The sequence below is a fragment of the Rhinoderma darwinii genome, chromosome 1, assembly GCF_050947455.1.
Source record: "Rhinoderma darwinii isolate aRhiDar2 chromosome 1, aRhiDar2.hap1, whole genome shotgun sequence".
Taxonomy (NCBI): domain Eukaryota; kingdom Metazoa; phylum Chordata; class Amphibia; order Anura; family Rhinodermatidae; genus Rhinoderma; species Rhinoderma darwinii.
In genome coordinates this window covers 372,106,949-372,395,306 of record NC_134687.1, presented here as the reverse complement: position 1 = coordinate 372,395,306, position 288,358 = coordinate 372,106,949, and the positions used below count along the sequence as shown (strand labels likewise).

The following is a 288,358-nucleotide window of genomic DNA, read 5'->3' as shown; positions in this document are numbered from 1 at the left end:
GGTTTTATTCGAAATCACCCAAGTCGTATACTTCCATTATCCTATAGTTGGTCTTACAAAGGAGAAGCATGACAAAATAACAGTTTAAAAACATAACTCCAGAACTAGCTGCGAATTTATTGGTTTATTTGCAGAAAAATGAAAGAGCTGCTCTTACAAATGAGAAGCCTGAAAAAAGTGTAAAACTCTAATTCTAGAACTGGCTGCTTATTTATTAGTAGATTGGCACAAAATTTAAATAGGTTTTTAGTGGATTGGAGAGAAACAGAATTGTCCATCATGAATTCCTAAAAAACGTTATGATTTACATTAAGGTATCAGAAACATGCTTCAGAAACAAAGAAACAATTCAAACTTTTAGACAGTTTGGAAATCACAACTGAATGAATTGATGTGTTTGGGGAACAGAATGAGGAACAGAATTGTCCATCATGAATTCCTAAAAAATTTTATGTTTTACATTAAGGTATCAGAAACATGCTTCAGAAACATAGAAACAAATCAAACTTTTAGACAGTTTGGAAATCACAACTGAATGAATTGATGTGTTTGGGGAACAGAATGAGGAACAGAATTCTCCATCATGAATTCCTAAAAAATATTACGAGCAGAGGCAAGATTTTTTCCAAATTTTTCCATGGGAGATCAAACATGCATAATTTCCTGTTTAAAACTTTTTTTAAATGTTAACATTGGACATATACAATGGATTGAATGAAACAATGATGTCTGAATATTTTCAGTTTAGGCCAAGCAATTATCTGAAAGGAAATGACATCTTAGTATTTTCTGTGATGAAGAAATTATCTTATTAGATACTCTAGGCACAAACTATAAAGGCCCCAGTGAGAATTGAACTCACAACCCCTGGTTTACAAGACCAGTGCTCTAACCACTGAGCTATGAAGCCAACATATCTGCTAATGCAACGTCGTGGGTTTTATTCAAAATCACCCAAGTCGTATACTTCCATTATCCTATAGTTGGTCTTACAAAGGAGAAGCATGACAAAATAACAGTTTAAAAACATAACTCCAGAACTAGCTGCGAATTTATTGGTTTATTTGCAGAAAAATGAAAGAGCTGCTCTTACAAATGAGAAGCCTGAAAAAAGTGTAAAACTCTAATTCTAGAACTGGCTGCTTATTTATTAGTAGATTGGCACAAAATTTAAATAGGTTTTTAGTGGATTGGAGAGAAACAGAATTGTCCATCATGAATTCCTAAAAAACGTTATGATTTACATTAAGGTATCAGAAACATGCTTCAGAAACAAAGAAACAATTCAAACTTTTAGACAGTTTGGAAATCACAACTGAATGAATTGATGTGTTTGGGGAACAGAATGAGGAACAGAATTGTCCATCATGAATTCCTAAAAAATTTTATGTTTTACATTAAGGTATCAGAAACATGCTTCAGAAACATAGAAACAAATCAAACTTTTAGACAGTTTGGAAATCACAACTGAATGAATTGATGTGTTTGGGGAACAGAATGAGGAACAGAATTCTCCATCATGAATTCCTAAAAAATATTACGAGCAGAGGCAAGATTTTTTTCCAAATTTTTCTATGGGAGATCAAACATGCATAATTTCCTGTTTAAAACTTTTTTTAAATGTTAACGTTGGACATATACAATGGATTGAATGAAACAATGATGTCTGAATATTTTCAGTTTAGGCCAAGCAATTATCTGAAAGGAAATGACATCTTAGTATTTTCTGTGATGAAGAAATTATCTTATTAGATACTCTAGGCACAAACAATAAAGGCCCCAGTGAGAATTGAACTCACGACCCCTGGTTTACAAGACCAGTGCTCTAACCACTGAGCTATGAAGCCAACATATCTGCTAATGCAACGTCGTGGGTTTTATTCGAAATCACCCAAGTCGTATACTTCCATTATCCTATAGTTGGTCTTACAAAGGAGAAGCATGACAAAATAACAGTTTAAAAACATAACTCCAGAACTAGCTGCGAATTTATTGGTTTATTTGCAGAAAAATGAAAGAGCTGCTCTTACAAATGAGAAGCCTGAAAAAAGTGTAAAACTCTAATTCTAGAACTGGCTGCTTATTTATTAGTAGATTGGCACAAAATTTAAATAGGTTTTTAGTGGATTGGAGAGAAACAGAATTGTCCATCATGAATTCCTAAAAAACGTTATGATTTACATTAAGGTATCAGAAACATGCTTCAGAAACAAAGAAACAATTCAAACTTTTAGACAGTTTGGAAATCACAACTGAATGAATTGATGTGTTTGGGGAACAGAATGAGGAACAGAATTGTCCATCATGAATTCCTAAAAAATTTTATGTTTTACATTAAGGTATCAGAAACATGCTTCAGAAACATAGAAACAAATCAAACTTTTAGACAGTTTGGAAATCACAACTGAATGAATTGATGTGTTTGGGGAACAGAATGAGGAACAGAATTCTCCATCATGAATTCCTAAAAAATATTACGAGCAGAGGCAAGATTTTTTTCCAAATTTTTCTATGGGAGATCAAACATGCATAATTTCCTGTTTAAAACTTTTTTTAAATGTTAACGTTGGACATATACAATGGATTGAATGAAACAATGATGTCTGAATATTTTCAGTTTAGGCCAAGCAATTATCTGAAAGGAAATGACATCTTAGTATTTTCTGTGATGAAGAAATTATCTTATTAGATACTCTAGGCACAAACAATAAAGGCCCCAGTGAGAATTGAACTCACGACCCCTGGTTTACAAGACCAGTGCTCTAACCACTGAGCTATGAAGCCAACATATCTGCTAATGCAACGTCGTGGGTTTTATTCGAAATCACCCAAGTCGTATACTTCCATTATCCTATAGTTGGTCTTACAAAGGAGAAGCATGACAAAATAACAGTTTAAAAACATAACTCCAGAACTAGCTGCGAATTTATTGGTTTATTTGCAGAAAAATGAAAGAGCTGCTCTTACAAATGAGAAGCCTGAAAAAAGTGTAAAACTCTAATTCTAGAACTGGCTGCTTATTTATTAGTAGATTGGCACAAAATTTAAATAGGTTTTTAGTGGATTGGAGAGAAACAGAATTGTCCATCATGAATTCCTAAAAAACGTTATGATTTACATTAAGGTATCAGAAACATGCTTCAGAAACAAAGAAACAATTCAAACTTTTAGACAGTTTGGAAATCACAACTGAATGAATTGATGTGTTTGGGGAACAGAATGAGGAACAGAATTGTCCATCATGAATTCCTAAAAAATTTTATGTTTTACATTAAGGTATCAGAAACATGCTTCAGAAACATAGAAACAAATCAAACTTTTAGACAGTTTGGAAATCACAACTGAATGAATTGATGTGTTTGGGGAACAGAATGAGGAACAGAATTCTCCATCATGAATTCCTAAAAAATATTACGAGCAGAGGCAAGATTTTTTTCCAAATTTTTCCATGGGAGATCAAACATGCATAATTTCCTGTTTAAAACTTTTTTTAAATGTTAACGTTGGACATATACAATGGATTGAATGAAACAATGATGTCTGAATATTTTCAGTTTAGGCCAAGCAATTATCTGAAAGGAAATGACATCTTAGTATTTTCTGTGATGAAGAAATTATCTTATTAGATACTCTAGGCACAAACAATAAAGGACCCAGTGAGAATTGAACTCACGACCCCTGGTTTACAAGACCAGTGCTCTAACCACTGAGCTATGAAGCCAACATATCTGCTAATGCAACGTCGTGGGTTTTATTCGAAATCACCCAAGTCGTATACTTCCATTATCCTATAGTTGGTCTTACAAAGGAGAAGCATGACAAAATAACAGTTTAAAAACATAACTCCAGAACTAGCTGCGAATTTATTGGTTTATTTGCAGAAAAATGAAAGAGCTGCTCTTACAAATGAGAAGCCTGAAAAAAGTGTAAAACTCTAATTCTAGAACTGGCTGCTTATTTATTAGTAGATTGGCACAAAATTTAAATAGGTTTTTAGTGGATTGGAGAGAAACAGAATTGTCCATCATGAATTCCTAAAAAACGTTATGATTTACATTAAGGTATCAGAAACATGCTTCAGAAACAAAGAAACAATTCAAACTTTTAGACAGTTTGGAAATCACAACTGAATGAATTGATGTGTTTGGGGAACAGAATGAGAAACAGAATTGTCCATCATGAATTCCTAAAAAATTTTATGTTTTACATTAAGGTATCAGAAACATGCTTCAGAAACATAGAAACAAATCAAACTTTTAGACAGTTTGGAAATCACAACTGAATGAATTGATGTGTTTGGGGAACAGAATGAGGAACAGAATTCTCCATCATGAATTCCTAAAAAATATTACGAGCAGAGGCAAGATTTTTTTCCAAATTTTTCCATGGGAGATCAAACATGCATAATTTCCTGTTTAAAACTTTTTTTAAATGTTAACGTTGGACATATACAATGGATTGAATGAAACAATGATGTCTGAATATTTTCAGGTTAGGCCAAGCAATTATCTGAAAGGAAATGACATCTTAGTATTTTCTGTGATGAAGAAATTATCTTATTAGATACTCTAGGCACAAACAATAAAGGCCCCAGTGAGAATTGAACTCACGACCCCTGGTTTACAAGACCAGTGCTCTAACCACTGAGCTATGAAGCCAACATATCTGCTAATGCAACGTCGTGGGTTTTATTCGAAATCACCCAAGTCGTATACTTCCATTATCCTATAGTTGGTCTTACAAAGGAGAAGCATGACAAAATAACAGTTTAAAAACATAACTCCAGAACTAGCTGCGAATTTATTGGTTTATTTGCAGAAAAATGAAAGAGCTGCTCTTACAAATGAGAAGCCTGAAAAAAGTGTAAAACTCTAATTCTAGAACTGGCTGCTTATTTATTAGTAGATTGGCACAAAATTTAAATAGGTTTTTAGTGGATTGGAGAGAAACAGAATTGTCCATCATGAATTCCTAAAAAACGTTATGATTTACATTAAGGTATCAGAAACATGCTTCAGAAACAAAGAAACAATTCAAACTTTTAGACAGTTTGGAAATCACAACTGAATGAATTGATGTGTTTGGGGAACAGAATGAGGAACAGAATTGTCCATCATGAATTCCTAAAAAATTTTATGTTTTACATTAAGGTATCAGAAACATGCTTCAGAAACATAGAAACAAATCAAACTTTTAGACAGTTTGGAAATCACAACTGAATGAATTGATGTGTTTGGGGAACAGAATGAGGAACAGAATTCTCCATCATGAATTCCTAAAAAATATTACGAGCAGAGGCAAGATTTTTTTCCAAATTTTTCCATGGGAGATCAAACATGCATAATTTCCTGTTTAAAACTTTTTTTAAATGTTAACGTTGGACATATACAATGGATTGAATGAAACAATGATGTCTGAATATTTTCAGTTTAGGCCAAGCAATTATCTGAAAGGAAATGACATCTTAGTATTTTCTGTGATGAAGAAATTATCTTATTAGATACTCTAGGCACAAACAATAAAGGCCCCAGTGAGAATTGAACTCACGACCCCTGGTTTACAAGACCAGTGCTCTAACCACTGAGCTATGAAGCCAACATATCTGCTAATGCAACGTCGTGGGTTTTATTCGAAATCACCCAAGTCGTATACTTCCATTATCCTATAGTTGGTCTTACAAAGGAGAAGCATGACAAAATAACAGTTTAAAAACATAACTCCAGAACTAGCTGCGAATTTATTGGTTTATTTGCAGAAAAATGAAAGAGCTGCTCTTACAAATGAGAAGCCTGAAAAAAGTGTAAAACTCTAATTCTAGAACTGGCTGCTTATTTATTAGTAGATTGGCACAAAATTTAAATAGGTTTTTAGTGGATTGGAGAGAAACAGAATTGTCCATCATGAATTCCTAAAAAACGTTATGATTTACATTAAGGTATCAGAAACATGCTTCAGAAACAAAGAAACAATTCAAACTTTTAGACAGTTTGGAAATCACAACTGAATGAATTGATGTGTTTGGGGAACAGAATGAGGAACAGAATTGTCCATCATGAATTCCTAAAAAATTTTATGTTTTACATTAAGGTATCAGAAACATGCTTCAGAAACATAGAAACAAATCAAACTTTTAGACAGTTTGGAAATCACAACTGAATGAATTGATGTGTTTGGGGAACAGAATGAGGAACAGAATTCTCCATCATGAATTCCTAAAAAATATTACGAGCAGAGGCAAGATTTTTTTCCAAATTTTTCCATGGGAGATCAAACATGCATAATTTCCTGTTTAAAACTTTTTTTAAATGTTAACGTTGGACATATACAATGGATTGAATGAAACAATGATGTCTGAATATTTTCAGTTTAGGCCAAGCAATTATCTGAAAGGAAATGAAATGACATCTTAGTATTTTCTGTGATGAAGAAATTATCTTATTAGATACTCTAGGCACAACCTATAAAGGCCCCAGTGAGAATTGAACTCACGACCCCTGGTTTATAAGACCAGTGCTCTAACCACTGAGCTATGAAGCCAACATATCTGCTAATGCAACGTCGTGGGTTTTATTCGAAATCACCCAAGTCGTATACTTCCATTATCCTATAGTTGGTCTTACAAAGGAGAAGCATGACAAAATAACAGTTTAAAAACATAACTCCAGAACTAGCTGCGAATTTATTGGTTTATTTGCAGAAAAATGAAAGAGCTGCTCTTACAAATGAGAAGCCTGAAAAAAGTGTAAAACTCTAATTCTAGAACTGGCTGCTTATTTATTAGTAGATTGGCACAAAATTTAAATAGGTTTTTAGTGGATTGGAGAGAAACAGAATTGTCCATCATGAATTCCTAAAAAACGTTATGATTTACATTAAGGTATCAGAAACATGCTTCAGAAACAAAGAAACAATTCAAACTTTTAGACAGTTTGGAAATCACAACTGAATGAATTGATGTGTTTGGGGAACAGAATGAGGAACAGAATTGTCCATCATGAATTCCTAAAAAATTTTATGTTTTACATTAAGGTATCAGAAACATGCTTCACAAACATAGAAACAAATCAAACTTTTAGACAGTTTGGAAATCACAACTGAATGAATTGATGTGTTTGGGGAACAGAATGAGGAACAGAATTCTCCATCATGAATTCCTAAAAAATATTACGAGCAGAGGCAAGATTTTTTTCCAAATTTTTCCATGGGAGATCAAACATGCATAATTTCCTGTTTAAAACTTTTTTTAAATGTTAACGTTGGACATATACAATGGATTGAATGAAACAATGATGTCTGAATATTTTCAGTTTAGGCCAAGCAATTATCTGAAAGGAAATGACATCTTAGTATTTTCTGTGATGAAGAAATTATCTTATTAGATACTCTAGGCACAAACAATAAAGGCCCCAGTGAGAATTGAACTCACGACCCCTGGTTTACAAGACCAGTGCTCTAACCACTGAGCTATGAAGCCAACATATTTGCTAATGCAACGTCGTGGGTTTTATTCGAAATCACCCAAGTCGTATACTTCCATTATCCTATAGTTGGTCTTACAAAGGAGAAGCATGACAAAATAACAGTTTAAAAACATAACTCCAGAACTAGCTGCGAATTTATTGGTTTATTTGCAGAAAAATGAAAGAGCTGCTCTTACAAATGAGAAGCCTGAAAAAAGTGTAAAACTCTAATTCTAGAACTGGCTGCTTATTTATTAGTAGATTGGCACAAAATTTAAATAGGTTTTTAGTGGATTGGAGAGAAACAGAATTGTCCATCATGAATTCCTAAAAAACGTTATGATTTACATTAAGGTATCAGAAACATGCTTCAGAAACAAAGAAACAATTCAAACTTTTAGACAGTTTGGAAATCACAACTGAATGAATTGATGTGTTTGGGGAACAGAATGAGGAACAGAATTGTCCATCATGAATTCCTAAAAAATTTTATGTTTTACATTAAGGTATCAGAAACATGCTTCAGAAACATAGAAACAAATCAAACTTTTAGACAGTTTGGAAATCACAACTGAATGAATTGATGTGTTTGGGGAACAGAATGAGGAACAGAATTCTCCATCATGAATTCCTAAAAAATATTACGAGCAGAGGCAAGATTTTTTTCCAAATTTTTCCATGGGAGATCAAACATGCATAATTTCCTGTTTAAAACTTTTTTTAAATGTTAACGTTGGACATATACAATGGATTGAATGAAACAATGATGTCTGAATATTTTCAGTTTAGGCCAAGCAATTATCTGAAAGGAAATGACATCTTAGTATTTTTTGTGATGAAGAAATTATCTTATTAGATACTCTAGGCACAAACAATAAAGGCCCCAGTGAGAATTGAACTCACGACCCCTGGTTTACAAGACCAGTGCTCTAACCACTGAGCTATGAAGCCAACATATCTGCTAATGCAACGTCGTGGGTTTTATTCGAAATCACCCAAGTCGTATACTTCCATTATCCTATAGTTGGTCTTACAAAGGAGAAGCATGACAAAATAACAGTTTAAAAACATAACTACAGAACTAGCTGCGAATTTATTGGTTTATTTGCAGAAAAATGAAAGAGCTGCTCTTACAAATGAGAAGCCTGAAAAAAGTGTAAAACTCTAATTCTAGAACTGGCTGCTTATTTATTAGTAGATTGGCACAAAATTTAAATAGGTTTTTAGTGGATTGGAGAGAAACAGAATTGTCCATCATGAATTCCTAAAAAACGTTATGATTTACATTAAGGTATCAGAAACATGCTTCAGAAACAAAGAAACAATTCAAACTTTTAGACAGTTTGGAAATCACAACTGAATGAATTGATGTGTTTGGGGAACAGAATGAGGAACAGAATTGTCCATCATGAATTCCTAAAAAATTTTATGTTTTACATTAAGGTATCAGAAACATGCTTCAGAAACATAGAAACAAATCAAACTTTTAGACAGTTTGGAAATCACAACTGAATGAATTGATGTGTTTGGGGAACAGAATGAGGAACAGAATTCTCCATCATGAATTCCTAAAAAATATTACGAGCAGAGGCAAGATTTTTTTCCAAATTTTTCCATGGGAGATCAAACATGCATAATTTCCTGTTTAAAACTTTTTTTAAATGTTAACGTTGGACATATACAATGGATTGAATGAAACAATGATGTCTGAATATTTTCAGTTTAGGCCAAGCAATTATCTGAAAGGAAATGACATCTTAGTATTTTTTGTGATGAAGAAATTATCTTATTAGATACTCTAGGCACAAACAATAAAGGCCCCAGTGAGAATTGAACTCACGACCCCTGGTTTACAAGACCAGTGCTCTAACCACTGAGCTATGAAGCCAACATATCTGCTAATGCAACGTCGTGGGTTTTATTCGAAATCACCCAAGTCGTATACTTCCATTATCCTATAGTTGGTCTTACAAAGGAGAAGCATGACAAAATAACAGTTTAAAAACATAACTACAGAACTAGCTGCGAATTTATTGGTTTATTTGCAGAAAAATGAAAGAGCTGCTCTTACAAATGAGAAGCCTGAAAAAAGTGTAAAACTCTAATTCTAGAACTGGCTGCTTATTTATTAGTAGATTGGCACAAAATTTAAATAGGTTTTTAGTGGATTGGAGAGAAACAGAATTGTCCATCATGAATTCCTAAAAAACGTTATGATTTACATTAAGGTATCAGAAACATGCTTCAGAAACAAAGAAACAATTCAAACTTTTAGACAGTTTGGAAATCACAACTGAATGAATTGATGTGTTTGGGGAACAGAATGAGGAACAGAATTGTCCATCATGAATTCCTAAAAAATTTTATGTTTTACATTAAGGTATCAGAAACATGCTTCAGAAACATAGAAACAAATCAAACTTTTAGACAGTTTGGAAATCACAACTGAATGAATTGATGTGTTTGGGGAACAGAATGAGGAACAGAATTCTCCATCATGAATTCCTAAAAAATATTACGAGCAGAGGCAAGATTTTTTTCCAAATTTTTCCATGGGAGATCAAACATGCATAATTTCCTGTTTAAAACTTTTTTTAAATGTTAACGTTGGACATATACAATGGATTGAATGAAACAATGATGTCTGAATATTTTCAGTTTAGGCCAAGCAATTATCTGAAAGGAAATGACATCTTAGTATTTTCTGTGATGAAGAAATTATCTTATTAGATACTCTAGGCACAAACAATAAAGGCCCCAGTGAGAATTGAACTCACGACCCCCGGTTTGAACTCACGACCCCTGAGCATGAAGCCAACATATTTGCTAATGCAACGTCGTGGGTTTTATTCGAAATCACCCAAGTCGTATACTTCCATTATCCTATAGTTGGTCTTACAAAGGAGAAGCATGACAAAATAACAGTTTAAAAACATAACTCCAGAACTAGCTGCGAATTTATTGGTTTATTTGCAGAAAAATGAAAGAGCTGCTCTTACAAATGAGAAGCCTGAAAAAAGTGTAAAACTCTAATTCTAGAACTGGCTGCTTATTTATTAGTAGATTGGCACAAAATTTAAATAGGTTTTTAGTGGATTGGAGAGAAACAGAATTGTCCATCATGAATTCCTAAAAAACGTTATGATTTACATTAAGGTATCAGAAACATGCTTCAGAAACAAAGAAACAATTCAAACTTTTAGACAGTTTGGAAATCACAACTGAATGAATTGATGTGTTTGGGGAACAGAATGAGGAACAGAATTGTCCATCATGAATTCCTAAAAAATTTTATGTTTTACATTAAGGTATCAGAAACATGCTTCAGAAACATAGAAACAAATCAAACTTTTAGACAGTTTGGAAATCACAACTGAATGAATTGATGTGTTTGGGGAACAGAATGAGGAACAGAATTCTCCATCATGAATTCCTAAAAAATATTACGAGCAGAGGCAAGATTTTTTTCCAAATTTTTCCATGGGAGATCAAACATGCATAATTTCCTGTTTAAAACTTTTTTTAAATGTTAACGTTGGACATATACAATGGATTGAATGAAACAATGATGTCTGAATATTTTCAGTTTAGGCCAAGCAATTATCTGAAAGGAAATGACATCTTAGTATTTTCTGTGATGAAGAAATTATCTTATTAGATACTCTAGGCACAAACAATAAAGGCCCCAGTGAGCATTGAACACACGACCCCTGGTTTACAAGACCAGTGCTCTAACCACTGAGCTATGAAGCCAAGATATCTGCTAATGCAACGTCGTGGGTTTTATTCGAAATCACCCAAGTCGTATACTTCCATTATCCTATAGTTGGTCTTACAAAGGAGAAGCATGACAAAATAACAGTTTAAAAACATAACTCCAGAACTAGCTGCGAATTTATTGGTTTATTTGCAGAAAAATGAAAGAGCTGCTCTTACAAATGTGAAGCCTGAAAAAAGTGTAAAACTCTAATTCTAGAACTGGCTGCTTATTTATTAGTAGATTGGCACAAAATTTAAATAGGTTTTTAGTGGATTGGAGAGAAACAGAATTGTCCATCATGAATTCCTAAAAAACGTTATGATTTACATTAAGGTATCAGAAACATGCTTCAGAAACAAAGAAACAATTCAAACTTTTAGACAGTTTGGAAATCACAACTGAATGAATTGATGTGTTTGGGGAACAGAATGAGGAACAGAATTGTCCATCATGAATTCCTAAAAAATTTTATGTTTTACATTAAGGTATCAGAAACATGCTTCAGAAACATAGAAACAAATCAAACTTTTAGACAGTTTGGAAATCACAACTGAATGAATTGATGTGTTTGGGGAACAGAATGAGGAACAGAATTCTCCATCATGAATTCCTAAAAAATATTACGAGCAGAGGCAAGATTTTTTTCCAAATTTTTCCATGGGAGATCAAACATGCATAATTTCCTGTTTAAAACTTTTTTTAAATGTTAACGTTGGACATATACAATGGATTGAATGAAACAATGATGTCTGAATATTTTCAGTTTAGGCCAAGCAATTATCTGAAAGGAAATGACATCTTAGTATTTTCTGTGATGAAGAAATTATCTTATTAGATACTCTAGGCACAAACAATAAAGGCCCCAGTGAGAATTGAACTCACGACCCCTGGTTTACAAGACCAGTGCTCTAACCACTGAGCTATGAAGCCAACATATTTGCTAATGCAACGTCGTGGGTTTTATTCGAAATCACCCAAGTCGTATACTTCCATTATCCTATAGTTGGTCTTACAAAGGAGAAGCATGACAAAATAACAGTTTAAAAACATAACTCCAGAACTAGCTGCGAATTTATTGGTTTATTTGCAGAAAAATGAAAGAGCTGCTCTTACAAATGAGAAGCCTGAAAAAAGTGTAAAACTCTAATTCTAGAACTGGCTGCTTATTTATTAGTAGATTGGCACAAAATTTAAATAGGTTTTTAGTGGATTGGAGAGAAACAGAATTGTCCATCATGAATTCCTAAAAAACGTTATGATTTACATTAAGGTATCAGAAACATGCTTCAGAAACAAAGAAACAATTCAAACTTTTAGACAGTTTGGAAATCACAACTGAATGAATTGATGTGTTTGGGGAACAGAATGAGGAACAGAATTGTCCATCATGAATTCCTAAAAAATTTTATGTTTTACATTAAGGTATCAGAAACATGCTTCAGAAACATAGAAACAAATCAAACTTTTAGACAGTTTGGAAATCACAACTGAATGAATTGATGTGTTTGGGGAACAGAATGAGGAACAGAATTCTCCATCATGAATTCCTAAAAAATATTACGAGCAGAGGCAAGATTTTTTTCCAAATTTTTCCATGGGAGATCAAACATGCATAATTTCCTGTTTAAAACTTTTTTTAAATGTTAACGTTGGACATATACAATGGATTGAATGAAACAATGATGTCTGAATATTTTCAGTTTAGGCCAAGCAATTATCTGAAAGGAAATGACATCTTAGTATTTTCTGTGATGAAGAAATTATCTTATTAGATACTCTAGGCACAAACAATAAAGGCCCCAGTGAGAATTGAACTCACGACCCCTGGTTTACAAGACCAGTGCTCTAACCACTGAGCTATGAAGCCAACATATCTGCTAATGCAACGTCGTGGGTTTTATTCGAAATCACCCAAGTCGTATACTTCCATTATCCTATAGTTGGTCTTACAAAGGAGAAGCATGACAAAATAACAGTTTAAAAACATAACTACAGAACTAGCTGCGAATTTATTGGTTTATTTGCAGAAAAATGAAAGAGCTGCTCTTACAAATGAGAAGCCTGAAAAAAGTGTAAAACTCTAATTCTAGAACTGGCTGCTTATTTATTAGTAGATTGGCACAAAATTTAAATAGGTTTTTAGTGGATTGGAGAGAAACAGAATTGTCCATCATGAATTCCTAAAAAACGTTATGATTTACATTAAGGTATCAGAAACATGCTTCAGAAACAAAGAAACAATTCAAACTTTTAGACAGTTTGGAAATCACAACTGAATGAATTGATGTGTTTGGGGAACAGAATGAGGAACAGAATTGTCCATCATGAATTCCTAAAAAATTTTATGTTTTACATTAAGGTATCAGAAACATGCTTCAGAAACATAGAAACAAATCAAACTTTTAGACAGTTTGGAAATCACAACTGAATGAATTGATGTGTTTGGGGAACAGAATGAGGAACAGAATTCTCCATCATGAATTCCTAAAAAATATTACGAGCAGAGGCAAGATTTTTTTCCAAATTTTTCCATGGGAGATCAAACATGCATAATTTCCTGTTTAAAACTTTTTTTAAATGTTAACGTTGGACATATACAATGGATTGAATGAAACAATGATGTCTGAATATTTTCAGTTTAGGCCAAGCAATTATCTGAAAGGAAATGACATCTTAGTATTTTCTGTGATGAAGAAATTATCTTATTAGATACTCTAGGCACAAACAATAAAGGCCCCAGTGAGAATTGAACTCACGACCCCTGGTTTACAAGACCAGTGCTCTAACCACTGAGCTATGAAGCCAACATATCTGCTAATGCAACGTCGTGGGTTTTATTCGAAATCACCAAAGTCGTATACTTCCATTATCCTATAGTTGGTCTTACAAAGGAGAAGCATGACAAAATAACAGTTTAAAAACATAACTACAGAACTAGCTGCGAATTTATTGGTTTATTTGCAGAAAAATGAAAGAGCTGCTCTTACAAATGAGAAGCCTGAAAAAAGTGTAAAACTCTAATTCTAGAACTGGCTGCTTATTTATTAGTAGATTGGCACAAAATTTAAATAGGTTTTTAGTGAATTGGAGAGAAACAGAATTGTCCATCATGAATTCCTAAAAAACGTTATGATTTACATTAAGGTATCAGAAACATGCTTCAGAAACAAAGAAACAATTCAAACTTTTAGACAGTTTGGAAATCACAACTGAATGAATTGATGTGTTTGGGGAACAGAATGAGGAACAGAATTGTCCATCATGAATTCCTAAAAAATTTTATGTTTTACATTAAGGTATCAGAAACATGCTTCAGAAACATAGAAACAAATCAAACTTTTAGACAGTTTGGAAATCACAACTGAATGAATTGATGTGTTTGGGGAACAGAATGAGGAACAGAATTCTCCATCATGAATTCCTAAAAAATATTACGAGCAGAGGCAAGATTTTTTTCCAAATTTTTCCATGGGAGATCAAACATGCATAATTTCCTGTTTAAAACTTTTTTTAAATGTTAACGTTGGACATATACAATGGATTGAATGAAACAATGATGTCTGAATATTTTCAGTTTAGGCCAAGCAATTATCTGAAAGGAGACGACATCTTAGTATTTTCTGTGATGAAGAAATTATCTTATTAGATACTCTAGGCACAAACAATAAAGGCCCCAGTGAGAATTGAACTCACGACCCCTGGTTTGAACTCACGACCCCTGAGCATGAAGCCAACATATTTGCTAATGCAACGTCGTGGGTTTTATTCGAAATCACCCAAGTCGTATACTTCCATTATCCTATAGTTGGTCTTACAAAGGAGAAGCATGACAAAATAACAGTTTAAAAACATAACTCCAGAACTAGCTGCGAATTTATTGGTTTATTTGCAGAAAAATGAAAGAGCTGCTCTTACAAATGAGAAGCCTGAAAAAAGTGTAAAACTCTAATTCTAGAACTGGCTGCTTATTTATTAGTAGATTGGCACAAAATTTAAATAGGTTTTTAGTGGATTGGAGAGAAACAGAATTGTCCATCATGAATTCCTAAAAAACGTTATGATTTACATTAACCCCTTCAGGACTGAGCCTGTTTTGGCCTTCAGGACGAAGCCGATTTTTCAAATCTGACATGTGTCACTTTATGTGGTAATAGCTCCGGAATGCTTTTACCTATCCAAGCGATTCTGAGATTGTTTTCTCGTGACATATTGTACTTTATGTTAGTGAAAAAATTTGGTTGATAAATTCAATATTTATTCGTGAAAAACACCAAGATTTGGAGAAAATGTGCAAAAATTAGCATTTTTCTCAATTTAAATGTATCTGCTTGTAAAACAGATAGTAATATCACACAAAATAGCTACTAGTTAACATCCCCCATATGTCTACTTTATGTTGGCATCGTTTTTTGAACATTCTTTTATTTTTCTAGGACGTTACAAGGCTTAGAACTTTAGCAGCGATTTCTCATATTTTCAAGAAAATTTCAAAAGGCGATTTTTGCAAGCACCAATTCAGTTCTGAAGTGGCTTTGAGGGCCTTATATATTAGAAAGTCCCCATAAATCACCCCATTTTGAAAACTGCACCCCTCAAAGTATTTAAAACAGCATTCAGAAAGTGTATTAACCCTTTAGGTGTTTCACAGGAATTAAAGCAAAGCAGAGGTGAAAGTTACAAATTTCATTTTTTTTTTACAAAATTAATTTGTAATACATTTTTTTCTATACCACAGAAGGTTTTACCCGAGAAATGTAACTTATTTTTTATTGCCCAGATTCTGCAGTTTTTAGAAATATCCCACATGTGGCCCTAGTGCGCTAATTTACTGAAACACAGGCCTCAGAAGCAAAGGAGCACCTGGTGGATTTTGGGGCCTCCTTTTTTTTAGCATATATTTTAGGTACCATGTCAGGTTTGAAGAGGTCTTGTGGGGCCAAAACAATAAAGACGCCCAAAAGTGACCTCATTTTGGAAATTACACCCCTCAGGGAATTTATCTAGGGGTATAATTAGCATTTTGAACCCACAGTTTTTTTTCTAAATTTATTTGAATTAGTTTGTGAAGATGAAAATCTACTTTTTTTCTGAAAAAACGTAGAAATTTGTAATTTTTTCAAGGAATAAAAGAGAAAAAACACCCCAACATATGTAAAGCAATTTCTCCTGATTATAGCAATACCCCATATGTGGTAATAAACTGCTGTTTGGACCAACAGCAAGACTCAGAAGGGAAGGAGTGCCATTTGGATTTTGAAATTCTGATTTTGCTGGAACAGTTTTCAGTGCCGTGTCGCATTTGAATTGCCCTGGAGGGAACAAAATAGTGGAAACCCATGGAAAGTGACCCCATTTTGGAAACTACACTCATCAAGGAATTTTTCTAGGGGTAAAGTTAGCATTTTGACAGCATTTTGGTTATTTTGCTGAATTCATTGGAATTATTCTGTAAAGGTAAAAATCAACTTTTTTTCTGAAAAAAGGTAGCCATTTTTAATTTTTACAAGGAATAAAGGATAAAAAGCACCCCAACATTTGTAAAACAATTTCTCCCGATTACGGAAATATACCATATGTGGTAATAAACTGCTGTTTGGACCCACAGCAAGGCTTAGAAGGGAAGGAGCGCTATTTTGCTTTTGGAGCTCAAATTTAGCTGAAATGGTTTTTGGGTGCCATGTCGCATTTGCAAAGCCCCTTAGAGGCCAAAACAGTGGAAACCCCCCAAAAGTGGAAATTACACCACTTAAAGAATCTATCTAGGGATATAGTGGGCATTTAGACCCCACAAGTCTATTGCAGGATTTATTAGAATTAGGCCATGAAAATGAATATCAACATTTCTTCCACTAAAATGTTGCATTTTTTTCAATTTCACAAAGGATAAAGGGGGTAAAAGCTGCCCAACATTTGTAAAGCAATTTCTCCCGAGTACGGCTATACCCCACGTGTGGTCACAAATGGTTTTTCATTAGAAAGTAATTAACCCTTTCTGGACTGATCCATTTTTTTTCTTTTCCTTTTTAGTTTTTTCCTCCCCGCGTTCCAAGAGCCACAACTTTTTTATTTTTCAGTCAATAGAGCGGTATGAGGGCTTATTTATTGAGGGACGAGTGGTCGTTTTTATTGGTACCATTTTTTGGTACATACAACTTTTTGAGCACTTTTTATTACATTTTTAGGTAGAGCGAAGGTGACCAAAAAAACAGCGATTTTGCCGTTTTAAATTCTTTATTTTTCACGTGAGACGCTCCATACATCACCCCCCACACTAAGACATGCTATGTTGTGGTGCGCGAAGGGGTTAATGTGCAGCGCATGGTGCGGAGTGAAAATTACAATTTTCCACTCATATGCCATTTTAGTGCACTATATGTTATGCCCAGTTTGTGCCACTGAAGACAAATACCTCATAAAATATTAACCGGGTTCTCCCGGGTATGGCGATGCCATATCTGTGGACGTAAACTGGTGTTTGGGCACGCTGCAGGGCTCAGAAGGGAGGGAGCGTCATTTGGCTTTTGGGGCGCAGATGTAGCTTGGTAGTTGTTCTGTTTGGGGTTTTACTGGTGTTTCAGTTTATAATGTGGGGGCATATGTTATCTGTGCGGGGTACATCAGGGTACTTGTTATCTGTGCGGGGTACATCAGGGCATAATAAGAGGGTATAATAATGCAGTAAATAAATAATAATCCGCAGATATGTGGCCGGTGTCGCACTGATAAATGGCGCCCGATCTTATCCGCTTTTGGACACTGCACATTTTGCATGGCCATATTCTGGGAGCCAGAATTTTTTTATTTTTTCTCCACCGGAGCTGTGTGAGGGTTTATTCGTTGCGGGACAATCTGTAGTTTTCATTGGTACCATTTTAGGTACTAGAAATTTTTTTGATCACGTTTTATTCCATTTTTTGGCAAACAAGGTGACCAAAAACCATAAATTCTGACAATGTTTTTTATTAGTTTTTTTATGGCCTTCACCCTGGGCTATAAATGACCATTATACTTTATTCTGCGGGTCGATACGATTACGGCGATACCAGATGTATATAATTTTTTTATGTTTTGCAGCGTTTGTGCAATAAAATCACTTATTTATAAAATAAATTATTTTTTGTGTCACCATATTCTGAGAGCCATAACGTTTTTATTTTTCAGTCAAAAAAGCGGTGTAAGGGCTTGTTTTTTGCGGGATGAAGTTTGTATTGGTACCATTTTGGCGTACATGCGACTTTTTGATCACTTTTTATTGTATATTTTGGGAGGGTTGGTAACCAAAAAATTGTGATTCGGGCACTGTTTTTCGTTTATTTTTTTCGCGGTGTTCACCGTGCGGGAAAAATAATATTACAGTTTTATAGTTGGGGTCGTTACGAACGCGGCGATACCAAATATGTGTACTTTTTTTAACATGTTAATTTTTTTCCTATAATAAAAGAGTTATTATAGGAAAAAAAGCATTCTTTGTTTATGTCACTTCTAACTTTTATTTTGACACTTTTTAAAAACATTTTTATTATCTTTTTTTACTTTTTTCACTTGTCCCACTAGGGGACACTTAGACTTGCAGCTCTGATCGCTGCTGGAATACATTACACTACACACGTAGTGTAATGCATTCCAACTGTCATTGTGACGTGACAGTCACACTGACAGGAAGCATCGGAGGACCGGCCGGAGGCTGATCCTCCGAGGCTTCCGTACATGGCAACCCGGAGGTTGTCTGGCCTCTGGTTGCCATGATAAGGATCGCCAGCCCCCGCAAATACATGTGGGGGGCTGCCGATCCGCTGTAAACCTCTTCGATGTGGTGATCGCAATCGACCACCGCATCGAAGGGGTTAATTGCCGATTTCAGCGGCGACAGGCTGCTGATCGGCAACAGGGAGAGCAGGGCTGACACCCTGCACAGTTAACCGCCGCTGCGGTGTAGCGCCGCGCGGCGGTTAACTGTTAAAGCGCGGGCGTAACTGTACGCCCAGGTGCGCGAAGTTACTGCTCACCTGGACGTACAGTTACGCCAAGGTGCGGGAAGGGGTTAAGGTATCAGAAACATGCTTCAGAAACAAAGAAACAATTCAAACTTTTAGACAGTTTGGAAATCACAACTGAATGAATTGATGTGTTTGGGGAACAGAATGAGGAACAGAATTGTCCATCATGAATTCCTAAAAAATTTTATGTTTTACATTAACCCCTTAACGCTCCAGGACATACTATTATGTCATGGTAAGTGCATCGTTCGCGCTCCATGAAATAATAGTATGTCATGGAGTAAACACGGCGCCGTTCGCGCGGGGCGCGTTCATGAGCTGTGATAGCTGCTGTTTCCGACAGCAGACTATCACTGCTCAATGTGCCGGGACCGATCGCGGAGCTCCCCCGCCGATTAACCCCTCAGAAGCCGCGTTCAATAGCGATCGCGGCTTCTTAGGGGTTAATCCGCCATCGCCGGCCTGCTACACGATAGCGGCCGGCGATGGTGACTATGGCAACCGGACACCAAACAATGGCGTCCGGCTATGCCATAGACGGAAGCCTAGTGGGTCCTGACAACTTCAGGACCCACTATGCTTGCTGTCAGTGAGTAGCTGACAGTTCTAATACACTGCACTACGCATGTAGTGCAGTGTATTAGAATAGCGATCAGGGCCTCCTGCCCTAAAGTCCCCTAGTGGGACAAAGTAATAAAGTAAAAAAAAAGTTGTGTAAAAATAAGAAAATAAAAGTTTTAAAAGTATTAAAAGTAAAAATCCCCCTTTTTACCTTATCAGTCATTTATTATTAATAAAAATATATAAACAAACAAATAAACTATACATAATTGGTATCGCCGCGTCCGTAACGGCCTGAACTACAAAATTATTTTGTTATTTATCCCGCACGGTGAACGCCGTAAAAAAAAAATAATAATAAACCGTACCAGAATCACAATTGTTTGGTCACTTCACCTCCCAAAAAATGGAATAAAAAGAGATCAAAAAGTCGCATGTACCGAAAAAATGGTCCTGATTGAAACTACAGTTCGTTACGCAAAAAATAAGTCCTCGCACGGCTTTATTGATTGAAAAAGAAAAAAATTCTGGCGCTTAGAATAAGGTAACACAAAAAATGAATGATTTTTTACAAAACGTATTTTATTGTGCAAACGCCATAAGACATAAAAAAAAACTATAAACATCTGGTATCGCCGTAATCGTATCGCCCCGCAGAATAAAGTGAATATGTCATTTATAGCGCACGGTTGAACGCTGTAAAAAAAATAGAATAAAAAAACAATAGTAGAATTGCTGTTTTTTAGTCACCACGCCACCTAAAAATAGAATAAAAACTGATCAAAAAGCCGCATGCATGACATGAAAACTACAATGGATTCCTCAAGGGGTCTAGTTTCCAAATTGGGGTCACTTTTGGGGGGTTTCCAATGTTTTGGCACCACAAGACTTCTTCAAACCGCACATGGTGCCTAATAAAAAAGAGGGCTCAAAATCCACTAGGTGCGCCTTTGCTTCGGAGGCCGGTGCTTCAGTCCATTACCGCACTAGGGCCACATGTGGGATATTTCTCAAAACTGCAGAATCTGGGCAATACGTATTAAGTTGCGTTTCTCTGATAAATCCTTTTGTGTTATAAAAAAAATGGTATAAAGAGGATTTTCTGACAAAAAAAAAAAGTAAATTTCACCTCTACTTTGCTCTAAATTTCTGTGAAACACCTAAAGGGTTCATAAACTTTATAAATGCTGTTGTGAATACTTTGAGGGGTCTAGTTTCTAAAATGGGGTGTTTGATAGGGGTTTCTAATATATGGGCCCCTCAAAGCAACTTCAGAACTGAACTGGAACCTAAAAAAATAAATAAATGAGGCAATACTTCGCTTCTCACATTATACTGATAATGAGCCGTGCCCACCCCGAGATGACCCCAGTTTTGACCGTTTGTATAAACGGAGACCCCTATTAGACCGTTTCAGTGCCCGGTTTTCCCAAGCATACACCCCCGAGAAGTGTATTTCTATTGATGAGTCCCGGGTACATTTTAGTTTCAAAAGGTATTTATTGATATGTCGGTACAGAAATGTGATGTACAATTGCATGTAATCAATCCTCACGCAGGAGGATATAGGAATAAGTGCTTATTTAAAACCTAAATGAATTTACATGGGGGTAAGGGATAGGAGGGACATAGGAATAACAAAATATAAACCAACCAACTATGCCATATCATTACATATATTAGTCATAATACTGTAGAGCGCTCCCAGTATCACCTTGTAGGATCCCACTTTACAGGGTAATAGTATACTGGAAGTCGGGTGAGTGAGAGGAGGAGAGCCAAGGGTCCCATACCGCACGATAGAGGTGGAGTGAATCAGTTCTCACCGCCTCCATTTTTTCAAATATGGCTATACGATTGACTCTATTAATAACCATAGAAATATCAAGGTCAGCTGTACGCCACTTGGACGCTATGTAAATTCGAGCCGCTAAAAGTATAAACTGGGCGAGTTTAAATTTGGAGTGCAGTATTCTGGGAGGAATGGCTCCCAGCAAGCATGTAGGGAGCCCTTTTGGAACGGTAAACTGGCAGGTATTAGAGATCAGAGTACAGATATCTGACCAAAAAATTGAGACTCGTGGGCACGACCACCATGTATGGTACATAGTTCCATCCGAGTCACACCCTCTAAAACATGCGGCCGAAACCGATGGGTATATGGTGTGAAGTTTTGCCGGAACGTAGTATGCTCTATGTAACAGTTTCGTGGATGTCTCAACCAGGGATACCTGCCAGCTACCCTTACTGATAGTGTCACAACATTGTCTCCATTGTGCAGGTGATAGCGCGGCCCCCATGTCCTCCTCCCACTTCAGCATATACGGTAATTTGGTATCAGGGTGAGGGGTATTAAAAATACTATATACCATAGATAACAGCCCCTGTCGAGAGGGTGAAAAGATTAATATTCTTTCCAGCGGGGTGTATGTCATTTTAGTTTGGGCAGGTAGTAGTTTGCGTAAAAACGAAAATATCTGTATAGCCCTATAGTGTTCTGGGGCAGGGGGGGCATGGGTCTCATTGAATTGTGCATATGAAATCAGACGATCAGCCCTATTGAAGTCATGAACTTTTGTTAGGGTTTGAGAGCACCACCAAGTATAGCTTGAGCTCTGAAGGCCCGAGGGGAACCCCGGATTTCCAATCACAGAAAGCAGCGGAGAGCACCGGGATTGCAGCTCATGTCGAAATCTAACTGATCGCCACAGAATGAGGGAGTGATATGAGAGAAGGGAGATACTCTTTAATGTAGTCGGTAGGGGAGATACCATCCACATCAATGCGCCCCATGAAAATGGTGTAATTTGAACCGCCTCCAACGAGACCCATACCGGTGCCCTATCTGGTGGAAGATGCGTTAGTAACAGTTGGGCCACCCTAGCCGCCTTATAGTAGAGTAGTATATTGGGGACCGACAGTCCTCCCACTCTTTTATGGTACATCATGACACGTGTCGATATTCTAGGGCGTTTATTATTCCAAATAAATTTAAAGATGTCTTTCTGGAGGAGTTGTAGATCACCCTTCTGGAGGGGGATAGGAAGAGTTCTGAATAAATATAATAATCTAGGGAGGGTCACCATTTTGATCGTATTGATTCTACCCACCCATGAGATTTGTAATTTAGCCCACTTTGCCATATCTGCCCTGATGGTCTTAAATACCTGTGGATAATTGTATTTGTACATTGTATCGAGGGAGGAGGTTAATGCTATGCCCAAGTAAGGGAGGTAATGCGTTTGGGTGTGAAAACCAAAATTTATTTCTATCAATTTTTGCAGGGAAGGTGGAACGTTACAATACAGGGCCTCCGATTTAGATTGGTTCACACGTAACCCCGAGACTGCGGAGAAGGATCCAAGAGCCGCCATCAGATTTGGGAGAGAAGTCAAGGGTTTAGTGAGCGTGAGGATGAGATCATCAGCAAAGAGACTTATTTTTTGCTCCCCGTGACCAACTCTTTGCCCCGTAATATTTGGATTACACCTAATAAGTTCTGCTAATGGTTCCATAGCGAGTGCAAATAAAGCTGGTGAGAGGGGACAGCCCTGTCTAGTACCTCTCCTTATGTATATGGGATGGAGTGTGGTAGTTGGTAGTTTAAGGTGAGCCTCTGGGTTGTGGTATATTGTCTTGACAGCCTGGAGAAAGGGGCCCCCAATCCCTACCCTTTCCAATACTTTAAATAGGTATTCCCAGGAAAGGCTATCAAAGGCCTTTTCTATGTCTAGCGCCAAAAGGATCATCCTGGATTTAGTAATGTTGGCTGACTGTATAGTATTGAGGATTTTCCTAACATTATCAGGAGCTTCCCTTCCTGGGATAAATGCCACTTGATCTCTATGGATTAACTGGGACATAAACCTGTTCAACCGTTTAGCCAGAATAGAGGTGAATATTTTAGCGTCTAGATTAAGCAATGATATCGGCCTGTAATTACCTGCCATCAAGGGGTCCTTGTTAGGTTTGGGGATAACTGTGATCATGGCTGAGAGGAATTCCGTGGGCATGGGCCGACCCCTCATCAGGTCTGAGCAAAAGGTAACTATATGCGGGACTAACTGCTGAGAGAATTTTTTATAATATAGAGCTGTGAATCCATCAGGTCCCGGGGCCTTCCCCAATTTCAACTCCTTAATAGTGTCCTCTACCTCATCATTCGATATCTCGGCATTCAAGAATTCAATATCGTTTTTGGAAAGTTGAGGGATGTTGACAGAGTTCAGGAAATCCCTCACCGCAGCCTCAGAGGGGGGGGAGGGGTTAGCATATAGGGTTTGGTAGAACCTGGTGAAGACCTCATGAATGCGGTCCGGGTTGGAGGTGACCTGCCCTGGGCGTGACTGTATACGAAACACCTGATTGATTCGCTGCCGAGCTTTAAGTTGTTGGGCCATAAGTTTATCTGGTTTATTGGCCCATTTATAATATTTAGATTGAGTCCATCTAAGGGCTTTTTCTGTCCTATTGGTTAGTATCATATCAATCTGGAGCTTAGTGTCTTTAATGGCGCGAATGAGATATAAAGAAGGACTTCGTTGATTGGCCGCTACCAATCGGGCTAGTTTGGCTTCAAGGGCATTTTGCGCCTGAGACCTTTCTTTTTTACATCGAGATGCCATTGCTATTATCCTGCCCCTTATAAATGCTTTATGAGCAAGCCACAAAGTATGTGAGTTAACATCAGGAGTGGAGTTGTCCACAAAGTATTGAGAAAGTTCAGTCTGAATCTGCTGCTGAACAGTAGGATTAGATAAGAGTGACTCATTGAGCCTCCAGGAAAAGGGCATGACACCTCGCTTAGAAAAGTCGAATTCAGCTAGTACTATATCATGATCTGACCAGGCTGATAGGATATGTCTAGAGTAGGCCAATGAGGGGAGTGAGTTTGATGAGGATAGGATCATGTCAATCCGGGTGTATAAACGATGTGCCGGAGAAAAGTATGTATAGCCCCGTTGCGCCCCATTATATTCTCTCCACGTATCAGCAAGAGAGAGTGACCCCATAATCTTTTTGATCAAAGCTGCCTGAATATGCGTGCGTCTAGAGGGAGCGGGTGAGGAACGGTCTAATGTAGTGTTCATCACAAAATTAAAATCCCCACTCCATATTAAATGCTGGTATTGTAGAGAGAGTAAGGTATCATGTAACCCGTCGAAGAAGTGAAGCGGGTCTTCATTTGGAGCGTACGAATTCACTATACATATGACTTTATCATATAATAGACCTAGGATGATCACAAATCTGCCCTGGGGATCTACTATAGACTCAGTAACCTGGATAGGGAGACTGTTCTTGATTAAGGTGATCACTCCTCGTGACTTAGGGGGAAATGTAGCAGAGTAAAATGTAGTGTATTGGGGATGGAAGAATTTAGGATGAGATGTAGGTGTGAAATGGGATTCCTGCAAACAAATAACATCAGGATTATGCTTAAAATACGAGAGAAAAGCTTTTTTCCTTTTTTGCGGAGAGTTGAATCCCCTCACATTATAACTTAGTACTCTACACATAATACAAGGGAGGAAGTGGCATATTCTCGGCAGATACATCAAGCAGAAAATTTCTAGGCATACAGTGTAACAGACGCAGGTGACTAATATTTTTGGCATATATGCTTGTACATGGCATAATGAGCGAAATAAACAAGTTAAACAAAAAACAATGGACAAATGTCCAACTATTCCGTGGAGTATTCCGCAGACAGGTAGCACCACTTGGGGTGCACACCTCTGCTACAGCAATTCTCACAAACATGAAGGCCAGCATGGTGGCCAGCAGCACTAAGCCTGATGACAGGATCTAGCCAGCAAGTTCCTTGGAACAAGAAATATCAACGGTCGTCTAGATGAGGCCAAATATAAAGACACAATGCGGGTCCCCAAAGGGCATGATACTCATCTGTATATCGAGCAAGGACCCTTATACATTATGTCCTCCTATTCCCCGAGGATCAGGCATCCCCGCAGTGGAGTTGGAGATTCTCGGTCCGGCTGTCCAGATCCTGGTCGGCCGTTGGGGTCTGGGCGGGAGGGCTGATATAGGGATCAATGGAAGTCCAGCAGACTGCAAGGCATCTCGACCCTCCGCCGGCGATTTAACCACATAGGTTCTGTTGCCGACCTGAAAATTAAGCGAAAAAGGGAATCCCCATCGGTACCGGATCTGGGCCTTCTGCAAAGCTTGAGTAACGTCCCGCATTTCTCTTCGTCGTTGGAGTGTAGAGGGTGCCAAGTCCGTATATAAGTGGACTGAGGGTGACATTCCCGGTAGAGGTGCTAGACTTCGAGCCGCCATTAGTATTCGATCTCTCACCTCTGGATAGTGGAATTTTAGAATCACATCGCGTGGTAAATCCTGATTGCGTGGTCGCGTCAGGGCTCTGTGAACCCTATCCATCCGAAATAAATCAGCGGCAGCTTGGGGTAGGAGGGTACGAAACAACGTGGTGAGATTGGATTCCAAATCTGTAACGGTTTCTGGTAGGCCTCTGATACGTAGGTTTCCTCTCCGGGACCTATTCTCAAGATCTTCTAATTTTAGCTCCAGTGCCTCCAACTGTGCTGCGTGTGTATCAATATCTCTGCGGTCTGTCTCCAGGGCCTCCGCCATGTCATCTGCCCAGTTCTCTATATCAGATACTCGTTGCCCCACTTCATGTATTTGGTGGGAAAACTCCGCTACTGCCTGTGTTAGCTCCGTGCGGAACAATGCCGCAATATTTCTGAATAACTCATCAGTGTCAGTGTGGGTAACAATCGCTGAAGGCGAGGGCGGTAAGGATGTGTCTGCCGATGACAAACTCTCACTGACCTGAGCTGCAGCCGGGTCGGCCATGATGGATTGCCTCGTGGTTCGGAAGATCTCCGGTATAGTTTGCGAAGGAGCCGGTGTGGCCGGTCCCCGAGGCTTTGACTTGTTGGTCCGGGTCATACTGCACATTAGTGAACTTTTTTGGCTGTGAAGGAGCTGTGTAAAACAGCGCTAATACGGCTTGATCAGTGCTGCCGGAGCGGAGCTCACATCAGGTGCGTCCTGTTCGTGGAGCTTCGCGCATGCGCCTCCCCGGGTACATTTTAAAGGGAGGGTTCAATTCCGCCAGTACCTGCCGGGTAAGAGGGCAAGGTATGGCGTGAAGATGTATAAGCTGTGCGAGAGTGCATCAGGGTATACCTACAGATTTAGGATATATGAAGGAAAGGCCACCCCCAAACCAGACTGCATCCTGGACTACAATAGGTACATGGGAGGGATGGACTTGTCAAATCAAGTCCTGAAGCCCTACAGCGCCATGCGGTGTGGTATAAGAAGCTGGCCGGGCACATCATACAGATGGCTTTGTACAATGCGTACGTGCTACGTCGATGTGCAGGCCAGAGGGGAACTTTCCTGGAATTTCAAGATCTAATCTTTAGGGACCAGGAAGGGGGGGCACCCAGTACTTCTGGAAGCGAGGCCACACGCATCGTACCAGGGCAACACTTTCCAGGAGAAGTTCCCCAAACCGGTGGAAAGGGAAAGAGTCAAAAGAGGTGCAGAGTCTGCTATTAGAGGGGGATAAGGAAAGTCACAATATACCAATGTGACACGTGTCCCGAAAAACCAGGGCTCTGTATAAAAGATTGTTTTAAAATGTATCATACATCCCTTGATTTTTAATTTACCCTGATGCACTCCGCACAGCTTACCCCCCTCATCTTTCCCTTCTGAGCCCTGCCGTATGCCCAGGCAGCTGATAACAGCCACATGTAGGGTATTGCCGTACCCAGGAGAACCCACATTACAATTTAAGGGGTGTATATCTCCGGTGGCGCATGCTGGGCACAATATATTGGACACTGAAATGGCATATATATATATATATATATATATATATATATATATATAAAATTGCAAATCTCACACTGCACCATCTGCTGCGCATTATCTTTTACACAGTACCTGTGGGGTCAAAATGCTCACTACACCTCTAGATGAATGTCTTAAGGGGTGTAGTTTTTAAAATGGGGTCACTTCTCTGGGGTTTCAACTGTACTGGTACCTCAGGGGCTTCTGCATACATGACTTAGCACCAGAAAAGCTCCAGTAGGCCAAATGGTGGTCCTTTCCTTCTGAGCCCTCCCATGGGCCCAAACGGCAGTTTATCACCACAAATGGGGTATTGCCGCACTAAGGACAAATTGGGCAACAAAATGGGGTATGTTGTTCCTTGTGAAAATAAGAAATTTTGATCAAAAATGACATCTTATTGGAAAAAAGATCATTTTTTTCATTTCACAGCCCAATTCAAATAGGTGCTGTAAAAAAACTGTGCGGTCAAAATGATAACAAAAACCATAAATCAATTCCTTGAGGGGTGTAGTTTCCAAAATAGGGTCACTTCTGGTGGGTTTCCATTGTTTTGATACCTCAACACCTCTTCAAACCTGGCATGCTGCCTAAAATATATTCTAATAAAAAAGAGGCCTCAAAATGCACTAGGTGCTTCTTTGCTTCTGGGGCTTGTGTTTTAGTCCACGAGCGCAGTAGGGCCACATGTGGGACATTTCTAAAAACTGCAGAATCTGGACAATACATATTAAGTAGTATTTCTCTGGTAAAACCTTCTCTGTTACAGAAAAAAAATTAATAAAATTGAAATTCAGCAGAAAAAATGAAATTTGCAAATTTCATTTCCACTTTGCTTTAATTCCTGTGAAATGCCTGAAGGGTTAAAAAACTTTCTATATGCTGTTTTGAATACTTTGAGGGGTCTAGTTTTTAAAATGGGGTCACTATTGGGGGATTCCTACTGTTTTGGCACCTCAACACCTCTTCAAACCTGGCATGCTGCCTAAAATATATTCTAATAAAAAAGAGGCCTCAAAATGCACTAGGGGCTTCTTTGCTTCTGGGGCTTGTGTTTTAGTCCACGAGCGCAGTAGGGCCACATGTGGGGCATTTCTAAAAACTGCAGAATCTGGACAATACATATTTAGTAGTATTTCTCTGGTAAAGCCTTCTCTGTTACAGAAAAATTTTTTATAAAATTGAAATTCAGCAGAAAAAATGAAATTTGCAAATTTCATTTCCACTTTGCTTTAATTCCTGTGAAATGCCTGAAGGGTTAAAAAACTTTCTAAATGCTGTTTTGAATACTTTGAGGGGTCTAGTTTTTAAAATGGGGTGTTTTATGGGGGTTTCTAATACATAGGCCCCTCAAATCCACTTCAGAACTGAACTGGTACCTTCAAAAAAAGGCTTTTGAAATTTTCTTAAGAATATGAGAAATTGCTGTTTATGTTCTAAGCCTTGTAACGTCCAAGAAAAATAAAATAATGTTCAAAAAACGATGCCAATCTAAAGTAGACATATGGCAAATGTGAACTAGTAACTATTTTGGGTGGTATAACTGTCTGTTTTTCAAGCAGATGCATTTAAATTCTGAAAAATGCTATTTTTTGTAAATTTTCTCTAAATTTTGCAATTTTTCACAAATAAAGACTGAATATATCGACCAAATTTTACCACGAACATGAAGCCCAAAGTGTTTCGAGAAAACAATCTCAAAATCGCTTGGATAGGTTTAAGCATTCCGACGTTATTACCACATAAAGTGAAATATGTCAGATTTGAAAAATGGGCTCTGAGCCTTAAGGCCCAAACTAGGCTGCGTCCTTAAGGGGTTAAGGTATCAGAAACATGCTTCAGAAACATAGAAACAAATCAAACTTTTAGACAGTTTGGAAATTACAACTGAATGAATTGATGTGTTTGGGGAACAGAATGAGGAACAGAATTCTCCATCATGAATTCCTAAAAAATATTACAAGCAGAAGCAAGATTTTTTTCCAAATTTTTCCATGGGAGATCAAACATGCATAATTTCCTGTTTAAAACTTTTTTTAAAATGTTAACGTTGGACATATACAATGGATTGAATGAAACAATGATGTCTGAATATTTTCAGTTTAGGCCAAGCAATTATCTGAAAGGAAATGACATCTTAGTATTTTCTGTGATGAAGAAATTATCTTATTAGATACTCTAGGCACAAACAATAAAGGCCCCAGTGAGAATTGAACTCACGACCCCTGGTTTACAAGACCAGTGCTCTAACCACTGAGCAATGACGCCAACACATCTGCTAATGCAACGTCGTGGGTTTTATTCGAAATCACCCAAGTCGTATACTTCCATTATCCTATAGTTGGTCTTACAAAGGAGAAGCATGCCAAAATAACAGTTTAAAAACATAACTCCAGAACTAGCTGCGAATTTATTGGTTTATTTGCAGAAAAATGAAAGAGCTGCTCTTACAAATGAGAAGCCTGAAAAAAGTGTAAAACTCTAATTCTAGAACTGGCTGCTTATTTATTAGTAGATTGGCACAAAATTTAAATAGGTTTTTAGTGGATTGGAGAGAAACAGAATTGTCCATCATGAATTCCTAAAAAACGTTATGATTTACATTAAGGTATCAGAAACATGCTTCAGAAACATAGAAACAATTGAAACATTTAGACAGTTTGGAAATCACAACTGAATGAATTGATGTGTTTGGGGAACAGAATGAGGAACAGAATTGTCCATCATGAATTCCTAAAAAATATTACGAGCAGAGGCAAGATTTTTTTCCAAATTTTTCCATGGGAGATCAAACATGCATAATTTCCTGTTTAAAACTTTTTTTAAATGTTAACGTTGGACATATACAATGGATTGAATGAAACAATGATGTCTGAATATTTTCAGTTTAGGCCAAGCAATTATCTGAAAGGAAATGACATCTTAGTATTTTCTGTGATGAAGAAATTATCTTATTAGATACTCTAGGCACAAACAACAAAGGCCCCAGTGAGAATTGAACTACCGACCCCTGGTTTACAAGACCAGTGCTCTAACCACTGAGCTTTGAAGCCAACACATCTGCTAACGCAATGTCGTGTTTTTTTTTCGAAATCACCCAAGTCGTATACTTCCATTATCCTATAGTTGGTCTTACAAAGGAGAAGCATGACAAAATAACAGTTTAAAAACATAACTCCAGAACTAGCTGCGAATTTATTGGTTGATTTGCAGAAAAATGAAAGAGCTGCTCTTACAAATGAGAAGGCTGAAAAAAGTGTAAAACTCTAATTCTAGAACTGGCTGCTTATTTATCGGTAGATTGGCAGAAAAATTAAATAGGTTTTTAGTGGATTGGAGAGAAACAGAATTGTCCATCATGAATTCCCAAAAAATGTTATGATTTACATTAAGGTATCAGAAACATGCTTCAGAAACATAGAAACAATTCAAATTTTTAGACAGTTTGGAAATCACAATTGAATGAATTGATGTGTTTGGGGAACAGAATGATGAACAGAATTGTCCATGATGAATTGCTAAAAAATGTTACGGGCAGAGGCAATTTTTTTTCCAAAATTTTCCATGGGAGATCGAACATGCATAATTTCCTGTTTAAAATGTTAATGTTGGACATATACAATGGATTGAATGAAACAATGATGTCTGAATATTTTCAGTTTTTGCCAAGCAATTATCTGAAAGGAAATTACATCTTGGTATTTTCTGTGATGAAGTCATTATATTATTAGATGCTTTAGGCACAGACAATAAAGGCCCCAGTAAGAATTTAACTCACGACCCCTGGTTTACAAGACCAGTGCTTTAACCACTGAGCCATGATGCCGACACATTGTCCATGGCAACGTCGTGGGTTTTATTTGGAATCACCCAAATCGTATCCTTCCATTATCCTATAGTTGGTCTTACAAAGGAGAAGCATGACAAAATAACAATTTAAAACCATTACTCCAGAACTGGCTGCGAATTTATTGGTTGCTTTGCATATAAATTAAAGAGCTGCTCTTACAAATGAGAAGCCTGAAAATAAAAGTGTAAAACTCTAATTCTAGAACTGACTACTTATTTATCGGTAGTTTGGCAGAAAAATAAAATAAGTTTTTAGTGGATTGAAAAGAAACAGAATTGTCCATCATGAATTCCTAAAAAGTGTTATGTTTTACATTAAGGTATCAGAAACATGCTTCAGAAACATAGAAACAAATCAAACTTTTAGACAGTTTGGAAATTACAACTGAATGAATTGATGTTTTTGGGAACTAATTGAGTGAAGTATATGGAAACGGTGCAAAAATCTTTCTTTATGAATAAAATTGACACGACCAGAGGAAAGTTTGTTTTTTTTCAAAATTTTCCAAGCATGAAAATAAAAGTTTATAACCCTAATTCTAGAACTGACTGCTTATTTATCGGCACATTGGCATAAAAATGAAAGACCTGCTTTTACAAATGAAAAGCCTGAAAATAAAAGTGTAAAACTAATTCTAGAACTGGTTGCTTATTTATCGGTAAATTGGCAGAAAAATGAAATACGTCTTTAGTGGTTTGGAGTGAAACAAAATTGTCAGTTATGAATTCCTAAAAAATCTTAGTTTGTTTATTTATTGTTAGTTTATCCGAAGTCTGTCTTGCAAATGGTCCCTTAGTGTTTCCCACTCCAGTTGTTACCCGTGCCCTGTTACCTGTTCCTGTATCCTGTGCTGTGTTCTTGTTCCTGTGCCTACTAGTGCTGGAGTCGTGTACTATTGAACTTGCTGTCGTTTTCCACATCCTGTCTTCTGCCACGTCCAGTGTCTTCTCCCACGTCCAGTGTCATCTGCCACTTCCTGTGTCTTCTATCACATCCAGTGTCTCCTGCCACGTCTAGTGTCTTCTGCCACGTCCAGTGTCTTCTGCCATGTCCAGAGTCTTCTGCCACGTCTTGTACTGCCCGCCACGTCTGGCGCAACCTGCTGCACCGACCTCCATCCGTGCTGAAGCCACAGCCACCGTCTGGACTAGTTCAGGTACCCGTGTGTTACAAACTGCCATTAGACTTTTGTAAAGACTGAGACCTGGTCAGCTGCCTCTCCGCTATGGCGGAGCGGCCTAGTGGGTCCACATACCCTGTGACCGTGACATGTCCTGGATAGCTGTCTATAGTTTCCTTGCCAGGATTTTACCGTGTGGCATTTTTTCTACATTGTTTTGGACATCCCTTTATCCTTTTTCTTCAATATAATATTACCACTTTACAAAGCATTAGTGAGGCCTTATCTAGAATATGCAGTTCAGTTCTGGGCAACAAAGCTAATAAGGGGCATGTAGGAATCTAAGTTATGAGGAAAGATTAAAAGAATTAAACCTATTTTGCCTTGATAAGAGATGACTAAGCGGTGGACATGATTAACTTATATAAATAAATTAATGGCACATAGAAAAAAAATATGGTGAAATCCTGTTCCAAGTAAAACCCCCTCAAAAAACAAGGGGGCACTCCCTCCGTCTGGAGAAAAAAAGGTTCAACCTGCAGAGACGACAAGCCTTCTTTACTGTGAGAACTCTGAATCTATGGAATAGTCTACCGCAGGAGCTGGTCATAGCAGGGACAGTAGATGGCTTTAAAAAAGGCTTAGATAATTTCCTAGAATGAAAAAATATCAGCTCCTATGTCAATGTGTAGATTCCTTTCCCTTTTCCCATCTCTTGGTTGAACTTGATGGACATGTGTCTTTTTTCCACCGTACTATGTAACCTCTCTTGCACACGACTGAGCTCGGGCCGTGAAAAACAAGATGATACAGTATGGAACAGCAGTTCTGTGGGGAGCTAGAGACTCCTAGCATCATAATATGTCTGTGATGCCAGGAGTCTCAATCACCTGTACTGCGGTCAAGCCAGGAAATGCGTCCGACACTCGGACTGTTTTTCACAGCCGGAACTCTCGCCTGAAAATAGGTCGTGTGAACCCAGCCTCACAGGATGCCTACTAATAGGAAGAATAGCAACAGTCCTGATTTTTCTCCATTTGTACACAATTTGGCTTAACCGTTGACTAATGAACACTCAGGTTTTTAGCAATGCTTTTGTAGCTTCACGTGTCTCTATAAGGGTATTTTCACACGCTAAAAGAAAAACGGCTGTAAAATACGGAGCTGTTTTCAAGGAGCTGTTTTTTCAAGGAGCTGTTTTTTAAGCATCAAGCGTTTTTGATGCGTTTTTTGCGGCTGTTTTTTGAGCTATTTTTCTGTTGACACAATGAAAAATGGCTCAAGAGGTGAAATGCACTTCTTTTGACAGGGTGTTTTTTCACACGGCCGCGTAAAAAAAAATGCCCCGTAGGAACGAAACGCCGTTTTTCCCATTGAAATCAATGCGCAGATGTTTGGAGGCTTTCCGATTCCATTTTTTCAGCCTTTTTTCGGGGCTTTTTTCAGGGCATTTATGAACCGAAAAACGGCTAAAAATAAGCCGTGTGAACATGCCCTAAGACGTCTTCTGAAAGTTGTTAAATGACCTAAAAGCGGACGAAAGATCGGAAACAGAATGCCTCCAAACGTCTGCCCATTGATTTCAATGGGAAAAACAGCGTTTTGGTTCGGGGGGGCTTTTTTTTTCGTGACCGTTTTAAGAAAACGGCCACGTAAAAAAACACCTGCGAAAAAGATGTGCATGTCACTTCTGGAGACGTTTTTTGAGCTGTTTTTCATTGACTCTATAGAAAAAAAGCTCAAAAAACGCAATGAAAAACACGAGAGGCTTAAAAAAACGTTTGAAAATCAGGAGCTGTTTTCCCTTGAAAACAGCTCCATATTTTAAGAAGTTTTTTGCTAAGTGTGTGAACATACCCTTACACTGACAGCCAATAATACGCTGCAATACAGAAGTATTGCAGTGTATTATAAAAGCAATCAGAAGATCGCATAGTGTAGTACCCTAGTGGGACTTTAAATAAAGTTATCAAAAAGTTTAATAAAGTTAATAATAAATAAATAAAAATCACAAATACACTATTGCTTCCGGCAAAACAATGGGTCCAGTGCACAGCAGAGACAAACGGAAACCATGGGCATCGGATCCGTCACCATTGCGAAGCAATGGTGATGGAAACGGAAACCTCTGGTTTTCGTTTGTGTCTGTTCAGGGTCCCATTCTGACGGAAGGCTCCGACGGAATGTCAGAAAGGGACCCCAGCGCAGATGTGAACAGAGCCTAACCAATGCAGAAATCTAGGTAATTCCAAGAGGTTCACTTTTTCTTGCAACTGTTCATAGTTAACAAGTTTGAAAATATACACAGGTCCATCAAGCCCAACCTCAACGTCTCATAGGAATGCATAAAGAGTCTGAGTTCTGGTACACACAGAAGACACTGTAGGATTCGGATAGTCAGAGTGCCAGTCACATGATACACGCCGGAGCTGATATATCAGTAAGGGTATGTTCACACCGCCTGTGTTTGGCCGTAAACGCCCGAAAAATGGCCGATGAATCGGAAACAGATGATTCGATGGAGCATTTTTTCGTGGCGTTTTTTCAGCATGCTTGAAAAAAGTCCAGTTGGACTGAAACGTCGCATAGGTGAATAAATAGCTCTTGCTCTTTTTGGAAGTGCTGCCTCTGTCCATTTTTTGTCTGCTTGATAATGCCTCTATTCTTCCTCTTAGACGTAGTATGGTTTCCTTAGCTATGGTGCAACGTTGCATACCTAATTCAAATTTTTCAGAATGGACTACTAAAGGTATTGGTTCATTGGAATTATTATACGATAACAATTTATTGTTACCCTATTCTATAATCTCTTCTAAATATGATCTAAACCCTAAGGATTTTTATAAATATTTTCAGTTGAGACATTTTCTTTCCACTGTTAAGTTTACAGTCAATGCCCCCACTTCTAATTATGAAAAATATTTTTATAACCCCAAGTTGATAACTAAAGGAATATCTAAAGCCTATGAGGCAATTCATCAGGATGAATCTTCTTTGCCTACCCTTAATTTTATACAAAAATGGGAATTGGAGTTGGGAGGTACATATAGTATTGAACAGTGGGAAGCGGCATTTAAAATCTGTTCTAAGTCTTCTGACTGTGTAAATCATCTAGAAGCCTCTCGAAAATTGCTTTATAGATGGTACATGACTCCATACCGCCTATCCAAAATGTTTCCTATGGTGTCCTATATCTGTTGGAGATGCAACGCTTCTGTTGGCTCATTATTACATATTTGGTGGAGTTGTGATGTCATCGCTCCGTTTTGGGTAGAGATACAACGAATGTTAACCAGCATAATCGGTTTTCCGGTTCCTTGGGGACCAGAAGTAGCACTGCTTTCTTTGAAATTAGAGGATATAGGCATTGAGAATAGTACGGTTATGGTACATGTGCTAACTGTAGCGAGAACAAGTATTGCTCAGAGATGGAAAAGCGCTTCTATTCTGTCTAAGGTAGAAATCTTGCACAAGGTTCAGTACAATTGTATTATGGAACATTTAATTTCCACAAGATTACATAAGACACAGGAATTTGTTTACAATTGGCCTAAATAGCTTGCTTTTAATGGCTCACAGCTTCCTTTATAGAAAGACCTCATAAAAGTGTATTAGGGTTCTTATGTATATTTTAAATCCTAGAGCAGGGACTTTATGTTTGTCTGTATGCTTTTATGTTTTTTGTGTTTTGTTTTTTTATTTTGTTGTTTTTTTTTCATTGGAAAGGTGTAAAATAGTAAAAATTAAACTTATGGAAGTTCAACTCTGGTTACATTATTAATTAACGACACTATGATTATCTTATTATGTACCCAGTATGTTTCTAATACATGTATGTGTAAACTGACTATTAGATTAACTTTAAATCTTTATGCTTTTTGCGATCTCATAAATTTGTAAAAAAACATTTCAATATTTCCAATGTTAATGACTTGTTTATTTTTGTATAACTTTGAAAAACCTTTAATAAAAATTGTGTTAAAGGAATGCATAAAGAGTCTGAGTTCTGGTACACACAGAAGACACTGTAGGATTCGGATAGTCAGAGTGCCGGTCACATGATACACACCGGAGCTGATATATCAGTAAGGGTATGTTCACACCGCCTGTGTTTGGCCGTAAACGCCCGAAAAATGGCCGAAGAATCGGAAACACATGACGTGATGGAGCATTTTTTCATGGCGTTTTTTTACACGTAAAAAAACGCCTGCGAAAAAGAAGTGCAGGACACTTCTTGGGACATTTTTCGAGCCGTTTTCCATAGACTCTATTGAAAAAAGCTCCAAAAACGCTGCGAAAATCGCGAGTGGCACAAAAAACGTCTGAAAACAGCTCCGTATTTAGAGATGTTTTTGACTCTGCGTGTGAACATACCCTAATAAATCGCCCGCTTTACCTCCACTACCTTTTACTTAAAGAGGCTCTGTCACCACAGTATAAGTGCCCTATCTTGTACATAATGTGGTTGGCACTGTGATGTAGATTACATCAGTGTTTTTTATTTAGAAAAACGATCATTTTTGACGGAGTTATGACCTATATTAGCTTTATGCTAATGAGTTTCTCAATGGACAACTGGGCGTGTTTTACTATATGGCCAAGTGGGCGTTGTGGAGAGAAGTTTATGACGCTGACCAATCAGCGTCATACACTTCTCCCCATTCATTTACACAGCACATAGCAATATAGCTATATCGCTATGTGCAGCCACATAAACACACTATAACGTTACTGCAGTGTCCTGACAATGAATATACATCACCTCCAGTCAGGACGTGATGTGTATTCAGAATCCTGACACTTCGCTAATACAATCCCGACACAACAGCACAGCAAGCGTTATCTCGTTTGAAATGACAGTGTAGCGCCCATGGCCGCGGGCCGTCGGGTTCACTCACCTCCCGACGCCCGCAGCCATGGATCTGTGAGCGCTGGCCTCCGTCTCCCTCCTTGGAGATGCCAGCGCTCACTTCCGCTCCGTCCGGCTGGGTCCCGTAGGGTGCGCGCGGACGCTCGCGCCCGCTCTTAAAGGGCCAGCGCACGCACATGAAAACAATGTTCATTAACCCACATGATTTCCTGCTCTATAAGAATGCCCCAGCCCTTCTGATCCTTGCCTGAGCGTTGTTAGTCTTTCCCTGTCTGTCTCGCAAATGGTCCCTTAGTGTCTCCCGTTCCAGCTGTTACCCGTGCCCTGTTACCGTTCCTGTATTCCGCATTGTTCCTGTGCCTACCCGTGTTCAAGTGTCATCTGCCACGTCAAGTGTCATCTGCCACGTCAAGTGCCATCTGCCACGTCAAGTGCCATCTGCCACGTCAAGTGCCATCTGCCACGTCAAGTGTCTTCTGCCACGTCAAGTGCCATCTGCTCATCGGATACTGCCCGCCACGTCTGGCGCCACTTTCCGCACCTGCCTCCATCCGTGCTGAAGCCACAGCCCAGACTATTTCAGGTACCTAAGCATTACTGTCTGCCATCTTACTTTCACATAGACTGTGACCTGGTCAGCTGCCTCCCCGCTACGACGGAGCGGCCTAGTGGGTCCCCAAACCCAGTTTCCGTGACAGTATGCTCAGGCCATGTAACCCGCTGGCCAGCCCAAGACCCCAGTACAGAAGATTCAGACAGAGATGCATGACCTACGCACTCGTCAGGATCAACTCCTTGAGGCGGTGAATTCTATTATGGTCCGCCTGGATCTACTCGCTGTTCCACCCCCGGTTCTTCCTCCAGAGGCTGTTGCCGTGCCACTGCCTGTTGCTCCCCCTGTTTGTTCCGGATCCTCAGTTCCTCTGCCTCTTCCTCCTCGCTACGACGGTGACCCCAGAACATGCAGAGGATTTCTTAATTAATGCACGGTGCATTTTAGGCTACAGCCTCATCTCTTCCCCTCCGAGGAGGCTAAAGTAGTGTTCATTATCTCCCTCCTCGCTGGCAAGGCCCTCGCATGGGTGAACCCAATCTTGGAGCAACAGGGACCTGTATCCTCGGACCTAGCCTTGTTCCTGCAGTCCTTTCGTGCCGTGTTCGAGGAGCCGGGTCGAACATCCTCTGCCGCAGCCACCCTATTGATCCTCAAGCAAGAAGGCTCCACAGTAGGGGAGTATGCGATCTCCTTCCGTACCCTAGCAGCCGAGCTGGCATGGAACAATGAGGCACTGGTGGCGACCTTCTGGCAGGGACTGTCCTCTCACATCAAGGACGAAATGGCAGCCCGCGACCTTCCTTCTACCTTGGATGCCCTCATCCTGTTAGCCACCCGGGTTGATATGAGAATCCGGGAGCGCTCTCAAGAGGTTCGTCAGGAGAGCCGGGCCCACAGACCAGCACCCCCTGCCCAGAGACCACAATTGCCCACTCCTAGTGCGCTACCTGAGGAACCCATGCAGGTAGACAGAGTCCGGTTATCTGAACAGGAGAAGCAGCGCAGACGCTCCTCTGGAATTTGCATGTATTGCGGCCTCAAGGGTCATTTTGTGCGTCAATGCCCACAGAAACCGGGAAACTCCAGTACCTAGGGTTGGTTGGAGAGGCAACTCTAGGTGGAACGTCTCCAAACGTTAAAACCTCTTCCAAATTATCGATACCTGTGGCCATCGTCACCAGACAGACTTCACATCCTTCCTCCGCCTATCTTGACTCTGGAGCGGCTGCTAATTTTATCCACCAAGATCTAGTGGATCGGTTTCAACTACCCACAGTCCGTCTGGAGAGACCCCTGGCAGTTGCCTCTGTGAATGGTCTACCGCTGCCTGATCCAATCATGCTCATCACTGAGCCGGTGACATTACGGGTCGGAGCTCTTCACTCAGAACAGATCTCCTTCCTGGTACTACCCAAGGCTATCAATCCTATCCTGCTGGGTCTGCCATGGCTCCGTCTACACGCCCCGACACTCAACTGGAGTTCTGGAGAGGTTCTTCAATGGGGCTCCAGATGCCATAGCCATTGCCTGTCACAAGTCCGTCCTGTTGTGCCCCCTCTGCCTCAGTCACTCTCCGATCTACCTTCCCAGTATGCCAGTTTTGCGGATGTCTTCTGCAAACGAGAGGCTGAGACGTTGCCTCCACATCGGAATTATGACTGTCCCATTGAACTGGTTCCCAATGCTTCTCTTCCCCGTGGACGAGTATATCCTCTCTCCTTGCCAGAGACTTTATCGATGTCAGCCTATATCAAGGAGAACTTGGAGAGGGGATTTATTCGAAAATCTTCCTCCCCGGCCGGGGCAGGATTCTTCTTCGTTAAAAAGAAAGATGGATCTCTCCGACCCTGCATTGACTACCGTGGTCTCAATCAGATCACGGTCAAGAACAAATACCCATTGCCACTCATTTCCGAGCTGCTTGATCGCATACGAGGAGCCAAAATTTTTTCCAAGCTAGATCTGCGAGGGGCCTATAATCTAATCCGGATTCGCGGGGGTGACGAATGGAAGACGGCATTTAACACCCGCGATGGGCACTATGAATACCGAGTGATGCCCTTCGGACTGTGTAACGCTCCCGCAGTATTTCAGGAGTTTGTTAATGACATCTTCCGAGATCTCCTCTATACATGTGTTGTAGTTTATCTCGATGATATTCTAATCTTCTCCCCAGATCTGATGACCCATCGGAGGCACGTTCGTCAAGTTCTTCTGCGACTAAGAGAGAATCGCTTGTATGCCAAGTTAGAGAAATGCACCTTTGAAAAGAGGTCTCTGCCCTTCCTGGGCTATGTCATCTCGGATCAAGGCCTTAAGATGGACCCTGAGAAGTTAAAGTCTGTTCTGGAATGGCCACGTCCTCAAGGCCTAAGGGCCATACAGCGGTTCCTGGGTTTCGCCAATTTCTACCGGCAGTTTATTCCGAACTTTTCTTCTCTGACGGCCCCCATCTCTACCCTTACCAAGAAGGGTGTGAATGCCAAGGTGTGGACTCCGGAGGCAGAGTCCGCATTCATTAGCCTCAAGAAAGCCTTCACTTCAGCTTCGATCCTCCATCACCCTGACATATCTCTGCAGTTCTCACTGGAAGTGGACGCTTCCTCTGTTGGTGCAGGCGCACTTCTGTTCCAGAGGAGCTCCAAAGGAAAGGCAGTAGTGTGTGGCTACTACTCAAGACTGTTTTCCTCTGCTGAGTGCAATTATTCCATTGGAGATCGGGAGCTACTGGCTATCAAATTGGCCCTGGAGGAGTGGAGACATCTTCTGGAGGGCGCTGCTCACCCCATCCTGATCTTCACCAACCACAAGAATCTCACTTACCTTCAGTCCGCTCAAAGACTGAATCCTCGTCAAGCCAGGTGGTCACTGTTCTTCACCCGTTTCCAATTTCTGCTCCACTACCGTCCCGCTGACAAGAACGTGAGGGCCGATGCCCTGTCCAGATCATTTGAAACGGAAGACACGGTGGAGTCCCTTCAGACGATCATAGACCCATCCTGCGTTGTCACCGCCAATCCTCTGCAGCTTAGAAATATCCCTCCAGGGAGAACTTTTGTTCGGTTGGCAGACAGAAAAAGAATTCTCCGCTGGGGACACAGTTCTAAACTAGCTGGGCACGCCGGTGTCCGTAAGACCCAAGACCTGATCGCTCGTCACTTCTGGTGGCCCACGCTACCTAAGGATGTTCTGGACTTTGTCTCTGCTTGCACGGTGTGTGCCTCTAACAAGGTGGCTCACAGCAAGCCTGCCGGCCTGCTTCAACCCCTGCCTGTACCCAGTGCCCCCTGGCTGCAAATCGCTATGGACTTCGTCACGGACCTTCCTCTCTCAGCAGGATGCAACACCATCTGGGTGGTGGTGGGCCGGTTCTCTAAGATGGCACATTTTATCCCGCTGACCGGCCTACCCTCTGCTCCTCGACTGGCAAGCTTCTTCATTCAGCACATCTTCCGCTTGCATGGCTTGCCTCTTCACGTTGTGTCCGACCGGGGGGTTCAGTTTACCTCCAAGTTCTGGAGAGCCCTCTGTAAACTCCTGGATGTGAGTTTGGACTTTTCCTCTGCCTATCACCCCCAGTCCAATGGGCAAGTTGAGAGGATCAACCAGATCATGGAAAATTATCTCCGCCACTTCATCTCTTCACAGCACGATAACTGGGTACAGCTTCTACCATGGGCGGAGTTTTCATATAATAACCACACAAGTGAGTCCACCACCTCCTCTCCATTTCACATCGTGTACAGTCAACATCCTAGAGTCCCTCTTCCTGTGTCGACTTCATCTCAGGTACCCGCTGCTGACTCTGCATATGGGGACTTCCTGCAAATCTGGCAACAGACCCGGTCCTCTATTTTGCTGGCGGTAGATCGCATGAAGCGTAAGGCAGATACCAAAAGAAGAGAGCCGCCTCAGTATCTTCCTGGGACTAAAGTCTGGCTGTCCTCTCGAAACATTCGCTTGAGGGTGCCTTCATACAAGTTTGCTCCCAGGTTCCTTGGTCCCTTCGAGATCCTGCAACAAATTAACCCTGTTTCCTTTAAGCTGCGGCTGCCCCCTACCCTCAGAATCCCTAACTCCTTCCATGTGTCCCTCCTGAAACCAGTGGTCCTGAACTGCTACAGCAAGACCTCTAGTTCCACAGTTGCTTCCAGCGGTCCTTCTGATGTATTCGAGGTAAAGGAGATCCTGGACCGCAAGAGGGTAGGAGGAAGGACTTTCTATCTGGTGGACTGGAGAGGGTTTGGTCCTGAGGAGAGGTCCTGGGAGCCAGAGGAGAACCTCAGCGCCCCTACTCTTATTAAAAAGTTCCTCTCTCACTCTGGTCCCAAGAAGAGGGGGCGTAAGAGGGGGGATACTGTAGCGCCCATGGCCGCGGGCCGTCGGGTTCACTCACCTCCCGACGCCCGCAGCCATGGATCTGTGAGCGCTGGCCTCCGTCTCCCTCCTAGGAGATGCCAGCGCTCGCTTCCGCTCCGTCCGGCTGGGTCCCGTAGGGTGCGTGCGCACGCTCGCGCCCGCTCTTAGAGAGCCAGTGCGCGCACATGAAAACAATGATCATTAACCCACATGATTTCCTGCTCTATAAGAATGCCCCAGCCCTTCTGATCATTGCCTGAGCGTTGTTAGTCTTTCCCAGTCTGTCTCGCAAATGGTCCCTTAGTGTCTCCCGTTCCAGCTGTTACCCATGCCCTGTTACCGTTCCTGTATTCCGCATTGTTCCTGTGCCTACCCGTGTTCAAGTGCCACCTGCCACATCAAGTGCCACCTGCCACGTCAGGTGCCACCTGCCACGTCAAGTGCCATCTGCCACGTCAAGTGTCATCTGCCACGTCAAGTGCCATCTGCCACGTCAAGTGTCACCTGCCACGTCAAGTGCCATCTGCCACATCAAGTGCCATCTACCACGTCAAGTGTCATCTGCCACGTCAAGTGTCTTCTGCCACGTCAAGTGCCATCTGCTCATCGGATACTGCCCGCCACGTCTGGCGCCACTTTCCGCACCTGCCTCCATCCGTGCTGAAGCCACAGCCACCGCCCGGACTATTTCAGGTACCTAAGCATTACTGTCTGCCATCTTACTTTCACATAGACTGTGACCTGGTCAGCTGCCTCCCCGCTACGGCGGAGCGGCCTAGTGGGTCCACAAACCCAGTGTCCGTGACACAGCTTTAGCTCAAAATTTTTCATTTTCTCAACAAATAAAGGAAAAAAGAACCCCAACATTTGTAAAGCTTCTCCAGAGTACGGGAATACCCCATATGTGGTCATAAACTGCTGTTTGAGCACACGGCAGGGCTCAGAAGAGAAGGAGCGCCATTTGCAGTGCAGATTTTGCTGGATTGGTTTCTGGGCGCCTGTGTGACCAAAAGAGTGGAAACCCCCCAGAAGTGATCCCATTTTGGAAACTACACCCCTCAATGCATTCACCTAGGGGTGTAGTGAGCATGTTTTGTAGAAATTAGTGTGCACTCGATGTTGCGGAGTGAAAATGGGATTTTTTTCATAGATATGCCAATATGTGGTGCCCAGCTTGTGTCACCATAACAAGATAGCGCTCTAATTATAATACGGTGTTTCCCAGTTTTAGAAACACCCTACATGTGACCCTAATATTTTGCCTGGACATTCAACTAGGCTCAGGAGTGAAAGAGTAAACCAAAAAACATAGGGGACATAGCACCCAATATTGTACATATGAATGTATAACTGACACGTATCTTCATAAAATATATAAATCTTTATTGGTACATAATAAATAGCAATACGTAGTATGAGAAATAATGTCAATGATAAAATAAGTCAGATTCCAAGAGCAGCATCAGAAAGTTATAGATGTAATTATACCCAGGGTAAACAGAACAACAATTTTTGTATATACATATTTTTTTATTTTATTTATTTTACTATATATATATATATATATATATATATATATATATATATATATATATATAATTTTTGTATTCTTTGTATTTTTATGTTTTATGTTTTTTGTCATATTATTTTTTAGTACATATATATTTTTTCTATTTATTATTTTATGTATTATTATTTTTTCTGTATTTATTGTATTCATCATGCCTTGGCCTTTTGGTATTTTTACACGGGAGTCTTTGCAATTTTTTGTTTTAATTTAGATATATGTATATATTGTTTGAATATTTGTATATTAATAATACTGTATATGTGTAAATTTGTTAATTAGTTTTGTAATTTGTAACACTATTTAATTCATTAATTATGGGATTGCACTTTATTACACCTATTTTTGTTCACTGCAATTAAAAAAGATTTTTTTATGTATTTATATCTACACATACTTTAGTCACTTATTTTCACTTTAATATATTAATATTTTTAGTTTATATATTTTTTATTTCTATATTTTCACTATCATTGACACGGCTATTTTTTTGGTATGAATGATATATATTTTTTGCTCTATATGTATTTATTATTATTGTTAGTATTTCATTAATTATATATATGCATTTCTGTTTACTTGTATATGTGTATATCTAACATGTTTATTCTATATTTTGTATTTGGTGTAGATATATATGCATTCATGATATATATATATATATATATATATATATATATATATATATATAAATATTTGTATTAGTTAATATATATGTTTTTCAGCTGTCTTTATGTACATAATATATATATTATTTTTTTTCAGTAGATTATTTATGTCTATGTTAATTTAGAAGTTATTAATTTATGTGTATACATTTATACAAATTTATTTATCTATTCTCTTGATACCAATTCCATTCTTATTTTTTATTTATTCATATTTATTATTATTTATCATATACTTTTTCATGTTTTATTTTTCACTTCTTATTTTATTATATATTTTTTCTATGCATGGCCGTATGTATATATTATTTATTTATTTATATACTATTTCATAGAATTTATATAGTTCTACTTTTTTGAATGATGTATTCCTCTTATATATGATCTAGCGTGGCAATTTGTATCAATATTGAATATATATTTTTCTCACCTGTGTGCTTTATGCACAGACGCTTAAAGGCGCATGCGCTGAGAGCGCCGTATCCCGGAGTGCCTTAATGTTTGTCTGCGTTACCTTGGTGATGAGCGTCTGACGTATTTTGACGAGACGTCTCTGCGACCATGCAGTCACATGGCATTTCCGGCGATGCGGTGCCCGTCATGCAGATTACCCACAGGTTAGAACTTTACTTGTTTGTGCTCCCAGTATTTCTATAAAAACCCCTCATATTTTAAATTGGTCAGCCTCCTGACAAAGCCGGTCTCAGGCGAAACGCGCGTCGAGGCGTTCTTTTTTCTGTGCCACACATAGGTTGACGTATCCATCTCCTCTCACCATGTCTATAGGTATGTTTTACGTCTCTTTGGTGATATACTTCTTCCCCTATTGATATTATTATATTTAGGGCTGTACACTAATATGTATTCACCATTTATGTCCACTTACCTATAGTTACACTTTGCTTGGGCTGTGTATTTACACTGTATTTTACAGCTTCATATGTCCTCTACATTACATGGTGTTTCTGTGGACATGGTATAATTGTCTCTAGATGGGTTGTTCTGTTTACCCTGGGTATAATTACATCTATACCTTTTCTGATGCTGCTCTTGGAATCTGACTTAGTTTATCATTGACATTATTTCTGATACTACGTATTGCTATTTATTATGTACCAATAAAGATTTATATATTTTATGAAGATATGTGTCAGTTATATATTCATATGTACAATATTGGGTGCTATGTCCCCTATGTTTTTTGGTTTGTTCTGCATAAAGTGGGGAATCCCTGTTTCTTTTGTTTTGAGGTTGTTTTTAGGTTTACTATTCAGGAGTGAAAGAGTACCATGTAAAATTGAGGCCTAATTTGGTGATTTACAACGTATTGGTTCACAATTGCAGAGGCTCAGATGTGAAATAATAAAAAGAAAGTGAAACTACACCCCTCAAGGCATTTATTAAGGGGTGTAGTGAGCATTTTCACCCCACAGGTCTTTTCCATAAATGAATGCGCTGCGGATGGTGCAAATTAAAAATTAATATTTTTCCCTAGATATGCCATTTCAGTGGCAAATATGTCGTGCCCAGCTTATGCCACTGGAGACACACACCCCAAAAATTGTTAAAAGGGTTCTCCAGGGTATGGCGATGGTATATATGTGGAAGGAAACTGCTGTTTGGGCACGCTTTAGAGTTCAGAGGGGAGGGAGCGCCATTTGGCCTTTGGAGAGCGGATTTTGCTTGGTGGTAGATTTGTTTGAGTATTGCTGGTGTTTCCGTTTATAATGTGGGGGCACATGTAATCTGGGCAGAGTATATCAGGGTCATAGTCAGGTGGTATAATAATGGGGTAAAAAAACCAATAAAATGATCCATAGATGTGTGTTACGCTGTGACACAATCCTTTCTGCACAGGCCAGTGTCGCACTGATATATGACGTCCTTTCTTATGCCCATTTTGATCCACACTCCGCGCCTTTGCAATTTGGGAAAGTGTTGTCCTGGTATAATACGAGCACCGTCGCTTCCAGCAGATATGTTTGGGCCCTCCCCTTCCTGGTTCCCTAATTTTAGGGCCTTGATAAATCGCCTTTTGAAACAGAAGAAATGTTCCCCTCGGGCTGCACATCTGCATATTTTTTATTTCCTGACTTATTGGAGCCTTAATGTTATTTTCTCATAGACGTAGTGGTTTGAGGGCTGTTTTTTTTGTGGGACGAGCTGTAGTTATTATTGGTACCATTTTGGGGTACATGCGACTTTTTGATCACCTTTTATCCTATTTTTTGGGAGGCAAAGTGACCAAAAAACAGCAATTCTGGCATAGTTTTTTACGTTTGTTTTTTTATACAGCGTTCACCACGTGTTATAAATTACATGTTACCTTTATTCTGCGGGTCAGTCAGATTCCGGCGATACATACACTACCGTTCAAAAGTTTGGGGTCACCCAGACAATTTTGTGTTTTCCATGAAAACTCACACTTATATTTATCAAATGAGTAGAAAATATAGTCAAGACATTGACAAAGTTAGAAATAATGAATATCCGTGGTGAAAAACTGCATGGAAAAAAAAAAAGTTTCATACTTACGTAGCCATGGCGATACATCCCTACGCTCAATTTCTGAGCATTTTTTCCGCTCATCATTGATACAGCGTGTGAATGAGATTTCTTGAAATCTTAAATTTTCGTCCACTCTGCTGCTATTGTATTATGCAGCGGAAAATAAAAAATTATACTTACCCAGATCTCTCTGCTTCTGCGTCCAGCCCGGCATCCAGGGATGACGTTGCATCCCATGTGATGGTCACATGGGATGAAACGTCATCCCAGGAGGCCAGACTGCCAGATGAAACGCGTCGCCATGACTACGGGTAAAGGCCCTTTTACACTGGCCAATTATCGAGCAAACGAGCGTTGACAGTATGCTTGTTCCCAATAATTGCCCTAAAGGGCATTGATCAGCCGATGAACGAGCAAACGCTCATTTAACCGGCTGATCGTATTGTTTTAAATACTGGAACTATTATCGTTGTCGGCAGCACATCTTGGTGTGCAAACAGGGAGACGTGCTGCTGACACGATAATAATGTATGGGGACGAGCGATTGTCCCCATACATAGCTCTTTGTGACAAGAGCAAACAAGCGCCAATCAACGAGCCGTCTCGTTGATCGGTGCTCGATTACACGGCCCAGGTCGGGCCGTGTAAAAGTACCTTAAAGAAGCTCTGTCACCACATTATAAGTGGCCTATATTCTACATAATATGATTGGCGCTGTAATGTAGATTACAGCAGTGTTTTTTATTTAGAAAAATGATAATTTTTGACGGAGTTATGACCTATTTTAGCTTTATGCTAATGAGTTTCTTAATGGACAACTGGGCGTGTTTTACTTTTTGACCAAGTGGGCGTTGTGGAGAGAAGTGTATGACGCTGACCAATCAGTGACCAATCAGCGTCATACACTTCTCTCCATTCATTTACACAGCACATGGTGATCTTGCTAGATCACTATGTGCAGTCACTTACTCACATATTAACGTTACTGAAGTGTCCTGACAGTGAATAGACATCACTACCAGCCAGGACGTGATATCTATTCAGAATCCTGATACTTCGGTAACGTTTGTGTGAGATTTATAGCACAGCAAGCGTAATCTTGTTTTAAATGACAGTTTACAGCGTAATCTCGCGAGATTACGCTTGCTGTGCTGCAAATATCACAGAGACGCTACAGAAGTGTCAGGATTGTGAATAGACATCACGTCCTGGCTGGAGGTAATGTATATTCATTGTCAGGACACTGTAGTAACGTTATAGTGTTTTTTAATGTGGCTGCACATAGCGATATAGCTATATCACTATCTGCTGTATAAATGAATGGAGAGAAGTGTATGATGCCGATTGGTCAGCGTCATACACTCCTCTGTACAACGCCCACTTGGTCATATAGTAAAACACGCCCAGATGTCCATTTAGAAACTCATTAGCATAAAGCTAAAATAGGTCATAACTCCGTCAAAAATGATCGTTTTTCTAAATAAAAAACACTGCTGTAATCTACATTACAGCGCCGATCACATCATGTACAATATAGGCCACTTATAATCTGGGGACAGAGCCTCTTTAAGGGCCTGTTCACATCACCGTTAGCTTTCCGTTCCGGGGTTCCGTCTGAGGTTTCCATCAGGTGAACCCCGCAACGGAAAGTGAAAGCACAGCTTCCGTTTCAGTCACCATTGGTCTCAATGGTGACGGAAACATCGCTAATGGTTTCCGTTCGTCACCATTCCGGAAGGTTTCCGGTTTTCCGACGGAATCAATAGCGCAGTCGACTCCGCTCTTGAGTCCGTCGGAAAACCAGAAACCTGCCGGAATGGTGACGAACGGAAACCATTAGCGATATTTCCGTCACCATTGAGATCAATGGTGACTGAAACGGAAGCTGTGCTTTCACTTTCACTTTCCGTTGCGGGGTTCACTCGATGGAAACCTCAGACGGAACCCCGGAACGGAAAGCGAACGGTGATGTGAACAGGCCCTTAGTATTATAGTTTTTGTTTTTTTTTACATATAATACATTTCATTATCTAACTGTTAGAAAACAACAAATAATATACTTCTATAGTGTATCACCATTACCATAACAACCCTGTTCTAAAAATCTATTTCATGGTGTCAAAAATAAAATAAAAAGTCCAAACATGTTTTTTTTTTTGCATTTCAATCCAAATATCAATGAATATGAATTAATCATTAACATATATTCCCAAAAATGATATTAAACTAAGGAACGATTAGTACCGCAAAAAAACAAGGCAAAAGTTACAACAGGTGAAAAAAAACAAAAAAAACCTCTATGGCCGGGTCTTCAAGGGGTTAATAAAGACGTGACACGTATCCAGCAATGATGTTCGTGTTTGATTTCTGACAATGGTTTAGTCTTTTATATGTTGTGACTTCTATTCCTATGCACCTCTGACTTGATGGGGCTGTGCCGCCATTCTGTACATTTGACCTGGTCAGGAGCCAGAATTCAAAGGGGCTCTGGCTATGCCATGAAGATGTCCTACATTAGGGAATGACTAGATGGATGCACAGATAGACGCTGAGTAGACAATGCCAGCCCGTGTACCCCTCCTCTAGGTAGAGCTGGGAGTGCCCGGGCCAGGCTGTGCTGTGTGTGTACTGATGTCACCAGGAGAGAGGCGGAGTTCTCAGCCAGGGCTGCTGGTGGCTGCAGAAGAAGAAAAGGAGGAGGTGGAAGATGGTGGAATCAGATGTGAGAGCTGCCCTCAGCCCTCATTCTCCGCGCTGTCACCGGCTTCCCTGCTAACACCCGCTATCCGGCCTGCAGTGTGATGCCCGACGCCGTCCGCTCTCTGGTTTACTCCGGGCGCGAGAATCCTGAGCAGCCTCCATCCAGGGGTTTATGGGTAAGTGAAGGATCTGGGCAGTGGTCATGTCACTGAGGGTTTGATGCACCTTCCAGGGAGAGGTGTGGACTGCCTGGCAGACGCTGCAGGAGAGGGCAGGCTGCTGGACGAGCAGATGGCCTAATGTGCACAGCCTGGTATGGGGATCTGGGCTGGGATGCAGGCTGTGGGTGGCTACAGCATCTGCTGTTTATTCCTGCTATTAACTTACCCTAGCACTGATGGAGGGATGCAGTAGTGGGCAGCTGACAGAATCCTAGCCATTGTATAGCAGAGGTGGCATGGAGAGGGTTAATCACAGTGCCCTGGACCAGCCTGTCACATAGGTGTGTGGATGGCAGCCCCTGCTGTGATTAGTGTCAGTGCTGTGAGGAGCTGGACTTGAGACTGGAGGGGAGGGCCAGTCTGTAATTGAGCTGTATGAGCACATGGCAGGAGGCTGGCACTCATTGTGATGTATAGGCATGTGTTGTGGCACCTCCCTGACATGAATAGGCATGGCTCTGGCCATATGTGTGATACTAGAACTGCAGTAGCCTAAATGGAACACCAAAACACCTAAATTTACCTCATGTTCATAGAGTATACCTATATTCATATAATGGGATCATATTCCCCACCGCTGTATATACAGTGCACTCACATTGCTTGTTGCCCCATTACAAATCACATTCGGCCATCAGGTATGGCATGTATATGCCTTTACAGTTGCCCTATATATATATATATTATGTGTGTGTGTATACCAGCTAAACTTACTGTGCGAGTATGAATTTCACATCCAAATCTCTGAGATTTACCTCACGTTGGTAGATTATATTAGAAACCTTTATTTGTATTGGGTTGTCACATTCTGCACGGAAGAAGCAGTAAACATGGAAAACGACAACATCAACTGACAGTGAATCAGAAGGCGAAAGGCGATAAATGATGGAATGTCGTCTAGGAAGAGCGACGTATAATGAATAAAGGTTGACTTCCCTGAAAGGTCCTCCATTCTGCTAGTAATATAATAATGGTGCAGCGGCCATCTACCTAATTATAAATGTGTGCGGCAAGCGGCCAAGCTGTGCCAGCGTTCCCTGGATTGCTTTCTAACATCAGGGGCACATTCATGATTTGTTTGTCACAGTAATCGCTTTATTTTGTGGAGAATTTCCATTCTATGGCACAGTTTTGTCAAATATTTTTTTTACTTCTAACGTCAGAATGTTCTTGGGGGTAACAAAAAAGTCTTTGGTGTTAATAACGAAACTTTAGGGAAAGCTGAATTATTTTGCATTGTAACTTTTTATTTCTTCAGGCAAATAATTTGTGCAAGTTGCGATGGGGCGAGGCAATGTCTGAGACATCGGTGTGGTCATTTTCAATATAGTTAGAATTCTTCGCTTTTCCCTCATTGCTTCTGTTCGGGTCCCCTTGCTGCATCTCTGTTTACACGTCTGTATATTGACCATCTCATGAGCGGGGCAGACAATCTGGGGACACTGCAGGGACACGTTGACCATAGTGACGCCACTGCATGAGACCATGACTGGCTGGCCCACTCACGTGGCGTATTGACCCTACGTTAACACGCAGACATGTAGACAGAGATGCAATGGGGGACCCAAACAGCAAGCGGACGATGGGGAATTCTGCAGGTATTTAAAAGTTTTCTTTTTTTATAGTCGGAAAACACTTTAAAGACTGGCAGCCATAAATTTGTTTAGTCCTGGTCACTAATCCCTGCTTGCATCATCACATACATGATTGTCACGGGATGGGTCCCCTTCCTGCATCCCAATGTACGTGATGGTGATCGAGCGGGGCGCAGAAGCTTTGCTCACATGATCACCCGCTAGAGAGCGGACTGACAGCCGCTCTCTAGCACTTTTGGCTGGGATCAAAGAAAACTATGATCCCGGCCATTGAACCCGTTCAGCACTGCGATCAATTGTGATCGCGTTGCTGACAAAGGGAGCGGCCTCCCTTTTTCATCTCACCGCCAGCCAGTAATATAGTCAGCCTGGGGCCCAAAAAGGCGGTCCAGTATATTAAGACCCTGTTAGGGCGTACATGAGGTATGCCCTAGCAGCCATACATTTTTGAGCACGGCACTGGTCTCTAACCCCTTCCCGCATCAGCATGTACAGTAAGGTATGCTATAACAAATGTCTTAGAATTTTATATGCACAGGCTGTAATGTGATGTCATATAAACATGTGACGTTACATTATTACAGTTTAAAAAAGATATATATATTAAAAGTGAAATAAGATGAGTAAACATTTTTTTTTTTTACAAACATTTAAAGCTTACGATTAAATAAAATAATAATGCAAGTGAAAAAATACAATAATTTTTTTTTTTCACAAATCATTTTTATTGAATAAAATGTATTTAACAGTAAAAAAAAACAAAAAAACACACATATATGGTATCTCCATACTCGTAATTACCCGTACAATAAATTTATATTGTCAGTTATGGTAAACAGCATAAAAAAATACTACGGTGGAATTATATTATTTGTGCATTCCGCCATTATAAAAAATCATACAAAATGAAACAAATTACCTGTTGAGAATCCGTGCCTACTCGTTGGGTAAACACTATGATGTGTCATATGATCCCATGGTCCTTGGCTCTCAGTTCATCTGGGCATGCATGTCACTTGGTGTGACCGTAAAGCCACACCTCAATTTCTGATAAAAATAAAGCGAGAAATGTGACTACACAATGTGACCGCTGCTTAGCAAACAATCATTAGGGAGTGTGTGTGAAAGGGAATCTAAGGTCAGAAAATGACCCAATATTTCAATTACGTTTCTTAGTATTATGCATAGTAATAATCTATTCACACAGGGCAGATTTGTTGCATAAATCTCAACTACGGAAAACAAAAAGAAAACCTCATACTTACCCAGAAATTCTTCTTGCAGTCCGGCCTCCTGGGATGACGTTTCATCCCATGTGACCGCTGCAGCCAATCACAGGCTGCCACATCACATGGCCTGCAACCTCATCGTAGGATTCCGGACTACGGGCAGAGAAGACCGAGGGGTTAAGTATGAACGGCTTTCTTCCACAGCGGAAATTCCGTTTTAAAAACCCCATCACAATGTGAGATTTTCCAGACGGAATTCCCTGCGGGTTGTAGAGTGGATACGTTGTGTACTTTTACGCAGCGTATCCGCCTAGTGTGTTCCTCCTACCTGTGTGTGGATGAGATTTGTTCAAATCTTAACCACCTACTATATTATGTTGCGGATTTTCCACCATGAAATACGTGGAAAATCTGCAGTGTTTACGCTACGTGTGTTCCTATCCATAGGGTACATGCACACATTGCGTATTTTGCTGTGGAAAATACACACCAAAACCGCAGTAAAATGCATGAAATTCACAGGTAAAAAAGGCACCGTTTTTTGATGCAGTTTTTACGTTTTGATGAGTAAATCGGCGCGTTTTCATGCTGCCGGTTTTGGTGCGATTTTCCTCTGCACTAGGCAGATAGAACTCGCAAGCGGAAACGCAAGATAAATTGACATGCTGCAGATTTTAAAATCTGCACCGCAGATCAATTTACATGCGGAAAAATATTGCAGCGTGTACATGAGATTTCCTGGAATCTATGCCGGTACTGTTTTACGCTGCGGTTTTGCCACACGTAATACGCATCGTGTGCATTGACCCTTAGGGTTCCCACATGCATAGTGGATCAGCATTTCCACAGCAGAATACTCACATGTTATGTGCGTGTTTTGCTGCTGATTACACTTTTTCTACATTGAGGCTGGGTTTGCACGTTGAACTCAACATGCATTTTTGCCGTGGATTGTGGCAAAATTGGGCTGTTTTGCTACGCTTTCCACAAAATTGTGACAAAATGCCGAGATTTTTGTCTAGGTTCATGGTAAAATAATCATTTTGAGCTCAACATGTGACCTCAGCCTAAGGCCTCTCACACACGAGCGTGTTTGGTCCATGATATACGGTCCGTACGTCGGCCACATTTCCCGGACCGAACACACTGCAGGGAGCTGGGCTCTTAGCATCATAGTTATCCGCTAGGTGTCACTGCCTCGCTGCGGAACTACTGCACTGTAATCATGTTTTCTGTACGGGACAGTTGTCCCGCAGCGAGGCAGTGACACCTAGCGGATAACTATGATGCTAGGAGCCCGGCTCCCTGCAGTGCATTCGGTCCAGGAAATGCGGCCGACGTACGGACCGTATATCACGGACCAAACATGCGCGTGTGTGAGGCTCCTAAAAGGGGTGAAATCCACAGCGAACATCCAGAACACAATGAGCATGCTCTAATTTCCACCCAGAAAATGTTTATCAGCATGTGGATGAGATTTTTTAAATCCACTTGCCTGCAACAGTCTAAGGCCCCATGCACACGACCGTAAAATCGCCCGTAATTACGGTCCGTAATTACGGGACGTAATTACGGTCTGTAATTACAGGCCCATTAATTTCTATGGCCAACAGACACCTTCCCGTATCTCTATGGGAGGGTGTCCGTATTGTAGAAACATGCTGAAAAAAATAGGACATGTCCTATTTTTTTATTTTACGGATGGTGCTCCTATACTTTATAATGGGAGCACGGCCCGTAAAAACGGCTGACTGCCCGCGGCCGGCTGTTCCCGTAACTACGGGTCATAATTACGGGCACGGTCCTGTGCATGAAGCCTGAGTGCGGATTTTACGCCTGTAAATTCTGGTTTTCTTTTGCACTTTAAAGTCTATATTAAAATATGAGAAAGCCTACAAACACAGAGGAATATTTACTTAGACTGGCGTTTCATACGTCTAAGAATGATGGCCGCTGGAGTAAGATCCGATAAAATTTATTAAGAGGTGCACGCCTTTTGTCTCATCTTTGTCTGTCCGTTCTGTCTCATATTTGGCGTAAATATCCGCTACAATATACGCCAGTTTCTGGCATAAATCATAGTAAATGTGTCGGGTTGCAGGTGGCCCCACCCCTTTCCGATAAGCCTTAAAAGTGACAGGGGTAGCTGAAAAAACAAAATTTGTGCCTGAAAACTGGCATAAAATGTTCAATAAATTTATGTGTTTTGGTTTGTGTCATTTTTGTAGCGATTTTTTTAACCCACTTAGGCCTCATGCACACGAACGTATTTTTTTCCTCCCGTAAATACTGGCGTAAATACGGCTCCTTTGTCACACGTATTCGACCAGTATTCCACCAGCATTTACGGACCCGTGCCCGTAAATACGGGTCCGGTGTCACCAGTATTCCACCCGTATTTACGGACCCGTTTTCTCTGCCCTAATCGGCAGCCCCTTCTCTCTATCAGTGCTGGAAAGAGAGAAGGGGCAGCCCTTCTGGGCAGAGTTTCCGTAGCGATTGAAAGTAAAAGAAGTTCATATGTACGTGTCTTGGTGACGCGTCCCTCTTTTGACATCCAGTCCGACCTCCCTGGATGACGCGGCAGTCCATGTGACCGCTGCAGCCTGTGATTGGCTGCAGCGGTCACATGGGATTAAACGTCATCCCGGGAGGCCGGACTGGAGGAAGAAGCAGGTAAGTTAACTTTTAATGCGGTAGTCACTGTCCTGGGTGCTGAAAGAGTTACTGCTGATCAGTTAACTCTTTCAGCACCCTGGACAGTGACTATCCCCTGGCGTCGCCAAGCAACGCTCCCGTAATTACGGGTGCACACACGTAGCCACCCGTAATTACGGGAGCCCCATCCTGCCCGTGCCGTAATTACGGCCTGAAATAGGACATGTTCTATATTTTTCGACGGCACGGTACCCATGGCCAATAGAAGTCTATGGGCCCGTAATTACGGGCCGTAATTACGGCTCATAATTACGGGCGTTTTTACGTTCGTGTGCATAAGGCCTTAATAACCAGGGAGGAAAAGGCTTTAACGACCAGCTAAATTTTTTTGTTTTTGCCGTAAATAACTTTTTTTTTTTTCATTGACGTGGCTATATGAGGCCTTGTTTTATGGGGGAGAAATTTTATTTTTTGGGGTACAAATAAATTACTTTGTAATTTATGTAATTTATTTTTGCAATGTGAATATAAAAAAAAAGTGATTTTCGTCTTTTGTTTTTTTTTGGTTTCTTTTTTTATACCAATCATGTTTTATGCTAAATAACCTCTTACATTAGTTATTCAGGTTATTACGGTAGCAGCAACAAGGTAAATAGCCAGCTCACCTCCAAACAAACCACCGATCCACAATTAACACAGGGCAGTATCAGGCACGGATAAGTCCAGAGCAGGACACACACAGGGATAGAGGGAGAAATTCCAGTGATACAAATCCACGGCAATGTAATAAAATCTTTGCTTCTTTATTTCAACATTTAAAACATCCACGGCATTATCAAGGAACACAGGTTTCGCTTACGCGTTTCGGGTAAACATCCTTAGTCATAGCTAACCTGTGAAGGACGCTGGAAGCTTTATAAAGGTGTTTTAATGAACACCTGTTAAAAACAGCCTGTTCTAGTGTCTCAGGTAATTCCACAGAGAAGTGAATGCAATGATGGGGTTAACCTCTATAGAAATTCTCAATCACAGTACACATGGAATAACCTATGAATAATCTATAAATAATCAATAGTTATATATTAAATCCTGTATTTTATGCATAGTCTTGGGATTTCTGGTTTCAAGCATAAAGATCCAAAAAGTTTCCCTGCTCAGAAGCTTTTGCCTGTGATCTCCACCTCTTACTGGCTTAGTAACCCTTTCAATGCCATGAAAGGAAAAAGCTGCAACATCACCAGAATGGACATCCACAAAGTGACGTGATGCCATGGAGATGTTGGCGTTCTGTCTGTTCATGGCATCGGACAGGTGTCTCCTGATACGAATTTTCAAGGCACCTGCTCTGTAGCCTACATACTGGATATGATAAACTTTACGGCATCATTTACACGAGCGTAATATACGCGCGTGCAACTCGCGTGCTTTTCACGCGTGTCGTATGCACCTATATTAGTCTATGGGTCCGTGCAGACAGTGCGTGAATTTTGCGCAGCGCGAGTGCGTTGCGTAAAACTCACGACATGTCCTATCTTTGTGCGCTGTTCACGCATCATGCACCCATTGAAGTCAATGGGTGCGTGAAAACCATGCATGCCGCACGGAAGCACTTCCGTGCGAACTGCGTGATTCGCGCAACAGCTGTCAAACTCTGAATGTAAACAGAAAAGCACCACGTGCTTTTCTGTTTACAAACATCCAAACGGAGTGTCATAATGATGGCGGCTGCGAGAAAATCACGCAGCCGCGCATCATATGCTGATGACACACGGAGCTGTTAAGTGCCTTTTGCGCACGCAAAACACTGCATTGTTTGCGTGCGCAAAACGCACAAGCTCGTGTAAATCAGGCCTACATGTGATAAACTCATTGGAAGTGGATTTGAATTCCCGCGATTTGTGGGCATATCCGCAGGTAATACATTTTTTGTATCCACAGCCATAGGAGCTAGTTGTAGTGAGCCAGGTTTTTTGTGGCTTAATATTAGGGTCAGTAGAAAAGAGGTAACAAAGCGATGGAGAGCGCTTTTCTGGAAACGTAAGTGACTCCCTCTAAGTATTTTACATAAATATTCATCCTAGTATAGGACGGGGATATGTGGATGAGATTTAGAAAATCTCACGCTGCGGACAAAAAATGGAGCAAAAATTTTCATAAATTGACCTGCGGTGCAGAATTTAAATCTGCAGCATGTCAATCTATGCTGTGTTTTAGTTGCTTTTCTGTTGCGGGTTTTCCACATTGAATTCAATAGGGATGCAAAACTCGCAACAGAAAGCCAAGTGTTGCGACTTTTGCGGCAGAATTGCAGTGATTCCACCGCAAAAATTGCAACTAAAATTCATACTTACCCAGAACGCCCTGCTTCTTTCTCCAGTTCGGCCTCTTGGGATGACGTTTCATCCCATGTGACCGCTGCAGCCAATCACAGGCTGCAGTGGTCACATGGGCTTTAGCATCATGCAGGGAGGCCGAACTTGACAGCCACAGAGGGATGCATCACTGTGACAACGGCCTTGGTAAGTATGGGTGATTTTTTTATTTCTACGCTGCTTACCGCACCGGAAATTGTGATGCGGGTTCCAGGTTGGTTTTTACGCAGCGTATCCAACCCGTGAGAACCTAGCCTTAGGGTAGGATCACACTAGGCGTGTTCAGGGCAGATATTCTGCGTCAAGCTGTGCAGCATATCCACCCTGAACACCGCAGGGAATGCCGTCCAAAAAACCGCACCACACTGTGGTGCGTTTTTTGGGTGGAATTTCCGCTCCCTCTTTTCTGTGCGTAGTCCAGCCTCCTGGGATGACATTGCAGGCCATGTGACCGTTGCAGCCTGTGATTGGCTGCAGCGGTCACATAGGATGAAACGTCATACCAGGAGGCTGGACTGGACAAGAAGCGGTGAACTCTGGGTAAGTATAACCTTTTTTTTTTTACTTACGATTTTTGTGGTAGAAACTATGTGATTCCGCCGCAAATGTCGCAAAACACGCCACTTTGTTGCGGGTTCAAGCACCCCTTATTGTAGGAACACACTAGGCGTAAACACTGTGGATTTTCTGCAGCGTATTACAGTAGCAGCAGTAGGGTGAGATTTCAACAAATCTCATCCCCACATAGCGGAAAAAAGCGGCTGAAAAACATGCACATAAAATTTACCTGTTTTTTTAGCCACAGCATTTCAATTAATGCTGCGGAATCGCTGCTCTTGTTCTCCCAATTGAATTCAATGGGTTGCTTAAACCCGCAACAAAGTGGTGTGTGTTGCAACATTTGCGGCGGAATCACAGCAAAAATCGCAACGTAAGAAAAAAAGGTTATACTGACCCAGAGTTCACCGCTTCTTCTCCAGTCTGGCCTCCTGGTATAACGTTTCATCCCATGTGACCACTGCATCCAATCACAGGCTGCAGCGGTCACATGGCCTGCAACGTCATCTCAAGAGGCCGGACTACGCACAGAAGAGAGGGAAAGGGTATGTATGAAAATTTTTATTTTTTTCCGGCGCTGCTTTCCACATCGGAAATTCCGCCCAAAAAACGCACTACAACGTGGTGCGGTTTTTCGGACAGCATTCCCTGCGGTGTTCAGGGCGGATACACCATGCAGCTTGATGCAGCATATCCACCCTGAACACGCTGTGTGTGTTCCTACCCTTATTCACACGAACGTGTGCGTTTTGCGCGTTGCAGTTGCGTGTGTCATCAGTATGTGCTGCGTGGCTGCGTGATTTTCACGCATATGCCATGCTTATGACACGCGGTTTTGAACTATAGAAAAAGAAATGAAGGAAGTGCTTTTATTTTTTCCTTCGGAAGTGCTTCCGTGTGCCGTGCGCGATTTTCACGCACCCATTGACTTCAATGGGCGCGTGGTGCGTGAAAATCGGCCAAGTATAGGACATGTCGTGAGTTTTACGCAGCGGACATACGCTGCGTGAAAATCACGGACTGTCTGAACGGCCCCATTCACTAACATAGGTCCGTGAGACGCACGTGATTTTCACGCGCGTATCACGGACGTAATACACGTTTGTGGGAATAAGGCCTTAAGCCGGGTTCCCATGGGTCAGCTGCGTGAAAACTGTGCAGCGCAACCGACAGTACATTCCACTTGAAAAACCGGAAACGTGGAAAGCAGCGGTAACCTAGCATACTTACCAGGGCCGTTGTTATGGTGATGAGTCCCTCCTGTGCAGTCTGGTCCAGCCTCCCTGGATGACGCTGCAGCCCATGTCACCGCTGCACCCTGTGATTGGCTGCAGCAGCGGTCTAATGGAATGTAACATCATTCCAGGAGGCCGTACTGGATGAATAAAGTCGAAGATTTCTAGGTATGTTTTTTTTCTTTTTCCGTAGATGAGATTTTTGCGGTGTAATCAACGCAAATACGTCGCAAAAGTCACAACACTTGGTTTTCTTTTGCGGGTTTTGCAACGGAAAAACCGGGTTCCACGTCGCGCCCGGGTCCCCACATAGCGTAAACGCTGCGGAATTTCCTCAACGGAATTCTGTGTACGGAAATACCGCAGAATTTACAGTAGTTACAAAGTGAATGAGATTAAGAAAATCTCATCCCCCCCTGCGGAAAAAAACTGCAGCGTAAGGGTATATTCACACGGAGTGTTTTCGGAAAACGGACGAAAAATTGGAAGCAGAATGCCTCCAAACATCTGCCCATTATTTTCAATGGGAAAACTGCATTTTGTTCCGACAGGGCGTTTTTTACGCGAGCGTTTTTCAAAATAAGATGCCCGCGAAAAATTTCTTCAGCTGTTTTTGGAGCACTTTTTCATAGACTCTATAGAAAAACAGCTCCAAAAACGGCCGTTAAAAAAGCAGCAAAAAACGTGACTGATTAAAAAACGTCTGAAAATCAGGAGCTGTCCCTAAGGGTATGTCCACACGGCAAACAAAAAACGGCTGTAAAATACGGAACTGTTTTCAAGGGAGAATAGTTTCCGATTTTCAGCCGTTTTTTTAAGCATCAAGCGTTTTTTTTAATGTGTTTTTTTTAGGGCCGTTTTTGGAGCTGTTTTTCTATTGACCCAATGAAAAATATTTACGTAAAAAAATGGCCACGTAAAAAACCCGCCATTTTTCCCATTGAAACTAATGGGCAGATGTTTGGAGGCGATCAGCCTCCGTATTTTTTGCCATTTTCCGTGTGGCATCCGTGTACGGTGTGCGTCTGCGGTTTTTACGCGCGTATGTCATCCGTATGTCACGCGTTTTTTTTACGTCAGCAAAAAAAACTGAAGGAGGTGTTTTCTTTTTTCCTCATCATTTCTTTAGCAACTGTTGCGTGAATCACGGACAGCACACGGATGTGCGTCCGTGTGCTGTCCGTTTTTTTTTTACGCACCCATTGACTTCAATGTGTGTGTGTTGCGCAAAAAACGCTCAAGAATAGGACATGCAGTGAGTTTCACGCAGTGGACACACGCTGCGTGAAAAACACTGCATATCTGAATGGATGCATTGAATTGCATAGGTCCGTGTGACGAGCGTGACGCGGACGTGAAATACGCTCGTGTGAATAAGGCCTAAGTATAACTTTATTTTTTCTTACTTGCGATTTTTGCGGCGTATCGCTGTGATTCTGCCGCAAATATTGCAACACACACTGCTTTGTTGCATGTTTAAAGAGAACCTTTCACCTCCTCATACATGTGCAGCATGTAATGGGGAGGGCTGCACAAACCCTGGGGCACTTTACATTTTTTTTCTTTCTCCCACCGTTATTTAGATATCGGTGCCGTTATATTTTGGCGCCCGATATTTACATAACCCCCTGAACAGTCAACAGGGCGTGTACTGGCAAGGGGGCGTGTTAATATGGCTGTGACACTGTCCAATCAGATATGGACAGTGCCACAGCATGAGAGTGTGCGATTGCAGTCTTTTCATCCGAACAGGCAAGGGGGCGTGTCACTGCTACGGACAGTGTAAGGCTGGGTTCACACGACCTATTTTCAGACGTAAACGAGGCGTATTATGCCTCGTTTTACGTCTGAAAATAGGGCTACAATACGCCGGCAAACATCTGCCCATTCATTTGAATGGGTTTGCCAACGTACTGTGCCGACGACCTGTCATTTACGCGTTGTCGTTTGACAGCTGTCAAACGACGACGCATAAAAATACAGCCTCGTCAAAAGAAGTGCAGGACACTTATATACATTATGTGCAGGACACTTCTTTCAGACGTAATTTGAGCCGTTCTTCATTGAACTCAATGAAGAGCAGCTCAAAATTTACGGCTGTCAGAGAAGCCTCGCAAAATGCGAGGAGGAGCATTTACGTGTGAAACGAGGCAGCTGTTTTCTCCTGAAAACAGTCTGTCTTTTCAGACGTAAAAGCCTGCTACCGTGTGCACATACACTAAGAGCTGGGGAGAGGAGCTCTCATCTCTTCAGCTCTTGTGAGAGATCAGTCTTGTATTGTCTGCCGAACTGGCAAGGGGGCGTGTCTCTGCTACGGACAGTGCAAGCGCTCTCCAGCTCTTACACTGTCCGTAGCAGTGACACGTCCCCTTGCCAGTTCGGCAGACAAAGTACAAGTACAACTCGGGGGAAATTTACCGCAGTGTGGGGACGAGATTTGTTAAAATTTCACCCACACTGCTGCTACTGTAATACACTGCGGATATTCTGCAATTAATCCATTGCGGAAAATCCGCAGTGTTTACGCTGTGTGTGTTACTACCCTGAGGGCCAGTTCACACAGAGTTTTTTTTACGCGGAAACCGTGTCGGAAAACGTGCCAAAAAATGGCCGAAAATGCCTCCCATTGATTTGACCAGCTCGCGGGAAAAAGAAGGGACATGCCCTATCTTCGGCCGTTTACGCCTCTGACCTCCCATTGACACTAATGAGACAGCAGAGAAAGCGTATTTCGGGGCGTTTTATGCTCAATGGCGGAAAAACGTTGCGAATATCGGCGTGCAGGCAGAGGAAAATCTGCCTCAAAATTCCAAACGGAATTTTGAGGCAGATTTTCCTCCTGCAAAAAACTCAGTGTGAACCCAGCCTGAGAGTGGCTCCCGCTCCTGGCGTGTCCAATCATTACATGGATGGCCATTCACTTGAATGCATGGCATGTAATATCACATGCATGCCTAGACACGGATTTCCCCGGTGATAACAACCGTGATTGGCAGGGGTTAAAGTAGCAGGACCCTTTATTGCTACCTTTATTTGTATTATTAAATTTCACAATAAAGTATACAGAAAATAAAACATAAAGTAGTACCATATTGGTACCAAACAGGTGAGACAGTGACATCATCAAATACAAACCACAAAATAGAGTCACTATTCGGGCATCTTCCTTGTGGTTAAAGCAGAAGCCTACAGAGTGCGTCAAACCAGTAGACGCAATTCTGTGGTGAATGGCCTCGGCTTCTTTTTAACCAGTTCAGGACCAGCCATTGTTTAGCCATTCTTAGCACGCGTTAGCTAGAACTTTTTTATTTGTTGGGCTAGCAATGTGATTTTAGCAATGTTTTTTTCCGTGATCAATGCAGGTTTCTTTTCTTATCGTTTTTATACATATTATTTTAGATTTTTTAGCATTTTTGGGCTTCCAGTTTGACAAAAAATAGTAAAAGAATAGTAATAATATAGTTATACCCTAAAATAGACTTTTTATTTGTGATTGTCATCTACCATAAGTTTTGATATATTACATGTCTATTTTAGGGTAATTTGGTCAGGGCTAGTGTCATGACAACAATTGGCCGGCCCGGTCGTTTTTTAAGGTGGTATTTTATGTGTAATTTTCTATTTTATTTACTTTTTTATTATTATGGCGTGTCCCTCAATTGTCAGAAAAGACCATTGAGGAACTTTATTATTTCATTTTATTTTTTTTACACCATGCTTTTCGACTGTAACTTGGTCTGCACAGCAGCCCCAGTTACAGGAGAAATCAGCCATGTGAGGGTATGTTCACACGCCCTATTTACGGATGTAATTCGGGCGTTTTACGCATCGATTTACGTCCGAAAATACGGCTCCAGACCGCCGGCAGACATCTGCCCATTGAAATCAATGGGGTTACGATGCTCTGTGCACACAGGCTTTTTTTTTACACGCCGCTGTCAAAAGACGTGCATGTCACTTCTTGAGACATCATTGGAGCCTTTTTTCATTGACTCCATTAAAAAACAGCTCCAATTACACACTATAATTGACGCCGCGAAAAATGTGAGTACGAGCAATTACGTCTGAAATTCAGGAGCTGTTTTCGCCTGAAAACAGCTCCGTAAATTCAGGCGTATTGGACGCTGCCGTGTAAACATACCCTTAGGCCTCGTTTACACGTGCGTGCGACGCGCGTGCTTTTCACGCGTGTCGTACGCACCTATATTAGTCTATGGGGGCATGCAAACAGTCCGTGAGTTTTGCTCAGCGTGAGTCCACTGAAAAAAACACACGACATGTCCTATCTTTGTGCGCTGTTCACGCATCACGCACCCATTGAAGTGAATGGGTGCGTGAAAACCACGCATGCCGCACGGAAGCACTTCCGTGCGAACTGCGTGATTCGCGCAACAGCTGTCAAACTCTGAATGTAAACAGAAAAGCACCACGTCCAAACATCCAAACGGAGTGTCATAATGATGGCGGCTGCGCGAAAATCTCGCAGCCGCGCATCATATGCTGATGACACACGGAGCTGTTAAGTTCCTTTTGCGCACGCAAAACGCCGCGTTTTTTGCGTGCGCAAAACGCACACGCTCGTGTAAATCAGGCCTTATAGTGACTATTGTGATTGACTGACCAGCAGCTTCCTACTACCAGTAACACGGCGATCATGTGACCAGTCACATGACCACTGGGACCAATAGAAGCAGTGGATTTAAGCTGTATGTTTTAGCTCTGTTGTTTTTTGACTTTTTCTTATATTTGTTTTGACCTCACAAATAAAACAGATATTTTCCATGTATTGTAGTACACAGCACTAAGCAAAGGTAATAGCATCTATTCAACAGTAGATAGAAGTGACCTCACAGCGCTAAGACATTGTCAGCACTTTATTTGACATGGCTGTTTTTCAGAATACTGACTCAGGGTTTCATTTTCTTCTTGGCTGCATATTTTCTGTAAACTTACCTTTCATATGATGTCAATGCGTATTTAGTTCCCACGCATAGTGGCAAGGATTTTCTGTACCATATATTTTACCACTATATGCTGTACAATAGTTCGCTTCTACAGACTATTGAGCGGAGAATGTGATGCATATGGCCGCATTCACAAGGCTGTAATGCAGCCGCAATGGCCGTAATCCCTGCGGTTCTACGAAATTTCTTAGATCAGTTTCATTCAGTAGAACTGCAGGAGGTCTTGGTGTTGTGGCCATAATACGGATGCTAAAATGTAGCTGTATCAGGGCCATGTGAATGACATTTGTCATGCGTATTATTCTACATTAAAAAATACACATCGCGATTTGTTGCAGATTCTAATGTAGATTTTTGAGCCAAAGAAGTAGATCCAGGTAGAAGTTCTTTCTTGATATTTCCCATTCCTTTTGAAATCTGCAACAAATCACGATGTGTGAACATAGCCTATGAATTACCCTTAACGTCCTCAAATTTTTGCAATTTTTTTTTTACCCATAGGGATTTTACGGCAAATCGCGGACAACTATGTGCTGCTGTAAAGTCTTTGCCCAATAACAATAGTTTTCCATTGCCTTTGTAGTGCCTGGTTGTTTACCTCTATGTCCCTTCATACTTTTCTGTTTGGCATTCTATGTTGTCAGCAATGAAGCCTTGAGTTTTCTTCTGCTTTTTTCATCCGTTTAAAATTGAGTTGTGAACGCTTCTTAACAAACGTCCAGTGTTGTGTACAATAGGCCTCTGAACTGCATGCAAAGGGAAAGATTGAAGAGCATACAAAAGGATGCGACAATGTCTGGGCATGGTTGACTGCCTGTAGGTTTTCTGCATACATTTCCGACCATTTATGTGCTTTAAATATTAAAATGTTAACATTAACACCCTTGTGTCGCATGGTTTAGCTTTTATACAGCTAGGAAAGGGAATGTCAATTTTCAAAGTCAATTACACCCAGCAGGTGCTGCTCGGTGAATGTATCGGAGAGTGAAATATCAAGCAGGTTATGTTAAAATGAAATTGCAGAAATCTTCGAATGAAATAACATATTGGGGTTCATGCATAACAACAAGTGAAAGTAAAACGTGGTGTTCATTTAACCAATCAAATTAGTTCCTTTTGTAACGGCACTTAGGTTTTTTCACTTCACTTTTGGGGTATGTTCGCACAAGGGAATTCTGTGCGGAAATTCCGCAGCATTTACTGTAGCAGCAAAGTGGATGAGATTTTGCAAATCTCAACCACACGCTGCAGATAAAAAAAACGCAGTCAAGACGTGCGTAAAGTTTTTGTGGGGCGGCGTTTAAAGCCACAGCATGTTAATTTATGTTGTGTATTCTGAGCGGAGATGCTGCGTGTTTGGCCCATAGAGTTGAATGGGGAGCATAAATTCTGCACTAAAATATACAGGTTGCATTTTGTACAGCGTTTATGCAGCAGAAACACAGTAAGGGTATGTTAACACAGGGTGGATAAGCTGCGTGAAAGCACACAGCGTATCCGCCCTAGGCGCCGCCGGAAATTCCGTCCAAAAATCCACACCAAATTGTGGTGCAGTTTTTTGGCCGGAATGTCCACTGCGGATAACTACACGTAGAAAAAAAAAAGCCTTGGCGACGCATCTCTCTGACGTCCCTGATAACGTTTTATTCCATGTGACCGCTGCAGCCTGTGATTGATCTGCTATTGCATTCATCTTCTATTTGTTGTGGGTTTTACCCCCCCCCATTGCTTTCAATAGGGAAAACCCGCAACACAAAAGCAGTGATTAACCCCTTCCTGCCACAGCCCTTTTTTCAGATTTTCATTATCGTTTTTGCTTCCCCACCTTCCAAAAGCCATAACTTTTTTAATTTTCCATCGATATAGTCCTATGAGGGCTTGATTTTTGCTGGACGAGTTGTAGTCTTCCGTAGCACCATTTATTGTGCCATATAATGAACTAGGAAACGTGGAAAAAATTATTTGGGGGGTAGAAAATGAAAAAAATAGCGATTCGTTCATTGTTTTTTGCGCGTCGTTTTTTACGGAATTCACTGTGCAATTAAAACAACATGTTAACTTTATTCTGTGGATCAATACGATTACGGCGATACCAAATATATATATAGTTTTTTATATATTTTACTACTTTTACAAGTAAAAACCTAAGTGTAAAAAATACAATTTATTTTGTGTCGCCAAATTCCGAGAGCCATAACTTTTTTATTTTTCCGTCAATTAAGTGGTATGAGGGCTTATTTTTTGCAGGATATGCTGTAGTTTTTAATGATACTATTTTGGAGTACATGCGATGTTTTGATAATTTTTTATTTTATTTTTTGTGGGAGATGAGGTGACCAAAAAATAGAGATTCTGGCGTTTACAATATAAATTTTTTTACGGCGTTCACCGTGCGGGTTAAATAATGATATTGTAATAGTTCAGACTTTTACGGACGCGGCGATACCAATTATGTTTATTTTTATTTTTTTACTATTCTCTAGGGTTAAAATGGGAAAAGTTTTTTTTTTTTAACTTTGAATTTTTTATTTACATTAAAAAACCCTTTATTTTACTAATTTGTACTTTTTTTTTATTAGTCCCCCTAGGGGACTTCAACCAGCGATCGTTAGATCGCATGTACTATATAGTGCAATACTAATGTATTGCAGTATATCGTGATTCTGACAGGCATCTATTAAGCCCTGCCGGAGGCAGCGCTTAATAGGAACACAAAGATGGCGGACCTGGGGGCCTTCATTAGGCCCCCAGGCAGCCATAGCAACCATCGCCACCCCGCGATTGCATTGCTGCAGGCGCGATGAGCTGTTAGAGGAGGCCGTCCCCCTCTTTCTAACGATTGAAACGAGTTCTAACGAGTTAAATGAGCGGGATCGAGCGCGATCCCGCTCGTTACTCTGAAGTGTCGGCAGTAACATACAGCCGACACCGGCATCGTATGGAGCGGGTTCACTCCGTGAGCCCTTTCCATACTTCCCCTACTTGACTTTGGAGTATAAATACGTCAAATGTCGGGAAGGGGTTAAAATACAACTGAAATGCTGCGGATTAAAAAAAACGCACCGTAGGTCAATTTCAGAAAGTTTTTCCGACTCAGTATTTACGCAACGTGTGGATGACATTTGTTCAAATCTCACCCACTTTGCTGCTACTGTATATTCGGCTGATTTTCCGCTAAGAAATCCATGGCGGAAAATCTGCAGTATAAGGCTGGATTCACATGAGGTCATTACGTCCGTAATTGACGGACGTATTTCGGACGTAATGACCTCGTGTGAATGCAGCCTTACTGTGAACTTACCCTAAAAACCACAGGAAAATCGCAGGTGCAGATAAAGTTTGCTTCACACTAAATTTGCAGGTAAAACCGTTGCAGAAAATCCAAAGTTTTTCCACAGCAATATGCACAGCAAAAACGCACCATTTGCTGCAGATTTCTGTGACTGATTTACCTGCAATTTTGAGATTCCGCTGCAGACTTTGGGCTCGTCCACACGCTACGGAATTGCCGCGTTTTTTCTGGCCGGAATTTTGGACGGAAAAAACACAGCAGAATACAGTAGCAGCATAGTGGATGAGATTTAACAAATCTCATCCACACGTTGCGTAAAAATTCCGAGCAGAAATTGACCTGCGGTGCGTATTTTTCGGATCGCAGCAAGTCAGCTCCTGATGCGGAAAGTGGCCAGAATTGCTGCGTTTTTCAGAGGAGATGTCTCCATCTCCTTTCATTGGGAAAACGCAGCAAAACACGCACCATTTTCTGCCATAAAAAAATGCAGGAAATGGTGCGTTTTTGTAGCAGCGGAAAGTATACAACTTTCAACGGAATTGCTGCAGAAATTTTCTGCAACAATTTCGTTGTGTGTGGACAAGCCCTTTCTGTTGCAGAAAAACTGCAGCATCTCCTGCCTGTGGGAACATACCCTTGGGCTATACTTGGGCTCTTGACATCCTCATAATAGGCAGCCCTATTATGGCACCTTTTGTATGACCATGTACAGGAGCCCCTAGACTGGAAAAAAACAAAAAATTATCTGAACATATAATAGTTTTTTGTTTCCGCAAATAAAACTAAAACCTTATGGAACGGAAACCAATTGCAACGGAAGAATTACCATTGAAATCAATGGTAATGCAAACGGATGCTATGGTTTCCGCTTGGCTTTCCGTTCAACTGTTCCTCTGACGTAAAGGTCTAACGGTACAGATGAATGGAAGCCCGATGCTGATGTGAACACACACTAAGGTTTAAGAAAAGACATACCTTCATCTAGTTCAACCTTTTATTCTGTAAGGGCATGGCCACACGTAGCGGAATTGCTCTGGAATTCCGCTGCGGACACTCCGCAGCGGAAATCCGCAGCGGACCCGTTTCTCCATTGCCTTCCACAGCTTTGTGGTTGGGTTCGTTTGCACCCTGGACAGTGACTACCGATCACAATATACAGCAACCTGTAAAAAAAATAGAAGTTCATACTTACCAAGAACTCCCTGCTTCTTCCTCCAGTCCGGTTTCCCAGGATGACGTTTCAGTCTATGTGACGGCTGCAGCCAATCACAGGCTGCAGCGATCACATGGACTGCCGCGTCATCCAGGGAGGTCGGGCTGGATGCCGAAAGAGGGACGCGTCACCAAGACAACGGCCGGTAAGTATGAAATTTGTTTACTTTCACTAGGGAAAGGGCTGTCCCTTCTCTCTATCCTGCACTGATAGAGAGAAGGGAAGCCTCTTCACCTCAATACGCAGCGGCTAGTCCGCATCAATTTATTGCCCATTTTGGGCAGATCCGCAACAGAATCTGCAACGCAGATTCTGTGCGGCATTGATGCGGACAGTTGCGGAAGAATTCCGCCAAGTGTCGCCATGTCCTAATGTTGATCCAGAGAAAGACAAAACAACCTCTATGAGGTAGTATCCAGTTTACCTCATCTTAGAAAAAAAAATTCCTTCGTGACTTCAAATATGAGATATGTTAAAAAAAACTAAAGAAAAAAAATAACATATACTGCAATAAGGTGTTGCATACATTTACATTTTTAGTCATTTGGGTTTTTTGAGAGTTCCATTAATGAATCTTAAAAAAATAAAAGTATGTTTCGGATACTTTTAGTATCCTGGAACAAAGGGTCTGTTTACACGTAAATATGAATTGGTAAAAACCAGCACCGATCGTCAATATAGCGAGTCGTTATATAGGATCTGTCAGCAGTTTTTTGATTCCCTATCTCCTAACTAATCTAATAGGCGCTTTGCTGCTGATAACTTCAGTGTGATTTGTTTTAAAAAAACATTTATTATTTGCAAAGTTATGAGCATTTTTCGAAATATGCTAATGTGGCTATAGGGATGTCACGATACCAGAATTTGGACTTCGATACCGATACTTCGTGTAGTATTGCGATACTCGATACCAAAACGATACTTTGCCAACAATAATAATAATTTAAAAAAAAAGTTTTTTTTCTGATGTGAAGCACAAAGTGTGATGAATTTTGAACCTCCATGTGCCTCACATTAATAGTAATTAACCCCATCATGTTCCTCAGTCATAATGGAAAACATTGGGTTAATGTGTGAGGTACATGATGGGGTTAATTACTATTAATGTGAGGCACATGGAGTTTCAAAAGTCATAATACCTCGTGCCTCACATTAATAAGTGAAAGAAAGCAGATTTTATTTTATAACAGCGTAAACATCATAAATGACGCTATAAATTTGTTATTACGGTCGCGATGATACCGAATGTGTATATTTTATGTATTGAGACTTATTTTAATGTTTATTGTAAAAATAAATGTGTGTATTTCTTTTTATTTAACATTACTTTATTTATTTTTTACTTTTTTATTTTTAGAATTTAATGTACTGGCATATATCTATTGATATGCCAGCACATTAGCCTGTGTACGGATAGTACACAGTCAGTTGTTAGGACATACTTAAGTATGCCCTAACAGGAAATATGGTCAGACAGCCCTGGGGTCCTTCAATGGCTGTCTGCCCATATATGGTATGTCCCTCAATCGCGTCACAGGGATCCCCTGTGATGCGATCCAAAGGGCATTCCCCCTTCTCAATTACCCCTTGAATGCTACAGTCAGCTTTGATCACTGCATTCAGGGGAATAACGGTGGAGATGAGAGGTTAGAGCGGGGCTGCGGCTATGTAATACAGCCATTGCCCCGCTCCTGACAGCAAGTGTGCGCGTGCGGTCAGCATGCGTTGATGCAGCCGGCGCTGCACTAATGAGCGGCGGCGCAGGCACTGAAGACAGAATATGTAGTGATCTTCAGTGCCGCCGCTCATTAGTGCAGCGCTGGTCGCATCACTTCATGCTGACCGTGCATACTTGTCAGGACTCAGGAGCGGGGCAATGGCTGTATCACACAGCTGCAGCCCTGCTCTAACAACATTCATGTGTTACTATACTTAGTTGTGTGGCCGCACAGCTTAGTATCGAAATACATGAAATAACGGTATTGAACGGTATTTGGGTGCACGGTATCGAAACAGTATAGAAATTTCGATGTATCGTGCAATCCTATATGGCTATACTTGCCAAATGGGAGGTGACTCTTTCTTTTCACTCTGGGCGGTGTAATGTTTTCTGTATGACATTGTCCAATCATCATACAGCTTCTCCCCCTTCCCTGTCCAGCAGCACAGCATGATCATATAGTATACAGCTTCCATTACTGTGTATTCAACTGGCGATATCTCTGGTTCTGTCACAGCTAGAACTGAGATCCTGATGTCATATGAAAGATTAGAATCTCATCTTTCATAAGCCACCGTTGTTCTAGGTGGTCCACAGCCCGAGATATGGCTGTTTGAAGTGATCCCCCTTCCCTCCAGCCTCCGTCTCTCACACTGTGTGAAGCAGCTTCATGCTGATAGGACAGCAGCAGAGCATGTGACGTAGCTCCACCTCAGGAGAATCGCTGGTGTTACCTCCCAGTTGTGTAATAAAGGTATATTTGCATATTTAGAAAAAAAAGCTCATAACTTTTAAAATAATAAACTTTTTGGGACACAATTTTCACTAGCAAGATCAGTGTGACAGCGCCTATTAGATTAGTAGGAGATAGAGCATTACTAAACTAGTGACAGATCCTCTTTAATGTTCGAAAGACATCCATTTATATGTAAAAATAATCGTATGTTTTTAGCGTAATTTGAATGCTTTTGAGATCGCTTGTCTTTCCTCCTGTCTTCTCTAAGGATGCCTGTTTACACAAGGAGATGTAATGCGGTCAAAAGATAATTTTTAGGCCATCATAAAAGATAGAGCAATTTCTGATGATTGTAAACTTTTACTTGATCTTACAATAGAAGGTATATGGGTCACGTTCATTCAGGATTGTTTTTTTTGCATGCTACCTATAACCAGATCCTAAAAACTGATGGAAAATCTGATGCAAATATATGCACATTTGCCAATTAGTTTGGATCAGACATGCAGCAAGAAGACGCTAGTCTGAACCCAGCCTGAATTGTACTCAAGGCTGTTATTAGGCAAATGCCAACAAAAGGAACATTTGTATTGCTGAGCATTGGGAAGAAGTCATCTATCAATCTATTGTGGGGAAAACATGCAATTAGTTCAGCTAATTCCTGCAAACATAATGATAAATCCTGACCTTTCACAATTAATGTGTATAGCGTCTCAAGAGTTTCTGAATGGCTCTTGTATAATACAGTCAGTAAATATATTGTAGAGCACTGTCAAAGAGATAATGTATGCTTTTATCCTGCATTATGGGAGGCACAATAGCCTCTGCTGAACGGAAAATGCATCTACTGCTATCCTCATATGGGCTTGATCACCCAGTGCAGATTTGCAGCAGATTTTGCATGTATTTTTTCAGCCAAAACCAGGAACGGCACCTAAACAGAAGAAATATATAAAGAAAGGCCTTTGGTTTAAAAATGCATGCAAAATCTGCACTGTGTGAACAAGGACTAGATCTGTATTGCACTATAAGGGCATGACCAGACGTGGCGTATTTCTTCCACCACTGTCCGCATTAATGCCGCACATAATCTGCGTTGCAGATTCTGTTGCGGCTCTGCCTAAAATGGGCAATAAATTGATGCGGACTAGCCGTTGCGTATTGAGGTGAAAGTAGTTCCCTTCTCTCTATCAGTGCAGGATAGAGAGAAGGGACAGCCCTTTCCCTAGTAAAAGTAAAAGAAATTCATAGTTACCCGGCCGTTGCCTTGGTGACGCGTCCCTCTCTTGACATCCAGCCCGACCTCCCTGGATGACGCGGCAGTCCATGTGACCGCTGCAGCCTGTGATTGGCTGCAGCCGTCACTTGGACTGAAACGTCATCCCGGGAGGCCGGACTGGAGGAAGAAGCAGGGAGTTCTCGGTAAGTAGGAACTTCTATTTTTTTTACACGTTGATCTATATTGTGATCGGAAGTCACTGCCCAGGGTGCTGAAACAGTTACTGCCGATCGTTTAACTCTTTCAGCACCCTGGGCAGTGACTATCTCCTGACGTCGCCTAGCAACGCTCCCGTAATTACGGGTGCACACACGTAGTCACCCGTAATTACGGGAGCCCCATTGACTTCTATGGGCCTGCCCGTGCCGTAATAACGTCCCGTGATTACGGGCGTTTTTACGTTAGTGTGCATGGGGCCTCAGTCTGGCTGTAGACCTAGAAATACATAGGTCCAGCCAGAATGAAGAAATGTCATGTTCGTAAAACAAATACGCTACGCAACACACATAACATCTGCGTACTTCATTGCGGAATTTTGACTCTCCATTGAAGTCAATGGAGAAATTCCGCAATGAGTCCGAACAAGTCCGCTACACGTCCAAATTCCGTACCGCAGCCGAGTTTTCCGCAACGTGTAAACGACCCTAACTAAAAAGCTGTGGAAAGCAGTGGAGAAACGTGTACGCTGCAGATTTCCGCAGTGGACTGTCTGCAGCGGAATTCCAGACCAATTCCGCCACGTCTGGTCATGCCCTTAGGGCACGTTCAGACGTGGCAGAGTTTTTCTGCTGCAAATGTTGGTGTAGATTCGGGGCAATTATGCAACGAATCTGCAGCAACATTTGCATATTTGACAGGTGATTCAGACGTTGCAGATATCACAGCGGAATTGCTACAGATTTCAGTTTTTGCATTGCAAAGGCTGAAATCCGTAGTGAAATTCTGCTTCTTCTCCACAACACACAGTGCATGCTGCGGAGGGGAAATTCCGCACTGCAGCCTATGGTCCGCAGTGGAGTTTTCCGCAACGTTTGAACTAACTTGTCTAAAAATGTATAGAAACAAATGTAAAAAACGGCCGCTGGGGAATTCCACTGCGGACTGTCTGCAGCGCAATTCCACAGCAATTCCGCCACGTCTGAATGCGCCCTTACTTCTTTTACAAAGAAATGCTGACCATAGACATGAGTTTTGTTTGGTTGGCAGACCCAAATGGTTTATTTGTTACAATGATGAGTCACAAGTTATTGAGATTAACCCGTTAGTGACCGGCCCATCGTGTTTCTACGTCGGTCACTAACGGGCCTTATTCCGATGCCATAGACTTTTTACGTCGCGGCATCGGAATAAGTTTACAGAGCAGGGAGCTGTCAAATCTCCCTGCTCTCAGCTGCTAGAGGCAGCTGAGGGCTGGGAGCGTCTCTGCTCTGCCGTGTGAGATCGATATTAGTATCGATCTCACACGTTTAACCCCTCAGATGCGGTGCTCAATAGCGAGCACCGCATCTGAGTGGTTTTGGAGAGAGGGAGGGAGCTCCCTCTCTCCCCCACCGACACCCGGCGATACGATCGCCGAGTGTCTGTGTCTGCGATGGCAGCCGGGGGCCTAATAGAGGCCCCCAGGTCTGCCTGTAGTGTATGCCTGCTAGATCATACCGCAGGCATGACCTAGCAGATGCCTTTCCGTCTTAAACGGACAGGCATAATACACTGCAATAAAAAAGTATTGCAGTGTATTATAAATGCGATCGCAGAATCGCATATTATAGTCCCCTAGTGGGACTAGTAAAAAAGTTAAAAAAAGTTTAATAAAGTTAATTTAAAAAAAAATGTGAAAAAAAATTAAAAACCCAGCTTTTCCCCTTACACAATGCTTTACTATTAAAAAAACAAAATAAAGTTAAAAAGTGACACATATTTGGTATCGCCGTGTCCGTAACGACCCCGACTATAAATCTATTACATTATTTAACCCGCACGGTGAACGCCGTAAATTTTTTTATAAAAAACTATGGAAAAATTGCTGTTTTCTGTGAATACTGACTTTAAAAAAATGTGATAAAAAGTGATCAAAAAGTCGAGTCTACTCCAAAATGGTACCAATAAAAACTACAAGTCTTCCCGCAAAAAAAAAAGCCCTCATACAACCGCATCGGCGAAAAAATAAAAACGTTACGGCTCTTCAAATATGGAGACACAAAAACTAATAATTTAGAAAAAAAAGCGTTTTTAAAAGTAAAGTAGTAAAACATACAAAAACTATACAAATTTGGTATCGTTGCAATCGTAACAACCCGCTGAATAAAGTTATTGTGTTATTTATACCACACGGTAAACGGAGTAGATTTAGGATGCAAAAAAGAGTGGCGAATTTTCAGATTTTTTTCTATTCCCCCCCCAAAAAAAGTTAATAAAAGTTAATCAATAAATAATATGTACCTAAAAATGGTGCTATTAAAAAATACAACTTGTCCCGCAAAAAACAAGACCTTATACAGCTATGTCGACGCAAAAATGAAAGAGTTATAGCTCTTGGAATGCGACGATTGAAAAACGTAAAAAATAGCTTGGTCATTAAGGTCCAAAATAGTCTGGTCATTAAGGGGTTAACCATGACAAAACGGCAGAATACTTAACTGCATAGACCTATGAGAAGAGATGTATAAAGTTCCTTTTGTTTACATAAAAAAATTTCAAAACGTTTTTTAATAACTTCTATTGAGATATGATCACTTGTAGTTATAGGCCCAAGGCCTGAGGCTGCACTACTGATATATTCTAATGACAACATGTCCCCTTCTGATCTCTATCTTTAGAAGTAGGAATTCAACAGGAACATTTCTGTGCCGTTGCTTCAAAGTATTTGCTGTATTCTATTGTTTGTTGCCATTTGAAGCTTCTTTTGTAATATTTTTGTAATATGGCAGTCAGAGGGAATTGATCTGTACTGACATTTTTGGGGCCACACTGAGTGAGGTTACAGGACAGTGATAAATTAATTACAGTATTTTCCATGTATAAATGTTTAGTAAACTCAATCATCCTCCCTGTCATCTCCATCTCCCTGCAGTAAGCTTTCGACCGGAGTAATTGTGCCTCACAATATTGTTGCTTGATAGCTCTCCACATGCCTGGAATTCATACTGTTACCAAGGATACATTATCATGGTTCATTACGAGAAAGCAGAGACTTTCCTGGAGCGTACAGAGACAGATTAAGGCCTGGTTCCCACTAGACATTTTTCAGGTTTTTTTTCTTGCATTATCTAAGTGATACCTTCAGTCAATGGAAAAACATTGTTTTGTTGTTGTTGTTTTTTTGGGATAATGGTTATTTTTGTTTTATTTTTTTTAGAGAACCCTGAAAATTTTTGTAAAATAGAGTCTACTATAGGCAACAATGATGTTTTCCTCCACTAATTGCAAGGTTTGTACTGATGAAAATGTCCATCAGATCCTCTGATGTTTCGCCAGTGATGTAAAAATCTGTGGTGCAGTGGAGAACTGGAGCTATGTGAGATATTGTAGTGATCATGGAGTTAGACATTTTTATGCCAGTAAATTTCATGCCTGTAATATCATTAAGGACCGCTACAATTAAAGGTCCTTTAACACGGTCCAATGATTGGGCGAACGATCGCTTGTACGAACGCTCCATCCTAATCATTGCTTTGTGTAAACAGGGCAGCGATCAGCTGACAAACAAGCAAACGCTGCTTTGTCGGCTGATCGCATCTTTTATGCGGCCCAAAAAATGGCAGCCGATAAGATGCAAAATATATGGGGACAAACAATCGTATTAGCGATCATTTGTTGCCATATATTCCGATCATTGCTACGTTTAAATGGAGCAAACAAGCGGTGATTGACATGCAGTTATCGTCGATCGGCGCTTGTTACCGGGTAAACATCTGCCCGTGTAAAATCATCTTTACTAACAGGTTCTACTAGATTGTATACAAAGGCACAGACATTGGATATAGTCTTTTGGTCTGATGTACACGGCTATATTCAGGATCCCTGTCACACAGATTCAGAATATGGCATTCATAGCCTGTTCTGGGCCCATAATGTACCATTGTGTGCCCCGGATTCTAAACAGAGGCACATGTTTTTTCTTACTCACAGATTCCTTTAGAATATTTTCACCTGGAAACAATGCATCATGGCACACGGCGTGCTCTACAGGTTAGTACTGTGGACCCATAGTGCAATGTGGGAAACCACAGTATGGCATAGTTGCCAACTGGCCTCATATCTGTGGGACAGTCCTGCAAACCGGACAAAAAAAGGGGTGGGTTTATGCTAATTTGCTTAGAAAATAGGCGTTTGGGGGCGTTATTGAGTTGAATAGGGCGGGGTTTAAATCGTTCTGCAATTTTCAAAAGTTTTGGTATAGCTCTGTGCTCCGTACTGGCAGTGTGCAGGAGGACTTTCAGCAGAATTTATTCTTCACACCTCAGTCTGGGTTTTTTAGAGACCAATTTATATGAATCTAGCTGCATTTTACAGACATAGCAGAAATATCATGTTGCTTCAGACTTCAAGTGAATAGATTTACATAACTTTCGTGTGATAATGCAAATGATTTTATCATGCTTTTATTGAAATGAAGGCACTAGCAAAATAGTCAGTCCTATGTTTACAGATAAAAGCTAAGCTTCAATGTAAAGGTGGAATTAGATCTCATTTAACAATAATCTGTTTGTGAAAATTACCTGTTGTGGTCATTCTCACTTTAATTGCAATTAATATTACATGGTAAGGGGAGATACAGACGGACGTTGCGTTTTTGCGCGCGCAAACAACGCTGCGTTTTGCGCACGCAAAAACAATTTGACAGCTGCGTGTGTCATCCGTGTCTGATGCGCGGCTGCGTGATTTTCGCGCAGCTGGCATCATAGAGATGAGGCTTGTCGACGCCCATCACTGTCCAAGGTGCTGAAAGAGCTAACTCTTTCAGCATCCTCGACAGTGAATGCCGAACACAATATCGAAAAACCTGTTGAAAAAAAAGAAAAAGTTCGTACTTACCGAGAACTTCCCGGCCGTTGCCTTGGTGACGCGTCCTTGGTGACGCGTCCTTGGTGACGCGCCTCTCGACATCGGGCCCCACCTCCCTGGATGACGCGCCAGTCCATGTGACCGCTGCAGCCTGTGCTTGGCCTGTGATTGGCTGGAGCTATCACTTGGACTGAATTGTCATCCCGGGAGGTCAGACTGGAGGAAGAAGCCGGGAGTTAGCGGTAAGTCAGAACTTCGTTTTTTTTTCTACAGGTTCATGTATATTGGGATCGGAAGTCACTGTCCATGGTGCTGAAACAGTTTAACTCTTTCAGCACCATGGACAGTGACTATCTCCTGACGTAGCGTACCGATAAGTTCGGTAAGTTCGGTTCGCTTGTCCGGCTTCGCTCATCGCAAAGACACTCCGTTTGGATGTTCGGAAACAGAAAAGCACGTGGTGCTTTTCTGTTTACATTCATCCTTTTGACAGCTGGTGCGCTGTTTCAGTCGGTTCGCACGGAAGTGCTTCCGTGCAACCTGCGTGGTTTTCACGCACCCATTGACTTCAATGGGTGCGTGATGCGCGAAATACGCAGAGTTATTGAACATGTCGCGCTTTTTGCGCAGCAGACAAACGCTGCGCAAAAAGCATGGACTGTCTGTACTGCCCCATAGACTTGTATTGGTCCATGCGTGCCGCGTGAAAACCACGCGGCCCGCACGGACCGAATACACGCTCGTGTGAATCCCCCCTAAGGGTAAGGCCACATGGTGCAGTCATGTTGCGTTTTTAAACCGCAGCAAGTCATTTTTCAATAGAAGTCAATGGTGAAATGTTTGTTATGGACAGACTACTGTCCCGTACTGAAAACATGTTTTCAGTAAGGGACAGTTTTCTCACAGAGAGGCAGTGACACCTAGCGTCATAACTAACTATGATGCTAGGAGCCCGGCTCCCTGCTATGTGTTCGGTCCGGGAAATCCGGCCGACCGTATATCACGGACCGAACACGCTCGTGTGTATCCGACCTTACAGTGAATTGCCGTCGTTTTTAGATGTACAGGTGAAGATGCACGTGTTTTCAAACAGACTGAGGCCTCATGCACATGACCGTGCAGTATTTACTGACAATAAATACTAGGATGAGCCACGGGCTGTCATCCGCATTTGCGGGCCATGCGCACATTATAAAGTATAGGAGCACAGTCGTAAATGCAAAAAATAGGACATGTCCTATTTTTTGCGGGTCACTTCTACGGCTCAGACACACACCCGTAAATATGCGGGAAGGTGTCCGTACCCGATAGATATGAATGGGTCCGTAATTGCGGATAAAAATTATGGTTATGTGCATGAGGCCTAATGGTATGTTCACACGCAGTATTTTCAGACATAATTCAGGCGTTTTACGCCTCGAATTACGCCTGAAAAAACAGCTCCATTACGCCTACAAACATCTGCCCATTGCTTGCAATGGGTTTTACGGTGTTCTGATCCCACGAGGTGTAATTTTACGCGTCGCTGTCAAAATAAGGCGCGTAAAAAACGCCCGCGAAAAAGAAGTGTATGTCACTTCTTGGGCCGTTTTTGGAGCCGTTTTTCATTGACTCCATTCAAAAACAGCTCCAATAACGGCCGTAAAATACGCCGTGAAAAACGTGAGTTGCTACAAAAACGTCTGAAAATCAGGAGCTATTTTCGCCTGAAAACAGCTCCGTATTTTAAGACGTTTTTGGTCACCGTGTGTGAACATACCCTTAGATCTATGTACACATCCTATTAAAGTCTCTGCATCTGAATATGTGATCATTACTATATGATTGGACCATGGTGGTTCCCTTTATCTTTTAAGCTGTCTGTATAAATTAGGTTAACGTTAGCAGGACCCCTCAATTTTGTCAGGTTTGGCCAACAATCTAATGTGTATGGAGGGTGGCCTTACTGTGCTGCAACAGTATAATCTGCTGATCACTTCTTCCCTAGCAAGATAAACGTTGTCTGGCAGCAACTTATCCACTACATAATGCATACGTGCTTGGCTGATCAGAATGTGCATGTTTATGGGGAAGTCAGGCGAAAAAGCTGTTGGCTGAATGAGCATTTGGTCAACAGCTATATCATGTGTATAGCCAACATTACCGGCAGTTATTATTGCTGATATCCAACCAGTAAAACAGTGGTATACAAATGGTGATTAAAAATTACTTTTTTCTGTTCCTATTCTAGCAGTATAGCTAGAAGCTATAACTAAGGTGGGGTCAACGTTTCATAAATAGGACTTAAAGGAGTTTTCTTGGGCTCTTAGGATAGGCCATCAATATCAGATCAGTGGGGTTCGACTCTCAGCCCCCCACGATCAGCTGTCTGAAAGGGCTGTGGCGACGAATGCCACGGTCTCTTCAGTTTACCAGGCACAGCACTGTACACATCATTAGCAGCTGTGCCTAGGATTGCAGTCCTTTGCAGCTCGGTCCTATTTAAAGAGGCTCTGTCACCACATTATAAGTGTCCTATCTCCTACATAAGGAGATCGGCGCTATAATGTAGGTGACAGCAGTGCTTTTTATTTAGAAAAACGATCTATTTTTAGCTCTTTATGAGCGGTTTTTAGCTTTATGCTAATTAGTTTCTTAATGCCCAAGTGGGCGTGTTTTTACTTTAGACTAAGTGGGCGTTGTACAGAGGAGTGTATGACGCTGACCAATCAGCGTCATACACTTCTCTCCATTCATTTACACTGCACTAGCGATATAGCTATATCGCTATGTGGAGCCACATAAACACACTATAACATTACTGCAGTGTCCTGACAATGAATATACATTACCTCCAGCCAGGACGTGATGTCTATTCAGAATCCTGACATGTCTGAATCTTTTCTGTGAGATTTCCAACAAGGCAAACGTAATCTCGCGAGATTGGTCAGCGTCATACACTCCGCTGTACAACGCCCACTTGGTCAAATGTAAAAACACGCCCACTTGGGCGTTAAGAAACTCATTAGCATAAAGCTAAAAATCGCTCATAAATTGGTAAAAATAGATAGTTTTTCTAAATAAAAAGCACTGCTGTCACCTACATTATAGCGCCGATCTCCTTATGTAGGAGATAGGGCACTTATAACGTGGTGACAGAGCCTCTTTAAGTGAATGGGACTCAGCTGCAATCCCAGGCACAGCATGTATACGGCGCTGTGCTTGGTAAACTATGAAGGGGACGCGGTGTTTGTTGTCACGGCTCCTTTAGTCAGCTGATCAGTGTGGGCGCCGTGAGTTGGGCCTCCACTGATGTGATAGTGATAGCCTATCCCAAAGTTTAATTTCTCCCAACCGGCGATCAGCTTTTCTGAGGTATTCCACAACCACAACACCACTGATATCTTGCCTAAGTGAGATACTGTGAAATGTTAGCAAAAAGTCAACAGTATATTTTAATTTAAAAGGGTTATTAGGACATATAAAAATATTTCATGAATTGGGGCCCCCTTCTATTAGCCAGCGCAAAGAGCATTTTCCAGTGAGGAGGACTACTGGCGCCATTGTTTTCAGTAGGCGTTATGAAATCCTTCATTTTCCTTGCACCTAAAGATCAGTTGTTGAGTAGATCACCTGCTTGCGGGGTTGTCCTATTACTGGGACCCCACAATCAGCTAGTTGCAGGAGGACCTGCTTAAATAACAGGATTTGTTCAGTGTTCATATCCTTTATATGTTAATTTTTAGCAAATGCACCCCCCATTCCCCCACCAACACAACCAGGCAGGGAATTCTGGTTAACACCTTGCCTTGCGTGATATTCTGTGGCAATTGACCAGCAAAATGCAGCAAAATAAATTTTGTCTACTTGAGTTAAAGTGATATGATTAGAATATGGACAGAAAGAATGCCCTTAAAACTTTGTAAGAAAACTGGGCTAGCCGTAGATTCAGACAGATTCACTATTCTTGGCTTGTGAAGCTAACAATCCCTTGTGGCACAGTAAGAAAGCTCTTTGTATGTACGTGACTGCAGACTTAACGCTCCTATGATTCGTGAATCCTTCACAAACTGGCAGGACATTAATAACATTTTCGCACAAAAATAAAATTTCCCAAGGAAAAGAAGGTTGAAGCAGAATAGTATTTTGTTTTTATTCTACATGTCATACACCAGGGTTAAATGAACAGCTTATATGAGATGCCAACATTTTCCAATAATTTACACTTTGCTGAGTCAGCGTATCATACACAACATTGTCCTGCGGAACCAGCACTACATCCCTCACCGTGAGACGGAATAAAATGTAATTATAAAATTTTTTATTTGCATTTTAATTAGACCTGCAGCGTTCACTACATACTGAATCTGAAAAGATTGGTTAACTGGAATTGATAGTATGTAATGTCTATATTTGTATGTGGAAACTGATGGAGATAAGGGACAGTTTACATCTCGAATGTACATGTATTATATAGTACTTGTAGGACTTGTCTTCTCTTCATACATCTCATAGATTAGTTATTGATTAGTAAATACTCTTACTGGCTAACAAATGGTTGTTCTTAAGGTTCTCCTAAAATCATTATTAACCCCTTAAGGACACGGACAATTTTGGCCTCGAGGACAGAAGAATTTTTTTATATTTCCCTCTTTGCATCCCGACGCTCATAACTTTTTATTTTTTGTATGACGTAGTTGTATGAGACTTTGTTTTTTGCGGGACGAGTTGTACTTTATGTAGGTACCATTTTTTGGTACAAATACATTATCGTTTAATTTATATCAATTTTTATTTTGGCGAAAATGCAGAAAAAAAGCAGTTCCGCTGCAGTTGTAATATTTTGTTTTTTACACCATACACCGATCATCATAAATAATGTTATACATTTTTAAAAATTTGTATTTCTGTGTATTTTTTTCTTAAGATTTTTTTTTATTTTAACATTTTTTTTAAATTCATTTAACTTTTTTTTTTTTAATCCCATAGAGGGATTTTTCACATTGATTTTTTTAACTGTAATGTACTGATTGTACACAGGCAGTTGTTAGGGCATGCCTCAGTATGCCCTAACAGGAAATATGGTCAGACAGTGCTGGGGTCCTTCAATGGACCCTGGGCTGTCTGGCCATAAAAGTTATGGGCTTTGATCGCGTCACAGGGATTTTCTGTGACGCGATCAAAGGGCAGTCCCCCTTCTCTTATTTAGTTTGAATGCCGCGATCATATTTGATCGCGGCATTCAAGGGGTTAACAGCGGACAGAAGAGGTTTCTCTTCTCTCCGCCGTTAGAGCGGGGCTGCAGCTGTGTATTACAGCCGTTGCCCTGCTCCAGAAAATTTCCGCACTCACGCATCAACTAGCAGACAGTCCACTGTGGAAAATCCGCAGCGGATTTTACTGCGGAAAATAGTGCAGATTTTTGCTGCAGTTTTTTGGTGCGGTTTTTCAAGGGCTGTATGATGGTGATATTTCTTCTTCCTGTGATAATAATAATAATAATAATAATCTTTATTTATATAGCGCCAACATATTACGCAGCACTTTACAATGTAGAGGGAACATGAAAACAATATCAGACATTACATAGTGACAAAGTTCATTTACAATTCAAACCTGGGGAGTGAGGACCCTGCTCGCAAGAGCTTACAATCTATGAGGACATAAGGGAGACACAAAGTGTAATAGTGTTTGTTCTGTACAATGGTCCGGCCATTTTTATACACATGCGGTGGTAACATAAAGCTGCATGAGCCGGTCACCAGCCAGTATCCGTGTATGACGGACATGAAGAGAAGGAGTGTGAGGGAATCTTATTCTGATGACTAATCTAAATGGAGGGCCATGAAAAGGAGTCAGATTAGGGAATTTTATAGGCCTGTCTAAATAGATGTGTTTTCAGGGCACGTTTAAAACTGTGGATATTGGGAATTAATCTGATTGTCTGGGGTAGCACATTCCAGAGGACGGGTGCAGCACGAGAGAAATCCTGGAGACGGTAGTGGGAGGTTCGGATTATGGAGGATTTTAATCTAAGGTCGTTGGCAGAACGTAGAGCCCGAGTAGGGTGGTAGACAGAGATGAGGGAGGAGATGTAAGGAGGTGCAGCACTGTGGAGAGCTTTGTGGGTGAGAGTAATAAGTTTGAATTTTATTCGGAAGGGGATGGGCAACCAGTGCAGTGACTGGCACAGATTAGAGGCGTTGGTGTAGCGGTTGGTCATAAAGATGAGCCTGGCTGCTGCATTGAGGATAGATTGGAGAGGGGAGAGTTTAGTGAGGGGAAGACCGACTAGTAATGAGTTACAGTAGTCAAGACGAGAGTGAATCAGAGCAACAATGAGAGTTTTGGCAGTTTCCTCCGTAAGAAAAGAGCGGATTCTGGAGATGTTTTTTAGGTGAAAATGACAGGAGCGTGAAAGTGATTGTATGTGAGGAGTAAAGGAAAGATCTGAGTCAAAAATAACCCCGAGACAGCGGGCGTGCTGCTTAGGAGTTATGATAGTGCCACACACAGAGATAGAGACATCAGGTTTAGGGAGGTTAGTAGATGGTTGGAACACAAGGAGCTCAGTTTTAGAAAGATTCAGTTTCAGATAGAGAGAGGACATGATGTTAGAGACAGCGGACAGACAATCACTGGTGTTCTGTATTAGAGCAGGGGTGATGTCACGGGAAGAGGTATATAATTGGGTGTCATCAGCGTAGAGATGGTACTGGAAGCCAAATCTGCTGATGGTTTGTCCAATAGGAGCTGTGTAGAGAGAAAAGAGGAGTGGACCTAGGACTGATCCCTGAGGAACCCCGATATCAAGGGGAAGAGGAGAAGAAGTGGAACCAGCAAATGACACACTGAATGAGCGGTCAGAGAGATAGGAGGAAAACCAAGAGAGAGCCGCGTCCTTGAGGCCAATAGAGTGGAGCATGTTAAGTAGGAGTTTGTGGTCTACAGTGTCAAAGGCTGCAGAGAGATCCAAAAGAATCAGGAGAGAGGATTTACCGTCCGATTTAGCCGCCAAGAGATCATTTGAGACTTTAGTAAGGGCAGTTTCTGTGGAGTGTAGAGTGCGGAAACCAGATTGTAAGGGGTCAAGAATGGAGTTAGCAGAGAGATAGCGGATAAGGCGAGAGTAGACCAAGCGTTCCAGGAGTTTGGAGATGAAGGGCAGATTAGAGACTGGTCGGTAGTTGGCAGCGCTGGATGGGTCAAGTGTTGGTTTTTTCAATAATGGGTTTATAATGGCATGTTTAAAAGCGGAGGGAAAGATACCAGAGGAAAGAGAGAGGTTAAATATTTTAGTGAGGTGACTAGTGACAGCTGGGGAGAGGGACTGGAGGAGGTGTGAGGGGACAGGATCACTAGGGCAGGTAGTAGGACGAGAAGAAGAGAGGAGCCTCGAGACTTCTTCAGTTATTGGGTCAAATGCTGAGAGTGAAGAAGAGGGAGTGTGGGGGGGAAGGGGATCGATGTTACTAGGGGACTGGGAGATAATATCATGTCGGATGTTGTCAATTTTAACTTTAAAATAATTGGCCAGGTCTTCAGCACTGAGATCTGTGATTGGTGTCTGCACTTTAGGACTAAGGAGGGAGTGAAAAGTATCAAAGAGGCGTTTTGGATTATTAGATAGTGTGGAGATGAGAGAAGTGAAGTAGACTTGTTTGGCGCGGTGAAGGGCAGAGTTGTAAGTTTTGAGCATAAATTTGTAATGGAGGAAATCTGCATCCAAATGCGATTTTCTCCACAGTCGTTCGGCACATCTCAAGCACCGCTGAAGAAAGCGGGATTGAGGCGTGTGCCAGGGTTGTCGTCGTCTTTGTCGGGTGGTTCGGAGTGTAGTGGGGGCTGCTTCATCCAATGCATTTTTAAGAGTGTTGTTATAAAGTTTGGCAGCCAGATTGGGACAGGAGAGGGAAGAGATAGGGGACAATGAGGACTGTAGACTGTCTATGAATTTCACAGTGTTAATGGCATGTAGATTTCTGTATGTCTGATACGTAGGGATGACCTGAGGAGGCAGAGAATATTTGATAGTAAAGCAGAGAAGATTGTGGTCAGAAAGTGGGAGAGGAGAGTTAATAAAGTCAGAAACTGAGCAGAGCCGGAAGAAGACCAGGTCAAGTGAATGCCCGTCTTCATGTGTAGGGGAGTTAGTAAGTTGTGACAGACCGAGGGACGAGGTTAAAGATAGAAACTGGGAGGCAGATGAGGAGATTGGGTTATCAATGGGGATGTTGAAGTCACCCATGATGAGAGTGGGTGTTTCAGAGGATAGAAATTGTGGAAGCCAGGCAGCAAAATGGTCCAGGAATTGGCGGGGTGAGCCCGGTGGGCGGTAGACAACTGCCACTCGGAGGGGAAAAGGGTGAAAGAGTCTGAGGGTGTGGACTTCAAAAGAGGGAAATGTGAGTGAGGGGACCGGGGGAATGACCTGGAAAGTGCAGTGTGGGGAAAGAAGTATACCTACTCCTCCACCCTGCCTGTTCTCAGGTCTGGGGGCATGAGAGAACTGGAGACCACCATAAGATAGAGCAGCAGGGGAAGCAGTGTCAGACAGGTGTAGCCATGTTTCTGTAAGAGCCAGAAGGTTGAGAGAGTTAGAAAGGAATAAGTCATGAATAAAGGCGAGTTTGTTGCACACGGACCGAGAGTTCCAGAGAGCACAGTTAAAAGAGACAGGAGAAGACCTACAAGGAATGGTAAGAAGATTTGCAGGGTTTCTATGTGTGGCAGGTAAGTGGTTGAGCTTGGCAGAAGAAAAGGGAGGCCCAGGGTTGGGAGAGATGTCCCCTGCAGCTAATAGCAGGAGAATGGAGAGAGACAGCAGATGGTTCTGTGATTTATGAGAGCGTTTTTTATGTTGGGCAGTGGGATGAGATGAGTTAAGTTGACTGAGGAAAGTGAATAGTGAATGGGAGCTGTACATGGGTGAGGCCAGGATAGAAGGACTGATGCGGACTGTGTTTGGGCAAGTCTTAAATGGGCGATAGGATTGAAAACCAAGAGCAGCTATAATGATGAGAGCGGTGGCAAACATGTTTGTTTACAGATAGTTAGAAATCTAATATTGAGAGCGTGGGCTAGTTTGTCTGGTTTGGTAATGCAGCTTACCTGTCACTGACCCTGTCCAACTGCCATGTATAACTGCCATGTATAACTGCCATGTATAACTGCCATGTATAACTGCCATGTATAACTGCCATGTATAACTGCCATGTATAACTGCCATGTATAACTGCCATGTATAACTGCCATGTATAACTGCCAGCCAGGACACTTTGACAGTATGACACTTAGACAGAGATGACTTCTGCCGTCGTGCCCCCCTGCACGAGTGCCTTCCCCATATGCTACATCTAAATTTATAGGGGAGTAGATGCTCAGATCTAGGCCTAATTAAGCTCGTTCAGCTATCAAATCAACTAGACACATGAGGTGAAAAGCTATGCAGATATAAACAAACAAACTAGCAGGTCTGGATGCTCATAAAACTTAACGACGATCAAACACTTTGACAAAACTTTGAGATAACATTAGACTATATAGCAAGACAGGAAAGCAGAGTACCATAAAATAAAAGTTTCAGCTTTTTGAAATGCAGCTACAGCAGGGATGAGGTTCATGCAGGAATGAAATGGATTATATACCATAAAATAACAGTTTCAGCTTTTTGAAATGCAGCTACAGCAGGGATGAGGTTCATGCAGGAATGAAATGGATTATATACCATAAAATAAAAGTTTCAGCTTTTTGAAATGCAGCTACAGCAGGGATGAGGTTCATGCAGGAATGAATTGGATTATATACCTGTATGAAGAGAAGAGAGATGGATGTTAGATCTGTAATTTCATACCCCTGTAAGAAATTCTGCAGCGTTTCCGCAGCAAATTACGCAGTACATCAGAAAAACGAAGGAAATCAGTACACTTTCCGCACAAATAATTGACATGCTGCGGAACTAAAATTGCGCACCGTAGGTGAATTTCTGGACTGAATTTTTCTGCATCGTGTGCATAACATTTGTTAAGTCTTACCCACTTTGCTGCTACTGTATTCCGCTGTGTCTTTTCCATCCGCAATTCCGGACGCAAAATATGCAGCAATTCCATTACGTGTGGACAAGCCCTAACTCTGACACTGTCAGTACTAATTAGCAAGGGGAATTATTACACCCAGTTGTGTATTTATAAATTTCCAGGTGGAATAACAGTAGAGCGGCAGAATGCAGCATTTTAAATAAAGTTTATATGCTACAGAATAATTATTTCATTTGTTAAATAAAGAGAGGTCCTTTTTGAAAGGAGATAAGGAGAGGTCCTCTTTGTAAGGCCTTATTCAAACGAAAGTGTTATACGTCCGTGTGACGGCCGTCAAAACACCGGCCGTCACACGGACCTATGTAATTCAATGTGGCCGCTCACACGGCCATGGTTTCAAAGGAGCGTGTGAAAGGATCCGTGAGAAAATAGGACAGGTCCTATTTTTTCACGCTTCACGCATCCCTTCATAGACTCTAGGCTATGGTGGATGCATGATATCGCATCCTGCAGCGCAGAGCACAGATGCACCTCAGATGCACAGATGCACCACTGCAGTTTTTCACGTCCGAGATGCACAACGCTCGTGTGAATCCGTCTAAGATTGTTCCCTTCTTAGCTGACCCACACTCGTGTCATGTCTCAAAAGACTTTGGACCGCAGTGTGCGATCCAGAGGCAGGAATTAACAGGAGCAGAGAAAAGGCAGACCTGTGGGCAATATCGTATGAGAGTTTAGACAGTATGTTCGTAACAACAAGTTTGTCTCCAAAGAAAGGAATTTCCCACTTACTGCCGCATTAGCATTGAGAAATGACTAAGAATCAGCTCTATTTTGGTGCCACAGCTGGCACGTGGGGCATTGTTTGCTAGCACACCTACCTTTACCAGTGTCCAGGGCCATTGCGTGCTTGGCGGCGCTGAACATAGGGAGAGAAAGCAGCGCTTCATAATGTGCTTGGCGGTGCTGATCATCAGGAGAGAGAGCAGTGTTTCATTGTGTTTATCACTACTGAACACATGGCAAGCACACAATGAAGCACTGCTCTCTCTCCTGGTGTTCAGCGTCCCAAAGCGCATAATGCAGTGCTTCTCTCTCCTGGTGATCAGTGCCCCAAAAACGGAGTTCAGTAACCACTCTATAAAATAAAAACTTAGCAAAAGTTGGCAGCTCTCTCTTCTATCAAGCAAGTGTTCAGTAACCGTGATCTCTCCTACGTGGGCTCCCCATATATGGTGTTTAGTAGCCACAGTCTCTCTTTAGTGCACCCCCCAAGCTGGTGTTCAGTAGTCGCTCTCTCTTTCTCCTATGTGCACCCTCCTAGCTGGTGTTCAGTAGCCGCGGACTCTCCTGTGTATAGTTCCCCCCAGCTGGTGTTCAGTAGCTACGGTCTCTCCTATGTGAACCCCCCATCTGGTGTACAGTAGCCTCGTATGCATAACAGATGGATCAGCTTTGCAAAGAAAGTCATTGAAATGTTTAACTAATTAATTAATTAATTAATTAATTAATTGATGTCACATACATGGTAGCAGTTTGCCTTATATGACTTTTATGTTTGCATGACTCACTGAGTACTTCATCTTTGATTTTGTTTTTTATCGGCACGCCACGCAAAGAAGGTTGCCTACCCCTTCTTCAGGGTGATGCTGATAGTATTTGGATTTGTGGAAAGGACAAACTGCTATGTATTTAGTACATGTACTTTATTCAATAGGTTGTCTACTTATACCACTGTTCCAAATTCTTTTAGCCATAAGACAGAATCTTAAGGGCCAGTTCACACGAAGTCTTTTGACACGTTTTTTGACGCGGAAACCGCACCAAAAAACGTGCCAAAAAAACGTCCGAAAATGCCTCCAATTAATTTCAATGGGAGGCGTTTTTTTCCCGCGAGTGGAAAAACCGGCTCGCGGGAAAAAGAAGGGACATGCCCTATCCTCGGGCGTTTACGTCTCTGTCCTCCCATTGACATCAATTGGAGGCAGAGAAAGCATATTTCGTGGCGTCTTATGCCCACGACGCTGAATGACGCAAAAAACGCAGCGAAAAACGCTGCGAAAATCGGCATGCATGCAGAGGAAAATCTGCCTCAAAATTCCAAACTGAATTTTGAGGCAGATTTTCCTCCTGCAAAAAACTCCATGTGAACCCAGCCTAAGGCTATGTTCACACGGAGTATTTTGGGGGAGGAATATCTGCCTCAAAGCTCCAAACGGAATTTTGAGGCAGATATTCCTCCCCCAAAATACTCCGTGTGAATAGCAATTATCGCGCCGTTTTTCGCCCGCGGCCATTGAGCGCCGCGGGCAGAAAACACGCTTTCTCCTGCCTCCCATTGAAGTCAATGGGAGGTCGGAGGCGGAAGCGCCCGAAGATAGGGCATGTCGCTTCTTTTCCCCGCGAGGCAGTTTTACTGCTCGCGGGAAAAAGACGCCGACGCCTCCCATTGAAATCAATGGGAGGCGTTCTCGGGCCGTTTCTGCCGAGTTTTGCGACGCGGTTTCCGCGTCAAAAAACTCGGCAAAAGACCCCGTGTGAACATAGCCTAAAGGTTTAGCTGCAACCAAGCTGTGTGTAAGCATGGGAATAGTCCCCCAGAGCCACCATTGTAAAGTCAGACCATTTATTTGTGGAAAGGTGTTAATTAGTTCCAAAGCCTCCAAAATAGTAAAACAAAGTAAGAAAAAGAAAAACAAAAGAAAAAGAAAAAAAAAGCGTAGAAATCATAATATCTGAGACACCGGGCACCATCTTTAGGCCCTGTTCACACACAGTTTTTTGCAGGCAGAAGATTCTGCCTGTAAAAATCAGTTCCGCTTTTTTTTTTTTTTTTTTAAACTCGTTTTATTAAAAGTAACTGTCAGAGTCAATCCATCACATACATCAGGAGAACATTATACATTCAATAGTGCATATGTCAGCAGACTCAATATATACAAAGGGATTACTCGCAGGTATCCATCATAATAACCCGTGGTTCGCAGACCACACACACATAATACAGGATTCTCGATGCAATTCACCCCGACTTTTATTACATTACATCATGAGAATAGGTACACTCCCACATTTCAATATTCTATCACCCCGCCCCAATCCTCTTGTACATCATACCCTGAAGCACCTGGACATGTCATCCTCCCTAGTCTTTTACCCTCTCCCACCCCCAGCTTGCGCCAGAGCAGTTCCGCTTTTTTTAAAGTTGTTTTGCACCACATGCGTTTTTTGGCCTCAAGATAGGGCATGTCGCTTCTTTTTCCCGCAAGCGGTTTTCCCACGAGGGGCTAGACGGCTCCCATAGAAGTCAATGGATCAGTTTTTACCGGTCGTTTTTTAGGAAACAATCCTTGTAACGGCCGGTAAAAACTGATCCTAGCCGAGGACTCCCCGCACACTGCGCTACTTTGAGCTTGAGCCCAGGGAAGCCCTTCACATTACTGTCCATATAAGGACAGTGAAGTCAGGGCTTTTAACAACGGAATCCCCGGCCAGAACATCGCAAGATCTCTGGCCGGGGACTCCAGTCTAGTAGATATCACCCCTCCATATAGATAGCTCCCTCTGACTGAAGATAGCAACCCCCCCATCACCCGTAGATAGCGCCACTGTAGCTCCCTGTAGGAGCGGAATCCCCGGCGGCCAGATCCTGCTCTGGCAGGGGATTCCTCTCCTGGAGAAGCCCCCGGCGTCACTATCCATATATGGATACCAGAATTTGGACTTCGATACCAATACTTTGTGTAGTATTGCGATTTTCGATACCAAAGCGATACTTTGCCAATGGTAACAAAAATAAGTTCTTCCATTTTCTGATGTGAGGCAGGTGGTGTGATGAATTTTGAACGTGCCTCACATTAATAGTAATTAACCCATCATGTTTCTCAGTCATAATGGACAACATTGGGTTAATGTGTAAGGTACATGATGGGGTTAATTTCTATTAATGTGAGGCACATGGAGGTTTAATTCATCACACCTTGTGCCTTACATTAATAAGTGAAAGAAAGAAGTTTTTATTTTATTTTTTTATATCGTACACATCATAAATGGCGCAAACACTTACGGCTGCTCCAATACCTAACATGCGTATATTTTATGTATTGAGACTTATTTTAATGTTTATTGTAAAAAATTTGTATTTGTATTTTTTTTATTTAACATTACTTTATTTTTTTATTTAAACTTTAATGTACTGGCATATATCTATCTATCTATATGCCAGTACATTAGCCTGTGTACGGATAGTATACAGGCAGTTGTTAGGACTTACCTAAGTATGCCCTAACAACAGGAAATACAGTAAGACAGCCCTGGGGTCCTTCAATGGACCCTGGTGCTGCCTGCCCATATATGGTATGTCCTTCAATCACGTCACAGGGAAGCGTCACAGGGATTTCCTGTGACGCGATCCAAGGGGCATCCCCCCTTCTCATTTTCCCCTTGAATGCTGCAATCATCTTTGATCGTAGCATTTAGGGGAATAGCGGCAGAGATGAGAGGTTTCTCTGATATCTGCCGTTAGAGCGGGGCTGCAGCTGTTTAATCCAGACATTGCCCCGCTCCTGACAAGTGCGCGCGCGGTCAGCATTAGGTGATGCGACCGGCGCTGCTCTAATGAGCGCAGGCACTGATCACAGAACATAGGGGTGTTTTGCAGTGCATTAGCATATAGTGTGCGCCGTTTTAAAAGCTGATTTTATAGATTTTGCTGCATCTGAAAAAAACACACATTTGGAAATATTGTCAGACCATGCGGGTGGCGGTTCAAGGGATTAAAATTACCAGACAGGTTCCCATTAAATATACAAAGAATTGAAAACAATTCCATCTGCCCTGCAATTTTGTTATTATAAATATATCCTATATAATTAGGGTATGTGCACACGATAGCTGCCTTTTACGTCTGAAATTACAGACTGTTTTCAGGAGAAAACAGCTCCGTCGTTTCAGACGTAATTGCTCCTCCTCGCATTATGCGAGGCGTCTTTGACGGCCGTAAATTTGAGCTGTTCTTCATTGAATTCAATGAAAAGCGGCTCAAATTACGTCCAAAGAAGTGTCCTGCACTTCTTTGACGAGGCAGTCATTTTACGCGTCGTCGTTTGACAGCTGTCAAACGACGACGCGTAAATTACAGGTCGTCGGCACAGTACGTCGGCAAACCCATTCAAATGAATGGGCAGATGTTTGCCGACGTATTGTAGCCGTATTTTCAGGCGTAAATCGAGGCATAATACGCCTCGTTTACGCCTGAAAATAGGTCGTGTGAACCCAGCCTTACATCTCCAGAACCAAGCTCATACATATATACAGTACCAGAACCAAGCTCAGTACATAAATACAACACCAGAATCAAGCTTAGTACATATATACAGTACCACAACCAAGCTCATTACATAAATACAGCACTAGAACCAAGCTCTAACATATATACGGCACGAGAGCCCAGCTCAATACATATATACAGCACCAGAACAACCTCAATACATAAATACAGCACTAGAACTGCGCATGTCTGGTATTCCTGGTACGCGTCAGGAACCCGGATGTGCGCTACGGCGCTGGAGGCCGGAAGTGGGGCATGCCTCACTTCCGGTTGCGTCGGTGGACGTGCGCCGCGATTCTATGGACGCTGAATAAACAACAGAAAACACCTGGGCATTGCACTATTTAAAGCCAAGACTGCAACAAGACACTATTCCCCCCCTTGAGGAAGCAGACATCGCGAAACGCGCGTTGGGGTTTAATACTATTTCGAAACGTTGGGGTTTAATACTAGCTATCTAGGCTTCCAGGACTACTGACATGGGTAAGGTTCACCATAACCATTTATGATATTCAAGCTCTCCTTTCTGGAAAGCTGCCCCTAGGACTATTATGTCCATTACTTTATGGGTGTTCACATGAGGGACTAGCTGTTTATAGAACAACACACCTCCCATCTCATATATCCTCAGTGTAAGGAATACAGTGCAATATTTATTGCTATATACACTTCCATAGCCTGTTTACTTGTATTATGCAATATTATAGAGTCTCTCCATTTTATTATGTACCTTTTTAAATGTTTGTTTTATATGTGTGATTAATAAAATTTGTTATATTTTATATATATATATATATATATATATATATATATATATATATACCTGGCTTTGTACTCCGCTTTTTCTGTGTATAAATATCTATTATGGAGTTGCCTTTGCATTAAAAGAGGGAGGGTGTCCCATAGGGACATTACCTAGCCTGTTACTATCATGCATTAGGAGTTTATAGAATTACAATTCCAGAACCAAGATCAGTACACAAATACAGCCCCAGAACCAAGCTCAGTACATATATACAGCACCAGAACAAAGCTTAGTACATATATACAGAACCAAGCTCAGTACATACTAGTATACACATCACCAGAACAAATACAGATACATTTAGTGCAACCTCTGCCATATAGGTTTGTACGGCATAAAACTACAGCTCCCGGCATGGCCCGAACAATGGTAAGGATATGTTTTTTTCACAAAAAAAAATCATACCACACATCAGCTCGCTGCAAATCATACAGTGACTACAGTACTGATTATAGGCAGAATAAACCTTTACATTATGTGACTCATCGTGACGTCTCAGATTCTAGTTCTTTTTCTCTTTTCTTCTCCCTCCGGTCCAGACCTCTATGATGGATTTCTCCCGGCCACCACCCATTTCTGCATTTTTCCGCTCAGATGTCTTCAGCTTCTCACTTTTAAAACATTTCTGCACCTATAAACGAAGATAAAATTCTCAACACCTCTAAATATAATAGTGCCATACACTGCACCTCTAACTATAATAGCGCCATACACTGTGTCTCTGATTATAATAGTGCCATACACTGTGTCCCACACACACACCGTGCCCCCTGTAGATAGTGTCCCCATAGACCCCCTGTAGAAAATGACCCCCATAGAGCCTCTGTAGATAGTGCCCTACATAGAAGCCCCTGTAGATAGTGCCCCACATACAGCCCTCTGTAGATAGTGCCCATGTATTGACTCCAAAGCTGCAAGGCAATAGTGCTAACCACTGAGCCACCGTGCTGCCCTACATATATCTTCCCCTATATGGGGGGTGGGGCACTATCTACATGGGCACTGTGGCGCTATCTACATGGGCACCGTGGCACTATGTGGGCTCTATGGCACTATGTGCACACTGGCACTTTATATGTGAGCACTATGTCGCTTTATATGTGGACACTGTGGTACTATGTGAGCACTGTGGGACTATTTATAGTGGGCACTGTGGCACTATGTGGCCACTGGCACTTTATATGTGGGCACTGTGGTACTATGTGGGCACTGTGGCACCATGTAGGCACTGTCACTTTATATGTGTGCAATGTGGCATTATGTGGACACTGGCACTTTATATGTGGGCACTGTGGCACTAAGTGGGCACTGGCCCTATGTGGGCATTATCTACAGTGAGCACTGTGGCATTTTCTACAGGGACATTGCAGCACTATCTACATGGACACTGTGGCACTATCTACAGAGACATTGTGGCACTATCTACATGGGAACTGTGGTGTTTTCATGGGATTGGGACAGAGAAAACCCTGACAAATGAAATCCATCCTTTTTTTTAACGGCCATGAAAAACGGATGACCAACGGCCATTAAAAAAACGGACAGACGGACTGGAAATGGATGAAAATTTGGAGACACACTGATGCAAAATGACCATGAAAAACTGACAGTTGATCAGTTTTTAATGGCCATTTTTTTCACTGTCCTGTGAATGTAGCCTAATTGTGCACTGAACATTATTTTCTGCTATACTACACTAAGCTGCCAGCTGATTAAATATGCTGTACTGTAAATACAGTTTTTTCGCCTCCCTTGGTGTTTTCCCACTTTGTTGCATTACAACCCTGAATAACGTTTTTTTTTGGGGGGGGGGGGGCTTTAACCATTTAATTTACACAACATTACTATCACTTTGAAGGTGTAAAATATTTTTTACTGTGGCACAAACAATAATTAAGATTTAAAACAGAGAACTTTAACCCCTTAATGACCGGGCCATTTTGCACGTTAACCCCTTAAGGACGCAGCCTAGTTTTGGCCTTAAGGCTCAGAGCCCATTTTTCAAATCTGACATATTTCACTTTATGTGGTAATAACGTCGGAATGCTTAAACCTACCCAAGCGATTCTGAGATTGTTTTCTCGTGACACATTGGGCTTCATGTTCGTGGTAAAATTTGGTCGATATATTCTGTGTTTATTGGTGAAAAATTGCAAAATGTAGAGAAAATTTTGAAAAAATTGCATTTTTCAGAATTTAAATGCATCTCCTTGTAAAACAGACGGTTATACCACCCAAAATAGTTACTAGTTCACATTTTCCATATGTCTACTTTAGATTGGCATCGTTTTTTGAACATTCTTTTATTTTTCTTGGACGTTACAAGGCTTAGAACATAGACAGCAATTTCTCATATTTTTAAGAAAATTTCAAAAGCCTTTTTTTTAAGGTACCTCTTGAGTTCTGAAGTGGCTTTGTGGGGCCTATGTATTAGAAACCCTGATAAAACACCCCATTTTAAAAACTAGACCCCTCAAAGTATTCAAAACAGCAGTTAGAAAGTTTTTTAACCCTTCAGGCATTTCACAGGAATTAAAGCAAAGTGGAGGTGAAATTTGCAAATTTCATTTTTCTTGCTGAATTTCAATTTTATTCATTTTTTTTTCTGTAACACAGAAGGTTTTACCAGCGAAACACTACTAAATATGTATTGTCCAGATTCTGCAGTTTTTAGAAATGTCCCACATGTGGCCCTACTGCGCTCGTGGACTAAAACACAAGCCCTAGAAGCAAAGAAGCACCTAGTGCATTTTGAGTCCTCTTTTTTATTAGAATATATTTTAGGCAGCATGCCAGGTTTGAAGAGGTGTTGAGGTGTCAAAACAGTAGGAATCCCCCAATAGTGACCCCATTTTGGAAACTACACCCCTCAAGGAATTCATTTAGGGTTGTTGTTACCATTTTGACCGCACAGTTTTTTCACAGCACGTATTTGAATTGGGCTCTGAGATGAAAAAAATGTCATTTTTTCCAATAAAATGTCATTTGTGATCAAAATTTCTTATTTTCACAGGGAACAAAATACCCCATTTTGTTGCCCATTTTGTCCTTAGTGTGGCAATACCCCATTTGTGGTGATAAACTGCCGTTTGGGCCCATGGGAGGGCTCAGAAGGAAAGGAGCGCTATATGTTTGTTGGAGTCCAGATTTTGTTGGATTGGTTTTCGGGTGCCATGTCGCATTTGCAGAGCCTCAGAGGTATCAAAGCAATGGAAACCCACCAAAAGTGACCCCATTTTGGAAACTACACCCCTCAAGGAATTCATTTATGGTTGTTGTTAGCATTTTGACCACACAGTTTTTTCACAGCACCTATTTCAATTGGGCTGTGACATTAAAAAAAAGTCATTTTTTTCCAATAAGATGTAATTTTTTACCAAAATTTCTTATTTTCACAGGGAACAAAATACTCAATTTTGTTGCCCAATTTCTCCTGAGTGCATCAATACCACATTTGTGGCAATAAACTGCCGTTTGGGCCCATGGGAGGCCTCAGAAGGGAAGGAGCGCTGTGTGTTCTTTGGAGTACAGATTTTGCTGGTTTGGTTTTCGGGTGCCATGTCGCATTTGCAGAGCCCCAGAGGTATCAAAGCAATGGAAACCCACCAGAAGTGACCCCATTTTGGAAACTACACCCCTCAAGGAATTCATTTATGGGTAATGTGACCATTTAGACTCCATAGTTTCTTCACAGAACTTATTTGAATTGGGCTGGGAATTAAAAAAATATATATTTTTTCCAATAATATGTCATTTTAGCTCAAAAATTCTTATTTTCACAAGAAATAAAATACTCCATTTTGTTGCCCAATTTGTCCTGAGTGCGGCAATACCCCATTTGTGGTGATAAACTGCCGTTTGGGCCCATGGGAGGGCTCAGAAGGAAAGGAGCGCTGTGTGTTCTTTGGAGTACAGATTTTGCTGGATTGGTTTTCGGGTGCCATGTCGCATTTGCAGAGCCCCAGAGGTATCAAAGCAATAGAAACCAACCACAAATGACCCCATTTTGGAAACTACACCCCTCAAGGAATTCATTTATGGGTGTTGTGACCATTTTGACCCCATAGTTTTTTCACAGAACTTATTTGAATTGGGCTGGGAATGAAAACAAAATTATTTTTTTCAAATAATATGTAGTTTTGGCTGAAAATTTCTTATTTTCACAAGAAACAAAATACCCCATTCTGTTGCGCAATTTGTTCTGAGTGCCGCAATACCCCATTTGTTGTGATAAACTGCCGTTTGGGCCCATGGGAGGGCTCAGAAGGAAAGGACCACCATTTGGCCTACTGGGGATTTTCTAGTGCGAAGTCATGTATGCAGAAGCCCCTGAGGTACCAGTACAGTTGAAACCCGCAAGAAGTGACCCCGTTTTAAAAACTACACCCTTAAGGCATTCATCTAGAGGTGTAGTGAGCATTTTGACCGGAGACCTACACCCCATAAACTGTAATGTGGGTTCTCCCGGGTATGGCAATACCCTACATGTGGCTGTTATCAGCTGCCTGGACACACAGCAGGGCCCAGAGGGGAAAGACGAGGGGGGATAAGCTGTGTGGAGTGCATCAGGGTAAGTAAAATTGGGGTAAATTATAAACCAAGGGATGTATGATAAATTTTAAAACACTTTCATACAGAGCTCTGGTTATTCGGGACACATGTCACATTGATATATTGTGTTCTTCCTTATCCCCCTCTTTGAGCAGACTTTGCACCTCTTTTGACTTTTTCCCTTCTTGCCAGTTTGGGGAACTTCTCCTGGAAAGTGTTGCCCTGGTACGATGCGTGTGGGCTCGCTTCCAGAAGTACTGGGTGCCCCCCCTTCTTGGTCCCTAAAGATTAGGTTCTTGATAATCACCTCTTGAAATTCCAGGAAAGTTCCCGTCTGGCCTGCACATCGACGTAGCATGTACGCATTGTACAATGCCATCTCTATGATGTGCCCGGCCAGCTTCTTATACCACACCGCATGGCGCTGTAGGGCTTCAGGGCTTGATCTTACAAGTCCATCCCTCCCATGTACCTATTGTAGTCCAGGATGCAGTCTGGTTTGGGGGTGGCCTTTCCTTCATATATCCTAAACCTGTAGGTATACCCTGATGCACTCTCACAGCTTATACATCTTCACGCCATACCTTGCCCTCTTACCCGGCAGGTACTCGCGGAATTGAACCCTCCCTTTAAAATGTACCAGGGACTCATCAATAGAAATACACTTCTCGGGGGTGTATGCATGGGAAAACCGGGCACTGGAACGGTCTAATAGGGGTCTCCGTTTATACAAACGGTCAAAACTGGGGTCATCTCGGGGTGGGCACGGCTCATTATCAGTATAATGTAAGAAGCGAAGTATTGCCTCATTTATTAATTTTTTTAGGTTCCAGTTCAGTTCTGAAGTTGCTTTGAGGGGCCCATATATTAGAAACCCCTATCAAATACCCCATTTTAGAAACTAGACCCCTCAAAGTATTCACAACAGCATTTAGAAAGTTTATGAACCCTTTAGGTGTTTCACAAAAATTTAGAGCAAAGTAGAGGTGAAATTTACATTTTTTTTTTGTCAGAAAATCCTCTTTATACCATTTTTTTTATAACACAAAAGGATTTATCAGTGAAACGCAACTCAATACTTATTGCCCAGATTCTGCAGTTTTGAGAAATATCCCACATGTGGTCCTAGTGCGGTAATGGACTGAAGCATCGGCCTCCGAATCAAAGGAGCACCTAGAGGATTTTGAGCCCTCTTTTTTATTAGGCACCATGTCCGGTTTGAAGAGGTCTTGTGGTGCCAAAACATTGGGAACCCCCCAAAAGTGACCCCAATTTGGAAACTAGACCCCTTGAGGAATCCATTGTAGTTTTCTTGGGGTGCATGTGACTTTTTGATCAGTTTTTATTCTATTTTTAGGTGGCGTGGTGACTAAAAAACAGCAATTGTACGATTGGTTTTTTTTTCGTTTTTTTTTACAGCGTTCACCGTGCGCTATAAATGACATATTCACTTTATTCTGCGGGGCGATACGATTACGGCGATACCAGATGTTTATAGTTTTTTTTTATGTCTTATGGCGTTTGCACAATAAAATACGTTTTGTAAACAATCATTTACTTTTTGTGTTACCTTATTCTAAGAGCCATAACGTTTTTATTTTTCAATCAATAAAGCCGTGCGAGGACTTATTTTTTGCGTAACGAACTGTAGTTTCGATCAGTACCATTTTTAGGTACATGCGACTTTTTGATCTCTTTTTATTCCATTTTTTGGGAGGTGAAGTGACCAAAGAATTGTGATTGTGGTTCGGTTTATTATTATTTTATTTTACGGCGTTCACCGTGCGGGATAAATAATGAAATAATTTTGTAGTTCAGGCCGTTACGGACGCGGCGATACCAATTATGTATAGTTTATTTGTTTGTTTATATATTTTTATTAATAATAAAGGACTGATAAGGGAAAAAGGGGGATTTTTACTTTTAATACTTTTAAATCTTTTATTTTCTTATTTTTACACATCTTTTTTTAACTTTTTTTTTACTTTATTACTTTGTCCCACTAGGGGACATGAGGGCAGGAGGCCCTGATCGCTATTCTAATACACTGCACTACATGCGTAGTGCAGTGTATTAGAACTGTCAGCTACTCACTGACAGCAAGCATAGTGGGTCCTGACGTTGTCAGGACCCACTAGGCTTCCGTCTATGGCATAGCCGGACGCCATTGTTTGGTGTCCGGTTGCCATAGTCACCATCGCCGGCCGCTATCGCGTAGCAGGCCGGCGATGGCAGCTTAACCCCTAAAAAGCCGCGATCTCTATAGAACGCGGCTTTTAAGGGGTTAATCAGCGGGGACACAGCGATCGGTCCCCGCTGTAGGAGCTGTGACAGCTGCTGAACAAGACAGCAGCGTCACAGCTCCTGTATGTGTCGGGAGGACGGCCGAAACGGCCGTTACTCCCGAGACGTACTATTACGGCATGGAGCGCGAACGATACAGCTGCCATGACGTAATAGTACGTCAAGGAGCGGGAAGGGGTTAATGACCAAGGATTATTTTTTGTTTTTTCGCGGTCGCATTCCAGGAGTATATTCGTAACTCTTTTTTTATTCCGTTCACATAGCCGTATAAGGGCTTATTTTTTGCGGGACGAGTTGTATTTTGTAATTGCACCATTTTTAGATGCTTATAATATATAGATTAACTTTTATTAACTTTATTTTAGGAGAGAATCGAAATTAAGCAGCTTTTCCAGCATTGATTTTCACGTTAGAAATTTACACCGTTTACTATGCAGGGTAAATAACACGTTAACTTTATTCTGTGGGTCGGCACGATTACGGGGATACCAAATATGTAAAGGTTTTATATGTTTTCCTACGTTTGCACAATAAAAACCCTTTTAGTAAAAAATTACTTGTTTTTGCATCGCCGCATTCCAAGAACCGTAACTTTTTTATTTTTCCGTCAATATGGCTGTATGTGGGCTTGATTTTTGCGGGCCAATGTGTCGTTTTCATTAGTACTATTTTGGGGTACATAGGACTTATAGATTAACTTTTATTTACTATTTTATGGGGGGAATGGGAGAAAAGTGAGAATTTTGCCGTTGTTTTTTGTGTTTTTTTTGGATGCCGCTCATCCGGCGATTTAATTAATGTGTGTATGTGTTATTTGTTTTGCCACTTTTACTAAATAAAACCAGTTTTATTTTATTTTGACTGTAAAATTTTTTTTTCACAATCTTTATTTAACTGCTTTACATTATTTTTTTCCGTCCCACCAGGGGACTTCACTATGCGATCTGCTGATCGCATATATAATGCTTTGGTATGCTTAGTATACCAAAGCATTATTGCCTGTCAGTGTAAAACTGACAAGCAATCTATTAGGCCATGCCTCCGCATTTGCTGAAGGCAGATCTTGGGGGCGATTTCTTTGCGGGGGCGCTGATGGGGTGACAGAGGGAGCTCCCTCCCTCTGTCAAACACATTAGATGTCGCTGTCGCTATTGACAGCAGCATTTAATGAGTTAAACTGCCGGAATCAGAGCGCGCTTCGATTCCGGCAGTTGCAGCAGGAGCTAGGCTGTGTATAACAGCCATGCTCCTGCTGCTGATCGCGTGGGTACACTGGCAGTACCCACGCGATCAGAGGACTGATATATCCGTCCTTTTGCGGGAACTAACTCCTGCACAGGACAGATATATCTGTCCTTCGTCGTAAAGGTGTTAATGTGCAGTATTCACTCCCTGAAAGACAATACTTTGGTGCCATCTTTTGCTGCAATTAAAGATGGAAGTCTCGTGCGGGATGTCTCTTAGCACATCTAGACACTAGGATTTTTGCCCATATTCTTCCAGGCAAAACTGCTCCAACTCCTTCACATTAGTTGGGTTGTGTTAGGCTGGGTTCACACGACCTATTTTCAGGCGTAAATGAGGCGTTTTACGCCTCGAATTACGCCTGAAAACACGGCTCAAATACGTAGGCAAACATCTGCCCATTCATTTCAATGGGTTTGCCGACGTACTGTGCCGACGACCTGTAATTTTACGCGTCGCTGTCAAAAGACGGCGCGTAAAATAACAGCATCGTCAAAGAAGTGCAGGACACTTCTTGGGGTGTAATTTGAGCCGTTTTTCATTGACTTCAATGAACAACTGCTCCAAATTACGGCCGTAATTGACGCCTCGCAAAACGCGAGTACGAGCAATTACGTCTGAAATGCAGGAGCTCTTTTCTCCTGAAAACAGCTCCGTAATTTCAGCCGTAATTGGCGATATTGTGTGCACATACCCTTAGTTTATAGCAATCGAAAGCCTGGGCTTTGACTAGGCCATGAAATGTTTCCCTTTAACCTCTCCAGTGAAGCTTTAGCAGTGTGTTTAGGGCCATCGTCCTGCTGGAAGGTGAACCTCCGTCCCAGTCTAAAATCTCTGGCAGACTGAAACCGGTTTTCCTTTAAGAATTGTCCAGTATTTTACTGCCATCCATCTTTACTTCAATCCTCTACCATGCTGTGGAAATAGTGTTCTTGGGGTGATGGGAAGTGTTGGGTTTTCGCCACACATAGCGTTTCCTTTGATGGCCAAAAAGTTAATTTCTAGTCTCATCTGACCAGAGAACCTTCTTCCATGTGTTTGTGGAGTCTGTCACATGCTGTTTGGTGAACTCAAAAAGGGTCAGGACCGAGGTAATTTTTGCCTTCAGGATCAGCCCCTTTTTTTCAAATCTGACATGTGTCATTTTATGTGGTAATAACTCTGGAATGCTTTTGCCTATCCAAGCAATTCTAAGGCTGGGTTCACACGACCTATTTTCAGGCGTAAACGAGGCGTATTATTCCTCAATTTACGCCTGAAAATAGGGCTACAATACGTCGGCAAACATCTGCCCATTCATTTGAATGGGTTTGCCGACGTACTGTGCCGACGACCTGTAATTTACGCGTCGTCGTTTGACAGCTGTCAAACGACGATGCGTAAATTGACTGCCTCGGCAAAGAAGTGCAGGACATTTCTTTGCAACGTAATTTGAGCCGTTCTTCATTGAAGTCAATGAAGAGCAGCTCAAGATTTACGAGCGTCACAGACGCCTCGCATAATACGAGGAGGAGCTTTTAGGTCTGAAAAGAGGCAGCTGTTTTCTCCTGAAAACAGTCTGTCTTTTCAGACGTAAAAGCCTCTCATCATGTGCACATACCCTTAGAGTGTTTTCTCGTGACATATTGTACTTTATGTTAGTGGAAAAATTTGGTCAATAAATTCATTGCTTATTTGTGAAAAACACCAACATTTAAAGAAAATTTGCAAACATTCAGATTTTTCTAAATTTAAATGTATCTGCTTGTAAAACAGATAGTAATACCACACAAAATAGTTACCATTTAATATGTCTACTTTATATTTGCATCGTTTTTTGAACATTATTTTATTTTTCTAGGACGTTACAAGGCTTAGAACTCTAGCAGCAATTTCTCAAATTTTCAAGAAAATTTCAAAAGACTATTTTTCAAGGACCAGTTCAGTTGTGAAGTGGCTTTGAGGGCCTTATGTACTAGATAGACCCCATAAATCACCCCATTTTAAAAACTGCACCCCTCAAAGTATTCAAAACAGCATTCATAAAGTTTTTTTAACCCTTTTGGCGTTTCAAAAGAATTAAAGCAAAGGGGAAATGTCCAAATTTTATTTTGTATTCATTTGTAATACATTTTCTTCTGTAACTCAGACGGTTTTACCAGAGAAACACTACTCAATATTTATTGGCCAGATTCTGCAGTTTTTAGAAATATCCCACATGTGGCTCTAGTGTGGTAATGGACTGAAACACAGGCCTCAGAAGCAAAGGAGCAGATAGAGGATTTTGGGGCCTCCATTTTTTAGAATATATTTTAGGCACCATGTCAGGTTTGAAGAGGTCTTGTGATGCCAAAACAGCGGAAACTCCCCAAAAGTGACATGGTTTTGGAGACTACACACCTCAAGGAATTTTTCTAGGGGTATAGTGAGTATCTTGACCACACAGGTCTTTTGCTATATTTATTGGAGTTTGTCTGTGAAAATGAAAATCTACTTTTTTCTTAAAAAATATTAAATTTTTTTTTTTTTACAAGAAATAAAAAATAAAAGGCACCCCAAAACTTGTAAAGCTATTTCTCCTGATTACGGCAATACCCCATATGTGGTAAAAAACGGCTGTTTGGACCCACGGCAGAGCTCAGAAGGGAAGGAGCGCCATTTGGATTTTGGAGCGCAGATTTTGCTGGATTCGTTTTCAGTGCCATGTCGCGATTGCAACACCCTGGAGGGACCAAAACAGTGGAAACCTCCCAAAAGTGACCCCATTTTGGAAACGACACCCCTCAAGGACTTTTTCTAGGGGTATAGTTAGTATTTTGACCCCACGTTTGTTTTGCTGAATTTTGTGGAATTAGAAAATGAAAATCTACTTTTTTTCTGAAAAAACATAGAAATGTTTAATTTTTACAATGAATAAAGGAGAAAAAGAACCCCAAAATGTGTAAAGCAATTTCTCCTGATTACAGCAATTTGCCATATGTGGTAATAAACTGCTGTTTGGACACATGGCAGGACTCAGAAGGGAAGGAACAATATTTGGCTTTTGGAGCTCAAATTTAGGTGGAATCGTTTTTGGGTGTCATGTCGCATTTGCAAAGCCCCTGAGGTACCAAAACAGTGGAAACACCCAAACACTGTCCCCATTTGGGAAACTGCACCCCTTAAGGAATCTATCTAGGGGTATAGTGAGCATTTAGACCCCACAGGTGTTTTGCAGAATTTATTAGGCCGTGAAAATGAATATCAACATTTTTTCCACAAAAATGTTGCATTTTTTCATTTTCATAAAGGAGAAAAAGCCGCCCAACATTTGTAAAGCAATTTCTCCCAAGTACGGCAATACCCCATGTGGTCATGAATGTTTTTTCATTAGAAATTAATTAACCCTTTTAAGACTGAAAGACTGCTTTTTCATTTTAGTTTTTCCCTCCCGCGCCAAGAGCCATAACTTTTTTTATTTTTCCGTCAGTAGAGTGGTGTGAGGGCTTATTTCTTGCGGGAGGAATTTTAGTTTCTAGTAACATCATTTGAAATTGGAAAAAGCTGTGATTCCACCATTTTTTTTCTGGGACTTAATACGATTAATGTGTTACCAAATTCATACAGTTTTTTTATATTCTACTACTTTTACAAAGTAAAAACTATTTGTTAAAAAAACAAAACGTTTAGTTTCACCACATTCCGGGAGGCATCACTTTTTTTCATTTTTTGGTCGATTGGTGTGAGGGCTTAATTTTTTGCGGGACGAGCTGTAGTTTTTATTAGTATAATTTTTTGGTACATACATCTTATTGATCACTTTTATTAAAACATTTTTAAAAGCTAAGGTGACCAAAAAACTGTGATTTTGGCGTTTTAAATTCTTTATTTTTTTACGGCGTTCACAATGCGAGTTAAATAATGGTATATTGTAATGTCTCGGTCTTTTACGGATGCAGCGATACCAATTTTGTTAATTTTTTTACATTATTTTAGAGAAAAAATGGGAAAGGGTTTTTTTTTGTACTTTAAATATATTATTATTTTTTTTCACTAATAATAACTTTTTTTTACTTTTTTTTTTTATATACATTTTATTAGTCCCATTGGGGACTTGAACAAACAATCATTAGATCACTCGTACAATACACTGCATTAGTATTGCAGTATAATGTAATTTTTACAGGCTCCTGTCCGTTTTCCACTGATATGCCATTTTAATGCACAATATGTTGTGCCCAGTTTTTGCCACTAAAGACAAATACCTCATACAATTTTGAGTGGGTTCTCCCGGATATAAAATGTCATATATGTGGACGTAATCTGGTGTTTGGGCTCAGAAGGAAGGGAGCGCCATTTGGCTTTTGGAGTGCAGATTTTGCTTGGTAATAGTTCTGTTTGAGGTTTCCCTGGTATTTCAATTTATAATGTGGGGGCACATGTAATCTGGGCAGAGTACATCAAGGCATATAATAAGGGGGTATAATATTGCGGTAAATAAATAATAATTCATAGATATGTTGCCAGTGTCACACTGATAAATAGTGCCAGATGTTATCCACTTTTAGACACTGCACAATTTCTGTCGACATATTCTGAGAGCCAGAACTTTTTTATTTTTTCACCACCGGAGCTGTGTGAGGGCTTATTTGTTGCGGAACAATCTGGTACCATTTTAGGGTACATGCGATTTTTTTTTATCACTTTTTATTCTATTTATTTTGCAAGCAAAGTGACAAAAAACCATAAATTCTGACAATATTTTTTGTCCTTTTTCGTTTTTTTACAGTGTTCACCGTGCGCTATAAATGACATTTTACTTTATTCTGCGGGTCGATATGATTACGGCGATACCATATGTATATCGTTTTTTTATGTTTTGTGGTGTTTGCGCAATAAAATCATTTTTCGATAAAATTATTTATTTTCTTTGTCACCATATTCTGAGAGCCATAACTTTTTTATTTTTCAGTAAAAAAAACTGTGTAAGGGCTTGTTTTTAGCGTGACGGGTTGTAGTTTTTATTGGTACTATTTTGGGGTACATGCAACTTTTTTTTTCTATATTTTGGGAGGGGTGATGAACAAAAAAATAGTGATTCTGGCATTGTTTTTCAAAAAAATTTTTTGCGGTGTTCACCATGCGGAAAAATTTATATTATAGTTTTATAGTTTGGGTTGTTACGAATGCGGTGATACCAAATATGTGTACTTTTTTAACGTTTGACAGTCACACTAACACTGACAGGAAGCCTATGAGGACCGGCCTCCGGCTGTTGTATGGCCTCCGGTTTTGCTATGCAACCGACTACAGCACCCGCAATCGGTTCCTGGTAAAGTTTGTTGTAGCAACAAACTTTCCAGTTTGTTATAGTAACAAACTTTCCAGTTTGTTGCTACAACAAACTTTCCCTGCGATCATGTGATCGTGACCTGAACCAATCAGGTCCCGATCATGTCTCCGGGACCAGAGACAGGGGTTAGCAGCGCGATCCGGGTGTCAGCGCTACTCTGAGACACCCAGATCGCGCTTTTAAAACCCACCGTGAATTCATGTCGGCGCTGCACAGAGCCCAGCAAGCACCGACGTGAATTTACTGTGGGCGATCGGGAAGCGGTTAAGCAATGGCTTTGTTTCTGGTCACTCTTCCATAAAGCCCCACTCTTCCATAAAGCCCACGCTATGTGCAGCACAACCACCAAGTCTGTGTGTGTTCCCGCGGGAGGGAACACAGCGCAAGCCGCCCTGACACTGTCCGCAGCTGATTGGACAATGTCGGAGCGAAGCGATCACGCCCCCTTGCCTTTTAGTTAGTTAGAAACGCCCCATTGACAGTTCAGGGGCTTATTTACATATTGGCGCCACATATAACGGCACCGATATGTAAATAACGTAGGGAGTTAGAGAAATCATTTTACGTGAGACCGTGTTTGTGAAGCCTTTCCTATAACATGCTGCACTCAGCTGCACATGTTTGGGGAGGTGAAAGGTTCTCTTTAAGGTTCCTTATCCTCTCTTCTTTCCCTCAGTACATGGGGGGCAGAACCAGGCAGCTACAGTTGTGCAGTGTGGTGAGGCGGCCTGGCAGATGTGCAAAGGAAGGTGTAGACGTCGGTTGAAGCTGATGCTAAATAGGTCGGGGGTCAGGAGGGTTTAAGTTCGGAGTGCCTGCTGGTGCTGGACTCGCTGCTGCTCTAGCGGCTTCTTTCTTCCGCCATAATGAGAAGCCGCTGCCATAGGGTTGGGGCTAATATCGCTTTCAGGATTCTGATTAAAATCAGAATTGTGTTTCAATGAAAGGGCATGACCACACATGGCGGAATTCCTCCGCAACTGTCCGCATCGATGCCGCACAGAATCTGCGTTGCAGATTCTGCTGCGGATCTGCACAAAATGTGCAGTAAATTGATGCGGACTAGCTGCTGCGGACTGCAGGAAAAGTGCTTCTCTTCTCCCTATCAGTGCAGGATAGAGAGAAGGGACAGCACTTTCCCTAGTGAAAGTAAACGATTTTCATACTTACCGGCCGTTGTCTTGGTGACGCGTCCCTCTTTCGGCATCCAGCCCGACCTCCCTGGATGACGCGCCAGTCCATGTGACCGCTGCAGCCTGTGCTTGGCCTGTGATTGGCTGCAGCCGTCACTTACACTGAAACGTCATCCTGGGAGGCCGGACTGGAGACAGACGCAGGGAGTTATCGGTAAGTATGAACTTATATGTTTTTTTACAGATACATGTATATTGGGATCGGTAGTCACTGTCCCGGGTGCAGAAACAGTTACTGCCGATCTCTTAACTCTTTCAGCACCCTGGACAGTGACTATTTACTGACGTCTCCTAGCAACGCTCCCGTCATTACGGGAGCCCCATTGACTTCCTCAGTCTGGCTGTAGACCTAGAAATACATAGGTCCAGCCAGAATGAAGAAATGTCAAGTTAAAAAAGCAAGACGCATCCGCAGCACACATGACATGTGCATGACAGCTGCGGACTTCATTGCGGAACTTTGAATCTCCATTGAAGTCAATGGAGAAATTCCGCCATGAGTCCGCCACTGCTCCGCAACAGACAGAGCATGCTGCGGACACCAAATTCCGCTCCGCAGCCTATGCTCCGCAGCGGAATTGTACGCATCGTGTAAACGAACACTGCTAAATTAAAGTGAAAGTCAATGGAGAAACGGCTCCGCTGCGGATTAACGCTGCGGAGTGTCCGCAGCGGAATTTAAGTGGAATTCCGCCATGTGTGAACCCGCCCAAAGGGCGAATTAATCAAATGAATTTGATTAATCGCGCAGCCCTAATTGACAGATACTTCCATTTCCACTGTGGATCATTGGTGTCTATATTGTATCTTTGATTAATGTCCTCCTTGCCGGTCTGTGAGTTTTGGTGAGCAGCCTTCTCTTGTCAGTTTGTAGCTATTCCATATTCTTTTCATTTTTTTTAATAATGGTGTTAAAGAGGCTCTGTCACCAGATTTTGCAACCCCTATCTGCTATTGCAGCAGATCGGCGCTGCAATGGAGATAAGAGTAAAGTTTTTATTTTTAAAAAACGAGCATTTTTGGCCAAGTTATGACCATTTTTGTATTTATGCAAATGAGGCTTGCAAAAGTACAACTGGGCGTGTTTACAGTAAAAGTACAACTGGGCGTGTATTATGTGCGTACATCGGGGCGTGTTTACTACTTTTACTAGCTGGGCGTTATGACGAGAATCTGATCAGATGCTCTTTAATGTTAAAGGGAACGTCTCATCAGAAAAATACGTATTGTTTAAAGAGGCTCTGTCACCACATTATAAGTGCCCTATCTCCTACATAATGTGATCGGCCCTGTAATGTAGATAACAGCAGTGTTTTTTAGTTTGAAAAAAAGATCTATTTTGAGCAAGTTATGCACAATTTTAGATTTATGAACAAGCCATGATTAAGAACGCAGGTGGCGTTCGAAACGCGTAGGCCATCTACTCAATAACTATTCTCTTGGCAATACAGGACACCATTATCTATTTTTTCATCGATCCTAATTTTTAAACAGATAGGAATAAAACTTTTAAATACAATCAGCGCTGGATCTACCTTTTCTCCTATTCACAATCGACTGATCGTGTGCCGTCACGAAGACCCGTGCGCAAGGACTAAAACAAAAGTCCATATAATAAGGTGAGCTGGAGGCATCTTTCTCTTCTTTTGTCATAGAAAGAAAGAATGTATTTCACTATCTGGTTTTAATTAGGGGGAAAAAAATATAGGTTCTATATTCCCTTTAACCCCTTCCCGACATATGACATACAGTTACGTCATAGCCGGGAAGGGAAAGTATGGAGCGGGCTCACGCAGTGAGCTCGCTCCATACGATGCCAGTGTCGGCTGTATGTTATAGCCGACACTTCAGAGTAACTAGCGGCATCACGCTTGAGCGCGATCCCGCTAGTTTAACTAGTTAAATGCCACGGTCAATACCGACCGCAGCATTTCAATCGTGAGAAAGAGAGGGGTGGCCCCCGCTAACAGCTCATCGCGGGGGGGGGGGGGGGGCGATGGTTGCCATGGCTGCCTGGGGGCCTAATGAAGATCCCCAGGTCCGCCATTTTGTACACCCATTAAGTCCTGCCTCTGGCAGGGCTTAATAGATGCCTGTCAGAATCACGATATACTGCAATACATTAGTATTGCAGTATATCGTGCAAGTGATCTAACGATCGCTGGTTGAAGTCCCCTAGGGGACTAATAAAAAAAGTAAAAATTTGTTAATTAAAGTTTTTTTTTGTGTAAAAAAAAAATAATTAAAAATTAAAAGTTCAAAAAACCCCCCTTTTCCCATTTGCCCCCTAGAGCATAGTAAAAAAATAAATAAATATATATAATTGGTATCGCCGCGTCCGTAAAAGTCTGAACTATTACAATATATCATTATTCAACCCGCACGGTGAACGCTGTAAAAAAAAAAAATTGTAAACGCCAGAATCTCTATTTTTTGGTCACCTAATCTCCCACAAAAAATGAAATAAAAAGTGATCAAACCCTCGCATTTACACCAAGATGGTATTATTAAAAACGACAGCTTATCCCGCAAAAAATAAGCCCTTATACAACTTAATCGACGGAAAAATAAAGAAGTTATGGCTCTCAGAATTTGGCGACACAAAATAAATTTTCTTTTTTACACTTAGGTTTTTACTTGTAAAAGTAGTAAAACATAGAAAAAACTATATATATTTGTATCGCCGTAATCATATTGACCCGCAGAATAAAGTTAACATGTTGTTTTAATTGCACAGTGAATTCCGTAAAAACAGCGTGCAAAAAAACATGGAGGAATCTCTGTTTTTTTCATTTTCTACCCTACAAATAATTTTTTTCCCGTTTCCTAGTACATTATACGGCAAAATAAATGGCCCTACGAAAAACTACAACTCGTCCCGCAAAAATCAAGCCCTCATAGGACTATATCGACGGAAAAATAAAGACGCTATGGCTTCTGGAATGTGGAGAGGAAAAAACGAAAATGAAAATCTGAAAGTTGTTTTGGTCGTGAAGGGGTTAAACAGAAGTAGGGACAGAGAGAGGGTTGTCCTGCTTATGATAGGGACAGGGTTGTCCAGAGCGTCCCAGTGTCTGTAGGCTGATGTGACACAATACTATAGATGTGCACACATTACAATGTACCAACATTGCATTCTATGCTGCCATGTAGATATAGCCTTGCTCAGAATAATTTCACCTCCAAATCCCCACACATTTCTGAAGTGATACAGTTTCAAATAAGTCATAATATTTTTGGAACATACTGCTGTTAAAATATGCAGATTTTCAATAGTCACATCTTTCTCCTTCTCCCTGAGGCAAAGGGAGATTAAGTGATGCGCTCAAGGTCTGATAGGCAATATGCAGATGGTTTTATTTGCAAGTGTCATTAATATTAGTGCTGGATTTTTTCAGCCTCCGTAATGTTTATAGCCCTCTGGACAATTGTGCTAAAATGACGCCTCATATAAATGTTTTCTATGGTTTGCAGTTGTTATTGTGACATTTTGCTCTGTTTGTCTTGTGGCTATTACATATTAAAAGCACAGCACTGTAAATATGAGACAAAGCCTTTTTATCACTTCGAAGAAATGTTTACCATTAAAACCATACTAAGTTTCTGGAGAAATGAAATAATTGAATAGCTGCATTGTTTCATAATGAGTGAAATTCCCGGATTCAAAACAATGGGCTGGTTCCCGTTATTCCTTCCACTTTCTCCAATTATATTTAGACAAGGAAGGGGTAATTTTCAAAGTTAGCTTTTAATGAGCTGATAAAACGTAGAATAGCACACATTAAATCAATTCTAAGAAACTGACGCACAACACAAAAACAGATTAGACAAAGGGCTAAGGTTTCCTTTGGTTAAATGCTGGTTATAGGGTCAATATGTGATCAGTATATTGTATGAGGATCGGACAGTGGTGCTATATCTGTCCTCTAAACTAGATTAGCCCTGTATGTGGTAATACTGCCGGGCACCCGATCTGCCACTGAAAAACACAGAAAATTGTTTATAGATCTCCCTGCTGAGCAGCATTAGGGAAACAATAGAATAAGATGATAGGGACAGGTTCTGGTAGTAATAGGTTTGTTCTTTTCAGATCGGGTGCCCTGCAGTATTACCACATACAGGGCTAATCTAGTTTAGCTGTAGAGGAGAGATATAGCACCACTGTGTGATCCTCATACAACATACTGATCACATAAAGACCCTATAACCAGCATTTAAAGAGGCTCTGTCACCAGATTTTCAACCCCTATCTCCTATTGCAGCAGATCGTCAGCATCATACACTGCCATTCACAACGCCCAGCTAGTAAAACAAGTAAAAACGCCCAGATGTACGCACATAATACACGCCCACTTGTACTTTTACTTTAAACACGCCCAGATGTACTTTAGAAAGCCTCATTTGCATAAATATAAAAATGGTCATAACTTGGCCAAAAATGCTTGTTTTTAAAAAAAAACAAAACATTACTCTTATCTACATTGCAGCGCCGATCTGCTGCAATACGAGATGGGGGTTGCAAAATCTGGTGACAGAGCCTCTTTAACCAAAGGAAACATAGCCCTCTGTTCTAAGATGTTTTTTTGTGTTGTGCGTCAGTTTGTTAAAATTGATTTAATGTGTGCTATTCCACATTTTATCAGCTCATTAAAAGCAAATTTTTATAATTACTTCTTCCTTATCTAAATATAATTTGTTTCATAATTACTTATGGTTAATAATAATAATCTTTTTATAAAGCGCCAACATATTCCGCAGCACTTTAGGGCTTGTCCACACGTAACGGAATTTCTGCGTATTTTCCGTCTGGAATTGCAGACATCAAATACGCAGCAGAATAGAGTAGCAGCAAAGTGGGTGAGAGTTAACAAATCTCATCCACACGCTGCGTCAAATTTCTGAGCAGAAATTCCCCTGCAGTGCATATTTTTCGGACCGCAGCACGTCAATTCCTGCTGCGGAAAGTGGACTGAATTGCTGCGTTTTTCAGAGGAGATATCACCATCCCCCAACATTGAGAAAACCGCCGCAAAATCCACACCATTTTCTGCGGCAATTTTGTTACGTGTGGACAAGCCCTTACAATTCAGAGGGTTCGTGTACAGACAATATCAGACATTACATAGTGACAAAACTAATTAACAATTCACACAAGAGGAGTGAGGACCCTGCTCGCAAGAGCTTACACTCTGAGGAAATAAGGGAGATACAAAATGTATAAAAATGCTTGTTAAGTACAATGGTCCGGCCATCTTTTATACAGTGAAGGAAATAAGTATTTGTTCCCTTGCTGATTTTGTAAGTTTGCCCACTGTCAAAGACATGAACAGTCTAGAATTTTTAGGCTAGGTTAATTTTACCAGTGAGAGATAGATTATATAAAAAAAAAAACAGAAAATCACATTGTCAAAATGATATATATTTATTTGCATTGTGCACAGAGAAATAAGTATTTGATCTTCTACCAACCATTAAGAGTTCAGCCTCCTCCAGATCAGTTACACGCTCCAAATCAACTTGGTGCCTGCATTAAAGACAGCTGTCTTACATGGTCACCTGTATAAAAGACTCCTGTCCACAGACTCAATTAATCAGTGTGACTCTAACCTCTACAACATGGGCAAGACCAAAGAGCTTTCTAAGGATGTCAGGTACAAGATCATAGACCTGCACAAGGCTGGAATGGGCTACAAAACCATAAGTAAGACGCTGGGTGAGAAGGAGACAACTGTTGGTGCAATAGTAAGAAAATGGAAGACATACAAAATGACTGTCAATCGACATCGATCTGGGGCTCCATGCAAAATCTCACCTCGTGGGGTATCCGTGATCCTGAGGAAGGTGAGAGCTCAGCCGAAAACTACACGGGGGAACTTGTTAATGATCTCAAGGCAGCTGGGACCACAGTCACCAAGAAAACCATTGGTAACACATTACGCCGTAATGGATTAAAATCCTGCAGTGCCCGCAAGGTCCCCCTGCTCAAGAAGGCACATGTACAGGCCCGTCTGAAGTTTGCAAATGAACATCTGGATGATTCTGAGAGTGATTGGGAGAAGGTGCTGTGGTCAGATGAGACTAAAATTAAGCTCTTTGGCATTAACTCAACTCGCGGTGTTTGGAGGAAGAGAAATGCTGCCTATGACCCAAAGAACACCGTCCCCACTGTCAAGCATGGAGGTGGAAACATTATGTTTTGGGGGTGTTTCTCTGCTAAGGGCACAGGACTACTTCACCGCATCAATGGGAGAATGGATGGAGTCATGTACCGTCAAATCCTGAGTGACAACCTCCTTCCCTCCACCAGGACATTAAAAATGGCTCGTGGCTGGGTCTTCCAGCACGACAATGACACGAAACATACAGCCAAGGCAACAAAGGAGTGGCTCAAAAAGAAGCACATTAAGGTAATGGAGTGGCCTAGCCAGTCTCCAGACCTTAATCCCATCGAAAACTTATGGAGGGAGCTGAAGATCCGAGTTGCCAAGCGACAGCCTCGAAATCTTAATGATTTGCAGATGATCTGCAAAGAGGAGTGGGCCAAAATTCCATCTAACATGTGTGCAAACCTCATCATCAACTACAAAAAAGGTCTGACTGCTGTGCTTGCCAACAAGGATTTTGCCACCAAGTATTAAGTCTTGTTTGCCAAAGGGATCAAATACTTATTTCTCTGTGCACAATGCAAATAAATATATATAATTTTGACAATGTGATTTTCTGTTTTTTTTTTAATATAATCTATCTCTCACTGGTAAAATTAACCTATCCTAAAAATTCTAGACTGTTCATGTCTTTGACAGTGCGCAAACTTACAAAATCAGCAAGGGATCAAATACTTATTTCCTTCACTGTACATATAGGGTAGTGCACATAAAGCTGCATGAGCCTGTCACCAGCCAGTATCCGTGTATGACGGACATGAAGTGTATTAGGGTGCAAAGAGTGTGGGGGATACCGCTGAATGACGGGGTCAAGGTCTGATGACTAATGTAAAAGGGGGGCCAGCGAAAGGAGTCAGATTAGGGAATGTTATAGGCCTGTTTAAAAAGATGTGTTTTCAGGGCACGTTAAAAACTGGATGTTGGGAGTTAATCTGATTGTCTGGGGTAGTTCATTCCAAAGAACTGGTGCAGCACGAGAGAAATCCTGGAGACGGGAGTGGGAGGTTCGGATTATGGTGGATGTTAATCTAAGGTCGTTGGCAGAACGTAGAACGCGAGTAGGATGGTAGACAGAGATGAGGGAGGAGATGTAAGGATGTTCAGCACTGTGGAGAGCTTTGTGGGTGAGAGTAATAAGTTTGAATTTAATTCTGAAGGGGATGGTCAACCAGTGCAGTGACTGGCAGTGGGTAGAGACGTTGGTGTATCAATTGGTCAGATAGATGAGCCTGGCTGCTGCATTAAAGAGACTCTGTCACCACATTATAAGTGCCCTGTCTCCTATATAAGGAGATCGGCGCTATAATGTAGGTGACAGTAATGCTTTTTATTTAAAAAAACGATCTTTTTTCACAAAGTTAGGAGCGATTTAAGTTTATGCTTATGAGCTTTCTTAATGCCCAAGTGGGCGTACTTTTACTTTCGACCAAGTGGGCGTTGTACAGAGGAGTGCATGACGCTGACCAAAAGGCATCATGCATTCCTCTCCATTCATTTACACTGCACTAGCGATATAGTTATATCGCTATGTGCAGCCTCATACACAAGCCCTAACATTACTAGTGTCCTGATAATGAATACACATGAAATCCAGCCTGGAAGTCATGTGTACTCAGAATACTGACATTTCTGAATCTTTTTTGTGAGATTCCAGCAACGGATACGAAATCTCGCGAGATCACGGAGCTAAACGAGATTTGCTTTCACTTGCCGGAATCTCACAAAAAAAGATTCAGAAGTGTCAGGATTCTGAGTACACATGACGTCCAGGCTGGATGGTCATGTGTATTCATTATCAGGACACTGTAGTAATGTTAGGGCTTGTGTATGAGGCTGCACATAGCGATATATCTATATCGCTAGTGCAGTGTAAATGAATGGAGAGGAGTGCATGATGCTGATTGGTCAGCGTCATGCACTCCTCAGTACAACGCCCACTTGGTCGAAAGTAAAAGTACGCCCACTTGGGCATTAAGAAAGCTCATTAGCATAAACTTAAATCGCTCCTAACTTTGTGAAAAAAGATAGTTTTTTTTTAAATAAAAAGCATTACTGTCACCTACATTACAGCGCCGATCTCCTTATATAGGAGATAGGGCATTTATAATGTGGTGACAGAGTCTCTTTAAGGATAGATTGGAGAGGGGAGAGTTTAGTGAGTGGAAGACCGATTAGTAATGAATTACAGTAGTCAAGATGAGAATGAATCGGAGCGAAAATGAGAGTTTTGGCTGTTTCCTCAGTAAGAAAAAGACATCAGGTTTAGGGAGGTTAGTAGATGGCGGGAACACAAGGAGCTCAGTTTTAGAAAGATTCAGTTTCAGATAGAGAGAGGACATGATGTTAGAGACAACGGACAGACAATCCCTGGTGTTTTGTATTAGAGCAGGGGTGATGTCATAGGAAGAGGTATATAATTGGGTGTCATCAGCGTAGAGATGGTATTGGAAGCCAAATCTGCTGATCATTTGTCTAATAGGGGCTGTATAGAGAGAAAAGAGGAGCAGACCTAGGACTGAAAGTGAAGAAGAGGGATGCGGGAGGGAAGGGGATCGATGTTACTAGGGGTCTGGGAGATAATATCATGCTGGATGTTATGTATGGTTAAAACGGATTTGTCGCAATACTATGATGCCATGTTTTAAGGGCCTCATATTACAGGCACAACTCTACTATACTATAAGTCTAAGTGGCAGAAAAAAATATTGACCTACCATCAGCTAAGAATCAATTCTGGGATAGCGGTCTGCAGACGCTTCCCTCTTGTATAGACAGTATATTACTTCTACTGCTGTTAGCAGAGACTGACCATTACATCTATATGAGTGGTAACGTTTCTGGGCTCATGGGTTGTTTTTAGAATATAGGCTACGTGCCTTTAATAAAGGTTATTTTCATTATTAGTAATTATGTGAATTGAACAATTCAATATCTTCTGTTAGTAGTGTGGAAAATAAGGACAGTTGCCTTATAGGCAAATTGTGTTTTGTTTGGCTAATAGCACCTAACAAAGAATTTAAAGAATTCATGAGGGGGGGCATTCCATTGACTGATGACTGCCATCTATCTTCATGCAAACATGGCTGCCATCAGTCACTGTTAAGGAGGACTGGAGGAGGCGGGTGGAAAGCTTTTTTAATGAATACAGTAGATGCATGCCTAGGAGCCCACTGTATTCTTTGTTAGGTGTTATTAGACAAACGTCACAATAGGGCTGGGCGATTTTGACAAAAAATGAAATGTAGATTTTTTTCAACCGCGATTTTCGATTTGAATCTCAATTTTCTTATTACTGTTAAATAAACTGAAAAAAACACCAAGAGATAATTTAATAAATTATTTTCTTTGTATAAATAACTTTTTAACATATATTGCTATAATAATTGCCATGGTGCCCACATTGTGTCACAGTGCCCATATATTGCCATAGTGCCCACATAGTGCCACAGTGCCAACATATAAAGTGCCACAGTGCCCACTGTAGATAGTACCATAGTGCCCACATATAAAGTAACATAGTGCCCACATATAAAGTGCCAGAGCCCACATAGATAGTGCCACAGTGCCTATGTAGATGGTGCCTCACACAGTGCCCATGTAGATAGTGCGACACCCCCTGTAGATAGCTTCACCCACCCCTGTAGATAGCGCCACTGTAGTTCCCTCTAGGAGCGGAATCCCCGGACAGAGCGTTGCCAACGCTCTGGTCGGTGATTCCGCCACTAGAGAGAGTCCCTGACGTCTCTGTCCTGACGTCTCTGCCAGGGATTCTGCTCAAGGAGTAGCCCCTAAAGTCACTGTCCATATATGGACAGTGACATCAAGGGCTTTCCCAAGACAGGAGTGCCCGGCCAGAGATCTTACGGTGCTCTGGCCAGGGACTCCGCTTCTAGAGGGAGCCCCTGAAGTCACTGTGGACACTGTGAAGTCACATATGGACAGTGATGACAGGGGGTCCTCCTGGAGCTGAATCCTCGGCCAGAGGTTGCCAACGCTCTGGCCGGGGATTCCGCTCTTAGAGTGAGCCCCTCACGTCCCTGACCATATATGGACAGAGACGTCGCTCTGGCTGGGGATTCCGCTCCTAGAGGGAGCTACAGTGGCACTATCTACAAGAGGGGGTGGTGCTATCTACAAGGGGGTGGTGGTGCTATCTACAAGGGGGGGTGGTGCTATCTACAAGGGGGAGGTGGTGCTATCTACAAGGGGTGGTGGTGCTATCTACAGGGCAGTGTGGCACTATACTAGGAGTCCCTGTTTCCCCACGAAACTGCTGTTCTGTACTGTATCATTTTGTTCACTACAGAACAGCAGTTCCGTGGGGAAGCAGGGACAGAACAGGGAGCAGATGGGGAAAACAGGGCACAGCTTTTCAGACGGGGCGGATCAGGCAGGTAGCGAGGCGGAGTTTCATCCTGCAACATGGCGCGACGGCACCACTGGAGAATCGATTCAACGATTCTGTTAAAAAACAGAATCGTCAGAGTTCTTGAGGGCGAATGAATCAAATCAATTTGATTAATCGCCCAGCCCTACGTCACAATATGTTTTTATGCTGCCCTTCTAAAGGACAGTATAGTATAGTCTAAGAAAATCAAGAATGATTATAATATAGAGCAGATGCAAGGGACACGGGAGCATTTCCAATAATAATAATAATAATAATAATAATGTGAGATTTCTATATATTCAGTTACCTTATACTGTATATTAATGTAAGTTCATCAATTGTGAGCAGCGTCATTGTATATCATAGTAATGTATTGAAAATAATTATTGTTTTGAAAAAAACAAAGCATACAATCTAATATATCTAGAGAAATCCCTATGCAACAAATATGGATTTCATAATAGCAGTAAGATTAATATTATCTTAGTCACAATAAAGTTTAATTTGTTGGCTTAACATGACCTATATTTCTAATTGTAAAATGTTAAAGACATTGTAAAGACAAACACTGCGATCAACACTATAATCTATACTATATCTGTTATCTCGCCCAACCAACTCTGTTAGGCACCATGCACACGACCGTATTTTTCATCCGTAATTACAGTCCGTAATTACGGACCGTAATTATGGACCCATTAATTTCTATTGGCCACGGACATCTTTCATTATATTTACAGATGGGTGTCCGTGCTGAATAAATTATAGAACCTGTCCTATTCTTGTCAATAATTACGTCACAGATTCTCCCATAGAAGTCTATGTGAGCTTCCGTAAATATGGACAGCTACTGATGTGCATCCGTAAACCGACCGTATTTAGGGAAGTGTTGCTAGGCAACATGTTGATGACATCATTTGCAACCTCCCTCCTTTTTTTTTTTACGGATCCATATATACGGATCAAATACAGATACAATACGGACTGTATTTGCAGATACCAATCTGTAAATACGGATGCCTACGGATCCGTATTTACGGACAGTATTTTCTTATAGATCAAAATACGGTCGTATGCATGGAGCCTAAGACTGGATCCACATACAGTTTTGCTGCATTTTTATTGGCGTTTTAAACTGCATTTTTTACAAGTTTTTCTTTAGTGCGGCCAGATGTTACATTAACCCCTTCCCCCTGCTTGCATTCTGGGCCCTAATGACCAAGCCATTATTTACATTTTTCCATCGTCACATTCGAAGAGCTATACGTTTTTTATTTTTGCGTCGCCATGGCTGTATAAGGTCTTGTTTTTTTGTGGGACAAGTTGTACTTTTTAATAGCACCATTTTGGGGTACATATAATTTATTCATTAACTTTTATTAACTTTTTTTGGGCGCGGGATAGAAGAAAACCTGAAATTTCACCACTACTTTTTTGCGCCCTAAATCTACGCCGTTTACCGTGTGGTATAAATAACACAATAACTTTATTCAACGGGTTGTTACGATTGCAAAGATACCAAATTTGTGTAGATTTTGTATGTTTTACTACTTTTACACAGTAAAAACACTTTTTTTTTTTCAAAATTATTTGTTTTTGTGTCTCCATATTTGAAGAGCCATAACTATTTTATTGTTCCGCCGATGCAGCTGTATGAGGGCTTTTATTTGCGGGACGACTTGTAGTTTTTATTGGTATCATTTGATAGTAGATGTGACATTGTGATCACTTTTTGATCACATTTGATCAGGATTAACAGAAATCAGCAATTTTTCCAATGTTTTTTGTTTTATTTTTTACGGCGTGCACCGTGCGGGTTAAATAATGTAACAGATTTATAGTCCGGGTCGTTACGGACGCGGCTATACCAAATATGTGTAACTTTTTTGCTCTATTGTGTTTTTTTTAATAGTAAAGCATTTTGTAAGGGGAAAAAGGGTATTTTTCATTTTTTTTTTTTGCATTTTTTTTTAAATTAAGTTTATTCAACTTTTTTTTACTTTTATACTAGTCCCACTAGGGGACTTTAATATGCGATCATCCGATGGCTATTATAATACACTGCAATACTTTTGTATTGCAGTTTCTTACTGCCTGTCCGTTTAAAACCGACAGGCATCTGCTAGGACATGCCTCTGTATCCAGGCGCAGAATGGAGAGGTGGCTGCACAGTCATTCTCCGGCTGTGTGCAGACCCCTGTTCTTGATGTAGCTGGGACCTGGATCTATCAGACATTTATGGTATATCCTGTTGATATACTATAAATGTCTGAGTTGGTAATAACCCTTTAACTCAACCACAGGAAGACAAATCTAAGTTATTTATTTTCTATTCATCCCAGCCCATAGCTATAACTTCGAAAACTATGGCCTATATGGGTTTTGATTGATTTCAATAGCCACCCTGTCAGTGGCGTAACTACCGCGGTAGCAGCTGTAGCGGCTGCTATGAGGCCCGCAGCTTGAGGGGGCCCGTGCCGCCAGCCGACATGCCCCCCATATGCCTGGTGGTGCCGCTAGCAGCCGTTATGGCTACTACTGGGCCTGTGCCACCGAGCCTCTAAGGGTATGTGCACACGACCAATTTTCAGACGTAATGGAGGCGTTTTACGCCTCGAATTACGCGTTAAAAGACGGCTCCAATACGTCGGCAAACATCTGCCCATTGCTTGCAATGGGTCTTACGATGTTCTGTGCAGACGAGCTGTCATTTTACGCGTCGCTGTCAAAAGACGGTGCGTAAAATTACGGCCACGTCAAAGAAGTGCTGGACACTTCTTGGGACGTAATTTGAGCCGTTTTTCATTGACTCCAATGAAAACCAGCTCCAATTACGTCCGTAAAAGACGCCGCGAAAAACGCGTGTACTTGTAAAAACGTCTGAAATTCAGGAGCTGTTTTCGCCTGAAAACAGCTCCGTAATTTCATACGTATTTGGCGTTGCCGTTTGAACATACCCTAACATGTATGGACCGGGCGACACAGGCCCTCTCATGCCCGTAGGCGTCGCTAGCACTCTCATGCACGTACAACGACGCTAGCGGCGCAATGACGTAATCTCGCCGCTTCTGTGCTTGAAAGGCGCTGATTGACGGGGCAAGTCATTCTGCCCTGCCAATCAGCGCCTTTGAACGACGCGTTGTTCAGCTCCAGCAGACCTGCTCAGAAGAGAGCAGATCTGCATTGCCATCGGACTAAGCGGGAACGGGATCATGTGAGTATGTAAAGTTTTTAGTTTTTTCTAATAAAACTGTGAGTGGCATTATCTACAGGGGGGGGGATCTATATGTAGGGATGTTAGCCAAGGGGGGGTCTATATGTGGGGATGTGGGGCACTATCTACAGGGGGTTCTATGTGTGGGACACTATATACAGGGGGGTTTATATGTGGAGATGTGGGGCACTATCTACAGGGGGGTCTATATGTGGGGATGTGGGCCACTATATACAGGGAGGTCTATATGTGGGGATGTGGGCTACTATATACAGGGGTGTGTATATGTGGGCCACTATATACAGGGGGGTCTATATGTGTGGATGTGGGCCACCATCTACAGGGGGGTCTATATGTGGGGATGTGGGCCACTATATACAGGGGGGTCTATATGTGGTGATGTGGGCCACTATCTACAGGGGGTCTATATGTGGGGATGTGGGACACTATATACAGGGGGGGTCTATATGTGGGGATGTGGGGCACTATCTACAGGGGGGGTCTATATGTGGTGCACTATATACAGGGGGAGCTATATGTGAGACACTATATACAGGGGTGGGCTATATGTAGAGCACTATCTATAGGGGAGCTATTTTTAGGGCACTTTCTATAGGGGTGGGCTATATGTGGGACACTATATACAGGGGTGGGTTACCTGTGGGGAACTAGCTACAGGGGGGCTATATGTAGGGCACTGTCTACAGGGGTGGGCTATATTTGGGACACTATATACAGGGGGAGTTATATATCTTCAAAGGTGGGCTATACGTGGAGCATTATCTATAGGGGAAGCTATATGTAGGGCAGCACGGTGGCTCAGTGGTTAGCACTATTGCCTTACAGCTCTAGAGTCCATATGTGGGACACTATCTACAGAGGACTGTATGTGGGACACTATCTACAGGGGCTTCTATGTAGGGCACTATCTACAGAGGCTCTATGGGTGTCACTATCTACAGGGGGCTATGGGGGCACTATCTACAGGGGGTAAGGTGTGTGTGTGGGACACAGTGTATGGTACTATTATAATCAGGGACACAGTGTATGGCGCTATTATAATTAGGTGCATTATATGGTACTATTATAATGAGGGACACAGTGTATGGCGCTATTATAGTTAGAGGTGCAGTGTATGGCGCTTTATTATATTTAGAGGTGTTGAGAATTGTAACTTTGTTTATAGGTACAGAAATGTTTTAAAAGTGAGAAGCTTTTTTGTGAAACAGCATCTCCCAGCATATCCTCACCATTGTTCGGGCCGTGCTGGGAGTTGTGGTTTTACACCGTACAAACCTATACAGCAGGGGTTGCACTAATTTGAGCTGTATTTGTTCTGGTGTTGTATATATATGTACTGAGCTTGGTTCTGGTGTTGTATATAGGTACTGATCTTGGTTCTGATGCTGTATTTAAGTACTGAGCTTTGTTCTGGTGCTGTATAAACGTATGAGATTTGTTTTGGTGCTGTATATATGTATTGAGCTTGGTTCTGGGGATGTATTTATGTACTGAGCTTGGTTGTGGTGCTGTATATATGTACTAAGCTTGGTTCTGGGGATGTATATATGTACTGAGCTTGGTTCTGGGGATGTTTTTATATACTGAGCTTGGTTGTGGTGCTGTATATATGTACTGAGGTTTGTTCTGGTATTGTATATATGTACTGAGGTTGGTTCTGGTATTGTATATATGTGCTGAGCTTGGTTCTAATGCTGTTTTTATGTACTGAGGTTGATTCTGGTGCTGTATTTATGTACTGAGGTTGGTTCTGGTGCTGTATATATGTATGGGCTTGGTTCTAGTGCTGTATTTATGTACTGAACGTGGTTCTGGTGCTGTATATATGTCAGAGCTTTGTTCTAGTGATGTATTTATGTACTGAGCTTGGTTGTGGTACTGTATATATGTCAGAGCTTGGTTGTGGATCTGTAATTATATAGAATATATTTATAATAACAAAATTGCAGGGCAGATGGAATTGTTCTCAATTCATTGTATATTTCATGGGAGCCTGTCTGTTAGTTATAACCCCTTGAGCCGCCACCATGCGGTAATACATAACCTGACAATATTTCCAAATATTCCCTTGTACGTTTTTTTCAGATGCAGAAAAATCTTTAAAATCCACTTTTAAAACGGCACACACTATATGCTAATTACTCATTAAAGGGTTATGGGGCGGTGTCGCTATCCTGAAGAGTCACATAGTCCTGCCTCCAAACCCCCCTTTCCATGTTTGATTGACATTTCCCTGGCTGATACAACATTCTCGGATGCGCCATTGCCTTGTGGTACTATACACAAGGGAGGCTGTGTGGCACTATACACAACAGGGGGCTCAGTGGTTAGCACTATTGCCTTACAGCTCTGGAGTCCATATGTGGGACACTATCTACAGAGGGCTGTATGTGGGACACTATCTACAGGGGCTTCTATGTAGGGCACTATCTACAGAGGCTCTATGGGTGTCACTATCTACAGGGGGCTATGGGGGCACTATCTACAGGGGGTAAGGTGTGTGTGTGGGACACAGTGTATGGTACTATTATAATCAGGGACACAGTGTATGGCGCTATTATAATTATAAGTGCATTAAATGGTACTATTATAATGAGGGACACAGTGTATGGCGCTATTATAGTTAGAGGTGCAGTGTATGGCGCTTTATTATATTTAGAGGTGTTGAGAATTTTTACTTCGTTTATAGGTACAGAAATGTTTTAAAAGTGAGAAGCTTTTTTGTGAAACAGCATCTCCCAGCATATCCTCACCATTGTTCGGGCCGTGCTGGGAGTTGTGGTTTTACACCGTACAAACCTATACGGCAGGGGTTGCACTAATTTGAGCTGTATTTGTTCTGGTGTTGTATATATATGTACTGAGCTTGGTTGTGGTGCTGTATATATGTACTAAGCTTGGTTCTGGGGATGTATATATGTACTGAGCTTGGTTCTGGGGATGTTTTTATGTACTGAGCTTGGTTGTGGTGCTGTATATATGTACTGAGGTTGGTTCTGGTATTGTATATATGTACTGAGGTTGGTTCTGGTATTGTATATATGTACTGAGCTTGGTTCTAATGCTGTTTTTATGTACTGAGGTTGATTCTGGTGCTGTATTTATGTACTGAGCGTTGTTCTGGTGCTGTATATATGTCAGAGCTTTGTTCTAGTGATGTATTTATGTACTGAGCTTGGTTGTGGTACTGTATATATGTCAGAGCTTGGTTGTGGATCTGTAATTATATAGAATATATTTATAATAACAAAATTGCAGGGCAGATGGAATTGTTCTCAATTCATTGTATATTTCATGGGAACCTGTCTGTTAGTTATAACCCCTTGAGCCGCCACCATGCGGTAATACATAACCTGACAATATTTCCAAATATTCCCTTGTACGTTTTTTTCAGATGCAGAAAAATCTTTAAAATCCACTTTTAAAACGGCACACACTATATGCTAATTACTCATTAAAGGGTTATGGGGCGGTGTCGCTATCCTGAAGAGTCACATAGTCCTGCCTCCAAACCCCCCTTTCCATGTTTGATTGCCATTTCCCTGGCTGATACAACTTTCTCGGATGCGCCATTGCCTTGTGGCACTATACACAAGGGAGGCTGTGTGGCACTATACACAACAGGGGGCTGTGTGGCACTATACACAAGGGAGAGCTGTGTGGCACTATACACATAGGGAAACTGTATGGCACTATTTACAAGGGGGAGGGCTGTGGCTCTATCTACAGGCGGCTTAGTGTGACTCAATCTACAGGGGTCTGTGTGTGGCACTATCTACTAAGGGGGGCTGTGCTGCACTATCTACTAAGGAGGGGCTGTGTGGCACTATATACAAGGGAGGGTGGCTGTGTGGCACGATATACAGTGGGAGCTGTATTGCGCTATATACAGTGGGGCTTTATTGCACTATCTACAAGGGGGAGGTGGGGGCGCTATCTACAAATGGGGTGTGACACTGTTTATAGGCGGGGTTATATAGCACTGTTTACAGTGGGGCTGTTTGCCACATTCTACAGGGGGCACTATTTATAAGGGGGGCTGCTTGTGGCACCCGGGGGGGGGGGGGGGGGGGGCGTTCAAGAGTTTGCTATGGGGCCCAGTCTTTCCTATGTTCGCCTACTCAATATGGCTTCCTTCCTGCAAATAGCTGTCTGAGGGAAGGGTTGCCTCCCAGCAGACATTCTCTTTCTACCAGTACCTAGGAGGGGTGCTAATCTTATTAAAAAGTACTAATCTTATTATAATGCATTACTTACACTACTTACATGTTCTTTGTCTGCCAAAAAATGGATAAAAAAATGTCCCTGTGTGCTTGAGCAGGTTGACTGGTTTTGGATGTGATCTGCACGGTACACTCTTTGAGGGATTTAAATAAATTCATGGCACACCACTATGTTATAGACGTGTTATATGTGATGTCAGGCAAGTTTTGGTTTTTTTCAATCCGAATCTGCTCCATCTGTCCACCTTTTGATCTTGCAAGTTCTTTATTGTGTGAACGTTCAGTGTATATTGCACAGCATCTGTAAAGCTTTTAATCATTGTTGGGATTACCAAAATACTTTTCTTCTCTTTCCGTCTGACATTATTTAAAGATCGGATATGTTTCATCATTAAATGTGTCTGATAGCGGCTGAAGCTGAAACCAAAGCATTGATTTTACTTTGAACAATAGAAGGATGATCTGCTCGCTTAAGAAGTAGCTTAACACATTTCTTTCGGAGGCCTTTCTTCTCTCCATTTTGCTGGTTTACAGAAAAGATCTATTGTTTCGAGTGTGTTAAACTATTTTACAGCCCTTTTAGACATACAGTACTTTGGGATATTTGCTGGGTGATGGATTCTAATAAAGCAGGAGGAATTCTTGGATACATATTTTAACCGGTGTAACGCTTTCCACTGAATTTGTTGAAAAAATGTATTCTGAAATCTGCTATATGCACACTGCCTTATCAGCTAGAATTTTCCTAATTTTTGGCCAGTCCAGTGTGAGGTACACAGCAAAAAATTGACTAAAGATAATTTTAGGCTCTAACAGATTTTCTGCTCTTTATAGAGCACAGTTTTAAAATGCTGAAAGTGCCCAGGTTTTGGCATTATTTACACTTGTGTTAACGTCTGGACAGCCTTGATTTCAATGAGAACTGTGTAATGCTTTATTTCACCTGTGGTGGCACTGCAGGGAAATTTGATCACAGATTACAGCTGATTCTTGAAAGTCCGAGCAGGCGGACACCTTGTGAACAGCATATTGTCTGGGGACCCTTCTAACAAAAAGGGATTGTCCAAAGCGACCATACAGTATATAAGGAATTTATATCACTATGTGTTCGGCTCTTATCAGAATATTATATAAAATGATTGAATGCTTTAGATAGTATTGGCTTTTTATGAAATGGTCCCTGAAAAGTTAGTCAGCTAAAATTAATCACAAGAAATAAATTTTATTAAATAAGTAAAAGTACAGATAAAACCTATTGTCACGATCTGGGCTGTACCGCCGTAGCAGTATACAACTGGCCAAGCAGGGTACAAAGTCAATGTCTATAGTTTGGCAATACAGACAGTAGCAATGGTTTAGGCTCGGATGGAATTCTGGCAGCAGGCAGATGACAGGTGCGGTGAAACACAGCAGGTGTAGAAGGCGACAAAACCCGACTCCAACTCTGTACAGCACAGGAACACGGAAGCACGGGATACAGGTAGCAGGAACGGGAACACTGGGAACTGGAGAACACTCAAGGGACCATTTGCAGAGACTGACACGTGTAGGTACAAACAACACTCAGGCAATGAAGGAAGGGGCTGGGCCCTTCTTATAGTCCAGGGTGATCTGGGAGAAATCAGCTCAATCTCACACATGTTTGCGCTCTGGCTCTTTAAGGCTGGACTGAGCTCCCGCGTGCACCCTAGTGGTCACTGTGGGACAGGACAGCTGCTTGTGCTGGCATCTCTGAAGAGAAGGGCGTCGGCAGGATGAGAAGAGTTCGTGGTTAGCAAGCGCGGACGTTACACCTATATATTCACACTGTCCTGATACTAGTGCATTGTTACTCTATACATTGCCCTGTTATATTATGCTGTCGTTGTCCTGCATTGCTGGCAGAATGGACATTATACTCTAATGAATGTCAAATTTGGCACAACTACTGTATGCCATAATGATAAGTCTTTTTGACACTTAATCCATATTGATGCTGGCCTTCCCTGGAAGCCGCTACTAGTTGAATCAGTTTCAGCCTCCTGAGAAATCATTGGAGCTGTTAAGAATTACCTAAAGGCATGGTGTCTGTTATTATATGCTGTCATGCCTGTATGTAAAACGGGTCCTTGGATTCTGCGATGCTCATATTGTCTGTACAGTGATTGACAAGTATGAATTAAAGTATAGCAAATAGAAGTACTAACATCTACCCAAAAGAAACCTAACATCCTATCTAGCCGTGGGGACACAGCAGGCATTATGAGCCAGCATGTTCCCGTTGTTGGTGTGGCATCTTCACTTTGCATCTTTACGTGTCCTGGGCATAAGTTGGTATTAACGCATGACCAATACAGGCTGAGGATATTGTAAATGCATGGGAGAAAACTACAGCAGCTGTTCCCCTATCTATCACATACATCGGTGGACTGATGTGTCATTGACTGTCTTACTGAGGTCACCCATGGTATTTTTTCAATAACCGTCTGGCTCTGCCCATTGAAGACTGCAGTTTCAGTCTGCGGTATGTAGGATTGGATTGTGTTCATCATCGTGATGGGGTCAGACAACCAGAGCACTGAAAATTCAATCCACTATACATGGAGTCTTCAGAATTGATGCATCTATTTTGCATTCAAGACATTACATTTCGAATGTTTTTGACTGTTATTTGAAGCCCAATGGTGGGATATTTTATGTATATTTTCCATTAATACAAAATATAGTCAGTGTAAAATGCATGCACACAAATCTTTGTTTCTTCCGTCTGTTGTTTGCTTCATTTATGAGTGGTGGATGCAATTCTTTCAAGTATTGGATTAGCTGTACAGTATATCTCCACTGTACTGGCAATGATGTTTTCCCATTATTGTCATTCTGTTGGACAGACCTCTTCACATAAAATATTATTAGGGGATTTAGTTCTTCTGATTAGGAAGGGGTTAGAGCTACAAATACCAGAAGAGATCCTCCACCATGTTTAAAACGTACCCAGAGTACATGTAGATGTGTGTTAGATGTAGTGCAAAGAGGAATCTTGAGAATCCCCCTACTGTATCCCCTCCCTTCTGATCCTCATGCTGTTTTATTGTAACACTGCAGCTGCATCCCCCTTCTTTCTTTCATCTATTTACTGTAGTACTGTAGGCCGAGTTTTTGGTGACTGACTGGAGGTCTGTGAACCTGCGGTTAGACAGGCAAACTACAGGTTGCTTGAGCAGGGTGTCACTTTCCCTTAATAAGATATATTACAAAGTTTCATGTATTTTATTACTTTATTTTTTTTAGTACATTCTTTTAGTACTTTATTTATGTAAAACTAGTCATTATGATAGGTAGGTTTTAAGTGCTGACAGGATTGTAGGCCTCATTGGACATTATCTTTATTCTGTGAGACACTAGGAAAAATATAAAGAATAATACGTATTGATCTCTATTTCTTTATCTGACCTAAGGTCGGATCTATTACAAGGACGTTGATTTTTCTGTTCATTTTTTAGCTCCTGTAAAACTGTGCCTAAATAAATCTTTCTTGTTCTCTTGTGAATGGACTTATTAACTTGCTGTCATGGTAAAGTAGGCACCTTTACCCAAAGGATCTAGATGTGCTGGAAGCCTGAACGTTTTGCTAATGGAAAAACACTTGACTTTTCTTTTCCATGTAGACCTTATTTTACATTCGTAAAAGAGTTAAAGAAATCCTATCATTGATGTCCAGATTTTTCCTTGTACCCAGAAGAGGTTTTTAATATTCTTAGCTGCATGTGATCAGTAAATGGGTGAAGGCTGATTTCGATATAACCGGCCTTAGGAATAGGAATCATTTTTAAAACCCTTATCACTGGCTTTGTCTTAAAGGTTATGACCATATTCACAACAAATTTTTTTTACATTTCTCCAAAGCATTTCAAATTAAAATTAACGCAACTTTGCCACTAGTCTTCATTAAAAATACCAACCTGTCCGCTACGTCTTCTTAGCATACATTTAGTAGATTGGCAAGTAGTAGGGGACAGATAGATGGGAGTATTACTGCAGAATAAGTCTACACAGGGTTTGTTTGTTGTCTGTTACTACGGATACATAAAAGTCTGCGAAATAGCTGTAGACACAAAATGGCTGGAGAATTTAAAGAAAACTATTAGTTTTATTTTTCATTTTAGGCTAGGACTGCATGGTGACTTTAGCTGCAACACAGTTTGCGTGTCCAATGATCGCTGAGCCGCGTTGTGTACATTGCAATAACGTAAGTAAATTAGCGACTTGCAAGTTACCGTGACACCACAGTCCACATGATATGTAATAAATGTTCTATCAAAAGGGTCTCCACCAGTGGGGCCTCCACTATTCACTAGAACTAGAAAATCCTCCTCACTGCATGATCACAGTGAGGGGGATTTTGAATGGAGCTGCGATTGCGCACAGGGCTGGCCTTAGGGATGTGCAACCTGTGCACAGGGCACTGCACCCTCCTCTTTGTGCTTGTATACAGTTAGGTCCAGAATTATTTGGACAGTGACACAATCTTCATGATTTGGGCTCTGCTGCCACCACATTGGATTTGAAATGAAACAACTGAGATACAATTGAAGTGTAGACTTTCAGGTTTAATTCAAGGGGTTGAACAAAAATATCCTGTGAAACGTTTAGGAATTGCAACCATTTTTCTGCTCAGTCTCCTCATTTCAGGGGCTCAAAAGTAATTGTCATATTAACATTACCATAAATGAAATGTGTTTTTTTTAATACTTTGTAGAGAATCCTTTGCAGGCAATGACTGTCTGAAGTCTGGAACCCATGGACATCACCAAACGCTGGGTTTCCTCCTCTGTGATGCTTTGCCAGGCCATTACTGCAGCGGTCTTCAGTTGTTGCTTGTTTGTGGGTCTTTATGCCTTAAGTTTTGTCTTAAGCAAGTGAAATGCATGCTCGATCGGGTTGAGATCTGGTGATTGACTTGGCCATTGCAGAATATTCCACTTCTTTGCCTTAAAAAACTCCTGGGTTGTTTTCGCAGTATGTTCTGGGTCATTGTCCATCTGTACTGTGAAGCGACATCCAATCAACCTTGCTGCATTTGGTTGAATCTGAGCAGAAAGTATATCCCTGAACACTTCAGAATTCATCCGGCTGCTTCTGTCTTCAGTCACATCATCAATAAACACTAGTGACCCAGTGCCTTTGGCAGCCATGCATGCCCATGCCATCACACGGCCTCCACCATGTTTTACAGAGGATGTGGTGTGCTTTGGATCATGAGCCATTCCAAGCCATCTCCATACTTTCTTCCTCCCATCATTCTGGTACAGGTTGATCTTAGTTTCATCTGTCCAGTGATTGCTGTTCCAGAACTGGGCGGCTTCTTTACATGTTGTTTGGCAAAGTCTAATCTGGCCTTTCTATTTTTGAGGCTGATTAATGGTTTTCACCTTGTGGTGAGCCCTCTGTATTTGCTCTCATGAAATCTTCTTTTTATGGTAGACTTAGATACTGATACACCTGCCTCCAGGAGAGTGTTCTTCACTTGGGTAGATGTTGTGAAGTGTTATTTCTTCACCATGGAAAGGATTCTGCGATCATCCACCATTGTTGTCTTCCGTGGCCACCAGGCCTTTTGGAGTTCACGCGATCACCAGTGCGCTCTTTTTATTCAAGAATGTACCAAACTGTTGATTTGGCAACTCCTAACATTTGTGCTCTCTCTCTGATGGATTTCTTCATTTTTTTCAGCCTAACGATGGTCTGTTTCACTTGCATTGAGAGCTCCTTTGGCCCCATGTTGTGGGTTCACAGAAACAGCTACCAAATGCAAATGCCACACCTGGAATCCACTCCAGACCTTTTACCTGCTTAATTGATGATGGATTAACGAGGGAATAGCCCATGCAGCCCATTAAATAGCTTTTGAGATAATTGTCCAATTACATTTGGTCCCTTGAAAAAGAGGCAGCTACATATTAAAGAGCTGTAATTCCTAAACCCTTCCTCAAATTAGGATGTGAATACCCTCAAATTACAGCTGAGAGTCTGCACTTTTGATTATATAACTGTACATTCAATATGTTTTGGTAAACAGCTAAAATGCCAAAACTTGTGCCACTGTCCAAATAATTCTGGGTCTAACTGTATATGTGCCTTTTTTGTATTTGAATATGTTCCTGTCTGTGTAATTATGTGTGTGTGTCTGTATATATGTGTCTGTATGTCTATATATTTACCTTTATGTATTTATATATTACAGAATGTATGTATATATATTTGCCTGTTTGTCTAAATATCTGCCTTTATTTATGTACAGTATTTATGTACCAGTATGTCCGTGTCTATATATGTGGTTAATTTTTGCTTTGTAAAGGGCAGCAATAGAGAGTCCTGCACATGGTGCCATCCAACCGAAGGCCGACCCTGATTGCACATGTGTCCTGCGCTCCATTCAATGTCTATGAGGCCGACGGAAACAGCAGAGTGCTGTACTCGGCTGTGAGGAGTTTTTAATGTAAAAAGTATTTGCAAATGGACTGATCAGCATAGGCTGGGTTCACAGTGTGCGTTTTTTTCTTGCGTTTTGGTTTCATTTTTTAATTGCTGGAAAGAAAAACCCCTCTGAAAAAACGCATGCGTTTTTTAAATATCCAAGCATTTTTGCAAAGCGTTTTGGCTGTAATCTGGTTTTCAATTTACTGGTCATAGGCTTACAGCCGAAACAGTTTGTAAAATGCATGGGTAATTTAAAACATGCATTCGTTTTTTAGATGCGATATTCTTTCCAGCATTTCAAAAATGCCACAATGTCATCCCAGCCTTATAAAGGGTGTACTCACACGTGCATGTTTTGTTCAGTGTTTGAAGCCACATCCAGGAGTGGATCATAAACTGAAAGAAAGTTTGAAGGACAGATTCTACTTTTCTTCTTTTTTTAATCCACTTCGGGTTTTGGCTTCAAAAACTGCTTAAAGAGGCTCTGTCACCAGATTTTGCAACCCCTATCTGCTATTGCAGCAGATCGGCGCTGCAATGTAGATTACAGTAACGTTTTTATTTTAAAAAAAAGAGCATTTTTGGCCAAGTTATGACCATTTTTGTATTTATGCAAATGAGGCTTGCAAAAGTCCAACTGGGCGTGTTTACAGTAAAAGTCCAACTGGGCGTGTATTATGTGCGTACATCGGGGCGTTTTTACTTCTTTTACTAGCTGGGCGTTCTGACGAGAAGTATCATCCACTTCTCTTCAGAACGCCCAGCTTCTGGCAGTGCAGACACAGCCGTGTTCTCGAGAGATCACGCTGTGACGTCACTCACTTCCTGCCCCAGGTCCTGCATCGTGTCGGACGAGCGAGGACACATCGGCACCAGAGGCTACAGTTGATTCTGCAGCAGCATCGGCGTTTGCAGGTAAGTCGATGTAGCTACTTACCTGCAAACGCTGATGCTGCTGCAGAATCAACTGTAGCCTCTGGTGCCGATGTGGCCGACACGATGCAGGACCTGGGGCAGGAAGTGAGTGACGTCACAGCGTGATCTCTCGAGAACACGCTGTGTGTCTGCACTGCCAGAAGCTGGGTGTTAACGAACAGAAGTGGATGATGCTGATTCGTCAGCATCATACACTCCCATTCCTAACGCCCAGCTAGTAAAAGAAGTAATAACGCCCCGATGTACACACACAATACACGCCCAGTTGGACTTTTACTGTAAACACGCCCAGTTGTACTTTTGCAAGCCTCATTTGCATAAATACAAAAATGGTCATAACTTGGCCAAAAATGCTCGTTTTTTAAAAATAAAAACGTTACTGTAATCTACATTGCAGCGCCTATCTGCTGCAATAGCAGATGGGGGTTGCAAAATCTGGTGACAGAGCCTCTTTAAGAAAACCTTCATTTGTACGGGCAGCCTAAATGCAGCATTAAGGGCAAATTAAAACAAAGTGCTGCTTTAGGCCGGGTTCAAATACTGAAGATTTTCCGCAACGTATTTCGTTGCGGAAAATCTTCAACTTAATACAGTAGCAGCAGAGTGGATGAGATTTTAAGAAATCTTATCCACTTGCTGCGTAAATGATAAGCGGAGAAACCGTTCATAAATTGACCTGCGGTGCGTTTTTTTTAATCTGCAACATGTCAATTTATGCTGCGGAATCACTGCTTTTCTGTTGCGAGTTTTCCCCATTTAATTTCAATGAGGAGGTAAATCCGGCAACAAATAGCAGATGTTGCGTTTTTAAAAGATTATACATACCCAGAACTCTCTACTTCTGCATCCAGCCTGGCCTCCAGGAATGACTTTTCATCCCATGTGACTGCTGCAGCCAATCACAGGATAAAGCGGTCACATGGGATGAAACATCATCCCAGGAGGCCGGGCTGCAGGACGTCAGAGGGACGCGTCGCCATGGTTACAGGTATAGAAACAAATTCATGCCTAAACGGGTTGTCCAGGCACAGAGCGTTTTTTCATACTGATAACCTATCCACAATTAGTTCATCAGTATATGATCAGTGAGGGTCCGACACCTGGACCCCGCACCGATCCTGGTTGCCTCCGGGCACCAGATGTCTGTGCTGGAAGCAGACGTTCCAGTCACAGTATAGCGCCATGCTGCAGCTCTGCTGCTATTTAAGTGAATAGTAGCAGACCTGCATGGCTGCTATACAGTCTTCGTAGCCATCTTCTTCCGCCACCCGCCACTGCATAACATCCGGTGCGCGGAGGCAGTCAGAACAACAGATTGGTACGGGGTCCGGGTGTCGGACCCCCACCGATCATATACTGATGACTTAGGGCCTGTTCAAATCCGCGTTGGCTTTTCGTTCCGGGGTACCGTCGGAGGTTTCCGTTGGGTGAGCCCCGCAACGGAAAGTCAAACTGAAACCACAGCTTCCGTTTCCGTCACCATTGATATCAATGGTGACGGAAACATCATCACTATTTGTCACTATTCCGGCAGGTTTCCGTTTTAATGACGGAATCAATACGCAGTCGACTGCGCTATTGATTCCGTCGGAATGGTGACGAAAGGAAACCATTAGCAATGTTTCCGTCACCATTGATATCAATGGTGACGGAAACGGAAGCTGTGGTTTCAGTTTGACTTTCCGTTGCGGGGTTCACCCAACGGAAACCTCCGACGGAACCCCGGAACAGAAAGCCAACGCTGATGTGAACAGGCCCTTATCCTGTAGATAAAAAAAACACCTGGAGAACCCCTTTAATGAGTCTTCACTCTAAATAAAAGTTTTGTTTCCTCATACACTTTGGAAGGTATTTTGTGGCAATGTCACGTTTTAGTTCCCATATAATATACTCAGAGGATACCCTCCTCATAAGGCCTTATTCACAGAGTGCAGTTTTGGTGCAGTTTGTTTGGTGCAGTTTCATACAGTTTTTGGTGCAGTTTCATACAGTTTTTGGTGCAGTGTCATACACTTCTCTCCATTCATTTACACTGCACATAGTGATCCTGCGTTGTTCACTATGTGCAGTCACATACTCACACATTAACGTTACTGAAGTGTCTTGACAGTAAATAGACATCGCGTCCAACCAGAACGGGATGTCTATTCACAATCCCAACACTTTGGTAACGTTTTTTGTGTGACTTAATCACACAGCACATCGAGATCATGCTGTGCTGTCATTTACAGCGAGATCTCGCGTGATTACGCTTGCTGTGCTGTAAGTCCCACACAAACGTTACCGTAGTATCGGGATTGTGAATAGACATCCCGTCCTGGCTGGAAGCGATGTCTATTAACTCTCAGGACACTTCAGTAACATTAAGGCTATGTTCACACGGAGTATTTTGGGGGAGGAATATCTGCCTCAAAGCTCCAAACGGAATTTTGAGGCAGATATTCCTCCCCCAAAATACTCCGTGTGAATAGCAATGATCGCGCCGTTTTTCGCCCGCGGCCATTGAGCGCCGCGGGCAGAAAACACGCTTTCTCCTGCCTCCCATTGAAGTCAATGGGAGGTCGGAGGCGGAAGCGCCCGAAGATAGGGCATGTCGCTTCTTTTTCCCGCGAGGCAGTTTTACTGCTCGCGGGAAAAAGACGCCGACGCCTCCCATTGAAATCAATGGGAGGCGTTCTCGGGCCGTTTCTGCCGAGTTTTGCGACGCGGTTTCCGCGTCAAAAAACTCGGCAAAAGACCCCGTGTGAACATAGCCTAATGTGTGTGTATGTGACTGCACATAGTGAACAACGCAGGATCACTATGTGCAGAGTAAATGAATGGGGAGAAGTGTATGATGCTGATTGGTCACTGATTGGTCAGCGTCATACACTTCTACACTTCTCTGTACAACGCCCACTTGGCCAAAAGTAAAAACACGCCATGTTGTTTATTAAGAAAGTTGTTAGCATAAGGGTATGTTCACACGGCCAAATTTCAGACGTATACGAGGCGTATTTTGCCTCGTTTTACGTCTGGAAATACGTCTCAAATACGTCGTCAAACATCTGCCCATTACTTTCTATGGGTAGAACGCTGTATTGTCCACACGACGCGTAATTTTACGCGTCGTACGGCAATTACGACGCGTAAAATTACGCCTCGTAAAAAGAAGTGCAGGACACTTCTTTGGACGTTTTTGGAGCTGTTTTCTCATAGACTCCAATGAAAACAGCTCCAAAAACGGACGTAAAAAACGCCGCGAAAACGGCGTGAAAACGCCGCGAAAAATGCGAGTTGGTAAAAAAACGTCTGAAAAGCAGGGTCTGTTTTCCCTTGAAAACAGCTCTGGATTTTCAGACGTTTTTGTTGACTACGTGTGAACATACCCTCAAGCTAAAATAGGTCATAACTCCGTCAAGAATGATCGTTTTTCTAAATAAAAAACATTGCTGTAATCTACATTACAGCGCCTTTCATTATGTAGGAGATAGGGCACTTATAATCTGGTGACAGAGCCTCATTAAATATTTGAGCTCAGCCAGCATGTTTATGGGGAGTCAGTGGTGATGGCTAAGGTGTACAGACAGCTTTTCACATGTCATTGTGATGCTACATGGCATTTTTTCCCATAGGCCTCTCTATGGGACTATAAAAACACCAGAAAACACGCATGTTTTAAATGTTTTTACATGCGTTTTTTTCATGCAGTTTAAAGCGCCATACAAAAACCCTGTGTGAAGAAGGTCTCAGCAAAATAAAGGTTTATTTTGCATAGACCTTCTTCACACAGGGTTTTTGTATGGCGCTTTAAACTGCATGAAAAAACGGATAGTGACGCCCAACCCCACCCCACTAGATTAAGGAGATTAACCATATCTGTTGCGCTGCAAAACTGTTTGTTTATGGAGTCTGAAGACAAGTAGGTGTAGTATTTGTTTTTTTCTTACCTTTCTCCCTCATACATTTCTAGGTTTAGTGTCCCTTTAAATATGGTATGAGTGCAGCGAATATGAATGACTTAAAGATTGTGAAATGTCATGATCAATCCTGGTTCCAGTTTATTGGCTTCTTCGGACTTTGTAACTTACTTTATCTAGTTGACATAATGTTCACTGAGCTACAAGAAGCTGGCGAACATTTCACCTTGCTGACTGAGGTAAAGCTTAGGCCCTCTGCACACGGCCATAGCCGTAATCCCAGTTTGAGATTACGGCCGCGTAATATAAAGTATGGGAGCACGGTCCGTAAAATAAAAAAAGAGGACATGTCCTATTTTTCGCGGAGCCTTTATACGACAAAAAAACACCTTCCCGTAAATATATAGGCTCAATGGCCAAACAGAATTTTGAGGCAGATTTTCCTCCTGCAAAAAACTCTGTGTGAACCCAGCCTTAGGCCCTGTTCACACAAAGTTTTTTGCAGGCAGAAAAAAATCTTCCTTCAGGAATTTTGAGGCACATTTTGAACTGCCTGCACGTCGTTTTTTTTGCTGCGTTTTTCGGCCGTGGCCATTGAATCTGATGCAAGGACCGCGGGAAAAAAAACGCCACAAAAAATGCTCAGAAATGAGCGTCACAGGTTTTTTCTGCCACCCATTCAATGGGAGGTCAGAGGCAAGAAAGGACATGCCGCCTTTTTTCCCCACGAGCGGCCAAAAGCCGCCAAGGAAAAAAAACGCCTCAGAGATCAATTTTGGCAGTTTTTTTGTGCTGATTCTGACGCGGTTTCCACGTCAAAATCAGCGGCAAAAAACTCAGTGTAAACTCACCCTTATGAGGCTCGAGGCGTTTTTAGAAATCAGCAGCGTAGAAATACACAATTTATGTGAACAGATGTTCAAATGTATATTGGAGCACAATATGAGCCTTTTACGCTTAAAAATAAGCTGTGTGAACATACACTAAAACTGGAGTATGAAATGCCAGTCTTAACTGGTACCCAACTGCCAAACGGTATTTATGTCCTTAAATCTCGCACCATAGTATATCTATGACATGGCTTTTAGGTGGGTGACTGCCGGGCACCGTTGAGAAAAGAAAAACTGCAATTCCGCAATTTCAGAAAAAAAACATGTTTTTTATACCAATGCCCCCTCACCTGCACCCGACCGTGCCTGTAAACACTGTCTGTGATAAAGTATGGGAGCACGGTCCGTAAAAAGCAAAAAATAGGACATGCCCTATGTTTTGCGGAGCCTCTCTAGGGCACAGACACCTTCCCGTAAATATATGGGTAGGTGTCCGTCGGCAATAGAAATGAATGGGTCCGTAATTACGGACAAAATCTCCGGTCGTTTGCATGGTGCCTTAACCAGATATCTCTGCTCGCGCGTCCAGCGTGGCCTCCAGGGATGACGTTTCATCCCATGTGACTACTCTAGCCAATCACAGTTGGCCGGGCTGCAGGAACGCATTACCATGGCTACGGTCAAGTATGTTTTTAGCCTCCGTTAGATGTTTACATCTGTATAACAAAAAAGTATACTGTACAGTACCCATAGGCTTCTACTACGCAGAGAGAAAAATACTTTTGCCGTATATATTTGACATGTTTACGTTTGAACAAAAATCTAGAACCACAAAACGTATTTGTAAAGTCAATTGCAGATGGATCCAAATGTATGAGTGTACATTTACATACGTTTGCACAGTATACATTTGGATGTGTCTGAAGGAAAAAAAAAAGGCTACTAAAAATGTTTCATTTCCAACTGTATACCTTCCTTGATGGGTGTGATTGAGTCATCAAGAAAAAGCATACAGTTGACCATGTATGTTACCAGCTGACCATGTATCGGATTTATACTTTAATTTTCCTTTATAATTGCTATATCATTTATAGACATCCATGAAAATCTTACATATGTGTTCAGTTTCCATTTATTCGACACTGAAGTGTTCGGATCCACAGATGCTGAACTTGGATTCAGTGATGGAAATATCTGATGTAAAGTGGCATGTTTCTATAGAAACTGGGGAAGTATTGCTACTTTTGCAATTTTTCTTTTTAGATACGCCATTTCTCCAAAACATTACCCTTCTGGTAAACACATTATCCCCCTTGGCGTGGAATTAATTCGGTTGTTTTATGGAACCATTTGTGTTTGTCATATGCAGTGTTCAATTAAGAAAATTGCTGCTCCCAGGAGGAACTTTCAGGTACATCTGCTTACTACATGTTGTCTCATCCCTGACTGTGAGGCTTCTAACTTAGTACTAGAGGAAAGCAAACAAGTGAATGACAGAGGATGCCAGGAAAATAAAAATGAATGTCAAATACATTGTCGTGCCAGTAACAATCTGAGATTTCCCTGATGCTACCATACTAGTCAGACGAGGCATTGCACAGACGTCATTGTTAAAGGGGTTTTCCCAGTTCGAAAAAAGGGGGAGAAATGTTATGGAACAATAAGAGACCCATTACTCACCCTACAGATCCCCCGGCATTCCAGTGCAATGGCTCCAATGCTCATTGACACTCTTTGTTGACAGTGCTGCAACGATGACACGCCTGTACACCCACGTGATCGCTGCAGCGCTTCACTGGCCTTAGCGGTCTTGTGTGGTATACCATTGAGGCCTACCGTTTGCAGCCAATCAGATGACTCAGCAGGGTTCAGCGGTCATGTGTTGCATTTCTGGCATTATGCTAGAAATACCATTCGTCACCACTCAGCCCTATTATTGGCTGCAGCGGTTACATGTATCGTGCATGTAAACAACCACCGGGAATGGCGCCGGAGCCAAGGATAGGAGGAGATGGGAAAATTAAGATATTATCGTTAAAGGGCTAGATTGCCCAAAAGTGACAAGTGAGAGTCTAGCAGGGGTTCCTTATGCTAGAAGCACAGTGGTAAAAAGAAGAAAGGGTACAGACACGTTCCATAGTGTGATAACGTAACGGCAGTAGGTCACACAGTGGTCAGTGTAGGTAATATGCTCACCTTATTTGCACTTGGCTGTAATCATTGAAAAGTCTCCCATGGGAGGGTTTCCGGACCTACAATAGGTGTTCGTGATTATCCGGATGGACGTCTTTGCCAGATAGGGGAAGGGGACCGCTGTCGGTCATTATCGTCAGATTTTGTTATTCTTTGTTCCGTGGGTAGTGCGGCGACTTGTGCTGTTTGAATATGTCAGCGGATCGCAACCATGGCTTAAAAGAGGTGAACAACGTAGATTATCATTAAAGAGACTCTGTCACCACATTATAAGTGCCCTGTCTCCTACATAAGGAGATGGGCGCTGTAATGTAGGTGACAGTAATGCTTTTTATTTAAAAAAACGATCTATTTTCACAACGTTAGGAGCGATTTTGGTTTATGCTAATGAGCTTTCTTAATGCCCAAGTGGGCGTATTTTTACTTTCGACCAAGTGGGCGTTGTACAGAGGAGTGCATGACGCTGACCAATCGGCATCATGCACTCCTCTCCATTCATTTACACTGCACTAGCGATATAGTTATCACTATGTGCAGCTTCATACACAAACCCTAACATTACTACAGTGTCCTGATAATGAATACACATGACCATCCAGCCTGGACGTCATGTGTACTCAGAATCCTGACACTTCTGACTTTTTTTTGTGAGATTCCGGCAAGTGAAACCAAATCTCGTTTAGCTCCGTAATCTCGCGAGACTTCGTTTCACTTGCCGGAATCTCACAAAAAAGATTCAGAAGTGTCAGGATTCTGAATACACATGACGTCCAGGCTGGATGGTCATGTGTATTCATTATCAGGACACTGTAGTAATGTTAGGGTTTGTGTATGAGGCTGCACATAGCGATATATCTATATCGCTAGTGCAGTGTAAATGAATGCAGAGGAGTGCATGATGCTGATTGGTCAGCGTCATGCACTCCTCTGTACAACACCCACTTGGTCGAAAGTAAAAATACGCCCACTTGGGCATTAAGAAAGCTCATTAGCATAAACCAAAATCGCTCCTAACGTTGTGAAAATAGATCGTTTTTTTAAATAAAAAGCATTACTGTCACCTACATTACAGCGCCCATCTCCTTATATAGGAGACAGGGCACTTATAATGTGGTGACAGAGCCTCTTTAAAGGTATTTTTTTAGATAAAAAATAATTTACTATGGTGATGTGTTTTTAACTCTGACCGCGTTCCTCTTCATACCGATATAGTGTTTACAGGGTAGCCATGTTAGTGGCTATTTTACAGAAAAGAAAGGAGAGGGGGAAACAAGTGTGAACGTATGTAGTTCCAACTAGAATTAGCATAATTGGTTAATTGCGTTTCAAGTGTGCTAGTGGTTAGGTGAAGTGGGATAATGAGGAGGACCTAATTGAGACATTGTTGTGAAGTGGTGTTCAACTGGATTGAAACTGTTGCTGTGTAGAGTACAATGGGAGTATCCTATGGGTATGTGGATTTGTGAATCCTGCAAAGGAACTTAGTTTGTTTGGTTAAAGATAAAGATCAAATGTTATTTGACGCATTTATGTTACATTCCTTATAAATTTAAAATAAAGAAATAAACGTTGGATTATAGATAGTACTACACTCCCCAACTTTGAAATTGCAACACCAAGAAGGGAAAGCCGTAAGGTTATGCAAATCGAGGAAGTATTAAGTGTCGCTAAGATCTGCAAATAATCAAACTTCCAAGCACCTAGCGCCAATCTGTGGCATGTGGGAGGCATAAAAGCCAGATTGAAAGAAGTTTTTTTTAGCCACATGAAACCTCAAAAATCGCATGAAGTGGTGTGGGATGATTGTGTGATGCCTCCTGTTCGTCGACGTGCCAGTTATCACCACTTGTCGCAATCTGAGAGGGACTGAATACTTGAACTGAGTGACCTTGGTTTATCACTCCGGCAGATCGCTATGCGCCTAGGCCGAGATGTCAGCACTGTTTAATGTTGCGTCTCCCGGAGATTGGGAGAACAATAACAAACGGAATGACAGCAAGAGTTGCACGGAGGCGAACCTCTGCACAGACAGATCATCGGATTGGAAGAATGGTGCGTAACAATCCATTCTGTACGGCAAGTGAAATTGGACGTCACATCCCAAGCCTAGGGCAGCAACCAGTGTCGACACAAACCATCTGAAGGCATTTGCATGACATTGGGCTACGAGCCAGACGTCCAGCTACAGGTGTTCCATTGACCACTCACAAAAAGCTATCATGGTGCATAGCAAGACACAATGAAGGCTGGAATGAAGGTCTATCCTCTTCAGCTTTTATCTCAGACGCAGTGATAGCCGGAGATTGGTCTGGGGTGGCATAATGTACGGCAGCCGGACCCCTCTAGTCTTCATTTCAGGTACACTAACAGCTCAGTGTAACATTTATTTGGTTGTGGAACCAATGGTATGGCGATTTCTCCAAAGTGCACCAGAAGCTTTTTTTTAACCGGACAGTGGTATGGCCATTTCTCCAAAGAAGCCATTTTTGAACAGGATAACGCCAGGAGTGCGGCACGTTGCCTGTGCTACTGTGAGCAGCCTGTGTGGCCTAAAGTTGCTACCATGGCCTGCAGCATCTCTAGACTTGTCTCCCATTGAGGACATCTGGGACATCATTAGTTGGCAATTGCAAAGGGAGCTGCCAGCAGCCAATCTTGATGATTTGCGTGCCCAAGTGCATTCAGCATGGCATAATCATCAGACAACCATTAATAACCTCATTGATAGCATGCCAAGGTGTGTAAGTGTGTGTATTTCTGCGTGTGGCGCTCATACTCTATACTGAATAAATCAAGATGTTTGGAATATTTGGTTTCCATTTCTTTATCATTTGCATATCATTAACATGTCTATCGATTCTGTGATTTCCACAATTCCAAACTTTTTTCTTCTTGGTGTTGCAATTTCAATGTTGAGGAGTGTATATGACTGAAAAAGCGGAGGTTTTCTGGGAAGCTTACATAACCCAGTGGGAAGTATTTAGGTGATGTTGTGTTTGGCAGTGCAAATGTGTTTGAGGAATTGATCAAACTGCATATGATATAAAATGATATATAGTGTTTTATATATATATATATATATATATATATATATATAGAGATATATCTATATATCTATATATATATATATAGATATAGATATATATATATATATATATATATATATGATCAAGTGTCATGTTTGTTTTGTTAGACAACAAAACAAATAATAGACACTATCCATTTCTTGTATTATTGGGTGGTTTATCAATTTTCGTAGAAGATATTGTTTCATCTATTTCTGTACAGAACTGTTATTAAATCAGTCCATATTTTCCAGACACTTATTAAGTCCCTGTGGGGATAATGTTCACAGTTTTCTCGATTTTTTTATTTTTATTTTTATTTTATTTTTATTTTTTTTACCCAGTTCAAACCAGGAATTTCGTATAGAAATTTGTAAAATTATAAATAGTTTCAATGTAGGGAAAGTGCCTGGATGAGTGGTCTAGTTTCCTATTACAAGAAATTTACTGGTTTGTAGCTATACCTTGAATGGGGATATTGTAGTAAAATAATTCATTGTTGCAATAGCTGTCATACTCAAACCAAGTGAAGACCAAGGGATAATGGGGGAACTCATCAATAGAGATCAGGTTGGATTTATACCAAGAACGCAGGCACCAGATAATGTGAGTAAGATTTTACATTTTGTTAACTATATAAATAAGGAAAAAAGAGGTTGAATTGCAGCTGTAGATATTGTAAAAGCTTTTGACTATGTATAATGGCATTATCTATTTGTTGTACTTGAGGAGGTAGGATTTAAGGGACCGTTTCTATAGGCTTTAAGAGTGTTATATTGTCAACCTGAATTAAAATTGAAGTTGCCAACTAGAAATTAGGAAGTAATTAAGATCAAGAGAGGGACCCAACAATGATGCCCCCTATCGCCTGCAAATTTTGCGCTAGCAATGGCAACGTTGGTGTAATGACGGGGTAGGGAGACAGACAGGTGAGCCCTAATCTACCCGCCACCCAGTCCCTGCCTACTTGCAACGGCCCGTCCTAGGCGACGGCGTACAACTGGGCGACGGTCCCTACTCTCACTAAGTGCACGACAGACAGACAGACAAGGGTACAAAGAAGCTAAGGGAAAAGGGGCAGATGCCCACGGCAACACCGTGAGCTACAAGAGTAGTGAACGAGCTGAGTCAAACAAGGAGTGTACGAGGTACCAAACGCAGAGCAAGAGAGTAGTCAGTTATGCAGGGTCAATATGAAGCAGAGGACAAATAGTACAAGCAGCAGCAGCAGAGCCAGGAAACAAGCAGAATCACAGGCAAAGGAGAAGCAGGAAATGAAGGTATAAATAGACAGAGGGCGGGAGCTAGCTCCGTCTGGCCAGGCTGTGATAGGCTCTCCCACTCCTCAGCCTCCCAGCCTGAGTGGTGGAAGAAGGAGTCACTCTATCAGACTTAGCAGCAGGTACAGACTGAGTAACCACGGGCAGATCCTTTACAGTTGGCTTCAAAGATTAAATTGAATAAGGATATTTCAGGCGTACAAATAGGAAGGGAGAAATGTAAAAAGAACCTGTTCAAGAATGATTTATTTTTCATGTTTACTAAACCTCTTACCTCTCTTCCAAATTCGTTTCCAGCTTCTGATGTACTTAACAGATATTCAGGATTAAAATAAATTTAGACTAAACGGAAATACTATACTGTAATACAGAGAGAAGAATACTCAAATTGATTGAAGTAAATTTTAAGTGGATTAGGCGCAGGAATTATATCAAGTATTTGGGGATAACCGGGAGAGTGGGACAAATGTATTGAGTTTTGGTGGTTTGTTTAAGAAAATAAATGAGGATTTAAGGGAATGGAATGGTAAAAATTTGACTCTTCTAGTAAGAATTAATATTGTAAAAATGATTATTATTCCAAGGGTTCTATATCTATTTAGATGCTTGCCAATAAAAATCATTAAGAAAGATATAGATAGACTTCAGAGTAAAATTATATCGTTTTATTTGGACTGGTAAGAAAAAAGTAAATTGTAAAAGTGGAGGATTCTCTCCAGATTTGTGAAAATATCAGAAAGCAGTGAGGATAGCGCAATTGCCGACAGTAGAGGCAGGGGAAAATAAACCCTTGTAGGGTGATATACAGAACATTTTGGCATATCCTTATGAATGGAACGCCTTGTTATGTTCAAAATTCTACTATAATGGCACATTCATTGGCAAATTGGAGAGAAGTGTGTTCACTAAAGTCTGCTCCTTCTGTAGTGTGTAGAATTTTTGTGAATCAGCCTGGGCTTGACAAAGGGAACTTCAGGTGGTGGATTAAAAGGGGGATAAATAAAGTGGAGTCTCACAAAGTGGGTTGTCTGGAAAAAAACAAATTTATAATTTTATAGTGAGGTTTCTTTTTTTTTTAAAGGGGCAAGAATTAACACTGTTATGTTGAAGCATTATACTTAAATTTGCAGTATATGAAGGGGCAATTAGTTTTGTATTTTCTGAGCTCAATCAAGGGGAAAAAGGAAGACACGGGGTGCTATGGTAAAGTGGGAGTAAGGCCATCAACATTGACAGAAACATCATTAACGCATTTTCATAAAGCATACTTGACACTGGAGAAATTACGTAAGATGATGCTGTATAGAGATAATAGATGCTTTAACCCCTTAGTGACCAGCCCATTTTAGGCCCTAATGACCAAGCTATTTTATTCGTTTTTCTATAGTCGCATTCAAAGAGCTATAACTTTTATTTTTTCGTCTACATAGCTGTATGGGGACTTGTTTTTTGCGGGATTAGTTGTACTTTTTAATAGCACCATTTTTGGGTACATATAATTTTTTTATTAACTTGTATTAACTTTTTGGGGGGGGATTATAAAAAAAACCTGAAATTCCGCCATTGTTCTATGCGTTTTTAAATTGACGCCGTTCACTATGCGACGTAAATAACATGTTACCTTTATTCTATGGGTCGGTACGATTACGGCGATGCCACATATGTAGAGGTTTTTAATGTTTTACGACTTTTGCACAATAAAAACACTTTTGATCTAAAATTATTTGTTTTTGCATCGTCGCTTTCCAAGAGCCGTAACTTTTTTATTTTTCCATCAATGTAGTGATTTGGGCTCTTGCTGAATGAAGCTAGGACAGCCACTGATGTTTCTTCATTAGTGACAGTTTTCATGCGTCCACATTTGGGCAAATCCAACACTGAACCAGTTTCACGAAACTTGGCAAGCAGTTTGCAAACTGTAGCATGGGAGATGGGTGATCTCGTAGGGTGTCTTGCATTTAAATCTGCTGCAATGACCCGGGTACTGCGTTCACCAGACATCAGCACAATTTCTATCCGCTCCTCACGTGTTAACCTCTGCGACATGTCAATGGCTGTAAACAAAGAGAAGTTTGTAAATAACTCATGAAAGAATAAAGTAACGTTAAAACCGAGCACACCATTATTTTTCTTGTGAAATTCTCGATAAGTTTGATGTGTCACATGACCCTCTTCCCATTGAAAAAACTAAAGTTGGATACAAAATGGCCAACTTCGAAATGGCCGCCATGGTCAACACCCAGCTTGAAAAATTTCCCCCCTCCCATATACTAATGTGCCACAAACAGGTAGTTAATATCACCAACCATTCCCATTTTATTTAGGTGTACCCATATAAATGGCCCACCCTGTATGTGTGTATATATATATATATAAACTATTTCAAGGGTGCATATGGCCTTTAATACGGATGTGGGTGGTATGTGGGCAACCTACCTATTACACTGGTGATCAGAGCTTTATAATCACGCTTGTTAGTAAGGGCATGGCCACACGTGGCGGATTTCCTCCACAACTGTCCGCATCAATGCCGCACAGAATCTGCGTTGCAGATTCTGCTGCGGATCTGCACAAAATGTGCAGTAAATTGATGCGGACTAGCTGCTGCGGACTGCGGTAAAAGTACTTCCCTTCTCTCTATCAGTGCAGGATAGAGAGAAGGGACAGCACTTTCCCTTGTGAAAGTCAAAGAAATTCATACTTACCGGCCGTTGTCTTGGTGACGCGTCCCTCCTTCGGCATCCAGCCCGACCTCCCTGGATGACGCGGCAGTCCATGTGACCGCTGCAGCCTGTTATTGGCCTGTGATTGGCTGCAGCCGTCACTTAGACTGAAACGTCATCCTGGGAGGCCGGACTGGAGACAGAAGCAGGGAGTTCTCGGTAAGTATGAACTTCTATTTTTTTTACAGTTTGCTGTATATTGGGATCGGTAGTCACTGTCCCGGGTGCAGAAACAGTTACTGCCGATCGCTTAACTCTTTCAGCACCCTGGACAGTGACTATTTACTGACGTCTCCTAGCAACGCTCCCGTAATTACGGGAGCCCCATTGACTTCCTCAGTCTGGCTGTAGACCTAGAAATACATAGGTCCAGCCAGAATGAAGAAATGTCAAGTTAAAAAAGCAAAACGCATCCGCAGCATACATAACATGTGCATGACAGCTGCGGACTTCATTGCGGAAATTAGAATCTCCATTGAAGTCAATGGAGAAATTCCGCCATGAGTCTGCAACCAGTCCGCCACTGCTCCGCAACAGACAGAGCATGCTGCGGACACCAAATTCCGCTCCGCAGCCTATGCTCCGCAGCGGAATTTTACGCATCGTCTAAACGAACACTGCTAAATTAAAGTGGAAGTCAATGGACAAACGGCTCCGCTGCGGATTAACGCTGTGGAGTGTCCACTGCGGAATTCAAGAGGAATTCCGCCACGTGTGGCTTTGCCCTAAGAATGAAGTTTCCAGATTCTGGTAAATATATCAATCGCAAGATAATATAAAATCACTTGTTCTGAAAAATTATAAAATAATTTTATAACATACAAAATTTGTACACATAGGAGTGAATATTTTTTTTGTTCTAGGAAATTATCTAAGCCTTTTTAAAGCCATCTACTGTCCCTGCTGTGACCAGCTCCTGCGGTAGACTATTCCATAAATTCACAGTTCTCACAGTAAAGAAGGCTTGTCGCCTCTGCAGATTGAACCTTTCTTTTTCCAGACGGAGGGAGTGCCCCCTTGTTTTTTGAGGGGGTTTTACATGGAACAGGATTTCACCATATTTTTTGTATGTGCCATTAATATATTTATAAGTTAATGTAATACTACATTACTATAATACTACATTCCTATAACACTACATTACTATAACAATACTACATTACTATAATACTACATTCCTATAACACTACATTACTATAACAATACTACATTACTATAATACTACATTCCTATAACACTACATTACTATAATACTATTACATTACTATAATACTACATTACTATAACAATACTACATTACTATAATACTACATTACTATAATACTACATTCCTATAACACTACATTACTATAACAATACTACATTACTATAATAATACTACATTACTATAACAATACTACATTACTATAATAATACTAGATTACTATAACATTACTACATTACTATAACAATACTACATTACTATAACATTACTACATTACTATAATACTACATTACTATAACAATACTACATTACTATAACAATACTACACTACTATAACAATACTACATTACTATAATACTACATTACTATAATACTACATTACTATAACAATAATAGCACGTTACTATAGCAATACTACATTACTATAATACTACATTACTATAACAATACTACATTACTATAATACTACATTACTATAATAATACTACATTCCTATAACACTACATTACTATAATAATACTACATTACTATAATACTATTACATTACTATAATAATTCTACATTACTATAACAATACTACACTACTATAACAATACTACATTACTATAATACTACATTACTATAATACTACATTACTATAACAATAATAGCACGTTACTATAACAATACTACATTACTATAATACTACATTACTATAATAATACTACATTCCTATAACACTACATTACTATAACAATACTACATTACTATAATAATACTACATTCCTATAACACTACATTACTATAATAATACTACATTACTATAATACTATTACATTACTATAATAATTCTACATTACTATATCAATACTACATATGGGTATGTTCACACGAGGGCGTCCGTTACGGCTGAAATTACGGGGATGTTTCAGCCTGAAAACATCCCCGTAATTTCAGCCGTACCAGCATGTGCAGGCGCTTGAACGCCGCGTCAATTACGGGCGTAATTAGCGCTGCTATTCATTGGAGTCAATGAATAACGGCTCTAATTACGGCCAAAGAAATGACAGGTCACTTCTTTGACACGGGCGTCTATTTACGCGCCGTCTTTTGACAGCGGCGCGTAAATATATACGCCTCGTGTGAACAGACAAACGTCTGCCCATTGCTTTCAATGGGCAGATGTTTGTCAGCGCTATTGAGGCGCTATTTTCGGGCGTAATTCGGGGCAAAAACGCCCGATTTACATCCGTAAATAGGCCGTGTGAACATACCCTAACTATAACAGTAATACCACATTACTATAACAATACTACATTACTATAATACTACATTACTATCATACTACATTAATATAACAATACTACATTACTGTAATACTACATTACTATAACAATACTACATTACTATAATAATACTACATCACTATAATACTACATTACTATAACAATACTACATTACTATAATACTACTACATTACTATAATACTATATTACTATAATACTACATTACTATAATAATACTACCTTACTATAACAATACTACATTACTATAATAATACTACATTACTATAATACTACATTACTATAATAATACTACATTACTATAATACTACATTACTATAATAATACTACATTACTATAATACTACATTACTATAATACTACATTACTATAATAATGCTACATTACTATAACAATACTGCATTATTATAACAGTACTACATTACTATAACAATACTACATTAATATAATAATACTACATTACTATAATACTACATTACTATAACAATACTACATTACTATAATAATACTACATCACTATAATACTACATTACTATAATAATACTACATTACTATAATACTACTACATTACTATAATACTATATTACTATAATACTACATTACTATAATAATACTACCTTACTATAACAATACTACATTACTATAATAATACTACATTACTATAATACTAAATTACTATAATAATACTACATTACTATAAAACTACATTACTATAATAATACTACATTACTATAATACTACATTACTATAACAATACTACCTTACTATAACAATACTACATTACCATAACAATACTACATTACTATACTAATACTAGATTACTATAATAATACAACATTACTATAATAATACTACATTACTATAACAATACTAGATTACTATAATAATACTGCATTACTAAAACAATACTACATTACTATAATAATAATACTACATTACTATAATACTACATTACTATAACAATACTACATTATTATAACAGTACTACATTACTATAACAATACTACATTACTATAACAATACTACATTAATATAATAATACTACATTACTATAATACTACATTACTATAATACTACATAACTATAATACTACATTACTATAACAATACTACCAAGAGTGCCCTCTGTAGATAATGCTACACCCCCCTACATTATGCCACAGTGCCCTCTGTAGATACTGCCACACACCCGTAGGTAATGCCACAGTGCCCTCTGTAGATAATGACACAGTGCCCTCCCTATATAATGCCAGTGCCTTCTATAGATAATGCCACAATGCCCTCTTTAGATACTGTCACAGTGCCCTCTGTAGATAATGCCACACACACACACACACACACACACACACACACACACACACACACACACACACACACACACACATCTTGTAGATAGTGCCACATGCCGCCCCAGTAGATAACTCCATTGGAGCTGCCTCTAGGTGTGGAATTCCCAGCCAGAGCGTTGTGCAGATGCTTTGGCCTGGGATTCCTCTGCTGGAGGAGCCCCTGATGTCACTGTCCATAGACAGTGATGTTAGGGGATCCTCCTGGACCGGAATGTGATGTCAGGGGCAACCCCAGAGCCGGTGTCCCAGAGCAGAGCACTAGTATAGGCTCTGCTCTGGAGCTCTGGGGAAGCCCCTGACATCACTGTCGAGTCCCGGAGCAGAGCCGCCTCTAGCACTCTGCCTGGGATTCCAGCTCTGCTCCTGACATCACTGCCCATATATGGAAAGTGATGTCAGGGTCAACCCCAGAGCTGGAGTCCCGGGCAGAACGCTAGTAGCGCTCTTCCTGGGACTCCAGCTCTGCTCCTGACATCACTGTCCATATATGGGTAGTGATGTCAGAGGCTTCCCCAGAGTCCCGGACCAGAGCCTATATTCACGCTCTGCCCTGGAGAAGCCAATGACATCACCGCTGTCCATATATATACAGTGATGCCAGGCGATTCCACAGAGTCACGGAGCAGAGCCTATACTAGCGCTCTGCCGGGGACTCCGGTTCTAGGGAAGCCCCTGACATCACTGTCCATATATGGACAGTGATGTCAGAGGCTTCCCCAGGGTCCCGGAGCAGAGCCAATACTAGCGTTCTGCCCAGAACGCCGGCTCTGGGGAAGCCCCTGACATCACTGTTCATATATGGACAGTGATGTCAGGGGATTCTACAGTGTCCCGGAGCGGAAGCTATACTGGCGCTCTGCCTGGGACTCCGGCTCTGGGGAAGCCCCTGACATCACTGTCCATACTGTATATAGACAGTGATGTCAGGGGCTTCCCCAGAACCAGAGTCCCAGATCAGAGCCGCTTCTAGCACTCTGACGCTCCTCCTTCGGCCTACTCTCTACTCTCCCGATGGAGCTACGGTGTACCGCGGGCCGCAAAAGACAGCCTCAGGGGCCGCGTGTGGCCCGTGGGCCGCATGTTTGAGACCCCTGGTATACAGTATGTTTGTTCCATTGAATGTTTTTACATTATGTTCAATGAAAAACGTATAATTCTTATTTACCAGTTAAAGGGAATTTGTAATGAAAACAACCTATATGCCCTGGTGGGACACCTCTAATAGCCAGAGTAGAGAGCCACTAAGTAAAAGCAGCTCCCAGTCTGGCAGGCCCGCCCTGTGTATGTATTAAATTGTTGTCCATTCCTTTGAATAGCTGGCATATAATACAAGTGCCAGTGTGAATATGCCATTACATATAATACTACATAGAAAAAGTTCCAGTTTTTTATTTTGCCTTCCACATAGATGAGTGGACCCAGAGAATGCCATGAAAAAAATTCCCAGACCATAACACTGCCGCCACCAGCTTGTGTTCTTCCAGCAATGGTTGCAGGGTGTTTGTTCTCTGATGTTTTCCGCCTGACACTCCAACGTCAATCCGTTAGATGAAGCAGAAAACGTGACTCATCGGAGAAGGCAACCTTTTGCCAATCATCGGTGGTTCAATGCCAATGCTGCCGTGCAAATTGAAGCCTTTTTTTCAGATTCACCTTTGTTAGCATATAGCAGTGACTATGCGTCTACTTCGGAGCCCCATACGCAGTAAGTTTCGCTGAACTGTTGTTTTATACACACGTCTGGTAGCCCCCTGATTGATTTTCACGGTGAGCTGCTCCACTGTAACATGTCGTTCGGCCCCCGCGCACCTCTGTAGCCGACATACACCTCTCACATCAATGGCACGTGGTGCTCCGTAGTTTCGACGTCGGTTATTTCAAATGGTGCCATTTGTCCACTCACGATACACTTTCACCAAAGCAGCACACGAACAGTTCACAAACATCGATGTTTGAGAAATACTGCCACCCTTGGCCCAAAAGACAATACTCATCCCTTTTTTTAAGTCTGATAAATCGCCCCTTTTACGCATGGCAACAACGAGTGATATGTGTTCAGACAGCCTATCACACACCTTATATACCCACCAAGCCAGCCCACAACACATCACTTCCTTCATGGGCTAGGCGCAATCGAAAGTAGGAGGTGATCATAATAATGTGGCTTGACGGTGTATATGTAAGGGTATATTCGAGCTGCCACTTTTTTATGTAGTATTTTTTGTAAGTGTAAATTCACACTGACACATTTTATATGTTGTATTATATATAAGGGTATATTCACACTGGCAATTTTTATATGTAGTATTATTTGTAAGGGTATATTCACACAAACTTGTTTTTATGTAGTATTATATGTAAGGGTATATACACACTGATACATTTTATATGTCGTTTTATTTGTAAGGGTATATTCACACTGGCACTTTTTATATGTAGTATTATTTATGAGGGTATATTCACACTGACACTTTTTCTATGTAGTATTATATGTAAGGGTATATACACTGATACATTTTGTATATTGTGTTATAAGTAAGGGTATATTCACACTGGCACTTTTTCTATTTAGTATTATATGTAAGGGTATATTCGAACTGGCACTTTTTTATGTAGTATTATATGTATGGGTATATTTGAACTGGCACTTTTTTTATGTAGTATTATATGTATGGGTATATTTGAACTGGCACTTTTTTATGTAGTATTATATGTATGGGTATATTTGAACTGGCACTTTTTTATGTAGTATTATATGTATGGGTATATTTGAACTGGCACTTTTTTATGTAGTATTATATGTATGGGTATATTTGAACTGGCACTTTTTTATGTAGTATTATATGTATGGGTATATTTGAACTGGCACTTTTTTATGTAGTATTATATGTATGGGTATATTTGAACTGGCACTTTTTTTATGTAGTATTATATGTATGGGTATATTTGAACTGGCACTTTTTTATGTAGTATTATATGCTACATATAATACTTCATACAAAATGTATTAGTGTGAATATACACTTACATATATTACTACAATGAAAAAATGGCAGTGTGAATATACCCTTACGTATGATACAATATACAAAATGTGCCAGTGTGTATATACCCTTACATATAATACTACATATGTACAAATAAGTATCAGTGTAAATATATATCCTTACATATAACCAGTTTTCTTTTTTTCTTTTCTCCTAATATATGATACTTCCTAGTATTTTCCAATTTGGATTGTTTTATCACCAGACTACTCTATACAGTATTAAGAACATTCCACTGACCACATTACCCTGAATAGAACCAGAATTTTTTTCTGCCTGTGCATCGATGTTTCCGATCAAGTGACGGGTCATTGAGTAAGAAACATAATGTATAAAAGCTGAGGCTAATTTTAGTGCAAGTTTAGTATGAATACTGAAGCTAATGCATGGACTTCCGCCCCAGTAATTCTGTATGTGTTTGCCTTAAAAGCTTATGCCGCTAAGCTGTGCTCAGCCGTATTGTGTGTTGCTGTGAGTAAACTTGTTCTATGAACCCTTTGAGAATTTAAGTATAGTTTGAAAAGGGGCTGTTAGTAGTAATACGAGCACAAACAAAAAGTTCCCAATACTGTAGCAATGCATGCAGGGGAGTTAGGATTAAATCATGCATAACACAATGTTTAGGACAACTCTGGGACTGCTCATTGATTCCCTTATTTAACACTAAACACAAGCTATATAAAGCCGAATAGATTGTTGCAGTTCGTGGACTGCTTGGCAACACAAACATAGACTCCTCAACATTGAAATTGCAACACCAAGAAGGAAAAGTTTTAGAATTGTGGAAATCACAGGATCGATAGACATGTTAATGATATGCAAATAATGGAAACAAAATATTCCAAACATCTTGATTTATTCAGTATCGAGTATGAGCGCCACATGCAGAAATACACGCACTTACACGCCTTGGCATGTTATCAATGAGGTTATTAATGGCTGTCTGAGGAATGTTATGCCACGCTGAATGCACTTGGGCACGCAAATTATCAAGATTGGATGCTGGCAGCTCCCTGTTAAACTGCCGACCAATTGCATCCCAGTTGTGCTCGATGAGAGACAAGTCCGGAGAAGCTGCAGGTCATGGTACCAAATTTGGGCCACGCAGCCTCCTCACAGTAGCACGAGCAACATGCTTCTGGGACACTTTGGAGAAATAGTCATACGATTGGTTCCACAACCAAATCAATGTAACACTGAGCTGTAAGTGTACCTGAAATGAAGACTAGAGGGGTTCGGCTCCTGTACATTATGCCACCCCACACCATGATCCCGGGACTAGGACTGGTGTGGTATTCCCTTGTGAAGGTCTCTTCATGGAGTTACCACGTGGTCTACAGACCAATCTCTGGCTATCATTGCATCCAAGACAAAAGTGGGACTCATCGCTGAAGAGGATAGACCGCCATCCCAGCCTCGATTGCTGTCTTGCTATTCACCATGATAGCTTTTGTGTGTGGTCAATGGAACACCTGTAGCTGAGCGTCTGGCTCGCAGCCCAATGTCATGCAAATGCCTTCTGACGGATGTGTCGACACTGGTTGCCGCACTAGGCTTGGGGTGTGATGTCCAATTTCACTTGCAGTAGAGAATGGATCACTGCACGCCATTCTTCCAATAAGATGATCCGTCCGTGCAGAGGTTTGCATCCGAGCACCTCTTTCTGTCCTTGCCATTTGTTGTTGTTCCCCCAACCTCCAGGACACGCAACGTTGAACAGTGCTGACATCTTGACCTAGGCATGTACCGATCTGCCGGAGTGATAAACCAAGGTCTCTCCATTCAAGGATTCTGTCCCTCTCAGTTTGCGACAAGTGGCGATAACTGACACATCGACGAACAGAAGGCATCACACAATCATCCCACACCACTTGATCCGATTTTTAAGGTTTCATGTGGCTAAAAAAACTTTGCTTTCAATCCGGCTTTTATGCCTCCCACATGCCACAAATTGCAGCTAGGTGCTTGAAAGTTAGATTATTTGCAGATCTTAGCGACACCTTCTACTTCCTCGATTTGCATAACCCTATGGCTGGCCCTTCTTGGTGTTGCAATTTCAATGTTGAGGAGTGTAGTATCAACCTAGAGAGCTGCCGCACAGAATGTCAGTTTGGAGCCACGCAGACACAATGGTCAGGAACATTAAGGATCCCAACTGATAAAGACATGTGACTATAGATATGACAATATCTTTTTTTTTAATATGCTGTGCAATTTTAGAAAAAAAGCAAACACTACTCAGAACCACTTTTTAAACTACATACAAAAGATATGGTTTGAAAAGTAATTCCTGACCATCTGATGGACATTTCTATCGGGACAAACCCCACAGCAATGAGTATCATAATTGCCAGCTATCTCTCTACCTTGTGTAAATGTTGATACAAGTGATCAAGTTATCAATAAGGATGATTTTTTTTTTGGGCAGCACACTTTTTCTTCATTTACACTGACCAATTATGTTACTAATTGCTGGGAAATAAGGAAATAACAACAACAATTGACCAGTTCCCTTCACCTTTGGCAGTAGTGGTATCATTTTGGCTCACCTCGGCTCTTCTCGGAAAGACTTCTAGGAGACCATCTTCAGCTAACTCCGCCTATCCAAAGAGAGCCGAAGTTAAACCATTACAGCCGAAGGGGCAGAGCTCTCGGCTGTGCGCTTCTGCCTCTTCGTTTTAGCAATCGTGGGGGGCACCTGGAACCTCGCCGTTTAAAACTTCTAACATGTCACTATGACCTGTCAAAAGTTTTATTAAATGATAGTTAATTAAGCAATGACAATAGGGGACTACTATAGTGTGCAGTCCACCATGACAATAACTGCTGCACTCCCCCAGCCAATCAGGTGCGGTCTACAGTTGTTCTACAGCCGCCCCCAATGTACACATATACATAATTAACCCCTTAGTGACCACCAATAGGCCTTTTCACGTTGGTCACTAAGGGACCTTAGGCTAGGCCGACGCCTTTTCACGTTGTCCCAGTCTTAAGTCCTGCACGGGTCTCTCGTGCAGGCTGGGGCCGGGGCTCTGCTGTTTGATGACAGCTTGGCTCCTGCTCCAACACCCGCTATCAAAGTTTACTTCGATCATGGCCGTTTAACCTGTTAAATGCCGCCGTCAATAGCGACCGCGGCATTTAACTTGTTTACAGAGGGAGTGAGCTCCCTCTTTCACCCATCGGCGGCCCGCAAATGCAATCGCGGGTCTCCGATGGGGTGTCATGGCAGCTGGGGGCTTGATAAAAGCCCCCAGGTCTGTCCTGGACACATGCCTATTAGGATGCGCCGGAGGCACGTCCTAATAGATTGCCTGTCAGATTTACTCTCACAGGCAATAATGCTCTGGTATACGAAGTATACCAAAGCATTATAGCAGCGATCTGAAGATCGCACAGTAAAGTCCCCTAGTGGGACTAATAAAATAAGTAATAAATGTGAAATAAAGATTAATAATAAAAATTACAGTAAAAAAATAAAATAAAACCATTTTTTTCCATAAAAAGTGGTTTTATTTTGTAAAAGTGTAAAAAATAAATAAAAGTACACATATGTGGTATCGCCGCGACCGTAATGACTCCATTAATAAAGTTAATATGTAATTTAAACCGCAAGGTGAACACCGTAAAAAAAAATGCAAAAAACAAAGGCGAAATTGCAATTTTTTTCCATCGCCCCCCAAAAAAGTCATAATAAAAATTAATCAATACGTCCCATGCACCCCAAAACAGTACCAATCAAAACCACGTCTCGTCCCGCAAAAACATGCCCAAAAAATCACTACATTGATGGAAAAATAAAAAAGTTACGGCTCTTGGAAAGCGACAATGCAAAAACAAATAATTTTAGTTCAAAAGTGTTTTTATTGTGCAAAAGTCGTAAAACATAAAAAAAAACGCTACATATGTGGTATCGCCGTAATCGTACCGACCCATAGAAAAAAGTTAACATGTTATTTACGCCGCACAGTGAACGGCGTCAATTTAAAAACGCATAGAACAATGGTGGAATTTCAGGTTTTTTTTATAATCCCCCCAAAAAGAGTTAATAAAAAATTATATGTACCCAAAAATGGTGCTATTAAAAAGTACAACTAATCCCGCAAAAAACAAGTCCTCATACAGCTATGTAGACAAAAAAATAAAAAAGTTATAGCTCTTTGAATGCGACTATAGAAAAACGAATAAAATAGCTTGGTCATTAGGGCCTAAAATGGGCTGGTCACAAGGGGTTAAATACATATAACACATATTAGATGATAATTTATTATAAATAATACATAAAGTAAATACATGTTAAAATAAATATTCATATTAACGCCTTCCCGACATTTGACGTATCCATACGCCAAAGTCGGGTAGGGGAAATGTGGAACGCTCTCACCGAGTGAACCCGCTCCATACGATGCGCGTGTTGGCTGTATGTTACAGCTGACACCTCAGCTTAACGCTCGTTTGACTCTTTAAATGCTGCGGTCAATAGCGACCGCGGCGTTTAAATTGTTAGAAACAGGGGGACGACCCCCTCTAACAGCTCATCCCGCCCCCTGCAATGCAATCACGGGGGGCGCCCCCAGGTCCGCCATCTTTGTGCCCCTCCGGCCGGGCTTTATAGAAGTCAGTCAGAATCACGATATACTGCAATACATTAGTATTGCAGTATATAGTGCAAGCGATCTGACGATCGCTGGTTGAAGTCCCCTAGGGGGGCTAATAAAAAAAGTAAAAATTTGTAAAATAAAGTTTTGTTTTTTATGTAAAAAAAATAATAAATATTAAAAGTTCCAAAAACCCCCCTTTTCCCATTTTCGCCCTAGAGCATAGTAAAAAAAATAAACATAATTGGTATCGCCGCGTCCGTAAAAGTCTGAATTATTACAATATATCATTATTTAACCCGCACAGTGAACGCCGTAAAAAAAAAAAAATGTAAACACCAGAATCCCTCTTTTTTGGTCACCTCATCTCGCACAAAAAATTAAATAGAAAGTGATCAAAATGTTGTATGTACCCCAAAATGGTATCATTAAAAACTACAGCTTATCCCGCAAAAAATAAGCCCTCATACCACTTAATCGACAGAAAAATAAGAACATTATGGCTCTCCGAACTTGGTGGCACAAAATAAATAAAAAAATGTACTTGTAAAAGTAGTAAAACATAGAAAAAACTATATATATTTGGTATATTTGGTATCGCCGTAATCGTACTGACCCACGGAGTAAAGTTAACATGTTGTTTTAATTGCACAGTGAATTCCGTAAAAACAAAGTGCAAAAAACAATGGAGGAGTTTTTTTCATTTTCTACCTAACAAATATTTTTTTTCCCATTTCCTAGTACATTATGTGACACAATAATGGTGCTAAAAAAAACTACAACTCAACCCGCAACCCGCAAGCCCTCATAGGACTATATTGACAGAAAAATAAAACAGTTATGGCTTTTGGAAGGTGGGGAGGAAAAAACTAAAATGAAAATCTGAAAAATGGCTGCGGCGGGAAGGGGTTAAATAAATAAAATAAACAAAATAATAACAACAAACATCAGGAACCATGGACGGTCTACTGTTACTAGCAGTTATTGTCCTGTATAGTGTAAATGTCCTGGTAGATTACATGCTATAGTAGTTATAACCACGGAAATATTGTAGTTATTTCATCAGGTGTACACCACAAAAGATAGTTATTTATTTTGTTATGAAAAGGAAAAAGTGGACAGGGAGTAGCAATGTAATATTAAAATATCACGTTTATTTAATACGCTTAAAATTCTTATGTCATCATCTATTTCTTCTTATTTCTATTTTTTTAGTTTATATAATTTAATTAGCTATAGTAGGAAAGATGGGTTATTTTTACTCATAAGACAAAGGCTGGGTTTCCCCAATTTGTGTTTTTTTTTTTTTTTTTATATTTACCAGCCTTGCCACTATTAAAGGGTTAGTCTATTTCAACTTCTTTGTATATATAACCCTTTAAGATACAGATATATTGGTGTTCTCAACTATTATTTTTTAATGTGTATATTATTTTGGTTTCCATGCCGCTTTTTAGTTTTTCGGGGTATATTCTATTGATTCCAATGCCCACTTTGGCATTTTTTGTTAATTACTAATTTGTAATTTATTAGTAAATACATGTCACATTGGTAATTATTAACTTGTGTTACATTATTTTATTCATTACAGTATTCTAAATTCTTGACTTAACTTTGCTGTACTGATTCACCAGTTCTAACAAGAAGCATTCACAATTAAACATTTTGTTCATTGCTTTTGGACTCATCGAATCCATTTTAAGGATTCCAATACTCTCTATCTGGAATAGGGAGCTTCCTACATTTTACATGTGTACAGTTTACCCTAGCACACAAAAAATGCCACCGTCAGCATTGGAATCAATAGAATATACATTAAAAAAAACAACAAAATAAAATAATAAAATAAAAATTATACAAAACAAATAAAGTATAATTAACTCATGTTATTAAAGATTTTGGCTTTTTAGAATGATCTCAATGAATCCAAAAGGATTGAATGAAACATTTAACACTGGATGCTTCCTGTGAAAAACTGGTGGATCAGTACAGTGAAGCCAACTGAAACAGAAGCATTACCAAAATCAATGGTAATGCAAACAGAAGCTATAGTTTCCATTCGGCTTTCCGTTCATCGGTTCCTTTGACGGAAAGGTTCAATGGAACCGATGAACGAAACCCAAATAGTGATGTGAACAGGCCCTTGTGTGCATATAGTGATGCAAGAAATAAAAGCTGAGAATATCAATACATCTATATATTAGAGGGCTGGATATACAAAGAAGTTGAAATAGACTAAGGGCCTGTTCACATCAGCGTTGTCTTTCCATTGAGGGGTTCCGTCAGAGCTTTCTAATGCAGTCGACTGCGCTACTGATTCAGTCAAAACAACAGAACCCTTTCACAACGGTGACAAACGGAAACCATTAGCAAAGTTTCCGTTTGCCTTTTATTTGAGGGGTTCCCGCAACGGAATCCTCAGACGGAACCCGTCAACGTAAAGCAACGCTGATGTGAACACAGCCTAACTGTGTAATAGTGGTAAGGCTGGTAAATATAAAAAACTAAAAACACACAGTCGGGACACCCAGCCTTTGTCCTGTGGGTAAAAATAAACCATGTGCCTGATATGGAGCATTGATTGGGCAGAGAGAGGAGGCCATAAGGCAATTATCAGCCGAGCAGGTAAATTGGAGCTAATAGAACCAAGTATTATCCACCATTGAGACCTGGCAGATCCCAAATGTAGTAAGCTGTTTCGCGTATATCATGTCGTTAAAATGGGCAAGCCAATGGCCATAGAAGTGACAATTTTCATCTAAAAAACTATGAGAAGGGATCGGTAATTCTAAAATTACAGAAAAAGGTTGTACTAACTGATACAAGGGCAGGTTGAAACACCAGTTCCCAGCAGCATTCAGTCACACACCTATCATCAATGAGGGGGTGGCTACTTGGTATTATATTTGCACACAGATAAGGATTCTCTAAGCTGCCAGTCACACGGTTATTTGAAGTGCATAATACTAGCAAGTAGCCTATTAGTCACGCCCATACTATTTGATCAGTCGGGCAGTACGTAACCATGTGATTGGCACTTTATAGAAGCGTTACCTATGTGCAATTAGAATACCTCATAGATGATCGGTGTGTGAGTTGCTGCTCATCAGTATTTTGCACTTGTGATATCTCTCTCATATATCATTGTGGCTTGTCTGCATCCTGCTGGGAACTGGAAATTAGCCTGTCCTTTTATCAGTCCGGGTCCTTTCACACGCCCCAATACGGGCCGTCAAAACAGGCGACGCTCAACGAGGCATTCATTTGCTTCTTTCACAAGGAGCAATGATCGGTTATGTATGGGGATGAGTGATCGTTACAAGAATCGTTCGTCCACATTCATTTCCATAATGTCAGCAGCACATCTCCCTCTTTACACAGTGCTGCTGACTAGCGACCACTTTATCGGCCGCATAAATGAGCAGATCAGCAAGAATCGGGAATAAGCGTTCGTATGAACGCTCATTTGCCCGATCATTGGCCTGTGTAAAAGGGCTTTAAATATGGCTCCAGGCTGAGATGGTGGCTCTACAGGCCAATCATATATATCAAAATGGAAGGCAGCTGTAGTGCATCAGCAAAGTCTGGGTAGTCATACAGGTAAAAAAGGGAGAAACGCCTTCCATTGCGGCAGACCTGTAGCTGAAAGGGAAATACTTGGGTATACAGGATTCCCTCATCACAAAGTACACCCAGGATGGGACGAAGGGCTTGGCTAAAGTAGTCCTGGTTAGGTCCCACAAGAGGTGCAGCTGTTCCTTTAAGTTGGTCTTGACACACAATGTCCTCCTTGATGTTGTCAAAATGTACCCAGCAAATGACATAAGGTCTGGTCTGTTTAAACTGTCACTGTGGGGCCCCAAGGCTCTATGAGCTCTGTCAATATCTAGTACCGCATCAACAGGCCTTTCTAATAGACAGTTGAAAATACCATATGGAGTGAGATTTGAGGTTTGCTGGGTCTCTGGGAGGCCGCGTGCCCTGATATTATTGTGGTCCTCTGTAAAGTAGGGCGATCTAGGATGGAGTGCTGCTCTGTCTGGGTCTTAATAAAAGAGACAGCATTAGATTTCAGTTGAGACACCCTTTTTTTGAGGTGGGGATCCTCTGATCCACGTGTCTATGCAGGGAGGTATAAGAGGGATCTGTGGCAGCCATGTTTTGGCCTAAAGTACTGCTGGATACTGTTTGAATGGTAGGGCGCTGGAGTCCCCAAATTGCTGGGGGAAGGTTTCCTCTTCATTCTGCCTGTTTTAGATATAAGCTGGCCCTGAGAGATTAATTTTTAGCGGTCGGAGCCCTAGGAGATGCCTGAGCTCTTTCTAGTTACGGCCACTCAGCGCCATAGCCAGGCCATGTCCCCCGTTTGCATATACTGTATGTTTAGTATCATAGCATATACATTTCATTAAATCCAAAATGACACAGTACAAAGCATCAAGATATAAAGAATCAACACCATACCTCCTGTGCAGGGAGTAACCAAGCGATTGCATACAAGTTTATTGATTTTGCATGAAAATACATGTCCTGTTATTTATTAACACCAGCATATTGCTCATCTCTGACACTTATTTATCGGACATGCACAGCACATCTTATTACTCAGTGCTATGTTTTTTGAAGGTTTACAGTTCAGGGTGTCCCGTACAATTTATTTAGTAAATGTCAGACTTCCATAAAAATGCCGCTAACACAATATAAGACTGTCCCCAGGTTTCAAGGACACTGCTTTATTTCTGAGTCTTCATTTTACAGGCTTCATTTCACGTTTCAATTGCAGGAGTGTGAATATCACCTTATATTTGCATTCAGATGAATCTTTTACAATTCTGCACATACAAATGATTCAGCTGAAGCGGATATGACAGCCTTACCAGAAACCAGTACTTTATTCTAAGCACGATTACGTCAAAGTCCATTGCATTTGATTCACAATGGTGATGTCTCTTTCTAGTCACTGGGGACTTTTAGAAGATTTTATAGTGCGGTGCATTGGTGTTAATCTAGAAGGCCAGGCAAAGATACCAAGAAGGCAATTTTAAGAAATCTGATGTCTAGTCGTATATCACCTGGGGCTTTGTTATGCAAATAGTATGAGCGATGCCACCTACAGCAAATTGTGTAGCAGGTGCCAGTTTGTAATAACACACATATAACATATCAAATGGATGTGTCAAAGGCAAAAATTACGATATTTTTATCTTACTTTTGTGTGGTGAATAATGAATTATTGTAATTCTGTAATACTTTGTTAGTTATTCATGAAAAACTGTGTGCAGTGTCTGGTAATCCGATATGATTGATTCGAAATTTGCAAATTATTGGTCTATTTTGAACCTATTATAATTCTCTATTAAAAACATAGGAAATAAAAATCTAGCAGAATAATAGGGAGCTCTTAGATGTGTGTGCATCCTGAAGAAAAGGAGTAAGCGAAGGAAAATGTATCTCCTGAAGAAAAGGAGTAAGCGAAGGAAAATGTATCTCCTGAAGAAAAGGAGTAAGCAAAGGAAAATGTATCTCCTGAAGAAAAGGAGTAAGCGAAGGAAAATGTATCTCCTGAAGAAAAGGAGTAATCGAAGGAAAATGTATCTCCTGAAGAAAGGAGTAAGCGAAGGAAAATGTATCTCCTGAAGAAAAGGAGTAAGCGAAGGAAAATGTATCTCCTGAAGAAAAGGAGTAAGCAAAGGAAAATGTATCTTCTGAAGAAAAGAGGTAAGCAAAGGAAAATGTATCTCCTGAAGAAAAGGAGTAAGCGAAGGAAAATGTATCTCCTGAAGAAAAGGAGTAAGCGAAGGAAAATGTATCTCCTGAAGAAAAGGAGTAAGCAAAGGAAAATGTATCTCCTGAAGAAAAGGAGTAAGCAAAGGAAAATGTATCTCCTGAAGAAAAGGAGTAAGCAAAGGAAAATGTATCTCCTGAGGAAAAGGAGTAAGCGAAGGAAAATGTATCTCCTGAAGAAAAGGAGTAAGCGAAGGAAAATGTATCTCCTGAAGAAAAGGAGTAAGCGAAGGAAAATGTATCTCCTGAAGAAAAGGAGTAAGCAAAGGAAAATGTATCTCCTGAAGAAAAGGAGTAAGCAAAGGAAAATGTATCTCCTGAGGAAAAGGAGTAAGCGAAGGAAAATGTATCTCCTGAGGAAAAGGAGTAAGCAAAAGGAAAATGTATCTCCTGAAGAAAAGGAGTAAGCGAAGGAAAATGTATCTCCTGAAGAAAAGGAGTAAGCGAAGGAAAATGTATCTCCTGAAGAAAAGGAGTAAGCGAAGGAAAATGTATCTCCTGAAGAAAAGGAGTAAGCGAAGGAAAATGTATCTCCTGAAGAAAAGGAGTAAGCAAAGGAAAATGTATCTCCTGAAGAAAAGGAGTAAGCGAAGGAAAATGTATCTCCTGAAGAAAAGGAGTAAGCAAAGGAAAATGTATCTTCTGAAGAAAAGAGGTAAGCAAAGGAAAATGTATCTCCTGAAGAAAAGGAGTAAGCGAAGGAAAATGTATCTCCTGAAGAAAAGGAGTAAGCGAAGGAAAATGTATCTCCTGAAGAAAAGGAGTAAGCAAAGGAAAATGTATCTCCTGAAGAAAAGGAGTAAGCAAAGGAAAATGTATCTCCTGAGGAAAAGGAGTAAGCGAAGGAAAATGTATCTCCTGAGGAAAAGGAGTAAGCAAAAGGAAAATGTATCTCCTGAAGAAAAGGAGTAAGCGAAGGAAAATGTATCTCCTGAAGAAAAGGAGTAAGCGAAGGAAAATGTATCTCCTGAGGAAAAGGAGTAAGCAAAAGGAAAATGTATCTCCTGAAGAAAAGGAGTAAGCAATGGAAAATGTATCTCCTGAAGAAAAGGAGTAAGCGAAGGAAAATGTATCTCCTGAAGAAAAGGAGTAAGCAAAGGAAAATGTATCTCCTGAAGAAAAGGAGTAAGCAAAGGAAAATGTATCTCCTGAAGAAAATGAGTAAGCAAAGGAAAATGTATCTCCTGAAGAAAAGGAGTAAGCAAAGGAAAATGTATCTCCTGAAGAAAAGGAGTAAGCGAAGGAAAATGTATCTCCTGAAGAAAAGGAGTAAGCAATGGAAAATGTATCTTCTGAAGAAAAGGAGTAAGCGAAGCAAAATGTATCTCCTGAAGAAAAGGAGTAAGCAAAGGAAAATGTATCTCCTGAGGAAAAGGAGTAAGCGAAGGAAAATGTATCTTCTGAAGAAAAGGAGTAAGCGAAGCAAAATGTATCTCCTGAAGAAAAGGAGTAAGCGAAGGAAAATGTATCTCCTGAGGAAAAGGAGTAAGCGAAGGAAAATGTATCTCCTGAAGAAAAGGAGTAAGCAAAGGAAAATGTATCTCCTGAGGAAAAGGAGTAAGCGAAGGAAAATGTATCTTCTGAAGAAAAGGAGTAAGCGAAGGAAAATGTATCTCCTGAAGAAAAGGAGTAAGCAAAGGAAAATGTATCTCCTGAAGAAAAGGAGTAAGCAAAGGAAAATGTATCTCCTGAAGAAAAGGAGTAAGTGAAGGAAAATGTATCTCCTGAAGAAAAGGAGTAAGCGAAGGAAAAATGTATCTCCTGAGGAAAAGGAGTAAGCAAAAGGAAAATGTATCTCCTGAAGAAAAGGAGTAAGCAAAGGAAAATGTATCTTTTTCCTGAGTTACGCAGGGCTGTACATCATATTATAATCATACCTTAGGGCTCATGCACAAAGCAGTATTATGAATCTGTACTCAAGTTATGAGTTTTGCTGACAGTTCAGGACAGCTGCAGTATATATTTATCATATGATTCTATAATGATTGCTCCAAAGATACAGAAAAATAGTATTTTTGGTAACAGACGCTGCCTATACTGTCCTGAATACCTTGGTTAATGAATATAATGCCAAAACTACGTAACTTTCAGCAGTACTGTAATACTTAGTGTAGGAAAGAGGAAGTGAAAATGCAAATGTGCTTAGCAATACAGATTTATATGCCATTATGGAAAACTGACTGTAATGGTTGTTATTGTTAGGGTATGTTCACACGCACTGTTTTCAGACGTAATTCTGGCGTTTTACACATCGAATTACACTTGAAAAAACTGCTCCATTACGCCTACAAACATCTGTCCATTGCTTTCAATGGGTTTTACGATGTTCTGTTCCTACGAGGTGTAATTTTATGCGTCGCTGTCAAAAGACGGCGCGTAAAAAGACGCCCGCGAAAAAGAAGTGCATGTCACTTCTTGGGACGTATTTGGAGCCGTTTTTCATTGACTCCATTGAAAAACAGCTCCAATAACGTACGTAAAATACGCCGCGAAAAACGTGAGTTGTTAAACAAAACGTCTGAAAATCAGGAGCTGTTTTCAAGCGAAAACAACTCCGTAATTTCAGACGGATTTTGCTACTGCATGTGAACATAAATTAAACCAAAAAAAGAATACCTATATATTTAAAGGTCATATATCAATAAGTAGAGTTACACATATGGGACCCCATGCATTGAAACACCAAAATGTTATCCCTACATGCTGCAATAAGACCAAATCAAACGTATCGTAGAAAGATACAAAAAGACTTTATTGAAAACAAACAACACAGTTGATCAAGACACTTTAAAAATTAACACCCATAAAAACAATGTACAGTCAGTACAAAGAAATAGACAAGTGTTGAATATAAGGCAGGGCAAACAATGGTGGTACTATGCATACTATATCATAAAATATGAAGTATGTACCATGGGTATAAATATACTTGTACCAATATACCACAGCAAATGCCTGGAGTATGACCACAAAAAATATATGGTAACAATCATAGGAAAATCATTAGGGCATGGCCAGACGTAGGGTGATTTGCTCTGGAATTCCGCTGCGGACACTCCGCAGCGGAAATCCGCAGCGGAAATCCGCAGCGGACCCGTTTCTCCATTGCCTTCCACAGCTTTGTGGTTGGGTTCGTTTGCACGTTGCGGACAATTCCACTGCGGAGCATAGGCTGCGGTGCGGAATTTGGTGTCCGCAGCATACAATGGTTGTTGCGGACGTGTGGCGGACTGGTTGCGGACTCATTGCAGAATTTCTCCATTGACTTCAATGGAGATTCAAAATTCTGCAATGAAGACCGCAGATGTAATGTAGATGTTATGTGTTCTGCGGAGCGTATTGGTTTTTTAACATGACATTTCTTCATTCTGGCTGGACCTATGTATTTCTAGGTCTACAGCCAGACTGAGGAAGTCAATGGGGATCCCGTAATTACGGGTGACTACGTGTGTGCACCCATAATTATGGGTGACTACGTGTGTGCAACAGTAATTACGGGAGCGTTGCTAGTCGACGTCAGTAAATAGTCACTGTCCAGGGTGCTGAAAGAGTTAAGCGATCGGCAGTAACTGTTTCTGCACCCTGGACAGTGATTACCGATCACAATATACATCAACCTGTAAAAAAAATAGAAGTTCATACTTACCGAGAACTCCCTGCTTCTTCCTCCAGTCCGGTTTCCCAGGATGACGTTTCAGTCTAAGTGACGGCTGCAGCCAATCACAGGCTGCAGCGGTCACATGGACGGCCGCGTCATCCAGGGAGGTCGGGCTGGATGCCGAAAGAGGGACGAGTCAACCAAGACAACGGCCGGGTAAGTATGAATTTCTTTTACTTTCACTAGGGAAAGTGCTGTCCCTTCTCTCTATCCTGCACTGATAGAGAGAAGGGAAGTACTTTCACCTCAATACGCAGCGGCTAGTCCGCATCAATTTAATGCCCATTTTGGGCAGATCCGCAACAGAATCTGCAACGCAGATTCTGTGCGGCATTGATGCGGACAGTTGCGTAAGAATTCCGCCACGTCTGGGCATGCCCTTAAGACTTCATGACATGCATACCAGAACCCACCATGAGCCATTCCACTGCCACAACACTGTCAGGGGTGTTCTGACAGTGTTGTGGCAGTGGAATGGCTCATGGTGGGTTCTGGTATGCATGTCATGAGGTCTTAATGATTTTCCTATGATTGTTACCATATATTTTTTGTGGTCATACTCCAGGCATTTGCTGTGGTATATTGGTACAAGTATATTTATACCCATGGTACATACTTCATATTTTATGATATAGTATGCATAGTACCACCATTGTTTGCCCTGCCTTATATTCAACACTTGTCTATTTCTTTGTACTGACTGTACATTGTTTTTATGGGTGTTAATTTTTAAAGTGTCTTGATCAACTGTGTTGTTTGTTTTCAATAAAGTCTTTTTGTATCTTTCTACGATACGTTTGGTTTGGTCTTATTGCAGCATGTAGGGATAACATTTTGGTGTTGCATGTGAACATACCCTTACCTTTTTAAATCCAGCGTAACATTAAAATAAGGCCCCGTGCACATCACAATTTTGCAATATGTTCATTAGCGTGTATGTCAAGAAAGCTTCCGACGTACACGCTAAACGTGTCCTTTTGGCCTCTGTCAGGCTGGTTTTCCGTTGGTATACTTTTTTTTAAAGATGGAAATGCTTTTTCATCTTATGGGATTTCACAACAAAAAGGCATACCGCGCGGTAAACATTTTTTTTAACATGGGAGCCTATGGTTGAGTTATGCTACTGTATGGCATACATCACAGGTATATGTTAAACGTATTGCAAACGTTCATTCTGCAGCACTTTTGCTTTCATGAAAAAACGGAAACCTAGTGGAACGGACACAAACAGAATCCAACTGAAACAAAAGACTTACCATTGGAATCAATGGTAATTCAAAGGAAAGCGATGCTTTCCATTTAGATTTTCAGTCATCTCTTCCTCTGACTGAAGAGACCTAAACAGGAGACAACGGTAGTGTGAAGTTAGCCTAACTGACATTTAGATTACCATGTTCTATTATATAAAGTTAAGCCCCACCTTTGCTTAAAGAGGCTCTGTCATCACATTATAAGTGGCCTATATTGTACATGATGTGATCGGCGCTGTAATGTAGGTTACAGCAGTGTTTTTTATTTAGAAAAACGATCATTTTTGATGGAGTTATGACCTATATTAGCTTTATGCTAATGAGTTTCTTAATGACCAACTGGGCATGTTTTACTTTTTGGCCAAGTGGGCGTTGTACAGAGGAGTGTATGACGCTGACCAATCAGTGACCAATCAGAGTCATACACTTCTCTCCATTCATTTATACAGCAGATAGCGATGTAGCTATATCGCTATGTGCAGCCACATAAACACACTATAACTTTACACTATAACTTTACTCCGTCAAAAATGATCGTTTTTCTAAATAAAAACACTGCAGTAATCTACATTATAGCGCCGATCAGATTAGGTAGGAGATAGGGCACTTATAATGTGGTGACAGAGCCTCTTTAAGTTTGACTCTATAGTGACAAAGTAACATTACTTTTTTTGCGGTTTTCACTTAGTTTTGCAAAAATGAAGAAAATGTTTTGTTGCTACCTGTAGTTGTTGATGGACCTTATTAGGTGGTATTAAATTGATCTTCAAACGCCCCCATACTGCAGTGAGGAGGCACAGGGGGTTGGTGACACCCGTTTTAGTGATCGTTGGAGGTCTCAACAGTCAGACATTTATCTTGTGTATAGGTGATAAATGTCAATCTTGGCACAACCACTTTAGGCTACATGCACATGTTGCGTATTTTGCTGCGGAAAATACGCAGCAAAACCGCAGGAAACGGCAAGAAATTCGCAGGAAAAAAAAACACCTGAAGGTGCATTTTTTTATACGTTTTTCAGTACGGTTACGGCTTGCTGCATAAATCGCGTTTTATTGCTGCGGGTTTTGCTGCGTATTTTTGTAGAACTACAGGGATAGAATTCGCAAGTGGAATCGGGGGATAAATTAACATGCCGCAGTTTCGAAAATACGCACTGCGGTTCAATTTACGTCCCTGAAAAATACTGCAGTGTGGACATGAGATTCCCTGGAATCTCATTGTCTATGCTGCTACTATATTTTGCTGCGGTTTTGCCGCACACAAATACGCGCGAAAAAAACGCATGTAATACGTATCGTGTGCATTGATCCTTAAAGTGTTAATGATTTAATCAGACCCACAGCCCATTAACAGCAGGACACAATTACATACTGACCAGAGAAATATAATAAGGGTAGCAGATCTGTAGAGTGCTGCTTGCTGACAGTTTCCAGTAAATTTTTCACTCCACAGAGTAAAAACAAAGTCATAAATAAGTAAAAACAGCAACGAAAGGTAATAAAGATATTATAAAACATACTGGATTTTACACTTGTTTGCTACATAACCAATATTCATCATAGGTGGAGCTTCTTATTAATGGTATTTGCTCTTCAACGCAAAAAGAAATAATGTTTTGTCTTCAAAGAGCCATGGTAAAGAATACTTTTCAGCCACAAGATTAATGTGCTAAGCCCAGCGTTGTTTGTATGAAATATTTTCTGCAGGGGACTGTATAGACATTAAAGACAGACATCATTGCTTTGTGCTGATGTTCTTTTTTTTTTTGTTCCTTGATTCTTTTTCAATTTCTGTTCTGAGGATTTCAACAAAATAAGTAAGGTGAACAAAACACCCCTGAGTTCAGTGAGTCACTCTTAATGTCTCTAGCAGCAAGGCCATCTATATTTTATGGGCCTGTGTGCCGCTATCTGTCTCTGGCATGGGAATCAATCAGCAATGCCACTGTCCCTTCTAGGACTGTAAATCACGCTGCTAGTGCAAAGCTGGCAATTTGTCATTATACAGGACTCAGCTGCCCTGATAATAGAGCTAAGCAATCTCCTGCCCAATGATATTAAATCTAATCTTATAAATCTAGTGTTCCTCTGCAGGGACTATATGTAGGTGAATATGTATGCCTTGTTTTCCTAAAATATAACAAAAATCACAACATAAGCTGAATACAAATAAATAGCTGATCTCTTAAAAATAAATATGTGTAGAAATATAATATTGCGGCCGTCCTTTTTACTATTCAATTACTCATCTATTCACTATTTCTCTCTGGAATTAAACAGATTAGATTATTTATTAATCAACTTTTTATAAGTGGTTTTCTATCTTTAAACACCATTTAATTTTTAGGTCCGAAATTCTGTGCCGTTTATTTGTCTTTATTTATTTAAAGCAATCAGAGCTCTGTTTCTCTGTTCCAAACTCTTTTCTTCTCTTCCCTTCATTCTGGCGTAAACCTATTCTCCTATTCCCTCCCCCCCACCCCGTGTATTTTTTTATAGTTATACTGTGCAATAATCAATAGATGTTTAATATAAACGCTCGTTGGCGTTAAGGGTAGCACTCGACCTTGGCCCACGGTGCTGCAGTGACAAGAAGTATATTTCTTAGAAATATTATGATATGATTTTTATTGCTAGCACTACAGCACTTATATTTATGGTCATTAACAGGTTGTTTGAGAATTATTACATTCTGCTACCTTATATTTTCGGCGGAGCGTCTCCCACTTTACTGACCTAATCCATTTTTTATTTTTTTTATGAATCTCATTGTTGAATCACATTTAAAAACAGATATTTATTCTTAAGAGTAACTAGTTTCCATTTATACTCCTAATTAGATCGGAAATGGAGTAGGATGATTGGCGATGTAGGTGCTTTAAAAAAAGGAGTTCTGCTAATACCTTATAGTATCCAGCTATTAACCTTTTTTTCAGATAGATAGATAGATAGATAGATAGATAGATAGATAGATAGATAGACAGACAGACAGACAGACAGACAGACAGATAGATAGATAGATAGATAGATAGATAGACAGACAGACAGACAGACAGACAGACAGACAGACAGACAGACAGACAGACAGACAGATAGACAGATAGACAGATAGATAGATAGATAGATAGATAGATAGATAGATAGATGGATGGATGGATGGATGGATGGATGGATGGATGGATGGATGGATGGATGGATGGATGGATAGATAGATAGATAGATAGATAGATAGATAGATAGATAGATAGATAGATAGATAGATAGATAGATAGATAGATAGGAGATAGATAGATATTAGATAGATAGATATGAGATAGATAGATATGAGATAGATAGATATGAGATAGATAGATAGATAGATATGAGATAGATAGATATGAGATAGATAGATATGAGATAGATAGATATGAGATAGATAGATAGATAGATAGATAGATAGATAGATAGATAGATAGATAGATAGATAGATAGATAGATAGATAGATAGATAGATAGATAGATAGATAGATAGATAGATAGATAGATAGATATTAGATAGATAGATATTAGATAGATAGATATGAGATAGATAGATAGATAGATAGATAGATAGATAGATAGATAGATAGATAGATAGATAGATAGATAGATAGATAGATAGATAGATAGATAGATAGATAGATAGATAGATAGATAGATATGAGATAGAGAGATACATAGATAGATATGAGATAGATAGATAGATAGATAGATAGATAGATAGATAGATAGATAGATAGATAGATAGATAGATAGATAGATAGATAGATAGATATGAGATAGATAGATAGATAGATAGATAGATAGATAGATAGATAGATAGATAGATAGATAGATAGATAGATAGATAGATAGATAGATAGATAGATAGATAGATATGAGAGAGATAGATAGATAGATAGATAGATAGATAGATAGATAGATAGATAGATAGATAGATAGATAGATAGATATGAGATAGATATGAGATAATAATTAGATAGATAGATTACATTAGATTAGATTAGATGTATGTGTTTGCTACAAAAAATTGTGTGACACCTGAAAATGTAACCAGCTTTTTATTATGTGAGCGAAGATTTTTTCCTTTTCTAGAAGTTTGTCTGTTTGCTGCAGTCATTCTCTGGAATGGTTTGGAGTGTGTTTGTGACAATTATGTTTGTATCCTGCAGCGTCCAGACCTTTCGGTGGGGAAAGTGTATGTGAGTAAATAGAACACAAGGGGGAGGCAGCTTTTAGTGCATTTCTTATGCCTTAGGGCATTTACATGAATTCAAACAGACTTCAAGGTACAGAAAAGGTAGGGGAAGCATTCTGCTAGATCATTTTAGTTACTTAGCTGTATTTAAACAACATGGAAGGTTCTTTTTAGTTGTTTTTTTTTGCATTATGCCGCCCAGTGTTTGTTCCTACAGTGATGCTCTGTTTTTTGTTAGGGCTAGTTCACACAGAGTTTTTTGGCACTGTTTTTGATGCGGAAACCGCGTTGGGAAGTGCGTGAAAAAAAAAAAGGCCAAAATCGCCTCCTATTGATTTCAAAAGGAGGCAGAAAAAAACATAGTGGAAAAAAAAAGTGACATGCTCTTTCTTCCCACGGTTCCATCTCTGACCTCCCATTGAAATCAATGGGAGGCAGAGAAAGCGTTTTTTTGCTGCGTTTGTTTTTACGCAGCGCTCAAATGCTGCTGCCAAAAAACGTTGCAAAGAAAGTGCAGGCAATTCCTGAAGAAATTTTGAGGCAGATTTTTCTGCCTGCAAAAAAACTCTGTGTGAACAGGGCCTTAGATTAGATTCCCTATGCTGGCAGATTGATTACGATAAAATTGATATTTACTTTGCATTATAATCATAACTTCTTGCACGTTCTGGATCCATACATATTTGTTGATCGAACAGCAGAGGTTTATTAATGTTCCATTATGACTAAAATCTTACACTTTGTGTTTATTTTTTTTCTTGCAGACAAGATGTTAATAGAGTAAACACCCGAAAATCTGCCATGAGCCATTTAGACGGAATGAAAGAGGTGGAGGCGAGTGATGAGCCCGCAAATGCAGACATCAACGAGTCTGCGGAAGCTGACCTAGAACTTCCAGAAGTTGAAGAAGAACAACAACCGTATGCGTGTCCTATCTCACGGCACACAGCCGGAGAACAGGATGGACAGTCCGGACAAGATGAAGAAGGAACGCTGGCAAGATCTGCTAGTACGGAGAGTGGGTTTCACAATCACACAGATACTGCAGAAGGGGATGTCATTGCAGGTCAAGTAGATGGATATGACCTTGACAGAGCTCAGGAAAATGAGGATGAGAATGCCTATGCTATTCAGTACAGGCCCGAGTCTGAGGAATACACTGAGAACGCTGAGGCAGAGCATGGTGAGGTGCTGCATAACAGAACTCTGCCCAATCATTTACATTTTCATGGTATCGACCAGGAGGAGGCCATTAGCGCAGCTTACTCTGGTTACGTCTACACCCACAGGTTATTTCACAGGGGTGAGGATGAGCAATATGCAGAACCTTATGCAGATTATGGACTGCAGGAGCATGTGTATGAGGAGATAGGAGACACTCCAGATTTGGACATCAGGGAGGGCCTCCGCCTTTATGAACAGGAGAGAGAAGAAGCTGACAATTATCGCAAAGAAGCCCTGGGTGCTCGGCTTCACCATTATGATGAACGGTCTGACGGAGAGTCGGATAGTCCTGAAAAGGAGGCAGAGTTTGCACCATACCCAAGGATGGACAGCTATGAGCAAGAAGAAGATATTGATCAAATTGTGGCAGAGGTGAAACAAAGTATGAGCTCTCAAAGCCTAGACAAGGCAGCGGAGGATATGCCAGAAGCTGAACAAAGTATAGACCTTCCTGATCATACCAAGGTTGTTGGTGGAGGGCAAGTAACTAATGGAAACCTCTCTTCTGCTTCTAAAACGGCTGCTAACGCAGTAGAGATGGTGCAAAGGTACAGTAAGGAAAAGCGTGATGCCATTTCACTGGCTATCAAGGACATTAAGGAGGCAATAGAAGAAGTAAAGACTAGGACAATACGCTCTCCTTACACTCCTGATGAGCCAAATGAGCCTATTTGGGTGATGAGACAGGATATCAGTCCAACCAAGGACTGTGATGACCAAATGCCACTAGAGGGAGATGTAAGTATGTTTGGTATCCACAGCACGTCAGCCTTGTAATCGATCTGTTTATGACTTTAGAGCTTGATTTGGAGGTGGAATATTAGAATGTTGGTACAATTTGCAATATTTAAATCATTAATTTACATGTGTAATATTTAACCCACCAATGTTTGTAAACTGTAAATCCTTTCTACGTGTCTGTTGTCTGTTTACATGTTTGGCCTGAAGTAAGCAATCCCTTGGATGTGTCCTGAATGGATACCGGTGTATATTCAGCCATATAGTGATGCAAATGTGTCCCTGTATCCCTTCTGAAGATAAGGACCAATCTGTGCAGGGACACACCTCACGAAATCCAGGTTGCTTGCTTCGGCTACAAGAGTAAAAGTGTCCAATAGTATACAAATCCTATTTATCATTCGAAAAAAATAATATCAGATATGTACCAAAACAAAAGAATACATTATTTTAATGAAGGTAAATTTGGGCAACAGTATCGGAGAATTGTAGTCCTGTAATCCAAAAGCGCTTACTTTACTGAATACATGACATAACATCAGTCAGCTTTGTTTTGCAACTATATATTGTCACCAAATTGTTTATTTAAAGGGGTTTTCCAACCACTAAAAATTGATGGCCTATTCTCAGGATAGACCATCAATATCTGATGGGTCAGGATCCGACTTTCAGGACGCCCGCCGTTCACCTGTTTTCAAGAGGCCGCAGCGCTCGTACGAGCGCTGCTTCCCCTTCATTTCTTTCTACTCACTGTGTATCCTGAGGATAGGCCATCAATTTGTACTTTTGAGATACAGCTGCTTTGTTTCCTGTATACAGAGCAGCTGTATCTTGCGTTGAAACCTGTGTCCGTCTGGTCAGCGGGACTGACGGGTTCAGTATCAGCGGGGGACGTGTTACCGATCACATCTAAGTTCATTACTCAGATGTCATCGATTAGAGGTGGATCCTGCGTGTCAGAGATACACAGGACCCGCTGACACTGAACCCGTCAGTCCCGCTGACCTGATGGATTCAGGTCTCAGCGCTAGATACAGCGGCTTTGTATACAGGAAGTATTTACAAAGCTGCACCAATCAGGTTTACATAACCTTTAACACAGGGATCCTCCCCCCTTTAACATGCGCAAGTGTCCAAATACAACAACATGTATGAACATCCTGGTGCAGAAAGGGGTTAACTGAATGGGCAGACAGCCTAAATTGTAGAATGACCCTTCCCTTTCTGGTGGATGAAGTGGTACTCTGTATAGTGGAGTGCAGATACTGGACCGGGGTAGGTCAGTAGTTTCATGCCTCTCCATTGAGCTCTTGAATATTATTGTGCTTGTAATGAAGAGGATTAATAGGAGAATCTTTTGTTTCTTTAGTAGAATGTTTTTGACCTTACAAAGCACAAATTCCAAATTAAAACTGTTCCTTATTGTGCCAAGATGTTTGTAGTAAAATAGGGCTGTATCTTGTGTCTAGTCCATTGTGCCACTGATCAATAATTAATGTGGAAGATAAGAATCCTGCTCTGCATTATTGAACAGGTTTCAGGTGCAGAATAATGAGCAAGAATAGAGGGCAGAAAATAGCCCTGAAGCCCCGGTGCTGCGCCTTACCACGTCATAAAATGCATTGCTCTGGAATGGGCAGCTATATACGCAGCTTTAAAATTGTCTCGTTAACATTGCCTGTTTAATTGCATTAAGCAGATGGCAGCGTGCTGAATCATCAGTGAACTTGTGCCGAAATGTTATTTTATTGCCTAATCTCCTGGAATATAAAAAACATGGCATGAGTGATGCTACCTGCACAAAATGAGTGTGCGCCGCCCTGGCATATAAATCTGGGGAACCAAATATCATTTATTGTGGCAGTGCCAGAGCATGCTTAGTGCTAACGCAAAAGCAGGATGAATCACGGCAATTAAAACTGTCAATCGCTTTTAATAGAATTGTTTTGTTTTTCTTATTAATAACCCGAAGTAACATAAAGTTGAGATCAAGTGCAATTTTATTACAGCTCAATGCACCAACTTAGCATCAAGGACTGGATTGGAGATACAGAAAGCCTTTCCCAAAAATTTATTTGGCAATGGCTTTCATGACCTTCCCAATAAATATATGGCTCATTCACGGAGCTGTAATATGGCCGTGTGCTTGAGCCGTTACCTAATGGAGAAATGAATTGTAACAATCGGAATCATTTTGTACATACTTTATAGTATTAATAAGCAGCATGTTCATAAGGATACATTCACACATACTGATGCGGCACTATGTATACAGTACTATACAGAGAATACTTTAGCAAGGGTCCATGTCCCCAGTTTGGTACACAGTCTAATGTCATTATGATCTTATACTTGGGTCAATTTCTTTCTCGGCAATATCCGTATATATTTGGAATATAGGAGGAAACCAGGGGAAATGATAACCCTGCGTTCACTGGATAGCATACAAACTCCATGCAGATATATGACAACTTCTCCGTTACATGAAGAGGAATCAGCTGTATAACATAAATAGTGTAGCTGCTTCCATTTAAAATGCAAAATCGGTCTCCGTGATGATCACAAACCTGGAGACAACAGGATTTCTAGAGGTTTCCCGCAGCCACCAAACCCTATTGGTCATTTTTTTATTGGCCGGCGTAAAAGCTTTCATTCGGCATATGGAGAAATCTGGCAGGTTTACTTCAATTCATCAGATTTGGCATCATTTTGTGAGGTGTGCCTGATAAGCAATTAAACATGTGAAAATGCATATTCTTAGTGAATGGAAATGATGCATATCACAAAGGCTTAAATTAAATAATAAATTAAAAAAAAGTACAATTTCTCATTTTAAAGCCCTCGATTGTTTACTAGAGACCTCTCTCTAAGCACAGAGATTGCACATGATGAACATCCTTTCCTGCACTTCCAACCCTTGTCTAAATTGTTTTATATCTGGAAGCTACAGGATTTCTTGTGAGGTTCCTGCTTGCTGGAGGAAGGATCTTAGAACAAGCCTGTGTAGCATGGAACATGAAGTCTCTTGTACAGCAGATAGAACTTCCTGTGACTACTTCAGTACATGTTTTTACAAATGCTAATATAGTGGTCACCAAGACGAGAACATGAGAGGTGTCTAAGCAAACTAAATAAGGAGACTGAAATCGTCCAATTGGGAACCCGACTGATCAGTGTTTTATGACATGTCATGAACTACTTTTATGAGGAAAATCCTTTAATAATTTATGGGATTAAAATATGTTAGTAGGCCTTGTTCCCATCACGTTTGAGATGTACATTTAGCGTGAATGCCAGGAAAGCTTGCTAAACGGTATATATATATATTTTTTTTAATGTATAGAATAGCATAGTAGACCATGCGTTGTACGTTTGTTTTAACATGTTAGCCTATGGGTGACATATGCCACTGTATGGCATACGTCACAGGCATCCGTTAAGCGTATAGGTCAGGAGATTTTCATGACGTATATGTTAATCGGATGCCATAATAGCCTGTGGCTGAAGGATGCCTTTGAAGTATGCCTAACACTGGCATCCGTCACACATAGACTATTATGGGCTATTTTTAACGTATACGTAATAAAAAGGTCATAGAGTTCATGATTTATAAAGTAAGCGGATACCGTAATAGCCGATGGGTGACCGGTGATGGGTGGCACTGTTAGGCCTTTATCACAGCCTATGTTAAACATATACGTCTGGAGCTTTTCCCGGCTTATACGTTAAACGTAGGCCAAAAATGTGATGTGAATGGGGCCTTATAAATTCTAAAGCAAAAGTAAGTGAATCTGTAACAACTTCAGTCAAGTCCTGATAAATATACAGATGTCCTTACCCAACCCTTGTCAGATTACGTGTTCTGTTGATTTTCTAAGTGAAGAGAAGTTAACACACTCTGGAGAGAACAAGCCTAAACATGACATTTCTGCAGAGTTTCATGCATCAGTACTGTTTATTTCCTGAATTTATCTAAGTGGAAAATTATTAACCCCTTAAGGACACGGCCTGTTTAGGCCTTATGAACCAGGCCAATTTTTTCTAATCTGACGTGTCACTTTATGTGGTAATAACTTTGGAATGCTTTTTTCAAGCGATTCTGAGATTGTTTTCTTGTGATACATTGTACTTAATGTTAGTGGTAGAATTTGGTCAATACATTCAGTGTTTATTTGTGAAAAACACTTTAAAACATTAGGATTTTTCTCAATTTAAATGTATCGCAGAAGGTTTTATTAGAGAAACGCAACTAAATATTTATTGGCCAGATTGTTCAGTTTTTAGAAATATCCCACATGTGACCCTTGTGTGCTACTGAACTGAAGCACAGGCCTCAGAAGCAAAGGAGCACCTAGGGGATTTTGGGGCCTCCTTTTTATTAGAAAAAATGTATGCACCATGTCAGGTTTGAAGAGGTCTTGTGGTGCCAAAACATGGAAACACCCCCAAAAAGACACCATTTAGCAAACTACACACCTCAAGGAATTTATCGAGTGGTGTAGTAAGCATTTTGACGCCACAGATTTTTTTGCTAAATTCAGTGGAATTAGGCTGTGAAAAGAAAAATCTACATTTTTTTCTAATAAAATTTAGTTTTAGCTCAGATTTTTTAATTTTCACAATAGATAAAGGAGAAAAATCACCCCAACATTTGTAAAGCAAACTCTTCTGAGCACAGCAATATTCCATATGTGGTAATAAACTGCTGTTTGTACACACTGCTAGGCTTAGAAGAAGCAATATTTGACTTTTGGAGCTCAAATTTTGCTGGAATGGATTGCAGGGCCATGTCGCATCTGCAAAGCCCCTGACAGACTAAACAGTGGAAACCCCACAAAAGTGACCCCATGTGGGAAATTTCACCCCTTAAGGACTTTATCGAGGCATATATTGAGCATTTTGACCCCACAGGCTTTAACAAAGAATAAAGGAGAAAAAGCACCCCAACATTTGTAACACAATTTCTCCAGAGTACGGCAATAACCCATATGTGGTCATAAACTGCTGTTTATATATACGGCAGGGCTGAGAAAGGAAGGAGCACCATTTGACTTTTGGAGCTCGAGTTTTGCTGGAATGATTTTCGGGTGCCATGTCATATTTGCAAAGCCCCTGAGGGGCCAAAACTGTGGAAGCCCCCCAAAAGTGACCCCATGTGGGAAACTACACCCCTCATGGAATTTATCTAGTGGTATAGTGAGCGTTTTGACCCCATTTTTTTTGTGGAATTTATTGGAATTATGCCGTAAAAATGAAAATAAACATTTTTTCCAATAAATGTTGAATTTTTTTAATTTTCACTTCTAAAGCAATTTATCTCAAGTACGACAATACCCCATATGTGGTAATAAACCCCTGTTTGGACCATGCGGTAGGACAGAATTCCTGGAGCACTATTTAGCATGCAGACTTTTGGTTGATTGGTTTTTGATCGCCATGTCGCAATTGCAGAGCCCCTGAGGCACCAGTACAGGTGAAATCTCTTAAAAGTGACTCTACAGCCCTTGCGGCATTCACCTAGGGGTGTAGTGAGCATTTTGACCCCAAAGGTGTTTCATAGATTTTATTAGTATTAGGCAGTGAAAATTAAAAATTTTTTTTTTTCCAAAAGTATGTAGTTTTAGCTCCCAATTTTTTATTTTTACAAGACGAAGGAGAAAAACACCACGCAATTTGTTACTCAATTTCTTCTGAGTATGGCAATATCCTATATGTTGCCCTAAACTCCTGTTTGGACATATGGCAGAGCTCAAATTGAAAGGAGCACCTTTTGGCTTTTAGAGTGCATATATTGCTGGATTGGTGTTTGGGCGCCATGTCGCATTTTCAGAGCTCCCTTAGTTACCAGAGTACAGTGGGAAAACCTAGAGAAGTGACCCCATTTTGGAAACTACACCCCTCAAGGCATTCATCATTTGCTTGGACATAGGACAGAGCTTAGGAGTGAAAGAGCACAATGCGCATTTGAGGCCTATTTTGGTGATTTTCGCAGCATTGGCCCACATGGCTCTGAGGTCAAATAGTAAAACAAACCCCCAAGTAGTGACCCCCATTTTGGAAACTGCACCCCCCAAGGCATTTGTTAAGGGGTGTTGTGAGCATTTTGACTCCACAGGTTTTATTTATTAGAAATTAACACACAGCGGATGGGGCAAATTGAAAATTGCAATTTTCCACTGATATGCCAATTTAGTGCACAATATGTTGTGCCCAGTTTGTGCCATGGAACACAAATACCTCATAAACTGTTAAGCGGGTTCCCCGAGTCTGGGAATGACATATATGTGGAAGTAAACTGCTGTTTGGGCACACTGTAGGGCTCAGAAGAGCGGGAGCGCCATTTGGCTGTTGGAGCGTGGATTTTGCTTGGTAGTAGTTCTGTTTGGGGTATTTTTGTTATAATGGTCAGACGAAGCCAGGTTCAAAACTCGCGTTGGGGTGTTGGACAGTGTACAGGCAGTTATGGTGAGTGAGGTTCTATTTCATGTATGGTCTGATTCTAGACATTGATTACTTAAGACATTGATTATTTGATAACTCGGCTCTATGTAGAGTAATTTATGTGCATATATTGGATATATACACTACCGTTCAAAAGTTTAGGGTCACTTAGAAATTTCCTTATTTTTGCAAGAAAATCAGTTTTTTTCAATGAAGATTACATTAAATTAATCAGAATTACACTGTATACATTGTTAATGTGCTAAATGACTATTCTAGCTACAAACGTCTGGTTTTTAATGCAATATCTACATAGGTGTATAGAGGCCCATTTCCAGCAACCATCACTCCAGTGTTCTAATGGTACATTGTGTTTGCTAACTGTGTTAGAAGGCTAATGGATGATTAGAAAACACTTGAAAACCCTTGTGCAATTATGTTAGCACCGCTGTAAACAGTTTTGATGTTTAGGTGAAAGGGATTTTGAATAAGGAAGGCTATCACTCCATTTTGCAACGCCATGCCATACCCTGTGGACAGCGCTTGATTGGAGCCAATTTCATCCTACAACAGGACAATGACCCAAAGCACACCTCCAAATTATGCAAGAACTATTTAGGGAAGAAGGAGGCAGCTGGTATTCTATCTGTAATGGAGTGGCCAGCACACTCACCAGATCTCAACCCCATAGAGCTGTTGTGGGAGCAGCTTGACCGTATGGTACGCAAGAAGTGCCCATCAAGCCAATCCAACTTGTGGGAGGGGCTTCTGGAAGCATGGGGTGAAGTTTCTCCCGATTACCTCAGCAAATTAACAGCTAGAATGCCAAATGTATGCAATGCTGGAATTGCTGCAAATGGAGCATTCTTTGACGAAAGCAAAGTTTGAAGGAGAAAATTATTATTTGAAATAAAAATCATTATTTCTAACCTTGTCAATGTCTTGACTATATTTTCTAGTCATTTTTCAACTCATTTGATAAATATAAGTGTGAGTTTTCATGGAAAACACAAAATTGTCTGGGTGACCCCAAACTTTTGAACGGTAGTGTACATGCAGGGTATGATATGATATTTAATGACTTGAACCTTTGTCACTTCCATGTATGTCCTGCCTTGTGGTAATACACTGTCCGTTTGTTGTACTATTTTATGTACTTTGTGTTTTTATAGGTGCTTTTAATCCCTTCCCGCCGCAGCCACTTTTGGACCAAATGTGCATTTTTCTAAATTCAAAAGTATCTGCTTGTAAGACAGATAGTTATACCACACAAAATAGTTACTAGTTAACATTTCCCATATGTCTTCTTTATGTAGGCATCATTTTTTGAACATCCTTTTATTTTTCTAGGACGTTACAAGGCTTATAAATTTTGCAGCAATTTCTCACATTTTCAAGAAAATTTCAAAAGCCTATTTTTTTTTAGGGAACAGTTCAGATCTGAAGTGGCTTTGAGGGCCTTATATATTAGGAACCCCCACAAATCACCCCATTTTAAAAACTGCACCCTTTAAAGTATTCAAAACAACATTTAGAAAGTTTCTTAACCCTTTATGCGTTTCACAGGAATTAATGCAATGTGGAAGGGAAATTTTCTAATTACATTTTTTTATTGCAGAAATTCCATTTTTATCAATTTTTCCTGTAATACTGAAGGTTTTTACCGGTGAAACATAACTGAATATTTATTGCCCTGATTCTGCAGTTTTTAGAAATATCCGACATGTGGCCCTAGTGTGCTAATGGACTGAAACAAAGGCCCCAGAAGCAAAGGAGCACCTAGTGGATTTTAGTGCCTTCCTTTTCTTAAATTATATTTCAGGCACCATGTCAGGTTAGAAGAGGTCTTGTCACTGGCGTAGCTATAGGGGTCGCAGCGGTCGCAATAAAAAGTTACTATAGTAACTCGGGCCGCGGGCCCCTGTTACTATAGTAACATACTTTACTTACCTTCCTGGTTCCGGATCGCAGCGGAGGTCCTGACGTCAAGCGCTGTGTGCAGCGCATGACGTCACAGCGCTATGCGCCGCGCACAGCATCGAGATGACAGAACTCCCGCCGCGGCCGAAGAGGAAGGTAAGGTTAGCCCTGACTGGCAGGGTCCGACTCCCGGGACCCGCCAATCAGCTGTTTTGAAGGGGTCGCAGCACTCGTACGAGAGCTGCTCCCCTTCATTCCTGTCACTTCATTCCGGTCACACTGTGAATCGGTGTCGGTGATTCACAGTGTGAGCGAGTAGTGAAATGAAGGGGAAGCAGCTCTCGTACGAGTGCTGCGGCCCCTTCAAAACAGCTGATTTGCGGGTCCCGAGAGACACATCAGCTATTGATGGCCTATCCTGAGGATAGGCCATCAATGTTTAGGGACTGTACAACCCCTAAGCCTACGATGTAGCAGGCTTAGGGGGCCCATGAGACAGGATCACAGATTGTGTGATGCTGTCTGCTGGGCCCTGTATCTAAGCCAATCACATGGTAGGCTTAGATACATGGCGCATGTGTGATCCTGTCTGATGGGCCCTGTATATAAGCCTACCACACTGTAGGTTTAGATACAGGGCCCCAACACACAGTAATCTTATACTGTATAAGATTACTGTCTGCTGGACCCTGTATCTAAGCCTACGTTGTGGTAGGCTTAGCTACAGGGTCCCACAGACAGTATCACACATGGGCCCTGTATCTAAGCCTAACACACGTGTTACTAATCATTTTTTCTGTTTTCTTACAGGTTCGGTCGTTGGACTACGTCGGATTCCAGGACTACTTCGATGACGGCTTTTTTTTTATTATCAATAAAATGGTTAATGAGGGCTGTGTGGGGGTTTTTTTTATTTCAATAAAATATTTTTTCTATGTCTTTGTGTTTTTTTTTAAACTATATTACTACCGCCTTAGTAATGGCCGCCGGCTGATTGACAGCATCCATTGCTAAGGCGGGGCTTAGTGTTAGCCGATGCAGAGGCTAACACTAACCCCCTTTATTACCCCGGTACCCACCGCCACCAGGGGTGCTGGGAAGAGCCGGGTACCATCCAGTACCTGACCATCTGTAGTGATGGTCGGCCACTGGGGTGGCCGCAGGCTGGTATTATCAGGAGGGGAAAGGCCAAAAACAGTGGCCCTTCCCACCCTGGTGATGCTAGGCTGCTGCTGCTTTATTGTATCTGGCTGGTTATGAAAAATGGGGGGGACCCCACGTCATTTAAAAAAAAAAAAAAAAAATCATTGGAAAGAACGATGTGGGGTCCCCCCCAATTTTCATAACCAGCCAGATACAACACAGCAGCAGCAGGCAGCATTACATGGGTGGGATGGGCCACTGTTTTTGGCCTTCCCCAGCCTAATACTACCAGCCTGCGGCCGCCCTGGTGTCTGACCGTCACTGCAGATGGTCGGGTACTGGTTCGTACCCGACTCTTCCCAGTACCCCTGGTGGCGGTGGGTACCGGGGTAATAATGGGGTTTAGTGTAGCCACTGCACCGGCTAACATTAAGCCTCGCCTTAGTAATGGAGGTTGTCAATCAGCCAGCGGCCATTGCTAAGGCGGTGATAATAAAGTTTAAAAAGATACAAGCACATAGAAAAAATATTTTATTGAAATAAAAAAACACAACCCTCATTAACCATTTTATTGAGAATAAAAAAAAAGCCGTCATTGAAGTCCTCGAATCCGAAGTCCAACAACCGAACCTGTAAAAAAAACACAAACACACAAAAATAATCAGTAACACATAAAGAAGCAAAATTATTATTCTTACCTATCCTGGGTCCAGCGCTGGAGACGCAATGTCAGCGAGCTGGGCCCTGTATCTAATCCAATCATCTGTGATACTGTCTGCTGGGCCCTGTATCTAATCGTATCTTGTGTGATACTGTCTGCTGGGCCCTATATCTAATCCGATCATGTGTGATACTGTCTGCTGAGCCCTATATCTAATCCGATCATGTGTGATACTGTCTGCTGAGCCACTGTATCTAATCCTATCATGTGTGATACTGCCTTCTGAGCCACTGTATCTAATCCTATCATGTGTGGTACTGTCTGCTGAGCCACTGTATCTAATCCTATCATGTGTGGTACTGTCTGCTGAGCCACTGTATCTAATCCTATCATATGTGATACTGTCTGCTGAGCCTCTGTATCTAATCCTATCATGTGTGATACTGCCTTCTGAGCCACTGTATCTAATCCTATCATGTGTGATACTGTCTGCTGAGCCTCTGTATCTAATCCTATCCATAGTTTATAGGGTTGTAGTGCTATAGATATGCTATGCTGTCTCCTATACACACATTTTTTTTGGGGCGGACACATATGTATTGGGGCTATTTCCCTGACATTTTAAGCCCTGAGGGTATGTTCACACGGCAGCGTCCATTACGGCTGAGATTACAGAGCTGTTTTCAGGAGAAAACAGCACCGTAATTTCAGACGTAATGGCATGTGCAGGCGTCTTTCGCTGCGTCCATTCCGGACGTAATTGGAGCTGTTTTTCTATGGAGTCCATGGAAAACGGCTCCATTTACGTCTGAAGAAGTGACAGGCACTTCTTTGACGCGGGCGTCTTTTTTACACGCCGCCTTTTGACAGCGGCGCGTAAAAAAAAATGACCGTCGGCACAGAACATCGTAAGACTCATTCAAATGAATGGGCAGATGTTTGCCAACGCTTTTGAGCAGAATTTTCGGACGTAATTCAATGCTAAAACGCCCGAATTACGTCCGTAAATAGGGTGTGTGAACCCAGCCTTAGTGACGCCCCCGGCTGCTAGTGCTGCATTGTTGGGTCACTTAGGAGACCCAGCGATGCAGCTGAAAGCTGCGGACCGTCGGCCATGAGAAGTTTGCGGGGGGGGGCCCAGTAAGAATTTTTGCATCGGGGCCCATGAGCCTTTAGCTACGCCCCTGGGTCTTGTGGTGCCAAACCAAAGGAAACATCCCAAAAAAGACCCCATTTTGGAAAGTACACCCCTTGAGGAATTCATCTAGGGGTGTAGTGAGCATTTTGACCAGACAGGTGTTTCATAGATTTCATTAGACTTGGGCAGTGAAAATGAAAAATGACATTATTTTCCAATAAGATGTATTAAATGAATTTTTAATTTTTTGAACAAATAAATGAGGAAAAGCACCCCAACATTTGTAAAGCAACTTCTTCAGGGTATGGAAATACCCAGCATGTGGTCATAAACTGCTGTTTGGAGAGCTTTTGGAGTACAGATTTTGCTGGATTGATTTCGCTGCACCATGTTTTATTTGTAAAGCTCCTAATGTACCAGTACAGTGGAAACCCCCAAAAGTGACTCCATTTGGGAAACTACACCCCTAGATGAATTCATCTAGGGGTGTAGTGGGCATTTTGACCCCCCCCCCCCCAGGTGTTTCATAGATTTCATTAGAATTGGGCAGTGAAAATGAAAATGTACATTTTTTTCCACTAAGATGTAGCTTTAGGTCAAAATGTTTCATTTTCTCAACAAATAAAGGAGAAAAAGCACCCCAACATTTGTAAAGCAACTTCTCCAGAGTACAGAATTACCCCATATGTGGTAATAAGCTACTGTATGAATACACATCAGGTCTCAGAAGGGAAGGCACGCCATTTGGCTTTTGGAGAGCAGATTTTGCTGGATTGGTTTCTCTGTACCATTTCACTTTTGCAAAGCCCCTTAGGTACCAGTACAGTGGAAACTACCCAAAAGTTACTCCATTTGGCAAACTACACCCATTGAGGAATTCATCTAGGGGTGTAGTGAGCATTTTAAACCCACAGGTGTCTCATAAATTTTATTAGAAATTGGCAGTGTAAATGAAAAATTAAATTATTTTCCAATAAGACGTAGCAGTAGTTAAAAAATTTTCATTTTCTCAACAAATAAAGGAGAAAAAGCACCCCAACATTTGTAAAGCAACTTCTTCAGAGTAGGGAAATACCCCATATGTGGTCATAAACTGTGGTTTGGATACACGGCAGGATACAAGGGAAGGAGCACCATTTGGCAGTTGGAGCGCAGATTTTGCAGGATCGATTCCTGGGCGCCATGTTGCATTTACAAAGCCCCTGAGGTACCTGTACAGTAAGAACCCCTGAAATGTGACTCCATTTGGTAAACTACACCCCTTGAGGAATTAATCTAGGGGTGTAGTGAGCATTTTGACTACACAGGTTTTTGCTGAATTTATTAGAATTGGGATGTGAAAATATAAAAAATTACAAACATTTTTTGCGTAAAGATGTAGTTCTAGCCCAAAATTTTGCATTTCCACAAGGACTATAGGAGAAAAGAACCTCAACGTTCGTAAAGCATTCTCTCCAGAGTAAGGCAATGTGGTCATAAACTGCTATTTGAACACACAGCAAGGCTCTAAAGAGAAGGCGCCCCATTTAGTGTTTGGAGTGGAGATTTTACAAGATTCATTTTTTGACACCATGTTGCATTGAGCTATAGTACCAGTACAGTGGAACCCTCGAAAAATTACCCCATTTTTTAAACTAGATCCCTCAAGGAATTTATCTAGGGGTGTAGTGAGCATTTTGACCCTGCAAGTGTTTTGGAAAAATGAGTACACAATAGATGTTGCAGATTGAAAATTGCTGTTTTCCACAGATATGCCATTTCAGTGCCTAATGTGTTGTGCCCAGCTTGTACCACTGTAGACACACACCCCATAAATTGTTAAGCGGGTTCTCCAGAATACAGTAATACCCCATATGTGGTCATAAATTGCCGTTTGGGCACACTGCTAGGCTCAGTTGGACCACCATTTGGCTTTTGAAGCGCAGATTTTGCTTGGTGTTTTACTGGTATTTCAGCTTATAATGTGGGGGCATATGAACTCTGGGCGGAGTACATCAGGGTATATGTAAGCTGGGTGGAGTTCATCAAGGGTATATGTAAGCTGGGCGGAGTACATCAGGGTATATGTAAACTGGGCGGAGTACATCAGGGTATATGTAAGCTGGGCGGAGTGCATCAGGGTATATGTAAACTGCGGAGTACATATGGGTATATGCAAGCTGGGCGGAGCACATCAGGCTATATGTAAACTGGGCGGAGTACATCAGGGTATATGTAAACTGGGCGGAGTACATCAGGTTATATCTAAGCTGGGCGGAGTGCATCAGGGTATATGTAAACTGTGCGGAGTACATTAGGGTTTATGTAAGCTGGGCGGAGTACATCAGGTTATATGTAAGCTGGGCGGAGTACATCAGAGTATATGTAAGCTGGGCAGAGTATATCAGGGTATATGTAAGCTGTGAGGAGTACATCACGGTATATGTAAGCTGTGAGGAGTACATCAGGGTATATGTAAGCTGGGCGGAGTACATCAGGGTATATGTAAGCTGGGCGGAGTACATCAGGGTATATGTAAGCTGGGCGGAGTGCATCAGGGTTTATGTAAACTGCGGAGTACATATGGGTATATGCATGCTGGGCGGAGCACATCAGGTTATATGTAAACTGGGCGGAGTACATCAGGGTATATGTAAACTGGGCGGAGTACATCAGGTTCTATCTAAGCTGTGCGGAGCACATCAGGGTATATGTAAGCTGTGCGGAGTACATCAGGGTATATGTAAGCTGGGCGGAGTACATCAGGGTATATGTAAGCTGTGTGGAGTACATCAGGGTATATGTAAGCTGGGCGGAGTACATCAGGGCATAATAGGATGATGTAATAGTGGGGTGAATGAATAATAAAATGAAAATCCATGGTTTGGTGTGTTATGCTTTGAACCAATCCTTTATGCAGAGGCCGGGTTTTTGGGGTATTATACAAAATATCCGCGCTCCAGTATTGCTTAATCTTTGACTTCTTCACTAGCCCTATAAGCAGCACAAGGTACTAAAGTTTCCTCATCTCCGCTGCATCTACGGGGTCCACCTGTGGGGTCCAACAAATGACGATGTGGGGTATTTAGCAAAATTCTACTGGACCTAAAAAATTAGTCTGGTCGTTCATTTAGCATAATTTTGCATCATTGCGTTTTGGGAGTCATAACGTGTTATTTTTCAGTTGACGGAGCTGTGTGAGAGCTTGTTTTTTGTGGAACGAGCTGTAATTGTTATTGGTTCCATTTTTGGGTACATGCGATTTTTTTTATCACTATTTATTCCATTTTTTGGGAGATGAGGAAACCAAAAAAACAGCAATTCTAGCATGGTTTTGTTTTTTTATTTTTTTGAGTGTTCACCATGCAGTATAAACAACATGTTAACTTTATTCTGCGGGTCGATACGATTAAAGCGACACCAAATTTATATTGATTTTTTACATTTCACTACGTTCCCACAATAAAAATACTCTTTTCTAAATAAATCATGTTTTAGTGTCACCATTTTCTGACAGCCATAACTTTTTTATTTTACAGTTGATATCGCTGCGGGACGGCTTGTTTTATTACTGACAAACTGGAGTTTCTATTGGTACTCTGCATTACTTGCAACTTTTTGATCAGTTTTTATTAAAAAAATTTTGAGACAAGATGACCAAAAAATAAAATGCTGTCATTGTTTTTTATTAAAAATTTTTACGGTGTTCACCGTGCTGTAAAAATAATGTGATATTTTTATAGTTCAGGCCATTCCCAATGCGGCGATACCTATTATGTATAGTTGTTTTTCATGTTTTCATTATTTTTCTAATTATAAAGGACTTGAACAGGGCGATTATTGTTTTTATTAGTTAAAACTTTTTATTTATTTATTTTTCTTTAACTTTTTTCTTCCTTTTTAACTTTTTTTTTTACACTAAGGCCTAGTGCACACCTCAGTCTTTTTCTTCAGGGTGCTAGCCATTTTTCTGACGGCTAGCACCCTGACCCATTCATTTCAATGGGGCCATGCACACTTCAGTTTTTTTGACGGTCCCGTTGCTCCATTCCGACAAAAGTAGAGCATTTCCTACTTTGGTCCGAGATTCCGTGACCGTCAGGCCCATGCAAGTCAATGGGGCTGTCAAAAAAACTGAAGGCACACGGAAGGCATCCGTGTGCCGTCCGTGTGTGACGGAGCCGTTGCCTAGCAATGGCCGGGCGGGCTAAAGTACATTACAGATGTATTACACTAATCGGCAGCCACTTGTCTCTATCCATCACTGATAGAGAGAAGAGGCTGCTGATAAAAATTTTAAAAAAAGCAGTTCATACGTACCCCGGTCGTTGTCTTGGTGACGTGTCCCTCTTCTTCCTCCAGTGCGACCTTTCTGTATGACGTGGCAGTCCATGTGGCCGCTGCAGCCTGTGATTGGCTGCAGAGGCGGTCACGTGGGATGAAGCGTCATCCCTGGAGGCCGGCCTTCTGACATCATCCAGACTTGCGTGACCGCCACTACAGCCTGTGATTGGCTGCAGCGGTGACATGGGATGAACCCTCATCCCAGGAGGCCTGATAGGAGGAAAATGCAGGGAGTTCTGGGTAAGTATGAACTGATTTTTTTATTTTTTATTTCATAAATTGTATTTTGCGAGGGCCGAGCATGGTCATAGTCACTGTCCAGGGTGCTGAAAGAGTTACCGCTGATCAGTGCAGCCCATTAACTCTTTCAGCACCCTGTACAGTGACTAGCGCTAAACAACCCTGCTCTTTCAGCACCCTGGACAGTATCATGCTCGGCGCTCGGAAACACGGAGTGCACACAGGCGTGCACACGGAAATCACACGGCCGTTAAAACAAGCTCACAGACCGCAAAAACGGCCGTGAAAACGGTGATGGAAGAGTGCACGAGGCCTTACCTGGGGACTTGAAGATCTGATCTGATCCCCGGTACTATACACTGCACTAGATTTCAGCCGAGCCGTTAGTTCAGCTAAACGGACGGACGCAGCTCAGACAGGACAATACAGCTTCTGTGTATACAGCATACATAGAAGCTGTATCTTAAAAAGTAAAAACATTTTTTTCTTTATAAAAGTAAGTATAAAAGTTGAATAAAAACACTAAATACAGACTCTAAGTTGTACTAAATTTCCACGTTACCTCTATACACATCCAGAACTGCACATCACTCTCAGCCGGTCTGCATTGGGGATCAGCAAGCGAGGAAAGCGTGATCAGCTGCTGCCACTGGTGTTTCACCCCTACCACACAGTCAGGGCAGCTCCACCTCCCCTTACTCCCCGGAGTGGAGGCAAGACTCAGGAACAGTAGTCCAGCATGTTGGAAGAAGTGTCTTCTCATAGCAGAGCTGCTAACAGTCCGTGCAGGTGCCGAAACCACTGGACTGCAGCAATAGACATCACCAGCTCAGCCTCTGATTGGCTTATTTAGCTGGCAGCACAATGATAGATGTCACCTCTGATTGGCTGATTTAACTGTTTTACAATTTCTTTCAACCTATAAACCTGAAAATTCTAAAACCTCAAAAGTTCTTTATAAAAATGATGAAAAAAGAAACCTGCATTGTTCATGAAAAAAGTTATAGCAATTTAACTAATACGTGCTAAAAATGGCTAACCGGTGTCTCGTCCTGAAGGATTAAAATAGCCCGATACTGAACTGGTTGATCAATGATCAGGCATGTAACGTCCATGGCCATGGACAAGCGAGTGGCTAGTGCCGGGCAGCATCTCCCTCCTGAGAGACGCCGGCACTCACTTCCGCATCTCTGCACTAGTTCCCGTAGGGTGGGCTCGTGCCCGGCCTTGAAGGGCCAGTGCACACACATGAGGAAAATCTGTAATTAGCTCATAATCACCCTGGACTATAAAAAGGGCTCTACCCCTTCATCATTGCCTGAGAGTTGTTGTGTTTACCCGTGTTAGTCTTGCAAATGGTCCCTTAGTGTTATCCTGTTCCCAGTGTTCCTGTAACTGCTACCTGTATCCCGTGCTACCTTTGTTCCTGTGCCTTAGAAAGTTGGAGTCGTGTTATGCCACTGGTCACGCCTGCTGTGTTGCACCACGCCTGGTGTCTGCTGCCAAAGTCCCATCTGAGCCTAGCTGTTGCTACTGTCCGAACTACTACAGGTACGCTTGAGCTTGGACTATGTATACATTGACCTGGTACACTGTTTGGCCAGCTGCTATCCCGCTACCGCGGTACAGCCCAGTGGGTCCACATACTCACAGATCGTGACAGTACGCTCATGCCATGGACCCCGCTGGTCAACCCAAGACCCTGTCGACATCACAAGTCATGCAGGCGGATATGGTAGTCTGCCAATTACGACAGGACCAACTCCTCCAGGCGGTGAACGCCATTACGCATAGGCTGGATGCGCAAGCTGCAGTCATCACAGCACCCGTTCCTGTTGCTTCAGCTGTTCCTCCTGCTACACCTCCTATCAGTACCAGTGCTGACTCCCGATTCTCGCTGTCACTACCTCCTCGCTACGACGGAGATGCGAGGACCTGCAGTGCCAGATCCACTTCAGTCTACATGCCAGAGCATTTTCTTCTGATGGCGCAAGGATCGCATTTATTGTCTCACTCCTTACTGGCAAGGCCCTAGCATGGGCGAATCCTATCTGGGAATGTCAGGGACCGGAGACCCATGACTTCCAGTGTTTCCTACAGACTTTTTGCACGGTATTTGAGGAACCTGGACGAGCCTCCTCAGCAGCTGCATCTCTTCTGATCTTTCGCCAGGGGGAAACCTCCGTGGGCGAGTACGCCATTCAGTTCCGCACCCTGGCGGCAGAGCTTTCCTGGAACAACGAGGCTTTGGTCGCTACATTCTGACAGGGACTGTCTTCTAAAATTAAAGACGAGCTTGCCGCTTATGATCTGCCCTTTACCCTGAATTACTTCATTCTTCTAGCCACCCGGATTGACATGAGGACCCGGGAGCGATCCCAAGAGGTTCGTCAGGAGAGAAGATAAGCTGGCTCCTACCTTCCAGCAGTCTGCCCAGGAGAAACACTGCAGATGCACTTCAGGACTTTGTCTGTATTTCGGCCTTGGAGGCAATGTTGTGCGTTTGTGCCCTCAGAAGCAAAAAAAACCCTAGGTGCAACGGCGCTAAATAGAAAGTTCTCCTGGAAACTGTCGATTCCCGTGACCATAGTGTCTGGTGAAAAGACGCACCGGGTCTCTGCCTATCTCGACTCAGGGTCCGCAGAAAACTTCATCCAAAAAGGCCTAGTGGATCTTCTCCAGTTGTCCACAGTCCCTCTGGAGATGTCTTTGGCTGTTTCCTTGGTGAATGGATTGCCTCTGCCCGACCCGATCGTATCTGAAACCAAGCTGCTAAAGCTTCAAGTTTGAGCCCTTCATTCTGAACTAATTTCATTTCTTGTTTTGCCTAAAGCCATCAATCCTGTCCTACTGGGCATGCCTTGGCTCCGACTACATGCCCCAGTCCTGGACTGGAATTCCGGAGAGGTTCTCCAATGGGGCTCCAAACGTTGCAGCCGCTGTCTGTCTGTTGTAGATCCATCCTGTCCAGCTTCCTCTGCCTCAGTCATTGGCAGGATTACCCCCTCATTTCTCTCAGTTTGCGGATGTCTTCAGAAAGAAGGAGGCTAAGACGCTTCCTCCACACCGGGCTTATAACTGCCCCATTGAACTAGTTCCAAATGCGTCCCCTCCCCGTGGACGGGTATACCCTCTCTCCTTGCCAGAGACTCAGTCTATGTCGGCCTATATAAAGGAGAATCTGGAGAGGGGTTTCATACAAAAATCCTCCTCCCCAGCCGGGTTCTTCTTTGTCAAGAAAAAAGACGGATCTCTTCGGCCTTGCATTGAATACCATGGTCTCAATCAAATCACGGTCAAAAACAAATATCCGTTGCCACTATTTCCGAACTATTTGACCGCAAACAAGGAGCCAAGATTTTTTCTAAATTAGACTTGCGTGGGGCTCACAATTTGATCCGTATTCGTCAAGGTGATGAGTGGGAGACGGCGTTTAACACTCGAGACGAGCACTACGAATACCTGATCTGTGTAACGCTCCTGCGGTCTTCCAGGAATTCGTCAATGATATCTTCCGAGATCTTCTCTATGTCTGTGTTGTGGTCTATCTTGATGATATTCTGATTTTCTCTACAGATCCGACGACTCATCGGAGGCATGTTCGTCAAATTCTGCTGCGTTTAATGGAGAATCATCTGTATGCCAAGCTATAGAAGTGCGTTTTTGAGAAGAATTCTCTACCCTTGCTGGGCTACATCATCTTGGATCAAAGCCTCAAGATGGATCCTGGGAAGGTAAAGTCCGTCCTGGAATGGCCACGTCTTCATGGCCTGAGGTCCATACAGCGTTTTTTGGGATTCGCCAACTTCTACCGGTAGTTTATCCCAAACTTCTCTTCACTGATGGCTCCCATCTCTAACCTCACCAAAAAAGGTATGAACGCCAAGATGTGGACTCCAGAAGCAGAATCTGCATTCAATAGCCTTAAGAGTGCCTTCACATCAGCTTCGACCCTCCATCATCCTGACATATCTCGACAGTTTTTGTTGGAGGTGGACGCCTCTTCTGTTGGTGCAGGTGCACTTCTGTTCCAGAGTGGTTCCAAAGGGAAGGCAGTGGTATGTGGCTATTATTCTAGATTTTTTTGTCCCGCAGAGTGCAATTACTCTATTAGGGATCGGGAGTTACTGGCCATCAAATTGGCTCTGGAGGAGTGGAGACATCTAATAGAGGACGCAGCTCACCCCATCCTGATATATACCGACCACAAGAACCTCATCTACCTCCAGTCGGCCCAATGGCTGAACCCCCGTCAAGTCAGGTGGTTGCTGTTGTTCACCCGGTTCCAGTTTGTGCTCCACTACCGTCCTGCTGCCAAAAATGTGAGGGCCGATGCCCTGTCCAGGTCATTCGAAACAGAGGATACAGTGGAGTCTCCGCAAAGTATCATTGATCAGTTCTGTATTGTTTTTGTTAATCCTCTGCAAGTTAGAGACATCTTTCCGTGGAGGACTTTTGTGCGGTTGGCAGACAGGAGCAGAATCCTTCGCTGGGGGCACAGCTCCAAACTGGCTGGGCACGCTGGTGCTCGTAAAACCCGAGATCTGCTTGCCCGTCATTTCTGGTGGGCCACACTGCCCAAAGATATTGTGGACTTTGTGTCGTCTTGCACTGTGTGTGCTTCCAACAAAGTTGCTCACTCGAAGCCTGCTGGTCTGCTCCAACCTTTGCCTGTGCCCAATTCTCCCTGGAAGTATATAGCAATGGACTTTGTCACAGACCTCCCTTCCTCTGCAGGATGCAATACGGTCTGGGTGGTGGTGGACCGGTTCTCTAAGATGGCTCATTTTGTTCCGCTACTTGCCTGCCTTCTGGTTCTCGACTGGCTAACCCCTTCATCCAACACAACTTCCTCTTACATGGCTTGCCTCTTCATATCGTATCTGATCGGGGGGTTCAGTTCACATCAAAATTTTGGAGAGTCCTCTGTAAAGTCCTAGACGTGAAGTTGGACTTTTCTTCAGCCAACCATCCCCAGTCCAATGGCCAAGTCGAGAGGATTAACCAGATCATGGAGAATTATCTTTGCCATTTCATCTCCACGCGGCATGATGACTGGGTACAGCTTCTTCCATGGGCTGAGTTCTCATACAACAACTACTGCTTCTACTCCATTCTACATTGTGTACAGCCAACATCTATGAATCCCTTTTCCTGTTCCGGCTACATCCCAGGTACCCGCTGACTCTGCATTTGGAGACTTTCTACAGGTCTGGCAGCAAACCCGGTCCTCTATTCTGCAGGCAGTGGATCACATGAAGCAAAGGGCGGATACTAGGAGAAGAGAGCCGCCTCGGTATCTGCCGGGTATCAAAGCTGGCTGTCCTCTAGGAATATCCGTCTATAGGGGCCTTCATACAAATTTGCTCCCAGGATCCTCGGGCCCTTTGAGATACTACAACAAATAAACCCTCTCTCCTTTAAGCTTCGGCTGCCTCCTACCCTCAGAATCCCCAACTCCTTTCATGTGTCCCTCCTGAAGCCTGTGGTCCTGAACCACTATAGTAAGACTCGTGGTCCTACAGTGGCCCCCAGTGGTTCATCTGACGTGTTCGAGGTTAAGGAGATCCTGGACTTCAAAAAAGTAAGAGGAAGAATTTTTTATTTGGTGGATTGGAAGGGGTTTGGTCTAGAGGAGAGGTCCTGGGAGCCAGAAGAGAACCGCAATGCTCCTAACCTCATTAAGGAGTTCCTCTCTCGCTCTGGTCCCAAGAAGAGGGGGCGTAAGAGGGGGGGATACTGTAACGTCCACAGCCGCGGACCATCGTGCTTACTTGCCCCCCGATGGCCGCGGCTATGAACAAGTGAGTGCCGGGCCTCATCTCCCTCCTGAGAGACGCCGGCAATCGCTTCCGCATCGCTGCACTAGTTCCAGTAGGGTGCGCTCGCGCCTGGCCTTAAAGGGCCAGTGCACACACATGAGGAAAATCTGTAATTAGCCTATGATCACCCTTGACTGTCTGAGCGTTGTTGTGTTTATCCGTGTTAGTCTTAGTGTTATCCTGTTCCCAGTGTGCCCGTATCCTGTATCCCATGCTACCTTTGCTCCTGTGCCTTAGAAAGTTGGAGTTGTGTTGTGCCACCGGTCATGCCTGCTGTGTTACACCACGCCTGGTGTCTGCTGCCAAAGTCCCATCTGAGCTGTTACTACTGTCTGAACTACTACAGGTACCCTGGACTGTATATACATTGACTTGGTACACTGTTTGGCCAGTTGCTATCTCGCTACGGCGGTACGGTCCAGTGGGTCCACATACCCACAGATCGTGACAAGGCACCACCTGTCTACATCTTGTTATTTATCATAGGCGGTTCTCAGATAACTTCCATTGGTAATAGCTGTGTCTATTACAAGTCTCTCCCTGTCTCTCTGTCTTTGTCTGTCTCTCTTTCTTCTAGCTTCAACGTAAACGACCACTTCACCTATATCACAGCTTCAATCCATGAATGGAAGCAGCACTCCAGGATTATTTTTCTATAAAAAAACTTTTATTCACCAGGGTTCACAGCAGCAACGTTTTACCCTCTTAGGGTAAGTTGGTACACAGCATATTCACCATGTGGTGCAGTTGTCCGCCCAGAATATCCGCTGCAGAATTCCTGCAATGAAAACAGCTTTACTTAACATGGCGACGCGTCCCTCCGACGTCCTGATGTTCTGCAGACCTGGGATGACGTTTCATCCCATGTGAGCACTGAAGTCTGTGTTTGGCTGCGGCGTTCACATGGTATGAAACCTCATCCCAGGAAACCGGCCTGAACGAAGAAGCACAGAATTCTGAGTAAGTGTAAGATTTGCAATTTTTGCAGCGGAATCGTAGCTTTTCTGCCACAAAAATCGCAACATCTGCTATTTGTCAAGGGTTTTACCTCGCATTGAATTCAATGGGGAAAACCCGCAACAAATAAGCAGCAATTACGCAAATACAATTGACATGCTGAGGATTAAAAAACTGTTTCCGAGTGTCTTTTCCGCTTATCATTTACACAGTGTGGATGAGATTTGTTCAAATCTCATCCACTCTGCTGCTACTGTATTATGCTGCGGATTTTCCACATAGAAATGCGTTGCGGAAAAACCGCAGTATTTACGCAAAGTGCGAACATGGCCTTAATGAGGGCATTTTCAAACCTGAAAATTCCCTCATTAAAGGTAATGTGTCGCTAGAAAATTTGATATTTTTTTTTTGTTAAACAGTTAGTGTATAAATGATTAAACATTGTTCTAATTTTTTTAATTTTTTCACGAGTCAGGATATATTATAAATTAGATTCTAATTTATAACATTTCCCTGTGCTGGTCACTAGATGGAGCAATTCCCAAAATTGCAGCATTGGCATGTGGTAAAGCAACCACATTGCTTTATGCTGCAAAATTTGAGAAAACACACTCGCTCTAGTGAGCTTACAGAATCCCCCCTCCCTTATCCTGGCTAGTGCCAGGAGAAAGGAGGGGATTGAACGGTCAAACCTCCTACACTGTGTGTCGCCATTTTTTGAGCGAACACACAGTGTAGTAGGTTTACATACAGTAGTAATCACACACTAAAACACGTACATACACAGAAATAACTTACCTGCCGCCGCCGCTCCCTCCGGTCCGTCCGCTCCGTCTGCTCCCTCCGCTCCAAGTGCTTGCATTAGAACACAAGTCCGGAAGCCGCGACCGGAAGTAGTAATCTTACTGTCCCGCCGCGGCTTCCGGTCCACAAGAAAATGGCGCCGGACGTCGCTCGGCCAAAGACCTTCCATTTGGACTGTGTGGGAGCGGCGCATGCGCCGTCCCCACACAGACGGCATACAGCATAGTGAATGGAACGGGTCCCGTTCGCATTCACTCTGGGGCTGTATGTGCCGTATTCCATGTCTGTATGTGTCGTTAATCGACACATACAGAGATGAAAAAAAAAATGGCAGCCCCCATAGACAAGAAAAATAAAAAAAGTAAAACACAAACACACAAATAAATAAAACATTTTTTAATAAAACACTAAAAGCAAATTGATATAAAAAAAAATAATTTCGCGACACCCTTCATTTAAGAGGGTGAAACGTTGCCGCTGTGAACACTAAGTGAATAAAAGATTTTTTATTGAACTATAATCCTGGAGTGCTGCTTCCATTAGTGGATTCAAGCGTTATATGTATGGTCACTGCAGGGGGGAAATGTACTAATACATGTTGTCCAATCAAATGAATGAGCAACTATGTAATACATGGCTGTGCCCAGTCCTCCAAAGGTGGTGCTTTTTGCGGCATCTTTTTAGGGACCTCCTTTCCTATGAGGATTGATTCTAAACATATAGAGGAGTATCTTGGTCAGTTTCAGATATTTTAAGGCCCTTTTACACGGCCTAATGATCAGGTGAGCTAACACTTGTATGAACACTTGTTCCCGATCTTTGTCATGAGTAAGCAGCGACTAGCAGACAAACTAGCAAACATTCGTTCATCGGCTGATCAGATCTTTTACGAAGACAAAAAAAAGGTGGCTTGTCAGAAGCACATCTCTGTAGAAACAGCGGATGTGCTGCCGACAAGATGCAAATATATGGGGACGAACAATCGTACTTATTAACAATCATTCCTCCCCATACATTCCGATCATTGCTCTGTTTAAATGGAGAAAATAATAAACGTGCCTTATCATCAGAAATGTAAGAAATTAATGAACGCGCCCTCTGTAGGCGCAGGGTCCTAGCTAAAGTTTTACCCGGCTTGTTTCCAAATTAAAAAAAGTGATTACGCCATTTGACCAGATAGGCTTTGGCATGAGAGAGGGATATGTCTTTAAGCTGCTCTCTGAGTCGGCAAAGTTCAGCTCCAGTCTGTATGGCGAGGGACTTTTTATGAGCTTTCTTCAGAGTGCTAATTTTGGACAGTAAATCAGTAAACAGAGTTCCGTAGTCTTTTGAGCCGAGAGCCACGTTTAATAAAGGTTCCTCGAATGAAGCCTTTATGAGTTTCCCAAACCACGGGGGAAGAGACGTCTTATGTTGTGTTACTGGAAAAGAACTCTTGGAGATCTTTACGAACACTATCCACCACAGTTTGGTCCTGTAGCAAACTTTCGTTGAGACACCATTTCCAAGAATGTGGTTGAGAGGACAGGATAAACAGCGACATGGATATTAGAGCATGGTCCAAGAAGGTAATGGTGTCTATGTGAGAAGACTGCAATAGGGAAAGGTAATTGTGGGAAAGGAATAAGTAGTCAATGTGTGAGTAGGAGTCATGGGCTTGGGAGTAATATGCGTAATCCCGGGTGGAAGGGTATAATAAGCGCCATGTATCTATGAGTTGAAAGTGTTGTAGGGTGGTTTGGCCTTTCGAAGGGAAACAAATGGTAGGTGAGAAGAACCTTTTTGAGGTGTCAAGCAGGGGATCTAGGGCCATGTTGAGGTCCCCCCCAAGGACAACCACCCCGTCTAGAAAATCCTCAACATCCCTGAGCATGCTATCTAGAAAATTGGACTGTCCAGTGTTGGGGAGGTAAACCGCACCAAACGTAAAAATAGAATCTGCCATCTTACCTTAGTTAAAGAGGTAGCGTCCTGCAACATCATGACGACAATCCATGTAAACCCACAGTGCAGTGCGAGCAATAAGGATTGAAACTCCTTTAGTTTTAGAGTCAGGGGAGCATATGTGGAAGACATCTGGAAATCGTCTATCTGAGAGTCTGGGGATATTGTCTTGTCGGAAATGAGTTTCCTGCAGGAAGGCTACAGAAGCTCGTTTCTTCCACAGGGGGTGAAGCAAGGAGGACCTATTCTCAGGGATATTAAGACCCTGAATATTCAGGTTAACTGTGCTGAGAAGATCCATCTAGGGATGGGGAGAAGAGTGGAAGAAATAGAAAAGAAAAAAGGACTGAAGGGAGTCCTGTGGGGACAGAGGAAAAAACCTAGAGATCAGAGACTGTACAGCGGGAAATCCGGCAACTGGACAATGTCTGATAGAATTGGGAGGAACGCAGAAGAAATGAGCGGAGCCAGTCACTCCAAATTGAAACAGAAAGAAGATGCAAGATTAAATTATGGTGCATAACATACATACAATATATGAACGTGAGAACTAGTTAGAACAGCAGACCGAAGGGGGGGGGGGGTATACACTGAAATAGGGACACTGAGCAAGGTGACCGACAGGTAACAAAAATGTATACAGTAGGAGCTCCTCCATCATATTGAGCTAAAGGAGAGGCAAATGAGGGAGTTGTAATGGCCATTTTCTTAGGTAAAAATGAGGAGAGGGGGGGTTGGGAGCGGAAAGCTGAAGAGCATACCCCCAGGAGGGAAGCAAGTATTATCACAACGCATCACAGGATATTACAAGTCACGTATGCACTAGAAACACCGGGTAAATGAGAGGAATAAACAAGTGCATCGTTAGAGTGACATACCAGGGGGTGGGGGAGCAGCATAGGGATTGGTGATGACCATTTACCAGGGTTAAAATGGAAATGGAGGGGGGTACATGAGTAAATATGGGAATCGATGGGGGTAGTGGGAGTAGGAAGGGAAAAAATATGAGAGAATACTTCAGGGAATTTGTAATGATGGGGTAGGGAGAAGACAGGTGAGCCCTAATCTACCCACCACTCAGTCCCTGCCTACTTGCACGGCCCGTCCTAGGCGACGGCGTACAACTGGGCGACGGTCCCTACGCTCAATATGTGCACAACAGACAAGGGTACACAGAAGCTAAGGGAAATGGGGCAGTTGCCCACGGCAAGACCGTGAGCAACAAGAGTAGTGAACGAGCCGAGTCAAGCCAGGAGTGTACGAGGTACCAAACGCAGAGCAGGAGCGTAGTCAGTAAAGCCAGGGTCAACATGAAGCAAGGTCAATAATGATAGCAGGAGCAGCAGAGCCAGGAAACAGGAAAGAATCACAGGCAGAGACAAGCAGGAAATGAAGGTATAAATAGACCGAGGGCGGGAACTAGAACCGTCTGGCCAGGCTGTGATAGGTTCTCCCACTCCTGAGCCGACCAGCCGGAGTGGTAGCAGATCGAGTCACTCTATCAGACTTAGGAGCAGGTGCAGACTGATTAACCACGGGCGTCGACACAGAAGCTGTGTCTGGCAGATCCTTTACAGAATTGAGTACAAATCATCACAATGCAACATAGTAGAATATAAGCCACGAATAAAATGCAAACAAAACGTAAGCGAAGGGAGCAGACCAATGTACCCAAACGTCAACCAGTCCAACAGATGAAACTGCACAAATCCATCACAGAGGAGGGTTCCTGCAAGAAAAAGAATTCAGGCAAGGTGTGCAGTACTCACAGGGTCCCAATGGTCATGTATGTACGTAACATGCGAAGACTCATGCCGTCAGAGGAGTAAGGGGGTTCCCGACGAGGGGAGGGGGGTCCCCTGCCAAGGCACCATCTCCAGAACGGACCATTTCAACTTGCCTAGGAAGATTAGGAGGTCTGTCCGAGTTTGAGCGTTGAGGAGCTCGCAGGAATAGACCAGGTATTGTCCAGTCCGGTATCGGAATGGGGTCTACCCCAAGAAAGGCAAATGCATCGCGTAGGTCATCCGGGGATCTGACATAAATTCATTGCTGGCTTTTCGTAAAATAATGTGAAAGGGATGTCCCCAATGGTAAGAAGCTCCCGCTTAACGGGGCTTATCCAGGATAGGTTTCACCAATCTACGCATATTGAGGTTGCGGTGTGAAACATCCGGTAGCAGACTTATAGACGCACTTTCATATTCAAAGGGACTCATCTCCCATGCTTTTCGGAGAAGAGCTTCTTTCTGCTTGTAAAAATGGACACGGCAAAGAACATCACGTGGGCCGCTCCTATTCCGGTCTTGCATCCTAAGGCTGTAGATTCTGTGAATTCTGTCAAGTTCCAGATGATCGTCCTCATGTAGGTCTAACAGCCGGCGAAACAGGGAGGTAACAGAGCACCATAACTCTGCATTACCCACTGATTCTGGGAGGCCTCTTATTTTGATATTGTTGCGGCGGCCCCGATTCACCTGATCATCTATATGGAGAGTGAGATCGCTCAGCAAGGTAGAGTGTGACTGTACGGTGGATGTGAGAATGGACACAGAGCCAGCTAGGTCTTGGGTTCATTGTTGAACCTGAGCCACTGCAGTAGAGATCTGTTGCACGGTCTGTTGTATGGCGGAGATATCTTTAGCATGGCGTTCCTCTAGGCAGGTAAATTGGGCCTCTACGTCGACACGTGTAGGTAGGGCCTGTAGCATAACCTAGAGTTCGGTGAGCAGCGGAACATCACTTGGAGGATCCCCCACCTCCGCGGAATCAGAGAATGATGATCCTCGATTTTGGGAGAGGAACATAGGTATGGGTTGGCTGAGATGACCTGGGCTGGGAGGCCACCGTGCAGGGTGCGGTTCGTTCATTGACAGCCTGGGCACCATGACCGATGAGAAGAGGAAGGAGAATCTCCTGTAGACTGACAGGAGAAATGTGCTAATGAGGTATTTGGGGTGGCTGGAGGTTTAGGGTCCGTTCTTTCCCGCTTTTGGAGAGAGGTAAGTGTCGAAAAGTTACTGAAAGTAAGCCGCGGTCTCGGAGCTCAAAAAGAAAGCAGGCTCACTCCGCCATTTCCAAGCCACACCCCCCCCCCTTAATCATATAACTTTTTGAACTGTATTAACCCCTAAAATAAAGTCCTTATGGGTTCTTAATTTCCTGTCTTTTATCAAGATGTTAATTTTTTTATTCAACCATTTGTTAGTTATTTTTGTTTCTGGTAGAACACAGATGTACAGCACAATAACTTATTTACTTGTAATAGTGTGATAAATCTTACTGTATAGGATGTATATAGTGGCTGTATACAAATGCAGGCACGTATGTATGTCTACTGCAGGTTGTTGAAAAGAATCTGAGTAGAGTCATGTAAAATTTACAGGAAAGTAATTGATCAGGTCTGAAATAACTGTTTCTCCGATTACCTTGTCCTGCATTTTTGAGTTGTTGTACTAGTACCTCCATAGAATTACGCCAGTGTCTCCTGCATGCTCCTGAGAACATCTTGTTCTGTATTACTTGTTGTGTACCGTACAATAGCCCAATGGAGAATTTTTGGAACTACCAAGCTGAATACCGTAATGAAAATGTAAGTGCTTATTGTGAAGTATTATATAGCCTAATATTTGTTGTATCATTCCTTGTACATGACTTAAAAACATCTTTCATGGTAATGTACATTACAGTGTGAACAATAATAATGAAAAAAGCATGGAGTATGTTCTTATTTTATATAAATCCAGATCCATATTTCAGTTTTATAGGTACTTGCATGTGGTTTATTCAGTTTCAATGCAAACCTAATACAAAATTATCTTGGGTAATTCTTGGGAATTCTGACTATTGAAACAAAATTTAGAATGAATATAATTCTGGAATTGAGAACTTATGCGGGACTTACCATTGATATTGTAGGGATAATGTAACATTTATTGACTACTTTATACAAAAATGTATCTTGAGGCACCATATTTGAATACAAGTTGCAAAAATACATTTCCAAAAAATGTGCACATGCTCAATGTCTAATATAAGACTTCTTAAATACCATATATGTGACATATGTCAATTGTTTGGGATTTGTACTCTGAATGTCAAATTTCTAGTTTGACATGCTTTTATTATGTAATTGTTTTGATCTTTATATTTTGTTCATTAGACATTCTTCAAGACAGAGTCACTAAGTCACGTGGTTCTTGTGCAGAGAGTGGGCTCTTCGACTTTTCCTCTGACACAGAGCCATTCCCCATCCGTCACTGTGTGGGACCTACTATATGGCCACATTTACTTGAGTAGGGATTTTTATCTATTCCCTAGACAGTGTCTGGTCAGTAGCGGCTCTGAGACAGGAAAGAGGCTTTGTTCTAGATTACAGTGAGGGTCCCAGGGGTCGGACCCTCCTCAATCAGACACCATCAATGCCTGTGGTGAGAAAGACCTTTAAGGACAGTATAAGGAGCCATATAATGTATTCAGTTATACCCCAAGTAGCCGATTATGCATCCAGAGCCATTGGTATACAGCATACAAACTATTTTTAAGTACAAAGTCATTCATTCCAGCTTGCATACAGCTGTTTCAGGCTTATTAGTATTCGTCAGTGCAAGGTATGGAAACCAAGGCTGTAAAGTTCCTATTTCCAGACACTATTTAATGTTACAAGTTGTTTTCTTGTTTTTTCTCTTTAGTACAAAACAGAGAGAAGTGCACTCACATAACAAATACGTTATTTTGCCCAATACCCCTTTACCCAACCACCCTCTCTAAAAAAAAAAATTAAATGATTCAAAATCTAACCAATATTATATATAGCCAAAAATCTAATTATCAATAGTTACAGTTTACTTATACACAGAGAAGGGTGCAAGTATGCACATATAATATTGCCAATTTCAAGAACATGTTGAGGGCTGCATAAAGGAAATAAAAAAGTGTGGGTTAAGGATGCCTTAGGGGGTAATATTGGACTTTATAAGAGTACATTAAGAGCAGATTCATCCTGGAGTAGAACTTTGACCTTGTGTTGTAGTTCATAGCCGATGGTCTTAATCTAGTTGCTCTTGTTAGTGAGTGCCCCTCTGTCTGGGGGAAATAGTTTCATTTTTTCAACCAATTTAAATGTTTTCTTAGGGCATTGCATACCTATATATGCTCCCTATAAAATTCTTTGCTGACGTCTTTAGAAGAATACAGGGGCTGTTTATGCCAGCCTGTGTATTTTTCTGCAGGCAGGCTGTCATGATTTCATATGTATGCAGTTCACTTTAAAAGCACAGTAATAAATATCATATGACGCTGTCTTTATATAACTGTGAAAAGCTCGTGTTGGTTTTAGCATCTGCAGGAACAGGTGAGAAAAACTGCTAAGAATTTGTGAAAAATTATAGTGTAAAAGAGATTTCTTTCTAGACATAAATGATTGTGACAATGTGACATTGTAACAAGTAGGTGGGTGCATTACATTGTACCTGTAACCACTACTGCAACAACTCATAATAGCACGAAAGTAGGCAAATTAAGTTGCTGTGTAGCCTTTACCTTAAGGTAAATCTCCACCTTTTATCATCATGTCGTTTTTAGTTTCCAAATTCTCTGTTGAATATATTTTTTTTAGTAGTCGGAGCTCCATTTTTTCTATACTGAGCTCCAAATTCCCTGCTCAGATAATGTAAAAGATAACATGCTGGCTGCCAGCCGCCTTCAAAGAGGGCACAGGAGCTTACTCCATACTGTGCTATAATTGAATTCAATATAAACTCCCTCTAGTGGCGGCTGCAGGAACCTAGCATGAGAACACTGATCTCCAACTATTGTAAAGATATATCCAAAAAATCTATTTTTTTGTAGTTGTTCCACCATCTCTGCAGCATAAAAACATTTAAGTACCATTTGCTTTTCCCTTCAGGTTCTATAGGGGACATCTTTGGTATAGTTGTAGGGATTCTAACACCGCATCCTATGGAATAAAATCCCACTTTGGCTGTGGTCACCTCACTGCGACCAACCAGATCTATTCTGGAGCCAAGGAAAGGTTAGATAACCATATGGTTATGTCAAGGTTTTTACTGGTTGTCCATGTTAGTTACTATTAAATATTATTCAGTCTCATATTTTCACTGCATGCAGCCTAAACCAGGGTTCAAGCCTAGCATTAAAGAGAAGCTTTCCCCTGCCCATACATGTTCAGTTGAGTGCAGTAACCCCAGTCCCCTCACCGCTGCTCCTGTGCATTGTCGTCATTCATTGAAGTAGATGCGCTGTGCAGCGGGTCTGCTTGTTAATAAAGCTTTTTTTTCTCTCTCCTGCCGGGGCCTGTAGCGATTTCACGATTCTGGGCAGATCCTGAATCGTGCTGACTTGAAATGGCATATTAATTGAATTAATTTGATTAATCACACAGCCCTACAATATACATTATATGTACCACAAAATGGCGCCATTACGAATACAACTTGTCCCGCAAAAAAGAAGTCCTCACAAAGCTAGATCTACGGAAAAATAAGAAAGTTATGGCTTTTGAAATGCGACGATAAAAAACTGAAAAAAATCATTAGTTAATTAGGGCCCAAAATTGACTGATCACTAAAGGGTCAAAAGAAGCAGAAAAAGAGTCAAGTTTTCTGCTGATAAACCAGAGATTGGTGCAGCCAGACACAGGTCTGCGGAGCTTATGATCACTTCTGTCAATACTACCCCAGCTGCCCCCACCGGTGAGGCCATCTCACAATTTGAACAATACGGTGTAAAAGATGGATTGGGAGTTGACAGTCAGTGGAATAATATATTTCACTGTATTGTATGTTTTTAAATATTACATGACTAATGATAATGATTCTTATATTCCAACCTGTTTGAAATGAATCTCCAGCTTTAACTAGTTGCCGACACAGGACGAGAATGCTCATCCTGAGCGGGGGTTACTTCGCGCATTAGGACGAGCATTCTCGTCCTGTGTTACAGCTGTGTCCACACGTGATCAGGAGCAGCCGCAGCCCCGCACTAATAGCGGAGAGAAGAGAAACATCTTCTCTCCGCCGTTAACCCCTTGAATGCCGCAATCAAAGCTGATCGCGACATTTAAAGTAAATAAGAGTAGGGGGGACTGGCCTTTGATCGTGTCACCTAAAATCTCTGTGACGCGATCAAAGCCCATAACTTGTATGGCCAGACAGCCCTGGGGTCCATTGAAGGACCCCAGGGCTGTCTGACTATATTTCCTGTTGTTAGGGCATACTGAGGTATGTCCTAACAACTGCCTGTGTAGAATCAGTACATGTACTGGCAAAGGAGCGTGTTACTATGGCTGTGACACTGTCCAATCAGATATGGACAGTGCCACAGCAAGAGCGAGGAGAGAGAGTGTGCGATTGCAGTCTTTTCACCCGAACTGGCATGGGGGCGTGTCAATGCTGCGGATAGTGTAAGAGCTGTGGAGAGGAGAGCGCGCTCTCATCTCTTCAGCTCTTGTGAGAGATCAGTCTTGTATTGTCTGCCGAACTGGCAAGGGGGCATGTCACTGTTACGGACAGTGTAAGAGATGTGGAGAGGAGAGCGCGCTCTCATCTCTTCAGCTCTTGTGAGAGATCAGTCTTGTATTGTCTGCCGAACTGGCAAGGGGGCGTGTCACTGCTACGGACAGTGTAAGAGCTGTGGAGAGGAGAGCGCGCTCTCATCTCTTCAGCTCTTGTGAGAGATCAGTCTTGTATTGCCTGCTGAACTGGCAAGGGGGCGTGTCTCTGCTACTGACAGTGGAAGAGCTGGGGAGAGCGCGCTCTCATCTCGTCAGCTCTTGCGAGAGATCAGTCTTGTATTGTCTGCCGAACTGGCAAGGGGGCATGTCACTGCTGCGGACAGTGTAAGAGCTGTGGAGGGGAGCTCTCATCTCTTCAGCTCTAGTGAGAGATCAGTCTTGTATTGTCTACCGAACTGGAAAGGGGGCGTGTCACTGCTACGGACAGTGTAAGAGCTGTGGAGAGGAGAGCGCGCTCTCATCTCTTCATTTCTTGCGAGAGATCAGTCCTGTATTGTCTGCCGAACTGGCAAGGGGGCGTGTCTCTGCTACTGACAGTGGAAGAGCTGGGGAGAGGAGCTCTCATCTCTTTAGCTCTTGTGAGAGATCATTCTTGTATTGTCTGCCGAACTGGCAAGGGGGCGTGTCACTGCTACGGACAGTGTAAGAGATGTGGAGAGGAGAGCGCGCTCTCATCTCTTCAGCTCTTGTGAGAGATCATTCTTGTATTGTCTGCCGAACTGGCAAGGGGGCGTGTCACTGCTACGGACAGTGTAAGAGCTGGGGAGAGGAGCTCTCATCTCTTCAGCTCTAGTGAGAGATCAGTCTTGTATTGTCTGCCGAACTGGCAAGGGGGCGTGTCACTGCTACGGACAGTGTAAGAGATGTGGAGAGGAGAGCGCGCTCTCATCTCTTCAGCTCTTGTGAGAGATCATTCTTGTATTGTCTGCCGAACTGGCAAGGGGGCGTGTCACTGCTACGGACAGTGTAAGAGCTGGGGAGAGGAGCTCTCATCTCTTCAGCTCTAGTGAGAGATCAGTCTTGTACTTTGTCTGCCGAACTGGCAAGGGGGCGTGTCACTGCTGCGGACAGTGTAAGAGCTGGGGAGTGCTAACACTGTCCGTAGCAGAGACACGCCCCCTTGCCAGTACTGGAATACCCCTCTAATGTATATTCACCGTGGCTTGAGCTGTGTTTTTTCTGATAAAGCATTCAAAACAAATCTGCTCTAACAGGTGGAATCAAAGTTACCTTCGATCTTGCCTGTTTACATCTAAGTAGTTTCAGAGGGAGGGGGTTTCCTCTGTTAAGCCATAGGCACCCCCCAAATGCAATCGTGGGGTGCCGATGATTTCCTTGGCAGCCAGGGGCCTAACAAAGGCCCCCAAGTCTGCCTTCAGTGTATGCCTGTGAGGCCCTGACCGCATAATACACTGCAATACAGAAGTATTGCATTGTATTATAAAAGCGATCAAATGATCGCATAGTGAAGTCCCCTACTGGGACTAAAAATTTAAAAGATAGTTTAATCAAGTTTCTAATAAATGAGTGAAAAATCGCAAGCAAACACAATTGGAAAGCCTACTTTTTCCCCTTACAAAATGCTTTATTGTGAAAAAAAAGCGCCACAAAATTGGTATCACCGCGTCCATAACGATAAAACTATTACGTTATTTAAGCCACCTGGTCAACGCTGTAAAAAAATGAATAAACAATGGCAGAATTGCTGTTTTCTGTTCATTCTGCCTTCCAAAAATCACAATAAAAAGTGATCAAGAAGCCGTATGTACCTAAAATGGTACAAAATAAAGCTACAAGTCGTCCCGCAAAAAATAAAAATTCATACGGATACGTACACAGAAAAATAAAAAAGTTATGGCTCTTGGAATATGAAGACACAAAAAACACTTAAAAAAAAGAAAAAAGGGGTTTTATTGTATAAAGGTAGTAAAACAAAAAAACTATACACATTTTGTATTTGATTCATTTTTCAATACAATTGCGATTAAAAAAACCAACCTCATAGAATAACGCATCAAATCTCCGTGCAAATGCATGCCGTCTTCAGATACGGTTTTTCTATGCAGTTCTAACTTCACCCCAACTTCAACGTGTGAATAGACTCTTAGGCCATGTTCAAATTTGGCGGAATTTTTCCACCAAAAATATGGTGCATATTTGACAAGTAATTCAGACGTTGCAGATATCACAGCGGACTTGCCACAGATTTCAGTTTTTGCATTACAAAGGCTGAAATCCGCAGTGAAATTCCGATTCTTCTCCGCAACATAATGAGCATGCTTGTATTGCCTGCTGAACTGGCAAGGGGGCGTGTCTCTGCTACTGACAGTGGAAGAGCTGGGGAGAGCGCGCTCTCATCTCGTCAGCTCTTGCGAGAGATCAGTCTTGTATTGTCTGCCGAACTGGCAAGGGGGCATGTCACTGCTGCGGACAGTGTAAGAGCTGTGGAGAGGAGCTCTCATCTCTTCATTTCTTGCGAGAGATCAGTCCTGTATTGTCTGCCGAACTGGCAAGGGGGCGTGTCTCTGCTGCGGACAGTGTAAGAGCTGGGGAGAGGAGCTCTCATCTCTTCAGCTCTTGCGAGAGATCAGTCTTGTATTGTCTGCCGAACTGGCAAGGGGGCGTGTCACTGCTACGGACAGTGTAAGAGCTGTGGAGGGGAGCTCTCATCTCTTCAGCTCTAGTGAGAGATCAGTCTTGTATTGTCTACCGAACTGGAAAGGGGGCGTGTCACTGCTACGGACAGTGTAAGAGCTGTGGAGAGGAGAGCGCGCTCTCATCTCTTCATTTCTTGCGAGAGATCAGTCCTGTATTGTCTGCCGAACTGGCAAGGGGGCGTGTCTCTGCTACTGACAGTGGAAGAGCTGGGGAGAGGAGCTCTCATCTCTTTAGCTCTTGTGAGAGATCATTCTTGTATTGTCTGCCGAACTGGCAAGGGGGCGTGTCACTGCTACGGACAGTGTAAGAGATGTGGAGAGGAGAGCGCGCTCTCATCTCTTCAGCTCTTGTGAGAGATCATTCTTGTATTGTCTGCCGAACTGGCAAGGGGGCGTGTCTCTGCTACGGACAGTGTAAGAGCTGGGGAGAGGAGCTCTCATCTCTTCAGCTCTAGTGAGAGATCAGTCTTGTATTGTCTGCCGAACTGGCAAGGGGGCGTGTCACTGCTACGGACAGTGTAAGAGATGTGGAGAGGAGAGCGCGCTCTCATCTCTTCAGCTCTTGTGAGAGATCATTCTTGTATTGTCTGCCGAACTGGCAAGGGGGCGTGTCACTGCTACGGACAGTGTAAGAGCTGGGGAGAGGAGCTCTCATCTCTTCAGCTCTAGTGAGAGATCAGTCTTGTACTTTGTCTGCCGAACTGGCAAGGGGGCGTGTCACTGCTGCGGACAGTGTAAGAGCTGGGGAGTGCTAACACTGTCCGTAGCAGAGACACGCCCCCTTGCCAGTACTGGAATACCCCTCTAATGTATATTCACCGTGGCTTGAGCTGTGTTTTTTCTGATAAAGCATTCAAAACAAATCTGCTCTAACAGGTGGAATCAAAGTTACCTTCGATCTTGCCTGTTTACATCTAAGTAGTTTCAGAGGGAGGGGGTTTCCTCTGTTAAGCCATAGGCACCCCCCAAATGCAATCGTGGGGTGCCGATGATTTCCTTGGCAGCCAGGGGCCTAACAAAGGCCCCCAAGTCTGCCTTCAGTGTATGCCTGTGAGGCCCTGACCGCATAATACACTGCAATACAGAAGTATTGCATTGTATTATAAAAGCGATCAAATGATCGCATAGTGAAGTCCCCTACTGGGACTAAAAATTTAAAAGATAGTTTAATCAAGTTTCTAATAAATGAGTGAAAAATCGCAAGCAAACACAATTGGAAAGCCTACTTTTTCCCCTTACAAAATGCTTTATTGTGAAAAAAAAGCGCCACAAAATTGGTATCACCGCGTCCATAACGATAAAACTATTACGTTATTTAAGCCACCTGGTCAACGCTGTAAAAAAATGAATAAACAATGGCAGAATTGCTGTTTTCTGTTCATTCTGCCTTCCAAAAATCACAATAAAAAGTGATCAAGAAGCCGTATGTACCTAAAATGGTACAAAATAAAGCTACAAGTCGTCCCGCAAAAAATAAAAATTCATACGGATACGTACACAGAAAAATAAAAAAGTTATGGCTCTTGGAATATGAAGACACAAAAAACACTTAAAAAAAAGAAAAAAGGGGTTTTATTGTATAAAGGTAGTAAAACAAAAAAACTATACACATTTTGTATTTGATTCATTTTTCAATACAATTGCGATTAAAAAAACCAACCTCATAGAATAACGCATCAAATCTCCGTGCAAATGCATGCCGTCTTCAGATACGGTTTTTCTATGCAGTTCTAACTTCACCCCAACTTCAACGTGTGAATAGACTCTTAGGCCATGTTCAAATTTGGCGGAATTTTTCCACCAAAAATATGGTGCATATTTGACAAGTAATTCAGACGTTGCAGATATCACAGCGGACTTGCCACAGATTTCAGTTTTTGCATTACAAAGGCTGAAATCCGCAGTGAAATTCCGATTCTTCTCCGCAACATAATGAGCATGCTTGTATTGCCTGCTGAACTGGCAAGGGGGCGTGTCTCTGCTACTGACAGTGGAAGAGCTGGGGAGAGCGCGCTCTCATCTCGTCAGCTCTTGCGAGAGATCAGTCTTGTATTGTCTGCCGAACTGGCAAGGGGGCATGTCACTGCTGCGGACAGTGTAAGAGCTGTGGAGAGGAGCTCTCATCTCTTCATTTCTTGCGAGAGATCAGTCCTGTATTGTCTGCCGAACTGGCAAGGGGGCGTGTCTCTGCTGCGGACAGTGTAAAAGCTGGGGAGAGGAGCTCTCATCTCTTCAGCTCTTGCGAGAGATCAGTCTTGTATTGTCTGCCGAACTGGCAAGGGGGCGTGTCACTGCTACGGACAGTGTAAGAGCTGTGGAGGGGAGCTCTCATCTCTTCAGCTCTAGTGAGAGATCAGTCTTGTATTGTCTACCGAACTGGAAAGGGGGCGTGTCACTGCTACGGACAGTGTAAGAGCTGTGGAGAGGAGAGCGCGCTCTCATCTCTTCATTTCTTGCGAGAGATCAGTCCTGTATTGTCTGCCGAACTGGCAAGGGGGCGTGTCTCTGCTACTGACAGTGGAAGAGCTGGGGAGAGGAGCTCTCATCTCTTTAGCTCTTGTGAGAGATCATTCTTGTATTGTCTGCCGAACTGGCAAGGGGGCGTGTCACTGCTACGGACAGTGTAAGAGATGTGGAGAGGAGAGCGCGCTCTCATCTCTTCAGCTCTTGTGAGAGATCATTCTTGTATTGTCTGCCGAACTGGCAAGGGGGCGTGTCTCTGCTACGGACAGTGTAAGAGCTGGGGAGAGGAGCTCTCATCTCTTCAGCTCTAGTGAGAGATCAGTCTTGTATTGTCTGCCGAACTGGCAAGGGGGCGTGTCACTGCTACGGACAGTGTAAGAGATGTGGAGAGGAGAGCGCGCTCTCATCTCTTCAGCTCTTGTGAGAGATCATTCTTGTATTGTCTGCCGAACTGGCAAGGGGGCGTGTCACTGCTACGGACAGTGTAAGAGCTGGGGAGAGGAGCTCTCATCTCTTCAGCTCTAGTGAGAGATCAGTCTTGTACTTTGTCTGCCGAACTGGCAAGGGGGCGTGTCACTGCTGCGGACAGTGTAAGAGCTGGGGAGTGCTAACACTGTCCGTAGCAGAGACACGCCCCCTTGCCAGTACTGGAATACCCCTCTAATGTATATTCACCGTGGCTTGAGCTGTGTTTTTTCTGATAAAGCATTCAAAACAAATCTGCTCTAACAGGTGGAATCAAAGTTACCTTCGATCTTGCCTGTTTACATCTAAGTAGTTTCAGAGGGAGGGGGTTTCCTCTGTTAAGCCATAGGCACCCCCCAAATGCAATCGTGGGGTGCCGATGATTTCCTTGGCAGCCAGGGGCCTAACAAAGGCCCCCAAGTCTGCCTTCAGTGTATGCCTGTGAGGCCCTGACCGCATAATACACTGCAATACAGAAGTATTGCATTGTATTATAAAAGCGATCAAATGATCGCATAGTGAAGTCCCCTACTGGGACTAAAAATTTAAAAGATAGTTTAATCAAGTTTCTAATAAATGAGTGAAAAATCGCAAGCAAACACAATTGGAAAGCCTACTTTTTCCCCTTACAAAATGCTTTATTGTGAAAAAAAAGCGCCACAAAATTGGTATCACCGCGTCCATAACGATAAAACTATTACGTTATTTAAGCCACCTGGTCAACGCTGTAAAAAAATGAATAAACAATGGCAGAATTGCTGTTTTCTGTTCATTCTGCCTTCCAAAAATTACAATAAAAAGTGATCAAGAAGCCGTATGTACCTAAAATGGTACAAAATAAAGCTACAAGTCGTCCCGCAAAAAATAAAAATTCATACGGATACGTACACAGAAAAATAAAAAAGTTATGGCTCTTGGAATATGAAGACACAAAAAACACTTAAAAAAAAGAAAAAAGGGGTTTTATTGTATAAAGGTAGTAAAACAAAAAAACTATACACATTTTGTATTTGATTCATTTTTCAATACAATTGCGATTAAAAAAACCAACCTCATAGAATAACGCATCAAATCTCCGTGCAAATGCATGCCGTCTTCAGATACGGTTTTTCTATGCAGTTCTAACTTCACCCCAACTTCAACGTGTGAATAGACTCTTAGGCCATGTTCAAATTTGGCGGAATTTTTCCACCAAAAATATGGTGCATATTTGACAAGTAATTCAGACGTTGCAGATATCACAGCGGACTTGCCACAGATTTCAGATTTTGCATTACAAAGGCTGAAATCCGCAGTGAAATTCCGATTCTTCTCCGCAACATAATGAGCATGCTGGGAGGGAAAATTCTGCACCGCAGCCTAAATTCTGCGCAGTTATTTTCCGCAACGTCTGAACTAAGTTTTCTAAAAATGTATAGAAACAAATGTCAAAAACGGCTGCTGCAGAATTCCACTGCGGACTGTCCACAGCGGAATTCACCAGCAATTCCACCATGTCTGAATGTGCTCTTAGTATCTCTATTAGTTGTGTCAAACTCAGCTCTGCTACATCTCCAAATCTGTCTCATTGGGGCTGTCATGCTGCAGTTTTTTAGAGGTCATTGGAACATTTTGGAGAAACAGGAAATATGATTGTAAAATAGAAATGCCTGCTGGTACTTATGGTTATGCAAAACTGATGAAAAACATAAACTAAGCATCCATATCAAGCAGCACATTTTATTCTGACTGTAAAAAGAAAATCAGAAATGCAGTATTCTTCTAGATGAAAAACCCAGTATTGCTGTTTTCTTTCTGCAATAGGTGACTGCAGCTAGCGCTAGTAAATTTAGGCAGAAAATATCTGCCGTAAATCTGCACGTAATACGCATCATGTGCATTTGGCCGAAAGTGGTTGTTATTTGTGATGTCACGTATGTCATAATATTATGACCTCTAACAATTATAGCTTGTCCACACACAACGGAATTGTTGCAGAAAATTTCTGCAGCAATTCCGTTGAAAGTCACGTAATTTCCACTGCGGCAAAAACGCACCATTTCCTGCATTTTTTGCGGACACTTTCCGCAGCAGGAATTGACATGCTGCAGTCCAAAAAATACGCACCGCAGGTGAATTTCTGCTCGGAATTTTTACGCAGCACGTGGATGAGATTTGTTAAATCTCATCCACTATTCTACTACTGTATTCTGCTGCGTTTTTCCTGTTCGCATTTTCAGCGGAAAAAAACTCTGCAATTCCGCAGCGTGTGAACGAGTCCTTAACATATTGAAATCTGTTTCATAATTGTACGATTATGGGGGTTCATCATTTTCATGTGTAAGGACACTTGGATCTGTGACATAAAACTTCTGTTTACGGGCCCTCTCCATTATATTTTATGCAATGTTCAGTTCAGCAGAGCCCATTGGCCCACATTCATTATGCAGTTTACGCCAGGTTTTGGCGTGAACTGTGTTAAGTAAAAACACAAACGGTGTTGTTTGACAAATTTAGGATAAAATTTGCGACTTTTCTCATCATTCACCAAATTTTGAAAGTGACATGAAAAGTGGGCGTGGTCTGCAAGGAGATGTAGTTTGCGCCACATTTATTTAATAGGTGAAAACGGTGCAACTCTACGCATAGCAGGCTTCGATTTTATTTTCAGACTGTCAGACAGTTCAAAATGCGCCAACTTGTGGCTAAGCTGCTTTGGTCTCTCAACGCTTCCATATTCAATAATATCACTCACAGTAGATCGAGGAATATCTTGTAGTGAAGAAATTTCATGAACTGACTTGTGGTAATGGTGGCATCTTATTAGAGTACCACGCTGGAATTCAGTGAGCTCTTTAGAATGACTCATTCTTTCACAAATGTTTGTACGGGCAGACCGCATGACTGGGTGCTGGATTTTATACATCGTGGCAATGGGACTGAAATCAATGATTGAGAGGTGTGTCCCAATACTTTTGTCCAAATAGTGTATTTTTTACTTGAAATAATTTTAAAGCAATTGTAAATCACAGCACAACAATAAAGACTGATTTGATGATTAGTAATTTCTTCCTTTTTTTACTGTGTTTAGTCTCCGTCTCCTGATTCTTCCACGCAAGGAGCAGAATCCACAAACCAACAACATCATCAGAATGCCAGTGATTTAGCAGAATCCTCCTCAAATAAAGAGGTAGGCTTACTTCCCTGTCCATATCTGTTTTGATTATCTATTTGATCTTTAGATAACATCACTTTGGAACCCTTCATGTGAATTTTTTTTTTTTTTACATATTGGAACATAATAATAAACAACATCAAAATGTTTTGTGAACTGTCCTGTTGAGGGCGCTCTTTCAATCCCTTTCTAGAGTGCCATGCACTTAGTTTTTATGCTTACTCTTGTGCACACTTACATAGGTTCAAACGGCTCATTAACCACTTCCCACTCCTTGACGTACTATTAGGTCATGATAAGTGCGTAGTTCATGCTCCATGGCGTAATAGCACATCTCGGGAGGAACGGCCATTCCGGCCCCCCTCCCGGCACATTCAGGAGTTGTGACAACTGCTGCCTCGTACAGACAGTTGTGACAACTGCTGCCTCGTGGTGGTCCCTGCTGATTAACCTTTTAGAAGCCGCGTTCAATAGCGGTCACGGCTTCCTAGGGATTAAGACACCATCGGCGTCTGCGACATGATCGCGGGTGCCGATGTTTGCTATGGCAACCGGAGGCCTGACAATGGCCTCCGTCTATGCCATCTACGGAAGCCTAGTGGCTCCTGACAAAGTCCAGACCCACTCTTCTTGCTGTCAGTGAGTAACTGACAGCTCTAATACACTGCACTACGCATGTAGTGCAGTGTATTAAAATAGCGATCACGGCCTTTTGCCTACAAGTCCCCTAGTGGGACAAAAAAGTAATAAAAGTAAAAATCCCCCTTTATCCCTAAGGCCCCATGCACACGTGCTTTTGCGGCCGCTATTCCCCCTAAAATCCATGGAAGAATTGGGGCCCCATCCATTCCTATGGCCGTGGCCGGCCGGCCGGCTGACCCGAAAATCACGGTCGTGTGCATGAGGTCACTACACCTTTTTTGGTCACTTCACCTTCCAAAAAATGGAATAAAAAGAGATCAAAAAGTCACATGTACCCAATGCTACAATGGTACTGATCGAAACTACAGTTCGTTACACAAAAAACAAGTCCTCGCACGGCTTTCTTGATGAAAAAATAAAAACGTTATGGCTCTTAGAATATGGCGACACAAAAAGTAAATCTTTTATAAAAAGTATTTTATTGTGCAAACGCCATAAGTCATAATAAAAACTATAAACATATGGTGTTGCCGTAATCGTATCGCCACGCAGATTAACGTGAATATGTCATTTATAGCGCACGGTGAACAATGTAAAAAAAAAAGGAATAAAAAACAATGGTAGAATTGCTGGTTTTTTTGGTCACCACGCCCCATAAAAAATTGAATAAAAATTGATCAAAAAGTCGCAAGGAACCCCATAAAAACTACAATGAATTCCTCAAGGGGTCTAGTTTCCAAAATGTCTATTCACTGTCTAAACACTTCAGTAACGTGTTAGTATAAAACAGCACATACTGATCTAGCAAGATCACTATGCGCTGAGGAAATGAATGGAGAGGAGTGCGAAAATAGGCAGTGTGAACATACCCTTACTAGTTAGAGGTGTGTCCCTACACAGACTGACAATGTCCAATCAGAGCTGACAGAGTGAGACTGTGTATGGACACGCCCCTTTGACAAGGGGAATAGTAACTACCAGTTGTAAATTTATTCATACATTTCTAGGAGGAATAACAGAAGAACAACACAACGAAGAGTACTCAGAAAATATGTTCTAGAATTGTTATTTGATGGGGAATACAAGTATTTACTAAAAAAGACATGTCAGGAGAGGTGACTGGTCCTCTTTAAGTCCACTGTATGTGATAGAAATTGAAAGATTTCGTGCTCTGATAGAGCCATAAATAGTTGAAATATTGATTGTTATAGTTGCTCATTTAATATGTAGACAAAGAACTGATAATTCACCTGCAGGGTTGGGGGGGGAATTCAATTGTCCAGCCGTTTCATTGCAAATCTATCACAGACACCAGACACAGGCCATTGTAAAACTACTATTGTGTGCTGACAGGGTAACCACAGACAAGTTGCACTTTCTGAGGCTATTCCAATATTAGGTATATATAGGGTAATTGCTGTTTTTCAGTCCCCTAATATATAAGTCACAAACCAGAAAAGAGAACTTTTCTCTAATTTAGAGTTTTATGATGCATATACGCCGTGACGTAGTACAGGTCAACGCTTTCATGACGTAGTCTGTGGTTTGTGCATGGGCATTAGAGATGGCTAGATTTGGCCGATTTGATGCGTATTTAGCCTTTAACAAAGATCAATGAATTTATTTGCATTGAGAGTCCCGATTTCTGTCTGTTAGGCCTTGTTTACACGAGTGTGATATACGTGCGTGCTTTTCACGCGTGTCGTACGCACCTATATTAGTCTATGGGGGCATTTGGACAGTCCGTGAGTTTTGCTCAGCGTGAGTCCGCTGAAAAAAACACACGACATGTCCTATCTTTGTGCGCTGTTCGCGCATCACGCACCCATTGAAGTCAATGGGTGCGTGAAAACCACGCATGCCGCACGGAAGCACTTCCGTGCGAACTGCGTGATTCGCGCAACAGCTGTCAAACTCTGAATGTAAACAGAAAAGCACCACGTGCTTTTCTGTTTACAAACATCCAAACGGAGTGTCATAATCATGGCGGCTGCGAGAAAATCTCACAGCCGCGCATCATACGCTGATGACACACGAGCTGTTAAGTGCCTTTTGCGCACGCAAAACGCCGTGTTTTTTGCATGCGCAAAACGCACACGCGCGTGTAAATCAGGCCTTAAACCTATGTAAGTGAGTCATCTGATATTTAATGTCTGTATTGAATTATGGGATCGTTTGTATTGATCTTATTAATGTTTTGAATTTGCATATTTAATCAGTATCATGAGGTCATATTTATTGCAAGTGTTTTTTTCGATTTTGATACCTTAGGAATGTGTGCTGCGGTTCTTTTTTGATTTGTGACTTGACTGATACAGGTTTTAGCACCAGATACAGCTGCTCTGTATACAGGATACAAAGCAGCTGTATCTCAAAAAGTAAAAATGTATAATAAAAAGTATTTAGAAAGTTGCACCAAACACACTGATACACATTTTTATAAAAAAAAAACAATTTCAAAGGTGTACATAATAAGGAAGCTGCAGAGTGAGATTATTGGTGGTGAGAAATAAAAACAGCCATGTCACAGAATTGGTGCCATTTAAAGTTGGTAAAGGGGTTCTGTACTAATCAAGCAGCTACAACAAGTACACGGGAGCAGCGAGCTGTCAGAACGTCTGCAGGTTTGTCCATAGTGATCTGCCGCACAGACGAGAGGGCTTTAATAGATCTCAATGAAACTAGGTTTATGAATGCGGCAGCTCACAAGGACAAACCTGCAGCCGCTCTGACAGCTCGCTGCTCCTCTTTATGTGTTGTAGCTGCTTGCAGAGGCAGAATTTTAACACAATATATATATATATATATATATATATATATATATTATAATAGTCGACTACGCTATTGATTCTGTCAAAACGATGGAACCCCTGCACAACAGACACAAACGGAAACCATTTGCACCGGATCCGTCACCATTGAAATCAATGGTGATGGAAACGGAAACCTATGGTTTCCGTTTGTGTCTGTCAGGGCTCCGTTCCGACGGGAAGCTCCCTCGGAACGGAGCGTTAGCGCAGATGTATACATGTTATGTGATGTACTTACATATCGGTATATTTGTGTCTTCAATCAGTCAAATGTTTTGTTTTCCTCCTAGCTTCATAGGCACAAGAATAAACTGGAGTTATAAATGTTTTACCAGACTTGCAGTTTCAGCCCCTGGAAACCCTGCGATCCTCTGACAGTCTTCTAGGCAGTAACTTCACGAGGTAGCATGCAGTGTTTTCAAGCATTGCCCAACTGTCAAACCAGGAGCCTGCAGATACAAGCCTGCTTCCATTTTTACTGAAATATTCTAATAAAACACGTCTGTGCTAATAGTTTGAGAACATTCTAATTTATTTTAACAAGTCGGACTGCATTTGCTATTTTTTGTGTGACATGAGCATGATGACATTTTATTTTACCTTGTTACATACGTCTTGCTTATATCTGAAACAAACATTGTTTGTCTTACTTACAGTCCAGAAAGAGCCTGGCTTCGTTCCCGACCTACGTAGAAGGTAAGAATGAGAATGCATAGCCATTCAGAAATGCCAGCAGCATACATTGCTTTCATTGCCAGGACAGATCTAAACTTTGTATCCTATTGTATCATTCTGAATGGGACAGGAAATGTAGACCGAAGCAGGTTTGTATTTTATACTTTATAGATTTATGTGCGTTTTCTGTGTGAGGATTTATTAAATCACTGCACATTATTTAGTCTCTGTTCTCTCTTATTCTGATTTATTATATATATTTTAGTCTGTAGCCTGATATCACTGCAAGCATTGGCGCACAGCAAGCCCCTTGTCTTCTTTCGTCATTTCTTTGTATACATTGTTTTATGCCTTGTATTCATAAATCAGAAAACACCCGGTTATTAGGGAGCTCCATTCTTCTAAGGCCCAGTTCACACGTAGTATTTTGCAGGCAGAAAAAAACCATGCATACAGTATTAGGTGCTAAACCAGGTACAGTAGTTTAAAGTCAGGTAGTTGGGCCCTTGGTAGAAGTTGAGCATCCTTTATGTTTATGAATTTACTGCCAAGCGGCCACTACTATGCAGGTCCCGTAGAAAACGAAGATCCCGCATACAAAGCAAAATAAATAAAAATTATATTTCAAGATGACCTCTGACAAGCTCTTTCTACAAATACTGTGATCTTTCTACATAGGAATTGGCTAATGGGCACATTCACAAAATAGACATATATTGTGTCCTCTGAGTCTAAAAATCGGGTCATATATGACTAGTACTAGCTGAGCTAGTGATATCTGATAATGGATTACCATAATGCGTGTGTAAGTAATTTAGCTGTTCCTGGACTTGCTACCCACTTTTTCCCATTTAAGAATTATTCCACACAGGTGAAAACCAATAAAAAAAATTGTGACAGACTCTTCCGTAGATAAAACCTTATAAAACCTATCTTCATCTGACAAGTCGGCTAAAATGAATTTACCTTTGACTGGTGATCAATGTATCTATCCATTACTGAGTGGCAGAATCTTATCATTAGGATGATGGAAGTATGCCTCTCTGTTTTCTCCTTTACCATGAAGCTGAGCATTGCCATAAAATTACCGTTATTTCAAGAGGACGGTGTTACGTGCAGGCTCGCCATTACTTCTTGCTGGATGTATATACTTTTGCAGCAGGGTTTTTTAATAGCGGCAGCAAAGAACACTGACCCTTGGTCTACCTGAATGATGGCTGATGATGAATTTGTTTCCTATTCCACTGTATTGCAAGCTTTGTAAAATTGTGTTAAAGGTGTGTGGCCTTGGGAATAAATAAATATATCTGAGGTTAGTTAATGTTTGAAAAGAATTTGGATGTTGTACATTCCAGATACATATATCTGATTCTAAATCCCTGGAGTTATAGGGGGATGTTATCAACCTTTCTACCCCAGAAACGTAGAAAAGTACCAGAAGAGCCCAAAAGTCGCAATTTGCATTGCAAATTGCAACGTTTTGCCTTTTTACACCACAGCTTTTGCAAAAAAGGGCGTGGGGGTGTAGTCGCCATGACCCGACAAATCTATTATAATTGACACAATAAAACTGGCATCAATTATAGCGGAAATCTACCCCAGCTCCTATCTGGCGTAGATTTCACTCTGGGGCATAACAAGCTAAAGGGTCGTGCTGGACAAAAAAATAAAATAAATAAAAAAAGCCTAAAAATATGTATGCATACCTCACCGCTTCTCTTTGCTTCTCCCCTCCGGCTCTCCCCAGCAGTCCACGGCTCATAGGTTGTATTTGACACAGCACTCAGGATGATGAGTTCTGCGTCACATATAAGGCCCTGACGCTGCTCAACGTCAGGACCTTGTATGAGCCGTGGCATAGTGAGGGGAGAAGCGAAGAGGAGCGGTGAGTAAAAAATATTTTTTATATTATGTCTGATGGGGGTGCAGAAATGGTTGGTGCACGGCCGCGGTTGTTACGCTTGCGCCTCCTAATAAGTCTATCACATCTTATTCCAGCAGGACAGAAAGCTAAGACTGGTGTATGAAACTGCATAAGTGAACAGATCCAAAGTGACTATGTATAACTTGCAAGTCTAGTACTGTGGGAGAATAGGTTGACATTTAAGTTTGCAAATCCCCTCTCTTTTGTAATATTTCTAACTATAATACAGTGGTCCCTCAACTTACAATATTAATTTGCCTGAGATGTCATTTAGATGGCCTGATCAGAGGCTACAGCACAGTGCGCCACATTGTCATTGGTGCTGTGGAGAGAATGAACTCTCGATAGTGCCCGTCCCCGGTGGGGCTCACAATCCTACATGTTTATATAAAGCACACCCGCACAGATTTGGGACAATTTCGTAGGTTGCCAATTTACATAGTACTGAACGAACCATGAGACATGGGAGAACCAGGCAAACTCCATGCTTGTTACTATATGTGGCAGTGTTAAAAGCCCAGTCATTGTGTTGGGGACTATTTTGTGGTACCAGTTATCATCCACTAGTTCTACTATATGACGGCATTATTGCATTCTGTCCTAGCAACAGATTATCTTATATAATACCATGTTGTGTCAAGATGGAATATTAATCTTGAAATCTTATTAGTGGGTATTGAAAAAGAGCCAATAAAGAAACTTATATCATTCATTATTTAAAGCGATTTATAAAATTTTCTGTACAATAATTTCAGTAGGTTATCATGCAAGAAACATACCACTATTTAGTTTGACATATGCAAGTTATTATTCCATGACTTTTAGGTGTACTGTAACTTATTTTTGCTTAATAGTGACCCCTGTGAAAATGGAAGTAAAAACTTTTGCTTGCTTTTGTGATTGTGCAGAAATTTGTATGTTTAGTGCTCTATTTTAAGAGTATATATATTTTCTCACAGTCCCTGGACCCTGTGATCCTGAAGATCTAATTGATGGTATAATATTTGCTGCCAATTACCTTGGCTCCACTCAGCTACTGTCTGACAAAACCCCATCTAAGAATGTGCGTATGATGCAAGCTCAAGAAGCAGTTAGTCGGATTAAGGTAAGTGGATAAACTTCTTGTTGTTTATTGTGTTTAGAGATTGTACTGCTATCACCTAATAATCTGAACTCACACTTCTTTTTATTTATCTTTACCAAAGTCTAATTAGGAAACCTAAAAATAACATAAATCAATTAGAATTGTTTAAATGAAAACTAAATGTAGAAAATGCCCAAAATTAAAAAAATCCTAGAAAATTCTACTTTATTATACTTCTCTTGTTTGATCCTATCCTATCTCATTTTGCAATAAAAACTGTCAGAAATATATACAGAATTCTTTTAAATATGTCCCAGAGATCAGGCATTTTAACCCCTTCTCGTCACTTATCTCAGACAAAACTGACTTTGGCTGTGAGGCAACTGGCTGCAGCGGGAGCACTCCCCTGCCGCTCTGTGTGCTAAATGAGATCCAGTGCAATAAGCCCCACCCTTAGCCAAACCTTATTCTCTACAGACCTCTGCCAGATAAAAATGGAATGACTCAGGATGAAATTTACTCCTGCTTTCTCTTCAAGGTTTGTTTTAGGAGCATGTAGAAAATCCTACAGACTGTCAAACACACAAGTTGTTTTTCCTGGTTATTTGCATGATTCACTTCTAGGTTTAGTGTTCTTCTTAACCCCTTCCTGACATTTGACATACATGTACATCATAGTCGGGGGGGGGGGGTTGTATGGAGCGGGCTCATACAGCCCCCCATCTAACACTTTACACTAACGGCCGGGATTAGATATAACTCCAATTCCGGCTGTGTTAGGCCCCATGCACACGACCGTGCCCGCAATCACGGCCCGCGATTGCGGGCACGGCCGGCCGCTGACTGACAGCCGCATTTTCGGGCCGTGCTCCCATACAAAGTATGGGAGCACGGCCCGCAAAATGCGAAAGAACGGACATGTTCCATAATTCCCGGAACATTTCCACGGCACGGACACCGTTCCGTAGTGCTACGGAAAGGTGTCAGTGTTCAATGAAAGGGAATGGCTCCGTTTTTGCGGACCGCAATTGCGGTCCGCAAAAACTGAGTTTTTTTACGGTCGTGTGCATGGGGCCTAAGTCTTTAGATGCTGCGGTGAATAATCACGCCCCTTCTGTCACCCCATTGGCCCCCTGCTACGTGATCGTGGGGTGCCGATGGTTATCCTCCAGGTCTGCCATCTTGGTCCTTTTAATAAGGTGCTTAATATGAGGATGCTAAAAGCACAAAGTCACAATAAACTGCAATACAAGCAATCGAATGATCGCATGTTCTAGTTCCCTAGTGGTCTAAAAAAAAAAAGGAAAAAATATTAAACGTTAAAAAAAGAACCTTTTCCCAATTTTCCCATCAAATAATGTAAAAAAATAAATAAACATAATTGGTATTGCTGCGTTCGTTTAAGTCCAAACTATTACAATATAACATTATTTGTGCCGCACAGTGAATGCCATTAAAAAAATTACAGAATTGCTGTTTTTTGGTCACTATACCTCCCCAAAATTTTTGTTATAGAAAGTGATCAAAAAGTCAAATGAACCCAACCAATCAACCAATTAAAAAACACAGCTCCATCAATGGAAATATAAAATAATTATGGGTCTCAATATGGCAACACAAAATATATATATATTTTTTTTTACATTAACATGTAATTTTTACCGCTCAGTTAACGGCGTAATAATTAAACCCCCAAAAAATGAAGGCATTGTGTATTTTTTCCACCCCACAAAATAATTTTTACGTTTCCCAGTGCATTATATGATACATTAAATGGGGCCGTTAAAAACTGCAAACATAAATCCTTCTTAAGTCAACAAAAAAATTAAAAAGCTATGTCTTTTGGAAGGCGGACAGAAAAAGCCTAAATTAAGCTTTGTAAACATCAGAAATAAGAAAGATGATGGTATCTGGTTATATTTAGACATGACTCAAAAAGTGAACTTGAACAAAACAGATGGGTATAAAGTATTATCCAACACAATGGGCAGCACTTTGAACACATTTTATAAGTGGTCAGAAGCTTGTAAATAACTCATGAAAGAATAAAGTAACGTTAAAACCAAGCACACCATTGTTTTTCTTGTGAAATTCTCGATAAGTTTGATGTGTCACATGACCCTCTTCCCATTGAAAAAACTAAAGTTGGATACAAAATGGCCGACTTCATAATGGCCGCCATGGTCAACACCCAGCTTGAAAAGTTTCCCCCCTCCCATATACTAATGTGCCACAAACAGGAAGTTAATATCACCAACCATTCTCATTTTATTTAGGTGTATCCATATAAATGGCCCACCCTGTATTAGTTATTCAATAAATTCAATGTATTCATATTTTATCAAGAGGTTCTACTGGAACAATTTATTTAGCCCTCTTATTCATGAAGAATAAAAGTGCTTTTCAATTACTTGTTTTAAAAAATATATATAAAAAATCCCTCCCAACAGCGCTCCGCTCACCTGAGTGCCACTACATGTAAACATTGCAGTGGCACTCAGGACCTTACATGGCTCCCACCTCTATCGCTCAGGTTAGGAGACGAGGGAGGGAGGGAGGACATTTTTATTTTAAACAAGTTATTTGCAAAGCCCTCTTATTCTTTATGAATTAGAGGGCTACATAAAAAAAGAATCCCAGAGAGCTCTTTTAGCTCTTTGGCTATTCTGACTCTCAACATATAGTTAAAGCAGAAGTCTTATCACAGACAGTGGTATGGTAGCATGTCACTAGGATATGCCACCAATTGCTGATCAGTAAAGGGTCCGATCTCTTTGACCCTGTGCCAATCACTGGAATGAATTGGCAGTCTAGTTAGAAAGACACCGCACAACTTTGTATACAATATTCGACCATCATACCACTCAGGAAAAAGCTGAGTGGTGCCAACAGGACCCAAATTGTCAAGGCATCTTCCTAGTGCCGCTTTCACTTTGTTCTAGGGATTCAGCGGTCACACCGACGCCAATCAGGCGTTGGTGCTATACATTCTAGCGATATTCCACCAATGTCTGTGATAAGAAAACCACTTTAAGACAACTGTATTGCTACTAATTTTGTCACCCACTGTTAAGATGATATACAGTTTAGGGATGAAGGGTTACATTCCCTGCATCTTCATCATTTTTGCAATGCTACATCCATATTTTAATATGAGTTTTCTCCACTACCATTGAGTTCATGTTCCATACAGGGCAGTTTTCTTTTTTTTTTTTTTTGTGGATTCCAAAGATATTAAGGCATTGTTTTTTTATTTTTAGTATAATGTGCCACATTATTACACTAAATATACATCAAACAAGCAACGACACAACTGTGAAATATGTGAAAAACCATATTTGTCATGCCACCGTATGCACCGTAGCTGATAGTTCCAGCTTCTTGAGTTCTGTCTTACGTTGTGTGTAGCTGCCCACTATATTCCCCTGATTAGAAGTAGTATCTGTAACCTATTCTCTAACCATATTCCTGTCTCTGTTTATTTCATGCTAAGCAGATGGCCCAGAAATTAGCCAAAAGCAGGAAGAAGGTGCAGTACAATCTCATCACTTTGTTGTTATGCTTGTTTATTTTATTATTTTATTTAGCATTTTCTTATCTTTGTATGTCATCTTTTTTGTGGAAGATATACTCCCATTTGAGTCTACACAAAAAAATAAATCTTTAAATTTAACCATTAACCACTGGCCATTAAGTCATTCATATGTGTTATGGGCATACATAAAATAGCTGGGTTATTTGCTAAAAAAAAAATAGGATTCCTATATGCTGAAATGTGTTATAACAAGGGCATATTTTGCTAAAATAATATTGGTGTTTCGCAAAGTGTTGTTTCACCTATGAACACCAGTTCACGTCTAAGCCTAATCTACTTATAATGCTTAGTTAAGGGGGTTTTACAATAGGCAATTATCGGGCAGACAGGCGTTCATAGAATGCTCGTTGCCAATAATTGCCCTGTGTAAACAGGGCAACGATCAGCAGATGAAAGAGCAAATGCTCGATCATCTGCTGATCGTATCGTTTTAAAAAAGTGAAATATTATCGTTGTCGGCAGCACATCTCCCTGTGTAAACATAAAGATGCGCTGCCGACATGATAATAATGTATGAGGGGGACGAGTGATCAGAGTAACGACCGCTCATCCCCATCCATAGCTCCTTGTGACAGGAGCAAACGAGTGCCAATCAATGATGTCTCGTTGATCGGCGCTCGCTACACTGGCCGATTGTCGGCCGGTGTAATAGGGCCTTTAGGTTATTTCACTTATCTTGTACTGGTCCTAATTTACATACAGAATTATGCTAGCTTCTTTTTGAAATGGGCCTCTCATCTCCCAGCAGACCTCTGCTGGTTCAGTGTCTGCACAAAGCTTGTGTACTGCTTTGAATTTATTGTCTATACCACGCACTGTACAGTATACAATGTCTGGAAAATTGTATATGTCCCAGAATTAATAGCAGTAGAATGCATTACTTTATATATCATCCTTGTTGGGCTTTGTTCACATCTGCGTCGGGCTTCTGTTCATGGGTTCTGTCAGACCGCTCTGTCGGAGGAACCCATGACTACCCATGACCCGACTATGCTATTGATTCCGCCTAAAAAAATTAAACTTTACGGAACAGAGACAAACGGAAACAATTAGCAATGGAAGTATTACCTTTGAAATCAATGGTAATGCAAATGGAAAGCTATGGTTTCAGTTTGGTTTCCGTACATGGGTTCCCCTGACGGAAAGGTCTGACGGAACCCATGAACGGAAGCCCGATGCTGATGTGAACGAAGCCTTGTGTCTACAATTAGGAAAAAAAATTATAAACTTAGATCTGGTTGCGAATAAACAATAACCATGCAAGATAAAGGCAATATTTATGTGTGTGTGTATAGATAGATGAATAGGTAGATACTTATTAAAGGGGCTTTCCACTAACGGACAAGGTCATAATCTATCTATGACCTATCCACCGTACCTATCCACCGGATAGGTCATCAGTATACGATAGGTGGGGATCCGACACCCAGACCCCGCAGCTATCAGCTGCTCCGGTTGCCTCCGGGCACCGGACATCCATGCTGGAAGCAGATGACTCGGGTCACGGAATAGCAGCTTAGCTGCAGTACTGCAGCTCTGCTCCTAATCAAGTGAATAGAAGCAGATCTGCAGCTCGGCCGCTATTCAATGTATGGAGCCAACTGCTTCCGGCTCCGTACACTGCATAGTGTGCAATGACATCCGGTGCCCTGAGGCAGCGGGGGCTGTCGAACCTGCACCGATCCTCTTCTGATGACCTATCCGGTCATCAGTTGTCCGGTAGTGGAAAGCCCCTTTAGATAGATTAGATAGATAGATAGATAGATAGATAGATAGATAGATAGATAGATAGATAGATAGATAGATAGATAGATAGATAGATAGATAGATGATAGATAGATAGATAGATAGATAGATAGATAGATAGATAGATAGATAGATAGATAGATAGATATGAGATAGATAGATAGATAGATAGATAGATAGATAGATAGATAGATAGATAGATAGATAGATAGATAGATAGATAGATAGATAGATAGATAGATAGATAGATAGATATGAGATAGATAGATAGATAGATAGATAGATAGATAGATAGATAGATAGATAGATAGATAGATAGATAGATAGATAGATATGAGATAGATAGATAGATATGAGATAGATAGATAGATAGATAGATAGATAGATAGATAGATAGATAGATAGATAGATAGATAGATAGATAGATAGATAGATAGATAGATGATAGATAGATAGATAGATAGATAGATAGATAGATAGATAGATAGATAGATAGATAGATAGATATGAGATAGATAGATAGATAGATAGATAGATAGATAGATAGATAGATAGATAGATAGATAGATAGATAGATAGATAGATAGATAGATAGATAGATAGATAGATAGATAGATAGTGAACTTGTAACCTGTCAAATGGTGTTCAAAAGTAAACTTTTGCTGGGCCATATTTTTTATTTATTTATTATAATTTTATTTTTTAGAAATACACGTTCAATCTCACTTTTATTTAAAAAAGCATTTCCACCTCGAAAGAAAAAAAAATCACCAGTAAATATAAGCACCTTAGTTATTCTTCCCTCAAGGTTTTAAAATGCTGTTGAGTCAATTCTTAGTTATAACTGTTTATAAGTTTTCCAAAAGTGACAACCGGAAATGACAGCCATTACAGCTACTATAGGAGTTGTCACCTATTTAAATCTGTCTGGTTGTGCATTTCTAATTTACCTGACTACATTGCTTGCACGGAAAAAAAAGAAGGAAAGACTAAATAGAATTTTCAAAACTTGAGGGAAGTCAGCAACTCCAGAACTCAAGAGCTCCTCAGGTTAATTTACATGTCAATGATAAAGGATTTCACACAAGTACCCTGGTCCTGCCTGTTACTCTCTCCATGTACTTCGCTGTGGTTCACGTGCATTAGTAATCCAGTTATCAGAACAGTAGTACAGTGTGTACTCTATGGCTATTTTGGGCATAAAATATAAGTTCTTTGGATTTTCCATTACCCACTTTCCTATATTTCCAAAGTCTAGATAATAGCTTGCTAAAGTAAGCTACACATTTGGTATATTTTATACATCACACTTCTCTTGTCAGTCTACTGTTCTGATAGCGCACTTTGTGTTGAGTTTTGTCTGCTCTGCATCTTTCAATTTGTAAGTGATTTGTCTTAACTTTTTGACTTGCTCTTTTTGTAGGCCGCAGAAGGAGAAGCACAGCCCATGACTGAAGTGGACTTGTTTATTTCTACTCAAAGGATAAAAGTATTGAATGCTGATACACAGGTAAGGAGGCTTTTAGCAGTGGAAATGTGTCAAAAGTAATAAAAAAAAAGATAAGCTTATATATATTGAGAAATCTTTGTTAGGCCAGGATCTCAGTATTTCTAGGGTCCAAAAGGAAGGAATGGTATAAAGAAAAGATCGATGCAGTCCCTACTTTTGTGTCCGTTTCTGTATATGGCTAAAAAAACAAAACGGCATTAAAACTGCGTATGTGATCCTGGCATTATAGCACCTTTTGTGTATTATAAGTACCGTCATGCATATAAAAAAAGAACTTTACAGAAAATGTTCTTATGTGTAACTATTCCTATTCTATTGGAGATTGTAATCAAAGTTTCTGGGCACGGGCACCTGCACACACTTACGCACACACCTAAAGGCTGCAAACACACATGCCGTTTCTGAACCAGTTTTCATTGCAGTTTTTTTTTTAGCCAAAGCCAGGAGTGAACTTTTCCTCTCTTCTGTATCTACTCCTGTGTTTGGCTCAGAAACTGAAACAAAAACTGTATGTGTGATTCCAGCCTCAACTGCAGTGTCAGTTAATCCGCCATTATGATCTTGGTATTTAGGTGGCTCTGCCACAGCAAAAATACAGCAATAGTTAATATAAAACAATATAATTCTATCATATGCTGCTCTCATGTAGGGTTCATTTTTGCTGTAAAAGCTGTGGAGTCTGTGAGTCATGCTTCTGCACCCACACACCCTGTCCTATAGGGGTCAGCTGTCATTCAGCTTGTGGGCGGGCAGCAGGACTCACATGCTCACTTCTTGACACTTGGCAAATATTCACATGGAAAGACTTTTGTTTTTAGAAAAAAAATCCATCAATTAATATCAAACTATATATTGCTGAGCTCCGTGGCCCACTTGCTATCATGTGCTGCTCTTAGATCTTTTCCTCCCATACTTAATTACAATGGGAGAGATTTACTAAGATAAATGCGCCAGAATTCTGTCTCAATTTGTGCCAATAAAAAACTGACATACACGCCTAGCGTTTGATTTTTTTGTGTGTTTTAGACACTTTCTGCGCCTCACTAGTTTTTAAAAGTGTAGAAAAGAACGTGGCTAAAAAAAAATAGTATGCGTATTAAAATGAGTCAAAATTGTGCTAAAATTAAGCCAACTAACTGGCGGCGTAAGGTACAGAAAGGTCTCTAACATGTCTAGCAAGATGCGCCAAATGTATCATATAGTGTGCTACATTGTGATAAATTTGGCGCATCCTTTGCCTGCCTGGTCTAGTTTTAAGCTGTCTAAGTTTAAGATCTGTCCCAACGCGCTTGATCAAATTTTTACAAATGAACTCCAAGTAAACACGTATTGTAGCATTTATAGAAGGGAAATACCAAAATTTGCTCACAAAGACATTTTCCTATGTTTGGAATGACTTTTCTTATATGGGAATATTTTTCCAATCACAGTAAGGACTTGTCCACACGTAACAGAATTGCTACGTATTTTCTGTCCGGAATTGCGGATGGAAAATACGCAGCAGAATACAGTAGCAGCAAAGTGGGTGAGTTTTAACAAATCTCATCCACACGCTGCGTAAAATTTCTGACCAGGAATTGACCTGCGGTGCGTATTTTTCAAACCGCAGCATGACGATTCCTGCTGCGGAAAATGAACTGAATTGCTGCGTGTTTCAGAGGATATATCACCATCTCCCAACATTGAGAAAACCGCCGCAAAATCCACACCATTTTCTGCAGTAAAAAAACGCAGGAAATTGTGTGTTTTTTCCGCAGCGGAAATCCTGCTAGTTTCTGCAGAATTGCTGCAGAAATTTTTGGCAGCAATTTAGTTACGTGTGGAAAAGCCCTTACACAGTCTTGAAAAAAAGCCGCAAAATCGGCACTATTTTCTGCAGTTAAAAACTGAGGAAATGGTGTGTTTTTTTCTGCAGCGGATTGTCTGCTAGTTCAAGCGGAAATGCTGCAGTAATTTTCTGCAGCAAATCCGTTATGTGTGGACAAGCTCTTAGTATTTCTGTCTGTATTGCCTAAAGCCGGCCATACACATGAGATAATGGTCGTCAAAATGCTGAACTCCGCCATAAACATGCACGCTCGCACAAGGTTGAGCTGGGAGGCCCCCATACACAAAAGATCATTGGCCGATCCTGTCAAAATTAGCGGGTTCGGATGATTTTTATCTTGTGGGTGTAGACAGCTTAAATAGGAAATTCTGTTTTTTCTTAAACACAGCAATTAAATCAATAACTAGAAAGAATGAAAAGTTTTATGCTACATGGTTATTATTTTTTAACCCCTCATTATTGTTTGCATTGTTTATTTAATCACCCTATGGTATGTCATCACATTATTTGTGGACTATACACAATTGTATGAATCTGCTGAAAGAAGAATATAATATTTACTCTCTACCATTCTGTTTCATTCTCTGATGAATGTTTGGAAACAACCTCCCTTGGTTGTTGGACACTTCTCATTATGATCCTTGAGGACAGGCTTCGTTTTAGGTGATGTTCTTCTGAAAACTGGGTCTTTACATGCCTTGTAGCTGGTTATAAGTCTTTGTCATATTTAACATTGAGACCAAGAATGTAAACTACTTTAGGCCTTATTCACACAAGCTTATTTCACGTCCGTGTTACGCACGTTAAAACAACGCACGTCACACGGACCTATGCTTTTCAATGGGGCCATTCAGACATTCAGTGTTTTTCACGCAGCGTGTGTCCGCTGCGTGAAACTTACTGCATGTCCTATACTTGTGCGTTTTTTGCGCATCACGCACCCATTGAAGTCAATGGGTGCGTGAAAATCACGGACAGCACACGGACGTCATAAGTGTTCTGTGCGTGATTCACGGAACAGCTGCTAAAGAAATGATGAGAAAAAGGCTACATTCACACAAGCGTATCAGATTCACGCTCGTGAAAGACGCGCATGAATCTGGTCCGTGTGTGTTGCGTTATTTCTTCAGTGCTTTGCGAGTGACATGCGTTATTCACGCACTCGCAAAGCACATCTTTTTTTTAAATTATTATTTTCAATTGAATTGATGCGTAAATCACGCACAGCACACGGATGTGCATCGGCGTCTGGTGCGTGATTTTCACGCACCCATTGACTTAAATGGGCGATAGGTGCGTGAAAAACTTACCAATATAGGACATGCAGCGAGTTTTACGCAACGGACACACGCTGCGTGAAAACTCCTGCATGTGTGAACGGCGCCATTTAAATCAATGGGTCCGTGTGCTGCGCGTGATTTCCCTGCGCAGCACACAGACATTATTCACATTCGTCTGAATGAGCCCAAACACCTCCTTCACTTCATTTTGCTGACGTAAAAAACGTGTGACATACGGATAACATATGCGCGTAAAAAACACAGACATGCACCATACACAGATGTCACATAGAACTGCAAAGGAAGAAAAACACGTTTTTTTACGCGCGTAAAACGGACAAGTTTGTGTGAATAAGGCCTCAGTCTGTCTTTAGCTCAGCCAATACTGTGACACTGTGCATCAGTAGTCTCAGGAGTCTATGTCCTTCCAAGGATCATCCTAAATCTCTACTGTTCACACCCTGCTTTTCTGCAGGAGACAATGATGGATCATCCTTTGAGGACTATTTCATACATTGCTGATATTGGGAATATTGTGGTCCTGATGGCACGCAGGCGAATGCCACGCAGCAATTCTCAGGATAATGTGGAGGCCTCTCACCCATCCCAAGATGGAAAAAGACAGTACAAGATGATCTGCCACGTCTTTGAGTCAGAGGATGTAAGTATCATGTAACCGGTTACTCTATGTGGTCATGGATAAAACAAATAACGCAAAACGATAACAAAATGAAACATTCCTCCAACAGCTACTGTTAACTATTTTTTATATTTTATCAGATGCCAGGATAAGAACTGAATACACTTATTTACACACAGTACAGCATGGCATGTCTGTAATACTTACTTTGCAGTGTATTTTACTACTAATATATACTAATGTACCATACTATACAAATACACAGTACTAATAACATTATTGTATTATTTGTTACATTAAAACAAATTGGGGTTATCATTAAAACACAATGTAAAGTTCTGTTCCCATATTTTCAGGTATGTATAGTGTTTGTATGTTGTTTCGTTTTTTTATTTTGCTTATTAACATACATAGGGTGGAAGGTAGAGTTTACGTACGTTACTTTATATTTTTTGTTTTTATTTTGAAAATAAATACTATTCCAAAAATCAACATTCCTTGTCTAGAAAACATTGAAATTTACCATGTCCCCCTCTTTAATGACAGTACAACATGAAGTAGAAAAGAAAAAAATCTTTGTTAATTCACTCAAAATGAGAAATAACCAGGGTTTTGTTCATTTCTTACTTTATGGCTGGACACATGTAAATGGATGTTAAAGCCTTCTGTAGCAGGTTTGCTGCTCTGGGGTTTCTGCTGACTTTTATGAAAGTCGGTTGTATTTTCACAAAGCTTGCTGACACTTGATGAACAGCTTAGATATCACTGATGCTGCAGTTTGCAATAAAACGTGGGGGGAAAAAAGATTGAGTTTTCAAGATCTCTACTTAGCCCTTATTCACACGACAGGGTTTCCCGGCCGGGTGACGGCCGTTCATAAAACGTCATAAAACACTGGCTGTTGCGGACGTGTAGCGGACTTGTTGCGGACTCATTGCGGAATTTCTCCATTGACTTCAATGGAGAGTCAAAATTCCGCAATGAAGTCCGCAGATGTTATGTGTGCTGCGGAGCGTATTGGTTTTACTAACATGATAGTTCTTCATTCTGGCTGGACCTATGTATTTCTAGGTCTACAGCCAGACTGAGGAAGTCAATGGGGCTCCCGTAATTACGGGTGACTATGTGTGTGCACCCATAATTATGGGAGCATTGCTAGGCGACGTCAGTAAATAGTCACTGTCCAGGGTGCTGAAAGAGTTAAAGAGGCTCTGTCACCAGATTTTGCAAACCCTATCTGCTATTGCAGCAGATAGGCGCTGCAATGTAGGTTACAGTAACGTTTTTATTTTAAAAAAACGAGCATTTTTGGCCAAGTTATGACCATTTTTGTATTTATACAAATGAGGCTTGCAAAAGTCCAAGTGGGCGTGTTTACAGTAAAAGTCCAACTGGGCGTGTATTATGTGCGTACATCGGGGCGTTTTTACTACTTTTACTAGCTGGGCGTTCTGACGAGAAGTATCATCCACTTCTCTTCAGAACGCCCAGCTTCTGGCAGTGCAGACACACAGCATGTTCTCGAGAGATCACGCTGTGACGTCACTCACAGGTCCTGCATCGTGTCAGACGAGCGAGGACACATCGGCACCAGAGGCTACAGTTGATACTGCAGCAGCATCGGCGTTTGCAGGTAAGTCGATGTAGCTACTTACCTGCAAACGCTGATGCTGCTGCAGAATCAACTGTAGCCTCTGGTGCCGATGTGGCCGACACGATGCAGGACCTGGGGCAGGAAGTGAGTGACGTCACAGCGTGATCTCTCGAGAACACGCTGTGTGTCTGCACTGCCAGAAGCTGGGCGTTCTGAAGAGAAGTGGATGATACTTCTCGTCAGAACGCCCAGCTAGTAAAAGTAGTAAAACGCCCCGATGTACGCACATAATACACGCCCAGTTGGACTTTTACTGTAAACACGCCCACTTGGACTTTTGCAAGCCTCATTTGCATAAATACAAAAATGGTCATAACTTGGCCAAAAATGCTCGTTTTTTAAAAATAAAAACGTTACTCTTATCTCCATTGCAGCGCCGATCTGCTGCAATAGCAGATAGGGGTTGCAAAATCTGGTGACAGAGCCTCTTTAAACGATCGGCAGTAACTGTTTCAGCACCCTGGACAGTGACTTTCGATCACAATATACATCAACATGTAAAAAGAATAGAAGTTCCTACTTACTAAGAACTCCCTGTTTCTTCCTCCAGTCCGGCCTCCCGGGATGACGTTTCAGTCCAAGTGACGGCTGCAGCCAATCACAGGCTGCAGCGGTCACATGGACTTCCGCGTCATCCAGGGAGGTCGGGCTGGATGTCGAAAGAGGGACGCGTCACCAAGACAACGGCCGGGTAAGTAAGAATTTCTTTTACTTTTATTAGGGAAAGGGCTGTCCCTTCTCTCTATCCTGCACTGATAGAGAGAAGGGAAGCCCTCTTCCCCTCAATACGCAACGGCTAGTCCGCATCAATTTAATGCCCATTTTAGGCAGAGCCGCAACAGAATTTGCAACGCAGATTCTGTGCTGAATTGATGCGGACAGTGTATGCAAAACTCCGCCACGTCTGGTCATGCCCTTAGGGTATGTGCACACACAAACTCAAAAACGTCTGAAAATACGGAGCTGTTTTCAAGGAAAATCAAACTCGCATTTTTCGCTGCGTTTTTGACGGCCGTTTTTTGAGCTGTTTTTCTATAGAGTCAAAGAAAAGCGGCTCAATAACTGACAAGCACTTTTTTTCGGCCGTTTTTTTACGCGGCCGTTTTGAAAAACATCCGTGTAAAAAACGCCCGTCGGAACAGAGCGCCATATTTCCCATTGAAATCAATGGGCAGATGTTTGGAGGCGTTCTGCTTCCGATTTTTAAACGTCCCCAAAAACAGCTGAAAACACTCCGTGTGAACATACCCTTAGTCCTGAAATACTTCTGTCGTGGACTGCAGCTGCAGAAGTAGGATTGTTTACTTACACACCCACTGTAGGTAGGACACACATACATAGAAAAGGTTTGTAGATAATAATAAATACGTTGGGGAAGATTTAGGCCATGTTCAGACGTGGCAGAATTTTTCCGCTGAAAATGTTGCTGCATTTTCTATGCGAATTTGCAGCAACATTTTCATATTTGACAGGTAATTCAGATGTTGTGGATATCACAGCGGACTGGCTGCAGATTTCAGCCTTTGCAATGCAAATGCTGAAATCCGCAGTGAAATTCCGCTGCTTCTCTGCAACATAAACATGGGTCTCACAGGACAATTGGTTAAAGGGCTAGGTGTCCATTAGTATGGATAACCACCTCCCAAATATTTAATAGAAACTCCGCATATAGATTGATACACAAGAACAAAGGAGTCATACACTATGACTGTAAATGCTATATACAGCTCAAAAAGTCACATCCTCTAGCAATGATAAGCGTACTAACGCTTCAACAGAGAAGAAATAGTCTCCCCAGAAGAATACAGAAGAATACCCTTGATAAAGCTATCCACGCGAAACGCGCGTCGGGGTTCGTCTTTGGGCTTACAGTTACATTTGAACAATATGCGTGAGTCATGTCACTTCCTTCTATTTACACCACTGTTTTCTTCTGGGGAGACTATTTCTTCTCTGTTGAAGCGTTAGTACGCTTATCATTGCTAGAGGATGTGGCTTTTTGAGCTTTATTGTAAAGGATCTGCCAGGCACAGCTTCGGGGTTAACTCCCTTAATTAATCAGTCAGCACCTGAATCTACATCCCTGAGACTGACTCCAGCTTCCACCACTCAGGCTGGCAGGCTTAGGAGTGGGAGAGCCTATCGCAACCTGGCCAGACTCAGCTAGCTCCCGCCCTCGGTCTATTTAAGCCTGCCTTTCCTCTTCCTCCAGTGCTTGTGATTCTTTTTCGTGTGGTTTCCTGGCCCAGCTACAGCTCCTTCTATTTTGTTCCTGCTCCATACAGACCCTGGCTTACTGACTACTCTTCTGCTCTTCGTTTGGTACCTCGCACACTCCTGGCTTGACTCGGCTCGGTCACCACTCTGGTTGCTCACGGTGTTGCCGTGGGCAACTGCCCCTTTCCCTTGCTTGTATTCCCTTGTATGTTTGTCGTGTTTGTCGTGCACTTACTGAGTGCAGGGACCGCCGCCCAGTTGTACCCCGTCGCCTAGGGCGGGACGTTGCAAGTAGGCAGGGACAGAGTGGCGGGTAGATTAGGGCTCACTTGTCCGTTTCCCTACCCCCCGGTCATTACATAATCACAAGCCCATACCTAGTCTACCCTGGTCCCTGACACCACTATGGACCCCCGTGAGACCCTGGCTCAGCAAATGCAGGGTCTCTCCCTACAGGCCCTGGCTCAGAGGGTCAACCAGCCTGATGCTACCTTGGTAGTTCCCCCCACCGCACCTCTTGAACCCCACCTCAAGTTGCCCGACCGGTTCTCAGGGGACCGGAGGGCTTTTCTCTCCTTTCGGGAGAGTTGTAGGCTTTACTTTCGTTTAAAGCCTCATTCCTCAGGTTCTGAGAGCCAGCGGGTGGGTATAATTATGTCCCGGCTCCAGGAAGGGCCCCAAGAGTGGGCCTTCTCCTTGGCTCCTGACGCCCCTGAACTTTCCTCCGTTGATTGTTTCTTTTCTGCTCTCGGACTTATTTATGACGAGACTGACAGGACTGCCTTTGCCGAGAGACAGCTGGTGACCTTACGTCAGGGTAAGAGACCTGTTGAGGAGTATTGCTCTGACTTTAGGAAGTGGTGCGTAGCTTCTCGGTGGAATGACCCTGCCTTAAGGTGCCAGTTTAGGTTGGGTCTGTCGAATGCCCTGAAAGACCTGCTAGTTAGCTATCCCTCTTTTGACTCCCTAGACCAGGCTATGGCTTTAGCGGTACGACTTGACCGACGTCTCAGGGAACGACAACATGAACGTTTATGTGTTTTCTCCTCCGACTCCCCCATGATGCCTCCCGAAGTTCCGTTGCTTCGTTCCTCCCCGAAAGACTCAGAGATACCTATGCAACTCGGGGCCTCCGTGTCCCCCCAACAACGTAGAGAATTCCGCAGGAAGAATGGTCTCTGCTTCTACTGTGGGGATGACAAGCATCAAGTGAACAACTGTCCTAAGCGTAAGAATGCAGCCAGAGAACTTCCGCGCCTAAGTGATCATCGGGGAAGTCACTTGGGCACACAGGTATTTCCAGTAAATAGGAAACGTACTAAGATCTTGCTTCCCTTTCAGGTCTCTTTTGGTGGTAGGTCTGCTACCGGCAGTGCCTTCGTGGATTCAGGGTCCTCTACTAATATTATGTCTGTGGAATTTGCTATGTCTCTTGCTATGCCTCTCATTGATTTGCCTAAACCTGTCCCGGTAGTGGGTATCGACTCCACTCCTCTTGCTAATGGTTATTTTACACAGCATACCCCTGTTTTTGAACTCCTTGTTGGCTCCATGCATTTGGAGCAATGCTCTGTACTGTCGATGCAGGGATTATCGTACGATTTGGTTCTAGGCCTTCCCTGGTTGCAGTTGCATAATCCCACGTTTGACTGGAATACTGGGGAGCTAACCAAATGGGGTAATGAATGTTGTATGTCATGTTTTTCTGTTAATTCTATTTCTCCCCCTGAGGAGGCGAATACGCTACCCGAGTTTGTTCAGGACTTCGCTGATGTTTTCTCTAGGGAGGCCTCCAAGTGTTACCTCCTCATAGAGAATACGATTGCGCTATCGAATTGGTACCAGGAGCTAAGCTTCCTAAGGGTAGGATATTTAATCTTTCTTGTCCCGAACGTGAAGCCATGAGAGAGTATATCCAGGAATCCCTGGCCAAGGGTTACATTCGTCCCTCTTCTTCTCCGGTAGGTGCTGGCTTCTTCTTCGTGGGGAAGAAGGATGGTGGTCTTAGGCCATGCATTGACTACCGTAGCCTGAATAAGGTCACGGTAAGGAACCAGTATCCCCTTCCTTTGATTCCTGATCTCTTTAATCAGGTTCAGGGGGCCCAATGGTTCTCTAAATTGGATCTACGGGGGGCGTATAACCTTATTCGCATCAAAGAGGGGGATGAGTGGAAGACTGCGTTTAACACGCCCGAAGGCCATTTCGAATACCTCGTCATGCCCTTTGGGTTGTGTAATGCCCCTGCGGTCTACCAGAATTTCATAAATGAGATTTTGAGAAATTACCTGGGGATATTTCTTGTAGTGTACCTTGATGACATACTGGTGTTTTCCAAGGACTGGCCCTCCCACATTGAGCATGTCAGGAAGGTGCTCCAGGTCCTTCGGGAAAACAAACTGTTTGCCAAAACCGAAAAATGTGTGTTTGGGGTACAGGAGATACCATTTTTGGGTCAAATCCTCACTCCTCATGAATTCCGCATGGACCCCGCCAAGGTTCAGGCTGTGGCGGAATGGGTCCAACCTGCCTCCCTGAAGGCGTTACAGTGTTTTTTGGGGTTCGCTAATTATTACAGGAGATTTATTGCTAACTTCTCGGTCATCGCTAAGCCTCTTACGGACCTCACTCGCAAAGGTGCTGATCTCCTCCACTGGCCTCCTGAGGCTGTCCAGGCTTTTGAGGTCCTTAAGAAGTGCTTTATCTCGGCCCCGGTGCTGGTTCAGCCCAACCAAATGGAGCCATTTATCGTGGAAGTTGACGCATCTGAGGTGGGAGTGGGGGCTGTCCTGTTCCAGGGTACCAGGTCCCTCACCCATCTCCGCCCCTGTGCCTACTTCTCCAGGAAGTTTTCGCCAACTGAGAGTAACTATGATATTGGCAACCGCGAACTCTTAGCCATTAAATGGGCATTTGAAGAGTGGCGCCACTTCCTGGAGGGGGCTAGACACCAGGTAACGGTCCTTACCGACCACAAGAATCTGGTTTTCCTAGAATCTGCCCGGAGGCTAAACCCGAGACAAGCTCGATGGGCGTTATTTTTTACCAGATTCAATTTTTTGGTTACCTATAGGGCTGGGTCTAAAAATATTAAGGCTGATGCACTGTCGCGTAGCTTCATGGCCAGCCCTCCTTCGGAGGAAGATCCTGCTTGTATTTTGCCTCCAGGTATAATCATTTCCTCGATCGATTCTGATTTAGTCTCTGAAATTGCTGCTGATCAAGGTTCAGCTCCCGGGAACCTTCCTGAGAACAAGCTGTTTGTTCCCCTGCAATTCCGGCTAAGGGTACTTAGGGAAAATCATGACTGTGCACTATCTGGTCATCCAGGCATCCTGGGTACCAAACACCTCATTACCAGAAATTATTGGTGGCCTGGGTTGCCTAAAGACGTTAAGGCCTACGTCGCCGCTTGTGAGGTTTGTGCTAGGTCCAAGACTCCCAGGTCCCGACCAGCGGGCTTACTGCGTTCGTTGCCCATTCCCCAGAGACCTTGGACACATATCTCCATGGATTTTATCACCGATTTGCCTCCATCCCAAGGCAAGTCGGTGGTGTGGGTGGTGGTAGACCGCTTCAGTAAGATGTGCCACTTTGTGCCCCTCAAGAAACTACCCAACGCCAAGACGTTGGCTACCTTGTTTGTCAAACACATCCTGCGTCTCCATGGGGTCCCTGTCAATATTGTTTCGGACAGAGGGGTACAATTTGTTTCATTGTTTTGGAGAGCCTTCTGTATGAAGTTGGGGATTGATCTGTCCTTCTCCTCTGCCTTCCATCCTGAAACCAATGGCCAAACGGAGAGGACTAATCAATCTCTAGAACAATACTTAAGGTGTTTTGTCTCTGACTGTCAATATAATTGGGTCTCATTCATTCCCCTCGCCGAATTTTCCCTCAATAACCGGGTCAGTAACTCGTCAGGGGTCTCTCCCTTTTTCTGTAATTTTGGGTTTAATCCACGGTTCTCCTCCGTTTCACCTGGTAGTTCCAACAATCCCGAGGTAGAGGTTGTTCATCGGGAACTGTGCACAGTCTGGGCCCAGGTTCAGAAGAACCTAGAGGCGTCCCAGAGCGTACAAAAAACTCAGGCTGATAGAAAACGTTCTGCTAACCCCCTGTTTATGGTCGGGGATCTGGTGTGGTTGTCGTCTAGGAACTTGCGTCTCAAGGTTCCGTCCAAGAAGTTTGCTCCCCGGTTTATTGGGCCGTATAAGGTCATTGAGGTCCTCAATCCTGTCTCCTTCCGGCTGGAGTTACCCCCGTCTTTTCGTATACACGACGTGTTTCATGCCTCCCTCCTTAAACGCTGCTCCCCGTCCTTGGCTCCCTCGAGGAGACCTCCTGTTCCCGTCCTCACCCCTGAGGGGGTGGAATTCGAGGTGGCCAGGATTGTGGACAGCAAGATGGTCCAAGGCTCCCTCCAGTACCTGGTCCATTGGAGAGGTTACGGGCCCGAGGAGAGGACTTGGGTACCCGCCCGGGATGTTCATGCTGGGGTATTGGTCAGGAGGTTCCACCTGCGTTTCCCCAGTAAGCCAGGTCCACTTAGAAAGGGTCCGGTAGCCCCTCATAAAAGGGGGGGTACTGTAAAGGATCTGCCAGGCACAGCTTCGGGGTTAACTCCCTTAATTAATCAGTCAGCACCTGAATCTACATCCCTGAGACTGACTCCAGCTTCCACCACTCAGGCTGGCAGGCTTAGGAGTGGGAGAGCCTATCGCAACCTGGCCAGACTCAGCTAGCTCCCGCCCTCGGTCTATTTAAGCCTGCCTTTCCTGTTCCTCCAGTGCTTGTGATTCTTTTTCGTGTGGTTTCCTGACCCAGCTACAGCTCCTTCTATTTTGTTCCTGCTCCATACAGACCCTGGCTTACTGACTACTCTTCTGCTCTTCGTTTGGTACCTCGCACACTCCTGGCTTGACTCGGCTCGTTCACCACTCTGGTTGCTCACGGTGTTGCCGTGGGCAACTGCCCCTTTCCCTTGCTTGTATTCCCTTGTATGTTTGTCGTGTTTGTCGTGCACTTACTGAGTGCAGGGACCGCCGCCCAGTTGTACCCCGTCGCCTAGGGCGGGTCGTTGCAAGTAGGCAGGGACAGAGTGGCGGGTAGATTAGGGCTCACTTGTCCGTTTCCCTACCCCCCGGTCATTACATTTATATAGCATTTACACCACTGCTTCCACCTCCATAGATTCACTTATGCATACATGTTTTCCTTTGCTTTGGAAATCATGTTGCTTTATATATTGTCTTTTTATACCCAATTGTTCATGTAATATTCCACTATTGTAGCTATTCCGGATATGGCTTGTTAGCCCTCTGTACAGTTTTTTTGTTGCTACTTATGTGCTCCACTGTTCTGTATATAGTCCATATACAGTTATCCAATTCGAACTCTCTATTTTAATATGTGCTATTATTTAATAAAATTTGAATTTTTCTACGCTTTTTGAAATACTGGTAATAGTGTATGACTCTTTTTTGTTCTTGTGTATCAATCATAATAAGCATGCTGCGGAGGGAAAATTCTGCACCGCAGCCTAAATTCCGCAGTTATTTTCCGCAACGTCTGAACTAAGTTTCCTAAAAATGTATAGAAACAAATCTAAAAAACGGCTGCTGCAGAATTCCACTGCGGACTGTCCACAGCGGAATTCAACAGCAATTCCGCCACGTCTGAATGTGCCCATACTAATACTCTTAGACTAGATGTGCCAAATTTATCACAGTGGCTCAGGCTGGATGATAAATTTGGCGCATCTTAAGACACCTCTGTCTAAGGCCCCATGCACACGACTGTAAAAAAAACCTCCATAATGGCAGAGCGCAATACGGTCCGTAATTATAGACCCACCCGGTTCTATTGGCCGCATACACCTTTCCATATCTCTACGGAAGGGTGTCCGTGTTGTAGAACCGTGCCGGGAATTATGGAGCATGTCCTACTTTTTTATTTTTACGGCGGCCCGTGGCAGTCGGCGGCCGGTCGTGATGTCTTCGCTCTGACACTGCCCAATCAGCTACGGACAGTGTCAGGGCGGCTTGTGCTGTGCACCCTCCCGCTGGAACACGCACAGACTGAGAGAGCGCTCTCTGCAGAACCACCAGTCTGTGTGTGTTCTCGCGGGAGGGAACACAGCGCAAGCCGCCCTGACACTGTCCGTAGCTGATTGGACATTGTCAGAGCAAAGCGATCACGCCCCCTTGTCATCTAGTTAGATAGAAACACCCCATTGACAGTTCAGGGGCTTATTTACATATCAGGCGCAAAATATAACGGTGCCGATATGTAAATAACGGAGGAAGATAGGAAAAAAATGGAAAGTGAGACAGGGTTTGTGAAGCCCTGTCTAGTACATGCTGCACATGTATGGGCAGGTGAAAGGTTCTCTTTAAGAAAGGTTTTCCCTGATGGGAGTTGGTCGCTAAATATATGACCCTGTCTAATGGAGGCCTTAGGGAGCACATCTGTAACAGCAAAGATGTATTAACTGATGCACGTAGTATGAATGTGTCACCCCTATAGAGCCATCAGTATGGTAGATGCAGAAATAAATAAACAATATGCCCAGGCGAAGCAGCGGGCCCCAAGATTAGCCTATATCAGAAAGTTACAGCACTGAATGTGTGCAGTTATATAAGCTTTGAAGACGAATCCCCTATTGAATGGGTTCTATACTTTGGACAATCCCTTCTTAATTGGACAATCCCTTCTTTAACAATAGGCTGATCACAAAGTGTCGCCGTGCTGGGAACCCCAGTCATCAGCCATAATCTGTCTTGAAACCTGGCAGTAAGTGTACAATGTGCCTGCAGCACCACCGCAGGGGCAATTAATTGTTACACAGTGCCCATTTAAAGCAATAGGTTGTCTGTGTAAGGGTATGTTCATACACACTATTTACGGACGTAATTCAGGCGTTTTACGCCTGGAATTACTGCCGAAAATACTGCTAGAATGCGTCTGCAAACATCTGCCCATTCATTTGAATGGGCTTTACGATGTACTGTGCCGACGGTCATTTTTTTTACGTGCCGCTGTCAAAAGACGGCGCGTACAAAAGACGCCCGCGTCAAAGAAGTGCCTGTCACTTCTTGGGACGTAATTGGAGCCGTTTTCCATTGACTCCATAGAAAAACAGCTCCAATTACGTCCGTAGTGGACGCAGCGAAAAGCGCCTGCACTTGCCATTACGTTTGAAATTCAGGAGCTGTTTTCTCCTGAAAACAGCTCCGTAATTTCAGCCGTAACGGACGCTGCCGTGTGAACATACCCTTATACAGGACAGGTCCTCCAGAGCGAGAGACGCTCTTTGTAACCGCTCTCCACCTGACCCAAACATGAGGATCCTGAACAGCGGGTTCCCTTCTATTAACTCAGAATTCCGTAATAGGGTCTATTAAAATGGTTCTTCTAAACTGGACAACTTTAATCTGAGAAACAAGCCTTGTTAAACTGAAATAATAAGCAGATAAAACAGAGACCTAGTTTTAGTACAGTAAACTATGTGAATGCAGTATAACTATTCAGATAATATAGCGTGTACGTCTATAAATATTCAAGATTTTCAATTATTTCTAGGCTGGGTATAATTAGCGATCATCCTTCACACTTGTCTGGGTTTAATTCTGTCCTCGATCACTGTGGAATATCCATTCCTGTGTCTCATCTTTTTTCCTTGGAAGGACTGTGGAAATTAATGACATGATTGTCAGTTTCTATTAGCTAGGCTATGCTAAACCTAATGTAGCTACGTAAATAGAATGTCATTTTATTATCTTTCCCTTCTCACCACTTGGGAATGTCCTTAATGCAATTTCTTTTACCTTTGCTGGCTTCTATTATTTTCTGTTCTGGAGCTCCTGTGCTGATACTTTTTTGCCAATGTGACACCCTGGCACGAGCACAGAGCAGCGACACAGCTGTAATTAGAACAATGTATGCAGTGCCCAAATAGAAGTTGCCTGACCTTGCCAGCAGGTCATACTTGGTTGCTGACTGTGTCCTTGCCTGCAGTCTTTTGGCAGGCGGTTTGTGAAGATGGAGCTAATGAGATGCAAAGAACAGGGGAATTGTGCCCAAACTATACACGTACTGGCATCTGATAATGGCATTTCTTTAAGATTTTGTACTCCATGTTTTTCACTAGACATATACACATTTCCAAGTCATCTCAATGTGTTCTACTAGTTTATAATGTTCCCAAATGGCTTTTATTAGCTATCTTGTTTATTCATATCAGAGTTTTGTGCTATAGAATTTATTTAAAACATTTTCATAACAGTTCAGAGTATTCTAGGAGTTTCCTGATCTTATGAGAGACAGTAAGTGTTCTATAAAATAACCAGAGTCATTTGATGATGAGACACGCAGGTTAAAGATCCTCTTATAAATTTTCTGATTTACATTTTCCTAGGATGTAGGTATATGGAAGGCCATAGATGTTAGATATTTGTTGGCAGATGCTATGAATTTTGATAGGATTTGCCGATAATATAAGCATAAATATAGCTTAGCTCATTGTAGTAAATGGGGCTGAGCGTGATTGAGCTGCAGTACCATGTCCAACCACACGTCACTGTGTCGGGTATAAGGGTATGTGCACACGATAACTGCAATCATGTCTGAAAATACAGAGCTGTTTTCAAGGGAAAACAGCCCCTGATTTTCAGATGTTTTTTGAGCAACTCGCGCTTCTCGCGGCGTTTTTTACGTCCGTTTTTGGAGCGGTTTTCATTGGAGTCTATGAGAAAACGGCTCCAAAAACGTCCAAAGAAGTGTCCTGCACTTCTTTGACGAGGCAGTCATTTTACACGTCGTCGTTTGACAGCTGTCAAACGACGACGCGTAAATTACAAGTCGTCGGCACAGTACGTCGGCAAACCCATTCAAATGAATGGGCAGATGTTTGCCGTCGTAATACGCCTCGTTTACGCATGAAAATAGGTCGTGTGAACCCAGCCTTACAGTTAAAATGCCCAACCGCACCAACGGATACCACCACTGCCCCTTCGTTCTGCTGATCACTAGGGGTTCAAGGCGTTGGACCTTCACAATCAACGTTATATCCTGGAAAACTCCTCTATGCATGTATATATATATGTATATATATATATATATATATATATATGTAACTTAAGAAATGTATATTTTTAATGATCCTCAACTTTAAAGGAGTATTGTATTGTAAAATGTTTTCATATTGAAAAGGATCACATTTTATTTCCTTCTACTGTTCTAACATCTACAGCAATGTGAATATAACAGACTTATGTCCATGTGACCTCCACTCTTAGGGCCCTTTTAAACCAGCCAATTATCTGGCAAATGAGCATTAATTTAAACACCCGTTCCCGATCTTTGCCCTGTGTAAACAGTGGAACGATTAGCCGATGCACAAGCAAACGCTCATTCATCGGCTGATTGTTTCGTTTCGGCAGCCTAAAATATTATCATTGTCGGCAATACAACACCCTGTGAAGAGGGAAATGCAGACATGATAGAAATGTATGGGGACGAGAGATTGTAGTAATGAGCATCCCCATACATAGCTCCTCGTGAAAGGAGCAAATGAGCGCCGAACAACGAGCTGTCTCGTTGATCGGCGCTCGTTAATATGGCTAAAATGGGCCAGTGTAAAAGAACCTTAAGGCCTTGTTAACACACAGTTTTTTGCAGGCAGAAAAAAATCTGCCTCAGAATTCCTTCAGCTGCATGCATTCTTAGGCCTTATTCACACAAACGTGTTAAACGTCCGTGTGACGGCCGTTGAAACAACGGCCGTCACACAGACCTATATAATTCAATGTGGCCGTTCACACGGCCGTTGTTTCAATGGACCGTGTGAAGGTTCCGTGAGAAAATAGGACGTCCTATTTTTTCACGCCTCACGTATCCCTCCATAGACTCTATTCTATGGGGGATGCGTGATATCGCAGCGCAGAGCAAAGATACACCTCGGACGTGAAAAAACTCACCCGTGTGAATCCGGCCTTAAAACGACAGATCACCTTTAAAGAGGTTGTCCGGTTTCAGCAAATTAATGTTATTTGTATAATTAAAATGGATACCGTTTCCCCAGGTACTGGGATAATTACAGTATGTGTATCAGATCTGTGTCTTCTAACCATCCCAGCAACCCCTTTAAGAGGAGCATACTATAGACTCTTCACAATGCATCAAGTATATCAAGCAAGCAGTGCCTTTTTAGTACAAAGGAACAATTCAATTATTTTATTGCAATATAGACTTCAACAAGAAGGTGTTAAACAAGTATTTAGACCATTATTGATTATATGTGTTTATATTTTTCTTCATTTCATTTCTTATCCACGTTCTCCATATGCAGGCCCAGCTTATAGCTCAGTCTATAGGTCAGGCATTCAGTGTTGCTTACCAGGAATTCCTGAGAGCTAATGGCATTAATCCAGAAGATCTGAGCCAGAAGGAATACAGTGATTTACTCAATACCCAGGACATGTATAATGATGACCTCATTCACTTCTCCAAGTCCGAAAACTGCAAAGATGTAAGTATTCTGACCTAATGCGTGCTGACCACTTGTAAACCTGAAAACAAGTTTCAGGCTTTTATCAGATATCAGTAGATGTTTCCGATTTACTATATAAATTAGTAAAATTGGGTGATGTATATATATATATATATATATATGTATATATACATACATATACACCAGCAGGAAAGGCAGCAGCACTCAAACACAGGTAAGGAATTCCTTTTAAACGGGTGCCCAGCCAGTAGTCCTGTAAATCCTGCAGCACTCCAATAGAGAAGGTGAAAAAATTTGGTTTATTAAGCAAACATTGCAAGGTGCAACGTTTCAGTCCAACATTAGGACCTTTTTCAGGAAAGAATCTTGAAAAAGGTCCTGATGTTGGACTGAAACGTTGCACCTTGCTATGTTGGCTTAATAAACCAAATTTCTTTTCACCTTCTCTATTGGAGTGCTGCAAGATTTATTTTTGTATATATATATATATATATATATATATATATATATATAATGTACATTTCCTGTTGTGTTAAAAAAAAAGGGTACATATGTGTGTGCGTGCGTGCGTGCATATATATATAAATATATATATATTTATAGATATATTTGACAATTTAGTAAGGAATATTATCACTTAGTGTCATAATTTTTTTTACATGTCCTTTACTTAAAATGTGCATTGTCATCTATATACTTACAATGCATTGGAAAAGTCTTCAGACCCTTTCACTTTTTTCACATTTTGTTATGTTAAGGCCTTGTGCTAAAATAAAAAAAATTCAAGTTTTTCCCCATCATTCCGCACTCAATACCCTATAATGACAAAGTGAAATTTTTCCAAACTTATTAAAAATAAAAAAACTCAAGCTTCGCATGGACATAAGTATTCAGACCCTTTGCTATGACAGTTAAAATTTAGCTCTGGTGGTCTCCAATTTCTCTAGATCATTTTTGAAATGTTTCTACACCTTGATTGGAGTCCACCTGTGGTAAATTCATTTGATTGGACATGATTTGGAAAGACACACCCCTGTCTATATAAGGTCTCACAGCTGACAATGCATATCAGAGCAAAAACCAAGCCATGAGGAGGAAAGAACTGCTTGTAGAGCTCAGAGACAGGATTGTATGGAGGCACAGATCTGGAGAAGGGTACAAAACAAATTCTGCTGCATTGGAAGTTCCCAAGAGCACAGTGGACTCTATAATTCTTAAGTGGAAAAAGTTTAGAACAACCAGCAGTTTTCCTAGAGCTGGCCGCCCCACCAAACTAAATAATCTGGGGAGTAGGTCCTTTGTAAGAGAGGTGGCCAAGAACCCGATGTTCACTCTGGCTGAGTTCCAAAGATAATGTGACCAGATGGGAGAAACTTCCAGAAGGTCAACCATAACTCCACCAATCTGGGCTTTATGGCAGAGTGGCCAGAAATAAGTCTCTCCTCAGTAAAAGACACATGAAAGCCCGTCTGGAATTTGCAAAAAAGCACCTCAAGGACTCTCAGACTGTGAGAAACAAGATTCTGTGGTCTGCTGAAACCAAGATTGAAATTTTTGGCCTCAAATCTAAGCGTCATGTCTGGATGAAACCAGGCACTGCTCATCACCTTCCCAATACCATCCCTACAGTGAAGCATGCTGGTAGCATCATGCTGTGGGGGTGTTTTTCAGCGGCTTGGACATGGAGACTGGTCGGGGTTGAGGGAAAGATGAATGGAGCAAAGTACAGAGATGTTCTTAATGAAAACCTGATCCAGAGTGCTCTGGACCTCGGACTGGGCCGAAGGTTTACTTTCCAACAAGACAATGACCCTAAGCACACAGCCAAGACAACACAGGAGTGGCTTAGGGAGAACTTTGTGAATGTTCTTGAGTGGCCCAGCCAGAGCCCTGACTTGAACCCAATCGAACATCTCTAGAGAAAGCTGAAAATGGCTGTCCCTGTCCACCGATGGTCCCCATCCAACCTGACAGAGCCTGAGAGGATCTGCGGAGAAGAATGGCAGAGAATCCCCAAATCCATGTGTGCAAACCTTGTGACATCATACCCAAGAATACTGGAGATTGTTATCGCTGCCAAAGGAGCTTCAACTAAGTACTTAGTAAAGGGTCTGAATATTTATGTCAATACAACTTTTGTCTTTCCTTTTCAATAAATTAGCAAAGATTACTAATATTCTGTTTTCACTTTGTCATTATGGGGTATTAACCCCTTCCCGACATTTGACGTGTCCATGCGCCAAAGTCGGGTAGGGGAAGTATGGAACGGGCTCACGGAGTGAACCCACTCCATACAATGCCGTTGTCGGCTGTTTGTTACAGCCGACACTTCAGAGTAACGAGCGGCATCGCGCTCGAGCACGATCCCGCTCGTTTAACTTGTTAAATGCTGCGGTCAATAGCGGCTGCAGCATTTAAATCGTTAGAAAGAGGGGGGGCGACCCCCACTAACAGCTCATCGCACCCCCCCACAACGCAATCGTGGGGGGGCGATGGTTGCTATGGCTGCCTGGGGGCCGTAATGAAGGCCCCCCAGGTCCGCCATCTTTGTGCACCTATTAAGCCCTGCCTCCGGCAGGGCTTATTAGATGCCTGTCAGAATCACGATATACTTTAATACATTAGTATTGCAGTATATCGTGCAAGCGATCTGACGATCGCTGGTTGAAGTCACCTAGGGGGACTAATAAAATAAAGTAAAAATTTGTTAAACACAGTTTTTTTTTTATGTAAAAAAGAAATAATTAAAATTAAAAGTTCAAAAAACCCCCCTTTTCCCATTTTCCCCCTAGAGCATAGTAAAAAAAATAAAAAATAAACATAATTGGTATCGCCACGTCCGTAAAAGTTTGAACTACTACAATATATCATTATTTAACCCGCACAGTGAACGCCGTAAAAAAAAAAATTGTAACCGCCAAAATCTCTATTTTTTGGTCACCTAATCTCCTACAAAAAATGAAATAAAAAGTGATCAAAACGTGGCATGTACCCCAAAATGGTATTATTAAAAACGACAGCTTATCCCGCAAAAAAAGAAGCCCTCATACCACTTAAATCGACGGAAAAATAAAAAAGTTATGGCTCTCGTAATTTGGCGAGACAACATTTTTTTTCTTTTTTACACTTATGTTTTTACTTGTAAAAGTAGTAAAATATAGAAAAAAAACTATATATATTTGGCAGCGCCATAATCGTATTCACCCACAGAATAAAGTTAATTGTTGTTTTAATTGCACAGTGAATTCTGTAAAAACGGCGCGCAAAAAAACATGGAGGAATCGCTGTTTTTTTCATTTTCTACCCCACAAATAAAAAATTTTCCCGTTTCCTAGTACATTATATGGCACAATAAATGGTGCTACGAAAAACTACAACTCGTCCCGCAAAAATCAAGCCTCATAGGACTATATGGACGGAAAAAGAAAGATGTTATAGCTTTTGGAATGTGGGGAGGAAAAAACTAAAAGTGGATTGGCCCACATCCTGTAGCTGCGTTTTTAAACACTAAAAAAGTATTGAAGCGTATAGCTCGGCACATACATGGGTGAAACGTAGACCAATATAGCATCCGTTTGGTATATATTTGTCATGGTTTACGTTGGGATACTGTTTTTTGAAAGTACTGAAAAGCGTAGTCTTTATAGAATTTAGATCTCTGGGTAGTGCTACTGTATTCTTTCTTTCTGTCTGCAGTCCATTGTCATTATATAGATTATCCAATTGTGCTAACTTATTGTTTTATTTTTCTTCTGTTGCATATGAAATTGGGCTAGATTCATGTCAAATATAAGTCGAATGTGTAGAGCTCCCGAAAAAGCGAAACATTTTCTGCTGTATTAATATAAAAAAATGTGTGTACATATGTAATACTATTATTAAAATAGTTAACATCACTTCACTTTGTCTTCCAGGTTTTTATTGAAAAACAGAAGGGGGAAATCCTTGGTGTTGTGATTGTAGAATCTGGCTGGGGCTCCATTCTGCCAACTGTTATTATTGCTAATATGATGCATGGAGGGCCTGCTGAAAAGTCAGGGAAACTGAATATCGGGGATCAAATCATGTCGATCAATGGCACCAGTTTAGTTGGTTTACCACTGTCCACTTGTCAGAGCATAATAAAGGTTGGTTTAGTATAAAGAATTCAATGTTTATGGTCCTTTCCTTTGAACTCTGCTTTCTGTCTAGTTTTCTTCATGGCCAGTATGTTTTTTAGGAATAAGTTAGTCGGATATTGTTCAAGCAAATTATATCAATGGTCAAAGTGAATAATGATCCAAAACTTTCCTCGACAACCCCAACATATAAAAGAAAGAATGTAACTTTGTCTTTACTTCATTAAAATATTAAAGGGGTTTGCCCCTCTTGGATTTGCCCAGCTGTGGGGGTTATTACTTTTCTCATTGAATTATTTAATTTATTCCAGCGCTGTGCTGCACAGGGTTAATATCTGTTTAGTTATGTACATACCTATAATACAGTTAAACTTACATATTGCATTTCTTTTAGGGCTTAAAGAATCAGTCCAGAGTGAAACTAAATATTGTGAGATGTCCTCCAGTTACAACTGTCTTAATTCGAAGACCTGACCTTAGATACCAGCTCGGCTTCAGTGTACAGAATGGAATCGTGAGTAACTGCAAACTTGATGCATATACTTATATTTAATACAAAGTGGGGAGGATTTACTAAGCTAAATGCGTTAGAATTCAGGCTCAAGTTGCGCCAAATTTATTATGGGTTTTAGACACTTTGGCTTTTAGACAGTTTTAAAAAGTATCTAGAAAAGAGGGTAAATTGAAAAGTTTAGAAAAAAGTTTAGGCAAATTAGAAAAGTCTCAAATTGCGCCAAAATTTTGATGCAAAATTTTGGTCTACAGTAAGCTGCCCAAGAGGTGGCATACAGAAAGGCTTATACTGTACCTCAGGGTGCCTTATACAGAATGAAATGGATTCAATAAGGAGGAGTATAAAACTTTCCATTATACTTTAGGCTAAAAAAATATATGCATAAACTACATCAAAATCTAAAGCCAAAGTAAATTGGACAACAACCATAATTTTCTTGAAGTGTAGGCTTTACCTGGGTAAGCAGCTATCGTAACCAGACATGGTTGTCTTATTCATAACCTCAAGTTGTGGCTTGAAATAAGCATTGAGCTCTCAAAAATTCATAGCACCGCTGCTTTCCCTTGACAGTATTTTTAACTAAGACGCTCATGGAAATATGAATTTTCTTTGGTTTATTATTAGCTTTTGTTCACAAGCCTCTAGCACTTTCAATTATTCTGCCTCACTGGTGAGAAATTGCTATGGCTTAAAAAGAAGTATAGACATGTCAGTTATACTGTACATGTAAGGCCCCATTCACATCACGTTTGTGCGATCTGCCGGGCGTATACGTTTTTAAACACTAAAAAAGAATTGAAGCGTATAGCTCGGCGCATACATGGGTCAAACGTAGACCAATATAATTTGGTCTATATTTGTCATGGTTTACGTTGGGATACTGTTTTTTGAAAGTACTGAAAAGTGTAGTCTGCTACGCTATTCTGTACTTCAAAAAACTTATACGCGACGTAACTTTTTTTTAGCATTGATCTCAATGGACGACGTATGCAAACTTAATGATATACATTTGTATCTGTTTACATACAGTAAATAAGTTTTTTATTTTTTGTTTTTTTTCTATTAGTGTTCACTTTAAAAAAAACCGTATACAGACGTATGAGTGTATGCTAAACGTACATGCTATAAAAAAACACTGACGTAAACAGAAATTGTACACGTTTGTATATGTTTTCAATGGTCCACGTTTTTATAGAAAAACGTATATGCTCGGCGGATAGCACAAACGCGATGTGAATGGGGCCCAAGACAGACAATTGTCTAATTTTACTTCTTGATTCGCTTTTTGACACAGTGATGAATTTAAAGACCTGGTATATTTAAAAATTAGAAAGGCAATGAAGAATGTAAAAGCCACTCCAAATTTCATGGGGTGCTATATTGTATCTACTACTAGACAGATGGTTCAATGTTAGTTTGTTGGCTAAAGACTACTACATTTCTGGTGCTCAAAAATAAAGCATTGGAAATCTAGAAGATAGTATAAGTATGCAGCAGTCATCTGGGTTTATTGACATCAATGACAGGGAAAGAGATCAATCTCCTCATCCAGTATAGCTGAGTGAATGCATAAGCCTGTGTCTAACCAACCTTAACCAGACTTTCCACAAACTTGTCTCTAAGTTAATACCTCTTAGACTGGATTCACACGAGCATGTTACGTCCGTAATGGACGGAACGTATTTCGGCCGGAAGTCCCGGACTGAACACAGTGCAGGGAGCCGGGCTCCTAGCATCATAGTTATGTACGATGCTAGGAGTCCCTGCCTCGCTGCAGGACAACTGTCCCGTACTGAAAACATGATTACAGTACGGGAGATACTGATGTTAAAGGGGTTATCTGGGTTCCTAAAATGTTTTACTAATTCCTGCAAATGACATGAATTAAAAAAAAAATCAAGTAGTACTCACCTATCCTTTCCCCCCGGCTGTCTAGCGCTGACACATGCAGACAGCATAGTGCCAGAAATACAACACAAGACCGCTGAGCCCTCTGATTGGCTGCAGCCGTGACATGCTGCCTGTATGTAAACAATCACTGGCAGTGCCGCCAAAGCGTCAGATCTGGATCACTGGGGGAAAGGATAGGTGACTACTGTTTTGTTTTTTTTAATTCATGTATTTGCAGGCATTAGTAAAAAAAATGTACAAACCCCTTTAAATAATTTTGTGTAAAAAAAAAAAAAAAAAACAGACAAATGTATTATAGAAGTGATACCTTTATTGACTAACCAGACTTCCGGGGGTACAGGTTCTTCTTGCGGATATGCAGCTGGTGTAGGGAGTCTTACAGGCAATGCTGCCTGGGAAAAGTATGCAATTTAGATCTCCTCCAGAAGAAAAAATCTGTCTATCTAGTGCCACCTATAGGTAGATGCTCTGTAAGTCAATGTCTGACCCATTAAAGTGCCTTGGAACATGACTAGGGACACCCCCAAGCCAGAGCCACCCATCTGTAGTCAACACTGTTTCAGCATTTTTGCTTCTATCAGTACAGAGCAGGGTATTGGCTGGATGAGATGCCTTTGATATAGGGGGGTCCTGGTTCTCCCTGCGAAGATTCAGCTAGTGTAGGGAGTCCCTGGGAAAAAGTATGAAATCCCTAGTCATGTTTCAAGGCTCGTAAATTAGCAGGACATTTACTTACAAGCTATCTACCTATAGTTGGCGCTAGAGAGACAGTTTTCTTCCTTGTAAAGGACTGTTTATTGGCTAATCAGAAAAATTGTGATTGCAAGCTGTAGAAGAACATGGGCCCCTTTATCAGGCAAGTTTACAAATGAATGATTGAGAAAAGATGTTACACCAAAGACATCATACATGAGGTGATACAGTTTATCATCAAGATAGTCACATCAATAAAACGGAAGGGTTACAGGGGTAATACATTAGGGGTGATTGTTTAAACAAATACGAAATGTTTTGCCTAGAATGGTTTCATTAACGTCTAATAATGAATTTGCTGCATATTTAATGGTCTTCCTGACCTGACAGGAACTGAAGTTATAATACAGCATAAAGATAAGGCACCGTTAAGTAATTAAAAAATTCATTTAGTAAATTCCATGTTGCTTGTTTGGCTCTTTCATGTTTAGATTTGCAGCCTGATGCGAGGAGGTATTGCAGAACGAGGTGGCGTACGAGTGGGTCATCGTATCATAGAAATTAATGGACAGAGTGTTGTAGCAACTCCTCATGAGAAGATAGTTCATATTCTCTCCAATGCAGTTGGTGAGGTAAGGAATGATCTGAAGTCATTACTGTCTTATTTGGCTGTATTAACACGTAGCTATAAAAAGGTGCAGGCGACATATTATTTCATTCATAGGATCTACTGGGAAGCAAAAATGTGGTATTATTATATCCAATAATCATTAGTTGTCACAATATTAAGAAGATATATGAAATACATACACTACATAGCCAAAAGTATGTGGACACTAATAAGTAAAATAACCATTTCAGCCACACCCATGACTATGCATAATGATACATAGAAAAACATTAGTAGAAGAGCTCAGTGTCTAAAACTGGCACATTTGGTAAAATTATGGCGAAACCCCAATTTCATCGCGATCGGTCAACTATTTATTGTATTTAGAGGACCTTCTGACCATCCCCCGATGAAAGATGTTGGGATAAAGAAGTGTTGGCCATGTTGGATTTCAACATGCCGAATCTTTGGTCTGGCAGCGGCTTATTCCTCTTCTGCCATTGAAATAAACTTGCATGCTCGGGTGAAATAGCTGACAGCTATTGCATGCATATGGATGACTTTATTCAGTTGACCTTTTTTGTCACATAAACGCTGTTATTGTGAATTGTTGATCCTTAAAGAAGCACTCCACTTTATTGTTTTTATTGCACCCTCCATATGTACATCGGTGTTTCAGTGGGCTGCTGTGTGCAGAAATACTTACCGATCCCTGTATCTTGTTTTTCGGATCCAGCGCCGATCACATGATCTTCATTCTGACCTGGTCTGGAATCGCTGCTTTTCAGAAAACCAGAAGTAAGGCTCTCAATGCATTCCTATGGAGTCTCAATTTGGCCTCGTTCTGGCTCCCATAGGAATGCATTGAGAGCCTGAGTTCCGGTTTATTCCAAAGCACAGTGACTCCAGACAAGTCAGAGGGAAGATCACGTGAGCGGCGCTGGACCCAAGAAAGACAAGATGCGGGGATCAGTAAATATTTTTGGACACAGCAGCCCACTGAAACACCAATGTGTAAATGGAGGGTGCAATAAAAAAATAAAGTGGTGCACCTTTAATGTTTCTAAGAGCTCAAGAAATGGTAGGCCACCCAAACTGACAACTGAAATCTTCTGTCCATTGTTGCAAAATTTACTACCAAGTTCCTAATTCTGGAAGCAACTTCGGAACGAGGACTGTTTTGTGTTGTATTTCAAAGGCCATGCGTAATGCCAAGCGCACACACACACACACACACACTTGTGTGGTGTATAGAAGTCTTTCTCTTAAGAAGTCAATCACACCTTCCCTAACAGGCAGTCTGATGAACTATCTGGTTTTGAGGGTTATCAAGAGAATGTTTCCTGACAAAATTTGTATTGCCAACTGTAATGTTTGGAGGAAAAGGAATGGTAACCTGGGGCTGTTTTTCATGGAATGGGTTCTGCCCCTTAGTTCCAGTGAAAGGAAACCTTATTGCCACAGTATACCGTCAAACTGTTTTGGGGAAGGCCTTTGAGGAACATTACATGGTATGGAAGATCTCCCTGGGCCTGCTGAAAGACGTGACCTAAACTGAATGGAACATCCAGTCCTTATTGTCTAATAATGTTTTTATGCCTTAATGAACACGAATCCTTGCAGCCATGTTCTAAAATCCAATGGAAAGTCTTTCCAGAAGGGTGGTAACTGTTATGGCAACAAAGGACGGGACCAACTCCATATCAATGGCCATGGTTTTAAAATTATAGCAACATATTATATTACTGTAGGTAGCTATTTAATGAACTGTACTGGGATGTCTGATCTCTAAACATTTATATGAGATCATCAATGCAAACCATTTGTTTTTTTATTTCAACAGATACACATGAAGACAATGCCGGCAGCCATGTACCGACTGCTGACTGCACAGGAGCAACCAGTTTACATCTGATGGCCTCTCTGCTACTTCTCATCATGCATGGAGGACAATTCGCCTCATCTGTGGTTGTTTTCCTTTGTGTCTACAGAAACATCTCCAGGAACATTTCTCTTTTTTCATTTTTTGTCAATTTTCTCAATGACCGTAAAATGAGTATTTTACAGAAAGTTATGACTTTGAACGTGATATGTTCTACTCATGACTGCGCTAATACATTATTTCAATGTTAGGAAGACACCTTACAGATTTTGTGTGCTATGGTGTCTATGAGCCTCAGAGGGTCCCATGCCTGAAACAGATTCATAAGGAGTCCGTTCTACAAGGTTATCACGCTACTGTTCATTGGGCTCACCTGGTTGATATTGTACCGTTGTTTCATGCACTTATAGCACTAACACTTGAAATTGGCCAGTTCTTTATATCATATGTTATAAAAAAAAAAAGCCCTAATGCATGTGTCACAGTAATAAAGTAGCAGGACTGAATCTTAGATACAACTCGGAAGGCTGTGCATGAAGCTCTGGGTCACCTTGAATTTACAACTTATACTATGTGTGCTTCTGTGGCGTTCACTGTATCAAAGCACTGTTGAAACTCATTGGAGAATCTTGCATTATGATTAAGTAACAGGGGACATTCTTTAAGTAGCTTGACGTGGTTATTAAATTATACTTCTAGGAATCGACCGCCATCTACTGGTCTTCAATATATAATTCTACCTTATATTATTTCATACTAGTTATGAAAATGTTGGAACCTAGCTCCGCTAGCTTACTATATTTTGCTAAGAAGATATATTCCAAATAACAAACGTGGCTTATTTGCACAATGAAATGTTTCCATGTAGTGGATGAGTGGCATAGTTACAATTAAAAAGACCATAACGGCACATGTGAGCTCCACATATAGTTGGATGTTTATATGGAGACCATTCCATTTTGATAAAAGCTGCCATTCTTAATCATTACTTATAATAGTTTGTTTCTCAAATGTTAACTCATCACTGCACTTTAAGAACACGTGGCCATTTGTGGTTTTACATTATACCCTCTGTTTACCGTCCACCAGTTGTTTGGACATCAATGAAAATCCTCTGTTGGTGAACTATTACGGCCCATTGTTTTGAATATCATTGTTGACCAATGCAAAGCCAGGGAATTTTAGTCGATTTCCCATCATGCAGTGACCACTTTAACAGATTCTCGGACCGACAGTCCGTCTACACAACAATATCATATCCATATACAATGTAATGTAGTGCTCAAGGACATTAACCTGGCATATTTGTTTGTGCTGTTAAGCCCTACAATGGCTGATGACTAACTATCCACTAATGTGTGAAATGCTCTTTGACTGATGTAACAATTTAGATTACGATGGTTGTTATAATGTTTAGACTTTGTTTACCTTTCAAAACTGTAATGAAATGGATGGGAGATCCTGCCATGCTGGCTTCACATAGAAAGGCCCCTTGGGGTGATCTGTCCACAACGCCTGAGAACTGTAAAATGTGAAAACTATTCTTATTAAGCACTAGGCTTTATGTCTAGATATAGCAAGGGATCATTTGTGCAGCCTATTGATGTTTTCTAGTTGCCCTGGCCAACATCTGGTGTTCACAAACCAGAAGCAGATTCAGACTGACTTTATGTATATCTAACTGGCCACCATTGGCATTTTGTGTGAGCACCTCAATTGGCCACAATGGTACTACCACCTGGCAGTCTGAAGTCATGGTTTTTTGTAGTGTAGTCTGAAGATCAACTTACTAGTGGTGTGAAATTATTTCCCAAATATATATATGGCATTACATCCAAGGATAAAGCTTATATTAACTGGATTATTATTACTGGCCATGACTGTCATTCCGGAAGTACACATTGACAGATACCTGTACTGATCCTGCAGTTTGTTCGGCCAGGATCGGATCATGTAGACTCCATGCAGTTAATGGCTACAGAAACGACAGCTTCCAGCTAACTTTGTTTACACAATCGGATTTACAATGTCTACATGTTTCTGATGTGTAATATTATGTGCATCTAAATGAGGACGAGATGGCTTTCCCCCATGTTTACATAAAAATGATGTGGATCATTTTTCTCCCACGCACCTAACTGTAGTTGGTTGCTCTCATTCAGGAAATGTATCACTAAATATTATATAATGTAATATGATGTCATTTTACAGTGGATGAATAAGAGCAAAACTAATATTTAAAACAAAAACAAATGTTTGGTTCAACTTGAAGGGAACCAAACTAATATAATGCAATTCATATTTATATTGTGATGTAGCTATTTGTGTTCACCTGTATAACAGGGTATATTAATAAGGTGTGTAGATCGTTTATTAGTGTCTTAGAAAGCTTGCGCTTCATTGAGAGCTCTGATACGAAGAGAATTGGTAATGTATTTATTTATTTATTAGGATGTATTATGTTTTCTGGAATATTAACTGCTCCTATTAATCCGAGAGACCTGGAAGAGACTCTTGTTAGGTTAGCTGGCAGTGACAGGGATATGAATGTGCAATAGCACTTAAACTGACCAGAGTATCAATAGTAGATTGGACAAACCCAGATAAAAATAAATATCTGTAGCCTTGCCGTTGTCATTGGTTAAAGCAGACCAACGATTTCCTTCGAGATTACATAAGGAAGCAATTCTCTTCCTCTATGGTACAAACGCCTAGACTACAGCGAGAAGCCTAACCTTAATGGGAAGAGATAGAGTAGACTTTTTTATGTCTAGTACATAATGCTGGAATCAACTACAAAATAAATATGGCTCATTTTCTTCCAAAAGGCCTTCCTGAACAAATCTTTGTTACACTAAATCCAGAATTCTAAGGCTGAGTTCACACGTTGCGGATTTGCCACAGATTTTGTTGCGGTTTTGACGCAGATCTCACCCTTTTGCATTGCAAAATGTAAAATCTGCGCTGAAAATCTGCGTCAAATCCGTGACGTGTGAACTCAGCCTTAATCCAGATTGGATACATGGAGAAAGGATATGTTCTCTATGGAGTGTACATCTAGTTTTAAATTAAAAAAAATAGGAAGTCTCACGGTGCTGCTCCTATTGTAATCAATATAGACTTTGCAGGGGAGCCTTCCTGCTGGATATGGATGCCTCAAAGACAGTAAACAGGGCTCTGTCTGCTGCTGGAGCTTTTCAGTCAGTTGCTGGAGTTCAGAAAGGAAGAGGACTTTGCCATGTATTTGATTAGCAAAGTTAATGGGTTATTCCCATCTTATAAAGTGATGGCATAAGCCTACAATATACCATCACTTTATGATCAATGGGGATCTGGCCTTTGGTTGCCCCACCGATCCTGAGAATAAAGGAACCGCAGTGCTGAAGTTGTTCCTGCTCGGCAGTGCTCCCATTCATTTGAATGGGGCCGTACTGCTGTTCCCTGCACAGCAGGTGGCTTGGGTGCCATTGTGCAGTGAAAAACAGTTAGGCTGGATTCACACGAGCATACTCAGTCCGTAATTGACAGACGTATTTAGGCCGCAAGTCCCGGACCGAACACACTGCAGGGAGCCGGGCTCCTAGCATCATACTTATCTACGACGCTAGGAGTCCCTGCCTCTCCGTTGAACTACTGTCCCGTACTGAAAACATGATTACGGTATGGGACACTTGTCCCGCAGCGTGGCAGGGACTCCTAGCGTCGTACATAACTATGATGCTAGGAGCCCGGCTCCCTACAGTGTGTTCGGTCCGGGACTTGGGGCCGAAATACGTTCCATCCTTTACCGACCGAACATGCTCGTGTGAACCCAGCCTAAAGAGGACGCAGAGCTAAATCATTCTCATTGGTCGGTCCTCCACCAATCATAAAATGATGCCATATTCTAGTGATATGGAATCACTTTATAAGATGGGAATAACCCCTTAGAGCTTACAGTAAATACTTTAACATGTTTGTTTTTTTTATCTATAACTGGAGGTGCACTTTAACAGAATTCTAAAATATTCAGTGCACATGATATTTAAAATACACAAGATATTAGCTGTTACTTATCATAATGTGCTACATTGTAGGCAAAGCAACAGTAGCTGCGTGAGACTAGTTAAGCAGTGGGCTATGTAATATTTGTCATAGTATCAAGTGGCAACATGGCTCTCAAGGGTAGGCAACATGAAAAGAAAAAGTTTTAAACTACCCTGTTCTTCATTTTTGGGTTTCCAGCTTGCTATGATTGTGAGACGTTATCGACTATATTTGAAGTTTTATTGTACACGTTGTTCATTTTTAGTCTCATAAATTTGTCTGGAATTTCGTGCAATATCTGATATCTAACACCATGTTTGCTACACATAGGGACTAGGGGTGCATTTAGTAATATATTCATCACTGAAGCAGAAATACAATGGTTTCTGTCTAATTTCTCGCATTGAAAATCATGACAGATAAAGTGATGTAGAACATATTTTCTCCATCTATCCTTACACGACCTTCTACATTTCAGCATCAAATATGTGTTATCAAGAAATAAAACATTTGTGGCAAGTGTGACAGCTAATCCTGCGTGCCCGATATAAAGTTCATACCACTATAAACATGCTAACCATTTTTGTTGTACTCTGTAACATTCGCATAGAAGAGCACAAGTGTCACTGTCTTAAGATCCTCACAGAAAAGCACAGTGCTGTAAAAATCACAACCCACCACAATAAAGTTGCAATAGTTTCCATTTTACTTTTTGAACGTTCCACCATGAACCTGTTTTACAACATATGCACTTCTGTCTTATTCACGTTTCTTAAGCTTCCTAGGTGAACATTTTAATGTTGTATTACCAATACTCATGCAATTTTACGTTTACTTGACCTCTGTTCGGGTTAACATGTCTTAGAGAACCCTTGATATCCTGGTAATTTTTATTTTTTTTTAAAGTATTATTTGAGTTGTTTTCTTATTTGTACAAAATCACAGCTGCGTCAACAGACGTTTTGTACATACCTAGCAGAGTACTTAGAATGTGCAGTTATATTATTGTTCTGTAAAGAGGGTGGAATAGAAATTATTGTAAATCGCTGGGAAAGTATAGTAATGTATTTGTAACAATATTGTTCTTTGTAAACAGCAAACCTAAAAGGAATCAATGTGAGTCTGGAATGTTGATACTGCACATCTACTGAATGTAATTCCACTGACGGCTTTTGTCACAGATCCCTGACCCCTTTTTATCTGTGATGCAGCTGCAACGGTTCCATTGATTCGCACGCTACTTTGTTGTGGTGTATCTACTCTGCTATGTATCTATTATTTAACTGAGCGCTTGCTGATGTCTGTAACATTTGCAACAACAACAATAGTAATAATAAAAAAAATGATGAGTACAAGAAGTGGTCAGAATCGCTGGTGTTCTTCTGTTCTGTGCCTTTTATTTTATGGGTGGGCAAAATTGCAGACGTTCTTGTGTATTGTGCCTTCTATGTATGGGAGATCAGAATTGCTGGTGTTCTCTGGCGCTGGTTTAAGCCACCTGTAGGAGAAATGATAGTGTATTTCTCCTTTAGGGCAACGGGTATTAAGTCAAGTTGAAGTGCATCAACAGATAAGCTCTAATGAATGGATAAGTTTTGTAGTCATATCTAGACTGCAGATCATTTGCCTTATAGGAGTATTAAACAAAAACGGAGACCTATGAGGCCGGGTTCACACGTAACGTAAACACTGCACAATTTCCGCATCGGAATTGTGTACGGAAATTCCACAGCCTTTACAGTAGCAGCAAAGTGGATGAGATTAAGAAAATCTCATGCCCACACTGCGGAAAACAACCTCAGCATAAACAATAATAGACATGCGGTGCGGAATTTAATTCCGCAGCTTGTCAATTTATGCTGCATTTTTGTTGATTTTCTGTTGTGGGTTTTCCCCATTGAATTCACTGGGGATGCAAAACCCGCAACAGAAAGACAAGTGTTATGACTTTTGCAGCGTAATGGCAGTGATTATGCCGGAAAAATCGCAACTCCGGAAAAAGAAAAAAATCATACTTACCCAGAACGCCCTCCAGTCTGGCCACCTGGGATGACATTTCACCCCATGTGACCGCTGCAGCCAATCACAGGCTGCCGCGTCACATGGCCTGCAAAGTCTTCGTAGGAGGCCGGACTACGCGCAGAGAAGACATAGGGGGTAAGTTTAAGCGCTTTTTTGCAGCGGAAGTTCCGTCCGAAAAACTGCACCACAATGTGCGATTTTTTGTGACCGAAGGTGCTGCTTGTCCCAGGTTGGATACACTGCGTGATTTTTACGCAGCGTATCCGACCCATGGGAATCTGGCCTAAAAGGGAAAAAATGCCCTCTACTGCGAATGTGCATTTTTTCTCTGCCGTGGCCACATGAACAGCTTTCTATGCAGACCGTAAGTGATGAAGCCCCGTTTGCCCCTGTCCTAGCATGATGTCAAGCACCGATCATCTGCTTGTAAACAAATAATTGTTTCCATTTGTCAAACTGCGCAAAAAACTCCATCAGTGCCACAATCTCCCACTCTAAACAAGACTTGCCAATAATCTCATCAGACACTTGTACTTATGATTGAAAACGGGCAGGCTTTCAATCATTTTAAAAAGCACAGAAAATATTTCAGTTTAATAATGTGTTAACAATCCTGCCTGTCGGGTTTTTGTTTTTTTTTGCTAACCCTTTTAATGTGCTACACACATTGATATTCCTAGTAAATTGACCATTAGGCATCACAATATATTCAAAGTGAAGTGTTTTTTGCTTTTTTTCAGGTGGATTCAGATTTATGCAAACATACCCATACAATGAGATCCATCTGCTATTGACTTCTATTGCAGCCTACACTGTTAAATATATGCCAAAAGAACACATTTATGGCATATATCAGCACAATAGAAGCCTATAGGTACGATACAGTAAACATCTGGATATTTTATTGTGGTATGTACAGGCATCTGACTGCCCAGATATGTTCACTGAAAATATTAAGTATCACTGGCTAATCAGCCTTGTCAAGACGTTCTGGATTACTACTTGCAGTGGCATAACTATAGGGGGTGCTGAGTTAGCATTTGTACCTGGGCCCTAGTTGCTGAGGGTGCCCAAATGCCCCTCTATCACATAAGAAGTCACCAGTATTATAAATGACACGTTAGGTGAGGGCCCCGGTACAGATGTGCATTGCGTTCCAAGAGCCAATGACCACTTGTCTGTTTGACAGGCAGTTTTATGATCACATGAGGATACGCACAATGTTATCAGAGTCTAACAGTTTAAAGGGGTTTTCTGGGCTTTATAATGATAAAAAAAAATCTCAAAATGGTGTAGTTTACTGAAATAAATCCAATACTCACCTTCTAATCTCCTGCTGCTCCAGTGCCGCCGATCCAATTTCTCCACTGGTCTCTGTGTACATTGGCTGGATTTGCGACCTCACCGCACGTGACCGCTCACTGACATCACCCCGTTGTATTTGTACTTTATGCAAAATGCTGTGAACATAAAGTACACTGATGAAGCCGTCGCTTTTATTTCATTTTCCCTATTGCTTTTATCATTAGACAGAAGACCAGTAAGGAACATGTATGTTGTAAGAATAAATGTGAGCATAGAACCATCACTTCACATTTTGCAGAATTATAAAGCATGAACTGGGTCTTCTATAGGTTTTCAGATTACAAGTGTTCTGTTAATATATAAAAATCATACAAAAGAAGCTAAAGCGCCCGGTCACTCAGACTGTGCATTACGAACGTTAGGATATGTTTACATCACGTGTCTGTCCTACATTTAGCGTCGGGAAAGCTCCTGACATGCACACTAAACATGTCCATAGGGGTCCATTAGCCTCACAGAGACCAAAAGAGTGTCCCTTTATCCTCAGTTGGGCTGGTGTTTGTCAGTATACTTTTTTTTTTCTACTTAGGAATGGAATAGTGTAGCAGACTATGCTCTAGGATCTCTCAAAAAGAAATAAAAAATACCATGTGATATACGTTTACGTGTAGGTGACGGACGCCTCTGCAATGTATGCGTTGGGAAGCTCCAGTGTATGGACATTATCACTGGAGTTTCCTGACGCAGCAGAGGCTTCTATCACCTTATTGCTATGGGGGAGAGGGGGTGAAGGTCCTGCGGGCCACCATGCGGGACTTCAGCCTAACATAGCGGCCAGAATCTGAGGGTAGGACAGCTTCTGCTGCATTGGGAAGCTCCAGTGTAACTGTCCATGTATGGACAATTACACGACTGGAGCTTCCCATCGTATCCGTTAAACAGAGGCCAGTGACAGATGCCTAACAGTGGCATCTCACCCATAGGCTATAGTTGTATCAGTTAAATGGATGCGTCGTGCACAGGGTCATGAGAGTTCATTATGTATTAGTTTAATGGACACCGCTATAGCCGAAGTGCTTTTGCACACGACCAAGATCGGGCTGTGAAAAACGGTCCGAGTGTCGGCTGGATTTCTCAGCCCGACTACGCTACAGGTAAACGGGACTACTGGCATCATAGACATTTTATGATGCTAGGAGTCCCTGTCTTCACGCGGAAGTGCTGTTCCGTACTGTATCATTTCATTCAGCACGGTCATTGATTACGGTACAGACGGCCACAGAGTGTCATCTGCGGGCCGTCCGCAATTCACGGACCGTACACATTGATTTCAATGAGCCAGGACTGCAAATCCGGACCGTATAACGACTTGTCCTATTTGCACAGCCAATGCACGGACCGTGGAAACCACGGTCATGTGCATGGGCCCTAAGGATGGCAGATGCCACTGATAGGGATCCGTCACAGCCTACGTTTAATATATACGTCCGGAGCTTTTTTCTGACATATACATTAAACGTAGGCAAAAAATTTGACGTGCACAGAGCCTTACACACGCTGCCGGACAGGTCCCACAAGTAACGACCCAGGAATCAGTGACAACTGCTGATTTGACCAGAACATTTACTCAAAGCTATTCTCACCTTGCTCCCCTTTGATCTCAATGGTGACGGAATACGTTGCTAATGGTATTTCGTTTGTCACCGTTGTGACAGGGTTCCGTTGTTTTTGACGGAATCAATAGCGCTGTCGGAATCAATAGCGCAGTTGAGATCAAATGGTGATGCAAACGTAAGCTAAGTTTCCGTTTGCCTTTCCATTGAGGGGTTCCCCCGACGGAAAGCTCCGATGGAACCCCTCAATGGAATGACAACGCTGATGTGAACAGGCACTAACCTGGGTGGAAGGGGAAGTTTATATATGTGCCTTACTACAAAACATTATGGCCCCATATTTTGTGACTATGAAAAGGGAATTTAAGATGATTTTTTAAAATATATTTTAACAGTCATATTCATACATGGATTGTATATATATATATATATATATATATATATATATATATATATATAAATATTGTATGGATGAAAGAGGTGAGTAGGTTGTAATTTGGAAGGGAGTGTTTACATGTTGCAAAAAAGGTGATACCATTTTTTGCAGCTTTGAAGTAGGAACTAAATAAAATGAAGCGAAAATTTTGAGCAAACACTTGACACATGACCACCATTGTCTGTTGGTGCCTGATCTACCAGGAAACAATAAATATGGCCAAACCTAGCTGTTATTTTACGATGAGGATTCCGCTACATTGATTTTTACAACTCCTATTTTTATTACATTTTAAAACATACTAAATAGCAAATTGGTAAAGAATCACTGGAATAATGATAGAGCTTTATAAAATATAACTTTTACTTCATATTGTTTAAAATAATGTGCAAAACATACACCCAGGACAAATTTAAAGGCTAAAAATGTGCTCTCTTTTGTGAGAGAAAACTGACATTCTGTACGTTTTGTGCAGAGTAAATGCAAAGCTCCAAATATTACTGCATAAAGGAGGAGGTTTTTTCAAAGGTATATTTTGGGGTAATCCACCCCCCTACCCATTCTATAGTGTGTCCAAGTCCATCTTGATCCTGTAGCTGGGGACTGGGAAACCTCCTATTTTCCTTTTATATGTGTCCAGGCAGATAATGCTGTTCTCCCGACGCGTTTCCTTGTGGCCAAGATTCTTCAGGGGAGTTTAGGCCAATTAGCCTCTATGGTCAGAGGCTTTGGAGCAAGAAAAAAGATAAATCCTATGCAGTGGCAAAGAAAGTTAAGTGCATCTGTTCCCACGATGCTGGGATAAACGCCTGTCACGGCGTGTAACGTCCTCCCTCACATGTGTAAGGAGTCCTCTATTTATCTCAGGAGATCCTCCCCACCCCTATGACGTATCTGTGGGTATGTTCATGAGTAGCAACTGTAGCGATGTCAACAAAGGAAAAAACCTTCCAAAAGAAGGCAGATATCCATGTCTGCATGAGCAGCACATAGCTCCTCCCACCAGGGCCGAATAAATAGCAAATTGATCTGAAATATTCTGCTACACTTTTTGCCAGTTGGAAGGCTAGGACAGTGAAAAGTGTATTCATGCCATCTAGTGGTAAAGTGAATACTATCAATACCAGTAAGCCTTTTATTAAAACCTCCAGAATATTACAGCCAATAAATCAGCATTTAATTTAGTGAACAGTGTCCGGTTATTAAGGCCATAAAATAACCCTGTATTTTACTGAATGGGGGATCAGACAGCCAAGCGGTTTTGGTTGGTTGGGTGTCCCAGTGGTTGAACCCTCACTGATCAGACATTTATAGCATATCCTGGGTTTCACACGATATCATGTGATGACAACAAAGTAAAACACAAAGCTATGTTTTCTCCCACTGAAGTCAATGGCTGAAAAATTCAATATAACACACACTTGTTTTTTTTAACCACTATGAACTTCAAGCGATTAACATTTCATTGTTTCTATTCATTACATTTGTAACATGAATTTTTTTTCTGGAATTTTTCAAGCCCTATAGAGAAGCGCACATTGAAAGATTGGATATCCTATGACAAAAGTTGTGATGGTTTGGACGTATAAAAATCCTTAACCCCTTAATGACCAGGACAATTAGATTTTTTTTTAATTTTTTGTTCTTTCCTCCCCACCTTCCAAAAGACATAACTTTTTTATTTTTTCGTCAACATAGCCTTATAAGGGCTTTCTTATTGGCAGGACAAGTTGTGATTTTTCATTGCACCACTTATTGTACCGCATAATGTACTGGAAAGCTGAAAAAAAAATATTTGTGGGGTCAAATGGGCAAATGTGATTATGCCTTTTTTTTTTGGGGGGGGGGTTTGTTTTTACGGCGTCCATTAAACGGTATAAACTACATGTTCACCTTTTTTTACAGGTTGATACAATTACGGCGACTCTAAATTTATATTTTTTTATGTTTTACCAATTTTAGGAAAAAAAATATTTGCTAAAAAAAGAAAATGTTTTGCGTCGCCTTATTCTGAGAGCCATAACTTTATTTTTCCGTCAATTTAGCGATGTGAGGGCTTATATTTCGTGGTAGGTTTTACCAATACCATTTTGGGGTTCATGCGACTTTTTAATCACTTTTTATTCTATTTTTTTGGAGAGCCAAGGTGACCAAAAAAACAGCAATTTGCGTGTTTTATATATATTTTATTTTTACGGCGTTAACCGAGCGGGTTAAACAATGCTATATTGTGATAGTTCATACTTTTACGGACGTGGCAATACCAGTTATGTTAACTTTTATTGTCTTTTAACGTTGCTTTATTGGGATAAAGGGTGTTTTTGGAACTTTTAATATTATTTTTGTTGGAACATTAAAAAAAATTGATTCAACTGTTTTTTATTCGTCCCCCTAGGTCACTTGAACCAGCGATCATTGGATCGCTTGCAGGATATACTGACAGTCACCTTTGGAGCCAGAGGCAGGGGTTTAAAGAAGTACAAACATGGCAGACCTGGGGGCCTTCATTAGGCCCCCAGGCTGCCATGACGACCATCGGCACCTGATTGGGCCTTGGGGGGGCCAACGGTGCATTGGAGGGGGCCGCCCCCTGATTCTAACAATTTAAATGTCGCGGTCACGATTGACCACGGCTGTAATACCCATGGCCGCTGGCCATCAGGTTTACTCACCTCCTGACGGCCGCAGCCATGCATCAGTGAGCGCTGGCCCGCATCTCCTCCTCAGTAGAAGCCAGCACTCACTTCCGCTCCACTCTGCTGTGCCCCGTAGGGTGCGCGCGCACGCTCGTGCCCGCTCTTGAACCAAAGTAGCCCATGAGCACCCTGGACTATAAGAAGGGCCCTGCCTATTCCTGCAGTGCCTGAGCGTTGTTGTCGTTTACCTATGTTCATCTCTGCAAATGGTCCCTTAGAGTTTCCTTGTTCCCTGTGTTCCCGTTCCTGCTACCTGTATCCTGTGTCCCGTGCTATCCAGAACCAAGTGTTGTTTAGAGTTGGAGTCGAGTTGTGCTGTGTACTACGCCTTGCTGGTTACATCACGCCTGGTGTCCGCCTGCTGCCAAGGTCCCATCCGAGCCTGACTTTGCTTTGCTACTGTCAGAGGTACCACAGGTACACCTATCTGAACAATTGACTTTGACTTGTACCCTGTTAGCCAGCTGCTATACCGTCAAGGCGGTACGGCCCAGTGGGTCCACGCACCAAACGTGACAATACGCTCAGGCCATGGACCCCGCTGATCAATCCAAGACCATGACGACGTCACAAGCCTTTGATTGTTGCATCGGTAAATGGACTACCTCTGCCAAACCCAGTTGTAGCTGTGACCAAGCCACTGAAGCTCCAAGTGGGAGCCCTTCATTCCGAGCTCATCTTGTTTTTTGTCCTGTCTAAGACTGTCAACCCTGTGCTGCTGGGCCTGCCCTGGCTCCGACTGCATGCCCCAGTTCTGGAATGGAATTCTGGAGAGGTACACCAGTGGGGTCCCGAGTGTCTCGGCCGCTGCCTGGTACACATTCATTAGATATAGATATCCGTTGTCATTGATGTTTGCACTGTTTGATCGCATACGAAGAGCCCAAAAATATTCTGAGCTAGACCTGCGGGGGGCTTATAACCTAATCCAGATTCGCCAGGGTGACGAAAGGAAGACGGCATTTAACACCCGTGACGGACATTATGAATACCTAGTAATGCCCTTCGGCCTATGTAACGCTCCCGCGGTCTTCCAAGAGTTCGTTAATGACATCTTCCGTGACCTCCTCTATGTTTGTGTTGTGGTCTATCTTGATGACATGTTGATTTTTTCTCCAGATCCGATGACTCATCAGAGACATGTCCGTCAAGTTTTGCTGCGATTAAAGGGAATGTGTCGCTAGAAATTTATTTATTTTTTTCATTTCCATGTGCTGGGCAATAGGGGGAGCAGTTCCCAAAATTGCAGCATGGTCAATGTGGTAAAGCAACCTCATTGATTTATGCTGCAAATTTGGGGTGGACACACTCTCTCTAGTGTCCTCACACAATCCCCACTCCCTTCTTCTGGCTAGTGCCAGGTTTGAATCTTAAAACCTTCTACACTGTGTGCCGCCATTTTCTGAGCGACTGCACAGTGTAGGAGGATTAGATACAGGGCTCAGCAGACAGTATCACACGAACATAATACACACGTCACATACACAAACATAAATTACCTGCCGCCTCCGCTGGTCTACGCTCCTATTCCTTGCGCCTGAACATATGGATGGAAGCCGTGGCCGGAAGTCGTCATCTGACTGTCCGGCAGTGGCTTCCGGTCCACATAAAAATGGCTCCGGATTTCGCTCTGCGAACGAGCCTCATTTTGGTCTGTGTGGGAACAGCGCATGCTCCGTTCTCACACAGACGGCGTACGCTTCTGAGAATGGAATGGCTCCCGTTCGCATTCTCTATGGGGTTGTATGTGCGTATTCCATCTCTGTATGTGTCGTTAATCGACACATACAGAGATGAAAAAAAAAAGAACACAGTAAAAAGTAGAACATGAGAACACAAATAAATGAAATTTATGTTAATATCATATTAAAAGCAATATGATAAAAAAAATAATAATTTCAGGACACCTTCCCTTTAAGGGAAAATTGCCTGTAAGTTGGAGAAGTGCGTGTTTGAAAGGAATGCTTTTGTAAAGGAACTGCCAGACACAGCTTCTGCGTCAACGCCCAGACGGAGCTAGCTCCCGCCTTCTGTCTATTTATACCTGCCTTTCCTGTTCCTCCTTTGCATGTGATTCTTCTCTGCTGGTTTCCTGGCCCTGCTGCAGCTTCTTGAACTACTTACCCTCTGCTTGTTATTGACCTCGGCTTACTGACCACTCTTCTGCTCTGCGTTTTGTACCTCGCTCTTCTCCTGGTTTGACTCTGCTCGTTCACCTCGCTTGTTGCTCACGATGTCCCCGTGGGCAACTTCCCCATTTCCCCGGCTTCTTTGTACCCTTGTCTGTTTGTCTGTCGTGCACCTATTGAGCGTAGGGATCGTCGCCCAGTTGTACCCCGTTGCCTAGGGCGGGTCGTTGCAAGTAGGCAGGGACTGAGTGGTGGGTAGATTAGGGCTCACCTGTCTGTCTCCCTACCCCATCATTACATAATGACAAGCTCATATACCTAGTCTACCCTGGTCCCTGACACTCTATGGACCCCCTTGAGACTCTGGCTCAGCAAATGCAGGGCCTCTCCCTACAGGTCCAGGCCCTGGCTCAGAGGGACAACCAGCCTGATGCTACCCTGATAGGCACTCCTCAGCTCACCTCTTGAACCCCACCTCAAGTTGCCTGACCGGTTCTCAGGGGACCGGAAGACTTTTCTCCTTTGGGGAGAGTTGTAGGCTCTGTTTTTGCTTAAAGCCCCACTCCTCTGGTTCTGAAAGCCAGTGGGTGGGTATAATTATGTCCCGGCTCCAGGACGGGCCCCAAGAATAGGCCTTCTCCTTGGCTCCTGACGCCCCTGAACTTTCCTCCGTTGATCTTTTCTGCTCTCGGGCTCATTTATGACGAGACTGACAAGACTGCCTTTGCCGAGAGTCAGCTGGTGACCTTACGTCAGGGTGAGAGACCTGTTGAGGAGTATTGTTCTGACTTTAGGAAGTGGTGTGTAGCTTCTCGATGGAATGACCCTGCCTTAAGGTGCCAGTTTAGATTGGGTCTGTCGAACGCCCTGAAAGACCTGCTAGTTAGCAATCCCTCTTCTGACTCTCTAGATCGGGTTATGGCTTTAGCGGTACGACTTGACCGACGTCTCAGGGAACGACGACTTAAACGTTTTTGTGTTTTCTCCTCTGGCTCCCCCATGATGGCTCCCGAGGTTCCGTTGCTTCGTTCTTCCACGGAAGACTCGGAGGTACCTATGCAACTCGGGGCCTCCGTGTCCCCCCAACAACGTAGAGAGTTCCGCAGGAAGAATGGTCTCTGCTTCTACCGTGGGGATGACAAGCATCAAGTGAACAAATGTCCTAGGCGTAAGAATGAGGAACTTCCGCGCCTAAGTGACCATCGGGGAGGTCACTTGGGCGCACAGGTATTTCCCGTAAATATGAAACGGAATAAAATCTTGCTTCCCTTTCAGGTCTCTTTTGGTGGTAGGTCTGCTACCGGCAGTCCCTTCGTGGATTCAGGGTCTTCTGCTAATATTATGTCTGTGGAATTTGCTATGTCTCTAGCTATGCCATTGATTGATTTGCCTAAACCTGTCCCGGTAGTGGGTATCGACTCCACTCCTCTTGCTAATGGTTATTTTACACAGCATACCCCTGTTTTTGAACTCCTTGTTGGCTCCATGCATTTGGAGCAGTGCTCTGTACTGGTGAGGCAGGGATTATCGTCCGATTTGGTTTTAGGCCTTCCCTGGTTGCAGTTGCATAATCCCACGTTTGACTGGAATACTGGGGATCTTACCAAATGGGGTAATGAATGCTTGACGTCATGTTTTTCTGTTAATTCTATTTCTCCCCCTGAGGAGGTGAACACTCTACCTGAGTTTGTTCAGGACTTCGCTGATGTTTTCTCTAAAGAGGCCTCCGAAGTGTTACCTCCTCATAGAGAATACGATTGTGCAATTGATTTGGTACCAGGAGCTAAGCTCCCTAAGGGTAGGGCTGGGTCTAAAAATATTAAGGCTTATGCACTGTCGCGTAGCTTCATGGCCAGCCCTCCCTTGGAGGAAGATCCTGCTTGTGTTTTGCCTCCAGGTATAATCATTTCCTCTATTGATTCTGATTTAGTCTCTGAAATTGCGGCTGATCAAGGTTCAGCTCCCGGGAACCTTCCTGAGAACAAGCTGTTTGTTCCCCTGCAATTCCGGCTAAGGGTACTTAGGGAAAATCATGACTCCGCATTATCTGGTCTTCCAGGCATCCTGGGTACCAAACACCTCATTGCCAGAAACTATTGGTGGCCTGGGTTGCCTAAAGACGTTAAGGCCTACGTCGCCGCTTGTGAAGTTTGTGCTAGGTCCAAGACTCCCAGGTCCCGACCAGCGGGCTTACTATGTTCTTTGCCCATTCCCCAGAGACCTTGGACCCATATCTCCATGGATTTTATCACCGATTTGACTCCATCTCAAGGCAAGTCGGTGGTGTGGGTTGTAGTAGACCGCTTCAGTAAGATGTGCCACTTTGTGCCCCTCAAGAAACTACCCAATGCTAAGACGTTAGCTACCTTGTTTGTCAAACACATCCTGCGTCTCCATGGGGTCCCTGTCAATATTGGTTCTGACAGAGGGGTACAATTTGTTTCATTGTTTTGGTGAGCCTTCTGTAAAAAGTTGGAGATTGATCTGTCCTTCTCCTCTGCCTTCCATCCTGAAACTAATGGCCAAACTGAGAGGACTAATCAGTCTCTAGAACAATATTTAAGGTGTTTTATCTCTGACTGTCAATATGATTGGGTCTCATTCATTCCCCTCGCCGAATTTTCCCTTAATAACCGGGTCAGTAACTCGTCAGGGGTCTCCCCCTTTTTCTGTAATTTTGGGTTTAATCCACGGTTCTCCTCCGTTTCACCTGGTAGTTCCAACAATCCCGAGGTAGAGGTCGTTCATCGGGAACTGTGCACAGTCTGGCCCCAGGTTCAGAAGAACCTAGAGGCATCACAGAGCATACAAAAGACTCAGGCAGATAGAAGACGTTCTGCTAACCCCTTGTTTGTGGTCGGGGATCTGGTGTGGCTATCGTCAAAAAATTTGCGCCTTAAAGTCCCGTCCAAGAAGTTTGCTCCCCGGTTTATAGGGCCGTACAAGGTCATTGAAGTCCTCAACCCTGTCTCCTTCCGACTGGAGTTGCCCCCGTCTTTTCGAGTACACGACGTGTTTCATGCCTCCCTCCTTAAACGCTGCTCCCCGTCCTTGGCTCCCTCGAGGAAACCTCCGGTTCCTGTTCTCACCCCTGAGGGGGTAGAATTCGAGGTGGCCAAGATTGTGGACAGCAGGATGGTCCAAGGCTCCCTCCAGTACCTGGTCCATTGGAGAGGATACGGGCCTGAGGAGAGGACTTGGGTACCCGCCCGGGATGTTCACGCTGGGGTATTGGTCAGGAGGTTCCACCTTCGTTTCCCCAATAAACCAGGTCCACCTAGAAAGGGTCCGGTGGCCCCTCAAAAAAGGGGGGGTACTGTAAAAGATCTGTCAGACACAGCTTCTGTGTCAACGCCCATAGGTAATCAGTCTGCACCTGCTTCTATGTCTGTGAGACTGACTCCATCTTCCACCACTCAGGATAGCAGGCTTAGGAGTGGGAGAGCCTATCACAGCCTGGCCAGACGGAGCTAGCTCCCGCCCTCTGTCTATTTATACCTGCCTTTCCTGTTCCTCCTTTGCTTGTGATTCTTCTCTGCTGGTTTCCTGGCCCTGCTGCAGCTTCTTGAACTACTTACCCTCTGCTTGTTATTGACCTCGGCTTACTGACCACTCTTCTGCTCTGCGTTTTGTACCTCGCTCTTCTCCTGGTTTGACTCGGCTCGTTAACCTCGCTTGTTGCTCACGGTGTCTCCGTGGGCAACTTCCCCATTTCCCCGGCTTCTTTGTACCTTTGTCTGTCGTGCACCTATTGAGTGTAGGGACCGTCGCCCAGTTGTACCCCGTCGCCTAGGGCGGGTCGTTGCAAGTAGGCAGGGACTGAGTGGCGGGTAGATTAGGGCTCACCTGTCTGTCTCCCTACCCCATCATTACAGCTTTACCCTTCCTGGGCTACATCATCTCGGATCAAGGCCTCAAGATGGATCCTGAGAAGGTAAAGGCCGTCCTGGAATGGCCACGTCCTCAAGGCTTGAGGTCCATACAGCGTTTCCTGGGATTCGCCAATTTCTACAGACAGTTCATTTCAAACTTCTCCTCACTGATATCTCCTATCTCTACCTCACCGAAAAAAAAAGGCATGAATGCCAAGGTGTGGTCTCCAGAAGCAGAATCCGCATTTAATAGCCTGAAGAGTGCCTTCATGTCAGCCTATATCCTCCATCATCCAGATGTATCTGAACAGTTTTCGTTGGAGGTGGACGCCTCCTCTGTTGGTGCCGGTGCACTTCCGTTCCAGAGTGGTTCCAAGGGCAAGGCAGTGGTATGTGGCTATTACTCTAAACTCTTCTCTTCCGCAGAACGCAACTACTCGATTGGGGATCGGGAGTTACTGGCCACCAAGTTGGCCCGGGAGGAGTGGAGGCATCTACTAGAGGGCGCAGTTCACTCCATCCTGATATTCACTGACCCCAAGAATCTGACCTATCTCCAGACGGCCCAACGGCTGAACCCTCGTCAGGCCAGGTGGTCGCTCTTCTTTGCTCAGTTCCAGTTTGAGCTCCACTACCGACCAGCCAACAAGAATGTGAGGGGCGATGCCTTATCAAGGTCGTTCGAGATGGAGGACACCATGGAGTCTCCACAGAATATTATTGATCTGTCTTGCATTGTCTCTGTCAACCCCCTGCAAGTTAGAGACATCTCTCCGGGGGGGTACTTTTGTGCGCCTGGCAGAGGGAGAAACCTCCGCTGGGGACACAACTCCAGACTGGCAGGTTACGCGGGTACCCGTAAGACCCGAGACCTCATTGCCCGTCATTTCTGTTGGCCCACGCTGCCCAAGGTCATCATGGACTATGTTTCGTCCTGCTCAGTGTGCGCAGATAACAAGTTTGCTCACTCCAAACCTGCTGGCCTGCTCCAGTCGCTGCCTGTGCCCGATGCTCCCTGGCAGCATATAGCAATGGACTTTGTTACTGATCTGCCTCCCTCTGTGGGATGCAGTACGGTCTGGGTGGTGGTGGACCAACTTTCGAAGATAGCTCACTTCGTTCCGCTGACCAGTCTATCTTCTGCTGCTCGACTGGCCAACCTCTTCATCCAACACATCTTCCGCCTGCACGGCTTGCCTCAGCATATTGTGTCTCATTGGGGGGTTCAGTTCACCTCAAGGTTCTGGAGCACCCTCTGTAAACTTCTTAATGTAAAGTTGGACTTTTTTCCTCAGCCTACCATCCCCAGTCCAATGGTCAAGTCGAGAGGATCAATCAGATCATGGAGAACTACCTACGACACTTCATTTCCAAGCAGCATGATGACTGGGTGCAGCTTTTTCCTTGGGCCGAGTTCTCGTACAATAATCATACTAGCAAGTCCACAAGAACTACACCGTTCTTCATGGTCTACAGCTAACACCCACGAATTCCTCTCCCGGTGTTCAATACGTCCGAGGTGCCCACAGCCGATTCTGCTTTTAGGGACTTCCTGCAGATCTGGCAGCAGACCCGATCCTCCATTCTGCTGGCGGTCGACCACATGAAACGTAAAGCAGACAGAAGGAGAAGAGAGAGAACCTCCCCAGTTTCTACCAGGTACCAAGGTCTGGCTGTCCTCCAGAAATATCTGGCTGAAGGTGCCATCATACAAGTTTGCTCCCAGGTTCCTCGGACCCGTCGAGATCTTGCAACAGATCAACCCTGTCTCCTACAAGCTTCGGCTGCCTCCTACCCTCAAGATCCCAAACTCCTTCCATGTCTCCCTTCTGAAGCCTGTGGTCCTGAACCGCTACGCCAAGATTCCTAGTCCTGCAGTGGCTCCCAGCGGTTCATCGGATACACTTTAGGATGCCAAGAGAGTGGGTGGATTTGATTTGGTGAATTAGATGGGAATTTGGTCCGTAAGAGAGGTCCTAGGAGCCAGAGTAGAACTTCAATGCTCCTACCCTCCTGAAGAACTTTCTCTCTCGCTCTGGTCCCAAGAGGAGAGGGCGTAAGAGGGGGGATACTGTAATACCATGGTTGCGGGCCGTCAGGTTTACTCACCTTCTGACGGCCGCAGCCATGGATCAGTGAGCGCTGACCCGCATCTCCTCCTCAGGAGACACCAGCACTCACATCCGCTTCACTCTGCTGTGACCCGTATGGTGCACACGCTCGTGCCTGCTCTTAAAAGCGCCAGCGCGCGCACCTGAATTAAAGAACCAAATTAGCCCATGAGCACCTCGGACTATAAGAAGGACCCTGCCCGATCCTGCATTGCCTGAGCATTGTTGTTGTTTACCTATGTTCGTCTCTGCAAATGGTCCCTTAGTGTTTCCTAGTTCCCAGTGTTCCCGTTCCTGCTACCTGTATCCGGTGTCCGTGCTATCCAGAATCAAGTGTCGTTTAGAGTTGGAGTCGAGTGGTGCTGTGTACTATGCCTTCCTGGTTACACCATGCCTGGTGTCCACCTGCTGCCAAAGTCCCATCCGAGCCTGTCTTTGCTACTGTCAGAGGTACCACAGGTACACCTATTCGAACTATTGACTTTGACTTGTACCCTATTGGCCAGCTGCTATACCGTCAAGGCGGTATGGCCCAGTGGGTCCACGCACCCAATGTGACAGCGGCATTAAAGGTGTTAAACAGGCGGAATCAAAGTGAACTTTGATTCCACTCGTTGCAGTGAGATGTCGGCTGTATTACACAGCCATCACCAGCAGAGTAGGGAGCGCGCTTAACCTGTGAGCACGCTCCATACTTCCCCTTAACGGCTGTCACGTACATGTACGTGGTATATCGTTAAGGGGTTAGAGAGAACCTGTCACATTCAAAACTCAGAACAATCTACCGGCAGTATGCCTTACAACAGGGGGAGCTGAGCAGATTGATATATATATATATATATATATATATATATATATATATTTGGAACAAAAGATTCAGTAGAGTCAGAACTTGTAATTTATTCACTTAAACCTCTGCGGATTTTGAGCCTAGGAATCCAGTTGGTGGTACTAATCACTGATTGAGGACTATCTCAGTATTCACACTGTAAAGGGAAGTGTTTTATGTATTTATAGCTATATACATGTAAATGGATATATATAGTAGTGTTAAGAAGAATAGCAGTGAGTTTAAAAAAGCAAAGAAAGCGCAAAATCATTGTAATAACTTATTTTCCTACATGCAAAAGCACTAGAAATACTACACACTCAATTCCAAATAAAAACAATAACAACATTTATCCAGTTTGTGTTAAGAAAGAGTCATATTAGGCTGTTCAAAAAAATAGCAGTGCCAGCAATTTTCTTTAAAAACGCAAACATTTTATGTATAAACTGATTTTTTTTTTCAGATTTCACTTTACTGAATTAACATTTAGTGGCATAACCATTGTTTCTGAGAACTGTTTGACATCTGTGTTGAACGGAGTGAACCAACTGGCACGTCTGAACAGGTATTCCAGTATAGGAAGATTGGACGACATTCCACAGTTCTTCTACATTTTGGGGTTTTGCCTCATAAACCGCAATTTTGATGTCTCCCCACAAGTTCTCTATGGGATTGAGATCAGGGGAATTGTCTGGCCACTCCATTACCTCAATCCTGTTTGTCTGTAACCAAGATGTTGTTCGCTTACTGGTGTGTTTTGGGTAATTTTCGTGTTGAAACCCATTTCGGCATAGGATAACATGATCTCCTCAAGTATTCTGATATATTCAAACTGATCCATGATCCCTTGTACGCGATAAATAGGCCCAACACCATGGTATGAGAAACATCCCCATATCATGATTTTTGCACTACCATGCTTTCCTGTCTTGAATTCAGTGCTCGTCTGACATACTGTCTGCGGCCACTTGACCCAAAAAGAAAAATTTTGCTTTCATCAGTCCACAAAATGCTGCGCCATTTCTCTTTGGGCCAGTCAAGGCATTCCTTGGGAAATTTTAACCTATTCAGGACATTTTTTTCAACACCGGGACTTTGCCGGGATTTCTTGCTGGTAACTTTGCTTCACTTAATTGTCTTCTGATTGTAGCAGTACTCACTGGTAACTTCAGATTTTCTTTGATCTTTCAGGGGGTGAATATTGGCTGAGCCTTTGCCATTTTGCCTATTCTTCAATCCATATGAATAGTAGTTCCCGGCTTCCTTCCGCGTCTTGCAGGTTTTGGTTGCCACTTCAAGGCATATGAGATCATTTTAGCTGAGCAGCCTATAATTTGCTGCACTTCTCTATCTGTTTTTCTTTCTCCAATCAACTTGTTATAAAAGTATGTTTTTCATCAGAATAATGTCTGGAATGACCCATTTTCCCCCAGTATTTCAGAAGGAAATGCACTATAACCAACATGTGAAACATTTGCCGTCCTCCTACTTTAAATAAGGGCCAAAATTGACACCCGTTAATCCACAGAATGAAAGACTTCACCAATTTAACTCCTCACTGCTATTATTTTGAACAAGCCCCTTTCAATTAATCATTCCATTACTCAGAATGAGCAGCATGTAGGTCCTAATTGCGGCATCTGGTTTTTTTTCTACTACTCTACTACACTTTCAAGTAATTTATTAGCTATGTAGAAATATCAGTTCTACCAAAAACATAGATTTATCAGGTTACTGATGTTGGACTGCTATTTTTTTTAACACTTCTGTGTAAATCTATCTATCTACTAGTCCTTCTCAATGAATTAGAATATTATCAAAAAGTTAATTTATTTCAGTAATTCAATTCAAAAAGTGAAACTCATATTATATAGATTCATTACACACATAGGGTGATCTATTTCCAGCATTTTTTTCTTTTAATACTGAGGATTATGAAATAATGAAAACCCAAAATTTAGTGTCTCAGAAAATTCGAATATTGGGTAAAAGTTGAAGATTGTACACTCATGGTGTCACACTCTAACCAGCTAATCAACACACAACACCTGCAAAGGTTTCCTAAGCCTTTAAAAGGTCCAACAGTCTGGTTCAGTAGGCTACGCAATCATGGGGAAGACTGCTGACTTGACAGTTGTCCAGAAGACAGTCATTGACACCCTCCACAAGGAGGGTAAGCCACAAATGAACATTGTTAAAGAAGCTGGCTGTTCACAGAGTGCTGTATCCAAGCATATTAATGGAAAGTTGAGAGGAACGAAAAAGTGTGGTCGAAAAAGGTGCACAAGCAATAGGGATAACCGCAGCCTTTGAAGGATTGTCAAGAAAAGGCCATTCAAGAATCTGGGGGAGATTCACAAGGAGTGGACTGCGGCTGAAGTCAGTGCTTCAAGAGCCACCACACACAGACGTATCCAGGGCATGGGCCACAACAGTCGCATTTCTTAAAACAATGTCAGAAGCGTCTTACCTGGGCTAAGGAGAAAAAGGATTGGTCTGTTGCTCAGTGGTCCAAAGTCCTGTTTTCAGATGAAAGTAAATTTTGCATTTCATTTGGAAATCAAGGCCCCAGAGTCTGGAGTGGAGAGGCACTCAATCCAAGTTGCTTGCGGTCCAGTGTGAAGTTTCCATAGTCAGTGATGGTTTGGGGAGCCATGTCATCTGCTGGTGTTGGTCCACATTGTTATATCAAGTCCAGAGTCAACGCAACCATCTACCAGGAAATATTAGAGCACTTCATGCTTCCACTCTGCTGACAAGCTTTATGGAGATGCTAATTTCGTTTTCCAGCAGGACTTGGCACCTGCCCACACTGCCAAAAGTACCAATACCTGGTTTAATAACCACAGTATAAGTGTGCTTGATTGGCCAGCAAACTCGCCTGATCCAAACCCAATAGAGAATCTATAGAGAATCTATGGGGTATTGTAAAGAGGAAGATGAGAGAAACCAGACCCAACAATGCAGACGAGCTGAAGACCGCTATCAAAGCAACCTGGGCTTCCATAACACCTCAGCAGTGCCACAGGCTGATCGCCTCCATGCCACGCCGCATTGATGCAGTAATTCATGCAAAAGGAGCCCCGACCAAGTATGGAGTGCATATACTGTACATACTTTTCAGTAGGCCAACATTTCGGTATTAAAAATAATTTTGGAAATTGGGCTTATTTAATATTCTAATATTAAATAAGACAAAATTTTGGGCTTTCATTAACGGTTAGCCATAATCATCAACAATAAAAGAAAAAATTCTGGAAATAGATCACTCTGTGTGTAATGAATCTATATAATATAGGAGTTTCACTTTTTGAATTGAATTACTGAAATAAAATTAACTTTTTGATGATATTCTAATTCATTGAGAAGGACCAGTATATAGCAGCTTGGTTTCTGATCGGCTTTTCTCGGAAAGCCAAGGTAACGATGTACGGACTCAATAGAAAGTCTACAGGCCCGTACGCCAACTGTTCGGCTTTCCGAAAAAAGCAGATCAGAAACTAAGTGGCTCAGCACCCACCCGAGCGCTTCTGCTGCTTCGCTTTAGCGATCGGTGGGGGTCTGGATGTTTTGCCATGCTTCTTGTACATATTTCATGCAGTCCCCATCGTCAAAACTTTGTAGTTCTTCCGTCTCCTAAAATTTACCATAATCAAGTTCCACGGATAGGCATTGGCACACTCTCCAAGGCCTAAGATTTCAGGGGAAGCATGTCTTTTCAACTATACCATGTAGCCTCACTACAGGTTCGCCTTTAAAGACTTTTTTTTCTAATCTTCTTTCTTTTATTCTTTTTCTTCTCGTCTCTTTTTTTGCTGTGGCCATAATCTATTGGGGGCTCGGACCACACTGTCCGGGATAGCCTCCTCGTTCAGGGAGTCATTACCAGCAGGGCCGCCATCAGGGGGGTATTACTGGTACTCCCGTCAGGGGCCCGGCCACATGGATGAAGAAAAGGGGCCCGCCGGGCTGCCGTCGCCCCCCCCCCATCGGACTGTTACCCCCCCCTCGCAACGCTCACGGGCCCCCCCTCACAACGCCCACGGCACCCCCCTAGCGACCCCCCCTAGCGACATCCCCCCTAGCGACACCCCCCCTAGCGACACTCCCCTAGCAACACTCGCGGCAGCCCCTGCATACCTGTTGTAGCTTCACTGGAGGGGAAGATGCAGCATGTGCTGAAGCTGCGTGTGGAGATCCCGCCCCCCAGCTCCTCTACACTGCCGACCGGACCTGCAGGCTGGTGAGTATGTTCCCCTATCTATCCTGATTCCCATCCCCCTGACCCCATTTGTAGATTGTATAAAGTTGGTTAAAAAGTTTTTTGGTATTTTTTCGTTTTCCTAGCGTTTTTTTGCCGCGATTTTCGTAATCGCGGCAAAAATGGCGCAGTTTTGCCGCGATTATATAAAAATCGCGGCAAAACCGCGTGATTTGTGCCGCAATTACGAAAATTGCATAAAAAAAAGATACAAAACATGAAAAGTGCTGTTAGGCTATATTCTCACAGTGCGGTCAAGTCACGTTTTTGCAAAAATTGTGGCAAAAAAATGGGATTTCACCGCACTGTGTAACTAGACTAAGGCCTTATTCAGACGGCCGCATTCGGTCCGTGACATACGGAGCGTGTATCGCCTGTATCTCACAGGCTGACCACAATTCATGGAGCCGGACTCCTAGCATCATAGTTATCAGTGTTGCTGGGAGTCCCTGCCTCTCCGCGGGAATACTGTCCCATACTGTAATGATGCTTTCAGTACGGGACCGGGCACAGTATTCCCACGGGAGGGGAGGGACTATGATCATAGATAACTGTGATGCTAGAAACCCGGCTCCCTGAACTGTGGTCGGTCCGGGAAATATGGCCGATACACGGTCCTTATATCACAGACCGAACATGGACATCTGAATAAGCCACTTACTTGCCTCCTATTTTTGGTGCGGATTGCGCACTGAAAATTCACTACAAATTACAATATAAGGCCTTATTCACACGAACGTGTTATACGTCCGTGATACTTATTACGTCGCACAGACTTATGTTAGTGAATGGGGCCGTTCAGACTGTCAGTGAATTTCACGCAGTGTATGTGCGCTGTGTAAAACTCACGACATGTCCTATACTTGCCCGTGTTTCGCGCAGCACACACCCTTTGAAGTGCGTGCAAATCGTGCACGGCACACGGAAGCACTTCCGGGTGACGCGCGTGATTCACGCTACAGTAGGTAAAGAAGAGAAGGGAAACATAAAAGCCCCCCCTTCTTTACTGTGTTGTAACATCAAAACAGAGTGTCATAATGATGCCGGCTGCGCGAAAATCACGCAGCCACGCACCATATGCTGACGCCACACTGAACTTTTGCTCGGGCAAAATGCAGCGTTTTTTGCGCGTGCAAAACGGACACGTTCGTGTGAATAAAGCCTAAGGCGATATTCAGAACAACGTGTGTGAAATCAGACGTGAAGAACGGCCGTTTTTTGTGGCCGATTTGCAGCCGTGCGGGACCCATTTTCACACATCCCTCATAGACTTGAGTCTATTGAGGGATCCGTGAAAATGCACAAAAATAGGACATGTCCTATTTTTTTACAGGCCATTCACATGATCCGTTAGAACAACAACCGTGTGAATAGCCCCATAGAAATACATGCAGCCGTGTGACGGACATTAAAAAAAACGTCCTTCACACGGACGATTAACACGTTAGTCTGAATAAGCCGCAACTCATGTGAATGGGGTTTGTCAGAACCTCATGCACGTGCAGCATTTCACCCCACAAATAATTTTTTTTCAGCTTCCCAGTACATTATGCGGTACAATAAATGGTGCCATGAAAAACTACAACTTGTACCGCAAAAAACAAGCCCTCAAGTAAAAAAAATTATAGCTTTTGGAAGGTGGAGAGGAAAAAACAAAAGTTAAAATCCCAAAAATGGCTGAGGAGGGAAGGGGTTAAATAAGCTGCATGCCTATTAGCCCTTATTCACACGACAGGGTTTCCCGGCCGGGTGACGGCCGTTCATAAATCAGCCGTCACCCGGCTGCAGTAGGAACAATAGATCCCTAAAGGGCTATTCACACGACCGATTTTTTGACGGGCCGGGAAAACCGGCCGTCAAAAAATGGGACATGCCCTATTTTCGGCCGTTTACCCGGCCCCCATAGAAGTCTATGGGGCCGGGTAATACACGGCCATCACCGGAATGTTTTCCGAGTGATGGCCGTGTCTACCGTCGCTCGCTCTCTCCTCCTCACAGCGCAGAGTGCATGTGAGGAGGAGGAGTGTATCTCATTCAGAAGAAGCGCTCTATGCTGGAGGTAACACTGTGGGGGTACTGCTGTAGCGACGTCCCTGCTCTGCTATGTGCAGGGGTACTGTGTGGCAGGGCTGGGGTGTACAGCAGGTGGAAGGGGGCGCTGCGCTGGCTCCCTTCCCAAATCGCCCTGGCCCGGCAAATCAGCCTCCTTTCCGCTCTGGCGCTTCTTCAGGCATCGCTACAGCTACAGCAGCCATAGCAGCTGCTAGTGGCGACACCTACCATGGCCGATGGCGCCGCTAGCAGCTGCTGTGGCTGCTACTGCTGTAGCTTCGTCCCTGCTCTGCTATGTGCTAGCCCCACTTTAGCTCCCTGAAGGAGCGGAATCCCTGTGTGTTCGGGGATTCCGCTCCTGGACAGAGCGCTTGATGTCTCTGTCCATATCTGGGCAGTGACATCAGGGGAAACTCCTGAAGCGGAATCCCCGAACACTCTGTGACCGGGGATTCCACACCAGGAGAAGCCAGTAACGTTCAATGTCCATAAATGGACACAGACGACAGGGGCTTTTCCTGAAGTGGAATCACCGGCCACATGGGGATTCCCCTTCAGGAGTTGCCCCTGATGTCACTGTCCAGATATGCCCAGCCCGGAACGGATGCAAAACTAATGCAAACCGGCCGGGAAAAACGGCGGGACACTGTCGTGTGAATAAGGCCTTAGGGTATGTTCACACAATTAGCAAAAACAGTCTGAAAATACAGAGATATTCAAGGGAAAACAGCTCCTGATTTTCAGAAGTTTTTTAAGAAAACTCGTGTTTGCTCATCCACTTCTCTTCATTACCACCCAGCTTCTGGCAGTGCACAGACACACAGCGTGTCCTCGCGAGATTACGCTGTGACGTCACTCACTTCCTCCCACAGGAACTTCATTGCGTCGGACGAGCGAGGACACGCTGTGTGTCTGTGAACTGCCAGAAGCTGGGTGTTAACGAAGAGAAGTGGATGATGCTGATTCGTCAGCATCATACACTCGCATTCACAACGCCCAGCTAGTAAATGAAGTAAAAACGCCCAGATGTAACGCACATAATAGACGCCCAGTTGGACTTTTACTGTAAACACGCCCAGTTGTACTTTT

General features: G+C 41.9%; 1 protein-coding gene and 16 non-coding genes across 19 annotated transcripts; 1 reads left to right on the top strand and 16 right to left on the bottom strand.

Annotated features, from left to right (window-relative positions):
- Positions 1–837: 837 nt before the first annotated feature.
- On the bottom strand, positions 838–910 carry TRNAT-UGU (transfer RNA threonine (anticodon UGU)). Its single transcript has one exon. It is a non-coding gene; the product is annotated as a tRNA-Thr (tRNA).
- Positions 911–1,774: 864 nt separating this feature from the next.
- Positions 1,775–1,847, bottom strand: TRNAT-UGU (transfer RNA threonine (anticodon UGU)). Its single transcript has one exon. It is a non-coding gene; the product is annotated as a tRNA-Thr (tRNA).
- Positions 1,848–2,711: 864 nt separating this feature from the next.
- TRNAT-UGU (transfer RNA threonine (anticodon UGU)) lies at positions 2,712–2,784 on the bottom strand. The gene has a single exon. It is a non-coding gene; the product is annotated as a tRNA-Thr (tRNA).
- An 864-nt stretch (positions 2,785–3,648) lies between these two features.
- TRNAT-UGU (transfer RNA threonine (anticodon UGU)) lies at positions 3,649–3,721 on the bottom strand. Its single transcript has one exon. It is a non-coding gene; the product is annotated as a tRNA-Thr (tRNA).
- An 864-nt stretch (positions 3,722–4,585) lies between these two features.
- TRNAT-UGU (transfer RNA threonine (anticodon UGU)) lies at positions 4,586–4,658 on the bottom strand. The gene has a single exon. It is a non-coding gene; the product is annotated as a tRNA-Thr (tRNA).
- Positions 4,659–5,522: 864 nt separating this feature from the next.
- On the bottom strand, positions 5,523–5,595 carry TRNAT-UGU (transfer RNA threonine (anticodon UGU)). The gene has a single exon. It is a non-coding gene; the product is annotated as a tRNA-Thr (tRNA).
- An 869-nt stretch (positions 5,596–6,464) lies between these two features.
- Positions 6,465–6,537, bottom strand: TRNAI-UAU (transfer RNA isoleucine (anticodon UAU)). The gene has a single exon. It is a non-coding gene; the product is annotated as a tRNA-Ile (tRNA).
- An 864-nt stretch (positions 6,538–7,401) lies between these two features.
- Positions 7,402–7,474, bottom strand: TRNAT-UGU (transfer RNA threonine (anticodon UGU)). Its single transcript has one exon. It is a non-coding gene; the product is annotated as a tRNA-Thr (tRNA).
- Positions 7,475–8,338: 864 nt separating this feature from the next.
- Positions 8,339–8,411, bottom strand: TRNAT-UGU (transfer RNA threonine (anticodon UGU)). The gene has a single exon. It is a non-coding gene; the product is annotated as a tRNA-Thr (tRNA).
- An 864-nt stretch (positions 8,412–9,275) lies between these two features.
- On the bottom strand, positions 9,276–9,348 carry TRNAT-UGU (transfer RNA threonine (anticodon UGU)). Its single transcript has one exon. It is a non-coding gene; the product is annotated as a tRNA-Thr (tRNA).
- Positions 9,349–11,140: 1,792 nt separating this feature from the next.
- On the bottom strand, positions 11,141–11,213 carry TRNAT-UGU (transfer RNA threonine (anticodon UGU)). The gene has a single exon. It is a non-coding gene; the product is annotated as a tRNA-Thr (tRNA).
- An 864-nt stretch (positions 11,214–12,077) lies between these two features.
- TRNAT-UGU (transfer RNA threonine (anticodon UGU)) lies at positions 12,078–12,150 on the bottom strand. Its single transcript has one exon. It is a non-coding gene; the product is annotated as a tRNA-Thr (tRNA).
- Positions 12,151–13,014: 864 nt separating this feature from the next.
- Positions 13,015–13,087, bottom strand: TRNAT-UGU (transfer RNA threonine (anticodon UGU)). Its single transcript has one exon. It is a non-coding gene; the product is annotated as a tRNA-Thr (tRNA).
- An 864-nt stretch (positions 13,088–13,951) lies between these two features.
- On the bottom strand, positions 13,952–14,024 carry TRNAT-UGU (transfer RNA threonine (anticodon UGU)). Its single transcript has one exon. It is a non-coding gene; the product is annotated as a tRNA-Thr (tRNA).
- A 15,803-nt stretch (positions 14,025–29,827) lies between these two features.
- Positions 29,828–29,900, bottom strand: TRNAT-UGU (transfer RNA threonine (anticodon UGU)). The gene has a single exon. It is a non-coding gene; the product is annotated as a tRNA-Thr (tRNA).
- A 1,485-nt stretch (positions 29,901–31,385) lies between these two features.
- TRNAT-UGU (transfer RNA threonine (anticodon UGU)) lies at positions 31,386–31,458 on the bottom strand. The gene has a single exon. It is a non-coding gene; the product is annotated as a tRNA-Thr (tRNA).
- Positions 31,459–49,664: 18,206 nt separating this feature from the next.
- APBA1 (amyloid beta precursor protein binding family A member 1) lies at positions 49,665–263,443 on the top strand. 3 transcript variants are annotated; one of them, XR_012847790.1, is made up of 14 exons: positions 49,666–50,006; positions 175,208–176,405; positions 217,988–218,086; positions 222,180–222,219; positions 225,082–225,227; positions 228,703–228,735; positions 231,971–232,057; positions 235,641–235,826; positions 250,028–250,207; positions 254,104–254,316; positions 254,702–254,821; positions 257,917–258,057; positions 259,879–263,369; positions 263,403–263,425. XR_012847790.1 is itself a non-coding variant. In XM_075827947.1 (13 exons), the coding sequence occupies exons 2-13, from the start codon at positions 175,245–175,247 to the stop codon at positions 259,948–259,950; spliced, it is 2,478 nt and encodes an 825-aa protein (XP_075684062.1). In that variant the 5' UTR covers positions 49,666–50,006; positions 175,208–175,244; the 3' UTR covers positions 259,951–263,443. The 3 variants fall into 3 exon arrangements, 2 of the variants coding, with proteins under 2 accessions (XP_075684070.1, XP_075684062.1); XM_075827947.1 differs by having other exon boundaries at positions 259,879–263,443; XM_075827955.1 differs by lacking the exon at positions 228,703–228,735 and having other exon boundaries at positions 49,665–50,006; positions 259,879–263,443.
- Positions 263,444–288,358: the final 24,915 nt, after the last annotated feature.

Coding starts and splice junctions, on each gene's coding strand:
- APBA1 (XM_075827947.1), top strand. CDS start 175,245: ATGAGCCATTTAGACGGAATGAAAGAGGTGGAGGCGAGTGATGAGCCC. Junction 228,736..231,970: donor TAGCCAAAAGCAGGAAGAAG/GTGCAGTACAAT, acceptor CTCTTTTTGTAG/GCCGCAGAAGGAGAAGCACA. Junction 250,208..254,103: donor AGTCCGAAAACTGCAAAGAT/GTAAGTATTCTG, acceptor TTTGTCTTCCAG/GTTTTTATTGAAAAACAGAA.